This window comes from Bubalus bubalis, chromosome 18, assembly GCF_019923935.1.
Source record: "Bubalus bubalis isolate 160015118507 breed Murrah chromosome 18, NDDB_SH_1, whole genome shotgun sequence".
Lineage (NCBI taxonomy): Eukaryota > Metazoa > Chordata > Mammalia > Artiodactyla > Bovidae > Bubalus > Bubalus bubalis.
The window spans coordinates 33676712-33931805 of NC_059174.1; the positions used below are offsets into that span (position 1 = coordinate 33676712).

General features: G+C 48.0%; 8 protein-coding genes and 2 long non-coding RNA genes across 22 annotated transcripts; 6 read left to right on the forward strand and 4 right to left on the reverse strand.

The window, feature by feature from the left end:
* Positions 1 to 31854: 31854 nt before the first annotated feature.
* Positions 31855 to 69550, forward strand: CDH5 (cadherin 5). Of its 2 annotated transcripts, none has more exons than XM_006072116.4 (12): positions 31855 to 32012; positions 44105 to 44331; positions 51414 to 51702; positions 53361 to 53477; positions 54345 to 54509; positions 55331 to 55518; positions 56786 to 57036; positions 60475 to 60617; positions 62161 to 62285; positions 62642 to 62750; positions 65145 to 65390; positions 67484 to 69550. In XM_006072116.4, the coding sequence occupies exons 2-12, from the start codon at positions 44128 to 44130 to the stop codon at positions 67996 to 67998; spliced, it is 2352 nt and encodes a 783-aa protein (XP_006072178.3). In that variant the 5' UTR covers positions 31855 to 32012; positions 44105 to 44127; the 3' UTR covers positions 67999 to 69550. The 2 variants fall into 2 exon arrangements, with proteins under 2 accessions (XP_006072178.3, XP_006072179.3); XM_006072117.4 differs by lacking the exon at positions 31855 to 32012 and adding an exon at positions 42695 to 42836.
* LOC123330416 lies at positions 43768 to 127582 on the reverse strand. Of its 3 annotated transcripts, none has more exons than XR_006640253.1 (3): positions 127458 to 127582; positions 44248 to 44511; positions 43768 to 44005 (listed from the first exon to the last, which is right to left on the reverse strand). It is a non-coding gene; the product is annotated as an uncharacterized LOC123330416 (long non-coding RNA). The 3 variants fall into 3 exon arrangements; XR_006546329.2 differs by lacking the exon at positions 127458 to 127582 and adding an exon at positions 98043 to 98158; XR_006546328.2 differs by lacking the exon at positions 127458 to 127582 and adding an exon at positions 97999 to 98134.
* Positions 102071 to 140805, forward strand: BEAN1 (brain expressed associated with NEDD4 1). Of its 4 annotated transcripts, none has more exons than XM_025268788.3 (5): positions 102071 to 102207; positions 110773 to 110879; positions 132323 to 132586; positions 137200 to 137350; positions 138575 to 140805. In XM_025268788.3, exons 2-5 carry the CDS (start codon positions 110855 to 110857, stop codon positions 138900 to 138902), a joined length of 768 nt encoding a protein of 255 aa, XP_025124573.1. In that variant the 5' UTR covers positions 102071 to 102207; positions 110773 to 110854; the 3' UTR covers positions 138903 to 140805. The 4 variants fall into 4 exon arrangements, with proteins under 4 accessions (XP_025124573.1, XP_025124574.1, XP_006072176.1 ...); XM_025268789.3 differs by having other exon boundaries at positions 132326 to 132586; XM_006072114.4 differs by lacking the exon at positions 102071 to 102207 and adding an exon at positions 108062 to 108196.
* Positions 107984 to 109442, reverse strand: LOC123330417. The gene is made up of 3 exons (XR_006546331.2): positions 109319 to 109442; positions 109122 to 109229; positions 107984 to 108116 (listed from the first exon to the last, which is right to left on the reverse strand). It is a non-coding gene; the product is annotated as an uncharacterized LOC123330417 (long non-coding RNA).
* Positions 140806 to 145080: 4275 nt separating the features above from the next.
* LOC112580250 (spermatogenesis-associated protein 2-like protein) lies at positions 145081 to 148369 on the forward strand. Of its 2 annotated transcripts, none has more exons than XM_025268782.3 (2): positions 145081 to 145495; positions 146295 to 148369. In XM_025268782.3, the coding sequence occupies exons 1-2, from the start codon at positions 145172 to 145174 to the stop codon at positions 147405 to 147407; spliced, it is 1437 nt and encodes a 478-aa protein (XP_025124567.1). In that variant the 5' UTR covers positions 145081 to 145171; the 3' UTR covers positions 147408 to 148369. The 2 variants fall into 2 exon arrangements, with proteins under 2 accessions (XP_025124567.1, XP_025124568.1); XM_025268783.2 differs by having other exon boundaries at positions 145373 to 145495; positions 145779 to 148369.
* A 1474-nt stretch (positions 148370 to 149843) lies between these two features.
* On the reverse strand, positions 149844 to 180713 carry TK2 (thymidine kinase 2). 6 transcript variants are annotated; one of them, XM_044931991.2, is made up of 11 exons: positions 179968 to 180190; positions 179060 to 179097; positions 173114 to 173188; positions 170989 to 171042; positions 170343 to 170432; positions 168177 to 168250; positions 160191 to 160279; positions 159541 to 159620; positions 156346 to 156426; positions 155865 to 155931; positions 149844 to 155206 (listed from the first exon to the last, which is right to left on the reverse strand). In XM_044931991.2, exons 1-10 carry the CDS (start codon positions 180122 to 180124, stop codon positions 155866 to 155868), a joined length of 804 nt encoding a protein of 267 aa, XP_044787926.1. In that variant the 5' UTR covers positions 180125 to 180190; the 3' UTR covers positions 149844 to 155206; position 155865. The 6 variants fall into 6 exon arrangements, with proteins under 6 accessions (XP_044787926.1, XP_044787929.1, XP_006072168.1 ...); XM_044931994.2 differs by lacking the exons at positions 155865 to 155931; positions 179968 to 180190 and adding an exon at positions 180617 to 180713; XM_006072106.4 differs by lacking the exon at positions 155865 to 155931.
* Positions 180714 to 181419: 706 nt separating this feature from the next.
* LOC102397602 (chemokine like factor) lies at positions 181420 to 201302 on the forward strand. The gene is made up of 4 exons (XM_006072101.4): positions 181420 to 181837; positions 192820 to 192978; positions 197575 to 197670; positions 201121 to 201302. The coding sequence occupies exons 1-4, from the start codon at positions 181760 to 181762 to the stop codon at positions 201235 to 201237; spliced, it is 450 nt and encodes a 149-aa protein (XP_006072163.1). The 5' UTR covers positions 181420 to 181759; the 3' UTR covers positions 201238 to 201302.
* Positions 201303 to 201310: 8 nt separating this feature from the next.
* On the forward strand, positions 201311 to 214051 carry LOC102404259 (CKLF-like MARVEL transmembrane domain-containing protein 2). The gene is made up of 4 exons (XM_006072121.4): positions 201311 to 202095; positions 204671 to 204829; positions 211745 to 211843; positions 213684 to 214051. Exons 1-4 carry the CDS (start codon positions 201508 to 201510, stop codon positions 213984 to 213986), a joined length of 1149 nt encoding a protein of 382 aa, XP_006072183.2. The 5' UTR covers positions 201311 to 201507; the 3' UTR covers positions 213987 to 214051.
* Positions 214052 to 214371: 320 nt separating this feature from the next.
* On the forward strand, positions 214372 to 238747 carry CMTM2 (CKLF like MARVEL transmembrane domain containing 2). Its single transcript, XM_006072100.4, has 4 exons — positions 214372 to 214759; positions 214890 to 215048; positions 237658 to 237759; positions 238240 to 238747. The coding sequence occupies exons 1-4, from the start codon at positions 214544 to 214546 to the stop codon at positions 238486 to 238488; spliced, it is 726 nt and encodes a 241-aa protein (XP_006072162.2). The 5' UTR covers positions 214372 to 214543; the 3' UTR covers positions 238489 to 238747.
* Positions 238748 to 251933: 13186 nt separating this feature from the next.
* Positions 251934 to 252471, reverse strand: LOC102396947 (protein S100-A11). The gene has a single exon (XM_006072099.2). The coding sequence runs from the start codon at positions 252407 to 252409 to the stop codon at positions 252098 to 252100; it is 312 nt and encodes a 103-aa protein (XP_006072161.2). The 5' UTR covers positions 252410 to 252471; the 3' UTR covers positions 251934 to 252097.
* Positions 252472 to 255094: the final 2623 nt, after the last annotated feature.

Sequence of the window (255094 nt, forward strand, 5' to 3'; positions counted from 1 at the left end):
AGCTGTGACCTTGAGGGGGTCTTGGGGCAAATTAAGTAAGACAAAGCCAGGTTCAGGAGCAGAGATGGAGGGGTGCTGGCCAGCCTGTGTTGGAATCGCAGCTCTGCCCCACACGAGCCACGTGGCCTTATGTAAAGCACGTTCATCTTCCTCTGAGCCTCAGCTTTCTCATTTGTAGAATGGGGACAATAATAATACCAGTTCTACAAGACTGCTGTGAGAATTAAATAAGGTAATATGTGGGTGATGGATGTTATGATGTGTCTTCTGCTTCAGAAATGAAAGCCTTATTTCTGCTGGAAGACAGCCTCCAGCTGTCAGCCCTCTTTGTCGGGAGGTGCAGAAAACTGCCTTGTCCAAGGTCACATCTCTTTCCGGGGCAGCCTGTGTTAGCGACTGATCAATGTAAGGGTATAAAGGTCCATGCCCTTGTGCCCACTCAGCCAGCTCCAGAGGACCACCCCAGCTCCAGAGCTTCCCATGGGCTGGCTGAGCTCTTTGTCAGGGCTACATCACAGTTCAAGTCCCCCTCTGCCCAGTCTGCTCTTTCCCCCTTCCTTCCCCTGGTGCCAAGCCCAAAACACCCCCTCCTCTTTCATGAAAATCCTGCCTTCAAGTATCTGACTCAGAGCCTGCTTCCCCAGGAAGAAGAACATGTAACAAGATGTGAAGTGTGTAGAAAAGTGCCCAGCACAGAGTAAACATCATCTAAGTGCACTGAAAATAAAAGGGTAGAAGATGCAGCGACCACATTATGTCTTCCATGCCTTGGGAGTCAGATGGAGTCTGAATCCAAACTCGCCTTTAGAGACAGAAGCTTTGGGGGAGATCTTAGAATGGGAAGGAGGGAACATAATCAGACTGCATGCCCCTGGACCAGGGGGCCCCTAACGCAACGCCCTGGGAAGGAAAGCAGGAAGTAAACGTTTGGGGGCTGGTCTATACCTCGTTGCCTTGAAGCCGTGTGGCAGAGATGGGTGCAAAGGTGGGAGCCATGGAACTCACCTCCTTGTTTTTTCAAATTCCATTTTAGTAGAGATCTCTGGATGCTTTCCTGCTGTTGTAGCTCAGCGTTGTTCCCAGATTAGGAACACGTGCGGCAAATAGAAGAGTAGAATTTAGACCAGAGTCTGAGACATCTAGGGTAGTTCTTAGCCAAAGGTGCCTAGGACAGGATATGAGTTTCTCATTTAAAATTTTCAAATCTCCAGCCTTTCAAGCTTTTCACTGTGGTATGGGACCCCACTCCCAGCCAAGGGATAGTAAGACTGGCCACAGAGAGCCTGACTCGTATCACTACTCAACTTGGACAAGTATCTACCATCCCCATCAAAAACCAGATGTCATGGGCGTGCTGCTGCTGCTGCTAAGTCGCTTCAGTCATGTCCGACTCTGTGCAACCCCAAAGACAGCAGCCCACCAAGCTCCGCCATCCCTGGGATTCTCCAGGCAAGAACACTGGAGAGGGTTGCCATTTCCTTCTCCAATGCATGAAAGTGAAAAGTGAAAGTGAAATTGCTCAGTCGTGTCCGACTCTTAGCGACCCCATGGACTGCAGCCTACCAGGCTCCTCCATTCAAGGGATTTTCCAGGCAAGAGTACTGGAGTGGGTTGCCATTGCCTTCTCCTGTCATGGGCGTGAGACTAGTGATAATGCTAAAAAAAAAGGGGGGGGGGGGGGCTATAGATGCAGGGGAAGCCCAGAGACAACAAAGATTAATTCTGTCTGGAGCAATGAGGGTGGGCTTCCTGGAGGAGGTGATGTTAAAAGTGGATTTTGACAGATGAGTAGAAGTTCTACAACCACACAAAGGACAAAGGGATTTCTAGGTGGAAGAAACAGAACATCCATTTACACCTAGACACATGCAAGCAGGGGATGTTCAAGAAAAGTTTAGCTCATTTGGCTTGGCTGGAGTTTGGGGCATTGAGAACTGTCTTGAGAGGAAGTAGGAGAATCACACAGGAAATCTGCCCATGGCTGGCCCAGAGTCCCAGATCAAAGAACTTGAACTTTACTGTGAAGATGATGGGGTAACCACAGGAACTCTTGAGCAGGGAAGTGGCCAGAAAAGACATGGTTTTTGGAAATACAACTCAGGTGCTTGGCATGGGGGATGTGGTGAAGGGCTCAACCAGCCACAAGACATACCTTTCCAGTTTGGGCTGATCAACCAGGAAGCAAAACCTTGGGTTGTGCACATCTACATGAAAGCTCAATGACAAACACAGGTTTGAAAAGGACAGAAGGCCCACAGTTGGAGGAAACCAGGGAGCTGGAGCAGTTTCCTCTTAAACAGCTGTGGTGTACAAGCATTTGGATTTGGCCTGATTATTTAAATGAAATGTACTTCTCACTGCCTCTCCTTGTTTTATGTCAACATTGGAGGTGGCCGCAACAGTCTCCCAACGATCCGGGGACTTTCTGAGCCAACAGCAGACGCTAGGCCACGAGCCACAGCTGGAGGGCCCATTTCTTTGCAAAATTTCCAGCCGTAAAAGGACCCAGATGTTCTGAGATGATTTTCTGGGTGCTGAAAAGATGCCAATTCTTAGCAAAGAACTGCCAGAAAGATGGTGTCTTAGAGCAGGTTTGCTGAGAAACTCTGGGATGGATCTTTGCACTCATGAGGCTTACTGGGGAGCATTTCTGGGAGATACACTCGAAAGGAAGAGAAGAAGGCAGGGTTGGGTGGAGGGAGAAGCTGACCTGCAATGCAGCAGCTGAGGTCTCAGCCAATCCTATGAAAGTTTTGGAGCTGGGGAGGCAGGTCTTGGTATCACGTGTACTGGCTGCAGGGCACTGTAACGCTGCATGAGGCAATTCCCAGTGAGAGATGCAGCTGGGAACTGATACACTCAGCGACCGAGGGATGGGGATATGAGCCCTCAAGGTGGGGACCTGGGCCAAGCACCCCAATATTCACCACAGTGTGATCTATCTACATCAGCCTTCTGGTCCACAAGACCACAAGGGTGCAGCTAGAGCTAGATTCAGGGACAAAGGAGGAGGAGGGGACCACCTGCCCAATTCAATCCACAGACGATGGCCCCTGTGGTCCTCTGGTCCAGCAAGGCAAGGTCCAAACTCTGGAGCTGCCTTGAGGGACAATGATGCCAGGAGCCTAGGAGTATCTACAAAGCCCAGCTGGAGACCCAGGATCACTCCAGACAGCTCATCTAGTGTGGACTACCGACGGGGAGGGGGGGCCCCACCGGGGGGCCCGCCCAGACAAGTATCATCAACATTTTTACATGATTACATGTCAGTCAAGGTACCACCAGACTCAACTGTGAAACTTTTCAAAAAATGCACGTGCCTCCCACCCCCACCCCAGTTCCTGCTTCAGAAAATCTGGGATGAACCTGGAAATCCATATACAGTTGACCTCTAAACAAGGCAGGGCTTCGGGGCGTTGACCCCCGACCTCAGGCAGTCAAAACTCCAGGTGTAACTTTACAGTCAGCCCTCCAGGTAAGCGGTTCCGCATCCGCAGAGTCAACACCTGCTGATCATGCAGTGCTGCAGCGTGCACTTACTGAAAAAAATCTTAGTGTAAGCAAAAAATCTGGTACAGTTCGAACCTGTGTTGTTCAAGGATCAACTGTGTTTCAGGAGCTGCATGGTTGATTCTGACATGCAGGCCTCTGACATGTGACCTCTCTCCTACGCCAGCCCAGGCTGACCAGTGTTCAGACTCATGTAGCCCTGGGGTCACAGACTCGAAGGCCCAGAGGGCTCTGGCAGGCATCATTGTTACATAAAATGAGGGGCACGGGGACCTCATGAACATAGAAGGGAAAGGGCAGAGGAGCCCACCTGGGGATCAGGCCTCAGTTCCAACTGAGAGCTGATATTAATAAATGGGAATGTGGTCTCCGTGAGACCAGAGCTTTCCAGATAAACTAGAAATCTGGGTTTTTATGTGAAATCGCCTGATGTTAAAAGGCTGGCAACTAATTCAAATATCCTTAAACTTTCTGTAAGCCACATAAAACCAATCTGCAGGCCTGGTTCTGCTCTTGGGATATCAACTCATGGCTTCTGGTTTAGATGCCCCCAGAATGAGCAGGGTGAACAGTCCTACACAGAACAGGGGAGGCCACGGGTTGAGTAATAGGGATGATTCTGAATTAGGCTAGCTATCCTGGAGTTGACAGCACAGGTAGTTTTGGAAGGAAATGTATAGGCCGCTGAATGTGACAGCGTGGATAGTCCCAGGTTGGACAGTGTAGACCTGTGATTCCCAGTGGGGGTGATTTTGCCCTCAAGGGGCCTTGTCAATGCCTGACGTTTTCTACTGTCACAACTCAAGGTGGGTAGAAGCCTGGGATGCTGCTAAATATTCTGCAAGGCACAGGGCAGCCACCCTCACCCCTAACAAAGTACCCATCCAAAAAGTCAACAGCGCCACCACCAAGAAACAAGGGTGTAGACCATCCCGGATGAAAGCCTGGACAATCCTGGGAAGAAGGGTGCAGAACTGCTCAGTCAAAATGGTAGCCTCTAGCCACCTATGATGGGTGAGCATTTGCAATGTCACTAGTGAAGCTAAGGGCTTCCCCTATGGCTCAGTGGGTAAAGCATCCACCTGCAACACAGGAGACACAGGAGATGCAGTTTCCACAGGAGATGCAGGTTCAATCCCTGGGGCAGGAAGATCCTCCGGAGAAGGAAATGGCAACCTGCTCCGTCTTCTTGCCTGGGAAATCCCATGGACAGAGGAGCCTGGCGGGCTACAGTCCAAAAGGTCACAAAGAGTTGGCCACAGAATTGATGCTTTTGAACTGTGGTGTTGGAGAAGACTCTTGAGAGTCCCTTGGACTGCAAGGACATCCAATCAGTCCATTCTGAAGGAGATGAGCCCTGGGATTTCTTTGGAAGGAATGATGCTAAAGCTGAAACTCCAGTACTTTGGCCACCTCATGTGAAGAGTTGACTCATTGGAAAAGACTCTGATGCTGGGAGGGATTGGGGGCAGGAGGAGAAGGGGACGACAGAGGATGAGATGGCTGGATGGCATCACCGACTCGATGGACATGAGTCTCAGTGAACTTCGGGAGTTGGTGATGGACAGGGAGGCCTGGCGTGCTGCAATTCATGGGGTCGCAAAGAGTCGGACACGACTGAGCGACTGATCTGATCTGATCTGAAGCACGCGCGCACATAATGAAGCTAAGGAACTAAATACTGCATTCTAGTTTAATTCACATGCTATGAAATCTAAATTCTAACCAAGTATTTCCAGTGAAATATTAACCTCTAAATTAAGATGTGCTCTAAGTATGAAATACACAGCAAATCTCAAAGACACAGTGCAGAAAAAGGTAAACGACCTCATTGATCATTTTTATATTGAGTACATGTTGATAACATTTTCAATCTGGTGAGTTAAATAGACATTATTAAAATTGATTTCACCTGCTTCACCTTTTGGGATGTGGCTATGGGAGAATTCAGAACATGTGGCACACGCTGTATTTCTATTGGACAGAGCTGGTGCAGAGCATCTTGAATCTCGAGCTCAGCTAGTCCTGACTTGGCAAAACAGATCATCTTGAATTCACTGAAGTGAATAACTCTGGGCTGAACAATGTAGACCATTCTGAGTTTGTTGGCATGGATAGGCAGGGTGGACTGGAAGGGTGGCAGAGGAGGGGATACGATGGAAGGGGAGGAGAGGAGAGATGACCCAAGGAGGTAACACAGAGTGCCTGTCCTCACCAGTTTGTAGTCCCGTGACCTAAATGAGCGGGGAGGCCCTGAGGGTTTTAGCAAGCACATGATGTGATTGGATTTGTGTTTCAGGACAAGTCCTCTGGCAACAGAATGAGAAATGAACTGGAAAAAAAAAGACAAGTCTGGCTTTTCTGCAGAAGATGCCCCAGCAGAGGCTCTGACTGGATTTTGCTCCCCTTTGCATCTCTCATGCCACCTGGCACACGGTGAATGAACACATACATGAACAAATAAACACCTGAATGAACAAATCAATGCCTGTAATATTCTGTTCCCCAGTTCAAGGCCACAACTGACCATTGCCTAGCAAAAGCTAGCACTACCTTTGTCTTTTCTTTCCTGAGTACAAATTATTCTCAGCTCTCACCCTCCTGCATAAAAAAAAAAGAGGAAAAAGATATCATTTCTTGGAAAGAAAAACCTCTCTGTGGCCGCTTTCCCTTTTCAAGTTCTTAAGCAAGAATATGTAGTTCAGAGAGAGAGAGATTAAAGATGTAAAACTCAGCATTCATGTCCCCCAAATAATCTGTTTCTTTTCTGGGCAAAGAGATGAGAAGAGACGGTGCAGGTGACCAGAACCTCCAGCAGCTCAGACTAGGCCCCTGGGGAGACACAGGGGAAAGAGGGACCCATCCAGCCATAGGGAACAGACTCTACCTGGGGTGGGACAGGGGGTGGGGTAGGGCACTGTCCCAGGAACCCAACACCCAGGGCTGATGGGTTCCAGGCTGCACAGCCCTCTGCAAGCCTGCACAACCTCTCTGGGCTCACCCTGCTCCCCAGGGGTGGTTACTTTAGCTCAGGCACAGCGCTGGTGACCTGGAAGAAGTCTTCAGAGTCCAGAAGCACCAGGTGGTGCTAGTGGTAAAGAATCTGCCTGCCAATGCAGGCGATGTAAGAGACGCGGGTTCAAACCCTGGGTTGAGAAGATCCCCTGGTGGAGGAAACGGCAACCCACTCCAGTATTCTTGTTGGGAGAATCCCATGGACAGAGGAGCCTGGAAGGCTACGGTCCACTGGATTGCAAAGAGTCAGACATGATTGAGTGACCACAGCACGGGCACTGATGGGAGGGGCAGGGGAGCAAGTACAGGGGCAGCAGACAGGAGCCTTGGTGTCCCCTGAGAGAAGAATAAACCATGTTCATTCTTGATTTGGGGGTTGGGGGCATCTCTGCCCCTCTCTTCCACAATAAGGGGCTGGTGTCTGGAAGACGAAGTATTTACTGAATGCTTGTCATATGCTGCCCCACCCAGCATCTGCTACAAGGGTCCCCTGCCACATGCCAGAGACGGCTCCCCAACTCTGGTGTCTTCTCACCCCATCCCCCACCCTGAAGCCCCCCCCCCCATCTTCTCTGCTAGATTCCCTTCTCCCTGTACCCCTACCCCGGGCCTTCACAGGCTGTAGTACCACCTCCTCCTTGATGCTTCCCTGACCTCGTGGGTCTCCTTGTTCTGAATGCTTTTGCTTTTTCAACACCGACCAGTCGCCCATAGTGCAAGACACCTGCATAATCAAAGTCGGCTTCATTTTCATAACAAGCTTTTGAGGCTGACTACAGAATTATCCTAACTCTTCAGATGAGGACACTAAGGATCAAGGGGTTCTGGTATCCAGGCAGTGGCTGGAGAAGACTTGGGCTGTGCCCTCCTCCACCTCGTCACCAGCATCTCCATCCCCTGCCACCCGCCCCATCCATGCAAGCTGGTGCCATAAGGCCGGAAGAGCATAGACTTTGGAGTAGACAAACCTGGGTTCACAACCTGACTCTGCCACTTTCTGGCTTTGTGATCTGAGTAGCTCCCCTCATCTGAGAGGGACTCAGACTGCAAACTGAGGGAACGTTCATCCAGTCCCACTGAGTAGCTGAAAGGGGGAGACGAGGCTGTGTGCACAAAGCTCCTTGCACAGGGTCAAAAGAGACGGCTCCTGTCATCACTGTGATAGCGGAGGAGTGCAGAGGCCCAGAGATGCCAAGCACCTTGCCCCAAGACTCCAAGGCAGGCTGGCAGCGGAACAGGGCTTCTCCCAGGTTTCAGTGTGCATTTTCCCTCTAGTTCTTGCTGCAGTTGGTTTCAGAACAAAGTAGGTTGAGCAGCCCTGAGCCTAACTTCCGCAGAGACTCACAAACGAGGATTTTTGCCTTAGACTTGGATCTGCTTACAGAGCCACCACACACCCCCCACTCCCTTCCCCATCTCAGACGAAGATGACAAAGCTCAGCAGCTATGACTCTTCTGGCCTGTCCCCCTCAGGCTGGCTGGGCGTTTAGTCACAACAAAACCTCTGGCAGGAGATTCAGGAAGTCACAATACAATGGGCACTTAGGGAGTGCTGGATATTTTACACCCATTGCTGCCTTCCAGTGTCCCAGTGAATAAGGATGGAGTTCATGGGCAAAAGAAAAGAAAAAAATGGGGAGGCACAAAGAAAGAGTTGTCTGATGTTTTATTGTTTACATGAAATCGGATGGTGCCACTTTCCGTTTGAAATCCTCCAGTGATGCCCTCTAGTGGTAGATCTGGTATAGCAGCCATGGATCATCGAAAAAAACAAGAGTTCCAGAAAAACATCTACTTTTGCTTTACTGACTATGCCAAAGCCTTTGATTGTGTGGATCACAACAAACTGTGGGAAATTCTTACAGATATGGGATTACCAGACCATCTGACCTGCCTCCTGAGAAATCTGTATGCAGGTCAAGAAGCAACAGTTAGAACTGGACATGGAACAACAGACTGGTTCCAAATCAGGAAAGGAGTATGTCAAGTCTGTATATTGTCACCCTGCTTATTTAGCTTATATGCATAATACATCATGAGAAATTCTGGGCTGGAAGAAGCACAAGCTGGAATCAGGATTGATGGGAGAAATATCAATAACCTCAGATGTGCAGATGACACCACCCTTATGGCAGAAAGCAAAGAACTAAAGAGCCTCTTGATGAAAGTGAAAGAGGAGAGTGAAAAATGCTTGGCTTAAAATTCAACATTCAGAAAACTAAGATCATGGCATCCAGTCCCATCACTTCATGGCAAATAGATGGGGAAACAATGGAAACAGTGACAGACTTTTCTTGGGCTCCAAAAGCACTGCAGATGGTGACTGCAGCCATGAAATTAAAAGATGCTTACTCCTTGGAAGAAAAGCTATGACCAACCTAGACAGCACATTAAAAAGCAGAGACATTACTTTGCCAACAAAGGTGCGTCTAGTCAAAGCTATAGTTTTTCCAGTGATCATGTATGGATGTGAGAGTTGGACTATAAAGAAAGCTGAGTGCCAAAGAATTGATGCTTTTGAACTCTGGTGTTGGAGAAGACTCTTGAAAATCTCTTGGACAGCAAGGAGATCAAACCAGTCAATCCTAAAGGAAATCAGTCCTGAATATTCATTGGAAGGACTGGTGCTGAAGCTGAAGCTCCATTACTTTGGCCACCTGATGTGAAGAACCAATTCACTGGAAAAGACCCTGATGCTGGGAAAGATTGAAGGTGGGAGGAGAAGGGGACAACAGAGGATGAGATGGTTGGATGGCATCACTGACTCAACGGACATGAGTTTGAGTGAGCTCCGGGAGTTGGTGACGGACAAGGAAGCCTGGCATGCTGCAGTCCACGGGGTCGCAAAAAGTCGGACACGACTGAGCAACTGAACTGAACTGAGCTATTTGAACTAAATTTTAAAGAAGCTTTCCTGGTGGCTTACATGGTAAAGAATCTGCCTGCAACTCAGGAGACCTGGGTTTGATCCCTGGGGGAACATCCCCAAGTAAATTAAAATTTCAGCTCCTTATCTGCACCAGCCACACTCAAAAGTTCTGCTGGATCTGGAGCCCATTGTCCCATTTGGCAGATGAGAAACTGAGGCTCAGCAAAGGGCAGTGATTTTTCCTCAAATCGGCATAGCCAGTAAATGTTCAAGCTAAGACGCAAACACACATCTGGCCCATAAGCCTTCACCATCTCTTTCAAGTTCTGTATTGCCCTGTAACACTAAGGAAGACCCCTTCATCCTGCTCTGTCCAAGCCCAGCTCCACCACCTCCAGGCTCCCGCCCTGACAGCCTCTCACAGGGCAGAGCTGAGGTGTCCTTCTGTCCACAGCCATGCCAAGGTCAAGGGCTGACTACCCAGGGCACAGCCCAGCCCTTCTCTTTCATCAGCAGAAGGAGCATTTTCCCCAGGCTGCCGGTTTGTACTGGCCAAGAGCCCAGCGTAGACAGAGCGGGGGCAGGAGGGATCTTTTAAAGCAAGAAAACAGCTTTAAAGACATTTCTTTTTCTTTCTTTTGGCCTCATTGAACAGCCTGCCAGATGTCAGTTCCCCAACCACAGACTGAACTCAGGCCATGGCAATGAAAGCCTCGAATCCTAAGGACTAGGCCACCAGGGAACTCCAGCAAAGACGTTTCCTGATGACAGTAACTGTAAGCACGTGTTCACACACAGGAACGCACACGCTGGCTAGCACATCCTCACACACAAGCACACCTGCAGACTGACACACTCACACACACACATGCACAGGAGCACATTCAAGGCTACAGGAGCTTGTTAACAAAGACGGCAGTGCCCACACCCAAAAACATTTCAGAAAGACAGCCAGGAGAGTGTGCCCCAACTTCACGCAGAGCTGTTTCTCTGAAGGCAGCGGCCTTTCTAATTTATTTCTGACAAGTCCCCAAGCGCCAAAGACAAGCGGCCGTGAAGGTTGTTGGGAAGCACACAAACAGCCTCGCAGGTGGGCTGAAAGCCGGTCATGGCAGGGCACAGCGAGAGGGGTGGGGCGGGACCACCCGGGTGCTAAGGCTGGCCTGCAGGGGGCAGTCTCGGGGAGGACAGCGATGACGGGGCACAGGGAAACCGTCCGGCACGTGGACCAGACCGAGAGGATGCGCGAGCCGCCTCCCGACCCCCATGCAGTGAGCTACGAGTCCCCCCCGCACAGCCAGGAGCCCATCAAAGCCTCTTCAACATTGGTGGCTGAACAGGTGCCGCCAGGAGGAGAGAGAAAGAAGGTCAGGATGGGGTGAATTTCTGGAGCTCGTGAACATTTGCAAAAACACCCAGGCCAAGGAAATGTTCTGACTTCTCACAACAGCCCCCAACAGGATCCATCCATGAAGGGAACAGACGGGGCACGTTCTACGTAGAACTCAATGGAATGTTACTTGGGAATTAAATGAATAATTACGTAAACCACTGACACTCAACAATGTGGCCACACATCAGGGGCATAACACAGAGTGAAAACCTGGGCACAGAGGGGGAAATCCTGCAGCCCCTCTCTAAATTAAAATCAACAATGGCAACACTAATTTGTGCAGTGAGAAGCCAGAACGGTGGTTCCCTCGGTGGGGAGGGAGGTGGAATTCGTGAGCTACTGGAATTACCTGTTTTTCCATTGAGCTGTACATTTAAGACGCATGGCCTTTACTGCGTGTGTGTTATGCTTCAGTATTTTTTTATTTTTAAGAGGAAGGCCACACGATGGCCAGCAGGCGAGTTTGTCAGAAGCAAGGCTGGGAGGGCCCCCTGTAGGAGAGAGCAGGCATTGCGCTTACTGAGCCTGCCCCAGGAGCCAGGGAAGCCGAGCCCCAGCGGACCGTGCAAAGCGGGTCTTGTAGGAGCCATCCCTAATCAGCTTGGACCCCACCCCACCTCTCCCTCTCTCTCCCTCTCCTTCTCTCTCTCTCTCTCTCTCTCTCTCTCTCTCTAGCACGCGCGCGCGCGCACACACACACACACACTCCTAATGAAGCTGAACTGCAGAACCCGGGCGTCACCCATTAGGGCAGCGTGGCCTGGAGGAGAGAGAATGTGGGCTCTGTCTCACTGAGCATCGGTGTGCCTGTCAGGAGAAGCCGAGCCTACCACCTGCAACATCCAGGCCGGGCCCTGCAGTGGGGGCCTGTGTCCTGGAGCAGCTCCATCAGCCCCCCGACATGGCAGTCTGCCTCCTCCTGCCTCAATCTCTATGGCTCGAGTTCCTGGGCTGCCTCCTTGAGCCTCAGTTTTCCCCATCTCTAAAATGGGGCTGTCATGACCGTGAAGGCTGGCTGTGGGAACACAATGTGACCATGCCTAGCCCAGCCCATATGTCCGCCCCTTCTGTCTGCCCCCTTCCCTTGCTGTGGTAAACTGTGTGGCCAGTGTGGCGGGGTCTCCAGACTGAGAAACCCCCTGGGCCCTAGTGACCATACAACGTGTCTCACACCCTCCCCGGAGGCTGGGCTGCAGTGGGGCTGGGCAGGGCTGGGCACTGTGTTTATCACGAGCTGCCCAGTGACTCTCACGTGGGAGACATCAGGGAAACTGCCGGGCAGGATGCGGGCTCACAGACTCCAGGTGGAACACTGGTATCTGCCTCATCTGATGGTTCCAAAAACTTGAAGATGGGTGTGGGGGGTGTGTGTGTGCTGCGTTCAGACCCCCACCCTCAAGGCCAAGCACAGAGCAGGTGCTCAGATGGTTGTATTATTGTAGGAGACTCAGCAACGGATCCAGGCAGGAGGGACCAGAAGGAGAAAAAAAATAGCAGGGCCAAGGCTGGGCCTCCACAGGCCTCTTAAATCAGTGAGGTCCCAGACAGGTTAGGGGGTCCCAGAGTGGGGTACAATCTGCAGAACAGTGCAGCCCCAACTGGGAGCCTTGGGTGCTCAGAAGGGAAGCTGACTACAAGCACAAAAACAAGGACTGCCACCTGTTCTGGCTCTCGCTCTGGGACCCACACGCCCGGGGAGGCGCTTTGCCAACATCCGTTCACAGAAGCCCATCACAGGCGAGAGGCAGGAAGTCTCAGGGTTACATTCTGACTTTCACAGGTCCTCAGCATTTCCACCTTTGTGGGCACCTTTCCCCGTCAAAAACAAACAAAAAAAATCATTAAAAGTTCTACTTATGACTGCACTGCTATAAAGAGGAATATCATCCAGCCTGCTGCTGCTGCTAAGTCACTTCAGTCGCGTCCGACTCTGTGTGATCCCAGAGACGGCAGCCCACCAGGCTCCCCCGTCCCTGGGATTCTCCAGGCAAGAACACTGGAGTGGGTTGCCATTTCCTTCTCCAATGCATGAAAGTGAAAAGTGAAAGGGAAGTCGCTCAGTCATGTCCGACTCTTAGCAACCCCATGGACCGCAGCCTACCAGACTCCTCCATCCATGGGATTTTCCAGGCAAGAGTACTGGAGTGGGGTGCCATTGCCTTCTCCCATCATCCAGCCTAGATTACATTTATTTTTCTTCTGATCTTAAAAGAAATTAGAATGCTGTTGTGGGCCCCTGTGTTTGCTTCCTCCTTCTGCTGTAACAAGCTGTCATCAATGTAGCCGCTTAAAATAACACTCATTTATTATCTTACAGTTCTGGAGGTCAGAAGTCTGAAACGGGTGTCACTGGGCTAAAATCACAGTATCGGCAGGGCTTCCTCTTCAGGAGGCTTTAAGGAGAATCATTTCCCTGCCTTTTCCCGTCTCTGGAGGCTTCCCACGTTCCTTGGCTCGTGGCCCCTTCCCCCCATCTTTAAAGCTGCTCGAGTCCTTCTCATGTAGAGTCACTCTGACGCTCCCTCTCTGACTCCCTCTGCCACATGTAAGGATTGTGGTCATCATGTTGGGCCCACAAGGATAACCCAGGCTAATCCCTCTAGTTCAAGGTCAGCTGATAAGCGACACTAGTTCATCTGCAACATTAACTCCCCTTTGTCATGTAACACATCATCTTCACGGTTTCCAGGGATGAAAATGTGGACATCTTTGGGAGGCCTTCACTGTGTCCACCACAGCCCATCAATCAGTATCTTGGGCCCTGGGTACTGCGCCTAATGGGTAAACTGGGTCTGAACATTACTGTTCTTACTTCATAGCTGAGAAAGCTGAGGCTTAGAGAGTGCAAGCAATTCATAAGAGGCTGCACAGCTTGAAACTGAGATTGCCTACCTCTGAAGTGGGGGATGGGGTGGGCAGTATGGGCAGGGTCCTAGGAAGGTCATGCTGGGATAGCAAAGCCATCTGAACCAAAAGGTAGGATACTTGGAAGGGTCTGGGTTTGGTGGGGCTGGTTGGTGGGGGCTGACGCAGCCCCTCAAAGCTCCTAACACTCCACAAGAAGTGATGCTGGCTGATGCAGACAATACGGGGGGGTTTGGGGGGGTCAGGGGCTCATGATTCATGGCCTAGCAGATGCCTCCCTGTACCTATGTGCTGATTCTTAATAAAACAGATTCATTTATCTCTGTTTTATCTCATGTATCTCTGGCATTTATGACCAGAGACAGAAATCATACTGGGAAAATTATTACTTTTAAATGCACACTTGTTTCTTCCTCATCACCTACCAGTAAGCAGATGTGGGTAAGGGTTATTTATCTGAGGTTCCTATTAGCCGGTAATTAGGTTGCTAACACACTATGAAAAAATGCAATTATCCATGTGAGGGCATCCTCTTTGGGATGGGCAGGCCTGGCTGCTGAGTTGGCTGGAAACCCTGCTACCCTCCCGCAATGTGGGCATGGTGACCCAGGGAACCAGAGCGGCTGACAGCGGAAGGTGGGGAGGCTGGAGGTATGTCCAACAGAGGCCGAGGACCCTCGACTCTAAGACTGGGAATCCGGTGATTTGAGGGGCACCCCGGAAGGTGATGATGGATCATCCTGGGGCCGCGGTGGGGCTCAGAGCAGGACACAAACATGGTAGGAGGAGGACAGGCCCAGGACTGGAGGGTGGAGGCCCCAGAGTTCCTTAGTGCATGCTCCGGAACAGTAACTCATGGCGTTTGCACAGCACCTAATTTGGTGACCATGGCTGACAGGTGTCAGCAGGATGGCTGTCCCTGCACCTCACACAAGACCTGACAAAGTATTCCCAGTTTTCCAGGTAAAATAATAATAATAAGGCACAGAGAGGTTAATTCACCTTCCCATGGTCACACAGCTTGGGGACCAAGCTTCACACTTAAGTGGCTATATACCAAGGGCAAGAGGGCTGGCCCCTCCTTGTTCTGCTGGGCTGCTCTGAGAAACCAAGTCTCGGGGAGGCCCCCCAGGCCCTCCCTCACTACCCCAAGTCCACCACACACATCAGGCCACCCTACCACTGACAAGGGTCCTAGACCAGGAACTGAAAGAGAGACAGGCCAGGGAGGCAGGAATCGCCACCCAGAACCCCCAGCTGTCTGCACAGATTGCCTCACAGATAATTCTCCCTAATGTTTATTGCTTTTCCACTTATTCATTAGCCAGGCTGCCTCAAAATTTATGCCAAATCCATGTCGTAGCAACAGCTCAGCTGCAAGGATTGATTTCTTTTACTTAAGATGAAACTAGTTTAGCTTGAGGCCCTGAGCAAACTCCTCATGCTTGCTGAAAAGGTGGTGCTTGGCAAGGGGATTCCTGGCAAGAATCCCGAAAGCTGGAGCCCCTCGGGGCAAGCTGCCATCCTTCCAGGCTCGCAGGTCCCAAGGCAGTGCCATCAGTACCACGGAGGGCAAAAGAGGGGAAGATGCGTCACTGAAGCAGGCGTCACCACGCACACCGCCTCCGTAAAGGGCACGCCGCCTCCCCTCCAAATCCTGAAGACAGCCATGGAGGCACAGAAATGTTGAGAAACGCCCAAGCCACAGAGCGAGCTAGGTTTATTTACCTCTAAATATATGAGACTTCTCTGAACCTGGTGATGGGGACAGATTTTCCCCAAAGTAAACTCGCTGAGTTTCTGTAACCACATCATAAAATGAATTGTCATGAAGCAGAACACCTTTCCCCATGGGAACTCTGCAAGGTATTCAGCCTGGGATCCTGATCAATGGCCAAGCATCCAGTACGTCATAAATATGACGAGCCCTGTATCATAAATATAAATGTACAATAACTATAAATGTCTTAACAATCAGCCAAAACATAAACCCTAAATGGTCATGTAAAATTTGTCACAAGTCCGAGGGACTTGGGAATAACTACAGCATGCATATTTGTCATAGCAGAAACCCTGAAGTATTATAAATAATGCATACATACAGTGGGTGAAAAACAGAGTGCTCCCATACCATAAACTTGACTTTAAAGTAATGAGTTGCTATAGCAGAAGCACAGAACTGCAGGAGAAAGAGGGGCCTTAAATTTTATTTATCCTAGCTCCCATTTGATGCTGGGATCCTCACTACAACAGCATTGCCAGGGTCTTCCAGCCTCTGCTTGAACACCCCCCAGGGACAGGGAGCTCACTACCTCCACTACCTCCTAATCGACTGTAGGTTAAACTTCCTGCCACTGTTCCCCAGCACCCTACAGTTGCTTGAAAGGAATGAGCACAGCACTCTAGTCGGGGTGTGGCCAGCAAGCCTTGTGGGGGGATCTTGTCTTTGGTTAACGTTCTGTCCCCAGCAAGCTGTGTGATCCTAGGTAAGCTACTTCACTTCCGTTAGCCTCCATTTCCCCATCTGTTGGATGGGCATTGACAATAGTACCTACATCATACCCTGATGTAAAGGCCAAATAAGGTCATTCCTGTTAGCTAACATTACTTTCGACTCTTGAGAGTCCCTTGGACTGCAAGGAGATCCAACCAGTCCATTCTGCAGGAGATCAGCCCTGGGTGTTCTTTGGAAGGAATGATGCTAAAGCTGAAACTCCAGTACTTTGGCCACCTCATGCAAAGAGTTGACTCATTGGAAAAGACTCTGATGCTGGGAGGGATTGGGGGCAGGAGGAGAAGGGGACGACAGAGGATGAGATGGCTGGATGGCATCACTGACTCGATGGACGTTAGTTTGAGTGAACTCCTGGAGTTGGTGATGGGCAGGGAGGCCTGGCGTGCTGCGATTCATAGGGTTGCAAAGAGTCGGACACGACTGAGCGACTGAACTGAACTGAACTGAACGTTACTTTCGAGCAGGGAATATAAAACCACTCCAGTACTCTTGCTGGGGGAACCCCATGAACCCCATGGAAGCCTGGCTGTCCATGACAGGGAAGTGCTGCAGTCCATGGGGTCGCCAAGAATTGGACACCACTGGGTGACTGAACAACAACAACATACTTCTATTACCCTAACTAATGATGAAGCATCCTCAGTGTCTCTCCTGTGTGTCTCCCTTGTCTCTGGGCAGCTGCCCTTGATTTGTTTTTTTAAGCCCAGGTGCTGGGTCTCGAACTCATCCTTGTAATATCACATATTGTTACTTCAAACAATTTCTTTACCCTGTCAAGACCTCTTGGATCCCAACACTGTTACCCAAGGCATTCTCCATCCCATCAGGCTCTGAACAGCTCATCAGTTTGATTAGCAGACAGTCGGTATCTTCTTCTCAGTTACTGATGAAAAATGCTGATGGAGATGGGCCTGAGGTGGAGCCCTGTGGCATACCACTGTAGATCTTTCTCTAGGTCAGTGTTTCCCAAATTGTGCTCCACAGAACCTTTATCTTCCATGAGACGCAAATGTGTGTTTGGGAATAAAGGAGCCAGATGAGATTGACACACACTGATAATAAAAGCATTTGCACGAAAAAGCAAAGATATAATAACATCTAATGGTAAGCTTCCAGGCTAGATGGTTTACCTTCCAATAGTATGGGAGGTGGTATTCAAATCCCTTTTGTCCACTAAAATATAATTTTATAAAAGAATTTCAAGTTACATGTAAAGATGCTTCATGTTACTAATTATTTCAGACATGAAAATTAAAACCACAATGAAATATCTCACTTCATATTCATAAGGATGACTACTATTTAGAACACAACAGAAAGTAACAAATTTTGTGAGAACGTGGATAAATTGGAAGCTCTGTGTCCTACTGACAAGAATATAAAAAGGTGCGGCCACTATGGAAAACTGTACGGTGGCCCCTAAAATATTAAAAATATAATTACCACATGATTCATCAATTCTACCTCTGAGTTTACACCCCCAAAGAACTTAAAGTAGGGTCTTAAACAGATATTTGTCTATATTTGCCATGTTTATAGCAGTACTACTCACAGTAGCCAAAAGGTAGAATCAACCCAAGGGTCATTCGACAGATGAAAAGAAAAAATGGTGTCTATATACAATGGATTATTATTCAGCCTTAAAAAAGGAATGAAATTCTGACATATGCCAAAGTATGGATGAGCCTGGAGGACATTACGCTAAGTGAAATCAGCCAGTCACAAAAAGACAAATACTGTTTGATTTCACTTAGATGAGGTCCAGAGTAGTCGAAACCGTAGAGACAGGAAGTAGGACAAGGTTGCCAGGGGCTGAGTGAGGAGGGAATGGGAGCAGCTGTTTAACGGGCATAAAGTTTTGCTTTGCAAGATAGGCAGATGGGGAAGAGTGGTGGTGATGGTTACGCTCCATGCCACTGAACTCTACATTTTAAAACGGTTGAGATGGTAAACCTTCCGTTATGTGTACCTCCTGTGAGTGCCTTCCCCACGGCCAATCACTCCTTCCTTCCTCAGACACTTTATTTTTTTCAATGCCCCTGCCCTGGGTGAGAACCGCAGCCATACCAGCATTTGAGAGCTTCTTGTTTGCTTCTTTGGTTCTCCAGGGACCCTCGCTTGGTTCTCCAGCAGCCAGCAGTGTGGGCAGCAGCCATCAATTCTGACTCATCTCTGTGGGCTCCTATTCAAATCCTGGCTGTCGGCTTCAAGAAGTGAAGTGAAAGTCCCTCAGTCGTGTCCAACTCTTTGCGACCCCATGGGCTACACAGTCCATGGAATTCTCCAGGCCAGAACAGTGGAGTGGGTAGCCTTTCCCTCCTCCAGGGGATCTTCCCAACCCAGGGAGCGAACCAAGGTCTCCCGCATTGCAGGCGGATCCTTTACTAGCTGAGCCACAGGGCTGCCCCCAACTACAGCCACCTCAGATGCCCCAAACTAGGGCACTACTCCCTTCCCACCTCACCAGCCTCCCCTGGAGGCCCTCCCAGGACCAAGAATAGACCTGATGAGACCATAGGAGATTGAATACCCCATTAGTCTATGCGTATCTCCTTGATGTCTGAGAGTCAGCAGCTACCTGCCTCAGACCTGACCCACAGTGGCTATTTGTTGAATGAATGAATGCCCCCATGGAGGCAAGCTGAGTTTTCCTTTCCAAATGAGTATCCACCCTTTCAGATTACTCTCTCCCTCCCTTTCCAGCCCTGCCTGGCACCGAGCCTCCCCAGTGTTAGAGGAAAAAAATGTATTTATGGAACTTGTTTTAGATGGCAGGGCAGACTCTATTCAGGACCATCACCGAAGGTGTGGGGATCACTGCAATATGACTTGCGGGGAGGGAGACTGGCAAGTGGGAATTTATAACCAAGGATCAGGATGAGTGGGAGTCAGTGGAGGGAAAATTCCTAAGACGAAACACCAAGGGTAGAGGGAACTCTAGTTAAACTGACTGAGCTCTTGGTGAATTATGAACTAACCAGGATTCTTGCTGAAGGCAAGCCAGGGAGCTCAGACATCACCCAGAGGGCACAGTAGGATGAGGAACCTGATCAGATTTCAAGGTTCTGGTTAAACTGACTTGGCCGAGTTCTGGCTAAAACTAGATTTTACAGGGAAGTGCTCAGATGGGCCCAGGAGAAAGTTAGGAAACCTGACTCAAGTCTGATCTAGAGACTCTGTCTCAGTAACAGGGAAACTTACATTACTGTATGTAAAACAGATAGCCAATGGGAATTTGCTGCAGGACTCAGAGAACTCAAACAGGGACTCTGTAGCAACCTAAAGGGGGGACGGATGGAGAGGGAGATGGGAGAGAAGTTCAAGAGGGAGGGGACATATGTATACCTATGGCTGATTCATGGTGATATTTGGCAGAAAACAACAAAATTCTGTAAAGCAATTATCCTTCAGTTAAAAAATTAAGTTAATTTAGGGGAAAAAAAAGACTGCCTCCAGCCTCTCCTGGGGTTTGTGAATGAAATCTAATCAGCAGTGCTTACACATGAAACCTGCCATGAGGCCACTCTATTTTTCACACACACACACACACAAAAAAAACCCTTTGGAAACATAGGCCCACATCCCCTCAAAACTTCTGTCTAAGCAATGTGAATGGTCACCTCTCCACCCACTTGTGTCCCCTGAGAACAGTCATTGAAGTCCTGAAGATGCTCATCAGTTCTCACTAATGGCCACTAGATGGCGACATGGTGCAACTGTAGAAACAACACAGGCGCTCTATATAAAACAAAGTCGCCAAGAGCCAGACATGACTGAAGCGACTGAGCTCACAAAGAATAGGAGAAAGGAGACGAAGTGAAAAGATAGGGACTTTGAATTCCAGCTCCCCCTCCCGCTATGTGGCTATATAATCTTGAACACGGCCTTTAATCTCCCGAGCTTCTGCACCTATAAAATGGAGCTAGAGGTGGTAGCTGCCCCTAAGGCAGTGATTAGAGTCCAGGGGTGCACATTAGGGTCTCCTGGGGAGCTTTAAAACATAGTGAAGTCCAGCCCCCATCCTGATCAATTGAATCAGAGTCTCTAAGGGTGCCTCGCCTCAAACCAGCACTCAGGACAGAAACAAGACAAAAGCTCCCCAGGTTGTGCAGCCTGGGGAGAAGCACAGCTCGAGGGCAGCAGTTCTCAAGCTTGAGTGCATCAGGACCACTTGACGCTCTTGAATAACAGGTCGCTGGGCCCCACCCCCAGAGTCTCTGATCTAGCAAGTCTGCCTTCAGCCAGAGAATCAGCTGGTGCTGCGGGGCAGAGCCTACTTTGTGAGAGCCTCTGCCAGGAAGAGAGAGTCAGCCAAAGCATCTACAGCGCTGAGCGCCATGCCTGGCACAAAGCAGACCTTCGGTGAACATCGGGTACTCTTTTCCTTAACCCACTGCCATGCTCCAGGCTATCTGTGGGTCCCCCTGGCACCAATCTGGGCCCATATTTCAAGCTAGACATCCCACCATCTACTCGCTATATGCCCAGGAAGGAACTGAGCCTCAACTTCACATCTGTAAAATGGGAGTTAAAGTTCCTGCCTTGCCAAGATGTGATGAGGAAAGAGAATACATCCGTGGCACACGGAAATCTCAAGACGGTGGGTAATCTTCATGACCTTGGGTGAGGCAATGGTTTCTTTGGTTTGATGCCAAAAGCACAATAAATAAAAGGAGAATATATATATTAATATAAACTGGACTTCACGAAAACTAAAAGCTATTGTATTTCAAAGGACACTATTAAGAAAGCAAGGGACTTCCCTGATGATCCAGTGACTCCATGCTCCCAATGCAAGTGACAGAGGTTCGAGCCCTGGTTGGGAAACTAAGATCCTGCAAATGACACAGCACAGCCCCCCTCCCCAAAAAAGGTGTATAAACAACCCAGAGAATGGGAGAATACGTTTGTCAACCACATATTGGATATGTGGGACATATTTGATAAAGAACTTACATCTGGACATACAAAAAAACTTGCAACACAAAGAAAAAAAGGGCAAATAACCCAATTAAAAACCGGCAGATGATTTAAGCAAACATTTGTCCAAAGAAAATACACAAATAGCCAATACACATGAAAAGAGACTCAAAAATACTAGTCATTTAGGAAATACAAATCAAAACCAGAAGGAGATGCCACTTCACACTCACTAGAATGACTAGACTCAAAAGGACAGATATTGACAAGCGTTGGTGAGAATGTGGAGAAATGAGAGCCCTTCTACATTGCTGCTGGAAGTGCGGAAGGGCAGACCTGCTCTGGAGAGCAGTGGGACAATTCCTCAGAGATTAAATCCAGAGTTACCATGTGTGTACAGGTGTGTTCAGTTGCTCAGTCGTGTCCCACTCTTTGTGACCTTTGGACTGTAGCCCACCAGGCTCCTCTAACCATGGGATTTTTCAGGCAGAAACACTGTAGTGGGTTGTCACTTCCTCCTCCAGGGTATGTTCCCAACCCAGGGATCAAATCCGTGTCTCCTGTGTCTCCTGCACTGCAGGCGGATTCTTTACCTGCTGAGCCATCGCAGAAGACCAAAGTTACCATATGACCCAGAAATTCTATTCCCAAATACTTACCCCAAGAGAATTCAAAACATTTTCACACAAGGACGTAATCAAACTCACAAGCTATTGCACAGCAAAGAAAACTTTAAACAAAAAAAGAGACCACCCACAGACTGGGAGAAAATATCTGCAAACAATGCAACTAACAAGGGATTAATCTCCAAAATAAACAAACAGCACATACAACTCAGTATCAAAAAGCAAATAACCTAATAAAAAAAATGGGCAGAAGACCTAAACAGACATTTCTCCAGAGAAGACAAACAGATAGCCAACAGGCACATGAAAAGATGTCCAACACCGCTAACTGTTGGAGAAATACAGTCAAAACTGCAACAAGGCTCGCCTCATACATGTCAGGATGGCGAGCACCAAAAAGTCTACGGTAATGCTGGAGAAAAGGGAATCCTGCTTCACTGTTGGTGAGAATTAATGCTAATTGGCACAGCCACTATGGAAAACAGTAGGAAGGTTCCTCAAAAAACTAAAAGTAGAGTTATAATATCAGTCAGCAATCCCACACCTGGACATATATCCAGAAAAGATAAAACTCTCAATTCAAAAAGATACATGCACCTCTACGTTCAGAGAAGCACCATTAACAATAGCCAAGATGTGGAAGCAACCTAAGTGTCCATCAACAGATGGATAAAGAAGATGCGATATACATACACAAAGGAATATGACTCAGCCATAAAAGGGAATGAAATAATGCCATCTACAGCAACATGAATGGCCCTAGAGATTGTCATATTAAGTAAGTCAGACAGAGAAGGACAAAACATTATTTCATTTATATGTGGAATCTAAAAAAAATGGTACAAATGAATTTATTTACAAAACAGAAACAGACTCAGAGATATAGAAGACAAATTTCTGGTTATCAAAGGGGAAGAGGGAGGATAAATTAGAAGTAAAAGATTAACAGATTAATTACCTACATATGTGTGTGTGCTTAGTCCCTGAGTCATATCCAACTCTTTGTGACCCCGTGGACTGTAGCCTGCCAGGTTTCTCTGTCCATGGGGATTCTCCAGGCAAGAATACTGGAATGGGTTGCCATGCCCTCCTCCAGGGGATCTTCCCAACCCGGTGGAAGGGAACAGGGATTAAAGCCAGGTCTCCTGCATTGCTGGTGGATTCTTTACTGTCTGAGCCACCAGGGAAGCCCATGAATACTCGAGTCGGTAGCCTATCCCTTCTCCAGGGGATCTTCCCGACCCAAGAATCAAACCAGGGTCTACCGCATTGCAGGCAGATTCTTTACCAGCTGAGCTACCAGGGAAGCCCATATATGTGTGTGTATATATATATCCAAATCATGTTGCTATACACCTGAAACTTAAACATTATTGTAAATCATCTGTGCTTCATTTTTTTCAAATCTTTACACAAAAGCTTATGCACAAGTGTTCACAGAAGTCTTATTCATAGTGCCCAAAAAAGCAGAAACAACCCAAATGTCCATCAACTGATGAATGGATAAACAAATGTGGATATCTACACACTGGAATACTACTCAGTCATAAAAAATAACAAAATATTGATACATACTACAACATGGATGGACATTTGAAACACAAAGCTAAGTGAAAGAATTCAGCCATGAAAAGACCACATGTTGTGCGACTCCATCTACATAAAATGTCCAGGAAGGGCAAACCCACAGAGATAGAAAGTAGATTCTTGGGCTAGGGGAAAGGGGAACTGGGAGTGACTGCTAATGGGGTATGGATTTCCTTTGGGGTGATGCAAATGTTCTCGGAATAGATAATGGTGACTAATAACACAACTTTGTGACTATATCAATACTAAAAAAAAAAAACCACTAAGTAAAGGTTTGTATATATATAAAGTGTATATATATAAAGAAAAACGCCAACAAATCTAAACCGTCAGAATCCAAACCAAACAGGTGTCTGAGGAGAGGAGACAAGCAGGGAGTGCGAAAGTGCCTAAGACAAGCTTCAGGAGCGATAAACATGCTCAATAAATATTCTGACTGTGGGGATGTTTCCATATCGCATACATATGTCAAATACTGCCAGACTGTATACCTAAAATGTATGCAATTTATTGTGCATTAATTACTCCTCAATAAAACTTTTAAAAAATAAACAAAGCTCAGTAAAGCTGTTTTGATTTTTCAAAGAAAAGGAAACTATTGTTGTTTGTCATGGAGAAGATGAAGTTCAGATTAAGTTTCAGGGAGCTGGAAGTTCTAGAGGTGCTTTGGGAGGTGGAATTCCACGGGGCTGGCACATGCCAAGGTCCTGTGGCCTGACAGAGCACTGTGCTTGCCGAGGGCCAGAGCTGCAGGGTGAGGAGCAGGGCAGGAGGGGGCAGCAGGGCCTTAAATACCAGGCTGAGGAGCTTGGACCTTGTCCCAAAGAGCAAAAGATGGTCGTCGTCAAGCAGGAACTAACAGCCAACAGCAGACTAGTGAGAACGGAGGGGTGATGTGGTAAGACCATGCATGCCCTCCCGCATCACAGTGAGGGAGGGCCAGCGGGGCCGTCCCAGAGCCCAGCCCTGCAGCCGGCCCACGCAGTGGGCGGGGGCAGCCCACCCAGCCTCCCTCGTCGCCAGGAGTCTGGACCCCTCCCCAAACCTCACCACCCTGACTCCAGTCTTCCTTCTCTCCAGCCATATGCTTCCTGTGAGTGACCCCAGCTGGGACTCACAAGCGGAAGGAAACTTTTCCAGAAGTACAAATAGACTGGGAGGAGCTGTTCTCAGAGGTGGCTCCTCAGCCCAGGGCAGGGGAACCCCTGATGATGGCCCGATACTCAGACACAAGGGGGTACAGAAACAGCCCGAGCCTTTGAAGAGTCGTCCATACAGACCAACAGATCCCCAGTTTCCTCCTCTCCACTGGCAGGATTGCCACAGCCCCACCCTGCCTTTCCCGCCAGCATCCTTGTTAGAACTGTATGTAAACTGAGCCCTAACAGGCTCAGAGATACCCCTGTGGGTGCCAGTTTGAGCCCAGGAGCTGGGGAGGGTTGCTTTGGGCTGGTAGAGCTTCTCGTGGTTCTCAGTGGCATGGCAGGTGGGTGAGGCTGTGGGACCCCCAAGACCTCCACCAGCTGCCTCAGTTTCACCCAATCTGCCTTGAACTCTTCCGGGCAGACTCCTTCCCCAGGGCCAGCCCAGACTCCTCATCCCCTGGTGGACTGGGTCCTCAAGGGCCGCCTCAAGCCACAAGGGGTGGGGTCTGGAGATGGCTGAGGGGCCTGGAGACAGGCCGGGCCAGCGCAGGCAGGAGGCAGACATCCCAGGCTGGCTAGGTTCTGGTCCTGCCGCCACACTGCCTGAGGCTGTGGCCTGAGCTGGATCTGTTTACCCCATCAAGAGGCAGCCCCTGACCCACCTTCCTGCCCCGCAGAAGGCAAATCCTCTGACCCATTGTTCTCTGGGACAGTTGATGGAGGGCGCAAGGAATGTGGGGCCCAGAGGCAGGAAGTCCTGGCTTCCGCAGGGGCGAGCTCTCTGCCAGACTCAGGCCTGCCCTCCAATCAGGGAGGAAGGGCCCTTGGTCCCATCCTGCCACTCCCAGCTTGCTGGGCCACCCTGGAGCAAAGCCTTGAGCTCTCTGGGCCTCAGCTGGAGACAAGGGTGCAGAAGGCTTGGTCAACAGGGTAATAGAAGCAGATGATTTCAAGTTAATAGAGGAGGAAGGGGCTGGCCCCAGGAATGGCCCTCCTTCAGCCCAGCTGTGCCCCTTGGCCCACTTGTGCACATAAACACACACGTCACATTGATGTGGATGCCTAACACTGTCTATACGAGCTCTAGCACGTACACATTAGCCACACAGCTGCCAAACCAACGCCGTGCACATGCTCACACCTCACCCATACACATGTGCAGCTTCACCATCAACCTCTCTGCAGCATCACGGTCATGCCAACACTTATTGAACACCTACTATATGCCAGAGGCAGCTTTACTCGAATCTTCTTAATGACTCCTTCCAGCAACCCCACAAGGAAGGCGTGTGGTCGCTCCCATTTTACAGAAGGGGAAGCTGAGGCACCGGAGGCTTGTCCAGGATCAGCGGGACAGTAAGCAGCAGGTATGCCTGGGACATGACCACAGGCATCACTCTGAACCCTCACGTCGGGGTCGGGCGGCTGCTCCTGGGTACCCTTCAGCCCCAAGTGTGAACACAGCTTCCTAAGAGCCTGCCCGGATACGGTGGAAGAAAAGTGAGAAACAGCTGGGAAAGTGCTGTGCGGATGCCCCATTGTTCTCACTGTCAGGAATTCAGTGCCTGCTCCAGTGGTCCCTTCCTAGCCAAGGCCTCACTTAGTCCAGCTCTAGCGACTGTACACAAAGCGGCCACGGCTTGTGGCTCACCAGCCAGGCCTCAGACCATCAGACTGGATGGGCGATTTGCCTGGCATTCAGTTTCTCAGAGGCCCTGCCTGAGTTCCCTCGTGCAGCTCATGAGGCTTCGGCCACCTGGCTTCACCCCAGCCAGTCCTTGAATCCCCCTCCCAACAGTTCAACCCTTGCCCATGGGGGAATGGCTTCTCCTTCCGAAATAGGCAGGAGACACCGGTTGGATTCCTGGGTCAGGAAGATGCTCTGGAGAAGCGATAAGCTACCCACTCCAGTATTCTTGGGCTTCCCTGGTGGCTCAGAGGGCAAAGAATCTGCCTGCAATATGGAAGACCTGGGTTCAATCCATGGGTTGGGAAGATCCTCTGGAGAAGGGAATGGCTACCCAGTCCTGTATTCTGGCCTGGAGAATCCTGTATAGTCCATGGGGTCACAGAGTCGGACATAACTGAGCAACTTTCACTTTTCACTTCTCAAACAGGCCTCCCTGCTTGGACCTTGCCCTTCTCTGTGGCTGGTCAGTCTTTCCTCTTGCCTGCCCCTCCTTTCAGAGCAGCCTGGGCACCCCGTCCTCTGGCAGCTCCCCAGGCTACCTCCTCCAGGCACCCCCAGCACAGGGCATACACCTCTGTCACCAACCTGACCCCACCCAGTGTGCTCATCCTGGCCTGACACGTCAAAAGCAGAGAACCTGGCCTGGGTGACATCTGCATCCTCACCCCCTCCCCCCTGCTCCCCCCACCCCCAGCTTAGAGCGAGGCAAAGCCTGCATATCATTAAGTGTATTTTTAAAATAATATACAAGCACAAAACATTGTCAAACAATGACATGTTGCCCAGATGCAGAGTGAACACTCAACTGGGAACCAGAAGACGAGGGTTGGAATCCTGCCCCTGCTACTCAGGAGCTGTGTGACCTTGAGCAAGTTACTCAGCCTCTCTGAGGCTCGGCTCCCTCCTCAGGGAAAGAGGAATATGAATAGTATCTACACTTCTCAGGGTTGTAGTGAGGAATCATTATGTAAGAGGGGAGGAGCCTGGCAGGCTTTGGAACTGAATGAATGGGGTGCAGGCAGGGTGGGAGCTTCCACGTGGAAAGATGCTTTCCAGAATGGGAATCTGGAAGGGCTGGGTGGAGGGGTGGTGCGCTGGAGCTGGGAGTGCAGGAGGATCGGGCTGGCGGAGGTAGGAAGGAAGAGCACCCTGGGTGCAAGGACAGCACAGGGAAAGGCCCGGAGGCAGGCGGCTGCAGCAGGTCAGCCCGAGCTGCCCTGGGGTGTCCAGTGGGGCTCAGCACACTCACGGGAGCCCTGGCTTGAGGCGGGCAGTGCACTGGGTTAGTACTCAGCGCTGTCAGAGGAATAGAGTCAAATGACCTTTCAAGGTCGCCCCAGGTATTAAAAATAAGGCACAGATCCTGGGACGGGTTAGACACGTACTGGGTTGCTGGCTGTAACCCAGGCCACCCAGTCTCAGCGTCTATCCAGGGACCGTCTCTTCCACTTCCGGGGTCCTCACCTGCAGCTGGCACAGAGCTGGGCACCCAGCAGGCTGAGAGGCCGCCTGGCTGACTGTGCCCTATGTGCTGGAAGGTACCGTGGACCCCAGGTACACGGGTCCGATGCCCATGTCTGCCTCCACGTGCCAGGGACTCATGCACACACTCGTCCATGCATTCTTTCATTCAACGACCCAGCTCTGTGCCCACCCTGAACTCTGCTCTGAGCACCCAGAGGTGAGCCTAGCCCAGTCCCTGCTGGAAGTGGCTCTCCCTGGTCCTTGTGGAACCACAGCTGAGGGTGAGACCCCTCCCCCGCTCCTGAGCCCCTGCAGCCTACCCTATGCTGACCCTTCTGTGAAGGTTGTGTTCATTCCCCTTTCCACAGCCAGGGCGCCAAAGGCCATAATGCTTTCCTTTCATCCAAACCTCTCAGCAGGCAGCTCACACTGCACCCTGCGCTCCATTCCGGTTAACACAGCCCTCTCCCGCCCACTCCACCCCACCCCATCAGGCAGCCTGGGAGCCCCATGAACTCAACTGTCCCCTGTGACCACCCCCTCAGCCCAGAGAAAGTCTGAGCCTCAGGTCCCCACACTCTTCATCAGCCACAGATTTCAAGCAATTATCTAGAGAAAAAAGGAAGGGATTGAAAACTATTTCAGCAGACAAATCAAGCTACAGACAGGATCTCGGCATGCATCCCAGGAACTTTCTCCCAAGAGCATGCTAACTCCATCCCTTCCTCGTGCTCTGTGATTACATGCACTGTGCTCACACATTCACTCAGGGCTTTGCCTACTGGTCCGGGGCCACCACGCACTCCCAAAGGCCCTGCAGAAGGCGCAGGTCTGATCCGCAGTGGGCTGACTGCCCTTCCACGAGTCCACGGTTTCAACTCCATGTGAGCAAAGTGCTCACCCTGTGCTGGGCGCCCACCAGGGACTGACAGGCACAGGAGACACCATCACAGTGCAGGGAGGGGAGAGGAGCAGATGGGCGGGGCAGCGGGTAGTGAAGGGGGTCCATGGAAAAGGTCTCAGGAGCCCAGAGGCGGCAAAGGAGAGAGGAGAGGGCAGAGACAGCTCCAGACGGAGCAGGGCGTTAGGGTGGGGGTGTGTAGGCAGGCAGGCAAGGAGGCAGTCCAGTGAGCACACCAAAGGCCCAGTGGTCTGGCTTCCCTGTGCCTTCCTTGGGTCTCCCACACTGTGGGGAAGAACAAACAGGATCGCCTCTTGATAAGCCCCTTTTGTGCACCAGACCCAGACGGGCAGGAAAGCTTGGTGGGCGAGGAGACAGCCTCTGGAAACACAGGCTTGGCTGGGAATTTCCCATGTGCCACTAACGGGCTCTGTGATCCTGGGAACACTCGGTTCCCAGGCTCTGTTTCTCCTTCTGTGTAGTGGGAATAACAATAGAAGCCCCCCCCCCCCCCCCCTTCCCCATCCCCCCACCGCTGCAATCCTCGTAGTTGTCCTGAGGATGACGAGGGAACCCTACGGAGGGAGAGCTCCTAGGGCAAGGCCCTCCAGTGTGAGTGCGCAAACACAGGGCCTGGAAGCCACAGACGCGTAGGTCTTGGGGTTCCGTTGGCAGCCATTCTGCCTCCACTGCCCTGGGGTGGGCCGAGAAGCGTGCATTTTCAATACATGCTTTTCCAGTGATTCTGAGACAGGTGGCCACACTCGGAGAAATACCTGTTCAACGAAGGCGTGCTATTACCATCATTTATTTTCGTTGTCTCATCTGCTGCTCAGACAGCCCTGCAAAGTCTGAACTGGTAACTCAGATCACAGGTAAGGAAAGAGATTCAGAGAGGCAAGTCTGCTGGCCCAGGTCACACAGCCAGCAAGGGGCCCGCTCAGGATCTGAACCGGGTCTGTGCGCCCCCAAGCCTGAACCTCTCACAGCAGGATGTCGTGGGGCCACCTCCCTGGTCAGCATTTGTCCTGGCAGAGGCAGGGGGGTGTCCCCAGGCCTTGCTGTCACACTCCCCAGCCCAGCCCCACCACCTCCATTGTTGCTTCCCTCTCCAGACACTAATCAGGCCTCGCAGACCATCTTGTTTCCTGCAGGTCGACTGGCTGCCTCCTTTGCTCCTGATGGTACCTTCCTGGCCTGTGCCTTCCGTCACCTCCTCTGCCTCCAGAGGGGATTGGAATCGCAGTTGGGCGGTGGCAGAAATCACGAAGAAGATCCTCAGAGGCACCAGCCTCCCTCCCGTGGCCTGGATCACCACTGTGTGGAGGCCCCAGGCCCGCCCCAGGGGCACATGCCCAGTCAGCCCTTCCCTTGTTTACAGACACCAGAACAGTGGGCTTCAGGGCAGAGTCAACATCCCCACCACTGAGAGCAGAGGGGGTCCTGGTGGGTGGAGTCAGGACAGACACCATCTCTGTCTGCCCCCAGCAGGAAGTGGATGCCAGGACCTGGCCCGACCTCACGGGCACGTCAACCACGAGGGCAGGCAGCAGGCACGGGCTGGGGTGAGAAGCACTCAGGCTGGGGCACCAGGGGCGGAGCCCTGGACGGCCCTGGCTCCTCTGTGGCCACCCCACCCCCGGCAGGAGAAGGCAGTTAATCCTGTTGGAAAAGGAAGTGCGGAGCCTTTGTTTGTGCATCCCACAAACAGGGAGCGAATGGGCTGCATCCTCCTGCACAGAGGCCCGCCTCGGACCAGCCTCTCTCCAGCGACGTCTGCCTTCCCTTCCCTGCCACTGGAGTCCCCTCAGCGCACAAACAGGCCAGCAGAGCTTTAAAACCAAACCTAAAAGCCTCCCATCTCTACGTGCCATTCACTGCAAGTCTGGGGGAAGGAGCGGTGACCGCACGCCCCCATTTCCTGGTCCCCCACGCCAGTCCCCTCGGTCCATCATGCCTTCTCCTTTCCCTGGGCCTGCTCTGGTCACATCCATCAATGACCTCAAATGTCCAGTGGTCAAGTCTCAGGCCTCACCTTTCCCGGGCTGACACAGCCGACACCATCCTTCTTCCCTCCTGGCTTCAGACACACCTCCTGGCTTCCCTCCTTCCCTGGCCTCTCTCCTAACGAACCTACAGATCTCAGAGGCCGGGGCCTCCCCCCCTGTAAGCTCGTCCACCACCACTGCCTCCAGTGCCAGCCATAATAAGCTCAGGGCTTCCGACCTCACTTCAGGGCAGACTGCATCCACCTGTATCCAACTACCCACCTCTCTCTCCAACTGCCAATCTGACCTGGCCACTTGTGGGTCTAAAAGCCATCTCAAACAGGCCTGAACAGAGAAATCTTTATCTCCCCCTCCCCTATCTCCACACCAGTGGCCGCTGACTTCGTGCCCCTGGGCAAGGCTCTCTCCCTCTGAGGTCTCATGTTTGTCCAGCTGTATAAGGGATCCCGTGCGGGACTTCCCAGCCATTCATCCATCCATGGAAAAATAGGGGCAACTATTCACAGATTCCCACTACCTGCCCTGGGAGATTCCAAAGTCAGCTGCACTGGCGTGGGGCCCCGGTCTCTGCACTTGGTAAAATCTCCCCCTATGACTCTCATGACTGACAGACTCTGAGCACCTCCTGCTCCCGGCTTCCTGGTTCTAAAAGTCCCTGGTCCTGCCTTCAGTTTCCCTTGTCTACCACATCATGTTGGACTCAACAGCCATGTGAAGCTGAATTTCTAATTATCCCCATTTTACAGCAGAGAAAACTGAGGCTGGGGTGGAGGTGCATGACAGGCCCATGGTCAGCTCAAAAGTGGAGTCAAGGAACTTGACTCTACTCGGTATTCCTAAACCCAAACAGGCTGGCACCTCACAGCTGGAGCCCAGGTCCACCTTCACCGGAAGAAGCCGATTCAGTGCACACAGCCAAGGGTTGCGGTCTGTTTCCTTTCTCCCACCACCCCCCACCCCCACCTCTAAGGCTCCCCCCAGGCCTCCCCAGCACCTTTGCAGTCAGCCCTCCCCCAGCATGTCATGGGGTCACCTGGGAAAATCTGGTCTGTGTCCTGAGCTATAAAAGGCAGGTGATGCCACCTGCCCTTGGGGTTACAAGGAGCTCATATGAAGGCCCTCAGCAGGTGCTGGGCTCAAAGCCCCAGGGCTGAGGCCTGGGGTTGGGGTCCGAGTTACATATCCAAGGCCAAATCTCAGACTAGGCCTCCATGGGGGCAGCCCGCCTGGGCAGGCCCATTGCGGGGCCTGCCTCCCTGCAGCCAGCTCAGCCCTCACAAATGAACAATAACAGGAAACCATCCTGGTGGGGGCGGGGGGTGGCAGGGGGGACATGGGCTGGGGCCAGTTGGAAAACCTGCAGGGGCGGCGGCCAGGCCTCCCTCGCCACTGGGTGGGGCTCCCCTCCAGAGGCTGTCGGCCGAGCTCTGCAGCACTCCACGGCACGCTCAGCCCCAGCCAGCCAGAGAGACGGAACTGACACACTGTGAGCCCACGGACACGGTGAGTGAGGGGCCTCGGCCTCCCCCTCTGTAGAATGGTCATCAGCGACTCCCCCAGGAAGAGCCGCTCCTGAGGTGGCCTGCGTCTCCTGGTAGAGCGGGGCAGGGAAGGGGCGCCTGGTGGTGGTGCGGTGGGCACAGACGGATGTTCTCAGGGAGAGGGAAGCTCGGCTCTCCCATGGGTAGGCTCCCAGACTCGAGGGCCCACAGGCATCTGTGGGTGCCAAGCTCTGATGCTCAGAGGACAGGATTCCACCTGAGTCTCCCGGCACACCAGGGATGGCAGGCTGACACCCAGGCGGCGCCCCTACTCCCATGAGAGAGGGCTTATCCAGGCTGACATCCCCTCTCCAGAAGGCTCTGCGCTGGGAGTGGGTGAGGAGCCCTGAAAGGGGAGCTCAGAGCCTCGGCCCCCTCCCGGCCAGCCCCTGCCCCCATTTTCAGTACAGGCATGCTGAGGCTTGGCTCTGGGTGCTCAAGGCCCTGCCTGTGGAATTCTGTCTCCTCCCTCCCCAGACCGCGGGAGCTGTGGATTCTCCCCCCAACACCCAGGTACCCGTAGATCGGTTGCCAAGAGACCTGGAAGCCCTCGTATTTTAGAGAAGTTCTCCCAAAAGACTTGAAGGCAGGCGGTCTAGGGTGAGAGCCTGGCTTGGAGACCGTCTTCCTGGGTACAAGCCCCAGCTCGACCATCCGCTTCTGTGATTTTGGTTAAGTTACTCAGCGTCTCCCAAACTCAGTTTGCGTGTCGGAACAATGGAGATGGTGGTTCTTTCGTGAGAATTCATTGTGAGGGCTGGAGATGAGGACCACAGAAGGTTCTGAGGCACTGGAGCCCGTTACTGTATATCACACCAGCAAGCTGATGAGTTAGACACAGCCCTTCTCCATTTCTCAGTCAAGGCAACTGAGATACGAAGCGAGATCTCGTACCCCAAAGCCCAGGTTCTTCCCAGAACCACACAGCTTCTCACGTGCCAGCCTCCTCATCTGTAAACTGGAAGAAAGGGTCTTCTCATGAGTCAAGGGGGGTGATGTATACACTGGCACTAGGAATGGATCGTAGGAGAGGAGCTTTGAGAAATCACAGATGAATTTACCTTCCACCTGAACTGACCATGGCTAGAATGTCTTTAAGGTTATGACCCCTGGGGTTGGTCAGTCCCCAGCAGGTGAGGGATGCATCAGCTCGTCTTCCAGCGGGCACTCTGGGCAGCGACTCCACGCCAAGCACTGTGTCTGTTCCCCACCCCCCACCCCGTGGATGTTTCTGCCACGGGTGGGGGGTAGATAGGATCCTAACAGGAGATGAAGGGCATTCCAGGGGAGGCAGGGAGCCTGGGCAGCTTGACGGATCTGGAGAAGCCAATGTGGCCAGAAGGTTTTAAGAGCAGGGAGTGGTGGGAGGGCAAATGACACTGAGGACCAGGGGTGAGTACCAGGACTGAGAGCCCTGGTTCATCTTCAAGCATTGGGGAGCAGTAGGACCCTCCCGGCTGACCTGAGTCCAGCCACGTGTGGGTCCCAGCCTGGAGGGCAGCAGGAGATCAAGGGGACCAGGAGCTGCTGTGCCCCCAGGCAGCCCCGCTAATTCTGGCTTATCATGGTGAGGGGGTAGGCGAGGCGCCCACCGGCCTGGCAGGGGTTAAGCTGACCGCCCCACAGTCTGGACCTGAGCGATTGTGCTGCTGAACAAGGGCCGGACACGGGGGCAGGAAGCCGGAGGGGCCATGCTTTTCTTCTCCCAAAGCTGGATGACTCACAGCTCTGCTGCTACCCCGAGGACACATGGACACAATGGCCAGTAGCTCAGGGGAAAATCTTTGAGCCCCCTTACCGATGGAACCCATCCCTGCTACTTCCACCACCTCTCTGCTCCTCTGTGGTATCTGTGAAGCTACTAAAAGAATTCCCAGTTGAGAGACAGAACCACAGAGGCTGAGAGAAATGGAGCAGCCAGTCCAAGGTCACACGGTTACTGTGAAGTGAAAGCAGAATATGAATGAGGCCAGCCCCTTCTGACCCCATTGCCCTGCCACACTCCATAGGGAAGCCTGGAGGGCAGAAGCCCGGGTGGGGATTGAACTGGACAGTTCAAACCACAGAATCAGGCACCAGACTGAGCCAGGAGCCCAGCGATCCTGGAGGAGGAATGTTCTAGGAGATAACCGCTGCCCTGAGTAACCGGCTTCTTGCTGGAGAGATACTGGCAAGCCCGTCCTAATCCAGCTCCAAGCTGATGTTGGGTAGAGAAAGCACAGAGTTCCTGGAGGAAGAGCAGGAGCCCCAAAAGGTGCTGAAAGGTCTTGGGTGTGCTCTCTGAGCTTCAGTCTTCTCGTTTCTCTAGTGCAGGGAATGGACTGCATGGTCCCTAAACTCACATGAGGACCACTAGACTATGCTCCACAGCATAAAGGTCGGATTCTGGCAGGTGCCGACACTGGGAGGAGGGCACAGTAGGGCCCGTGAAGCTGGGCCAGGAAGGCGGTGAATGAGATTTCCTTGCCCAGGCAAACAGAAAGGAGCAGCAGATGAGCCCAGGGCAGAACCAGGAAATGAGGTCAGGTGTGAGTGCCCAGGGCAGAACCAGGAAATGAGGTCACACCCACAGCTGCCAGGCCAGGCTGAGTGGGTAAGGTGAGAGTTGGGACACCCACACACGTACTAAGCACCTACTGTGTGCCGAGCTTGGCACCCATGATCTCATCAACTCTCCATTAGAGATGAGGAAGCTAGAGTTCAGAGAAGGCAAGGAATGGGCCTAAGGCTACAGAGCCCATGAGCAAAGAGGCAAGTGTGTAATACTTGTTGCCCCCACTGACTGCCTCAGAGCCCCAGGCAAAGTCAGAAATCCAAGAGGAGGCTGAAAAGGCTCTCCCACGGGTGGGTTTTCTCTCCTTGAAGCTTGGAGCTGCCCCTTTAGTATCGGGGTGACCCAGAGACCCTAGCATACATTTGTTTCAAATCACAAACTAGTTCTGATGAATTGGTAGTCTCTAGCTCAAAGACTGTACTGAGGATTCAGGAGCTGAGTTCGAGTTCAGCAGGAATGAACACTGTGATTTATCACCGATGTCTGCCATGAGTATGAAAAAGGCTGAGTGGCAACCCAGGACTTCTGTTTTGTCAGTCCTGTCTTCAGAGGTGCCCTGCACACGGGTATATGGTCATCAGGGACCCGTAAGAAGGATAATCTGATTGTCCTCAAAGGGTTGTGTGTCTGACAAAGCAGTGGGCTATCAGAGATGCTATTTGGGGACGGGGAGGAGCTTCTCTGAGTTGTTTCAACTATTGTACCTGCTCTGAGCACCCGAGGTGTTGTCTGCAGATGCGCAGATTTGTTTGAAATTCTGTGAGTGAGGAGGGAAGGAGACCAAGGCGGGCTCACAGGCAGTGGTGGGGACACTGGCTCCTCAAGGTCCTCCAGGCCTCTACTTCACACAGCTAGATGCTGGGATGAAGGGGACACTGGCCCAGGACCTGCCTGGTCAGAGACACTCGGGAGTCCGTCAGAAGATGTCGTGGAGGATACGGACTGGGGCTTGAAAAGAAGCAGAGCATTCACCCTGGGGCCACAGCAAGGAAAGGCATTCCAGGCAGAGGGAACAGCCTGGGCAAAAAGCCTGTTAAAGAGAGGAAGAGCACTGTGTACTACAGAAACATCCAGTTCTCCTCTTGGCTGGGAGGGGCAGGGAGGGGAAGGAGAGGAGAGCCAGAGGGTGGGCAGGGATGCTCAGAGGCAGGGCCTCGTCCTGCTAGCGGTGGGGAGCCAGGGAGGAGCAGTCAGCAGGGGAGTGGCGTGGGCAGCTCTGAGGGGAGCCGAGACAGGCGGGCTGTTGGCAGAATCCCGAGGGGAGGGGATCAGGTCTGGGACCCTCTGGAGCAGGTCATGGGGCTGAACAGAGCCCCAGTTCAGGATGAGGCCCCAAGGGGCCAGCTCACAGCTGCCCAGCCCCACCCCCAACACTTCCCATCCCTGTGGCTCCCGGGGCCTCACCCTTCATCCTCCCAGTGTGGGTGACTGCCAAGGCCCAGCTGTAAATGCTGGGGCTCAAGGAGACAATTTGGGAATCCCTGAATGAGTTTGGGGATCACTAGCTCCAAACTCTGCCCTAGACTGAGGCTTGAGGTGGTGAGAGGGTGGTGGGGAGGGTGGTCCAGGGCCACACAGGGAGCAGGGGCTCCAGTGCCCCACCACGCAGGCATACCTCCTGCAGGCTCTGGGCCTCTTGTCCCACCTCCCAGCCCCTCACCCTTGCCCCAGGGTCCCTGGGCAGGAGCCCAGAGCCTGCAGGAGGCTGGGCTGGGGTAAAGTGTCCAGTGCACCCTCCAAGGCTTTGCCTGGGGCTGGGCTCTGCCGCCAGGTCTTGTCCCAGCTCACAGCAGGTGTGAGGACAGGAGAGGGGCCAGCCCCGCAGAGAGAAGACTCTTCGGGGGACACAAGTGTGTGCTTGCATAGGCAGCACATGTCTGTGTCCGTGTGGCCTGAGGATGTGTGTGTTATCCCTGACCTGGAGTCTTTCTCTAGCCCACACCCAAGGGCCCTGTGGTCTGCTCAATAACCCACTAAACCCATACCCAACCCCTGAAACCTAAGGCTTGAACAGGTCAGGGCAGAACTAGCCCAGGCCTTTGCCAGGCTGTCTGCCGAGCAGCTCGCAGCTGGTCCAGGCTTCCTAGGGTCCGTTCAGCTATATAAAGCACAGCCTCTGCCTGCCCCATCTTTTCCTATATCCCCACCTTGTAAAGAGCACAGAGCTGAGCAGATCCGCAGCCCCTCCAAAGCCAAACCCTAGTGACAGATGGAGGCCTGTCACAAAGAGAAAGAGACCAAAAGGAATTCTGCCTGCTGTCCCACAGCGGGTCAGAGAGAGGCGGGGTCACTCCTGGGCTGAGACCCTCCGAGGAATCAGGGGCCCCAACCTCCGCCCTCTCGCAGCTTCCTCTCCTCCTCCATCACACGACACACCACAACCTGAAGCCGTGTTTCTCATCAAATGGTCAGTGTCCCTACATGAGGGTGCAGCCTGTGTTTGCTGTCCACGTGTAGGTCAGTGCCTGGCGTGTAGCAGATGCTTGATAAACGTTCGCTCAATGATTGTATAACCCCTGGGCTCTACAGAGGGCTTCAGAGAGGTGGTGACATGTGACCCAAATCCAGGCAGAGGCAAGAGAACATCAAGGGCAAAGGCTGGAGACTGTGACTAAGCCTGAGGGGCGTCACTGTCCTCCAGGCTGGGGCTACTCTTGGAGGCTCACCAAGCACCCTCGAGGCCCAGACAGGGAACTGGAGAGGGGCAGAGGCACCCCGCCACCCCACCACCCCCGAGCCCAACCTCCACCAACACGGCTCAGCCCTCAGAGTCACACCTCTGTCCTAAGGCCGAGGCATCCAGGTTCTGAGCTCAGTGGCCCCACACACTGTGGACACACCCAGACCTGGGGATTCTCCAAGGCCTTGACCTCCCATCCGAGCATGCCTGAGCCCAGCTGGCCCCCACATGCTCCCGGGTTCCCCTACCCCTTCTCCTGGGCTCCATATACCTGCTACGAGGGGGCCCCCTGGGTCTTCCCAGACTGACCGAGGGCACAGAGGGCCTGCCTTTGCCCATCAGTCCATTGGAAGCTGCCCCTAAAGCCTCTGTCACAGCTCCAGGGATGGAGCATCATCACAGATCCTGGATTAACAGGGACAGAGGCCAGCCCCCGGCCCCTGGGTGCCCAGCAGGCACCTCTGAGTAGCCAAGCAAATCCCCCATCCCCAAGGCTGTCATCAGGCAAGCTCCCGGGCTGCTTGGTGGGCATTTCTCAGCACAGACATCACTTCCAAACTCCTCAGCCCCTCTGCATATCTGTGGTACCCAAACCCAGCCAGCAGCAGCCTGTTCTCTCCAAAAACTTGTGAGAACCACCAAGAGACATGACTTCTGCTTACAGAAAGGAAAGGGCTAAAATAAGCCTGACCCCAGCTGTGCGCTGACCGCACCTCCAGAGGTACAGGCCAGGGCAATTCTGTTTCCAGCTGTGGGTCCAACAAATCCTGCCGGCTGACTACCTCTCCAACTGTAGGACGAGGAGGAAAAATTTCTTGACAAACCCTTCCCCTCAGAAACCCATTTAGGTAAATTTCTAACCGAAAAGACAAAAGACAGAAATACATGGGGCTTTTCAGAAGGAAAAGTCCCTCAGGGCCCTCGGAGATTAGGTGTAAGAGAAGCCCAGGACTTAGAAAAAAAGACAGATCTGCATGAGGGTTCCAGATGTACGACTTACAAGTTATCTGAGCCTCACTTTCTTCCTCTGTGAAGTGGGGGTGATAACTCCTGCATGCTGGGGATAGTGTGAAGACTACACAAGATAGAATCTATGAAAGCCAGCATGGAGAACAGCTTCTTCTTATTACTATTATTATTACTACTATTATGATGATGATGATGATTACAGGATAGAGACAGAGTGTCATGAGGGAAAAACACTACTTGGGGTGAAAGGTAGCCTACGTTCATATCTTGGCTCCACCGCTTGCTGCTGTGTGACCCAGGAGGACTCCCTCTACCTCTCTGAGCTTATCTGCAAAACAGGATTACTGACAACTATCTCACAATTTGCAAGGTTTAAGTGAGACGAAGTTTCAGTATGCCACTGAGGGGGTGTTCAGGAATGATGCCCCCGGCAAAAAGGGCAGACCTGGGCAAGCACTCCAGGGTCCAGCAGGGGAGTGAGATGGGGCACATGGTCCTCCTCTCCCGAAGGCCCCACCTCCAGAGTCCTGGCCCCTCACTCACTGCTCAGAGAGCTGAGCATGCAGAGCCCAGCAAGGGACATTCCAGGGACACGAGGTGACTCTACAGGAGCAAGCACCAGTCCTGGGTGCCAAGGGATTTCTCTCCAGGGCTCACAGCAGACAGAAGACATTCCTCTTCTAGACACACAATAGGATCCAAGGGGCTTTTCTGCACATTCAGAGGACATTCCAGGGCTGGGGGCCAGCCAAAGCCACCGAGAGGATGATGTCTCCCATGAGCCATGCGGCCGTAGCCTGTGACTAGCGGCCTCTGCTGTACTGCAGGCCAGTGTGGTTATTTGTTTGTTTGGCTGTCGCCTGCTGGCAGCCCCAGGACCACTGCCCTATCCACGAGGCTTCCACAAAGAGAAAGCCGCATCCACTTCACTGTATCAGGTGGAGTCCCAGCTGGAAACATCAGCTACCCCTGGCATTCCAAAGAAGAGACTTTATAAAGGAAACATGGAGCTGTGAGCTTAATCATGGGAACAAATGGGATGTTGAGGCCTGTAGAGACAGGAAGCAGGCCATCCCAGGACCAAGGGGACTAAGAAGAGGGGAGGGTGTTTCCAGAACCCAGTGAGGGACTGATGAGAGTAAAGAGGCCCGCAGGACAGAGAGATGCAGCCACAGGAGGAAATAGGAACCAGAGCAGAGAGCAGTGGGGAAGAAGTTCCTGACTTCTCTCCTCCTATCCTCAAGACGCCCGCTGCAGACCCTACTGGCCAAATATCTGAAGCTCAAGCAAGAAGGCCCAGGGTCAGTCCCCTTGACACAGAGCAGAGGTCAGGGGAGGGGCAGGGGGAGTGGATCCAGCAGGGTGGGAACAAAGCCCCCAGCTAAGTGGCTGAGTAATAAGGAACAAAAGTGGTAAGCTGACTACTCAGTGGAGCAGAACAGAGCATCAGCAAGCATTCATATACACTTGATTTCTTACCTACTGTTTTGGCCATGTTACGATTTTTTTTTTTAATTCAGGCCTGAAAACAACTCTGAGAGGCAGACACTAGTGTTCCCATTGTGCAGATAATGAGACTGAGGCTCAGAGAGGTGAAGTGTCATGTGTACGGTCACACAATGACAAAGCAGCGCAACTGACGTTCTCTGAACCATAGAGCCCGCAGTCACAACCATCGCCCTGCTCCACGTCACCCCACAGAGGGGAGAGCCATGTGCCATGTGTGACTGGGCCTTGGGGAGCAGGGAGGATGGGCACAGGGCAGGTGGAAAGCTCTTCTCCAGGAAGGGAAGGAAGCTGTGATTTGAGCCCAGCAGTGGGAACTGGTCCCCAGCCCTGGGACCAACCCCAGGTGATGAAGTACTGGAAGATGCCCACGGATGCAGGAGGTGCAGGGTGGAGACCAGAGATGGCTCCCCAGAGGAGTCTGTTTGGGCTCAAAATTCCAGATGAGGAGCTCACCAGACAGAGAAAAGAGGGAAAACCTGTGGGGCTGTCCTGGGCCACTTCTCCTCCCTGGTCTCCTTCACGTTCCAGCCTCCCCGTCTGAGCACCAGCCACACGATACGACCGTCTGCAGCTGCTCCAGCCCCGATTTCTCTCCCACTCCAGATCAGGTCTCTGGCAGCTCCCGGCCACGGCCACAGAGACGTCTCATATCAACTCCAACCTGACACAGCCCACACAGACCTTGTGGCGCCACCACCCACCCATCTTCCAAATCTCAGCAAAAGCCCTGACCCGCAGCTGCTCAGGCCAAAGACTGGGGAGCCGGCCTCGATTCCGCACTCCTTGACCTGGGGCGCCGTATCTCTTCAAGCTCTGTTTCCATCATCACATCTCCTTTTTTCTCGTTCTGATCTTCCTGCCTTCATCTTCTTAAGGACACTGTGATTGTACTGGGTCTATCCACATAATCCAGGATAACCTCCCTATCTCAAGATCCTTAACTTGACCCGATCTGCTACAAGTCCTCTGCCATGGAAGGCGGCTGGGGAGGGGGGCATGGACATTCTTGAGGCACCACCGTGTACCCTGCCACCCTGACCCGTCGCCTCCCTGAAGCCCCACAGATTGCTCATTTCTCTCTGACCCAAGGGCCTTCTCTTTGGTTTCTTCAGACAAATGAACCATTTTCTTCTACCTCGGGGCCTTTGCACTTGCTGGTCCTTCTGCCAGGGATTCCCTCCCTTCCCCTGGTATTCCAAGGGCTGACACGCCAATGCTGGCCCAGTAGTCTTCTGAGAGGCCTTCCCTGCCCTTGGGAGTCTCAGCCGGCTGCCCCCTCGCCTTCCGCTGTGCCCCGCAGCGTAATTCCCTGAGGGCCTCTGATCAGCAGCTGATGCTTTTCCTCATGTCCTTACTTTCCTGGGGTTCCCACGACAATGTGCACTCCCCAAGGACATGTCCTGTCTGCCCTGCTCACCGCTCACCAAGCACACAGCAGAGGCTCCATTCACACTCACTCAGGGCTCGGCCTCAGGACTTAGTCGTGCCCAGGGGCCTGAGAATTCTCTCTTCCCCTTTCTCAGTTTCACTTCTGTTTGTTTCACTTTTTTATTTAAAAAAAAAAAACTTTTTATTTTATATTGGAGTATGGCTGGTTAACAATGTTGTGATCGTTTCAAGTGGACAGCAGAGCGACTCAGCCATATGTATACATGTATTCATTTTCCCCCAAACTCCCCTCCCATCCAGGCTGCCACATAGCATTGAACCGAGTTCCCTCTGCTATGTAGTAGGTCCTTGTTGGTAATCCATCTTATTTATTTTTGATTTTATTTATTTATTTAGGCTGTGCTGGGTCTTTGTTGCTGCCCAGGCTTTTCTCCAGTTGCAGTGCACAGGCTTCTCACTGCGGTGGCTTCTCTTGTTGCTGAACACGGGCTCTAGGGCGCAGGGCTTCAGTGGTTCTGGTTCCTAGGCTCTAGGGCGCAGGGCTTCAGTGGTTCTGGTTCCTAGGCTCTAGGGCGCAGGGCTTCAGTGGTTCTGGTTCCTAGGCTCTAGGGCGCAGGGCTTCAGTGGTTCTGGTTCCTGGGCTCTAGGGCGCAGGGCTTCAGTGGTTCTGGTTCCTGGGCTCTAGGGCGCAGGGCTTCAGTGGTTCTGGTTCCTGGGCTCTAGGGCGCAGGGCTTCAGCAGTTCTTGTTCCTGGGCTCTAGGGCGCAGGGCTTCAGCAGTTCTTGTTCCTGGGCTCTAGAGCGCAGGCTCAATAGTTGTGGCACATGGGCTTAGTTGCTCCATGGCATGTGGGATCCTCCCAGATCAGGGATTGAACCAGTGTCTCCTGCCTTGGCAGGCTGATTCTTTACCACTGAGCCACGGGAAAGCCCGGTAATCCATTTTAAACATAGCAATGTGTATACGTCAATCCCAAACTCCCTAACTATCCCTTCCCCCGACCCTTTCCTACTTTTTCATTCTTGAGTCACTTCTCACTTGAGGGATACAGAAAGCAGCAAGACATGCAGGTCATTTCCAGGCAAAGAAGGAAATGACCTACCGGGCCTGAATCCCGTGAGGCTGGCCAGGGGTCACAGCTGCGCTGCCTCTGAGTTAGGACGGCTTCCTGGCAGGACTCTCAGCTCCCTGTGCCTTTGTTCACTGCCTTCCTCCTGCCTGGAACAGCTGCCCTTTTCACAGCCCACCTCGAAGGGCATCAGGTCTCTTTCGGTTCAACCGCCCCATTTAGGACTGAGGAAATGGACCCAAAAGCCTTCCCAGGCACACAGCACTTGCTCTCCAGGCACTGTCCCACCCCAGCCCTGCAAGCCCTCTTCCTCCCCGGCCGGCAGCAGGGGCCACAGGGATGCTGGGTGCTAAGATCAGCAGTCCCAGGAGCAAGTCTACAGACACCCTCGGCCCTCACTGAGGACAGCCTGGCGCCACCGTCTCAGAGAAAATGTTACTAGAGTTTAGAAACTTCCTGTGCTGTGCAGAATCCAGCCCCTCCCTCCAGCCAGGGCGGGGGACGGCCAGGGTGGCAGCCTCCCACCCAGCACCCAGTGGGTCCCTCCTCTCCAGATGGGAGCCCTGGTTCTCTCACACAGCACCCCTCTTCCTCTGAACCCTCCCAGGAGCCACAGGTCAGTGACATGGGGCCCAGCATGGGTATAGGCTGAGGGGTCAGGGCTGAGAGGGCACAGTGACACCCGCCGTGGGTCAGTGAGAAAATCCCCCTTCCTTCTAGAACTCAGGGTGAAGCCAGGCCCTCTCTCTGCGTGACCCCAGATTCCCCATCCAGTGTAACCCCACACCCCAAGGGTTGCCTTCAATGGGATCTTGTGCTTAAAAGGACCTCGTGCTGGGTTTCATGTTCTTCTGTCTCCGTCCTTAAATTCTTAATAACTTTTGTAAAAAGGACCCCATGTTTCCACTATGTACTGGACCCCACACACTATGAAGCTGGTCCTGTGAGCCCAGCCTCTCAACACTCCCACCCCACCCCACCCCTGCTCTCGTGACAGTTCCTAAGCTGATCACCAACTGTGAGCTCGGGGTCTGGTGAGGGCCTGACCCTCTGGGTTAAGACATCCCGCTTTCTTAAGAGCCTTCTGAAGACAGCATCAAAGCAGCGCTGCTACAGGGGTTCTTGGGCCGGCCAGGGGGCATATTTGCTCAGACAAGCCTTTAAATCCCACCCCACAGCAGGTGCTAGGACAAGAGAGGGCAGAAAGAAAAAGCAGGAACTTTGGGGCCAGGCCAATTCAGTTTGAGTTTGACTCTGCAGCTTAGAGTCTGTGTGAGCTGGGAAATGTTACTAAACCTCTCTTTTCCTCGGCTCATCTATAACGTGAGGGCTACACACACCCACCTCCAGGGTTATTGGGAGGATTAAGTGAGATAACACATATAAAGTTGATATTTATCATTCTGGTGACATTTTTATTTTTTTACGACGTTTATTGATAAATGTCGGCTGCTGAGGTCAGACAACTGTGCTCTAGTCCCAGTCCCACCAGAGTGGGACTTTACTCCAGCGTGAAGGTCACATGTCTGTGCCTCGGGTTTCCCACGTGTAAAGCGAGGATAAGCTGGGCGTCCCCTGCACAAGGCTCTGGGAGCTCTCGCTCACGGCAGCATCACCCTCTCCTCTAGCAAATCTCTCCTACAGCTCTCCTTTGGGCTCCCCGTCACCCACACTTGCTTCCCCGCCAGCACATGCGGCCCTTAAGAAGGAGTTGTTTCCATGTCCTTCCTCCTCTCTTGGACTGGGAGCTCTGTGGAGGCAGGAACAGGCCCTGGTTCTGCTGGGCTGAGCAGAGAGAGGAGGACAAAGGGTTAAATAGGTCAGTGCTCCCTGGGAGATGCTCGCACCCCACATGACCTGATGGTGTATCCCCTCCTCCCTCAGACCCGAGCCTCCCTCCTGGGAAGATGCAGGCACTCGTGATGCTGCTGGCCACGGGGGCCACCTACTACCTGGGCCTGCTGGCAGCAGCTGCAGCGGCCACCAACCCTGGCCGACCCGACAGCCCCGGCTCGCTGCCCACTCACCGGCGCCAGAAGAGAGACTGGATCTGGAATCAGATGCACATCGACGAAGAGAGAAATGACTCGCTGCCCCATTACGTGGGCAAGGTAAGCCTCAGACCCTGGAGCAAGAGAGGCCTCGGCGGCAGGCGGCCCACAGCGTTGGTGGTGATGGGAAAGACTCTGATGGGGGGAGGGGGGGGGCGGTGGCTGTAGGGTTAGAGATGATGGCTGCGAGGGTGATGGTCATAGTGGGAGAGACGGTGGAAGTGGTGGCAGTGGCGGTGACTAGGAGAAAGGAGAGAAGGAGAAAGTGGTGAGGGTGGTTATCAGGAAGGGGAAGGTGGTGGGGGCGGTGGTGATGATCGTGGAGGTGATGGTGGTGGTGGTGGAAGTAATGCTGTGCACAAGGGTTCGTATTTCTCCCAGACTTTGGTCTGTGGCCTGAATATCACTGGCAGAAGGACCACCCCGTGCACAGTTAAGGAGGCCGGTATAGTCTGAGGGTTCAGGGCTTAGGGTGGGACCAGTAAGTTCAGTTCAGTTCAGTCACTCAGTCATGTCCGACTCTTTGCGACCCTATGAATTGCAGCACGCCAGGCCTCCCTGTCCATCACCAACTCCTGGAGTTTACTCAAACTCATCAAGGCAGTGATGCCATCCAGCCATCTCATCCTCTGTCGTCCCCTTCTCCTCTTGCCCCCAATCCCTCCCAGCATCAGAGTCTTTTCCAATGAGTCAACTCTTCGCATGAGGTGGCCAAAGTACTGGAGTTTCAGCTTTAGCATCATTCCTTCCAAAGAAATCCCAGGGCTCATCTCCTTCAGAATGGACTGGTTGGATCTCCTTGCAGTCCAAGGGACTCTCAAGAGTCTTCTCCAACACCACAGTTCAAAAGCATCAATTCTTTGGCGCTCAGCCTTCTTCACAGTCCAACTCTCACATCCATACATGACCACTGGAAAAACCATAGCCTTGACTACACGGACCTTTGTTGGCAAAGTAATGTCTATGCTTTTGAATATGCTATCTAGGTTGGTCATAACTTTCCTTCCAAGGAGTAAGCGTCTTTTAATTTCATGGCTGCAGTCACCATCTGCAGTGATTTTGGAGCCCAAAAAGATAAAGTCTGACACTGTTTCCACTGTTTCCCCATCTGTTTCCCATGAAGCAAAGGCCGCTTTAAATCTGTCCATCTGAGAGGCCTTCGGGACCTGAGCAGATGTCTACAAAATTGTTCTGGTGACAAAGCCCATCATCCAGGCCACAGTTTGCCACCTCTAGTCCAGGCCTTTGCACTTGCTCAAAAACCCCTTTCTCTCAGACCACCCACTCAACCAGATTCTAAGAAAGCCATAACAAGGTGCCTGACCCAAGCCTGCCCTCCAGGGCAGTGTCTATGACTCTAACCCTCACTTCACCCCTTTGCAAACACGTCCATCCTCAGCCACCTTCCTAGGGTTTGGAGCTACACTGAGTGACTAATGAACAGTCTTTCTGTGTCAAAGGCCTGCCGATGTCAAAACCACTACTGAACCTCTAAAAAAGGTTCAAAATCTAAAAAACCTCTATTGAAAGGAGAGGCTCCAGTGGTGGAATTTCACACATGACAACAGGGAGATGGGTTAGGCATTCCAACAGTTTTCACTGAGGAGGAAAAACTCCATTCAAGGGCTTTAAAATCTCACCATGTCAATTTCCTGGAAGCTAAGCAGGGTCAGCTAAAGAAAGATCAGTGCCCTGGTGAGAGGAGGGGTAGTCCCAAGCACAGACTGGGCTCTAGAAGATAACGGGGGGCAAAGACAGACACGATCCTCACTATCATGGAGCTTGTGATCTAAAACAGGGGTTGGCCACATGTCACCCAGTGAAGTTAGGACACTCCCTCACACCACACTCAAAATGATTTATTACAGACTTAAATATAAGACATGACACCATAAAACTCCGAGAAGAGAACATAGGCAAAATATTCTCTGACATAAATCACAGCAATGTTTTCTTAGGTCAGTGTCCCAAGGCAAAAGAAATAAAAGCAAAAATAACAAAAGGGACCTAATCAAACTTACAAGCTTTGGCACAGCAAAGGAAACCACAAATAAACAAAAAGACAACATACAGACTGGGAGACAATATCTGCAAAAGATGTGACAGACAGGGCCTTAATTTCCCGAATACATAAACAGCTCATATAGCACAATATAAAAAAAAAAAAAGCTAATCAAAAAACAGGCAGATGACCTACAAAGACACTTCTTCAAAGAAGACATACAGATAGCCGACAGGCACATGAAAAGATACTCAACATTGCTAACTATTAGAGAAATACAAATCAAAACTACAATGAGGTACCACCTCACAGCAGTCAGAGTGGTCATCAGCAAAAAGTCTACAAACAATAAATGCTGGAGATGGTGTGGTTAAAGGGAACCTCCCTTTCCCTGTGGTGAAAGGGAACATAAAATGGTGCAACCAGTATGGAGAACAGCATGGAGGTTCCCTGAAAAGCTCGAAACAGAGTTACTATATGAGCCAACAATCCCACTTCTGGGCATATATCCAGAAAATATGACAGCTCTATTTCAAAAAGATACATCCAACCCAAAGTTCATGGCAGCACTGTGTGCAATAGCCAAGACATGGCAGCAACCTAGCTGTCCATCAACGGATGGATAAAGAGGATGCGGAGATATGCATATACATAGGGCTGTGTGTGTGTGTGTGTGTGTGTGTGTGTGTGTATACACCGTACAAAGAATGAAGCACTGCCATTTGCAGCAACATGGATGGACCTAGAGGTTAGCATACTCTGTGAAGTCAGACAGAGTAAGACAAACATCATATGACATCACTTATATGTTAAATCTAAAAACATGATATAAATGAACTTAATTACAAAACAGAAATAGACTTACATAGAAAACAAACTTATGACTACCAAAGGGGAAAGAGGGGAGGAATAAATTAGGAGTCTGGGGTGAGCAGATACAAGCTATCATATATAAAACAGACAAACAAAAAAGTCCTACTGTATAGCACAAGGAACTATATTCAGTAGTGTGTAATAACCTATAATGGAAAAGAACTTGAAAAAGTATGTGTGTGTGTGTATATATATATATATATATATGTATATATGTATCACTCTGCTGTACACTGGAAACTCACACAACATTGTAAATCAGCTCTATTCCAATTAAACAAATACGTGCATAAATACGGGCTGAGAGAACTGCCCCACCACACGGTTTTGAAAGTGAAGGTATGGTTGCCTTCATGCTACAATGGCAGATTTGAGTAACTGTCCAAAGACCATATGACCCACAAAATCAAAAATTTTTACTATCTGGCCCTTCACAGAAACAGTTTGCCCACCCTGGTCTATAAGGGCAGCATGTATTAAACAAAGAGCCTCACACATGGCAGATGGGGGCTCCCTGAGATTATAGAGAAATGGGCCAGAAAGGATCCTTAAATGGGGGAGGGTTCAGTTGGCCATGGTACCAGAAATGCCACCGAAGGTGGCAGTCGGGGCCAGCTGGGGCATCTCCACTCGCAGCCCTGCCCAAGGCCAGCTCCCTGGGCCCAGGCCTCCTCTGGCCACAAAGAATGGCTGGGAAATTTAGATCTTTCAGTCTGCCTTCAGAGGGGAAGAAGCTTGCCCCAGGGTCACACAGGGAAACCAGAAGAACTCCAGGAAAGCGTAGGGCTCCTGACTCCCCACACTAGAGGAAAATGTCATCAGACCACCTACTCCTCCGCAGTGGGATGACTGGGCCATGAATCAGCTTCCAAAGAGGATGGCTGCCCCCAAGGAATACTGTTGAGCTGAGTCAGGGACAGTCAGCAGAAAGCGGGGCTACGAGCAGCCCTGACAGACACTGAACAGCTCGCCCAAGATTCTTGGCCCAGCAGGAAGAGCGTCAGGCCTGCTAGTCACCTGCCATCAGCACGCACTTGGCACGTGGCATGGGGCACAAGGCGGGGAGGGAGCCCCGTGCAATCCCCACTCTGAGAAGCAGCAAGGCTGCCTGGAAAAGGCAAGGACAGAGCTCCATGGCTCACCTCCTCACTCCAAAGATGTCATCTGAGGGAAGGAAGTCCCTGTTTATCAAGATCAGAGCCATGGAGCCTTTGTTTACAGAGCTGTTTGCTGGACAATGGGAATGAGACCTGAACAGCCTTCTGAATCCACAAATATGGGTCAGCATAGCTTTCGGCATTGAGATGTTACATCCAAACATAGGGATAATATTAAAAAGGGGAGGACCTCCCAAAACCTATAACCTCAGTCTGTTTAATCATGAGCAAAACAGACTCCAGTAGGGAGGCATCTGACAAAACACCCAAGCAGCAGTCCTCAGAACTCTCAAGGTCATCAAAACCAAGAAGAGTATCATAGAGAAAATAAGCTTTTGTTACCAAAGAGGAAAGTGGGGTAGGTGCGGGGGAGATTACTTAGGAGTTTGGAATTAATATCTACACACCAAGATATATAAAACAGGCAAACAACAAAGACCTACTGTAAAGCAACAGGGAACCATGCTCAACCTCTTGTAAAAAACCTACAATGGTTTGAAAATAATCTGAAATAATCTGAAAAAGAATATGTATGTATGTATAACTGAATCACTTTGCTGTACACTTGAAACTAACACAACATTGTAAATTAACTATGCTTCAATTGAAAAAAAAAAAAAAAAAGGACAGTCTGAGAAACTATCCCAGCCTAGAGGAATTTAAAGAAACATAACAACCATTAATAGATGTAATGTGGTGTCCTAGGTGGGATTGTAGAACAGAAAAAGCACATTAGGTAAAAGCTAAGGAAATCTGCACAAACTACAGGCTTTAGTTAATAATAATATATAAATATTGGTCCATTAATTATAACAAATGTACCATACTAATGTAAGATGTTAACAACAGGGAAACTGGGAGCAGGATGTATGGGAACCCTCTGTACTATCATCTCAGTTTTTCTATAAATCTAGAACTGTTCTAATATATAAAGTCTACCTAAGAAAAGTTGGAGGGAAGGAAAACAGAAACTTACGTTCACAGGATATCTTTTTTAACGCTATTGATTTGATAATATTGAAAAATTTTTACCAAAGTTGTTTGAGTCAGATACAACTGTCAACTGAAAAAAAAAAAAAAAAGCACAATCTAAAAGTTGAGAGTCCTGTTTTATTTGGTAGACATTCTGAGGACTTCAAGCCTGGGAGACAGGACTTTCACGTCCCTCTAAGGGACGTCTGCAAAGAGGCAAGGTGGGGGGAGCCAGGATATACAGGAGCTTTTGCAACAAAGATCAGGTAGTCGGAACTTCAAAAGATTACTGTTAATTAAAGAAAAACAGACATCTCAAAGAACTTAGCCCTTTTTCTGTGTATGAGAAGATGCCAAGGTCAGGGTTCACTGAAATCATTCCTTTGATGCACAGCTCAGCTCTCTAGGGTCAGTATCCTGTGCTTTCTCATCCTGAGTCTCCTCGGGTGCACCATCTGCCGGGAGGCGGGGCGGGGGGAGCTGTAATATGATGGCTTGATGGCTGTAACATCCCTTGTTTACTAATATGGCAGCCAACATTTTTTCCATTGGCACAATCTTAGAATTCCAATGACGCATCCAAGCAGACTCACGCCCCACTGGTTACACCTGGGTCCTAATGCACCCACGCAGCCAGGTTTGGAACGACCATCCTATCCGAACCTTGAGTAACTCACAGGGCCCACACTGTCCCTCCTCCTTGATCCCCACTGCCCCCTGCCCAGGCCACAGACTCCAGAGTAGGCACACCACTTCCTGCCTCCAGTCCATCCATTCATCACGTGTCCTGGCTGCTGGGTTTGGAGGCCTCCCCATGAACCACCTGCCCCCTGCACACCGTGCTCTAAGATGCTTCACCACCTCTAGCTACAGCCCCACTTCTGCATCTCTCCAGCCCCCAAAGGGGAGGAGCCTTACTCCCAGTTCCCCCTTCCTCACCTCTGAGACTCTTCTCTAAAAGCCTTGTCGTCCAGTTTCTCAGTCCACCACCCTAATGCTGCTCTCCCCAGGGGCTCTGATGACTGCATCATTGCTAAGCCTAAGGATGCTTTCCAGACCTCATGGGACTTGACCATGCCCATCTTCATGCCACCTCTTCTGTCCTGAGACCCCTCTCTCTCTCCGGTCCTCTGCCAGCCTTTCTGATGTGACACCTTCACTCAAGGCTCTCATTCTAACTGACCCTTAAATGCTGCCCATCCTCAAAATCTCCTCTGCAGCTTCAAATCAGGCTCGGAGAGCAAGAGCACAGTCTGCGCTATCTCTATGCTCCCAAGCTGGCACTTCGTAGGGACTGGACTATTTTGTTTTCTTTTGAATTGAACTTTGTTTTTTGAACATCCTAACCATCCATTAGAGAAGCATTCGACATGTATGAAATATCATTTGTTTATGCTCCTAGGAATTTCTGTTTCTAAGATTCTATAAATGAAATGTCCAGCAATTCTAATCTTCTAATATCCTTGAACACATGGCTCTAGCATGAGTAACAACTAGCATTTATTGACAGCCTGAGCAAATTCCTTTACATACATTATTTGCCAAACCTTATTCCTAAGGACACTAACAACACATGTTACAAAGGAAAAGGATTCAGTGGTCTAATGAGTATGGGAAATTCTGAGTTAAACAAAGCTTGCTGGAGTTCTTTTCTGCAGGACTAAATATTGAAAATATCCAAGAGAACACTTTTTTTTTTTTCAAGAAGAGAACATTTTACATATCGTTCCAAAACTAAATGGCCGGGGTCCAGTGATGTGCTGATAAACAGTTGACAACTGGCTTTTGAAGGGAAAAAAACCCTGTTTATAGCCTTTGCCAATTTCCTTGGTGTAAATACTTTCCCCGTATCTGTTTCAAGCTACCAGCTTGAAGGCAGAGTGGGAAAGAGATGTGCATGAACACACCATTAGCTAGGATTTCCATGATTAGACAGGACCAACATAAAAACTCAAAAACATAGTGAAATGTAGTAAAACTATTAGGAAGCAATAAATTTTGAGGTAATTACCTTCATTTTTAATACAATTCATTTAACTGTACACTTACATAAGTGACTTTTCAACAATCCCATACACCCACACAGGCACACACAGCAGCACTGCCGTCTCCAGCTCACGGTGCCTCTCCTCCTACAGATTAAATCGAGCGTGGACCCCAAGAAGACCGAGTACCAGCTCAGAGGAGAGTCTGCCGGCAAGGTCTTCCGGGTCGACAAGAACACAGGCGATGTGTATGCCTTAGAGAGGCTGGACAGGGAGAAGATCTCCGAGTACCACCTCACTGCCCTTGTGGTGGACAAGGACTCCAAGAAGAACCTGGAGTCTCCTTCTAGCTTCACCATCAAAGTTCACGATGTCAATGATAACTGGCCTGTGTTTACCCACCGGGTGTTCAATGCCTCCGTGCCCGAGATGTCAGGGATAGGTATGTGCCTGGTCTGTCCCTCTCCCTCTCCCCTCACACGTCCCTGATCCAGAGGCACCTCTCCCATCAGCAGCTTTGCTGCCTGGAGCAGGATTCAGTGAGTTCCAAGCAGCGATGAGGATGCGTGTAGTGCCACTTGCTGTGACTTGAAAGGAACTCTGGTCCCTAAAGACCAAACTCTGACCTGGTCCCAGACAGAGCCCTGATCATCACACACACACACCCCCCACCCCACACACCCCACCCCACACACACCACACCCCACACACACACCACACACACACACCACACCCCACACACACCACACCCCACACACACACCACACACACACACCACACCCCACCCCACACACACACACACACACACACACACCCCTCTGTACACACCCCACCCCACACACACCACATACACACACACCACACACACCACATACACACACACCACACACACCACACCCCACACACACACCACACACACACACCCCTCCGTACACACCGCACCCCACACACACCACACCCCACACACACACCACACACACACACCACACCCCACCCCACACACACCACACCCCACACACACACCCCTCCGTACACACCCCACCCCACACACACCACACCCCACACACACACCACACACACACACCACACCCCACCCCACACACACACACACACACACCACACATACACCTCCCACCCCACACACACACCACACACACACCACACACACACACCACACCCCACACACACACCACACACACACACCCCACCCCACACACACACCACACACACCCCACCCCACCCCCCCCACACACACACACACCCCCCCCACACACACACACACAGCACACACCCCACCCCACCCCCCACACACACACACACACCACAAACACACACACACACACCACACACCCCACCCCACACACAAACCACACACACACACACACACACACACACACACACCTTGTTACTCTTTGAAGCCAACCCCGCCCACTGCTCTGACTCTCAGGGCTGGCATGCCAAGAGCATAGACTTCACATATGAAGGAGGCCAACTCTGCCACCAAGATAAGGGGTCACCTTTAGGGTCCATGCAGGAGTCGGGGGGAGGTGGGTAGAGAGGGACATACCTCATCCCCAGGTATGTCACCAGCCTAGACCCTAGGCCCCCAGAGGAGATTATTTCTTCCTCAATTCTACTCCCAGCCTCCAGGGGATGCAAGAAAAGAGCTCCCATCCCCACCCCTTCATCCAGGCTCTCTGGTCAGGGCTCAAGACCAGACCTTCTTGTTAAGCCTGGGGAGCCTGGAGTTCAAGGGCAAAGAGATGTGACACCCAGTCTTTTGGGACCCTTCCTATTCTCTTGTCCTCATGCTTCCAGGAGCAAAAATAAAGCAGCTCTTCCTCTGTTTCTCCCCATGACTGCAGACACTCGCCCCTTCCCTCATTTCCCCCATAAATGAAAACCACCGCTCTCTTCACCCTTCATGTTTGACTGGCTGGGCCTCCGCCACTGCCAGCACGTCAGTGCCAGGCAGGCTCTTCAGAAAACGGGACCCAGGGGAGGGGGTTCCGGGGACAGCCTGAGCCCCATCTGCCCTCATCTGGGAATGGGGTGAGGGCTGGTAGTCACAAGGCAGCAAGCCTGGATTCTCTCCCGCAGGGACCTCGGTCATCCAGGTGACAGCGGTGGATGCAGATGACCCCACGGTGGCAGACCATGCTTCTGTCGTGTACCAGCTCACAAAGGGAAAAGAAAATTTCGACATCCGTGGTTCTGGTCTGTGTGACTAACCCCCCTGGGCAGCACTGGCTTGGAGCGGGTGGAGGTGCATGCACAGAGGGAAGCCCAGTCTGACAGGTGTTACCAACCACTGACTTGCACTGTCCTGTGGAGGCAGTCCGTACCACGCGTCAAGACAAGGGGGCTGGTGAGGGCAGGAGGAGGCAGACAGGTGCCCAGGACGTGAACTCAAGTCCAGGGGACAAAAATCCACCCAAGCAGTGACACGAGAGGCGGACGAGAAGGCTGGTTAGCAGCTCTGGCTGTGGAACTACACAGATCTGGTTTCCAACCCCATCTCTGCTGCTCACCGCTTCTAAAGACCTTGGGCAAATCAACCAACCTCTGAGCACTGACGAGTCCTTATGGTGAAAATGGGGAAGGTTATATGCATGCACCCCATACAGGAGCTGTGAAGTCTGAATTAGATGATGTATAAAGAGCATGTGGCTCGTTGTCATTAGCCATCACATGTGACCTAAAAAACTGTAAGGACTGAGTCTTTGGAGAAAGACAGAAGAACAAGTGGTCAGGCCCGGGGCATGCCACCATTCAGAACAATGGCAAATACACAGCCTGTGCTGCACTGAGGCATAACCCATCACAGCACTTCGCTCACTCTGAGCCTAGATGTGGCCTCAGGCTCTTTCTCGGCCCATAGCGGACAAAAGTGTTTGTGTGGCTTTGGCCTAACAGTGCAGGGCGTGGAGATGGGTGGTGGATCTCCCCTGGCTCTTGGCCCTGGCTGCACAGGGAAGTCACCCAGGAGCTCTGAAGTCACGGCTCTCTGGGTAGCGTCTGGGCACCCATATTTTTTTAAAAGTTCCTCAGGTAACATGGTTCCTGACAGCACACATTTTGCAGGACTCATTGTCACCATGAACAAACACCTGGACCGAGAGACGCAGGACAAGTATGAGGTTGTGGTGGAAGCAGAAGATGCCCAGGGCCGCCGGGGGGAGTCAGGCACAGCCACCGTGCTCATCACTCTACAGGACGTCAACGACAACTTCCCCATTTTCACCCAGAGTGAGCCCCCCTCCCTGGGCCCTGGTGGAGGGCGGGGGCGGCTCTCAGGGAGGAGCCTGGCGTCCATCTACCTCTCCCTCCACCCCAGAGTGAGCCTACATCAGAGACGGCTTCCCGGTGCTCCCCGTCTCTGCACACACTCCCAAGGCTGCACACTTGGCCTACCAGCGTGCCCTCTTGGGCCAGCAGCAGCTCACACTCCCTTGTTGGGTCCCATGTGCCCAGAGTCCCACTACCAGACAGGACCAGTTTCACCCAGTTCCCATGAGCTCAGGAAAACCCACGAGCTGGGGAGTCGGGGTTCAGCAGAGTGCCAGAGCCAGGGCTGGGCCCTGACCCACCCACGGACTGATTCTCCCCACAGGAAAATGTCCAACAAGAGCTCTTCACACGCACTGGGCAGGCTGGGGAGGAAGGTCAGATAGATGGCTCACCACCTGCACCTCCAAGGCTGATGTCCCTCAGAGGCTCAGCCACCGCAAGGACAGGCCAGTGTACCCTGAAGTGACCTCACTGTACATGGTGCAAGCCCCGCAAAGGCAGGGCTTCTCTCTCTTGGCAGTTGACAGATCCCCTAGCAAAGTGCTTGACATATAGCGGGTGCTTAATAACTACTTGTCAGATGGATGAAGGGATGAAAGGACAGATAGAGTGGAACCTCTGTGCCTTGAGACCCAAAATTCCAGAGGAATTACTACTACTGCTGCTGCTACTTTATTGTGCCTGTTGCTTGTATCAAAATATACTGGGATAGTATACGCAACAATTACCTTGTCTATCTCATTAACCCAATGCCCTTTGGGGCGCCCCTTTTGCATCAGCCAGGTACACGTTTTCTGTGCCAGAAGACATCCGTGTGGGCAGCCCCCTGGGCTCTCTGTTTGTTGAGGACCCAGACGAGCCCCAAAACCGGAAGACCAAGTACAGCTTCGTGCAGGGAGAGTACAGGGACACCTTCACCATCGATACGGACCCCAGCCACAACGAGGGCATCATCAAGCCCATAAAGGTTGGCAGGCCTGCAGCAGTGGCATCAGATGGGGGGTTGGGGGCTCCTGGCATGCTCAGGACTCATCCAGGGGCTGCTCCCGGGTCAGAGGCCACCAAAGGTCCATGTTTGGGCCAGGTGGAGCAGGCCGTGTGCTCGTGGATCCTATGACCCCTGGAGCTGGGGTGTGGAGCCACGAGAGAAGGGTCAGTCCCTTGGGCTGGGCTACCCCAGAACCAGATCTTGAGGCAAGGACTTAGGTGTATACAGCTTATTTGGGGGGTGATCTCAGGAAGCCCCCAGGAGCAGTGATATGTAAAAGGGAGGAGAGTTAAGACAGGCTCCTTAGTGAGCAGGTGATCACTGTGGATGAGCGGGATACGGTCCCACTGGGGACATCTGGGCAATTGTGTGGGATATGCTTCTGAGTCGCAGCAGTTGTAGGCTGCCCGAGGGCTCCTGGGGGCTCACTTCCTGGCACTTTCTGATCTGCCCTGGGTGCTGGCCAGGAGAGCCTTGGTAGATTACAAGTGCTTTTGGCCAAAAGCCGTCAGCGTGTAAGGACACAGTGAACACCATGAGGACGGCGTGCGCATTGGCAGTGGCTGCTGCAGAGACAGCAGTCAAACCAGCTGAATCTAGAAGAGGAGAGAAGGTCTGCCAGGGGCACAAACTGCCTCCAGAATGGCCATACCGAGGACTAGGGGGCCCAGGACAGGGATCTCCTCCTCGGAGGGGACACTCAAACCCGTGTACCTGAGCCAGACCACTCCTCCAGCAGACCTCTCTGGAATCCTTCTCTGATCCAGCCCTGTGCTGGGAACTGGATATGCCCAGGGAGTCAGACAACCCCTATGGTAGCAAGGTTCTCGGCCAGTAGGGAGGACACACACACACACACCCCCCCCAAAGGGGACCCAGGCAGGGAGCAGAACTACTGCGTCAGGAGGGGCAGGAACAGGCTCTATGAGCACATCCGGTTACTTTTGGACAGACTCCTTGATGGGGTGAGGAGGAGTGTGGCAAGCAGGCAAGAGACTTGAGCTAAGGCACACAGAAAAGGCATGGCTTTGAGGAGCTGTGGGAAGAACCACTAGTCTGTGCTCCCCTTATAGCAAGAGTATGGCTGATCTGCTTGGTGTCCCCAGTACTCAGAATAGAGCCAAGGTCAGGATGAAGCTGAAGACAGCCAGGCCACAGGCCCCTCATCTGTTCAACAGGTGTCGTCCCAGCGCTACCATGCAGGGCCTGGTTCAGAGCAGGAGCTCACCACACTTTCCTCCCACAGCCCCTGGACTATGAACGCATCCGGCAATACAGCTTCACCATTGAGGCCACAGACCCCACCATTGACCTCCGCTACCTGGGCAGCACCTCCCCCAAGAACATCGCCCGTGTCATTATCAACGTTACAGACGTGGATGAGCCCCCCATCTTCCAGCAGCCTTTTTACCACTTCCAGCTGCAGGAGAACCAGAAGAAGCCTCTGATTGGCTCGGTGCTGGCCAAGGACCCTGATGCTGCTCAGCGGGACATCAGGTAAGGGGGTGGAGGTCGTGAGGATGCGGATGATCAGGGCCACACCCTGGCACCGAGGCTCTTACATCAGCTGGGCTGAGCCAGGACGCCAAGGGGGAAACTGTCTGCTCCCAGCATGGACACTGGGCGTGGACAGGGGCAGGACGAGAAGCCCAAGCTCTTCCACTATACCCACGTGGCCAGGTATAATCTCGTCCTGCCCAGGTACCCACCTAGCATGGTCCTGGCCATTACAGCCACCCATTGTCTGCTCTACCTTGAAGGTGAGGCACAGATTCCCACAGGTCCCATCTAGGGAGATCTGATAGTCAACAGGACAACCAACTTGACATATGTGAAATCCCTTCACTAAATACGTTTCATTACATGTGTCTTCCCAAAACCACAAAAGGGAAAAGTTTATTTCACACAATGAAACAACACAAAGATCTACAGGAAAGCATCAGTAACCCTGACTTCCAGACAACTCATGTCCATGGTGTGCTGTGATCCTATCACGCCTCTCTTCATGACCACACAAACACCCACAGACATTTATGGTGGATTTGTCATTTGTTTCAGGGCTCTGATCATTTTAAATTTTTTCTGGATCATAGTATGCCCATTTCAGCTTCCCTAGTTTCTCAGGGGTAAAGAATCTGCCTCCTAATGCAGGAGATGGAAGTTCAATCCCTGGGTTGGGAAGATCCCCTGGAGAAGGAAATAGCAGCCCACTCCAGTATTCTTGCCTGGGGAATCCCATGGAGAGTGGAGTTTGGTGGGCTACAGTCCATAGTGCCAAGAGTTGGATGTGAATCAGCAACTAAACAACAATTATGACCATTTCATCACTACTTGTTCCTCCATCTCAACTAGGCACCTCTACCCTCTGTGACAAAAGATGCAGTTTCAGCCCATACTTTCTAAGGCCACATAACATTTGAGAGTATGGAGTTCACACAGTCTTATTTTATTCCAGAGCTGGTAGCCAACTGTGCCAGCACCATTAATCAAATAAGTCATCATTTTCCACCTTTGTTACATACTGAGTTCCTGTATGTCCCTGAATCTATTTTTGAATCCTTTGTTCTGTAGCAAAGTCATTCTGTTTTATTGTCACTGTTTTATTGTCGCATTTTATTTATACTAAAACTTGGTGTGTATAAGGCAAGTCCCTCCCCCAAGTATTTTTTCACTTTATATAACTTTAATGCATTCTCAAACATCCGTTCTTTCTTGTGAACCATAAAACTCTTGAGTTTTATAAAAAGCATTAGAATTCTAATGAGAATTGTGTTTGCATGTCAGTTTGGGGAGAGTTAACGCTCTATTAAGGACAAATGTGTCCCTCCTTTTCGACCACATCTCCTAAGTTTGGGGATGACTGTTTTCATAGTCATTCTATTTTAAATAGTCTATAATGATCATTTTTATTTCTTTACTGATCCAATGGTTTATTTAAGAGATTTTTTTTTTTCATTTACAAGTGGTAGGGCGTTTTTTGGTTTTAACATGTTCTGTGGTGTAACGCAACTGTGCTTTTGTCCATTTTCCTCTGTAGTATCTAAGCTTTTGCTCTATGTATTCTAAATTTTTCTATTCAGTTAACAAAGGTTTATAATTATTTTACCTTCATTATGACGTGTCTCTTTCATATTAACGACATTACCCAGTCTGTCCTGCTTAAGTGTTCTGTCCTCCAATCCATGTTGCCTGACGTCAGGTTGGTCAGTCCTGCTTTCATATTACTGAGGTTCGCCTGAAATTTTCCGACCTTTGCTCTTTTCATAGACAATTTTATTTATTTATTTGGCTGTGCTGCGTGTTCACTGCTGCACAGGCTTTTCTCTAGCTGTGGCCAGCAGGGGCTGCTGTGCGCGGGCCTCTCAGTGCAGTGGTTTCCCTTGTTGCGTGCAGAGCACAGGCTCTGGAGCTTGAGGGCTTCAGCAGTCAGTTCCCAGGCTCTGGAGCACAGGCTCAGAGTTGCGCTCATGGGCTTAGTTGTTTTGCAGCATGTGGGATCTTCCCAGACCAGGGATCAAACCCATGTCTCTTACATTGGCAGGCAGATTCTTTACCACTGAGCCATCAAGCCCCAATCTTTACTTTTAATATTTCTAGGTCATTCGGCATTTAAGTTGTCTCCTGAAACTGGAATGCAGATGGCTTTGCTTTTCAATCAAAACTGAGAGGTGTCATGTTTAACCTATTTACATTTTTCCTCATAAATGATGAGTTTGATCTTATTTCTTTTAGCCTGTTTTACATTGGCTATTTCTCAAAACTAATGACTTTTTTCTCTTCCCCATCTTTGTTGTAGTCTATTTTTTTCATATTTATTCTCCTAGGTATTTGGATGGAATATATGCATTTTTACTTCTGCCAGTGACATTTATTTCTATCTATAAAACTTAAACTGGCTTCCCAGACCAATATTTTCTACTTATAAATCTCTCTCTCTCTCATACACACACACCACCACCACCTCCACTGCTTTCCTGTATATGAAAAAGAAACAAACAATTTCCATTTAATTCCTCCCAAGCCAGATTTTTTACTTTATTTTGAGACATTTCTTAGATGAAATGAGTTTTCACAAAAAGTTTTTCAGGACCCATCTTGTGGGTGATATACTTCCTGAGTTCTTTCATATTTACAAATCAAAAATATTATCAATGTGTTCTAGCACTTAACATTGTGCAAATGTCTAGGATTAAGTCTGATTTCTCTTTCTTTATAAGGATGTATTTTTTCTGTGTGGACTCTCTTCAATTTCTTTTCACACCCCTGAAATTCCCAAGTATCATCAGAATATAGCTAAATATTGATCATTTTTCCACTATGCCTGATATCAATGACCTCTTTTAATATATAAACTTGGGTCTTTCTTCAGAGCAAGAAGTTTTCTTTTATTACATTGTTTGTTATTTCTTCTGTTCTCTTTGTTCTGGAATTTTCCTTAGTATTAGAAAAAATATATCTGGAACATTATGGATTTTTTTCATCTCTCTTTTCTTCTCTTCATGCCTTTTTTCTTAAGAACTTTTCACATTTTTACTTCACAAATTTAATTTCCTTTCAATCACTTCTTACCTCTTCTGGTTCCTTTTTTTATTTCTTCCTGGCTCTTACTCAACTATCTTTTCACTAATTACAAAATCCAATTCAAGCTGAAGTAAAGCTGGCTGCAGTGCCACCTGCCTCGACTCGGAAGATACCGCTGATGGAGTCTCAGGGTCCACCCTCATCCCAGTGATCGCAACAGTGCCCAGATCAAAGAGATTCTCTCACTACCCTGACTCTCTCTGGGCGGTCAGGCGCAATGAGCAGTGAGCGAAGGGTGGGGGATGATGCAGGGGACAGATCCTAAAGGGCCTCGTCTGTCCTTCTGGGCAGTCTGGACTCCGCAAAGAACAATGGAAAGCCATGGAATCCCTTGAAACTCTTTCCCCTGGACAGGTACTCCATCCGCAGGACCAGTGACAAGGGCCAGTTCTTTGGAATAACCAAGAAAGGGGGCATTTACAACGACAAAGAACTGGACAGAGAAGTGTACCCTTGGTACAACCTGACAGTGGAGGCCAAGGAGGTGGATCTGAGTGGTGAGTGGCCCTTTTGCCAGAGGACCTGGGCTCTTCTCTTTTCCCCATTCTTTTAAAATTGGCATAAGCTGTCATTTGAGGCCTCCAGAGGTACTATAAGCACTGCTGATGCACCACTTGGCTGGGATGCTACAGTGCCTCCATCCCCAAGTGTAGATGGACCAGCTGTATCCACGTCACCAGAGACTTTGTTAGAAGGCAAAACAGCAGGCCCCAACCCCAGATTGAGTCAGAATCTCATGCACACTACAGTTTAAGAAGCACTGTTCCAAAACAGGCTGCCATATGTCCCTGTGATGGAAATCACATGAGTCACCTCTTAAACACACAGCTTCTCAGATGCCTTTCTGGAGGTCCTAGTCCAGAGAGTCAGAAACAGCAGGGAATGTGCACTGAACAAGTGCCGTGTGATTTTTATTATCATGGGCATTTGGGAAAGGCTGCTTTGGAGACTGTTTATGTGCCAGTTAGTGGGTTGAATTCAAAATCTGAAGCACTTGCCAACTCTGATTGTTAGAGTCTCCAGAAAGTAGGGTAACTGTTGCCAGAAGGAAAGGCAGGTGTTGGAGCTTTGCATTCTTAGCCTATATGAGAAAAACACAACTGCTCTCCAGGAGAAGGATCAATATTCCCCACCCTTCCCAGAGACCAACGGGGCCCAGAAAAAAGGGTGACTGGGCCAAAGTCCCACTGGTCCTACCCAGGAGGGTCCTTGCCTCCTGCAGGCAGCATGTCCCCTACATGGCAGCCAGGCCAACTTCAATAGACTTCTGAGTGCTTTCCAGATCAATCTTTGCCCCTTTCTTCCCCATCTAATCTCACTCATACAATTTTTAAATCTTATAGTAATAGCTTACTGTGCATTTTAAAATACAGAAAATAAAAAAAAAAAAAAAGAAGAAAAGTGTCCCCCGGCCATAACCCCACCAAACAGCAATAATTACCATTAGCACTCCAGTGTGTTTCCTCTGGTCTTTTTTCTACCTGTCATTTCATACAAGTGAAATCATAATTTCCTGAATTTTTACTTAACCTTATTCCAGAATTATTTTCTCATGGTACTAAAATGTCTTTATTAAAGAGATTACAACTTTAAAATGTAATTTACATGGGCATTGCCAACAGCCACATGGTCCATTCTTTTAAACTGGCCCTGTTTATTAAAGCAACTTCACACAGACTGTTTACCTTTTCAACTGTTCTGTAGTGAATTTATTTAAATTGGTTTGATTGCTTAAATTACTGCATTGACTTAATAATTACTTAATTGATTTAATGAAAACCTTTAAAAATACACTTATGCTGTTTCTCTTTTTGATTCTTACAAGTAATTCTCTAGCAAATATCCTTATGCATGAGGCTTTACCCCCGCTTCCTCTTCTGCTCCTTTCATCCAGAACGCCATCCCTGGCCTTCCTTCTAAATGTCCACAGCCCTCTTCCAGAAAAAAGAGCACCCCTCCAAGACTCCCACCAATACACCTTCTAATCTCAGGGCTGACATCTGCTAAGTCCACTGTAGTGACGAGTCCTTTCTCCTGCAGGGATTCCCACGGGCAAAGAATCCATTGTGCAGGTCCACATTGAAGTTATGGATGAGAATGACAACGCCCCAGAGTTCGCCAAGCCCTATGAGCCCAAAGTGTGTGAGAACGCCCCCCAGGGCAAGGTGAGTCTGGCTCAGGTGGGGGGTGAGGCAGCACCTGCCGGGGTCAGACCAAAGGGGCAGCACCCCCGGTCACAGTCAGCTGGCACTTCATGAGCTTAATGTAATCTGTACAACAGCCTGGAGGAAAGATGACATTCCCCCTACAGATGGTGAAACTGAGGCTCAGAGACAATGTGTAGTGAGCAGATTGGTGAGGAGGTGGGTGGTAGAAAGCGTGACTTTTTGGAGACCATTGAGATTAGTGTTACAGGTGAGAGGCAGCCACAGTCAGGTCTAAACCCAAAGTCCCTCACCATCACTGAAACCCCAGCCAGCTCAACACCACCACTGACCACCCCCCATCTTCCACCCTCCAGCTGGTCGTGCAAATCTCAGCAACAGACAAGGATATAACACCACGAGATGTGAAGTTCAAGTTCTCCCTGAGCACTGAGGACAGCAACTTCACCCTCATTGATAATCACGGTGCGCCTTGAAGCAGTCAGCCTGGCTCTTGGAGTGGGCGGGGTTGGGTGGAGGTGGTGGTCAGAGATGGAGTTATTTGAGTCTTGAGATGCCAGGGTCAAGGACTAAGCCAATGAATCAGGTGCCCTCCCTGGGGCTATCAAGTTCCAAGATATTGTATACAATTCCCACCACATACCTTATTGGTCTGTGCAATGGTCACAGCCACCCTGGCCACACTGCCAAGTCCACATGGCCTTGCCTTTTCTCTTAAGATGCCCAGGTCACTGAATAGGCACAGAATAGATATGGGGTGTAGACAGCCTGGTTTACAAACTAACTAAGGGACTCCTTCCCATGGGACCTCTGTGGTCAGTACAACTGCAAATTACTCTATGACATGGAACTTTGAGGTTGCTCCAAAAGAGCCAAAATGGGACATTTGAAACCAAAATACCAAGAATATAGTGTTTTGATTTGGCCACAATGACTACTTAAGACTAGGTGTCCTCAGGACGGGATATGGTCCACCAGTCCCATCCCAGAGTCCTGCGATGTCAGCAGCGGCCAATCAGAGCTTCTGATGAACATGTGCTTCCCAGAGTGATGAGGCTGAGTGGGCTGGATTCCAGCCAAAAACAGGCTTCCATGCTCTCGGCACCTTCCTCAGAAAAAAACCTAGAATATCCCCCTTGGGTCTAAAGAGAGCAATCCTTACTCCAGAATGGGGAGGAATCCCTGCCCACCCCTAACCGGCAATATGGTGGTTGGTGAGGCTCCCACTATAGACACAGCCACTGCCACCTTTGAGGAAGGTCAGAGACTGGGATCCCTGAGAGTGAGGGGGAGACCCAGGGGACCAGCCACAGACTCCTCCTGAGGGATGGGGATGGTGGCCAGGGCATGCTGACAGTCAGTGCCACATCATTCAATGCTCCACTGTCTTTAGTAGTAAATAATGTGGGAAAAGCACCTGTCACAACCATCCCCAGTGCCCGCTTCAAACCCACCTCACAGGAGGTCAGCAATGGAGTAAAAAGCTTAAATGTCACCCCAAATACCCCCAGTATGTGATCAGGAGATAAGCCTGTTGGTCTCAGACTCACTTATAACATGAATGTCCTGCTACAATATTAAATGAGTATAGCGAGAAATCTCTCATTTCTCTCATACAGCCTCAGTGGCCATACTGCTATTATTTTCTATCACAGTAGATATGGCTACTTAATAATGAAATGTAACTGGCTTCCATTTGAAATCTATAAGACAGCCTCCTTTGCTTTTGGCTTCCTGAGTGTGCCAACCCCGCCCGTGTAGCTACATAAAGCCTGGAGTAGGGAGTCCCTGCACCTTTGACCATCATAACCTCCCAGGAGCCAGTAAAAGACACATTTTCTGGCCTTTGCCCAGAGCCACTGAATCAGAAATTCAGGAAAGGAGAGGGGGGGGAAAGAAGGAAAGAGGAGTAGAGGGGAGGTGGGTAGGGGTAGGGTCTGAAAATTAACATGTTCAAAAATCTCCCTGGGGAATTGTTTACATGGACTGATTGGCTCTGAGAGGGAGAGCCAATATTTGGGCCAAAGCACAGTCCCAATTCCAGCCTGCCCAGGGAATTCTCAATTACAACTGTAATCATTCCCCCAGTGCCCCAGGGGACCTGTGCATTGTTCTTACTTTCTAATGCATTCTCAGGGACAGCAAAAACAGCCTTAGAAGTTAGCCTAATGCTAAGAGACTTTTTTGGAGAAGGCAGTGGCACCCCACTCCAGTACTCTTGCCTGGAAAATCCTATGGACAGAGGAGCCTGGTAGGCGCCAGTCCATGGGGTCGCTAAGAGTCAGGCACGACTGAGCAACTTCACTTTCACTTTTCACTTTCATGCATTGAAGGAAATGGCAACCCACTCCAGTGTTCTTGCCTGGAGAATCCCAGGGACAGAGGAGCCTAGTGGGCTGCCGTCTATGTGGGTCGCAGAGAGTCAGACATGACTGAAGCGACTTAGCAGCAGCAGCAGCAGCAAGAGACTTTTTAATTTTGTTTTCCCCTGATTGTTCATAAAAGCTTGAAACAATGCATTAATTAACTGAGAGTTCCTTCTTACTGAAATAGGGTTAGGGGTCAGGTATTTCAGTTACCCATAGAAACAAAAAAGCAAGGATTTTAAGTACTGGCCAAATCCTTCTTAGAGGCCAAATCGAAGCAGCTGCCCAAAACATCTCCTCTCTGGAGGAACAGACCTGCCCTCAGATGGCTAAAACACAAGGCAGGGGTATAAAGGGCAGACACACGGCCCAGGCAGCATGTGAGCTGGCACAGTTACGAGGGCTTCTGGAAGAGGCAGCCACACTGTCGGTGGCGATGAGAGAATGGGCACTCCAACAGCAGAGCCTGACTCCGAGGCCTTGGCGTTTCCAGATAACACGGCCAACGTCATAGTCAAGTACGGGTATTTTGACCGGGAGCGTGCCAAGGTCCACCACCTGCCCGTGCTCATCTCGGACAACGGGAGGCCAAGCCTCACGGGCACCAGCACGCTGCACGTGACCGTGTGCAAGTGCAACGAGCACGGCGAGTTCACCCTGTGCGAGGAGGCGGCCGCCCAGGTGGGCATCAGCATCCAGGCGCTCGTCGCCATCTTCCTCTGCATCCTCACCATCACAGGTCAGTGCCCAGAAGGGTGGCAGGGGACGGCGAGGGGACTGCACGGAGGGGGTGGCGGCCGGGGACCCGGGCCCAACCCCGCGGCTTGCAGCCCAAAGCGCGGCCCTGGGCCCGTGTCAGGTCCACCTCCCCGGGTGCCGAAGGGTGGATGACAGCAGAGGAGGAGGCGTGGCTCGAGACCCTTCCCCAGTTTAAAATACTTTACATAATATTCATTCATTCAACTGACATATTTTGAGCACTAACTGTGTGCCAGGCGCTGCTCCAGGCACTTATTTATATAAAATCTCTTTTGAAAAAAAGAGGATCCAGTCCCTCTTTTGGAGAGAAATGGAAAGTATAAAATTTCTAGTTTAAATTATCACGGGGGGGGGGGGGGGCTTTCTTTCTTTTTTTAAGATTTCTCCAGCCTTGATCTCTCTCCCCCCGCCGCCCCCCTCTTGTTTGGGCCTCAGAAATTTTAGAGGCATTTTAGACCTAACCTCAGTGTAGGTTCTCCAGGAAGTAGACCCTGGGAAAAGGATTGGGGTACACGTGATTTATTTGAGAAGCGGTCCCAGGAAGGCCCAGAAGAAAGAGTGGGAGCTTTGACAGGGAAAGGAGGCAGCTGGTGAAGGGCAAGTTGTCCCACAAGTTGCCACCTCGGGCCACTGGAGCTTCTCCCTGGGGCCTGGGCGGCAGCACTCAGTCATGTTCACCCACCAACGCCCACCAGCAGATGGCCGGGGTGGTCATCTGCTCCTGCTCTTCACGTGGGGCAGGAGCCAGCCATGCAGAGGAGGCCCTTGGGTGGTCAGAGGTCACCCTGCACATTCCAGTGACAGGGCCGGGGACACAGTGAGGCTCCAGGCCTTTCCTGCCAGTGGCTCCCCTGAGAGGCCCCCTGGCAGAGCCCCCCGTCTGTGGCCAAGAGTCCAGACTGAGATTCCCCTCTCAATAAAAATCTGTAATAATGATGACACTGGCATCCCCACCACACACAGAATTGCACCTAAGCTCGCAGCCACCGTATCCGATGTAAACAGCAGAGGCGTCATCACTTGCATTTTACAGACAAGGAAACAGACTCAGAGGCCCATCCTGGCTTCCTATTAACAGTTTAAGTGACTCCAGGCTAGAAGGACAGAATCTAGGGATGTTCTGGGCCTACTTCCAGGAGCTCTCTGCCCCACACAGTCCACCCCTCCTAGGGCTGGCAACCCTTATGCAGTCATACCCCTGAGAGCTCTGAGCAGGGCCAACATCACACCACTGTCTGATCACGGGACTCTGGGCAAGTGACTCAGCTTCTCTGAGATCAGTCCACTTACGTAAAATGGGATAATAATACCGGGTGAGATGGTTGGATGGCATCATCGACTCGATGGACATGGGTTTGGGTGGACTCCAGGAGTTGGTGATGGACAGGGAGGCCTGGTGTGCTGCAGTTCATGGGGTCGCAAAGAGTCAGACACGACTGAGCGACTGAACTGAACTGAGTAAAAGAACATGAAAACGTGCCACCACCATGCCAGCATGTAGCACACAGTAGGTGTGCTCAAGAGTGGCTGCTGCTGCTGCAACGGGAGCATGTCCACCAGCACCGTCATGACCCACCATCATCATCGTGGCTCAGAATCTTTGCACCCCAAATTCCAACTCCATCTTTTCCCCCTCTTCTGCCCCAACCTCTGGCCTCCTGGCCTTTGCAGATGACAGAGAATCTGTCACAGTGCTAAGAGGTGGGAGGAATTGAGGATGCAGTTAGATGGGAAGGAGAGTGGCAGGAGAAAATGAACTTGAGAGAAGGTCCACTGTGTTCCTCTCCTCCCATCCCTACTGTGGCCAGTGACACCAACAAAGATCATACCCTGGGGTGGGGGTGGGATGGACATGACTCTGGGCTGGGAGTGAGGGTGCTGAGGGTGGACCCACCATGAGACCAGCCGGAACCAAAGCTTCTGTGTTGGCCCACGTGCCACCGGGAGCTGGGCTGGCCCAGGGATGCCCAGGGAGGAGAGGAGGGAGCAGGTGGACCTGGGAGGTAGAAGGGAGCGGTGGGGGGCGGGGGAAGCCTCCGCACAGCCTGACCAACTCTGGCTCACTGACCGCAGTGATCACCCTCCTCTTCATTCTGCGGAGGCGGCTCCGGAAGCAGGCCCGCGCCCATGGCAAGAGTGTGCCGGAGATCCACGAGCAGCTGGTCACCTACGATGAGGAGGGCGGTGGCGAGATGGACACCACCAGCTACGACGTGTCAGTGCTCAACTCTGCGCGCCATGGCGGGGCCAAGCCCCCGCGCCCGGCGCTGGACGCGCGGCCGTCCCTTTACGCTCAGGTGCAGAAGCCACCCCGGCAAGCGCCCGGGGCGCATGCGCCGGGGGAGATGGCCGCCATGATCGGGGTGAAGAAGGACGAGGCGGACCACGACGGCGGCGGCCCGCCCTATGACACGCTGCACATCTACGGCTACGAGGGCGCCGAGTCCATTGCCGAGTCCCTCAGCTCCCTGGGCACGGATTCATCGGACTCGGACATTGATTACGACTTTCTCAATGACTGGGGACCGAGGTTCAAGATGCTGGCCGAGCTGTATGGCTCAGACCCCCAGGAGGAGCTGGTGTATTAGACCACTTGCAGCTCAGGCTAGTCGGACACGAGGCATTGAGGCCTCCAGTTGTAACACTCCTGTCCCAGCCTAACAGCCCTTCCTTGCAGGTCACAGAGACTTCACCACCTTGGTTGGCAAAATCCAAGTTCCTGAAACGTCCCGGAACATATTTCAGCCATGGGTACTCCCCAAATGCTGGAAAATCAAGGCTGGTATGCTGTCTGGGTTAAGACATCCATATAACCCTGTCATCTGGAATCACGGGTCCAACTCAAAGATTCTCTCTGGCTCTTCAAAGCAGCTTATGCTCAGTTGCTGCAGGGGTTGGGGTGGGGGTCTTCCCTTGAGGTCCCTGAACCCCCTGGGGAGGCTGGGGAGCCCTGGTTCCTGTCAGCCTGGAGGCAAAAGGCTGGACAGCATGACCATGGGGCAAGACTCTCTGTAGCCCTGTCCTACCAGAAACTGGGACCACCCATCACGCTTGTCCCACCTCAGCTTTCTCACATGCTCCCAAGTACCCCCGCATTCCTCAGCCTCTCCCCAGGCCTGTCAAGAGAGAGAGGAAGGGCCCCTTGACATCTCCAAGCCTTGGGTCCGAAGGTGACCTCACTGGCCTGCTGTGCCTGTAACTATGCTGTACTGTGTATTGAAAATCCAGCCAAGGTCAGGGAAGTGGCTTGTTGAACTCTGAAGCAACTGTGAATTCTCCCTGGAGGAGCAGTGGAGACCACGTGTGACACCAGATCATAGGGTGAGGGCCACCTTCACACCCACTCCCTCCAGAAGGGGCTGGGGGTCACTGTGACCCCAATTTGAGATTCATGACACCACTCCAGTTTTGCCTGGGAAGCAGGACAGGTGTTCCCAGAGCAAAAGACCTCTCCCCATATCTCCTGGTGACTCATTCATGCTCTTTTTTTCTCTTTCCATCTACTCTTGATCTCTTGGCATAGTGGCACTTAGGATGTGACCCATGACTGCACAACAGAGCCATGTCATTTGCCTTCACACCTCATTGCTGCCACATCTCAGGGAACCCCAGCAGGGCCCCCTCCCTGCAACAAGGCAAGGCCCCTGCTCAAGTCCTGTGGTCGCCTGTGTCTCTTCCACTTTCAGCCACATATGGAACTTTCCACTGCACCACATCTTGGGGAAGGGGCATCACTCAACAGGAGAGGGGAGAGGAGAAAGGAGGCAAATTCTCCAATTCACCCTCTGTCATGGACCAAGGCTCCTGCTGTGGGCAAGGCTCCTCAATTCAGGGGACTATAGATAATACTGACTTTTAATCTTTAACTAATAACTAGGTTTTTTATACTAATAATACTTAACACATTTCTAGCTCTCACAGACATATAGAATAAGGGTATTTGCATAATTAACAGGTTTCTATTTAGGTTAACAATTTTATTTCGGGTTTTTTAGTTGGATCAAGAAATTCCTGTAACCATCTGTTTCCTATCATTGTAGTAACTGCTCTACTAATAATGACTATATATATATATAGGCTACACTGGTGCATGGAACATACTGTATTTTTTTAATAACTAAATAAAGAAAAATCTTGAAATACGTCTCTTTCTAGAGCTAAGTGAGCTCATGAGAAATAGAAGCACAGACATGCCACCACCAGCACCACCACCGCCATCAGAGGAACCCAGAGTGCAAGGTGACGCTTGCAGGCAGATTTCAGACACATACTGTAGGAAAGTGACTGCAGCGGAGAGTAACAAGGGACACCTCGTCCATCCTGGTCTCCTCCCAGAGGCCCATGCCTTCCCTCAGCCTGCACATGCCCCCCAACCCCCCTGACTCTACACAACAGGCAGGGCCTCTAGCAGCTGAGCTGCCACACCTTTTGCAAGTGGCAAATGGACCAGGTAGGTGAGATAAATCAGCAGTGAGGGAGGAAATCAATCTCTAATTAGCTGGCTAACAACAGTGACTGAGCAGCTGGCACTTCACTGGGATGTGTGAACCCCAACATTGAGGTCCTGCCTGGAAATCAAAAATGAGAATAGGAAGCAATCAAAAATGAGTGTAGGAGGCCTCCCTGACAGACTTAGGATTTGAATTGGGGAGGTGAGAGATGAAACTCACTTCAGCAAGGCCCCTGGCTCCTTTACGCCTGCCAGCAGGGTTTCCTGGGCAGTGTCTCTCTCGGGGATGGCATTTTGCAAACTGTGCTCTGGATAAACACTACTTCTTGGAGCTCTCAGGGGGTCAATATGTCTTAATTCCAATTTTTCTCTAATTTCCCTTGTGATTTCTTGATCCATCGGTTATTTGAATTGTATTGTTTAATTTCCAAATATTAGGGAATTTCCCAATTTCATTCCGTTTTTGATTTCTAATTTCATTCCACTGTGGTCAGAGAATTTTTATGATTTAAATCCTTGTAAAGTTTATGATTTAAACTAGTAAATTTATACTAGTTTTATACCCTAACATACAGTTTATCCTGGAGAATGTTCCACGTGCACTGGAGAGGAGTATGTACTCTACTGTTGTGATGGAGTGTTCCATAGTGGTATGTTAGGGTTGTTCAAGTCCTTTGTTTCCACACTGATCTTCTTTCTCGCTAGTATATAAATTTTATTGAAAGTTTGGTGCTAAAATCTCCAACCAGCACTGTTGAATTGTATACATTTCCCTTCGATTCTGTCAGTTTTTGCTGCATGCATCTTGGGTCTCTGTTGTTAGAGGCATATAGGCTTATAATTGTTATGTCTTCTTCTTGATGGACTGACCCTTTTCGCATTATAAAATGTACCTCTTTGTATGTAGTCACGATGTTTAAGTCTGATTTGTCTGATATTAGTACAGTCACTCCAGCTGTCTTTTGGTTACTGTTTACGTGGTATATCTTTCCTACCCTTTCCTTTTCAGCCTACTTGTGTCTTTTAATATAAAGTATCTTCTGTGAATAAAATATAGTTGGATCGTGGCAGATTATCCATCCTACCAGTCTCTGAAATGTTGTCTTTTACTATAAAGTGTGTCTTCCGTGAACAAAACATAGTTGGATCATGGCAGTTTATCCATCCCTACCAGTCTCTGCTATTGAAGTATTTAATCCTTTTACATATAATGTGATTACTAGTAAGGCAGGATTTATGTCTGTCATTTTCCTGTTTGTTTTCTACCTCTTGTCTTTTTTGTTCCTCTGTTATCCCGTGATTGCCTCTTTTAAGTTAATCAGATATCTTTTAGTGTACTATTTTAATTCTCCTGCAATTTCTTTTACTGTATTGTTATTTTCTTAGTGGTTCTCCTAATGATTATACTTAAAATCTTAACCCTTAACTTAGAACAATCCAGGTAAAATTTGTACCAACTCAATTTAAGTTGTGTACAAAGCCTTGCCCCTAATATCTCCACTTCCTCCCCGCCGCCTCTGTGGTGTCTCTGGTGCACGTATCACAGTGCTATACCTTGTATGCCCAACAACACAGATGTGTGTTTATTGCTTTATGCAGTTGTCTCTTAAATCATACAGGAGGGGAAAAGAGAATTACAAGCTACATATGTACTGTCTTTTGTATCTACCTATATAGTTACTTTTATCACTGATCTTTATTTCTTCATGTGAATTCAAGTTACTGTCTACCATCTATCACTTCAGCCTGAATGATCCCTTTAGTATTTTCTGTAGGGAGAGTCTTTTAGTGAGGAATCTCTCCATTCCATCTGGGAAGACTTGATTTCACATTTATTTTTTTGGTAGGGTAGTTTTGCTAGATACAGAATTAATAGTTGATATACATTTTCTTTCAGCCCTTTGAATTTCATCCCATGGCCTTCTGACCTCACTGGCTTCTGATGAGAAGTTGACTGTTAAGCTTATTGAGGAAAATTTTGTGTGATAAATTATTTCTCTCTTGCTGCTATCAATAGTCCCTGAGTCTGTGATTTTCAATAGTCTCATTATGATGTGCCTAGGATAGGTTCTAGAGTTGATCTTACTTGGAATCCACTGAACTTCTTGAATGTATATATTAATATTTTTATAAAATTTGAGAAGTTTGGGGCCATGATTTTTTCAAATATTCTATCGCACTCTCTCCTCTCCTCTGTGTGTGTTAGTCACTCAGTTGTATCCAACTCTTTGAGACCCCATGGATTGGAGCCCACCAGACTCCTCTGTCCATGGAATTCTCCAGGCAAGAATACTGGAGTGGGTTGCCATTTCCTTCTCTAGCGGATTTCCCAACCCAGGTATCGAACCCAGGTCTCCTGTATTGCAGGTGGATTCTTTACCATCTGAGCTATTAGGGAAGCCCTCCCCTCCTCTGGGACTCCCATTATGCATTTGTTAATATACCTGCTAATTTCCTATGGACATCTAGATTTCTATTCATTCTTTTTTCTTTCTGTTCCTCAGACTAGATTATCTCATTTTACCTATCTTCAAGTTGGCTGACCCTTTCTTCAGCCAACTCACATTTGCTCTTGAGCTCGTCAAGTGAATTTTTATTTCACTTACTGTACTTTCAACTCCAGAATTTCTATTTGATTCTTTTTAAAGCCTCTTTATTGACATCCTCTATTTGATGACACATCAGTCTCATACTTCTCTTTCATTCTTTAGACATGATTTCATTTAGTTCTTTGGACATATTTTAAATAACTGGCTTAAAGTATTTGTCTAATAAGACCAACATTTGGGTTTCTTTACAGATAGTTTCTTTTGATTGCTTGTTTTCCTGTCAATGGGCCAATTTTTCTTATTTCTTGGCATGCGTCATAATTTTTGTAGAAAATTAGTATTTAAATAATACAATATGGCAACTGTGGAAACCAGAGTTTGTTGTTGCTAGGTTTTCTTGGTGCTACAGTTTGTTTATTGACTTTCGTTTGCTGTGTGTAGCTACTGAAGTCTCTCTTTGACTGTTGTTGTTCAGTTGGTAACTCATGTCTGACTCTTTGTGACCCCATGGACTGCAGCACACCAGGCTTCCCTGTCATCCACTATTACCCAGTCTGCTGAAATTCATGTCCATTCAGTTGGTGATGCCATCTAACCATCTCATCCTCTACTGCCCACTTCTTATGCCTTCAATCTCTCCAAGCATCAGGGTCTTTTCCAATGAGTTGGCTCTTCATATCAAGTGGCCAAAGTATTGGAGCTTCAGCTTCAGCAACAGCCCTTGAATATTCAGGATTGATTTCCTTTAGGTATGACTGGTTTGATCTCCTTGAAGTCTAAGGGACTCTCAAGAGTCTTCTCCAGCACCAAAATTCAAAAGCATCAATTCTTTGGCACTCAGCCTTCTTTATGGTCCAACTCTCACATCCATACATGACTCCTGGAAAACCCACAGCTTTGACTAGATGGACCTTGTCAGCAAAGTGATGTCTCTGCTTTTTAACATGTTATCTAGGTTTGCCATTGCTTTCCTTCCAAGGAGCAAGTGTCTTTTCATTTCTTGGCTGCAGTCACCGTCCACATGCTACTCTCTTTGGTAGTAGTCAGTTAGTGACTGGACAGAGTCCCTTAAACGCCTGGAAGGAAGAAGTCTCTCAGAATTTGCCAAGGGTTCTTTGCCTGTGTTGGGGAACTTCTGCTCAGGCAGATAGTTTACAAGTCTGTCTTAGCCTTTACTTTCTGTTGCACAGAGTTTCAAGATGAGCCAGAGGTGAGAGCTTAGGGCCTTCCCAGGTCTTCCCTGAGAATGTGCACAGCTCTACACATATGAGTGGCCTTTTAGATTCCTAGGAATATGCCCAAGTTTTTCAAAGCCCTCTGTAGACAGTCTATTCCTTAAGTTTTCCTTTAAAATTTTTGGTCGGCTTCTTGTTTGCCCTGCCTGTTATCACTGCCTAAGGCAACTGTGATGTTAAAAGACTCTCTCCAATCATTTTCAACAAATGATCTGCGGGGGGTAGGGGAGAAACGCTTGTTTGCATTAAGCAAGCTTTAAGTTGGGTCAAATAAACACAGCCTTTCAAGGGAGCTCACCTAAGGAAGCACCAGATAGGTCAAAAGACACCAGGTATCTAGGAACTGAGCTTTGGAGGAGTTTATATTCTGTTCTGCTCCTTCCAGTGGTTGCCAGGCTGCTGATTTGCACTACAGCTGTGGAGCTATTGGGCTTCAAGGTGACTACTGGGCTAGAGAGAAGTGGATGGGACTAAGGCAAGTTAAAACAAAGCTTTAACTGCAAAGTTAACTATTCTTACCACAACTTAGCCATTTGGTTTTTGCCGCTTCCTTTTTTGTTTCGTTGTTGATGTTTGTTCTTGTTTGCCATGCCAAGCAGCTTGTGGGATCTTGGCTCACTGGGCAGTTCCTGGCCCTTGGCAGTGAAAGCGCTGAGTCCTAACCACTCCTAACCACTGGACTGCCAGGGAATTCCCTTAGCTATTTGTTTTCCATGAATACTCCTTGGATTGTTTCAAGCCTTTGGGTAATTTCCAAAGTTCTGAAAAGGTTGATTTTGATCATTTTTCCAGTGTTCTCATTGCTTTTATGGAAGAGAGGATTTCCTTATTCTCCATTCCCGCTGATGTCACCCCCTCAGATTGGTTTTTGAACTCTATTTTCCTGTTTGAAGTGTCTGCCCTCTGAACTCACAGTTGTCCAACCCCTGAAGCCCATGAGATCTATGTACTACTTTCAGCTCCAAGAAGTCTTCCAGGCACTCCCAAATCACGGAGTCCCTATCCCTCCAGCCTTCCAGAGGGGCCTGGCTCTGAGCACGATGCCACCCTGGCCACATTCTCTCTGAGTCTTGTTTACCCTAAGGTGGCAGGAGTGATCCTCATGAAACCAGAGAGCTCATCTCTCAATTAGCAGCCTTTAGTGGATGCCATGAAAGGGCAAAAATCCAGTGCTCCCTGGAATCTGCTTACCACACTGCACACACCTGCTCCAGCCAACTCTGGGCCCCCCACCAGGCCAAAGTGGGCAGAAGCTAAAGAGGTTCTGAGCCTTTCCTCAAGTCAAATGAGGCCAGCATCACTTTCCATGACTAAAGTGAGACCCTGGAGAAGGGAATGGCAACCCACTCCCGTATTCTTGCTTGGAGAATTCCATGGACAGAGGAGCCTGGCGGGCTACAGTCCATGGGGTCACAAAGAGTCGGACATGACTGAGCACACATGCATGCAAAATGAGACCCAGAAAGGGATCTTTCTGGAACTCTATCTTTCTGGGAAGGCCCTAAGCTCTTCCCTCTGGCTGACCTGAAGGTTCTGTGAAACAAAAAGTGACCAGAGTCACACAGCAAGTTAAAAGAGAGTTGGGAGTAGCACATGCCTTTGGCTCCCAGGAAAGTATGGCTCTGCAAGAGATTTCCCTAGATCTCGGGGCTTAGAGGCTGCAGGAAACTTCATCCATGCCCATTGTGCTAGTAATGGAGAAAGTGACCACTAGGGGGCACAGGGCCTCAACACATGCTCAGGACTCTCCAGCATCCCTGAGATGGAATACCTGGGTATCCTAACATACACCTCTGGTTCTGAGGGGCCTGGACCTTGAAGGAACCTAGATCAGACAGGGGGCTACAGGGTCCAGCCCCACAACTTGCTCTGCATCTCCCCTCATGCCAGTCTCTAATGGGAAAAGAAAGGCAAGTACTTGGTTCCCCACCTTCTCAAGTAGATGGGTTATCTGTGACCTCCAGTAGCTCTGATGACATGGAGAATCTCAACTAGCGGGAGCAGCTGGCCCTGGATGTGCACCCCATTATCCCTTCATGCACCAGGAGCCTCTCCCCCCACACTCAGCCCTCCAGCTCTGTTGCACCCCACTTTTGGCAAGTCAATCCTGGAGCACTGATTCTTAGGCCAGAAAGAGCAACCATCCTTGAGCACCCTGGTTCCAGGTATCTCCCAGGTTAAGAATCCTTACCATAAATTCTACTGTCCTCAAAATGACAGGCTGAATCTCTGATCTTTACAACCAAAACCGCAGACCACATAACAATTCCCCTTCTAAGGACATAGACTAAGAGACAAGCACAGGGTGTATCTGCCACAGTGTTAATTTCACATATATATAAAGTAAAAAATAGAAAACAACAGAAATGCCCAACAATAAAAGACTAGTAAGGTAAATTATGGCAGATCCATAAAACAATACTGGGCAGCCATTATATCATGTGACATGGTCATCTTGAGCTGAATTCAAGGTCAAACCAAAAAGCTGAACCCAGTGCATTATTAACAGTCAGATCTCAACATTTTTACTTGCAGATATCCATCTCCAGGTTTGGAAATTATGAATAATTTTTCTTAATTCTGTGTTTTCTAACTTTCTTTAATTAGCATGCATTATGTTTATAAGTAGAAAAGAATGGTAACTTGTAAACACTTTCTTCTCATTGAAAAATAGTAAATTTGATAAGCAAAGTTCATCCCCACATATCATTTAAAGTTTAATCTTAAAAAAAAAGTTTTTTAGTTTACTATCTACTAATGCAATAGATAGCTTTTTAAAGTAATTGCTTCTGAACTCAGTAAAATGGTTGTTGCTGTTTTTAATCATTCCTTTTGGCAACCCACTCCAGAACTCTTGCCTGGAAAATCCCATGGACGGAGGATCCTGGTAGGCTACAGTCCATGGGATCGCAAAGAGTCGGACACAACTGAGTGACCACTTTTCAATCATTCCTTTGAACTTTGTCCTGTGGGACCTGCATTTTTGGAGCTGTTTAACCCCATATTTCCAGCAACTTTTTGGATCTGAACTATTATAATCCGTGGGATGAAGAAAACATGGTGTTCTAGCCAAGTGATCCCACAGGATTCTGCAATGCATAGAAAATCTTACAGTACTCTAATACTACATTACTCAAAGATATAAGAGAAAAGGCTGAGACCAATTTCCGCAGTCCATCCAAAGGCGATCTGGATATGTCTGGGAAAGTTGAGTGTCCACCAACTCTCAGAGACTTCACAGGACTTTGCAATATGCTTTTGTAGCATAAGGTGTAGGAAGTGCAGTTAACCTCTGATGCTCCTGAGTAACAGTTGCTGGTGGGATGTTTGATGATGTTACACAGGAAGCTGTGCAAGGCGGGGCGGGGGGCGGGGGTTGTTTTCAATGGGACTCTAAGCAGGAAATGAGTCCTCACATCAAAGAAAGCAAGCAAAACTCTATCTCTGAGCCTAGGAAACCAACCAGAAAAGGCTCTTCCTGACTGAGCACAGGGAGACCTATTGACACAAGGTGTTCAGCAAGAAACAGAAATGCCCTGCCTGGGGTATCACATAAAAAGTCAACACTTCGCAGAGTGTAGAGAATAATGAAAAGTGATCTGGGGCATTTTTTAAAAAAACATACATTTGGTACAGCCATACAATTAAATACTACTTAGCAATAAAAAGGAAACACTGATACATGCAAAAACTTGAATGAATCTCAAGTGCACTATGCTAGGCAAAAGAAGGTAGACTTAAAAGGCTACTATGTGTGTATGCATGTGTGTGTGTTAGTCACTCAGTCCTGTGGGACTCCTTGCAACTCCATGGGCTGTAGCCCACCAGGCTCCTCTGTCCATGGCAGCCCACTCCAGTATTCTTGCCATGCCCTTCTCCAGCTACATACCATATGATTCCATTTATACAACATTCTGAAAAAGGCAAAATGGTCTGTCTAGTCAAGGCTATGGTTTTTCCAGTGGTCATGTATGGATGTGAGAGTTGGACTGTGAAGAAAACTGAGTGCCGAAGAATTGATGCTTTTGAACTGTGGTGTTGGAGAAGACTCTTGAGAGTTCCTTGGACTGCAAGGAGGTCCAACCAGTCCATCCTAAAGGAGGTCAGTCCTGGGTGTTCTTTGGAAGGACTGATACTAAAGCTGAAACTCCAGTACTTTGGCCACCTCATGCAAAGAGTTGACTCATTGGAAAAGACTCTGATGCTGGGAGGGATTGTGGGCAGGAGGAGAAGGGGACGACAGAGGATGAGATGGCTGGATGGCATCACCGACTCGATGGACAAGAGTTTGAGTAAACGCCGGGAGTTGGTGATGGACAGGGAGGCGTGCTGCAATTCGTGGGATCGCAAAGAGTCGGACACGACTGAGCGACTGAACTGACTGACTGATACCAGCAGAAAACAGATCAGGGTTTCCAGGAGTTGCAGGGGAGGAATGGCTTAACAAAGAGAAGCTCCACAAGAAAGACTTTTCATTATCTTAACTGTGGTAGTGGTTATACAAATCTATGCATTTGTCAAAATCATAGAACATATACTCCAAAAAAGTAAGCATTAATTTTTTTAATTATCAAAAAAATTTTAATGGAGAAATATTTGATCAGGGTCTCACTCTATAAGCAGTTAATTTATTGGTTACTTCACTGGTGCACAAGGCGCCTCTGGAACACATACTCGTTTCTTCTTTCTTTCTCAACTATCTGTCGAACAATAACTCCCTCAATTCTAGTCCTGACACCTCTTGAAGCCCTCTCCTCCTCTTCTCTACTGTTCCAACCTTAGTTGGAACCCACTTCGTTCTCTGTACTATGGTACCCCCGACATTTCCCAATTGTTCTTCCTATCTCTAGCCTAAACCCCTGCCAGCCTTTCTCCTGCTAATACTGAAATGATTTTTCTGAAGTGCAGATATGATCTCATACTTCTTTGCTGAACAGTCCTAAATAGAATTTTTCAAACCTGCCATGGCTCTCCACTGCCAGACATAAGAGTCCAAAGCCTTCAGCCTGGTACTCAAGGCCATGCATGATCTGGCTTCTCCTTAAAATTTATTTTCTTAGTTACACTCATATTGGACATTCCAGTCATATTAAGCTACCTTTCCTCAGACCATACGGTAGGTTGCCTTTTCTGTCAAAATATGCACTGCCCTTCTCTGTGGGAGGTCTACCCATCCCTAACCCACTGATGTCAAACTTGGCCAGGTGATGCACTTTCCCAAATGAGAGTGGAAGAGACATTTGCCTCTTTGGAGCAGTTCATGGTTCTACCATCTCTCCTCTTTGCCACCAGCAATGTACACATAACTTGAGTGAAAAATACACCTTAAGGGACTTCCCTGGTGGCCCAATGCTTAAGACTCAACCTGCCAATGCAGGGGACAGGGGTTCGATCCCTAGTCTGGAAATATCCCACATGCCATGGAGCAACTCAGCCTGTGCACAACTATTGAAGCCCGTGCCTAGAGCCAGCGCTACACAATAAGAGAAGCCACTTCAGTGAGAAGCCTGCTCACCACAACAAAGAGCAGCCTTCACTTACCACGACTAGAGAAAGCCCCAGAGCAGGAAAGAAAATCCAGTGCAGCCAAAAATAAACAAGCAAACAAAAATTAATAAATAAACCTTGACTGTCGTAAACCACTAAGATTTGGGGGTTGTCACCAAAGCATAATTTAGCCTAAAGTAACTAAAACTCTCCATGTAAGGTCCATAATTGTTCACTTTGAAATCTCTATTCACAGTACAGACACACAGCTGATATTCAATACATATTTGTTGAATGAATAAATATAATAAGTGAATGAATAAACAGATGGCCCCTGAGCCTTGGCACATGATACTCTCTCTACAAAGAGTGACCATCTCTGCTTCTTTATTGCTCAACTCCTCCTCCAATCAAACCTCAAAGATATCCTCCTCCAAGAAGGCTTCCCTACCATCCCTCCCTCCTCCCTAAAGCACTATGTGTATTTATGCTCTCATAATAACTGTGCAGCTCCCCACCCTGGCTGTGAGGCCCTTAGGCAAGGCCAGACCTGCCTCACCTCAGTGGCCCAGTTCCCAGGAAAGCCGGCCCAGAACAAACGGGTAGATGAATGAATGAAGGAGTGAGGTGTGGGGAGTCTTCTATCTCTTCACTAGCCACAGGCTTTCTGCACTCCAGGCCCTTGCATGGGCTGTTCCCCTGGATGGAACATGAGTTCCTTCCCTGTTTGTTGGCCTAACTCTTCTAAATCCTTTAGCATCACCTGCCCCATCCAATGCACATCCTTGTCACAATTAAGTCACTCCCTCTCCCTTGTTCCCACAAACTTAATATATCCCTTTAACAGAGCCCTCGTCACATGGTGCTGAGGTCTTCTATGGCTTGCCTCTCTTATTCCTCACCCACTCCAGCACTCTAGCGCAGGGCTTGAGTTATATTCATCCCTAGGTCCTCATACTTAATGACAGCAATAACCAAAATAACAACAAAAACGAACCAGGCCTTACTCTTTTCAAATAAATGGGCAGATGAAAATTTGAGTGAATAAACTAAGTGACTGGATTCTAGGATGTTCCTCCATCATTCCTCAAAAAGTCCAGGATTGACTGAAAGTGCTGTGATTGAATGTGCTGCGGCTGAGCTGACTGGCACTTTAGTACCACAGCTGCCTCCTCTCCCAGGCCTCTGCCCTGGTCCCTAACTTCATGGGCCACACAGCCCGTCACTGGTGAGTAGCAGGGGGGCTATAAGGCTCAGCACATGGTCCCCCTACCCTATACACCAGCCAGTCCCTGAGCAGACTTGGCAAAGGTGTCCCAGAGAGTGTGACTCCAGGAAAGTGTGTGCACAGGTTTGCCAGTCCTGAAGCCTCCTCCTCTCACCTCTTATCAACAAGGACAACTGGGCGAGGGGAGATGTGCAGAGAAGGAGGAGGAGCAAGAAGGAGTCTGTGCCATCCCAAGGTCAATGTGCATGGTTAACTGTATAACTGACTGCAGACGTGATTGGGAACTCTGACTATGATGGTAACCACCCAAGGTCAAGAAACACTGGTCACCTCCACAGAATGGCTTCTTCCCCTGACTCCTGCTCCAGAGAATCCCAAGGGAATCAAGCAGAATGATAAGGGAAAGGAAAAAGAAGCACTTATCTAGAACTCATCCTGACCACACACCTCCAGGAACTTCAATCACCTGGAAACCAACCAGAAGCAAAGAAAATGCTTCTATGTAACTGATCGGTACTCCTCAGAGATGCCAAGTTCATAAAAGCAAGGAAAGAAATCAGAAACTGTTATAGACCAGAAGAGTCTGAGGAGACACAACTGCAAGCAAGTTGGGATCCTGAAGCAGATATTGAAACAGAAAAGGAACATTAGGTAAAAACTAGAGAATTTCACATAATATACAATAAAAATATTGTACCCATGTTACTTTCCTGGTTTTGATCATTGTACTATGGTTGTATAACTCGTTATCACTAGGGGAATCTGGGTGAAGGATATACATGAACTCTTATGTTTGCAATTCTTCTGTAAGTCTAAAATTATTTTTTAAATAAAAAAGAGTATGCTTTGTTTGACTTCTAAAGGACTGCTATGCAGTTAGCAATGTCCTGCTAAGAATGCAGTCCTTCTTATCAAACCTGGTTTGTGAATATAGCATAGTACTGTTCTCTCAAGAAAGCTACAGCTCTTCTGTGAAGCTTATAACTATCAAATGGAAGGAGGAGGAAAGCTAGAAGAGATACCCTGAGAAGCGACAGGGAGGGTAAAGGACTACAACAACACGAGAGCAGACAGGACGCTCGAGGCAGTCCCCTGTTCCAGCACAGCTGCGGGTATCTTTATGCTCCAACTCCACTGGTGCAACAAAGGCTTATGGAGCCCTGGGCCAGATCCTGAGCTGGGGACACAGGACTGAGTAACTCTTGCTCTTCCCCTCCAAAGGCTCATAAATAGGGTGGAATGTATGTACAAACACAAAAGAAAATCTTACACAATTTCTATCACTTTGAAATGTGAAGTGTGTTGTGGGGCCCCAGATGAAGGAGATATTAGTTCAACATGAGGGAAAATAAAGCCAGAGAAGCCTCTGCAAAGGGGGCTTTCAGATGCTGGAGATGGGTGGAGCCCAGGGGGTGAGGGGGAAAGTGACTGAAGTAGAACCTAGAGAGGCATGCAGGGACCAGATCAGAAAGGACCTTGACTGTCCTTTCTAATGTAGACCTGGCCCCATAGCAATGGGAAACTACTGAAGGGCTTATCTAGGGTGTGGCTTGATCTAAGGAAGTGCCAGCGCTGCAGTGGAGGGGTGTCCTTTCTTCCAGACCAAGTTGAAAAAAGCTTATATTGAGGGCAGCATGGCCCTGCTTATGCGATGCTTCTAGCACATTGTTCAGTTCAGTTCAGTTGCTCAGTCGTGTCCGACTCTTTGCGACCCCATGGACTGAAGCATGCCAGGCCTCCCTGTCCATCACCAACTCCTGGAGTTCACCCAAACTCATGTCCATTGAGTCGGTGACGCCATCCAACCAGCTCATCCTCTGTTGTCCCCTTCTTCTCCTGCCTTCAATCTTTCCCAGCATCAGGGTCTTTTCAAATGAGTCAGCTCTTCATATCAGGTGGCCAAAGCATTGGAGTTTCAGCTTCAGCATCAGTCCTTCCAATGAACACTCAGGACTGATCTCCTTTAGGATGGACTGGTTGGATATCCTTGTAGTCCAAGGGACTCTCAAGAGTCTTCTCCAACACCACAGTTCAAAAACATCAAATCTTTGGCACTCAGCTTTCTTTATAGTCCAACTCTCACATTCATACATGACCACTGGAAAAACCATAGCCTTGACTAGACGAACATTTGTTGGCAAAGTAATGTCTCTGCTTTTTAATATGCTATCTAGGTTGGTCATAACTTTCCTGCCAAGGAGCAAGCATCTTTTAATTTCATGGCTGCAGTCACCATCTGCAGCGATTTTGGAGCCCAAAAAATTAAAGTCTGCCACTGTTTCCACATCTATTTGCCATGAAGTGATGGGACCAGATGCCATGATTTAAGTTTTCTGAATGTTGAACTTTAAGCCAACTTTTTCACTCTCCTCTTTCACTCTCATCAAGAGGTTCTTTAGTTCTTCTTCACTTTCAGCCATAAGGGTGGTAATATCTGCATGTCTGAGGTTACTGATATTTCTTCTGGCAATCTTGATTCCAGTTTGTGCTTCATCCAGCCCAGCGTTTCTCATGATGTTGTTAAAAGGAACAAGGCAATATAGTCCAAACAGAGAGGCTAAGAAACAGCTTATTCCCCAGAGGGTCAAATTCACAAGACTCTGCAGGATTTCTGCCCTGCCTCTCCCAAGGGCAAAGGCTCAGCTAATCCAGGCTGGGGGTATAAATCTTTCTGTACTGCATTTGGGGAACATGCTTAACATACTTCTGGGAGATGAGTTCTCCTAGCAGCATTTCAAGTCCACCCTGGTCAGCTCAAAACAAACAGCAGACAGACTCCTCAAATGAGAGGGCAAGAGAGGGGGCCGGTCTGTGTCTGCCTGCCTGCTCCCCTAGGCTCCTGAGCTACTGAGCCTGCTTAAGGGGAGCAGGCGCAGGTGCACTGAAGCACCCCCAGCCGTCTTGCTGGGTTCCACAACTGCCTGTTCTGAGTCCTATGAATGTGAATAGGTGGCACTGAACGTTCCCAAGTTACCAAGCATCCCCAGGAACTCTGGTGGAGAAAGCCAAGATAGAAAGAGGAGGCAGGGTTAAGAGTTCCCTTCAGAACCCTCATACACTGTTGGTGAGAATGTAAGCTGGTGCAACCACTGTGGAAAACAGTATGGAGGCTCCTCGGAAAACTAAATATAGAATTACCATATGAGCCAGCAATCCCACTCCTGGGCATATATCCAGACAAAACTCTAATTCAAAAAAATACATGCACCCCTATGTTCGCAGCAGCACTATTCACAACAGTCAAGACATGGGAACAACATAATTTATTCAATTTATTCATCAATAGATGAATAAAGAAGATGTGGTGCATATACATACAATGGAATACTACTCAGTCCCTTGGACTATAAGGAGATCCAACCAGTCAATCCTAAAGGAAATCAGTCCTGAATATTCATTGGAAGGACTGACACTGAAGCTGAAGCTCCAATACTTTAGCCACCTGATGCAAAGAACTGACTCACTGGAAAAGACTCTGACGCTGGGAAGGATTAAAGGCAAGAGGTAAAGGGGACAACAGAGGATGAGATGGTTGGATGGCATCACCAACTCGATGAACGTGAATTTGAGAAAGCTCCAGGGGCTGGTGATGAACAGGGAAGCCTGGTGTGCTGCAGTCCATGGGGTCACAAAGAGTCAGACACAACTGAATGACTGAACTGATATAAAAGAATGAAACAATGTCCTTTGCAGCAACATGGATGCAGAGATTATCATACTAAGTGAAGTAAGTCAAGAAAGACAAATACCATATGATCACTTGCCTGTGGAATCCAAAATATGACACAAATGAACCTATTTATGAGACATAGAGAACAGACTGCTGGTTGCCAAGGGGAAGTGGGCTTGGGGGAGGGATGAAGTGGGGGGTGGGATTAGCTGATGTAAGCTTTTATATACAGAATGGATAAACAACAGGGTCCTACTGTATGGCACTGAGAACTATACTCACTAGCCTATGATAAACCATAATGGAAAAGAATATTAAAAAAGAATGTGTGTGTATATATATATATATATATAGGTATAATTGAATCACTCTTCTGCACAGCAGTAATTAATACAACATTGTAAATCAACAATGTTGTTTTTTTGGTCACTAAGTTGTGTCCAACTCTTTACAACCCCATAGACTGTAGCCCACCATGCCCCCTGTCCATAGGATTTCCCAGGTAAGAATACCAGAGTGCGTTGCCATTTCCTTCTCCAGGGGATCTTCCTGACCCAGGGGTTGAACCCAGGTCTCTCGCATTGGCAAATGGGTTCTCTACCACACACCAACTAGGGAAGCCCATAAAGTCACCTGTATTTCAACTAAAAAAAAAAAAAGTCCCCTTCATATTTGATTGCTGCTCCAAGGGAGGGACCACAGTCTGGACAGGAGACCCAGGCCCCAGGCAGTGCCTGATGGAGACCTTCTTCTGGGTAAAGTTTCTTAAAGGACAGGGATTTGTCCCAGGACTCACAGCCCATGAAAAAGAGAGTGAATGGAACCCAGATTTTCTGGCTCCAAGTCCAGAGCTCCTGAACCAGACCTGAGTGAACTTCTCTCTGCTTTCTGGCAGTTGGATAAAGCAGAGGCCCCATGTGATCCTCTGTGTTCCATCCTTGCCCCGCTGGCCAATGCCTCACCAGTGTATTGGGCACCTCCTATGTGCCAAGTCAGCCCCTCCAAACCACACTCTTCCCCTGTAACATCCTCTGAAATAAGTGGTGGAAATGCTCAACACACATAAGGTTGCTATCCATGTTTTCTGCACTGGTTTGTTTATTTCTACACCATTTTTCTCCAAAAAGAATCAAAGCCACTAAAAGGCACACATATACTGGGACTTCCCTGGTGATCCAGTGGTTAAGACTCTACACTCTAAATGCAGGGACCTCAGGTTCAATCCCTGGTTGTGGAACTAAGAACCCACATGATACACAGCACAACTGAATTTAAAAAAAAAAAAAAAAAAGACACACACATACGATCACATTTTCTCTAACAAATGAATGACTAGGGGTAAAGGAAACACAAACCTCAACTTCTAAAAAATAAGTGAGTGAATCTGGACAAAGGAAACACATGCATTACAATTTTTTTAAACAAATGAGTGAATTGGGAAGGGAAAAACAAAGACAGGAAATAAAAAACTCAGGATGACATCTAAAGATACAATTCCTGCACTTGCCAGAGGCTGACCCCAAAACTTTCAGCAGCAGCCACTGCAGAGGAAAGCGCCCCCTGTAGCAACATTTACAATATTCAAGAGATATTTTAAAATAAATAAAAAGAGAAAATTATTGTTCAGAAGATGTGAAACTCTTTTTGTTACTGAGCCTCAAAACAAAGTTCTCCACGGACAGAATAAATATGACTTCCCTTCCCTTTATCCCCCTGCCTGGAAATCTAGTTCCTTCTCAGTCACCAAGTAGGGAGCCTGCCTCTCCTGCCTGGGCTGTGCAGGTACAGAAAGAAGGGGCACTCTATCAGTTTTTAAAACTTTTTTTAATCAAACTACATCAAGCATACATTAAAATGCACACAAGTGTGCTGTCCAGTAAAATTTTACAAAATATACCTGTGTACCCAGCATTCAGCTCAAGAAACAGCATTACCAACATGCCTGGAGCCCCCTCCCAGCCAATGCCTTTCCGAAGGCAAACACTGCCCAGACTTATAATACCATAGATGTGCTTTTCCTGTTTTGGAACTCATATAAATAGAATCATTCAGTGTCTGGCTTCCTTCACTCAACCCTGTGTGTGTGAGTTGCCCATACATAGCTTGTGGTTGAAGTGTGTTCATCTTCATTGCAGAATTCTGTCGTGTGGCTATACCACAACTTAAGTCTCCTGCAGATGGGCAGATCTGTCCATTCTTGGTCAGGAAAATAAAGATAATCACACGTTGCACATGGGTATTTTTAACTTAGCTAACTCTTAATGATTTAAGTGCCTGCATTCAGAAGATGCCAGTGTTATTTTATTTGCCAGTTATTCCTAAACTTTTAATTCTGACATCTGAAAACTATCAGTCTGGCAGCTGACATTACTTGGATCAATAAAATCTATTTTTTGTAACCAAACATGGCTCAGTCCTGTAGCCAAGCGACCAAAAGACATATAGGAAAAAAATGTAAGAATTTGTCTCACTCTTTTTCACTTAGACTCAATACTTATAGACAACATTTACTGAAACATTATTGTGAGTTAGGAACTGCACTAAATATTTTGCCTGTATTATTTCTTTCAATCCTGACAAAAACCTCAACAGGACCTTACAGCTTTGTCCTAAGCACCTAGCATAGGATCTAAGAAACCACACCCTAAAAAAGTGCTTATTAAATAAGGCAATGAATGAATAATAGCAGATACCATTCATAGGGCCCAAAGTATATGCCAGGAACTGTGCCAACTGCCTACATTCATTATCATATTTAGTCTTCTCAACATACCTGAGATAACCTAGGAGACAACTTTGGGGGTGCTGCCCACCTCACAAGTCCCCACTCTCTCTGAAAATCACCCCCTGCTTCAGGCAGGGTCTTGGTCGACAACCAGACTAGGGACCAACCACGCCAACCAGACCACCCACGGCTATCAGCCTGCCACAGCAGAAGGCCCCACACCTAGAGTAATCAGCTCTTGCCCAGAGGGCAGTGTGCTAATGGGACACACAGGACGTCTTGTACGAAAGGCCACTTCACCAACGTCAGGAAGCATAGCGAACTACAGACACACAGAAATAAAAACAGCAGCTTAGGCAACATGAGCTGACAGAGGAACATGTCCCACATGAAGGAACAATAAAATCTCAGGAGAAGAACCAAGTGAGGTAGAGACAGGCAACCTGTCCAATAAAGAGTTCAAGGTAATGATCATTAAGATGATCAAAGAACTCAGGAAAAGAGTGGATAGTAAACAGAGTGAGAAGCTAGAAGTTTTTAACAGAGTTAGAAAATATATAAAGAAGAACTAAAGAGAGATGAAGAATATAATAATTGAAACGAAAAATACACTAGATGGTATCAACAGTACATTAAATTATACTGAGGAATGAATCAGTGAGCTGGGCAAAAATGGAAATCACTGAAGCTGAACAGGAAAAAAAAAAAAAAAAAAGGACAAAAATCAATGAGGACAGTTTAAGAGACCTCTGGGACAACATCAAGCACACTAACACTCATATCATAAGAGCCTGAAAGAGGAGAGAGAAAGAACGGGGCAGAGAACATATCTGAAGACATAATACCTGAAAACTTCCCTAACCAAGGAAAGGAAACAGACATCCAGATTTAGGAAGCACGGTGTCCCAAACAGGATCAGCCCAAAGAAGACCACACCAAGACACACTGTAATTAAAGTGGTAAAATTTTTTTTAAAGAGAAAATATTAAAAGGTCACAAGGGAGTGGCATGATATACTTAGAGTGATAAAATGGGGAAACGTACCACCTAGAAAACTGGACCCAGCATGGCTTTCATTCAGGTTTGATGGAGAGATATAAAGTTTTACATACAGGCAAAAGCTGAAGGAGTTTACCACCACCAAACCAGCTTTATGAGAAACGTTAAAGGGATTTCTAACTGAAAAACAAAAGGCCACAACCAGAAACATGAAAATTATAAAAGGAAAAAGCTCATCGGTAAAGGCAAATATACAGTAAAGGTAGTAAATCAATTATGTACAAAGCTGTGGTCCTAGTGTGATTAGATTGCCTAGTTTTCTGTGAGTATGGTTTCAGTGTGTCTGCCCTCTGATGCCCTCTTGCAACACCTACCGTCTTACTTGGGTTTCTCTTACCTTGGGCGTGGGTATCTCTTCAAGGTTGCTCCAGCAAAGCGCAGCCAATGCTCCTTACCTTGGACGAGGGGTATCTCCTCACCACCGCCCTTCCTGACCTTCAACGTGGGATAGCTCCTCTAGACGCTCCTGTGCCCTCGCAGCCAGGACGTGGGGTTGGTCCTCCCTGCCGCCGCCCCTGGCCTCAGGCGTGGGGGTGTGGGGTAGCTCCTCCCGCCCACAGCCCCTGGCCTCAGGCTTAGTGGGGTGGGGTAGCTCCTCCCGCCCGCTGCCCCTGGCCTCCGGCTTAAGGGCGTGGGGTATCTCCTCTCAGCCGCCCCGCCCCCCCCCCCCACCCCGACCTCAGACATGGGGTAGCTCCTCTCGGCTGTTCCTGCGCTGTCGCAGTCTGGCACTCTCGGCCGCGGCCCCTGACCTCAGACGTGGGGTAACTCCTCTCGGGCTGCGCTTAGCACACCCATCGCAGCCGCCTGCGCTGTAGTGCGCCCGTTGGCATCACTGACTCGATGGACATGAGTCTGAGTGAACTCCGGGAGTTGGTGATGGACAGGGAGGCCTGGCGTGCTGCGGTTCACGGGGTTGCAAAGAGTCGGACACGACTGAGCTACTGATCTGATCTGATCTGTACAAAGCTAGTGAGAAGGCCAAAAGGCAAAAATAGCAAAATCATCTATACCTACAATAACCAGCTAAGGGATACACAAAACAAAAAGATGTAAAATACGATGTCAAAAACAGTAATCATGAGGGGAGGAGAGTTTAAAAATTCAGGGATGTTAAAATGCATTTGAAATTCAGAGATCAGCATCTTAAAACAATCATAGGTAGATAGATAGATAGAACTCATGGTAACCACAAACCAAAAATCTATAAGAAATACACACACCAAAAAAAGAGAGATAGTGAGAAAGGAATCCAAAGAAAGAAAAGAAAGTTAGTCTCGCTCAGTTGTATCCGACTCATTGGGATCCCATAGATTGTAGCCTGCCCCACTACTCTGTCCATGGAATTCTCCAGGCAAGAGTACTGGAGGGGGTTGTCATTTCCTTCTCCAGGTGATCTTCCCTACCCTGGGTCTCCTGCATTGTAGGCAGATTCTTTATCAACTGAGCCACTAAGGAAGCCAAAGGAATCCAAACATAACACTAAAGATAGTCATCAATTCACAAGGAAAGAGAACAAAAGAAGAAAAACGCAACAAAAAAGAACCTACAGAAACAAGCCCAAAACAGTGAACAAAATGGCAATAAGAATATTACCTATCAATGACTTCTTTAAATGTAAATGGGCTAAATGCTGTAATCAAAAGACACAGATTGGCTGAATGAATACAAAAACGAGACCCATATATATGGTGGTTATAAGAGAATCACTTCAGATCTTAAGACACATACAGACTAAAAGTGAGGGAATGGAAAAAGGTATTCTATGCAAACGGAAGTCAAAAGAAAGCCAGGGTAGCAATATTTGTATCAGACAAAATAGACTTTAAAACAAAGACTGTAACAAGAGATAAAGAAGGACATTACATAATGATCCAAGGATCAATCTGAGAAAAAGATATAACAATTGTAAATATATATGCATCCAACACAGGAGCACATCAGAAAGAATAAAATCAGATCAGATCAGATTAGTCGCTCAGTCATGTCCGACTCTTTGCGACCCCATGAATTGCAGCACACCAGGCCTCCCTGTCCATCACCAACTCCCGGAGTTCACCGAGACTCACGTCCATCGAGTCAGCGATGCCATCCAGCCATCTCATCCTCTGTTGTCCCCTTCTCCTCCTGCCCCCAATCCCTCCCAGCATCAGAGTCTTTTCCAATGAGTCAACTCTTTGCATGAGGTGGCCAAAGTACTGGAGTTTCAGCTTTAGCATCATTCCTTCCAAAGAAATCCCAGGGCTGATCTCCTTCAGAATGGACTGGTTGGATGTCCTTGCAGTCCAAGGGACTCTCCCAAAAAAGATGTCCTTTTCATTATAGGGGACTGGAATGCAAAAGGAGGAAGTCAAGATACACCTGGAGTAACAGGCAAATTTGGCCTTGGAATACGGAATGAAGCAGGGCAAAGACTAATAGAGTTTTGCCCAAAAAATGCACTGGTACATAACAAACACCCTCTTCCAACAACACAAGAGAAGACTCTATACATGGACATCACCAGATGGTCAACACCGAAATCAGACTGATTATATTCTTTGCAGCCAAAGATGAAGAAGCTCTATACAGTCAGCAAAAACAAGACCAGGAGCTGACTGTGGCTCAGACCATGAACTCCTTATTGTCAAATTCAGACTTAAATTGAAGAAAGTAGGGAAAACCACTAGACCATTCAGGTATGACCTAAATCAAATCCCTTATGATTATACAGTGGAAGTGAGAAATAGATTTAAGGGCCTAGATCTGATAGAGTGCCTGATGAGCTATGGAATGAGGTTCATGACATTGTACAGGAGACAGGGATCAAGACCATTCCCATAGAAAAGAATAAAATACCTAGGAATAAATATAACTAAACGGAGAAGGCAATGGCACCCCACTCCAGTACTCTTGCCTGGAAAATCCCATGGATGGCGGAGCCTGGAAGGCTGCAGTCCATGGGGTCACTGAGGGTCGGACACGACTGAGCGACTTCACTTTCACTTTCCACTTTCATGCATTGGAGAAGGAAATGGCAACCCACTCCAGTGTTCTTGCCTGGAGAATCCAAAAACAAATGGAAGAATGTAACAAAACATAAACAGACTCACAGGTAATTGAGGGACGGCGGAGCCTGGTGGGCTGCCATCTGTGAGATCACACAGAGTCAGACATGACTGAAGCGACTTAGCAGCAAATATAACTAAAAAGGTAAAAGACACGTCTCTCATGTGTGCTTAGTCATGTCCAACTCTCGAGACTCCATAGACTGGAGTCTGCCAGACTCCTCTGTCCGTGGAATTTCCCAGGCAAGAATACTGGAGTGAGTTGCCATTTTCTCCTCCAGGGGATCTTCCTGACCCAGGGACTGAACCTGTGTCTCCTGCTTGGTAGGTGGATTCTCTACCACTGAGCCACCTGGGAAGTCCCAAAGGATATATACTCAGAAACTAAAAGACACTGTGGATAGAAACTGAAGACTACACAGACAGAAAGATGGGAATCCATCTTCATGGACTGGAAGAATGTTGTTAAAATGACCATATTACCCAAGGCAATTTACAGATTCAGTGCAATCTCTATCAAAATACCAAAGGCATTTTTCACAGAAGTGGAACAAATAATCTTAAAATTTATATAGAAACACAAAAGATACAGAATAGCCAAAATCATCTTGAGAAAGAAGAATAGAGCTGGAGGTACCACATTTCCTGACTTCAGACTGTATGATAATCAAAACAGTATGGTACAGACACAAGAAACAGACACACAGAGTAATGGATCAAAATAGAGACCCCAGAAATAACCCCCACACTTATGGTCAATTAATCTACAACAAAGGAGGCAAAAATATACAATGGGGAAAACACAGTGTCTTCAGTACTGGTGCTGGGGACACTGGAGAGCTACACGTGAAAGAATGAAAATATCGTCTCATACTATATACAAAAATAAACCCAAAATATATTAAAGACCTAAATGTAAGGCTGGGAACCATAAGACTCACAGAAGAAATCATCTGCAGAACACTCTTTGATACAAATCACAGCAAAAAAAACTTTGGGCCTGAGTCATAAGGCAAAAGAAATAAAAGGAAAAAATAAACAAATGGGATCTAATTAAACTTAAAAGCTTTTGCATAACACAGGAAACCTCAACAAAATACAAAGACGACCAATGGAAAGGAAAAAAATATTTGATGGGAGAAAACACTGGTCAAATGATAATGACCAATACGGGCTTAATATTCAGAATATATATGCAGCTCATACAATTCAATATAAAAAACAATTAAAAATGCACAGAAGACTTGAATAGACATTTTTCCAAAGAAGACATACAGATGTGCTGCTGTTGCTGCTAAGTCACGTCAGTCATGTCTGACTCTGTGCGATCCCATAGACAGCAGCCCACCAGTCTCCTCTGTCCCTGGGATTCTCCAGGCAAGAACACTGGAGTGGGTTGCCATTTCCTTCTCCAATGCATGAAAATGAAAAGGGAAGGTGAAGTCGCTCAGTCGTGTCTGACTCTTAGCGACCTCATGGACTACAGCCTACCAGGCTCCCCCGTCCCTGGGATTTTCCAGGCAAGAGTACTGGAGTGGGGTGCCATTGCCTTCTCCAAGTAGTAGCTCTACTTGGGCTAAACACTGTCAGGTGTCACTAGCAAGCCTGGTGGGATGGAGATTTCATGGGACCAGAGGAAACATCATGGTGTGACTGATGGGAAATTAATAGGTTTTGTGGATGTAAATTGTAGAGGCAAAAAAGAGAGGCATGGAACTGAGATCCTAGTAACCTTGACAGATCAGCCAGTGAGCACTTCACAAAAGTCCATGGCAGCTCTAAAGCTGGAGATGGACTACATTAAGACTGGTGGGGGGTTCTGCATGCCACCCTCGAAAATGCAGAACATCTAAATCTTCCTCATGCCACAAGCCTCAGCCTGGCTACCTTGACTTCAGCCTTGGCAGAGTAAGTGGAATGAGAATCAGGTTTGGGGCCAGGCAAACATGGTGGTTAGGCCAACCTCGAGGGCTGGATCAAGAGCCCATCATGGGCAAAGTCCTCATTCTACACAGACTGGACCATCTGATCTCCTGAGCACACACATACCCAACCCCATCTTCTACAAGGTAGCCAGAGAGATCTTTTTAAAACACATACCTGACAATTTCACTCCCTCCATAAAGCTCTTACGTGTCCCCCAAGGACCTCAGCCTGTTATTCAAGGCATTAGTCTGTCATCCAAGGCCTTTATGACCTGCTGCAGTACAATGAGAAATATAGTTGGTCTCTATCCTGGCTTCCTGGCACAGAGCAAGTGAAAACCACATAATTTCTTGAATGTGAAGGATGATATGAGCATCTTTTGTTACAATACTTGGTTTTTATATAGAACCCCTAAGACTTGAAATTTCCTAAGTGATAGGAGTGTCTTTTATTAATCATACCAAGCCCTTAGATCATACCTGATTGCTAGTAGGGTGACTTCGAGTAGGGCCCTAACACAGCTCAGGATGGCTAGGGCACCAGAAATACCAAGTGATTACAGGGATGGAACTTCCAGCCCTACTCACTGTCCTATAGGAAGGGGATGGAGTGGATGGGGGTTGGAGATTCAGCTGAATAACAATGAGACTTGATGAACTTCCTGGTGGGCAAACACACAGAGGTGCAGGGAGGTGGTACCCCCAGAGAGGTTACAGGGGTTTCACACACCACTCCACACCTTCACACCTTCACACCTTTCCCTATACATCTCTCCCCTTTGGCTGTTCCTGAGTTGTATATCCTGTAAGAAACTGATAAACCTAAGTAAAGTGTTTCCCTGAGTTCTTAAAGCCATTCTCGCAAACTACTGAACCCAAGGAAAGGATCATGGGAACTTTCTCTTTATAATCAAAGGGTAGTTTTGCAACTGATAACTAAAGTGGGGGGCAGTCTTACTGTGCTGTGCCTTTAAGCTATGGGATCTGTGCTAACTCTGGGGAGCTGAAGAATTGAACCAAGTTGTTGGATATCCACTTGATGTCTGGAGAGTTGGAGAATCAATTTTCGGTGTGGGAAACACTCCAGACCTGCATTCCAATCTTCTCAAATAGTACATGAGTCATTCACACTCAACTGTGCTCCCAATATTCCAAATTACCTGTGTTTCTGGAATTACCTTGGTCTCTTGACAGCTATACCACCATTGCACACGCAAGCTACTCTCTCTCCTGGAACATCACCCAACCATGTCCATCTTGCAAAATCTTAATTAAACTTTAAGCTCAATTCAAAGAGCACAGTGCAGGCGTTTCTAACTTCCTCACATTGGGTTAAATGCCCTTTCTCTGGGCACATGTGGCACAGAAAATATATTGTTCTGTGACCACTGTCCTGCCTCTCCTGATGGATTGTAGGCTCCTTAAGAGCAGGGAACTGGTTTTCTATATTATTTGTTTCAACATGTTGGGCCTGGAGGAGGCAACAGTAAGTATGGATGGACGGGTGCAAATGAGGTAAACAGATGACTAGATGGATGAATAAATAGAGTCTGTGAGAATAAATGGATGGGTAAATGGACATGAGGAAAAATAAGTGCGTGTGTGGGAGGTGGATCGATGACAGGAAGGTTAGATGGATGGATAGATGTCAAAGATTTCATTTAACTCATGAATACACGTCAATGATTTTATTTAACTCATTAACTAATGAGGGAACCAGTAAGACATGATACACAATTTAAAGTCAAGTCCAAAGTGCAGCCACAGCTACAGCTTTTAGCTCACCCACTCCCAACAAGATACCAACTGGCCTCACCTAAAGAAACTCACTTGCATCACATGGGCCACAATAGTTTTCATCACAATCAGTTTTCTACTATTTCCAAAATAACAAAGCAGCTCAGAGACCATGAAAACTACAAATTCCTACAGAAACATAACCATGTGACAAGTTAACACCCAAAAGTCAATGAGAAGGACATCTGGTAATCTTTTCTGCCTATTTCAAAGTGTCTCATCATCTTACCTGGCATGGCTTAACCAGGTGTGCATCTCTGGAAAACCACTTCATTTCAGAGGGCCTCAGTCTCCTCATCAGCAAAGTGGGATGAGAGCACAAACCCCTCCATGCTTTTAGCAGAGAACAGCTTCAGAAGGTCTTGCTCTAGGTTTAATAGGTATTTCTCCACCTTCTGAGCTTCCTCCCTCTATCTACTTCAGCACTGCCTCTGAGCCTATTGGCCTTAGGAGGGCCCTGCCACTGTCCCCACACTTCAACAAGCATGAACCAAGGCCTCTTACTTCATCTCTCCTTAACACTACCAAGACATGTTCAGGGGATGGATGGGTAGATGGACTGGAAGACAGGAGTTGGGAGAGGTGGAACAGTGAGAGGGCAGATGGGCAAACGAGTGCATCAACAGATGACTGCAGGATGGGAGAAAGAACACATGAATTCATGGGAGGATAGGTGAGTGGATGGATAGATGGATGAATCAATCAATTCTAATGCCTGTACATCTAAGTCTTTAGGGTATCCTTCCATCTGGACTCCTCTCAGAGTTCTGCTGCATGCCAGCAACTCCTGAAATTCAACATGTATAAAATCAAACTCATATTATTCTTCCCCAAACTTGATTCCCTTCCAGTGTTCCACTCCTCAGTGAATCTATGACCCTGCTGCACCAAACAGAAATCTAGGCATCATCCTGACTCCACCTGCTCCCTCAACCCCCACACCCAAGACATCACCAAGTCTTACTGATTTTACCTTCCACATCTATCTCCAACCCATCTCTCTCTCTCCACCTCCAGGGGCACCATCACTCCTCTCCTGGGCTAGTGTGATCACCACTTCCCAGCCTCCTTGCCGCCATTCTGTTGTGCCCCCAACCGTCTCAGCACTACCAGTAAAACTCTTTTCAAAACGCAGGTCTGATTATGCTACCACCACTCATCCAAGCAGAGACATCACTTCGCCGACAAAGGCCTGCCTAATCAAAGCTATGGTTTTTCCAGTAGTCATGTACATATGTGAGAGAGCTGGACCATAAAAAAGCCTGAGCACCAAAGATTGATGTTTTTGAATTGTGGCGCTAGAGAAGACTCTTGAGAATCCCTCAGACTGCAAGGAGACCAAAACAGTCAATCTTAAAGGAAATCAACCCTGAATATTCATTAAAGGACTGATGCTGAAGCTCCAATACTTTGCCCACCTGATGCAAAGAGCCAACTCACTGGAAAAGATCTTAATGCTGGAAAAGATTGAGGGCAGGAGCAGAAGGGCCCAACAGAGGATGAGACGGTTGGATGGCATCACCAACTCAATGGACATGAGTTTGAGCAAACTCCAGAAGGCAGGGAAAGACAGGGAAGGAAAGCCTGGCACGCTACAGTCCATGGGGTCGCAGAGTGTCAGACACGATTTAGTGACTGAACAACCACAACAATAAGTCCAATGTTGTTTAAAACACTCTTATGCCCTCCACAGCTCTCAAGATCAAAAGCAGTCCTGGCCCCAGCCCACTTCTCCTGTCTCCTGACAAGGTCAGACCTCCTATAACACTCACTCACATGCTTCCCAAACTTGTGGCATGTCTCATGGTGGCAAGTTTACATTTATCTGCCACTCCTTGGTTGATGTCTGACACCTCCTCTACACAGTGAGCCCCACAAAGGAGAGACCATGACTATTCTGGCTTTGTCTTGGGATCAAGCAGATCGTGTGTAAATCTGGGTTCTGCCTCTAATTAGCCATGTGACAATGAGCAAGTTATTCAGCCTCCATAAACTCCTTGCTGCACAAAGAAAAATGGAGAAAGTATCATCCCCTCTACAGGATACCATGAAGATGGAAATAAACAATGCACGTAGAGTGGTTGACAGAGGGTCTGGTCGCTGGGAGGACACATCATGACTGGTTGGAAACAGCGGCAGAAAGGTTTGCATACAGACCCTGCTCACCTCTCAACCAGCTGACCCTGAAATAAGCCCTGTCCCGAATACAGATCTTCAAGCAGGCCCAGAAGTAGGCTCCCCTAGATAGGCCTCTGGGGACCTCTCCCAGGGTCCTGAAAGGGTGGCCTCCCTGCTAACAGGGAACAGTGAGGGGCAGCCTGCCCCAGCCGTCCACCTGGAGAAAGGCGTAGGGGCCGGAAGGGTTTAGGAACCCTGAGGCCAGCCCTCTTAATAGGTCCATTTCATCAAGTCCCCTCCTCCCTCAAGAGTCACAGTGGCTCCCCGCTGCCTAGAGCATCAGAGGCAGCCTCCTTTACCTGGAATCTCATCTCCATTCTCCATCTGCCACCTGGCTCCCCAGAGCCCACCCTTCATCCAGAAAGACCTCCTCACCAAGCCTCCATACCCCTTCCCGACTGCAGGCCCTGCCACCCCGCATTCTGGAAAGCCTTCAGTCTTCAGGTGTTCCTCTCTAAATCCTTCCCCACCCCTCATACTCTGTCTTTCAGAAAGCCCTCTAAGACTCACCCAGCCCACACTAACTTCCTTCTCTTCTGAGGGCCTTGGGTCTGAAATCTCCAAAGAAAGGCTAAGCTCTGATGTAAAACAGACCCATCTGGATACAGTTGCAAGCTTACTACTGTTTGCATTTCTTAAAAAATAAAATCATGACTGTTATACAAATATGAAATGAACTGCACCCGTCAAAGATTTCATTTTTAACTCATTAATTAACGAGGGAAAAATAAGACATTTTACACAATTTAAAGGAAAATCTGAAGCACAGCCACAAGCATCGCTCTTAGCCTCCTCTCACAAGATCTCCATTGACCTCACCTGATAAAATGTATTTGCATCTCAAAAGACAGCAACAGTTTCCCATCAGAGTCAGGTTCCTATAACTTCCAAAGTAATTAAACAGCTCAGAGACCATGAAAGCTACAAATTCCTATTGCTGTTTGTTGTTCTTTAGTTGCTAAGTCTTCGTGTTCCCATGGACTAGCCCACCAGGCTCCTCTGTCCATGGGATTTTCCAGACAAGAATATAGGAGCAGGTGGCTATTTCCTTCTCCAGGGGACCTTCCCAAGCCAGGGATCAAACCCACGTTTCCCCCTCGGCAGGCGGATTCTTCACCGCTGAGCCACCAGGGAAGCCCTAGAGAAACAGACAATCATGTGCCAGGTAACACCTAAGAGTCAATTAGAAGGACACCTGGTGATCTTTTCTGCTGTTTTAAAGTGTCTCATCATCTTACCTGGCACGGCTTAACCAAGTGTGCATCTCTGGAAAATCACTTACATTTGGTGGTTCTCAGTCTCCTCACCCGTAAAGTGGAGTGTGAGCACAAAACCCTCCATTCTCTCAGCAGAGAGCAGCTCCAGGAAGCGCTACCTAGGGCTCCACAGGTGTTTCTGTGCCCGGCCCCGCCCCAGCTTCCACCCTCTGCTTTAGCACTTCTGAGCTAGTCAGCCTTGGGGGCGCTGCACTCCTGGGCGCCACACCCCACCAAGCAAGAACCAAGCCCTCTTCTTTTCCTTCATCTCCCTTAACATGTTCAAGGAGACTATGAGCAAAATCAGAGGGAGAGAAAAAGGTCTTTTTAAAGCTGGTGGCGGAGAAGGCAATGGCACCCCACTCCAGTACTCTTGCCTGGAAAATCCCATGGATGGAGGAGCCTGGAAGGCTGCAGGCCACGGGGTCGCTGAGGGTCGGACACGACTGAGCGACTTCCCTTTCACTTTTCACTTTCATGCATTGGAGAAGGAAATGGCAACCCACTCCAGTGTTCTTGCCTGGAGAATCCCAGAGATGGGGGAGCCTGGTGGGCTGCTGTCTATGGGGTCGCACAGAGTCAGACACGACTGAAGTGACTTAGCACTTAGCAAAGCTGGTGGCAGGGGTGGAGGGGGAGGGGGCTGCTTCCCTAGTGGCTCAGTAGTAAAGAATCTGCCTGCCAATGCAAGAAACACGGGTTCCATCCATGATCCAGGAAGATTCCACATGCCTCGAAGCAACTAAGCCTGTGTGCCACAACTACTGAGCCTGTGACTTCGGGAGTTGGTGATGGACAGGGAAGCCTGGTGTGCTGCAGTCCATAGGGTTGCAAAGAGTTGGACGTGACTGAGGGGCTGAACTAAACTGACCCTTAGTATTAAATATCAGAAGACTCCTCCCAACATTAGAATTGGTAAGTTGACCAAACCTCGGAGTGACAAGGATAAGAGAACACACTCTAAGGCAGGTCCCCACAGCCTGGCACTGGACTCTTGGGGCACCTCACTGTCCTGAGATGGAACTACATGACCCCTCCCAGCTCCTTCCTCCAACCTCGCTACTCTCCCTTTGGTGTAACAGACACTGAACATCAGTGTGCTTCCCTGGTGTCCAGAAGATGTCCCTCCTATGACTCTGACCCCATACAGAAGAAAGCCTCAATAATATATGGACATACCCACTGAAGTCAAGAATAATCACAGACCCGCACAAACTTACCCACGAGGATGTTCACTGTGGTGTTGCGTGAAAGTGTGAAAATCTCAAAACTGAACACCCAGCAGTAGAGAACTGATTAAATACTGGATTGGTATTTCCGTAACATCTTATAGGAAAACTCAAGTGAAACTTTTGGACAACCCAATAAAATACAGTAAAGCCATCTGACACAGTGCTAGGCAGCCATGAAAACCGTGATGTAGGAGAAGAGGGTGAGCAAGCTCACTCCATTAAGGACACTTGTAGAGTTGTGAGATTAAAAAGGAAAAAAAAGAAACCTCAACATTAATAGTGATCAGTATTTGTGTTCTTTTTTCACTTTTTCAACTAATATGTGTGTGGATAGATACATAGGCAGATCAACATAAGCCTGAAGCTAAACCCCAACACCACACGCCCAGTGGAAACCATTTTGCATTTCAGTGCAAAGAACAAGTCAGATCTGTCAGCTCAGCAACGTTCAAATGGGGTGGAAGGGGGTGAACTCTTTTTCAGCTAGGGCCTTCCACAAGGACCCCACAAAATACACATATACACAGTCTTGCCAATGGGAGAAAGAAATGGCAACCCACTCCAGTATTCTTGCCTAGAGAATCCCGTGGACAGAGGAGCCTGGTGGGCTGCTGTCCAAAGGGTCACACAGAGTCAGAAACAACTGAAGTGACTTAGCATGCATGCATGCATTGGAAAAGGAAATGGCAACCCACTCCAGTGTTCTTGCCTGGAGAATCCCAGGGACGGGGGAGCCTGGTGGGCTGCCGTCTGTGGGGTCCCACAGAGCCGGACACGACTGAAGCGACTTAGCAGCAGCAGCAGCAACAGCACAGTCTCACCAAAGGGGACAGATTAAAGGTAAAACCACTCAACAACCAGAATATCCATCCTGCACAGATCAGCAGGTGTCTGCTCAAGAAGGTCAAGGTCACCTTTAGCAGAGTGGTGCAGGGGGCAGAGCCCTGGCCTGGGAGCCCTAGAACCACCAACCCTAGCTGGTCTGTCCCCTCCTTTCTCTAGTCCTTTAATTGTTCATCCATAAAATAAATGTGTGAAGTTGGACAAAAGACCTCTCAGGTTCCATTTGTTAGGACTGGGAGATGTTTCCCTATATTCTGGCCCCATCCCCGACACAGTTCATGTGCCCCACCCCCCCCAACAGTTCTGGATGGAGGTGGAATCCTCCAGCCGGGGTCCCTTCATCTCCTTCAGTCTAGGGTGATAAGGTAGACAGTGCAGGAGGCAGAGCCCAGAATAAACTGCTAGCAAAGAGAGCTGGGAAGAGCCTCACTCACCAAGCAAGGCTCTAGACCATGCAGGTCCGCCTCCACCCAGGGAAGCCCAAGATATGGTGATTGGCAGAGCTGGGGTGGAGGGAGGTTTGTTTTCTCAACCAGAGCCTGCTCTGCCCCTACCCTCCACTCAGTGCCAATGGCTGCCTGGCCTCTCCTCCACCCCATCCCTCTGGCTCCTCTCCTTCTCCACCTTTTATCATCAACATGTGCAGCTCCTTATCCTCATGTTTTATATTTGGTAACATGACCATCAAGGAAATGGGGGTTAGGAGAACTGTCAATAAAGTATTTCATCAATTAATTCATCAAATTTAGAGTGCATGCTCTGGGCAGGCCCCCAGGGGTCTCCCTCTAAGGCTCCCAGTTAACTGTGTGAGTGCTGTAACTTCAGTTATGTCCAACGCTTTGCGACCCCACTGACTGTAGCCCACCAGGCTTTTTTGTCCATGGGATTCTACAGGCAAGAATACTGGGCTGCCATGCCCTCCTCCAGGGGATCTTCCCGACCCAAGAATCGAACCCGTATCTCCTGCATCTCCTGCACTGCAGGCAGGTTCTTTACCCACTGAACCACCTGGGAAGCCCTCCCAGCTAAGTAGAGATTAAATGATTCCACAAATAACTGGCAAGCACCAAGACTAGCAGGGGTGCAATAATCAGGAGAGGAGGTCTGGGGACGCGGCTGGTCCACGGCCCCTAAGTAGAGTTGGGACAGAGCAGGAAAGCCAGGAGCCTCTCCCTGAGTCAGGCACCAGGGTCGGGGTCAAGCTCTATGCCTAAGGTTTGGGTATGGCGGGGTGAGAGGGCACAGGATTGGGCGAGGGGAATAGGAAATAGGCAAGCTGGTCACTCAGGAGAGGAACGCTTCAGCCAGGCCTAACAGACATTCCGGAACACCCAAGAATCACCGGCGGGCAATTGGGAGCAGGAGGCTCTGCCAGGCTTGTCTGCTTCGCCCAGTGGCCATGACAGGGGTCCCCTTGCCCGGTGCCCAGGCTGGCCTCTGAAAAACCTGTCTGGATGTTCCTCCCTGCTCATATTGGCTGTCTACTCTCTTTTGCAGGTTTGTATGTCTGCGCCTCTGCTCCCGCCTGTCTGTATGTCACACTCTACACATGCCTGTCCGTCTGTTCTCACACGTCTGGCTGGCGCGCTGGCCTCCCAGCTTCTCTCGGCCTCCTGGCCGTGCGCCCCGCCTGCCGCTGTGTGGGTGTCGGGCTGGCAGTGCGCAGAGGGGCGCGGCTCGGCCCTCCCCCTCCGCCGCTTCCCCCCAGCTCGGGAATGACCCGGGCGGCGGCCCGGCGCTGCTGAGGCTCCGGAGTCGCGGCGCAGGACAGCGGGAGCGGGCGGCCGTGGCGTGGGCGGCTGCGCGGGGCCGGCGGAGGGCCGGGCGGGGCTGCGGCAGGGCAGGGCCGGCACCGGGAAACTGCTGCCGCCGCCGCCTCGGCCGGGGATCGCGGGCCCCTGGTCGGCTCGGCCGGGCCCCGCCCCGCCCCGCCCCTGCACGCCGAGCAGGCCGTGGCGGAAAGGCGCGCCCCCCGCGACGCCCGAGCCCGAGCGCAGCGGCATCCGAGCGGGAACCAGAACGCTAGCGGGAGCGGAGCCAGAGCGGGAACCCGAGCTGGAGCCGAAGCTGGAGCCGGCAGTGCGGCGCACCGAGCGGAGCGAGGCAGCCAAGCCGAGTAAGGGGCGTGGGGCCGGGGGCGGCGCTGGGGAGGGGCGGGGAGGGGGTCCCGGCCCCCTCCCCCGCGCTCTGCGGCGGCCCCAGCGCACGCACACATTCCGGGGGCGCTCAACGCTGTCCCGGGGCGGAACGGCAGCGCGCTTCGAACGGGATCCCCGCTCTCCTGCGGATCCCTACCCCGACCCCCGCGCCCCCGGGCGGGCCACCGGGACACGCGCGGACCGTGGCTGCCCCTAAACATGCCATCGGGCCCCGGGATGGAGAGCACTCCCCGATTCTTGCCTGACTGGAGTCCCACACGAACATCCACCCTATGTAGGGGGCATGTCCACGACCCCGCGCTCTTGGTTTCCCAGATCCCTAAACAACCCATCCAAGAAGGGGGAACCAGGACGCACTTATGGCTGGGGTGGAAGAGGAAAGGGGCCCCGGACTTGAAGAGTTTGAAGCTAGAAGCCAGCCTCCACCCTCGAGCAGGGAAGTTTGACCCTCCAACGGGCGGGTCACCAGAGCCATGCCCCCGCTTCAGTGCCTGCCTGCCGCGCTGGTCTATCTCAGTACCATCGGTGGGAGAGGAGGTGTCCACACTGCACCTTCTCCAGCTCTGGGTCAGACTTTCCCTTGCGCTGTAAGTGAGGCTGATTCCGAGGCGGCTGCTCTGGCCGGCTGCGCAGCGCCGAGCGGTATAGCCGCCCCTCCCCACGCGCCCTCGGAAGTTGGTTAGTGCCCATTCGCTCCACGGCTGACTCGCACAGCCGTTCCCCTCTCCCCATCGGCCAGGTGGTCCTGAGGCTGGCTCGAAGAGGATCCAGGGCTGCCCTCCTGATCCCTCGCGCCGTGCCGGGTGGGGGGGGGGGGGGGGGCGGGGCGGGGGGAGATAGCCAGGCCAGGCTGGGAAGGGGAGGGCACGAGTGACAGGTGTCAGCCGCGGAGGCTCCAGAAGCTTGGTCCTTGGTCTTGATTTCACACAGTCCCACAGGCGCCTGCCTTTGAGCAAGCCCCTCCTGACTCTCCTCAAACATCCTGACTGCTCACTGGAACAAGTGGCTTCACGTCTTTGTGCCTCAGTTGCTCTACTGACATGTAGGTAGGATTCTGTTGTGAGCAACGTGTTAAAGGGCTTCCGAACCAGAGGGTGGGCTTGGCTGACTTTCTAGCTGTGTGGCGTTAGGCGAGATGCTTAACCTCTCTGAGCCTCAGTTTCCCTATCTGAAACATGGGGAAGGTGGGTGGGTTGGAGGGAATAAATGAGGCAATGCCTGGGGACGGGGGCAGGACTAGCCTGGTGCTTGGCACACAGCTAGCACTCAGTTCAGGCTAACTACAGGTGACATTCTGTGAAGTGTCCAGCCCTAGTGGATGCTAAGGCAGAGCAAGGTCCTCTGAGGTGGGAGGGACACCACCCCTTCTCAACCCCATTCTGAGGAAGTCCTGAATCCCCTAAGGCCTTCTTGACATATACTGCAATGGCAGAACCCTCTCCTTAGGGCCAGCCCTTTCTCACTGTTGCCTCCTCCCTGGGCATTCTGCTTCCCAGGCGCTGGCCTCCTCCTACCTATCATCTCCATCCCCGTTGAGAAAGACTATCTAACCCACTCTTTCTTTGGCCCTAGATTGATGTCTGTTCCCCAGGCAGAGGGCTCCCCATGTCCTTCTCACACTCTGTGCAAGGGAATTCACACCTCCTTCCACTCCTGGGTTTGGGCCTAGGGAAGACTGCTTTCCCTAAGGAGCAATCAGACAGTCAGGTGGCTTGGATGTTCCAGTGGTGACAGTTCAGACAGGCAGCGAAAAGCAGCAGAGGGAGCAGCTACTAGGGCAAGGAGACAGCGCAAAGTCGGAGGGGGTCCCAACCCTGAAGCTGTGTGGACTGTATGTTCATCCAGGCGACTGAGCCACGAGGCACCAGAAATGATGAGCCTTGGGGAGGAAGTGGGGCCCGTGAATGACTTTGAGCGGTTAGAAGTTCAGAGCTGGAAGGTCCCCAGGAAGAGATCTGCCCAGTCTGTGCAGTGGAGGCTTCAGATCCAGAGCAGAAGCCAGGAGGCCCAGGAGCTAGGGGAGAATGCTGGAATCCTTGGAGTGGCATGGCAGCTTAATGGTGCCCCAGGTGTTGGGAAGAAAACAAATTCCACCACTTGTGGACACCTGTATTAGTCCTACTCACCTGTGCCTCAGCTGCCACAACAGAAGGGAATGTTGGGGGTTGCAGGGCAGTCTATCCACATGTTGCCTGGTGGGACACACAGAATGGGCTGCCTCCTTGAAGCTCTTTCTACACAGACACCCCCTCTGTCCTCTTCTTCCTCTGCAGCTACTCCCCTCCCCCATTCACCCACCAGGGTGTCCCACCCTTGCATTTTCCATAACTCTCACCTCTTCTTCCCAAAGGAGTTAATCAGAAACTAATTAGGAGGTTTGTGTCTCCTAGTTCACACAGTATTTGGAACACAGCCAGGCATCAACGTGATGGGGATACAGGCACCTCCTTCAGTCTTGGAGAATCATTAGTTAGACACATTCAGACGCCTATTACCTGAAGCCTGTGCCCTGGAAGTGCTCAGAGCACAAGGTGTGGGAAGGTGGCAGTCGGCTCTCAGCTTCCTAAAAGGAGAGGGCTTTCACCCTCCTGAAGCTTCCTGGAAACCATGCGGGCTTCTGAAGCCCACTGGCACAAAGAATTGTGTCTGAGAGCACAGCTTCTTGTAGCTGGACTACATGGGTTTATGGCACGGGATTCTAGGCAGGAGATTCACCCTTCAGAGCCTCCACTTCTCTTGAAAATGGGAACAAATACTCCACACCTCCCAGTATAGTTGTGAGGACTGAAGAAAAATATACAGGAATCACACAGCAGTGTCGAACAGACCCCTTGCAATGGCCTTGCTATGTCCGCATTAAGAACATGCATTGAACACATGCTGTTTCCCAAGCATAAGTATTTTCTCTTTGGATTCTGACAACAGCCCTCTGATCTAGGTACTATAATTGTCCCTATTTTACAGATGAGAACACTGAGGCTTAGAAAGGCTAAGAACTAACTTTGCTAGGTATAGGAAACGTAAAACATCACTATGACTCATCATAATTTTATGAGTTTGTAAAATTGATAATTAGCACACTGTATTTTAGATAATATGTAATTAGTTACTGGAATGTTTCCTCCATGGGTATCTCCAATCATTGGACATCTGTGTTAATTGCCCATGGGCAATTTTTTGAGACACCTTCATGTTTTTCTATTCAAACAGTATCAAACTGATTTAAAAGAGCAGCTTCCCCCACTTATTCCCTATCCTTCCTCTCCATTTTTCTCCATAGCCCTATCACCCCCAACATTTATATATCTTATTCATCTGTTTATTGTCTGCCCTCATCCATATAATGTAAACTCCCCAAAGGCAGGGACTTTTAACCATTTTGCTAACTCTCATATCCCCAGAGACAAAAGCAACAACCACCACTTCATATGCTTTGCAAATTATAAAGTGTTTTACAAACATAAGGTCCATTATTGTTATTATTTTTGCCAAGTGTATAGCTTGCCTGAAAATAAAACCTTAAGGTTCATGGCAGAAACTCCCCTCAAAATTATGGCAAATAGGACCTGCTCAAGTGCCAGGGAAAATGTGATGAAGGTTAAAACCAGTTGGAGATTACTTTCCTAACATGTTAATAAAGCTCCTTATCAGTAAGTTGAAAGACAAGTTAATTTTTGTTAATCTTTGCAACAACAAATGGTAGGCTCAAAGGCAATTAAATTAGCATTTAAAATTTCCAATGAGTTAACTATCACTGATTTATTCACTTACTCTTTATTTTGTTATGGAAAATCATTTGTAAAAAACAAAAGAACATAACAAGCCTCCTCAATCCCACCACTGCCCAGAGTGTGGGTACCCACATAACTGGATACTTCAGTCTATTTCCTTTTCATCTTTTTCTGTGTGTGAATATTTTCTCTCATTTTTTTCCTTAGAAAATAAGGGATCATGTTGTCAGCAGAGTTATATAACCAGCTTACTTGGTGACATCCCCCCACCATTGACATTAAAGTGAAAGTCTTTATATTATTAAAATTTCTTTAAAACATTACTCTATGGCTATATAATATTCCATTATAAGCATATGCCAAAATTTTCTCAGCCTGTCCTCTGTTATTGGACACTGGGGTCGCTGCTGTAATAATGTTTTTCTATATCCTTACTGGTGTTGTCTAGGCCTTGAATGAGTCTTCTCTACATCCTTGGTCATGACCTACTTGCTGGTTTGCAAATGGACTGGTTTACGTAGTTAGTAAATCCATTCTTAGAGGTTGGGCGCTGGTGGCAGTGGGGATGGCAACTGATCCAACAGAGCGCTGCTCCAGGTAAACTAAGGCAACATGGAGACCCAGGAAGCTCCAGGCATTTCCTGACCAACCCAGGATAGCACACATGTGGCCAGATGCTCTATGGGGGCAGAAGGCCTCTTTGCTGCCACGGCTGCCAAACAGCCTGGATCCCTTTCCTAAAATCAGTACCAAGTGACTTGCTTGCAAATCTGTGTGTCCTCTGCCAGCCTCTCTGCTATCATCCTCTCACTCTTTTTGTCCTCCGCTCCTGAGTTCATCTGTGTCTTCATTTGATCACATGACAAATGTTTACAGGCACACCTTGTTTTATGGCTCTTCACAGATATTGCTTATTTTTACCAACTGAAGGTTTGGGACAGTCTTGAACCAAACAAGTCTGTCAGTGCCATTTTTCCAACTGCATTCGCTCACTTCATGTCTCTTGTGTCACATTTTGGTAATTCTCACATTTCAAAAATTTTTTCTTGTTGTTATATTTGCTATAGTGACCTGTAATCAGTGGTTTTTGATGTTGCTATTGCAATAAGGGGCTTCCCAGGTGGCGCAGTGGTAAAGAATCTGCCAGCCAACGCAGGAGACACAAGGGACATGGATTCGATCTCTGGGTGGGGAAGATGCCCTGGAGGAGGAAATGGCAACCCACTCCAGTATTCTTGCCTGGAAGATTCCATAGACAAAGGAGCCTGGCGAGCTACAATCCCTGTTGCAAACAGTCAGACAGCACTGAGTGAGCATACATCACAGTAAGATTACCATTCACTGAAGGCTCAAAGGATGATTACCATTGTTTAGCAATAATGTATTTTTAAAGTAAGGTATGTACACTGTATTTTACACAAACGGCTACTGCAAACTTCATAGAGTGCAGGATAATTTAAACCTAATTTTGATATGCACTGGGACACCAAAAAAAAAACCTGAATGACTCGCTTTACTGTGGTGGTCTGGAATCTCGCGGACCACCAAACCACAGTTAGCTCTGAGGTATTACCTGTAATGACATCTATCTGCACTTGCCATGGGATTTTTTTTTTTCGCCATTAGAGGGACCATCAGCTGGTTCTCACACTTCAAGACCAGCCTCCCTCATTTCTGAGACTCCTTTCTGTGTAAAATGGGGATTTGTTTTGAGATCCAGTGGTTTGAGCACGCATCGCAAAGACGTGGCCCATCCCCCACGCCAGCCACTGTGCGGCCCTGCCCACTTCACCACGGACCCTGGTGAAACGCAACCCTCCAGTATGGCTGCCTCTGCTGCGCATGCGCGAACCATCCTGTCTCGCGCAGTTACCCGGCTGCTTCTGCCCGGGATACGGAGCCAGTCCCCTTAACCACAGGCTCACTGATCGAGATCGGAGTGTCACGGTGAGCCACGGAGCGGAGGGATTCTGGGAGCAGGGACGCGAAGCGAAGTGGGAGTGACGTGGACTTGCCGCCCACCATTCGGCCACTTCAGAACCTGGAAAACTGCAGTCTGCCGGCCGCCCGCCTGCCCGCAATCCAGTCGGAGATGAGTCACAGGCAGGGATGCGCCTCGCCTCAGATGCTGGGCGCTGAGTGAGACGGGCGAGAGGGAAGACGTGACCTGGGTGTCAGATCTGTGGTGTGGGGTGTCCCTGGCAGTAACCGCGAGGTAACAAGGTCCCTCTCTGCATTTTTCTCTCTCCATCTCTTCTCTGTGACTTTGGGTGGGTTATGTCACGAGCCTATGAGTTTTTCTTATTTGCAATATGAAAATGTTACCTACTTCAGGAGACCTGTTGCTGTAATTTCGGTTATATTAACTGGCACATGGAGGCGCCTAGCGAACATGAGCCACCCTGAAAGCTGGAGTGCCCAGATTATCTCCATTTAGGGAAATGTCTACTTGACCGGTGGCCAAACCTGCTAGCCCCTTGCCAATCTCCACCACCCACCCAAACTGACCATGGAAAACCATATGTAATGCAGGGATTCCTTGTGGCCCCTGCCCTGGGAGTTCATCTCCCACCTCCCTGTGCCCTGCGAAAACCCATCTTAATCTCAGAGTCACAATGCCCAGTGAGAGGAAAGAGGGGGTACAGGGGGCCTCTAATAGAAGTGTGACCTTGGGGACGATTTCTTGAAGCATTGGGGGTGGTCAGCACCCTTTGTGACATCATACAGGATAGCCATATAGGATGTATACATTCATTGTGCATTTACTAACTGCCTACTGTATGCCAGCTCACTAGAAAGGGAAATGGAGGCTGCACCTGTGGAGGTTGGGGCAGAAGCTTGGGCATTTTCCCGAGGGTACTGGGAGCTACCAAAGACATTTCAGCAAATGACCTGATCCATTCTGCCTCTCTGGAAGTGGCACAAGAGATGACCTGTCAGAGCACTGTATCCTCCTCCCAGCTCACACGCAGCCACAGTGCACACCCACAGAAACGAACACAGACACACGTACACACATGTATTTTTAGAAAGCACAGATCCCATGCCCTGAGATGCTCTGTGAATTTTCTGGTGTGAAATCACAGTTCCCCAAGCAGCCTGCCATGCCAGTTCTAGAGGCCTGGGGAGATCACACCTACCTTCACTTCCCCCATCAGAACTCTTGACTTGGTTTCTATGGGGACTGGGAGTGGGTGTCAGGCCAGCATGGGGTTCACACCAGGACAGGCCGAGCTGGAAGAAGTCACCTGGAGAGGGATTCTGAGGTCAGCAGCAGTGATGGCCACTCCCTCCCACCCGCCTCAGGCAGCAGAATGAACATTTTGCAGCCACATACCTCATGCCAGGGACTGTCTGTACATAAACCCAGTCCTCACGGCAGGTAAAGTGTTCTTACTCTGCTTTCCCCAGGAAGACACTGAAGTTCAGAGAGGTGAAGTGCTTTGCCCAAAGCTACACTGCCAGGAAGTGGGAGAGTCAATATTAGCACTCAGGAACTGGATTTCTGAGCTTGGGCTCTCCAAAGATAGGTGTTTGTTTACTAAGTAAAAAAATGAATTCTTAGTATAGTTTGGCCAACTGGCTCCATCAAAACATGGGACCCATTTAGAGGATATACACATATATATAATAAAAAGGATCCCTGGAGAAGACAAAAGTGGGAACCTTTGGAACTGCCTCTTACGGAAAAGCTCTGTCCACAATGATATCATCCCCGGGATCAGGGAAGCCTGCTCCCCCTGGGATGTAGAGGGGCCAGGAACTCTGCCCATTGGCTTGCGACCGGCAGCTTCCCCTGCAAGTGCCTGCTGGGCTCCACATCCATCCAAAGGCACGGTTTGGTTTCTCCCAAGTCGAGTGACCACACTCCCTAGGAAATAAAAACTCCCTAATATTCCCATGGCCTCCTATCACTTGGGGACCTACCAGGACAGACTGAATCAGCTCAGATCTCCAGCAGCATGAGAGGATGAATTACTGTCTGAAAATGTTTCCTCCATTGCAAACAGGTACTAGAGTGACGTGGCAGTCCTTTACTGCACAGACATCTTGACACCTGGATATTCACATAGGGGTGTGTTTGTGTGTGTGGGGGGTGGTGTTGGTAAAGAGAAAATTGTAATCTCTAGCTCTTTATTTCTGAATTGGTAATTTAATCTAGTAGGTACCTTCTAAGGAAGTGTGCTGGCTTACAGTGTGGGCTTTGGAGTCACACAAACCTGGGTTCCAGTCCCATCCTGTAATTAGAAGTTGTGTGACCCTGGAAAGCTTCATAACCTCCCTGAGCCTCAACTGCCTTATTTATAAAATGAGAATGAAAAAAGCATCTTTCTCTTAAAACTGTTGTGATGATAATGATGATAATAATAATGTTTGAGCTAAGCATCTATGAATACCCTTCCAGAGCCAGCTGTGGGACTTTGAACTAGTTTCTCGCTTTCTCCAGGTCTCACTTTCCCCTTCTGTGAAATGAGGACATTGAGCTGATCTGTAAGGGTCTTTTCAGCCCTAACAGTTACAGAATTCTCAGAGGTCAACCCAGGAGAGATATTCGCCCCCTTCCACAGACCACTGAGATGCCAGCACACATTTGTGCCACCTCTGCCCTGGAACCCTCATACTCCACAGCCCAGAGCCCCCCAGCACACTCCCGCCCCCATGGACTAGGACTATCAAAGTCACGATCCTCTCCCAAGAGGTTGACAGCCCAGGGTACACAAGCCCCCAGCCTGCAGGGTCAGCAGGTGCCATGTGGGCGCCCCCATCACCTGCCTGTTTGTGTCTCTGCAGGTGAGCGGAGGGTCCTTCTCTGCGAGAAGTCAGAGCTCTGCACGTGGGCAGGCTGGCTCCACTATTCTGCTCCAAGGATTACATGTCCTTCAAACGCCCCTGCCCCTGTAAGTCTCCTCCCCACCTCCTTCCATGGACCGGGGCCAGCATGGCAGAGTCAGGATGCAGAGAATGTTTTTAGGATGTTTGGCCAAAGAGCTCCAGGGGTCTGATTGGGGTTTGATGTGATATGACGGATGGGGGAGGGCAACACAGAAGACCCCTGACCATCTGCAAGAGATGTCTCACCTTGCCAGTCCCTCCATATCAGTACTTCCCAGAGTGTGGGTCAGGGTTCTTCCAAGGGATATTAATGAGGTTACTTTTTTTTTTAATTCCATAGTCAAATGAGTGTGGGAAATGCTGAGTGACACAAGTCAAGTCAGTTTTGCTGGACTCTTCAGAGCCTTTAAGGTGGTGCTGTGTAGTGAGGCTCCATAGGAAAGAGAAAGCCCAGGGGTCTACCCAAACTTATCTGACAACAAGGAATGTCTCATGAGATGGGTGCTTCACAGAACACACTCCTTGGGGTTCAGTGTCTGAGGAAACCCTTCCTAGAGCAGCCTCACCAGGCAGTCCCTTGTTTGCTATTAATAATTCATTTTTCCATCTAATGAAGCCACTAGATGATTTTGCCTGTAACATTCTTCTCATGGCTCCCTGATGCCCACGCATCTAGACGATGGACTCAATCAGGTATGCCCTGGGGCTCAAGGCTGCAGCCCCTGTGGCTTACTCCCCTACTCATCGTCAACCCTGCCTTCATGACTCATGCTGCCACCCTGACCCCAGAGTTGCCTCTCTCCCTGGCAGCCACCTGCTTCCTCCCATGATGTCCCCTCAGCCCCCTCCAAGCCACCTTCATTTGCTGCATTTTGGGAGGATGTGCATAACCTCCCCATCCCTTCTCCCTGGTGAGGTTGGGACTGTGAGTCTGTGTGAGATCGGGGCCCCCAGCTGAGGCTCCCTGTCTACCTGTCAACTTCCCTCACCCTGCTCACCAGTGTCTGTTCAAATCTGTACCACTGGTTACATGTCCTACATCCTAGGATTGGGGAACCTCTCCTGCAGAGAGTCAAATCGCCAACTGTCAACTCTGCGAGCATCAAGGGGCTGCTGTAGTGGAGGTAGGGAGAGCTGGCCTATCCTGTCCGGGAGCGACCATCACCAGGCGTGCCGGGGGAGTAAGGTGGCAGTGCGTTCATTGTGCAGGGATTGGTTTTCAGGAGGTAGGGGAGCGCAGCCTGGCTGCTGGCTGCCATGGGTACCGAGGAGGGCATAGGTCAAGAGCAATAAGCTTTCTGATACATAGGACAAGCTCAGTAAATTACTGTTACTGTTACCACCATGTCTGCTGTTGTGGAATGATCAGCTATCAAAGCCTCAGGCCAGGTGAGAAGGCTGCCATGGGAGCAGGTAAGAGCCCAGGGACACCTGCCCCACAGAGGGTCTGGGTGGTTGTGTTGTCACCCCCAGGAGCAGCTGGCAGTGCAGAAGGCTGGGGCTGCTGAGTGTGGAGGACTTTCCAGAACCTTCCGGGCTTGAGCCAGCCCTTTGGAGCCCTGCCGTCTGCACTAACAGGGGACATCACCCCAGGACAAGGCTCTGTGCAAGCAGCTCCTGAGGACTCCAAGGTGTGGTCACGGGTATCCTGGGCTGGTCAAGAGCAGTTACTGAGCTTCTCTGAATCCCCCTCTCTCCGCACAGGCTCAGTGCCTGGCATGCAGTAGGCACTCAGTAAATGTTTGCTGAATGAATAAATGCAGTCCAACACTGTGTATGAGGCCCTGGAGGGGGAGAAGCCGAAGCTCCTGACTCTGCCACCAGATTCTCTCCGTGGCTCTAGCCAGCCCATCCTCATCTCTAAAATGAAGCAGTTATCTGAGGCCAATGGGTTCCAGGAGCTCAGAGCAGCTGTGAGGCTCCTTGGAGGGTGAGAGGAGACCAGGTGGGCAGAATTCAGATGCCCCACCACCCTCTGCGTCAGCCAGAGCAGCTCTGCTTACATCTCTGGGTTGGGGGTCTGTTCAGATTTCACTTAAAGAAAGAGGTCCCAGGCAATGGTAGGCCAGGTCCCGTGAGGGTATCCAGGCCCCTCTTCCTCTATCATCTCTTCTCTGCAGGATTCTTCTCTTCTCCTCACAGTGTCCAGTCAGACTCTTTACCTTTTTTCTGAGCTAAGAAGTGCTCACCATCCTCCGTTTCAGCACCCCTAGTCTGCTTCAACCTGCCTCCTGCACCCTCACCCCAATATGACATCAGCAGCTGTGTCACTAAGTCCATCCCAGAGTTTTCAGTTCTCAACTGCATCTGACCCTGTTGGTCACATCAACCCTGCTGGTGGCTCCTCCACCGGGTTCTGGACTCTGAACCCTGGGGTTTTCCTCCAGCCCCTCTGGCTCTCTGGGCTCTGATCATCCATTCATGGTCTCCTTTGGTACAAGAGGAGGGTGCATTCTTCCCACATCTGCCTGGGGATGCTGGGTCCCCCAGGACTCCAACCCCACTGGCCTTCTCGCCCTGTACACCCCAAACCATTTCATCCTCACTCTTCTCTCAACTGCAGCCTATAGGCCAGCAGTTCCCATGACTCTCTTCCACTCTGGTTTCTGCCTGAGCTGATTCCTTCTGCCTTCCACTGCCTGGCTCCCCTGGGCAGCCCCACCTCCACTGCTCAAGTACAGCCCGTCCCACACTGAACTCCTTGCCCTCCCCTCCATGCCAGCTTGCTTGATTTTGCTGTCTTGGTTTAGGGTACCACCATCACCACCAGCCCTACACGTGACCCTCAGTTTCCCTCTAACACCTGCATCACTACCAGCTGCCCAGGGAGACCCTGGGGTCTCCAAAGTAGGTCAACAGATCTCTCTCCTGACTTCCCCCCTAGTCCAACCCCCTCCTCAGACCCCATCCTGGAAATTGCTGCCTCAGTAGATATTCATGGAACCAGACAAGCGAACAAACAGAGTGAAGCGGACTCCTCATGGTTGGCCTCCTGGGCTTACAGACCAGAGGCCCTCAGGTGGTTTTCAGGAGGGATGCAGAACCACAAGAGCCCCTGATGCCCTGATTCACCTGGCCTGGGAACACTGAGGGGCAAGCCCGGAAGTCAGGCTTCATCATCCGGCCACAGACACACAACCTCTCTTTTAGCACCTCCTCTCCTGCTCTGTGAATTTAGACGCCTAACAGGGAATCGCTTGAACCGTCTTGGCTCACAAAATTATCTTGCTTGGTACATGTGAAGATGCCAAAGCCCATTAAAATCTGGAAAACTTAGGACAGGAACCATAGCTTGTTCCTATTTGGGTTTCCACACCCCTACATCCTGCCAATTGAGAGGGGCAAAGAGGAAAGTCACCAGAAGGAAAAACAAGCACCAAAGTTTCCCTAGCAAGACCTGGCTGCTAGGAGTTAAGAGTTCAGGGAAGTCAGGGAGAGTCAACAGGGAATGTGAACCTGGGGCAGGGCAGTGGGCACAGGTCTGGCTGGCATCCACAGCGCTGGACACCGCGTGAAGTGGGACCATCCACTGGCCTCTCAGGAGCTGGGCAGCCCTGGATCAGACCAGGCGGGGCCAACTTCTCCCAGGCCCTGCCCACATCCTGGGCTCCCCCAACCCCTGTTACATCGCAAGGATCTTAGCTCATCTCAGCCTCTCACAGAGACAGCCCCAACAAACCTCCATGTCCCTCCCTCTCAGTTAGGCAGATGGAAAAACTAAGGCAGGGAGAGGAGGCAAGAACAGGAGAGGGGAAGCCCTGAGGGATTTGGCTACAAGGCTGCAGGAGGGAAATCTGGTCTCTTCCCTGCAAGTGCAGGCCTGTGAGCCATTTCCAGCCTTAAGCACTGAGTAAGAAGGACCAGCCCGGCTCCTCGGAGAGGCTGGACGCGTGGGAGCCTCCTCCATCTGGCCCCAGCTGGGAAGGGCAGCCCAGGATTCCCCCAGGATCCAGGCTTCAAGAACAGATGCTTCGTAACTACTTCTTCACCATGAGCACATCGCAGCTCCACAGAGCTTCCTAGGCTGTGAAGTGGGGGTGGCCTCAAGGGACAGACCTTGGGGAGGAGGGGCTTTGGGGCCCCAGCGGAGACTGAGCATGCAGCGAAGCAGGGCTAAGAGTAGAGGGCAGCAACCACTGGTCCACCGGGGAATTGGATAGGGCTTGTCTCTGCTAAGTTCACAGGCTGCCAGCAGGCCGGAAGGAATCATAGCCTGGAAAAGCCTCTGGGTGGGCTTGGGCCTCCCTCAGAGCTGTGTGATGTGGTCAACAATGCTTGGGTTCAAGGACAACATAGGATTGACACTTGCCAGCTGTGAGATCTAGAACAAGCTTCTTCACATCTAGAAACCTCAATCTGCTCATCTGTAAAATGTAAACAGTCATAATAGCCTTTTGGTTTGATGCCCACATTTGACATGCCACAAGGAGAATCTAGCTTAGTGCCAGACACTGAGAAGATGCTTGAGAAACTTGAAAGTCATAGCCTTTTGACCACCCTCTCTCTACAATGCTTAACATGACCCAAGTCTTTGGCAACAGATTGGCAAAAATGGAGAGAGATTGGGACTCTGGAGATGAACCCGGGGTGTGGACCAGATACTATTGTTTTCTGCTCTGCTTACTGTATTACCTCTGAGAGACTTCACTGTCAACAGAAGGAAGAACTTGAGAGCTAGCTCCTGAACCCCCAGCCCTTAAATGGAAAGTCCACTCTGTGGCCCCATGAACATCCTGGCTACCCCTCCTCTGAGTTCTATGGTCGATCCCAGAGTCTGACGGTAGCCAGTGCTCAGCATCTGACAGCTAATCTCAGTTTTAAGTGCACAATCATTTTATATTAATATTAGAGTCCTTGACAAGAGGGCATCAGCCTCAGCTTGAGCGCTTAATGTAGTACTGGTAACAGCAGCAGTACCCCAGCCTTTGCAGAGTACTCCTAGCTGGCAGAGTTTTTGTATCTCCCCCTCCCCTGGCAGTGGGCTCTCAGGGTGACCTCATCCACCTCATGGTACCGAGATGTTTCCATACACTGTCAGTCCCAAAATTTACATCTCCAGCTCCAGACTCTCCCTGAACTCCAGACTCATATATTCAACTGTCCACCCCGTATCTTCACTCAGATGTCCATTCAGGTGTCTACAGAGCATCTCAGATGGAACAAGTCAAAACCTTAAATCTTGACTTCTAGTCCCCCACCCAAGCTACCCATCATCTTCCCCATCTCAGTAAATGGCAGCTCTGTTCTTCCATGTACTCAAGCCCCAAACTTTCTGAGTTTCTACTGCTCTCCTTTCTCATCTACTCCAAACCAATTAATCTGAAAACCCTAACAGTTTCACTTTGAACTCTGACTCCATCTTGCCATCTCCACCACTAAGCCCCAGGACCAAGGACACCATTGGCATCACCTGGACCACTGTTCTGCCCTCCTAACTGACCTCTCTGCCACCCTCTTGCCCCACTCCAGCCTATTCTGCCACAACCCTGGGAGTGGGGAAAGGGAAGGATCTAGAGACTGAGCCTTGAGTTGGTTTCTGCATCTAGAAATCTTGCCAAGCAAGCATGATCCCTGGAGTTGTCACCCACGGCGGCCCAAAGCCAAGTACACTGGGGAGGATTTACCTGCAAACAGGAATGAGTAAGGACACTGCCATTTCTCTGCCAAGGACTACACTACATTAGCCACCCTCCTGTACCTGGAGCCGTGCCTAGGGTGATTAGGAAAGGCTGGTCACCCTCTGTGACATCACCACAGAAGTGTGCAGACCGCGTGCTTCCCAGTCAGGAGAGAGAGGCCCCAAGAGAGAAGTCACATGCCCTGTGGGCCCAGGGACCGCTAGAGGAGGTGGCAGCATCTAAAAGCAGAAACTTCCAGGCCCAAGCTCAGGGCACTGGCCACACCAGTCCCTCTGATAGCCTGATACATTTTCACCTCCTAGAGTTCCTTCTATCTGCTTCTCTCTGCATTTAAAGTACCATGTCCTCTATTAGCCCTGGTTTCATCAGCTTCTAAGGGCTGCTCCCTCTTCCCACCTGGACTCCATATCTGTAGGTGACCTCCAGGCCTTGTTTGAAAAAGAGTCATTCCAGAGCTTTCCTCTGCCCATCCACCAGGCCCTTCAGCCCCCAGATAATACTTGTCTCCCCTAGGAATGGGGCTAGGGCTAGAGATATAGCCGATTACAGTAAAAACAGCAAGAGCTGAATGACGCGGGTTCAAAAACCACTGAAGCAAATGTATTTAAGTCATCCAAGCCTCTGTCATTCAGCTATGAAATGGGATCATGAGACCCACTTTCCAGGGTGACTGAGAGTGTAGTGACCACACAGTCAGTCAAGCAGGGTTTGTTCTATCCTCCTCCTCTGGCTCCTCTATCCCACAGGGAGAGGAGGTCTTCCTGCAGGGTCCTCCCAAGACTGTTCCAAGGGGAGATCACGTCTTCCCTCTCCATTCCCAGCTGGGCATGCAGACGCAGCATGGCATACTGGGCCATACTTCATCTGGCAGGCTCTCATCAGGGGCTAGCCAGGTGCCAGCCTTTCATCAGACCCCATCACAGGCACATAACGAGACAATGCAAGAAAATGGGTTCTCCCTACCTTCTAGACTGGATGTAAGAGATCCTCTGCTGACCCTACGGGACTTACCCGGAGACTCTACCCCAACTGCCTCTCACCAGAGATGCAGAAACTGGGATGCATACTGGGGACCAGACCAGGTCGCCTAGCGTGTTTGCAGCTGAAACGCTGATGCTCCCAGCATGACTCCACATGAAGCGCTCTTTCCACAAGGAGCCTGCTCTCCTCTGTCCTCAGGGAAGACAAAGAAAAAGAGCATAACTATGATCCAAGCCATGTCTTTTAAAAAAAAAAAAATGAAGACCTTATTTCCACATGGGGAGGGAAATCCTGAGATGGAGCAGCTGTAGGGCTTCAGTTTCAGTGGTCAGAGATGAACATCACTGAGGACCCAGGTTCTTTCCATCTTCTTGCTCCACTGTAAGATGGCCATTGTAAGATGGCTCCATTGTAAGACTGCTGCATTGTAAGAGGGCCAACATCAACCCAGGCAGTGACACAACTTTTCCCAGAAGTTCCCCAGCATGAAGTTCCCAGAAGACCACCCTCATGTCTTACTGGCCAGTATTTAGTTGCATGTCCACCCCTCAGCCAATCATAGTTCAGTTCAGTTCAGTCGCTCAGTCGTGTCCGACTCTGCGACCCCATGAATTGCAGCACCCCAGGCCTCCCTGTCCATCAGGGAATGGTAATACCAGGACTGGCTTACCAAACTAGTCTTTAAAAGGACAAAGGTTGTTAGAACCTGGTGCCCCCTCAGTCTAAAATGGAGGCAGTGGACAGTCAGGCCAACAAAACCTTCCCCTTTTGCCTGCTCAGTCCTTATTCTTTGGGCCTCAAGTCTTCAGAAGGACCTCTAAATATCTGAAGTGAGAAATGAACTGAACTGAGGAGTCCCTTTTATGGGGATTCTATAGGGTTAGTTTTTTTTTTGTTTGTCTGTGTAGTGGAGAAATACCAGCTCACAAGAGTGAGTAGCTAAATATTCAGGAGATTAATGACCCATTTAATCTTTGGTAGCCAGCCTGAAATCCATCATGATGGGAGTTTTACACCGTAGAAATTGGCAAATAACACTACAAATCAGGAATTTTTTTTTTCCTGAAAAGCTGGTTTGCCAGCACACCACTGTATAAAACACACATACAGAAATATGCACAGATCATTAGTGTACAGCTGAATCTTCACAAACGCAGCACACTCAGATCGAGAAATACATCATGAGCTGCAGCCCACAGCTCTGGCCATGTGCACTTCCAGCCCCTGCGCCATGCCCAGCTCTACCACTGTCTTGACACCTGCCACTATAAATAAGCTTTTCTAGGTTTTGACCTTTATATGTTTGGAATCATACAGGATATTCTCTTTTGGTCTGGCTTCTTTTGCTCAATATTCTGTCATGAGATTCAATGACAGTATTGTGTATAAATGTGGATCACTTATTCTCATCACATTGTGTATACTGACACAATGGAATGTATAATATTCTGTTGTGTCAATATACCACAAATAACTTCTCCATTCTACTTTAGTGGACATCTGAGTACTCTTCAGGTTGAAGCGATGAATAGTGAACGTTCTAGTAGAATGCTGTCCAACAGAGCTTTCCGCAATAATGAAAATGTTCTACATCTTCACTGCCCAGTATGATAGCCGCTAGCCACTTGCAGCCACTGAGCCCTTGAAATGTGGCTAGTGCAACTGAAGACTCAATTTTTTAACTGAAGTACAGCTGATTTACAATACAGGTAGTTTCAGGTGTACAACATACTAATTCAGCATTTTTGCGGTTTATACTCTTATAGGTTATTACAAGATAATGGGTACAATTCCCTGTGTTATACAGTATATCCTTGTTGCTGATCTATCTTATGTACGGTGGTTTCTATCTATTAATCCCACATCCCTAATTTGTTCCTTCCTTCTCCCCTTTGGTAACCACAAGTTTGTTCTCTATATCTGTGAGTCTATTTCTGTTTTGTATATACATTCATTTGTATCATTTTTAAGATTCTACATTCCTTGTCTTATTTCACTAAGAATAATATTCTCTAGGTCCCACCCATGTTGCTACAAGTGGCATTATTTCATTCCTTTTGTATTCCATTCTATATATATATATGGAATATATATGGAATCACACCTTTTAATCCAATTGTCTGTTGATGGACACTTGGGTTGCTTCCATATCTTGGTAATAGTGAATAGTGCTGCTATGAACATTGGGGAGCTTCCCTGATAGCTCATTTGGTAAAGAAGCTGCTTGCAATGCAGGAGACCCCAGTTCAATTCCTGAGTTGGGAAGATCCACTGGAGAAAGGATAGGCTACCCACTCCAGTATTCTTGGGCTTCCCTTGTGGCTCAGCTGGTAAACAATCTGCCTGCAATGTGGGAGACCTGGGTTCAATACCTGGGTTGGGAAGATCCCCTGGAGAAGGGAAAGGCTATTCTGGCCTAGAGAAATCCATGGAGTGTATAGTCCATGGGGTCTTTGAGGTGCATGTATCTCTTATAATTAGTGTTTTCATTTTCGTCAGATATATACCTAGAAGTGGAATCATATGGTAGTTTTATTTGTGGTTTTTTTGCTGGATCATATGGTAGTTTTATTTGTAGTTTCTTAAGGACTCTCCATACTGTTTTCCACAGTGCCTGCACCAATTTACATGCCCACCAGCACTGAACTAGAGTTCCCTTTTCTCCAAATCCTCTCCAATATTAGTTATTTGAGTTTCCTTTTGATGATAGCCATTCTGACAAGTGTGAGGTGATACCTCATTGTGGTTTTGATTTGCATTTCTCTAATAATTAGCAATGTGGAGCATCTTTTCATGTGCCTGTTAGCCATCTGTATGTCTTCTTTGGATAAATGTCTATTCAAGTCTTCTGACCATTTTTCGATTTTTTTTTTTTTTTTGAGAAGTATGAGCTGTTTATATATTTTGAACAGTAATCTCTTGTTGGGCTCATCATTTGAAAATGTTTTCTCCCATTATGTAGGCTTTTTTTTCGTTTTGTTGATGGTTTCTTTTGCTGTACAAAAGCTTTTAAGTTTAATTAGGTCCCATTTATTTATTTTTGCTTTTATTTCTTTTGCTTTAGGAGACTGAGCCAAGGAAATATTGCTACAATTTATGTCAAAAAGTGTTCTGCCTATGTTCTCTTCCGGGAGTTTTATGGTTTCAGGTCTTACCTTTAGATCTTTAAACTCTTTTAAGTTTATTTTTGTATATGGTGTGAAGGAATATTCTAATCTCATTGTTTTATAAGAAACTATCCAGTTTTCCCAGCACCACTTGTTGAAGAGACTGTCTCTTCTCCTTTGTATATTCTTGCCTCCTTTGTTGTAGATTAATTGACCATAGGTGTGGGGGTTTACTTCTAGGTTCTCTATTCTGTTTCATGGATCTATGTATCTGTTTTTGTCCCAATACCATACTACTTTGCTTACTATAACTTTGTAGGATAGTCTGAATTTGGCAGAGTTATACTTCCAGCTTTGTTCTTTATTTATTGGAGTATAGTTGGTTTACAATGTTCTGTTAGTTTCAGGTGTAAAGTGATTCAATTATACATATACATTCATTCTTCTTCAGAGTCTTTTCTCATATAGATTATCCCAGAACACTCAGTAGTTCCCTGTGCTATACAGTAGGTCCCTGCCAGTTATCTGTCTTATACATAGTACTGTGTGCACTGCCGGCTTTGTTCTTTCTCCTCAGGACTGTTTTGGCCATTTAGGGTCTTTTGTGGTTCCATATAAATATTAGGTTTATTTGTTCTAGTTCTACAAAAAATATCATGGCTATTTTGGTATGGAATACACTAAATCTGTAGATTGCTCTGGATACTACGGCATTTTAATGATATTATTTCTTCCAATCTAGGAGCATGGGACATCTTTCAGTTTCTTTGAATCATCTCCAACTTTGAGGAATTGAATTTTTAATTTAATTTTCATTAATTTAAGCAGCTACGTGTGGCTAGTGACTACCATATTGGACAGCACTGTTCTAGTATGTGAACATATTGATGCATTTCTGTTGGAGGATTTGTTCTGCCCAGGAGTGGAATTTCTGAGTTATAGGACATCCATATGTTTGGCTTTAATAGATAGGGCTAAACAGTTTTCCAGAAAGGCAGTACCAGTCCACTCTCCTGTCATCAATATACGAGTTCTAATTGCCCTCCATCCTCACCAGTGCTTGCTCTGAATTTTTTCACTTCAGCCATTCTGGAAAATAGTAGAAATATCACCTGGTGGTTTTCCTTTGAATTTCTCTAGTTATTAAGTACAGTGTACTAGCACCCTGGATATCCTCTTTTGTGAAGTGATTATTTAAGCCTTTTGCCCACTTTTTTTTAATTGGGTCCTTTTAGTATTAATTTCTAGTCAGTCTTTATATATTCTGAATACCAGACCTGTGTTGGATACATTATTGCAAAAATCTTCTTCCTCTTTGTGGAGTGCTTTATTTTTTTAAGATTTTTTTAACAAAGGCCATTTTTTAAGTCTTTATTGAATCTGTTCCTATATTACTTCTGTTTTATGTTTAGTGTTTTTGGCTGAGACGCATGTGGGATCTTAGCTGCCCAACCAGGGTCAAACCCGCACCCCCAGCATTGGAAGGTAAAGTCCACTGGACCGCCAGGGATGACCCTGGAAGATTTTTTGACTCTTATAACCATGTCTTTGCATTCAAAGATATTCTCAAATTTTTATATAGAGAGTATTTATCAAGTCTTACATATAACTGTTTGCTTTATTCATATTTAACTTTAAAATTTACAGAAAATAAAATGATATGGAGCATACAGTTAGGGGATACCCTCTTGGACTTCTTAGGAGCAGAGGATCCTGCTGATGCACTTCAAATAATACATTTTTATAAATGTGAAAGCCAAGGTGGGCACCTTTTAAGTTGGATGGCAGTCTTATTAAAGAGTTTTTGTCTATTATTGAAATTTTAGGTGTTAGGCTAAATGAAATTTAAAGAGACTGCTTGTGAAATAACTTAAACTTTTAAAATTTTTTCTTATTTTTTCCAAGATACAAAAGTACCTCTAACACTAAAATAATGACTGTGATCCCAACAGTTTAAGGACAATTTCAGTACATGTGGCTATATACTTGGCACAGTAAGTCACCAGCACTCTCCAAACAATAAGAACAGTCACACTGGGGCACGGCTCTCACATTATCCTTGCCAGACAGCACGATGATCAATTACACCTGAGCGATGCTAGCACACTGCCATATCTACTAAGCGTAAAATCCAGTTATCTAGGACAACATAACTATCAAATTCCCAGCCAGTATGGAATTTCTGAGTCCATATATTCAGAAACCTATGGAGTGTTCCTCAAATTCTTTTAAAATAGGAATTACAGTGAGCATTAAAAACAATGAACTAAACAGTTCAACCACCACAGTGGCTGAAATTCAGTGTCTGATTTAACAAATGTTTACCTATCGTTTCAAAATCAATTTCTGCTCAATCCTAGCACAGCCAGCACGTCTCCTGCAGTGCCATTTATTTTTAAGTGCTCAAGAATGAGAGGCCCAGCTATACACCATAGTCTTATTACAAGAGCCATGGGGAGGGCGCGCCCATGGAACACACAAGACGAGAAAGACATGCACAGCATCATCCCTTTGTTCAACACTGGCTTTGATTTAGAGGAGAGGAGAATGCAAAAACATATCATAAAAACTGAATGAAGATCATGTTTAGTAGGTAAGAAACTAAACTGTTTCCAAGTTTAGTAGGAAATCAAGAGTTATACTTCCGCTGCAAAAATCTTTACAGGATTGAAGTACTAAAGCGACACTAATACTGAAACACAGGTAATCAGAGGTGGCAAAGGCGCTGGCGACATGAGTCACCATCAAAAGACAGCCCGGGTACATATCGCACATTTCCTGTCAGCTGCTGCGAGGACTTGCATTTTTCGAACTGAAAAGGAATCCTGTGGGGCTTTTTACTTATCACTGACTTGAAGAAAGGCTGTTTTAGGGCCCCTCATTGAACATGAGACCAAGGTTTCCAAATGAGTTTTCCTCTATCATCACAAGAAGCATTATACTCAGTTACTACTGTTTGACATTGAACTCCTGTAAGTGACAGTGTGGCTACTCCCTTGAGTGTGCCACGAAGAACTATTAGAGTGAAAGAGCTAATTATGCAAAAATGGAAGATCCCATAAGAATGTGAAGAGGAGCCTTCTCTGTCTTGGGATCTATTATCTGGTTCCAGGCACCTGTACAGACAGGTTCCTCCCTGAGAAGCATTCACCAGTGTCCCAGGGCAGGTTACAAATTATTTAGAAACTCTTTCAAAATCTTCCCCTTGCTCTAGCCATGTCCTTGATCCTGTTCACATCTCAGTCCCCATGCCCCTTGCCCACCTTGAAGCCCAAACTCCCACCAAAGATCTTTATTTTAATACAGTACAACTTACCCATTGTTTCATAGTCAGTATTAATACCTTTGTATCCTGTTTAAGAAATCCAAGATCATAAAGATGTTCTACAGTGTCTTCCTATTGAAGCTTTACTGTTTGCCTTTCATATTTAGCGCTATGTCTAGGGAATGTTTTGTTAAGATTTTAAAGTTTAATTGTCATATATTGAGCACCTACTGTGTTCCAAGCATCCTGCTAAGCAGTGTGCTTTAATTAGCTCAAAGAAATTGCTGTTCCCATTTTGCAGTTGAAGCGCTAGAAGCTCAGAGGGGTAAACTTCCCAGAGACCACCTGCAAGAGGCAGGGCCAAGATCTGAACCCAGGACTCTCTGACTTGGCAAGATCCGAGGACCAGATGCATGTCAGCTTCGGTGGAGGAGCTCTGGGGTTTCCCCCCACACCACCACTGCCCTGAGGAAGATGGCTGAGGAGTGACCCTTCTCCCAGAGGACACTAGGGCCATTCACCTCAGACACTGAATGCTGGTGAATAAAAGGCATTAGGACTAGGGCTGGGGTGCCCCAGCTCAGGGCTGCAGAGCAACCTTGGGGACTGGGGGGATTCAGGACTTCTCCACAAACACTCCATGTTTTTAGAAATCTATGTTCCATGAGCCACACGCTGAGAAACTACTCCAAAGCTCCATGGTTCAGTGTGATGAACCATGGTTCAGTCAGCATTTGAGATCATTTGTATCTATTGTGGCCAAGAAGTATATGTCTTTGCCTGGTCTAGTAGTTTCTCTCATTCTACCTCCTGAAGTGACATGCTACGTTAATAGATTTCGTGGTCTTAAACCATTCTTGCATTCCTGGAATAGGTCCTTTCTCCTCATAATGTATTATTTTTAATACACTGCTGCCCTGGTGGCTTCCCACATGCCCTTGTAAATTCTAGGAGTTGAGGGAACTTCTGTGGAGCAGGGGACAAAGTCCCGTGATATGTTCCAGAATCAGAACCCACAAAAGCAAAAGGCCAGAACAAAACTAAGAATGATGATAATACTTGGGGTGGGGGCTCAGCCATTGTGGCCCAAGAACACATCTCTAGGCTGGCCCAGCTTGGGGGACAGTTGATGATAATTTGAAGCATTCATGAATTTAACATTTTATGTATCAATTATTCATGAACTTCCTGGAAAGACCAAATTGTAGTAAATGGTCATTTTCTGAAGCCATGATTTTGAGGCTCATAATGCAAATGAGGGAGAGAGAAATGGCAATCCACTCCAGTATTCCTGCCTGGAGAATCCCATGGAGAGAGGAGCCTGGTGGGCTACAGTCCACGGGGCCGCAAAGAGTCGGACACGACTAAGCACAGCACAATGCAGATGGGGCTGTGACAGCTAATGCCCCAGCTGGCGGGTGGGCCAAGCCAGCCCCCAGCTCCCATCCAGCTGCTTCTCCACACAGTGCCCCTATTTCCTACACATCAAGCAGGCACAGTGACTGCTGGTGTTATAAAAGCCTGTGTGCTCCACAGAAAACAGCAGAAAAGCTAACTCTAGGTGATGGTGGAAGAGTAGAGACTATGAGTTCAAGGCCACTGATGACTCTAGCAAGAAAATGAGAGATTGGTGGTGTGGGTTCAAGTTGAAAGTCTCATTCTGCTGTGGTTGGATTTTGTAATGTCAGCCAGTTCACCACTTCCTCTGCAGAAACAGGGAAAAATGGTCTGTGATACTGTTTCAGTGAGTTTTCCAGCCAACAAATAAATTGTTCATCAAACTGGAGATAAAACTTTAGTGAATGAGGACAGGATGGTAAGCTATAGAGTTTGGATACATAGAAGTACATGTGAGTTAATTTTGGTGAGTTTATTTAAGTGGCAGAATCTATCTTAATAGTGGAATAAATAATTTTCATCTTATATTTATAGAATCATGAACAGCCTGTGGGTGGTCACTTTTATTTTTCCAGTTATATTTTAATGCAGTGGCTAAAATTCTTAAACATGGCAGTGGAGCACTCTGCTATTAACTCTGATGTATAAACAGAGAGAAGCAGGGCTACTCTGCATAACATGAGAGCAGAGAACTCCATGATCTACCAAGACTTTCCCCCTGAGCACTGGGGTATTTGTGCTTTCTACAGTTTGAGAGGTTCATTTTAGCTGACTCACATACATGTTCCTAGTGCCTCGCATGTATCCAGGCAGAGAAGCACTTAGTGAGGACTGGTGGGTGGATGGATGGATGGGTGGATGGATGATTGATATGTGGATGGATGCATGGATGATCAAGTGGATCCTGAGTAGATGCCTAGGTACATAAATACATGGGAGGGTGGATAATCGGTTGGTTGGGTGAATTAATGGAGGGGTGGATGACTTCACATTCTAATCCTCAGTTTCCACTATAACCTGCCCCACTTGTAATGCCTCAGACAGCGAAGTAAAACCTGTCAGGGCCTTCACATCTTGCAGAGATACATTTCCATTGTAAGAAGAATCCTGAACACCAAGCAGCCATTTTCCCAGCTTCATAATCCCAGTGTTCATGTGGCAGCCCACAGCCTCACCCCAGGAGCACCTCCTTCCCTGAGCTCTTCTGCGACCTCACCCTTCTGTACTCCTGCCCAGGCCCCTTGCTCCCTCCCCAGCTTTTGTTCTGCTGGTTCATCCTGCAAGACCCAGCCCCTGTGTGGATGTTCCTGACCTGCCCCCAGTGCCCTAATCTCTCTCCATCACAGTCTCCTGGTGACAAGACGATAGGTATCGATAGGTGACAAGTGGGCTGGGAAGTTGCCCCAAAAAAGAAGGGGACAGGACTCAGAAGCGCCCACGTGTAGTGAGCCTGACCTGCCGTGTCCCCCTACCCTAGTCCCAGCTGGGAGGCTGGGACCAGCCATTGGTGAGCAAAGAAAAGACTGCGCCTGAATCCTCTTCCCCAGATTTTCTCCAGTGACTTCACAGCCTCACCCTGGTGGCTCCAGCAGTGGAGAAGAAGTGCACTGCTGAGGCCAGACTTAGGGAAGTGGACCCGTGACAAATGCGTTCAGAATTTTCTGTGATGGGGACCATCAGTCAGATCTCTGTCCGCGGCCCCCTTCTTCCTCCTGCCAGCATCTCTGAAGATAAGGGCAGGGCTGGAGAACTAAAGACCGTGGCTCAGCACCTTCGGTGCCTCGATGCCCTTCCTTTGCCAGTGGTCCTAGGTGGCTTCAGGCTGCAAAGAGCAATCTTCTGATCTCACTGCCTCCCCCATTGCATTCACCGGGCTCCCACCTCCTCCCTACTCCTTTACCCACCCTTCAGGAAGAACGATTCAAGATCCAAGAATAAACATCTTTCAGACAAACAGTGAGCAGGTCCAGAGAAGGCAGAGAACATGCCCAAGGTCACACAGAGAGTAAGTGGCAGAACCAGGAATGTAGCCCAGTTCTCCCACCTCCGCCTCTGCCTTGGGCCACAAGTTCATGCAGCATCGGACACACCCGGGTTCAAATCCCAGCTCTGCCACAAAACCAGGCGGACAAACTTCAGCCCACCAAGATTCAGTGTCCTGTAAATGGGAGTGGCCATGTTTCCACACAGAGAGGAGGCAAGCGCCAGACCCGGCCCCAAGCCCAGGCCGGGGTCACTGAGGGCCTGACTCACCAGTGGTTCCCAGTCGCAGTCTGAAGCAGAAGTCCGAAGGCGCAAGCGCTGGCTTCTGCCTGGCCCGGCGGCGGCCCACGGTCCCAGGCACCATCCCCGCCCCGACAGGAGCCTCAGGACCCCATGCGCAGAGTCGGGAGAGCACCAGGGCTGTGTCTGCGGTGTGCTCACAGGACTTCAGCTTGGCGCGGCGGAGGAACTCTTTCAGGAACAGCTCACCGTCAAGAGCTTTTAGTTGAGCCTGGCTCCACTCAGAGCCCGAGAGCCGGGGCATCAGCCTCCTCCACGCTCCACCCACGCTCCACGCACGCCCCATGCTCCACCTACACGCCACGCACGCCCCACGCTCGCCCACTCACGTTCCATGCTCCACGCATGCCCTTTGCTCTATGCACCGCTCCACCCTCGCTCCACGCTCGCTTGGAGCCTGGCAGCAGCCTTCGTGTGTTTATGATATATCCCTTTCTTGGGAAAATTCCTTGGAGAAGGAAATGGCAACCCACTCCAGTACTCCTTCCTGGAGAATTCCATGGACAGAGGTGGCAAAGAGCCACGATTGAGCGACTAACATACACATACACTATCCCTTTCTTCAGCCAGAGGGCGCCCCTAAAACACTTGGACCAGGCCCCTGGAAGTCTCCTCTTTGCCCTTGAATTAAAGGACAGCCTTTTCCCCTAATTTAGATGTGCTTGGTCTTAGTTGCCGCATACGGAATCTTCAGTTGTGTTATCTGGGATCTAGTTCCTGACCAGGGATGGATTCTGGGCCCCTGCATTGGGAGCATGGAGTCTTTACTGGACACCAGGGGAAACCCAAGAACGGTCTTTTGATTTTTGTAGATTTTAATAGTGGACCCCTGCCAGCCCCTCAAAACTTAGCAATATTTGTGCTCAGTCGTGTCTGACTCTGCAACACCATGAACTGTAGCCTGCCAGGCTTCCCTGTCCATGGGATTTTCCAGGCAAGAATACTGGAGTGGGTTGCCATTTCCTTCTCCAGGGAATCTTCCTGACCCAGGGATGCTTAGCTGTTTAAAGGCTTAGTTTAGCTAAACATGACATGCAATGTTTAGCTGTTGATATACTTTCACCCTGAATAAGACTTAGGTCATGGTCTACATTGCTACATATAAGGTGGTCAGGAGGAAGCAAAGCTCAATTTCAGGGAGAGGAAATTTTCACTTTAGCAAGATCCTGAAAACATGAATTCTACCTCACAGTGCCTGTTAGCCACAGACTAGCATCTTGCCTAAGAGCACAGGGCTTTGGCTGCCCACTGACTTGGGTCCCTCTTTGTGGGCTGTGTGACATTGGACAAATGACTTAACCTCTCTGAGGCCCAGTTTCTCTACCTGTTAATTGGAGTTCCCATCATGGGCCATCGTAAGAATTAAATGAACTAGTACATGAAAAGTACCAAGCATGGTTCAGGACACACTGTAGGTGTTCAGCAGAAGTTAGCTAGTCATGCTGGTGTGTGGAGGAAGGGCCACATCTCAGGGTACAATTTCCTCTTGGTCATCAGCACCTTTGTAGAGGCTACTTGGGAAGAAAATCAGGCTAGAGGCAAAGCTTGCCTCATTCTCTGTCCTTGTTGCAGCTGGTATGGGGGACAGGGAGGCAGAGGGGTGGGAAGGGGTGTTAGCATCATGTCGTTTTTCTGCATTTTTATCTCGTTGATGAAGTGGACCCTGCATTTGGAAACTGGAAGAATTTCCCTCATAATTTAAAGCAGTGCCTACTTCTGCCAGTCACAGTGACTGGAAGATTAATTTCTCACCAGCCATACAGGCGGATGCCTGCCCAAACTGGCTTCATATGCAGGTGCGGTGTTGCCATCTCCACGCCTGGCTGGTAATAAGCCCAGCACTGCCAGGAGGGTGAGGCTCCCCTTAGCAGCTGAAGCAGGTGGCAGCAAGTCATCTTCAAGGTGACCCCATGGGACTGGCACCTTGGCAGAAGGTACTGCATGCTGAGCAGGGCAGGCATGCCCGCACACACATCCTGCCCTAGGTTTTTATTCTGGGCACCCACAACCTTGCCTTGGCCAGCTTTCTAGTAGCCCATCTGCCTTGGATCATGGGGTGGCCAGCGTGTCCCAAGCCATCGCAGCAGCTGGGACATACTGAACCAGTCGAGTGTGGACTCCATACGCTCCTATGCTCCCCAAGAAGGACTGACTGTCTCTGACAGTCCCAAGTCCTGCCATTGGCTTCTAAGGGGAGAGGCCACATGGTAGATGGGAAGATGGTAACATTGGTTGGATGGCCAGTTGGCTTGTGCTTTATTAGAGAGAATATGGTAACAGAGTGGCCACTGGTTCAGACCTAGTCCAAGCCAAAGCCTGGTCATTGGCTCAGAAGTGGCAGCACCGTGGACTAGATGAGCAGTGGCCACAAGCTTCGCTTCATGACCAGGGTAATCACTGTGTGAAGTGCTATGTTGGAAAGGATGTTTTAAAAAAGGAAAGGATGCTGAGGCTGGCTCCTGGGCCAAACAGAAAGAGAATGGTTATCAATTAGCCGTATACTGGCTATATGATTGCGGTGGGTCATTTAATATTTTTGAGCCTCAGTATCCTCACCTCTAAAATGGGGAGAACATAGCTTCAGGGATGAAGTGAGCTCTTTAAACAGAGCCTACACATAGCAGGGGCTCTCAAAACAGTGGTGTGTTTTTGGCCCCCAAAGAATCCCAGAAATTCACATACCCTGACATTCTTATATCACGGGGTCAAGAAGCACACACGCCCAGCCAAAGCCAAGGGTCTCTCCCTCTCCCCAGTGAATGCACCTGCAGGAGAGCAGCTTACAATGAACTTCAGCAGGCAGAGTCTTGGCTCTCAGGTAGGATGATATACTGGCCCAGAAAGTAAGGCTTTCAAGCCAGCCGCTCCTAATGAATGTCAGTAGGTTTCAAGAGCTACCAGCATGGGCAGAACTGCTGGCCGGGCATCTTCACAGCTCAGGCAGCAACCCCGAGTTCCTGCTTCACCTACCTGTCCCTGCCATGGCCTGAATGTGGGAGAGGCTTTTGGACATGATGCTGGAAAGGGATAAGAAGGGACAGGTGGCCACAGCTGAGCTTCCAGCTTCTGATTTGCCTAAGTCCAGGCCCTCACCTGGGAACAGAGCCCTCCTACAGCATCCTCAGTACAGTATCCTCAAACACCCAAGACAGAGACCTCATTCCCCTGAGGGAGCTCAGGGCCTCCCTGCCACTTCTTCATCTGGTCTCAAGGCTGAAGCCACCCATTCAATATATGCCTTGGGCACCTTTGGTGAACTTGGACCCAGGGCTGAGCTTGAGGACACAGAGGGCACTCAGACACAAGCCCTGGAAACCATGCATGATCATACAAGACAGATGCAGAACAGGGCCTGGGACCTCGGCTCTGGGAGGGCAGACAGAAGGACCCCTTTCAGAACAGGGCCCAGGAATACTTGCCCTGCCCCTGTGGCTCACCAAGTGTCTGCAGCTCACTCGCTCTGGGGAGGTGGGACCAGCATGCCAGGGACGGGGACACAGAGTGCAGTGAGCTCTGGACTTGGAAGTTTGGGCTTGAGTTCTTGCTTGACTCGACCACAGAGTAACAGAATGACCGTTGGCTTGTCACTTACCAGTCCTGAGTATCAGTTCACACATCTGTAAAAGAGGAAATCCACACCCCAGCCCAGCTGAGTGGGAGGGAATTAAGGAGCAGTCACAGAGACTCACTAATGAGGTGCTGGTTCTCCCTGGGCAGAGGCCCGTGGATGCTCTTGGCTGATTCTAACCCCTCCCTGGAGCTCCAGCCCCCAGGGCTCCATCATCTTATCCAGCAGGAGGACAAAGCCACCATGGCTCCCAGAAGCTTCCTTTAGTAGGGCTCTCAGGGACCCAGCTGTTGGTCCTAGACAAGGTTCTTTCATCCTCCCATACTCCTGCCATGTCACACCCCTTCCTAGAAGCCCCTTCTTACCTCTCTGCACCTTTGCCCTTGCTCTTCCCTTGCCTGGAATACCTCCAAATTTCACCTTCTCCAAGAAGTCCTCCCTGATCAGATCCAGCCCCCTGACTTGCTTGGGTCAGTTACTGCCCGCAGGCCCAGGCCCGCCTGATTTCCCTGGTGTCCCCTGGGTAGGATTCACGCCCGAAGCAGGAGACCAGTATGGTTTGTCCTCAAACTCCAATGCATGAGTATCTTCCATCCCTTCCCAAGACCTTGGCAAAGTCACACTGACCTTCCAATCTCGTGCCTTGGTGGAGGAGAGTCCTGGTCTAGCACTGGATCTTGGGTTCAAGCCTCAGCTCTGCCACTAATTTGCTGTGTGACCTTGAGCAAGTCCATTGCCCTCTCTGAGCTTCCTTTTTCCCTATCTTTGAGTTGGCTGAGCTCCCAGGGCAGAGGCTTCAGGGGAGAGGAGAAGGGTCAACCCTCATTAGTAGAGACTCCTGTAGATGTGGGGGGAGGGGGGGCAGGATGTGGGCAAGGCGCTGCTCCCTTCCTCCCTGGCAGAAGCAGTCAGGATAAAGTCCATGGGCCACAGTAGCCTCCATTTACCTAGGGATGAGGGCTTCCCAGGCGGCACTAGTGGTAAAAAGCCTGCCTGCCAGTGCAGGAGATTCAAGAGACACAGGCTTGGTCCCTGGGTCAGGAAGATCTCCTGGAGGAGGGCACAGCCACCCACTCCAGTTTCCAACCTGGAGAATCCCACAGACAGAGGAGCCTGGTGGGCTATGGTCCGTAGGGTCGCAAAGAGTTGGACACGGACTGGAGTCACTTAACACGCACACCGAGGGAGGGATAACTCTCAGGGCAGCAGGGAGGCAGGAGGAGGGTGTGGGGCAGGATCTCTGTTCAGTGTCTCTCTCTGTCCACAGTAGCTCGGTACAACCGCACCAGTTACTTCTACCCCACGTTCTCGGAGAGCTCGGAGCACAGCCACCTGCTCGTGTCCCCCGTGCTGGTGGCCAGCGCGGTCATAGGCGTGGTCATCATCCTCTCCTGCATCACCATCATCGTGGGCAGCATCCGCAGGGACAGGCAAGCCCGGCTCCAGCGCCAGCGCCACCGCCACCGCCGCCACCACCATCGCCGCCACCGCCGCCGCCGCCGGCACCATCGAGAGTACGAGCAGGGCTACGGTGAGCTGCTGCCCGTCCCCGGGCACCCCCAGGCCTCCTGTCCGATTGTCGCCCAGGCGGCAGCAGGGAGGTGGTGGCTCTGCCGTGGGTGGGACAGGGTGGTCAGGCTGCCTTGTAGAGGTCCTGAGTGATCAGGAAGAGCCCAGAGGCACTCACCATAATGCCTCAGTGGCGTGGGAAGCCCAGCTGTCTGCCAAGGATGAGGCTGAAGGTCAAAGGGTGGGTGTAGGGCTTCTCCCCAGCCCCGGCCTTCGTGAAACCAGCCTGCCTGTTCCTGCCCTTGAAGCACCAGCCCTGACCCTTGAGGAGCAAAGGCTCCTGCCCAGAGCGTGCCCACCTCCCCCCAACAAGGAGCCCAGTACCACCCTCGACCTCTCCCACCCCAGGATGGAGTCAGTCAGGCCCAGGATGGCCAGCCTGCCCACCTCACAGAGCCCGACCCTTGCCCTCTACCCCTCCTGCTCCCCCACCCATGGCGCCTCCTTCCTGCTCCCTACCACCTCCGCCTCTGCACGCGCTCTTCCCTGTGCCTAGAATGCCATTCCCCACCACCTCCCCATCTGACAGAAGCCTGCTTGTCCTTCCAGAGTTGACACAAATGCCTCCTCTTTTTAGAGCCTCTCTGCCCCTCCTCACGCCCTCCCCTCAGGCAGGGGTGATCCCCACTCCAGGACTTCCTGAGCACTGCACCCACCCCCAGCAGTGCCCTGACGCTGGGCAGCTGTAGCTCTCCTCGCACTGAGCTCACAGCCCAGCACGGGCCTAGCCCAGAGGGACCTGCTCCACAGCAGAGGAAGTCACTACCCCATCCCATTTTCCCAGTGAGAGCTGTGGTAGCCCATTTTAAAGACCAGGAGCTAGAGGGACTTGTTGAGTGGCTTGAATGTGCCTGAGCCTGAGCCTAGGACTTAGAGCTCAGGAGAGAGGGCCAAGGGAATTTCCAAGATTGAGTGGAGAGGTCAATCTTGGCCTTGAGGAAAGAGAGAGGCCTCGGGCAGGCTAGTTCGTCCTGAGTGCGTGGTGGGGCCCTGGGGCCAGTGTCACATGAGCAAGCCCCCAGCCCTGACTTCAGAGCAGGTGGGGTGAGCGCAGGCCGCCACCAGGCTGCGTCTGGGCTCAGGCCTTTGCTGCCTGATGCTGAGTCACTGCAGCCCCGCGGCCCTGTCGCCGTGGAGACCCTGCTGCGGGGCTTCCGCCTCCCTGCCCTCGCCTCTGTTCTCAGCTCTGGCTTTGGCATCTCCCTGGGGCCTCAGCAGGAGGCCTGGAGGTGCTGATGCCCCCATGCCGTCCCCCGGCCTTCAGGGGGTACACCAAGGACTTCCAGGAGGCTTGAAAAGAAGCCAGGGGAGAGGGGACACAAGAGCCACCACGCTCCGACGAGCAGCAGCCTCCTGGCCGTGGGGGACCCTCTGTCCTTCAGACACCCTCCCTGGCTCCGGTGACTCAGCCTCTCCAGGCTCTCTCCCATCGCTCTGGTGGCTTCTTCTCAGACTTGCTGGTAGATTCCTGAGAAGAGGAGTCTCAAGGTTCCTCAGAGCCCCACCCTGGGCCCTGGGTCCTCTCTCAGGAGGACCCACCCCTGCTCCATCTCACGCACCCTCCAGCTCCAGGCCCCACCCATCCTCCTCACCCGATGCCCCAAGGCTCTTACATCTCAGAGGCACCTCAGACCCAGGGTCCACAGCAGCCTTCATCTCCACTTCTTACCAAGCAGCCTCAGGAAAGTGGCTCAGCTCTGTGAGTCATCTATACAATGGGTACATGGGGACCCGCCCCAAAGTTATTGTCAGGTCTAAAATAGCACAGTGCCTGGTTTATGAGTAAGTGCCCAGTTCATGTTAACTATTTTCATTATCTCTCCCCCTTGAGACAACCTGCTTCGGGGTCATGTCACTAATGCTGCAGCCCCCACAGCTGCCAGCCGCTGGCCTGGTGCCCCCAAGGCCTTCTCCATGGGACAAGCACCACGATTGAACTGTGGCCTCTGCTCAGTGCCACGCAGTGGCTCCCCAGTGCCCTCGGGGCAAAGTCAGTCCTCCCCTGCCTGCCCACAGGGCCCTTCTGCAGGCTGGTCAGGTGCAGAGAGAGGCGCCAGTGAATGTTTGAGAATGAGTGAAGGAGTGAGTGAATGAAGAAATGAGTCAGAGAGACTAGGGAAGAAAGGAGGAAGGAAAGAAGGAAGAAGAGAAAGAGAAAAAAATTTGTTCTCTTTCCATAAGATGGAAAGGTCTTGAGTTTGAGCTTTAGGAGATGGATCTGGCCCTCTCTCACTTGCTGGACATTTAGAGCAAGTGACTTGACGTCTGTTTCTTCATCTGCAAGAAGAAGGCACCCACTGTGTCCCTCTCTCAAATCCCTGTGAGGGTGAATAAGATCCTGAGGCTACTGCACAGTGATGCTTAGGAATGCAAGTTCCTCCTCCCCGCTCTCTGGAGCCTGTGTAAGGTTGCTAACCTTGGACTGGGGCTGAATAATGAACAGAGGTATACCTTAACTTGGGTAAATAAGGGAAGAGAGAGATTTGGGTCTCCCTGGACTATCTGAGTGCATGCTGATGAGGGTAGAGGAGAAAGGAATTTGGGGAGTTCAGATTAGGGGAGTGGAGTTTCTTTCCAGCTGTTCCTTGAGAGCTCTGCCCACCTGGATGTCTGGGGCTGACCTGGGTCATCGCAGGACTGCGGTCTGGGCTAGGTGAATGCCTCAGGGTGGCCTCAGTTTCCCTAAGATGCTCAGCCTTTGGGGGGCCCAAGGAAAGTAACCACAGGGAGACAGAGGTGAAGAGCAGTGTGGTTCAACCCCGTCGGCTCTCAGGCCTGCCCACCAGGAAACAGCCTCAGCTTTCCCGAGGTCCAGACAGCCCTGGCTGCCCCCTACCCCAACACACAGTGGACGGGGCCCTGCCCACCAACACTGGTGGGAATGGGACCCAGCACCGGAGCCCAGGGCCAGCCACTGCGGCTCTTCTGTTCTCACCCAGTCATTTCATGTTTTCCTCTCTCCTCAGCTTCTTCCCCAACTTCTTCCCCAAATTCTCATTCTTCAGCTGGTGACCTAAAAGGAGACAAATCTCATTTCAGCATCTTCTCAGCATGTTTTTGCAGTCCTTTTTCCTAGGAGAAGCGTAATGTGTGATCACTGTGGAAAACCTTTAAAATACAGAAAACATAAAAAATTAAGGGTTCTGTTCCTGTCCTCCAAACAGAGCCACTGTTTGGAATATTTTCTTCTAAGAGCTTTCGTGATGTCTGTAGATAATCCTGGGATTATACCCACAGATGGAGTTTTGTATCCAGATTTTTCCACTTACCATTGTGTCAAGAATGGGAAAGAGAGTTTGGGGAATGCAAGGAGCAGTCTTTGGGGTTGTACAGACTATGCGTGAATTCCGGCTGCACACTCTACCAGCCACAGGACCCTGAGCTCCTGGCTATAGAATGGGAAGGGCAACCCAACAGTGGTGTTGACCTCAAAGAAAGGTCGCAAGTCCCACCCAAAGCAGACAAGCCCCGCCCACTTCAGGCCCCACCCTCCGAGGGGAGGAGCCACCTGGGAGGCCAGGGCGGTCCGGAAACCTCATGTCTCAGCCATCTTTGCAGCTCCCACTGTCTTCCAGCCTCTACCAGACCTGTTGGAAACTGGGAGGTGGAGAGCTTCTAGGGTTAGGAGCCAGGACATCCAGTCACCCTCTGGCCCTAGCAGTAATTTGCTGTGTGGCCTCTGTTAAGTCACTGATCCTCTCTGAACCCCAGCTGTAGAATGAGAAGACTGTACTCCGTCGGCATTCCCTAAGCAGTGTTACTAGGTCTAAGAAAATAAGATTCTGTTGGTAGATGCTGCACAAGCACAGTTAAATATGTTTCTCAGCTTCAGGACATTTCAAGAGTCTTTGATGTACTTGTGCGATAAAAACAACAACAACAGAAGACAGTGTCGTCTGTGAAGTCACCAGGATTCATCATAGAAGCCCCGTTTTCTCCCCGGGAAACCTAAAGGGCGGGAGACCTAACCCCAGAGACCTCTGCAGTCCTCATTCTCCGACACTTCCTCCCCGTTTGTCATGCCCCAGCCCTTCTCCACAGCTCAAAGCATCCTGTTCACACTACAGTCTTCTTTCTCATCTCCCTTCACACTACAGTCTTCTTTCTCATCTCCCCGCACCACCACCACCCTTGACCTGAGCTGTTCTGTTCCCTCTGCCAGGCTTGCCCCTCTTCCCGTGACTGATTTCTGAACCAGATTCAGTTCTGAGAGCCTTTCCTCCAGGAAGCCCTCCCTGACCTCCAGGCTGGGTCGGGCCCTTCTCTGCTCCCACAGCCCTAGTACGACACCTATCAAAGCTCATGATGTGCTGCTCATGACCTGGCTGTACCCAGAACAGGCTGCTCAGCACCCCGGGAGCCCCACCAGGCCCGAGCCAGCTCTGCTTCCTCTCTGTGACCACCCCCAACACACACTCAGCAGAGCACTGGCACTCATATTCTGGGGCTCGCTGAGGGGATGAAGGCAGCTGTGCATGGTGAGGGAGGGGCAGGATAGTGACAGGACAGTGGCCGCAGGCAGACTCCCTGGCGCCAGCCAGAGACCCAGGCCGAATGTCCGTCCATTCCCTGCAGTGTCCGACGGGCATATATACGGCCGCCCGAGCCACAGGATGCGCTACGCCTGCAGCCCCGCTGAGGACTGGCCTCCGCCCTTGGACCTTAGCTCTGATGGGGACGTGGATGCCACGGTGCTCCAAGAGCTGTACCCAGACTCTCCACCCGGGTAAGGAGGCCACTCAGGGGCGGCAGGAGGGCCTGAGAGGGCGGGGCTCCAGACGGGAAGCCCCGCCCCCACGGGGACTGGCAACACCCCAGATGGTACAAATGCAGAACACATCTGCTCAGTGGGCGTGGCCATCTCCTCACCCTCCTGACCAAGTGAGGTGGGGCGTGACTCAGCAGATGTCACCGAGAGACACTCCAAAAGGAAAAGAAGAAAAGTTCAGTTGCTTCAGGATGGGTGAGGAGCTGAGGTGGAGGGTCCAGGCCCGAGCCCCTTGGTTGTTGTTCAGCTGCCCAGTCCTGTCCGATTCTTTGCGACCCCATGGAATATATCACACCCTGCAGCACACTGAGCTTCCCTGACCTTCACTATCTCCCGGAGTTTGCTGAAATTCATGTGCACTGCACTGGTGATACCATCCAGCCATCTCATCCTCCGTCAGCCTTAGTATGAGCCCCTGAAGTCCAGATCACACCCACTGGGACAGGTGTCACTGTCTCCAGTTTCGCTCATGCCCACCAGGTGGCCCTGTCTTGGGGGGATTCTCTTCTGGGTCCTGTCCTGGCAGCCACTCTCAGGCACCTCACCCAACCACTTAGGACCTGGAAAGAGGAGTCAGGACACCAGCACTTCCCATCCAGGGGACCCCCTTACGCCCTGCACACAGCCCCATCCTCCCCATCACCCTTTTACTCTTTACCACCACCCCCTCCCCAGGGTCACTGGGAGGGATGGACTTTCCCAGAGGATGGGTGATTTTCTGCCCTGTAGCTTCAGGTTCAGAGGGCCCCCAGGAAGTCCTCCCTAACCCTTGAAGGAGCACTTTGGGGTGACCTGAGACCAAGGAGTGTCTGGCTGCCCCAACCAGTGATCCCCACACTGGGAGCCCCACCTGGAGATGCTTCGGCAGTGGCAGCTGCTGTTCTAAGAGATCTGGGACCCAGCATTCGGTGACTTGGTCACTTGTGTTCACAGGGACACCGGGGCTGAGTCAGGGCCAGAATCCAGGTCTCAATGTGCCTGGTGCCCCTCCCCAGGGAGTGGAAGGGTCTCACGGTCTCACAGGAGTCAGTGGGACTAAGGTCTGGCCTGCTCCACTCCAGGGCAGCCTGTCACTGTGGCTAGGCCTCTAGCCCTGGGAGGGGGTGGGGGGGCGCGGACGACCCCGCTACCCGCCACTGAGGCCAGCTCACACAGGGCCTGAGGGAGCTTCTTCTCTTGCAGTTACGAGGAGTGTGTGGGACCCGGCGCCACTCAGCTGTACATCCCCACGGATGCCCCGCCCCCCTACTCACTGACCGACTCCTGCCCTGAGCTGGATGCGGGCAATGGCCACAGCCCTGGCCGACACCAGCAGGCGCAGAGGTCGCAGGGCCAGAGTGGTCTCCGCACTGTCTCCATGGACACCCTGCCCCCTTATGAGGCTGTGTGTGGGATCAGCCCTCCATCAGGCCGGCTGCCACTGCCTGGACCGCATCCAGGCCCGCAGAGTTCCCAGGGCTCGCCTGCCCCAACCCAGGCCCTGGCCTTGGGCCCAGAGCAGATCATGTGAGCGACCTGGTAGTCAGGTCCTGCCGGCCCCTCAGGGCTGAATCACATCTTTCAGGCACACAGGGGCGTGTATACACACACACACACACACACACAGATGCTCACATGGCACCCCCACATGCACACATATACACACAACTTGGACACACACTGACACACCCATGTGCACACATACATCCAGACATGTCCCTCATGTGTGCAGGCGTGCACACACACACAGGCCTCCCCCCCCCCCCCCACCCAGATACACAATCCCACCTGCGAAGGTTTCATTGCAGACGCAGCTCTCCTGACCTCCAGTCTCCTCCCCAGCCTGCCAGTGATACCCCTGGAGCCAGTGCTTGGAGAAAGAAGGCAGAGAAGGGGCTGGGGTTCACTCTGCCCTCTGCCCAGGCTGTCTGCCCTGCCCTCACTGGAAAGCCTGGACCCCAACGCTGACTCTCGCCCCAAGAAGCTGCTCAGCCCCCCCAGGTCAGCTTCCTGCTCAAACTCACCCCCCACCCCCAGGAGGCAGCTGGTCCTCCAGGTTGGCGGGACAGGCCTCAGTGAGGCTCAGCTCCACGCTCTCTATGTCCCCACCCAGGGCAGAAGAGCCACAACACCTGCCACTTATAGGGTGAGGGACACGAGACTGGGGGCCCAGGCACAACCTGGAAACCCTTGCCTCACCCTGCCCCATCCCTAGCCCAGCACCCTCCGTCTGGTGGTGCTAGCGGAGTTATCTCCAAAGCCCCCACTCCAAGCCCCAAGTGATGGACAGGGCCCTCAGCGGGCGTGCGGTGGTGGTAGTGGGGTGGTGGTAGTGGGTCATGGCGGTGCCCATGTCCATTCAACCACTGCCTGGGACTGAGGGGCTTCAAAGAAGATGGGGTGGGGCCTTCCTGGGGACAGGCGCTGAGGCAGAGGAGCAGCCCCTCACTAGGGGCATGCCCTGCCGGCCATTCATGGCCTAAGCTCTAGTGGGCTGGAGACGGACCCCAGGAGCAGTGCTGGCCCTCTAGGTGGGGGCTCAGGGTTGGGAGTTGGGAGCCAGCACCTTCTGGTCTGCCCTCCATGGTGCTGGCGCAAATGAAATCAAGGGGATGTGGGCCCTACTGTGCCACCGCGAGACGACCAGTGGTTGCATCTCAGCCTTGCTGCTGGGGCTACTGCAGAAAGGAGTACACGGGCCTCGTTGTAAACAGACTTAGACCTTGGCCCCTGAATCCCAGCAATTTCCATCAGAGACTACGCAGGTAACAGAGCTGATGCCTGCAGACCCAGCCTGCACGAGGGTGGCAGCCCAGCGCCTGTAAAGAGCGTCCCCGCCGGCATCACTAGCGGCAGTCCTCCAACCCACCCCGCCTCCCTCCCCACCCGCTCCTTAAACTGCAGCACCCCCAACCAACCTCTCCCCTACATTTCCATTCCTCCAATAAAGGGCTAAGACAATTTAGTAATCCCTTTCTTAAGAAGAGAGGTGGCGAGGAAGGCAATCGTGAATCTTATTTTCTGTAGAAATAGCATTTCTTCTGGTGCAGAACTGAAAGGAATCCACCCAGAGGTTCTGTAGCATCCTGGCGCCCCTGACTCTGCCTGGGGAAGGGACCTTGTTTACACGCAGTTCTGTCCACCTTTGTGGTGTACTGTTTTCTAGGCAAAAAAAATAATCTCTTGTCTGTTGTACTGTATAGCTTTTAAAATGCACTCCAGGGCTGAGGTTCTTTTAAGAAACACATCTTGCTTCTGCAACCCTATAGAGTGCCGGAGTTGGGGGGGAGATAAAAACCCCCACATGCTCATCAGTGTTGAAGGGATGGAGCCAAGCAGCTTTTCTTGTCCCTGGATTAAGCGCTAAATAAGCAACAATGTATCTTTTCTGTGTTCAAAATAAATATATCAATAAAAAATGTTGTAAGAAGTAACCTGAATAAGGAGCCCATGGTGGGGTTGGCACCATCTGACACTTGTAAGGAAAGGGTTAAATCAGCAAACTGAAAATATGTTACTTTTCTCAAAGTCAGCAGTCACTGAAACCTTGTTATTCTTCTAGGACAGGGATATTTGGGTAGTGGGTGATTTACACCAGTTACTTTGTTGTTGTTGTTTAGTGGTTAAGTTGTACCTGACTCTTGGCAACCCCGTGGACCAGCAGCCTGCCAAGCCCCTCTGTCCATGGGATTTTCCAGAAAGGAATCCTGGAGTGGGTTGCCATGTCCTCCTCCAGCGGATCTTCCCTGAACCAAGGATTGAATCCACATTTCCTGCTTAGCAAGTAGATTCTTAGTGGATTCTTTAGCCACCTGGGAAGCCGTAATTTTTTTTAAACCTCTGTAAAACATGGCATCGATTCTCCAAGAATCGGCCAGTGTAACTGCCACCAAGACAAGCCATAAATTTGCAGGACTTGACTCCAGAACACCAGAAGACTGGCATTTCACTCCACACTCTGACAGCTTTGACTATCAGGAAGCGGTGGGGAAGGTGTGGGGGAGGAAATCAGGCTGAAATGACTGAAGTAAGTCATTTTCTCCCCCTCTGCAGAAATTCTTTTGTCTCTGCTTTCTATAAGACTTTGGCTTTGGTTGTCGATCCCTTGTCTGACAGGTTCCCTTTCTCTGTCACTCTTCCCTCCTACTTGAATTCAGGTAGAATCCATGAGCATAGTCCTAAACCCCCAAGTGCCCTGAAAGTGGGGTGTGATCCTGAAGGACGGTACAGCCCTGTCCTGGGTCCCACTGCAAGCCCACACTGCCACCTGCTGGCTGCCTGCCGCCACTGTTCAAAGCCAGTGAGCCCCTGAAAGACGCAAATTCCCTTCTCCCAGTTTCTAACCCACTGCCTGCGGACACTCGTAGTTGTAACGGAACTTGTTTTGGTCCTGGGCTTGTCCTCCACTCTCGGGATGTTCCATGAGGTTTAAACCATTCAAGCATTCCATTTACAGGAATCATTCCTGCCGCCCACCCCCTACCCCAACCCCGTAGCACCTCTCTAGGCACAGCCAGATAGCTCAGCACCTCTCACGGTATACAAAATAACCACTCCCCTGTCCTAAACACCAGGGTGCACAGCTCAGCTGCCACCTCTGTACTCTGAGGCCCCTTCTGGGAACGAATGTGGCAGCCTTCACGGTGGTGCTGCCCAGCTCACCTGGTACCCATGGCAATTCCAACCGGAACGACCCCACACCCATGCTGCTGCTGCTGCTGCTAAGTTGCTTCAGTCGTGTCTGACTCTTAGCAACCCCATGGACTGCAGCCTACCAGGCTCCTCCGTCCATGGGATTTTCCAGGCAAGAGTACTGGAGTGGGGTGCCATTGCCTTCTCCGCCCCACACCCATACCCAGTTCCAAAAGCAAACACACTCAGGATCCCACAGCCCCCCAGGGGCTATCAAGCTCAGTGCTCTCCACTTCCTCCATTCACAACATTTCTTGTGTCCACTCGGACACACTATGGAGTGTTCACCTATGGCGCCACATCCAAGTTCCTCACACTCCTAGAAGGATACTGGCTGCCTCTCTCTCCCAGGGGGCCCTGAGGAGTTGGGCCCACATGAGCACTGGGCAGTGGGGCTCATTGGGGCCCCAAGAAGATGGGAAGTGAAGCTAAATTCCCAGGACAGTGGGGACGGGAGGAGGGGCAGGACCAACCCTGGGACAGGATGGGGGTGCAAGGGGTTGATGAGGAAGGTGACCCCAGGAACAGCACCAGGGAGTGGAAAGTGAAACTGGGAAGGGTGGAAAGTGCAGGCAGGGTGTTGTTGAGCTGGTCTCCGCTGTGGGCAACTGCGCTCCGTCCCCCTGGCAACTCCGAGAGCCAGAGTGGAGCTTGCCTCAGGGTTAGTCAGCCAATGGGGAGAGAAGTGGATTAATCACACACGGCTCTCAGATTCTCAAGGATCATTTTCTGAGGCTGCCCTTCAGCCAAGCTGCTCCACCTTGCGCAGCTGAGCAGCTCCTCTGGCCCAGGTCTTCAGACTGGAGACCTTCAGCTGAGGCCATCACCCTGGTCTGCGTGGGCTGCCACCAGGCCATCAAGCATGGGCACAGTGCCCTCCACGGCCTCCAGACGGGCATACGGGAGCAGCAGGAATCCCTTGAGAGAGGGAGGAACAGGGCGGATACCAAGCACGGCCGACCACAGTGGCCCCTTGGGACACCCGCTGGCTTGCACCAGCCAAGCTCACCCATGTATGCATACACAGGGGTCTCTCACATCAACTTCCTAGAGACTCTCAGGCACACACTTGTGTGCAGCATCACTCAGTTCACACTACCTGCGGCACACACAGCTCACACACACACACACTGTGCCCCTCACACTCAGAGCTCACACACCCAGAGGTCCCACCCCAAGGCCACCCACACTCACGCTCAGGTATCACCATCAGTGTCCCCCAAAGACTGACCAGGCTGGGGACATGAGCAGTGGAAGGACCCACAGCATCATCACCCGAGAGAGTGAATGCCCCATCCAGGGTTTGGCTCTGCTGACCTCACAGCGCTCCTCCCCAAGCCCAAGTGAGCTCTCTGGATTGGGACCAATTGCCTGGGGCAGGCCTGGTGTTTCTGGGCTGGGGGGCTGGGCACGGGGGTTGCAGCCCACCTGTGCCTGTTCAGCATCTCTTCAAGGACTCCCAGGTCTGCAGGCCTCAGACCCTGAGGTCACAGCCTCAGCCAGACCACAACAAGGCATCCATCCAGCCTGCCTCCTGGGACCTTTGAGCCAGTCCCCGTCCTTCTTTCGGTCTCAGGACCCACGCCCCACCAGCCTACCCTAAGTCAGACCAGAATATCAAATGTCCACTAGCACTCTCCCACCCATGCTGACCTTTGTCTCCTACCCAGAAGGATGATCAGATGTGACCTGGGCCAGTTACCTAATCTTGCCGAGGTTCAGGATCAGGTGAACTAATGTGTGTCAGAGACTAGCATCCCCACCAGTGGACCTCAGATGATGGATTCAGACCAGCCACGAGACCCATTCCCAAGTAGCCCTCCCATTGGGAAGTAAGTTCCTAATGGGAGGGGTAGGAACGCTCTGGCCACTGAGCTCAGAAAAGGTGGCAGGGGAGCCGGGGGCTGGGAGCAACGAGACCCTGGGTGCAGCCAGCCCAGGTCTGAGGCTGCTCCGAGGCCAAGCACCCGGCAGATCAGATGCCCTTCCTGGTGACTGGAGGGGCAGGAGGCCAGCAGAGCATCCCAGAAAGCCAACAATGGTCAAGAACCAGCTTTTCCTCGGCTGTGTGACTGCCAGGTCACAGCCAGTTCATGCAGAGCCACCGCGCCTTCCAACACGCTCTCCAGACAGCGAGCCACTGAGGCCAGGCTCCCATCTGCTTCGGAAGCTACAACCCTTCCCGTCCCTGCCCCAGGCCAGTGTGGAAGGACATGGGCCTCTGGTGATACTACCCCAAGCACCAGGAGAGAGCCTTGAAAGGACCCAGGGCCTGAGAAGTCAGGGAACAGCACATAGGTTGCCCCTCCTGGGAACTCACACCCCTTAGGAAAGGTCCTGATGCCAAGAAGCCCGGGGATCTTATTTAGTCCAGCAGTTCCCAAATGCATTTGGCCACAGGAAATTTTCACTCATGGGAGATAGATTAAGAGCACCCAGACAAGTGCTCTTCCATGGAGCACACTTTGAGAAATGCAGACCCATGTGGAAGGAAGGAGTGAGTCACCAAGTGACTGAATGAATGAGTGAATCATCACTGAATTAAGAAGTAGGTGAATGGAAGGAAGGAAGGAAGGAAAAAAGGGGGGAGGGAAGGAGGGAGGGGAGGGAAGGAGGGAAGAGAAAAGGCTAGATGAGAGTGCATAGGTGACTGGTCCATCTCAACCCCGTCAAAAACCTGTGCCTGATTCAACCTCTGGGTCTAAGTAGTTTTTGTGGGAGGTGATCCCAGGAAGCACAGTGAAGAAACCGGGAACTAAGCAAGGGAGGGAGCTGAATCAACAGAGATGAACTTATGAGCAGGTTGTTGCTGTGGACAACTGGGGTGGTCCCACGGGGGACCCTCTCAGAGACAGGGTAGAACACACCTCAGAACCATCCCACCCATGGCAGGATGCCGGGGTTTGCACCCACAAAGCCTTCTTGCTGGGCCGCAGCCCCGGCCAGCTCCAGGATGAGGAGTACCGACAGATGGCATAAAGCCCTGCTTTCTCTTTTGCTAACACAACTTCCTCCTGGGCTTCCTGATTGAGCCGTGGGGCGGGACAGAGGCAGGCCGGCCTAGGCGGCCACGGGACTCTGGTCTGCATCCAACCCCTCACAGCCGCCATGAGCTGGCCCCGGGCCCCGGGCCCCAAAGAGGACGCTCCTGAGACCCTCCTCGAAGACCTCATCAGTTTCTACCTGGAGGGGGCAGGAGAGGGCCGGCTCCGGGTCTGCAGGCAAGCCACTCTCACCAGCAGGGCCCAGCAGCTGCTGGACACAGGGCCCCCTCTTCAACTCTACCTGCCTGAGGAGGTGGCCCCTGACTCGGGGGCTCCCTGCTTTGCCCAGCATATCGACCACAAACTGGTGCGGGCACTGGAGTTCCTGGAATTGGTCTCTATCCACCTGCTCCTGTTTCCCTGGAGGAAGGAAATCAGGTCCCTGAAGGTAGGTGTCGCCACTACCCTGGGAGAGAGGGTCTTGGGGAGGGGCCAGGGCCCTGCCTTGGGGTTGGGGAGGAAACAATGCGTCTGTCATGCCCACTGACATTGGTCCCATTTTACAGCTGGGGAAACTGAGGGCTAGAGTTTAATACAACTGATCTGTAGTCTGAGTCACTTCAGTTGTGACCAACTTTCTTCCATCCTCCGGCCCTGAGCCCACCAGCCTTCTCTGTCCATGGGATTCTCCAGGCAAGGATACTGGAGTCGGTTCCCATTTCCTTCCGCAGGGGATCTTGCCAACCCAGGGATTGAACCTTGAGTCTCTGATGTCTCCTGCATTGGCAGGCAGGTTCCTTACCACTAGCGCCACCTAGAAACTGCTCTGTGGTCACCAGCTAATACACAGCCCAGACAGGACTCAGACTCAGACAGTGCCACTCCAAACCACCAGGCTCTCCTGCTTTTCTAAAGAACAGGCAACAAGGAGGCCACAGGAAACAAGGCAAAGACCTGGGCTGTGGAAAGCCACTGCAAAGCTTTCGTCGCTTCTGGCTCCAGGCCAGGGCACCGGCTGGCTCCTTCTTCTGCTGAGTGACTTGAGGCAAAAGTCCTGCCTCTGGGCCTCAGTGTGTCCTTCTGTAAAATGGGACCAGGGCGACATGCCTGTGGGCCAGGTTTCCTTACGGGCCCATGCCCTGGCCCTCCTGCTTCTCAGGAGCCTCCGTTCCAGTCTTTGGTCCTTCCCCTCACAGCCACTCTGCTCTTGCGTGTGCCACCCTAACGAGCACCCCTGTTTGTTCCAGACATACACGGGGAGCTTTGCCTACTGGGTGCGGCCTGTGCTTTCAGAACACACCCTGCACACCCTTTTGGGCCGGCTAGGCTATATGGCCACCTCCGAGGTCGAGTTTTCCCTGGTCCAGGCTATCAGCGAGGAGGACACCAAACAGATGGTGTTTGAGATCTTCCTGACAAGAGTCGCATGTGAGGCCGTTCTCAGGACCCCGGGCAGGCAGCTCCTCGGGCCAGGCAGAGAGAGAGTGGCGGGGCCCCACCATAGACCTGGCTCAGAGACGGGGCTGCAGGAGGCCCTGTGGGAGGCCCAGCCTGGCCTGGATCCCTCAGCAGGGGTGGGAGCCAAGAGCGCCCTGGCCGAACACCCTGATGCTCGCTGCTCTCTGCCTGTGGCCTTGAACCTGCCTGAGGTCTCAACAACCCCCCATGGACTCCTGACTGGCCCCCTGGTCCCCTTGGGCTCCCTGCACCATGCCAGCACATGCTCTGACAGTGAGGAGTTCCTGACCTGCTACAGCGACCTCACACTGCACCGGACACCCTTGCTCCCCTGGGACCAGCCCTGGAGCAGCCTGGAAGGGAAGCAACTCCAGGGCCCAGGCCCTGGGCCCAGCCCAGCGCCGGGGGAGGTGGCCGCCACATCGGGTAGCAGTGGTGAGCAGCCCTGGGTCCCCGACGGGGCTTCTGAGTGTAAAGGGGCCACCGTCCCCAGCCAGCTCCGGCAGAGGCCCAGGTCCTGTCTGTCAGAGAATTCCTTGGCCCCAAAGCCAGATGCTCTGCCAGATCCAGCTGCCCTTGGCATGGACACTGAGCCTCCAAGCACTTCCTCGGAGATGGAAGAGCTCTGTGAGCACTTCACCCACCTCCTCAGAACCTCAACTCCAGCGGGCTATCTGAGGGACACCCCTGGTCCCAGGGTTGAGGAGGAGGGACAATCAGAGCCTCTCGTGGGGCCAGAGCCAGCCAGCAAAGGCAGCAGCCCGGACGGTAAAGTTGCTCTGCTCTGGAGGTCTCCACAGGCCTCCACTTCATGTAAAAGAGCCCCCAGTGCTTACTACGTCCCCCTTAAGGGGCTGGAGGAGCCAGTTCCCACACGGAGATCCTACACGAGCCACAGCTGAGCATGTCACTCCGACTTGAAGAAATGATGGGTCTGGAACCACAGTGGGGACATCAGCCACGGGGACATGTCAGCCTGCTCATCCCAGCTGGCCTCAGGTACTAGCCCTGCCACCTACAGACTGTATGACTCTGGGCCACTCCCCACACCTCTCTGAGCCATGCTTCCCTGTCTGCAAAGTGGAGGTGATGTCAGATCTGCCTCACAGGTAGCTGAGACGGGTTAGGAGGTGTCTGCACACTGCCGACCTCAGAAGTGGGGGCGCTTCCTGTGCCCTTCACATCCCAGCTCAGCGTGTGACCTTGGGAGCACCATCACCCTTCATCTCTGACCAGCAGCCTCCCTTGGCATCCTTGAGGCACCTGTCACAGGGCAGATTATACGACAGCTGTGTAGACAAGCAGACATGTAAACCACCCTCCATCTGTTCAGGGTCGTCTGTCAGCCACCCTCTTCTCTCAGCTAACTTCTGGTTGACAGAGAGCAAGGCCATTGTTGGGAGCCCAGGATGAGCTCACAGGCCTGCTCTGCATCCAGGGTTGGGGACTCCATCACCCAGGCTGTGTGGAGTGGGGGTGCCCCTCCACCAGCCTTTCCTGCCCCCACATATGCATGCATACATGCACACAAGTGGGTGCATCCAGGCACATGTACACACATGTACACGGGCATTCCTCACAGTGGCCCAAGAGACAGTGGTCTCCCTCTCCAGCCGAGAGCCTCTCTATGGAGGGGCAGGTGGCACCTGCCCAGGACCTGCCCCTCGGCTTTGCTTCTGCCCAGTGGGGAGGACGACATAAGGTAATTTTAGACTTAGAAAAAAGTTGCAAACTAGCACAAAGAATTTCCTTCTCTCCCTCACCTGGCTCCCCCTGAAACTGTCATTGTACATAACCACAGTATGAGCCTCAAGAACAGGAAATTGATGTTGATACAATTATTATCAAACTATGTTGTTGTTTAGTCAGTAAGTCATGTCCAATTCTTTTGCGACTCCCTGGACTATAGACAGCCAGGCTCCTCTGTGCATGGAATTTTCTAGGCAAGAATACTGGAGTGAGTTGCCACTTCCTTCTCCAGGGGATCTTCTCAACTTAGATCCAGCCTGTACTGCTTGTGTCTCCTTCATTGGCAGGTGGATTCTTTACCACTGAGCCAAACTCTATTTAAATTACACCAGTTTTCCCATTAATATCCTTCTCTATTCCAGGATCCTCTCCAGGATCCCACATGACATTTGTGAGTTTTCATCCCCTCCAATCTATAATAGTTGCTCAGTCTTTTTCTTGTCTTTGATGATCTTATGCTTTTGATCAGAACTGCATACCATTCAGTTATTTTGTTGAATGTCCCTCAGTTTGTCTGGTGTGTTTGTGGCTGGAGTGAGGTTAGACATTTGGGCAGGGATACCACCATTTAAAAAAAGGATGTTGTGTCCTCCGTGCATCTTATCAAAGGATTATGATGTCCGTGGATCTTGTTACTGGAGATATTTACCTCCTCATCCCTGGAATAAACCACTAGGATCTCTGGTTCCTTGTATTAGAGAATGATGTTCAGAGACCAAGATCTAAGTGCCCGGTCTACACATTGTTACTGGGTGTCACTGCTTCTAAGCCCACTCACGGGACAGAGTTAAGAAGCACATGTATGTATACTAACCCACGCATATGCACACATAGCTATATTTCCATATCTGCTGCTGCTGTTAAGTCACTTCAGTCGTGTCCGACTCTGTGTGACCCCATAGACGGCAGCCACCAGGCTCCCCCATCCCTGGGATTCTCCAGGCAAGAACACTAGAGTGGGTTGCCATTTCCTTCTCCAATGCATGAAAGTGAAAAGTGGAAGTGAAGTCGCTCAGTCATGCCCGACTCTTAGTGACCCCATGGACTGCAGCCCACCAGGCTCCTCCATCCATGGGATTTTCCAGGCAAGGTACTGGAGTGGGATGCCATTGCCTTCTCCGATTTCCATATCTAGCTATATGTAATTTTAATCATGAGTTCACACTGAGACCTCTGATTCTAATCCAGTACCACAGGGTTTATTCTACCCTTCCTCTTATTTATAACATATCTTTCTCTAACAGTGAGAAACACAGCTCTCAGAATCTACAGATTATTTGTTTTAGTCTACTGAGTCTACTAAATTGATCCTAGTATAGTTTCAGAATTGCTAAATATATCCTTATGAGAAATACTTCTAATAACTGTATTTCAGCACTTACGTGAAATAACTTTTACCTTTACTCCTCTCGTGTCCAACCTAGATACAGTTTTCCAGGGTTACTTCAGCTAGTTCTTCCCAGCACCTTCAGTGTGGTCATCATGTGCTTGTGCTTGATCTGTGTTTTCCACCTTCCATTCCCGCTATGTCCTAGTCAGCTGTTTATTTGGGGCGGGGTGGTACGTGAGACATTACTAAGGTTCTCAAGTCAGAGTTACCCAAAATGGTTTATTCACTGAGTACATTCCCCTCTCATCCCAGCAACCCTGAACCCATTCAATTTTCCTTCTTCCAGGCTTTTCCCACTAATCTGCTTATTTTCTGGATTATCTTTCCTGTCCACCCTATACATCTGTGTATTTTCCTTAGGCTAGCATACTCTAGATACTCATTTGGACACTACTTTCTTCCCTGAGCAGTATGTCCTGGAAATCTGTGTCACATCTGTTCAGAGAGACCCTTCTCATTCTACTTCACAGCTGCATGCTGCTCCACTGTATGGATGTGCCATGCTTTATTTAACCACTCTCTTATATATGAGTCTTTCGGTTGTTTTCAATATTCTGCAGTTACAATGTTGCAGTAAATAACCTTGAGCATATATTTTTTCATGTCCTAGAAGTAGGGTTGCTGGATCACAATCAAGATGTAGATACATATGTAGTTTGTCGGGTGTTGTCAAAATTTCCCTCTAGAAGGGCTGTACAAACTTGCGCACTCACCAGTAAAGTATGAGAGTGCTTCCCCACAGCCTCAACAACACAACGGGTTGAGATGTGTATTTTTTTTTTTCTGCCAGTCTAGTAAGTATCTCGGTATTCTTTTAATCGCTGTCTTAGTCTGTTCAGGCTGCTATAAGAAAATACCAAAGGCCGAGGGCCTTAGAAACAACAGACATTTAAATCTCAGGGTTCTGGGAGGCTGGAAGCCCAAGATCATGGTGCCAGCATGGCTGGGCTCTGGTGAAGGTCCTCTTCCGGACTGCAGATTGCCTATGCCCCCCTGTTCCCTTGTATGGTGGAAGGGGCTTGGGACCTCTGTGGGGGTCTCTTACCAGAGCACTAATCCCAACTGAGAGGGGTCCACCTTCATGACCTAGTCATCCTGCTCCTAAAGTCCCTCTTCCTCACACCATCACCTTAGACATTAGGTTTTCAACATATGAATTTGGGGGAGACACGAATATTTAGACCATAGCATCCATATTTCTGTAATTGAGTGAATTTGAGTATTTTTCCTATCTTTCAGTGCCATTTTAATATCTTTTTTGTAAATTGTCTGTTTGGATAGTTTTCTCATTTTTCTATTGGAGTTTTGGTTCTTTGTCTATTTTTAAGAATTCTTCAAGAATATTACTCCTTTGTGATACATGTTTTGAATATCTTCTCCGATGTCGTCAGATGTCTTTTGACTGTTTTCTCATGGCTTTTGTCATATACATTTTTTAGCCAGATTTCTCAATCTTATTATTGCTGGATTTGGAATCATAGTTACAAAGTTCTCCTACCTTGAGGTTTCAAAGAATTCATTCTTATAGTATGTGCATGGTTTCATTTTTTTACATGTAGATCCCTAAACCACTTGGAGTTTATTCTTGGGTATGGTGTAACATATGAATCATCTTTTTACAAATGATGACTCAGTCATCTCAGCACCGTTTATTTAAAAATCCATCTTTACCCCCAATAATCACTGAGATGACACCTGTATCACGCACTTACATCTACTTCTGGGCTTCCTAGTCTATCCCACAGGTCTACTCATGTACCAGTACCACACTGTTTTAATTATAGACATTTTATAGTATGTTTCAACATCTGGATCCCCAAGGGTAAGATTTATTTAAAACTTAGCACTTGCCCATGCTCTGGGCCCCTTCCACACATCAGGCCAGTTATCCTCTCAACACTAGAAGTGAGCAATGCTCCCATTTAACAGATAAGATAAAGCAGCACTCACAAGAGATTCAGTGACACGTCAAGTTTTCATGGGAATTCCCGGAGGTCCACTCCTAGAAAACCTGAAGCTACGAGAAGTGGTCCCCAAAGCGTGCTTTCTGACCAGCAGCCTCATTATCACTTCGATAGTCATTAAATTCTCAGGCACATCCCAGATCCGCTGTATTAGAAACTCTGGGGGCAGGCCCTGCAGACCATGCCTTAACATGCCCATCAGAGGATTCAGACGGCCTACAGTTAGAGAACCAGGAGCTACAGCGTCTCAAAGGGCCCAGAACTGGGAGTCATCAGCAGCTGCAGGCACCCTAAAACAGTGCTTACCAACATGCGTTCCAAGGAACACTCACACCTGGAAGTTAATAACCCCCTAAATGAGGGGTTCTACTGTCAAATGAGTCTGAGAGTCCCTGACTGAAGCAAATTTCAGAAGGCATTTTTATTTCAAGACTTCCTGACTTTACCTAGGCTAACGTACTTTGTGCAGCTCAGAGAGTACCCAGGTGGTGAATCTCAAATTTGCTGGACTACAAAACCCTCTTTTCCCAGAGTACCTATTACTATGTCCCCAGACACATGTGTTCTGTGAACCTGTCTTGGAGAAGAAAAAGCCAAAAGATGCAGAAATTCAAGAGGACAGCATTAAGTGCTAATACCCATTCTGATCCCATAAGCTTGGCTTTCTCCTAGCTTCTGTTTAATGACAGCTTTGGCCAAGTTCACCATCTTATGGAAACTAGAGGAACAGAGTTTACCCCAGCCTCAGGGGGGTCACGGGGTTGGGGTTATTAAGAAAAAAAGGTTGTGTTCCATTGACCCTGGCCTTTGGTAAGTGAGTAATCCACTGCCAAAGCCCACTGGGTGCAATATAATTGTTGTTACATTCTCAACGGTGGAGGCCTGACATTTCCAAGAGCTTGTCAATTATTTTAATAACTGTTAACTCTTCAGGGTGCAGAGGCCAAGGGAACAAGTGTTACTCATTCCGCAGATAATATAAGCATTTGACGTGAGCTCCCCCACCTGGCTCCAGGAAAACAAGGGTGATGCAGATTCGATAGCACCCACGGGTAGATAGGTTTTGAAAACACCTCCTACCTGCTCTCAGAGCAATAAATACCTCAATCCTGCCTTCCCCAGGTGGGACGCTGGGAGTCTGCAGGAATCCCAGGAAGTGTCTCGACCATGCACTCCCCAGGCAGGGGGGCATTTCTCATCTAGGTGAGAGGTTCTGGTGGAAAGGAGGCAGGAATGGGAAAAACAAGCTGGGTGACATCATTTCCCAGAGTCCATGTTTAGCAAGGGGCTCCTGAGAGCTCCACTGTGGGAGCCCACTGGCCAGCGCTGAGGACATCACAGCACCAGGTGGTGAGGGTGGGGTGATGTGAAAGCAGAAGGGAGGGGAGGAGGGGCCCAGAGGCACCACGGAACTGAAACCAGACTGTGTGTCCAGCCTTCCCGCTTGCCTGTCCCGCACCTCTGAGGTCTCTAGCAAAGTCCTGTTAGAATGTTCCAGCTTATCTTAGTTGTGCAAAAGTCACCATCCACATCTGAATTTAGGTGTGAATGGTGGGGGAGACCGGGCAGTGTGCCTGATGCCAACACTAGACAGAACAGGAGCTCCAGAGCCATCTGGACAGTAAGGCCCCTGGAGGAAGAAAGCCTCAAACCAGGAAGTCAATCTGGGGACAGAAAGGCAGAAAGAGGCTGGGACCCGAGGGTCCTGAGCCACCACACCAGCCCTGGACCACCCACAGCTGCACTTCTACGTGAAGGAGATACATACTTCTATCTTTTTGGGTTTTTTTTAATCACATTTCCCCCCAGTACAGATTCTCAAATTGAGCTGTGGGGAAAACTGGACTATTTGTCTGCAAAGTCCCAAAGCTGGTCCCAGCATGTCCAGGTGCCTGGTAGCAGCGGTTGCACTTCCTGCTGGTCCATCACCGGCGTCTAGGCTGAGACGCATCCCCGCCTGTGCAACTGGCCCAGGACCAGTCCCTCCAGGAAGGGCCAGGAGCCAGAGTGCTGCCCTCCGGGCGCTGCCTCTGGGCCCAGCTGCCCTCCGGGCGCTGCCTCTGGGCCCGGCTACCCTCCGGGCGCTGCCTCTGGGCTGGGACCACCTGTCACCAACTTCCATCAGCGAGTTGCGTGCACCAGTGCCTCACTCACGCGGAGGCCAAGACGAGGCCTTCCAACCTTCAGGCACGCCGACCGCCACGCGGGAGAGGCCGAGGCCTGTTCCCCCAAGTTCATAATCAATCCGCACCCCTACGTCCGCACACGGCCTTCTGGAAGCTCTCTCCACCCACCTCTGAAGTTCAGGAGCTCCAGTGCTCCAAGAGCCTTTGCTTGCAAGACCCATCCTTCCCGTCCAGATTGTCCTCGGAGAGAATGTTCTTCCTGTCTCTTGCTGCTACTTGACTCAGGAGACAGCTGTGCCTTTGATGCACTGCTACAGCTGAACACAGCTAAGACAGTCTCTGAGCTAATAAAGATGGTTCACGCTCTGTGGCCCGCAGTATCCCTTTGGATGGAAAAACATTTCAAAAAGACTTAAGGCCACTGGTGTCTCTCTCCTGGGCCACAAACTCTGAGGAACTCCAAGGATAAAGCTCATCATGCAAGCCACTAAGGAGGGAGGGAGCCTCAGAAGCCAGGCTGGCAGCCCCTTGCCCCAGCATGGCACTGGGCACACCAGCCCGGGGGGCCACAAGCCACTGCCCTGACAGGTCATTAGCAGCTGCTCAAGCATGACCTCTGTCACCAAGGAGACCGAGCACCCTTCAGGAGGCAGTGCATACCTCTCCTAAATCGGGGAAGTCCTAATGAGGTGTTAAGTACCATATCAGCCTCGTGCTAGAGAACGGATGAACGCTGGGCTCAAGCCAAACGTGGCACAATTTTGTGAAAGTCAAACGCCAACTGCCCTCAAGGACGGCTCAAACCATGAGAAAGTGATGATGCCAGCTGCACACACAGTTGGCCCTGCCCACGCACGTCTGAGGGTCTCCAGCGGGCAGGGCGGGCTCTGGGCTGAGGCAGCCTGGGGCAAGGGGGGGGCCGGGAGTCCCCAGAAGTCTGAGTGGTGCTGCCCCCACTGTCACTGGCCGTGTGACCCCAGGGGGTCTCTTAGTCTGTCTGAGCTTCAGCTTCCTCCCTTGGGATGGAAGACCACTACCTCGCCTTCCTGGATGGCCTGAAGGGCTAGAGACCATGAGCCCAGCACAAGTCAGGTGGGACTTCCCTAGCTTAGAAGGACCCAGCGGTGGGAAACCACCAGGAGAAGCACCAGGGGAATGCAAGGCTGTGCCACCAGAGGGCATGGCAAACCCATTGGTCCCATTTACCCACGAGGCCCAGGATCCCAGGATGAAGACACTGGGAAAGGAGAGAAGGCCAGAAAGAAGACAACTGTGGGCAGATACAAAGCCCTCCTGAGAGTAGAGTTTTCCAAACTGTTCCTAATAGCTAGCTTGGCAGCAGCAGGCATTTCTCAGGCATGATCTTTCCTATCCTATGGACCAAGCTTCCGACTCTCCAGAGTTAGGATTCGGTGCCGGTTTTGTTCAAAGAGTTCTAACATTTTCTGCATGTTGTGGTCGGCCTCGATCACCTGGAAATGAAACACAGGGGTCACAGGGCTGCACCTGACCTCAACATCCTCCTCCCTTCACAGAAGGAGAGAGAGACAGAGGCAGGCAGGATGAGGCAGGGAAAGGCGCGGAAGCCCAAGATCACCAGCAGGAGAACAGGGAGGTCAGAACCAAGCCACAACCAGTTCTAGGTCAATCCACATTCTCAACTGTATTTTCACTTAAGAAACCAGGACAGTCGTCTGCGAATGCATTTTTTTCTCATCATTTTTTATCATCTACTTTTCTATAAAGAGGGGAAAAAATGAACTCTCTAGAAAACTCCAGTAGAGTAAGATCTCACTTTCCAGCAACCTCACTGCCTGGAAGAGCCGTGAGCGCAGTGTGTGAGCAGCCCAGACAGATGTCCCCAAGGCCAGGCACACTAGTTGGTGCACAGCCCCCCCTCAGTTCCCACGCTGCACACACACTCCTAACAGCTCACGGGACCCATCTGCCCGCCTGGAGAAACTCTGAGCAGGAGCAAATCAGAAAATGAGGGAGAGGGAAGCAGGGAAACACTGACTGGGCAGAAGCATCGAACAGTTAGAAACGGTGAGTGTCAGCAGGAGAAGGTGCGTAAGGGGAAAGCACAGGGGCCCAAAGGCATTAGCAGGCGGGGGCACACGTCCTACACACCTCAGCACCTCCTAAGGGCATCACTGTGTGACGGACCAGAACAGCAACTGACGTTCCTTCGGATGCCCTGGGTCACCATGAAAAGGTGCAATGAGGTTCTGGGCCAGCCACCCCCTGGGGGACGGACAGGTGCTTCAGGAAGACCACCATCCCAAGCGGTTAAGGCCAAAACCCAGGTCCAGGGGCTCCGGCCATTTGGAACGTTCCTCCAGGGACGATGCTGGATAAGTGAGATGCTACTGTGTCATGGGCTTGGTGACACGGGGACAGGCCACCTTCTCCCAGGTGTGTTCAGCTCACTGAGACTCAATCCAGAAAGGGAACTGAGAGACAGGGTCCCTTCCACCCTCCCTGCTTCCTTCTCTCAAATTCTCCAGCTCGGAGGGACTTGGTCCTTGCTTCCCCAGACTGCAGACTGGCCGGCATGCCCGCAGGTCATTCTTCCTTCTAGAGAATTTTTTGCCCCCTCAGGGGAACTTACCAGAACGGGGGCTGCCACGGGGAAAAGGCTCCCTTTGATGAGCCACTCCTCATACAGGTGGTGAATAGCATCCAGGTACTCCTGTGGGGGGTGGGGAACACAAGAGCTGTCAGGAGCAGGCAGGGGGCAAACCTGTCCCCTTGCGGGGCTCAGGGAGGTGAGGGAAGGTCAGTGAACACGGAGCACCGGCCTGGACAAAGGAGCCTGCGACAGCCAGCCTGATTCAGGTGGGCCAGCATGATCGCAGCCAAGCTCCCCGCCGGCCAGCCCCAACGGCACAACTCCGAAGTGTCCCTCCAGGGGCTTCCCTGGTGGTCTAGTGGTTAAGAATCTGCCTTGCAATGTGGGGGACACCAGTTCGATCCCTGGTCAGGGGAAGATCCCACATGCTGCAGGACAGCTAAGCCCGTGCACCACAGCTACTGAGCTCACGTGTTGCAACTACTGGAGCCCACATGCTGCAACTACTGAAATCCACGAGCCCTAGAACCCATGTTCCCAACAAGAGCAGCCACTGTAAGGAGAAGCCCACACACCACAACTCGAGAGCAGCCCCCACTCACTGCCACTAGAGAAAGCCTGCTCGCAGCCACACAAAGACCCAGAACAGCCAAAAATAAGTAATTAATTAAAAAAAAAAGAAGTTATTTAAAAAGAAAAAAATGGCCACCCTCCAGCATACTCGGCTCCACTGGGACTTCAGACACACCTTCCTACCTGGCTGGCCTCGTTTTCTGCCACTTCCCCGTCAACAGGGCCATCATGACTTTATGGGGAAGCCTCTGAACCCTCCCTCCATCCATCCCACCAAGAGGACTGCGGCGGCCCTCACTGGCCCAGGAGCCCTGCTCGGCTGCTCCCACCCCAACAGGCAACTCGTAACCTATGGATCCTCGAAGCCATCAGGACCAACTTCAGCTGGCAGACAAGGTGAGACCCAAGGGAAAAGAGGCCCAGCCCTGCCTCAAAGGCAACCACGGCAGGACTGAGTGGCACACTGAAAGCGAAAGTGAAAGCCGCTCAGTCGTGTCCGACTCTGTGTCACCATGTCTATGTCCATGGAATTCTCCAGGCCAGCATACTGGAGTGGGTAGCCTTTGCCTTCTCCAGGGGATCTTCCCAACCCAGGGATCAAACCAGTTCTCCCGCACTCTCCTGCAGGTGGATTCTTTACCAGCTGAGCCACAAGAGAAGCTCAAGAATACTGGAGTGGGTAGCCTAACTCTTCTCCAGTGGATCTTCCTGACCCAGGAACCGAATTGGGGTCTCCTTCACTGCAGGCGGATTCTTCACCAAATGAGCTATCAGGGAAGCCCACGCTGCTGCTGCTGCTGCTGCTAAGTCACTTCAGTCGTGTCCGACTCTGTGCGACCCCACAGACGGCAGCCCACCAGGCTCCCCCGTCCCTGGGATGGGTTGCAATTGCCTTCTCTGGAAGCCCACGCTGGTTGCCAGCAAACACCTCCTCCTCCCAGCCCTGAGGCTCTCAGGTAAAATGCACTGCTGCCTCTTTATCCACTCACGGGTTCTCTCTTGGCAGCAACAGACATGTCTACAGGCCTTGTCAAAACCATTAAGACAATGTTCTGGATAATGACTTGGAAGGACTCCAGCCTTGTCATTTCTTCCAAACATCTGGGTCACCACACAGAGCTGCCATGCCCTGGCCAGCACAGTCCAGCCCCATCACGTTACACCCTCCCTCTAGCACTCCTGTCTCCAGATTGCAAAGAAGCTGCTCAGACCAAGGCTTGGGACTTCATGGCTGGAATCTACCCTCCTGGTGCCCAGGCAGGTCTCTGGAGCTGCACTGACTGTCTAGACCCCAGTCTAACTCACCCTGAGCTCAGACTCCCATATCATCCCAGGAAATGCTTGCCCAGCCTGTCTGTTCACCTCCAGTGGCATTCACACAGGACATTCAGTTCAATATTAACTGAGCAACCCCTAGGTGCCAAGCTCTGGGACACATGCTAGGGACGCAGAAGGGGTAAGGTCTAATCTGAAAAGGTTCGTGGCAGCTTTGTAAGGGATGGGGAGCAAACACATAAACAGTTTCAGAGTATCTGTCCTAAGGGCTGTGACCATAATAAAGCACAGAGGCTGGGGAAGCATAACAAAGGGAAGGTCAGGGAAGGCTTCCTGCAGGAGGTGATACCTGAGCTGAACCTGGAAGGCAAAAGAAACTGCTATGCAAAGAAACATGTGTGTAACTCCATGGTAGGGGGCTTCCCTGGTGGCTCAGCTGGTAAACAATCTGCCTGCAATGCGGGAGACCTGGGTTTGATCCCTGGGTTGGGAAGATCCCCTGGAGAAGGGAACAGCTACCCACTCTAGTATTCTGGCCTGGAGAATTCCACGGACTGTATAGTCCATGGGGTTGTAAAGAGTCGGACACAACTGAGCCACTTTCACATGGTAGGCAGTAGGGAAAGTGTGTGTGTGTGTGTGTGTGTGTGTGTGTGTGTGTGTGTGTAACCACAACTAGTTCTTTACAGCCAGATCATGAAAATGCGGGGAGTGGAAGGGAATGAAGCCAATCACGCAGGATCGGGATGCCACGCTACAAATGAGGACTGTATCCTAGAGAGTGGCAAGGCACTGAGCGGGTGGGGTTAGGGAACCGCATGCGTGGTGTTCTGTATTAGACACCTCGCTGAGCAGCTGTACTGGGGCTGGATTTCTGGGGGATATGAATAGTGAGGGACCAGGCCAGGAGAGCGGTGCAAGCCGGTTGCGACAGCCTGACTAGAGTTGACGTGGCCCTGAACCAGTACCTGGAAGGGCAAGGCACTGGACAAATACCAGTGAGTTCCACCTCCTTGCCGGGCAGAGTGCCAAGCCCTGGAGATGCAGAAGTGAGCAGGCGGACACATCATAGTGAGGGTCTGGGGGTGAGAGGGCACAAAGGCATGCCATCTTCAGGAGGTGGACTGGACAAGCCCTGGGGACACCCGGGCAGGAACTGGAGAAGGGACAGCTCTGAGCGTGGCGGTGCCCACCACTGAGTCCCAGGCCACAAGAAGTGAAGCGGACTCGGACATGCACAGGGTCTCCGGCCTCAGAGGAAGTCAGAGTTCACCCTCCCACATGCTCAGTTCCTGTTTCTCTTCCTGCGAGGAGGGCACGATGACCTCGCAGAGGGTGTGGCCAGGCTGGGATGCAGCCCCTTTCCCAGGGTAGAGGGGCTCTCACCAGTGGGATGACCTTCTCCTCTTCCCTGCATCTCATCTTCAGCCTCTGGTAACAGGTCTCAGGAGTGGTCCGGAGATAAACTGAGATTTAAAATATATATATACATGTGGTTTTCACTGCTCCATTCAAAGCTTGGAAGTGAAAGTGAAGGGTGGGAGGAAGGAAGGCACAGGGGCAGGGCATGCAGAGAAGCATCTGCCCGCAGCTCTGAGCAGGGGACGCAGAGCAGCTGTGTGGCCAGACAGGCATCTGACCCTCGCGGCGACTTCCGTTGTCTTCCTGTGTCACAAGCCCCGCAGGGTCACTGTAAGGCTGAATGAAGTCCCGTGTGTAGACAAGAGCTTAGCACAGGGCCCGGCACCTGGCTGGTCTCAATAACTGTTCAGGTTCCGTCCCTCCTCTCTCTCTTGTGAACTAAGAAAAACCCATCACATCACAGAGGACCCAGGGGAAAGCAGTTTGAGAAACGTAGGCTTCTCCAGGAGGAACCAGAAGCCCGGTTCTGTGTGCCCTTGGGGAGAAGGCTGAGTTAACACAGGAAAGAATCACCTATAGAGAGGGCCCCACCCACCACCCCTGCTGGTTGGGGGCCCAGCCAAGCATATCCTCGGTGGGCCCAGGGGAGGGAGGCCGGGGAGGGGTCGTCTCACCTATCAAGTCGATGGACACGTCGATGTTCCTCACAATCCAGTCAAACCATTCCGACAGGACCACATAGTCCACTTCGGGCATTTTCCCACTGTAATGAGAGTTGCGAGGGTTTTATTCTCCTACGAGATAGCTCCTGGACTGTGTCACCCCCCCAAAACATCTGGGCATGGCTTCTGCTGAAAGGGCACTGCCAGGGGCACCAAAGCAGAGTGTGATCACAGGACACTGGGCGGGCAGTGACAACAGGGATCCTAAACACCTCCAACCTCCCGCTCCCCAGGACGGTTCGTGGTACCAGGTTGGCCAATAAGTTTGTTTCCGTAACACCTCGTGGAAAAACCCAAACAAGCTTTCTGGTCAACTCAATAAAATGCAGCAAGTGTCATGGCACTGCCTGAGGGGAGAAATTCAGGCTTTGAACTCTAAGCCAAGGAAGGGGCTATAAAGCCTGTCGCCAAAGCACAGGGACAGCGCCCAGGCTGGGAGGTGGAGTAGCAAACCCGTGTCACCTTTAGAAATGTATTTTACGGACATGATAGTGGATGCCCACTGTAGCATTCTTTGAAAGACAATGAAAAACTAAATCATGGTACATCTACGTAACAGAAAAACCATGCAGTCACTGAAAGACGATGCTATAAAATAATACTTTATGACACGGAAAACGCTCACAATCACGTGCTTATCATTCAGTGAAAACAGCAGGATATAAAACTGTTGTATATGGCTTGACCCAAGCATACTGTCAAGGGTATTCATCCACACATTCTGAAAGAAGGCTGGAAAGAAAACCACCAGAACGTTAACACAGCTTTTCTTTGAACAGTAGGACTATTGAAAACGTTTCTTTATCCCTTTCTGTGTTTTCTAAAACTTAACAGCATAGTAGCTCTCAAATCGCGACTTCACTTTCATTTTTACTTTCATACATTGGAGAAGGAAATGGCAACCCACTGCAGTGTTCTTGCCTGGAGAATCCCAGGGACGGGGGAGCCTGGCGGGCTGCCGTCTATGGGGTCGCGCAGAGTTGGACACGATTGAAGCGACTTAGCAGCAGCAGCAGCAGCTCTCAAATCAGGGAACAGAATGGGGGTAAGAATTACTACATATTTAATGTGATAACTGGAAAAGAAAGAAAGGAAGGGACTTCCCAGGTGGTCTAGTGGTTAAGGCTCTGTGCTTCCAATGCAGGGGGTGTGGGTTTGATCCCTGGTCAGGGAACTAAGTTCCCACATGCCACACTATTCAGCCAAAAAAATTAAAAAATCATAGTAATAATTAAAAAAATAAAATGCTATGCTAAGAAAGAATGCCTGAGAGAGAGACAGACCCAGCATCTCTCCTCTGCCCTGGTGGAAATGAGCATGGAAGAGGTGGAGGTAGGGGCAGCAGCTGGAGGAAACAGACCAAGAGAGGAATTCGGCCTTTCAACATCCTCCACCAGTCTTGAATATCATCTTGAATGGACCCAAACTGGAGATGACAAGGCCAGCTACAGGGGAGTAGCGGTGCCTGAGCTGTGTGTAGCTGGGGGAGCTTCTCACTGTGTGTAGCTGGGGGAGGTGGGAGAAGAGCCTGGAGAGAGGGTGGTCTGCAGCAGCCTGCCCCACTCCCCACCCGCTGCCCTGCTGCCAGGTGCTGAAAACTGCCTTCCACCTGGGGCAGGGGTAGGGTGGGCATGGAGAGAGGCGCTCTGGAGATGACAGGCTTGAGCAGCCCTGCCCAGGGGCCCAAGTGACAGAGCACAGCAGAGACTGGGAGGGGGGACTCCTCCTCTAGTGCTTGAGTCCAGCCGATGCCCTCAGGGTGAAAGAGCTGCGCCTGCCCAAGCAGCAGAAAAATGTGCACTGCCGGGGGTGGGGGGTGGGGTAATAGTGGGCTCCCCTGGTGGCTCAGATGGCAAAGAATCCACCTGCAAGGCGGGAGACCTGTGTTTGATCCCTGGGCTGGGAAGATCCCCTGGAGGAGGAGGTGGCAACCCACTCCAGTATTCCTGCCTGAAGAATCCCCATGGACAGAGGAGCCTGGCAGGCTACAGTCCACGGGGAGGCAAATTTGGACACAACTGAGTGACTAAGGACAGCACAGCACCGAGCAGACTAGTATGTGAGGACCCCCACTCTGAATGAGTGGGGGAGGCTTTGAAGGGGAGGGGGGAGGAGGAAGTCCTGGGACACTGCAGAGGGGACTAAAAGTCAGGTAGTAAAGGTACCAACTTTGTGATCACAGGCTCTCTTCCAAGACTGCCAGGCTGGTATGGTTGCCCATCCCCCAATTCTTTTTTCCTATCTCCTTGGGCTTCCCTGGTGGCTGAGAGGTTAAAGCGTCTGCCTGCAATGCAGGAGAACTGGGTTCGATCCCTGGGTCAGGAAGATCCCCTGGAAAAGGAAATGGCAACCCACTCCAGTATTCTTGCCTGGAGAAACCCATGGGCGGAGGAGCCGGATGGGCTACAGTCCACGGGGTCACAAAGAGTCAGACACGACTGAGCAACTTCACTTTTCACTTTAAAAGTAGCCCGGGATCTATTCAGGGTCCATCCCACAGGCCTGAGTGTTTACCTTCAGGGCAGACCAACTGGTCTCAGACATGCTCTCCCCTGGCCAAAGTGAGCTGATGGATGTAGGTCACAGGGGCCCAACCTGAGCAGTGAGACAGGAGGGTTTGCTGGGGTTTATGATAACCAGGCTTCCTCACTCTTAGAGGAAAGCACTGACAAGATACCCACCCTGTGGCCAGCAGATGAGAAGCCCGGTTCCGCAACAGCCATTTTGTCACCAAGAGGGAATCACATATTGACACAAACAAGATACAGAGTGCTGAAACAGAGAAAGAGCACTTTGCTGTTGTTGTTCAGTCACTAGGTTGTGCCTGAATCTTTGTGACCCCGTGAACTGCAGCACGCCAGGCTCCTCTGTCCTTTACTATCTCCTGGAGTTTGCTCAAATTCATGTCCACTGAGTCGGCGATACTATCTAACCATCTCATCCTCTGCTGCCCCCTTTTCCTTTTGCCTTCAGTCTTTCCCAGTGTCAGGGTCTTTTCCAATGAGTCAGCTCTTTGCAACAGGTGGCCAAAGTATTGGAGATTCAGCTTTAGCATCAGTGCTTCCATTTGAAACAGCATGAGGGCCACTGAATAAAACCGACCCCCAAGTCTAATGTTAAAACAGCCGGTAACAACCTCAATGTTCACGCTACTCTGAGCTGGGCTGCAGCTAGCTGCAGCTGAGAGTATTTGATATTCAAAACACCACACCCCTCTTCTTGACATGTTTTCCTTCTTGGGAGCAAAGCTGACTCCAAGCACATGAGGATTTGCAGAAAGGAAGCTGCTGATCAGCCCCACCCCCTCCACCAAACACACGGCCTGGGGGACAAAGCACAGACTGGCAACGCAAGGGTAGGGGCAGAGGGCAGCACAGAGGAAGGCTGCCCCACAGTCTCCACATCACTGACACTGGACAGTGGGTGTCAGACTGCCCGAGGACGTCACCGCTGTCTGCGAGGCTCTGTCAAATCCCACAGCTGGGAGGATCCCCTTAGCTGTGACCACCAAACTGAGTCATAATTCAGGACACACGTAGCACAGTGCTAACTAAAACCAAACCGATCGACACCACACAAGTGTCACGTGTGCAGCGAGGCACACGGAGATATGGGGATGGGGTTCATTCCTGAGGGGTCTCTGGGGCCTGAGAGCTGCTGCTCCAGGGGGTCTCAGGACACCTCCTGGGTTGCCCAGGAGAACCCAGGGCTGAGGGCAGACAGAGAAAGCAGGGCTTCCTTTCCGGAAACTCTCCTTGGAGGTCCTCTGTGCAGGTGGCTCCAGGGCAGCCTCCCTGAGGGCAGGATCCGGAAACCTCTTCCAAGACTGCCAGGAGCCATTTGCTGAAGGCTCCAGGACTTGGAGGCTTCCCTGGTGGCTCAGAGGTTAAAGCGTCTGCCTGCAACGCGGGAGACCTGGGTTTGATCCCTGGGTTGGGAAGATCCCCTGGAGAAGGAAATGGCAACCCACTCCAGTACTCTTGCCTGGAGAATCCCATGGAGGGAAGAGCCTGGTAGGCTACAGTCCACGGGGTCACAAAGAGTCGGACATGACTGAGCTACTTCACTTCACTTCACTTCCAGGACCACTGGCTGCTGGCTGAGCTGAGTGAGGAAATGGGAGCTGGCTCCCATGATTCTGGGGGATTTCAGGCAGCAGGCATTGTTTTACCTGTATCTAGTTTTCCTCCTGGGACTCTGCCCAGCTCCTCCTGTGTCTGCCTCAGGAATGGGGTGCCCTGAACCACTCCCAAGGCACTGCTTTTACTTCCACAGAACACACAGAGGGGGGAAGCCTCTCTGCAGACCCACCTACTGGTGAGCTGAAGGGATTTCACCATGCCTTCCCCTGATCCCAAGGAGTAAAATTTGAGGTCCTGGGTCCACAGGAATCCTGCTGACTGGTCTGTTTGGCACAGTTCGTTGCCACCTTCCCCCTGAGGTCCAGAGAGCCCCTGGTTTGCACAGCACAGGTTAAATCAAAAATTACAGACTCAAATGCCAGCCTCCTGTACACATTACTTTCTTCACAAGACCTTGTGCGGTCAATGTCCACCCCAATTTATAGATGAGGATAACTAAGACCCAGAGAAGACTGGCCTAACTCTGTCTGAGAAAGCCTGGCTCACCATGGCCCCCAAACTCATATGTCCCCAGTTGCATCACTCGCCCCACCTCCCATGTCCCAGGGCATATCCAGAGTCTCTCTGGCCCCGGCCTGAGGAAAGCCACAGCTCTCAGGCCTGTGACCCAGGCAGTGAGTGCCCACTCAGGACTGAGTAAGGAGGAGCCCAAGCCCAGGACCCACTGGGGTGGTGGGACAACCTGCCTGCTGTTCCCAACGCTGGGCCGTATGGACGTCCCAGCCCCAGCCCCAGGGGAGCCGGTGTGTCGTCTCCCCAGCTGGGCCCCACTCAGGCCTCCTCCTTCTACTCTTAGAAAACGCCAGCCAGGCAATCCTGTAAAACCTGTGTGCTCAATGATTCCGCCCACACACAACGGCCTGCGTGGCCGCCTTAACTGCCGAGTCTTCCTCTCCACCTTCAGCTGTTCATTCCGCACAGTTGCCCACACCTCAGAAGTTCTTTAGGTTCTTTAAGTTTTTAAGGAGACTGTGGAACCAGAATCTTCCTTGTTGCCAATTAACCCCTGGTGGCATAATTGCACGTTCTGCCCACCCCAAAGCCGCTGGGGTGGGGATGCGGGCCCAAGAGGCGGGTCTCTCTGCAGGGGAGCTCCTCAATTGTCCCAGGCCCAAAAGTTAAGAAGGGCCCTCCAGACATTTTGCTTTAGGGGTTAGAATTCCAGTATGCGGGCTTCTCTGGGCACTCAGGCCTGCAACTGCAATCAGCAAGGCCAGGCCTGTCCTACTTCCTTCCGTCCCAGTCCCTCCAGACTCCAAGCCAAGGCTGCCAGGGCTTCGAAGAAAGGGATCAACCCCAAGGCTGAAGGGGCAGCAGTAAGGGCCGTCCCCACACAAGCTCCCAGGTAGGAGCCGACATCCCACACAAGCCATCTTGTGGTTCCCAGCACCCAGTCGAACTCCCCCGGGGGGGTGGGAACCGCAACATCCTATTCTGGGTACGAGCAAAGGATCCAGTCAAACCCATCCCTAGATGACACTTGGTTTAGGCTCACGGTGATAGCAGTCTGTATTTGTGAGGAGCCGAAACCTCTCCAAACGTCTACTCTCACAGTACCAATTCACTGGGAAGGCCCGCTGCATGGAAAGAAGCTGGGTTTCTACCCTTCCTCCCTATCATCACTTCTTTAGCTCTGGCCAGAACACTGTTGACCAAGCCTGCAGAAAGAAAACCCTGAGCACGGATGACATCCAGAGACCCTGAGCACAAAGGGACTACAACAAAACCCCCAGCAACCAAAATCTGAAGCCACAAAAATGAAATGAAGAAACCGCAGGTGGTGCAGGCAAATGAGGAAACCCTGCCCCGTGAAGAACTTTCATCTTGGCAGGCCGCCTCCCCCCATGCCAAAGACAGCCGCTCACAGGACTGGGCTCTTGCTTTCACAACCCCAAAGGTCCAGGTGAGGCCCCGAGGAAGCCACAGGGGCAAAACTCTCAGGGACCACCAAACGCCACCCACCGCCCCCAGCGACATCTGTGTGAGGGAGTCTGCTCTCGTGAGGGCAGAAGACGAGTAAAACCCAACAAGTGATCACTGGAGGGGCTCCCTCGTCCTCCTCGCTCCTCTCCTCTGCCCGTCCCCCCTGTGGCAGAGGCACTAATGAGCAGGCGCAGAGCAGAGCGAAGAGCTGTGTAAACCTAGCAGTGGACACCCCTGCTCCACGGACACCCAGGCAGCCAAGGCACACACGGGGCTCCAGCATCAGAAACGCTGCCTGCCGGAAGGGCAGAGCCCACAAGAAAGTTCTGAGGACTAAGGACAAAGCCCAGTCAGGACTTGCCCTGGCTGCCTACCCCGAGCCCACAGCACTGAGGTGGCCTGGAGGGGATGGATCCTTGGCAGCTCGGGACCCAGGGAGAAGCCTTTATGGACCCCTCAGAGGAAGGGGTGAGAAACGGCTGGAGGACAAGTCTGGCTGGAGAGCAAAGACCTGCCTCAGGTCCCGACACCCAGCAGAAGTTAACAGTGTCACCCAGGTGCCAGCTCTGTGCTGGGTCCCAGCTAGGCCAGCAGACCAGATATGCTCCTTGTCTTCAAGGAGCTTACGCTCCAGTTGGTGGGGCATGTGACAGACAAGAAGTACATGTGTATAAGCTAAGCTGCATGAAACTGCCATTTTCATAGGTCACAATTGGTCAAGTTTTAACAATTTCATATGGTTCAACCTAATCAGAAGTTGTCTTAAATACTATGAAGGAAACCAACAGAAAGAAGTGATTTTCCCTGGTGGTCCAGTGGCTAAGACTCCATGCTCCCAATGCAGGGGGCCTGGGTTCAATCCCTGGTCAGGGAAGTAGATCCCATATGCTGCAACCAAAGATTCTACATGCCATCAATTAATTAATCAATTAAAAAAAAGAAAAGAGTAACAGGCTCAACCCATCTAGACAAGGGGGTTGGGGAGGCTGGGGAGAGGTGATGTGTAGGACCATAGTTGTAGATGGGAGAGCCAGGGAACTGGGCTGTACAGGGTGGAAGCAAGATACTGGGACCAGCTCTGAGAGGGATGAAGTTCAAGGCAGCAGGAGGCAGTGACGTGGGGGAGATGGCAAGGAGAAGGGAACAGGCACACAGCTACCAGGATGGGAAGGGTGGGGAAGAAGCTGAAACTTCAGACCCCAGCCTGCAGCCCATTTCCCCCAAGACTCCCAAACATCAGCAAACAACCGAGCACAGGGGCGGAGGGCCCCACAGCTCTGAGGCTGCAGCACTGAGGACGCCCAGCCATGTCTGTGTGGTGGAGTCTGCTCCCGTGAGGACAGAAGACACCTTCAAGTGAAATCCCAACAAGCACCATGCACGCCGTGCTGGACTGACGGCTCTACTCGCTCTGACTTCACCCCGCCATGTCTTGTCCCGCTCTGCCACGTAACCCACAAGGCCCTGCCCCCTCTCAGACTGGGGTCAGCTGGTGTGACCTGCTTTGGCCAATGGAGGTCAGCCAACATGAAGCCGAGACCCGAGAAAAAACTAGCGCTTCTGCCCTCTGGCCACCGCCACGGGAAGTGAATGCCCAGGCCAGCTCACCAGTCCCAGGAGAGGATCAGCAAGCAGACGAGAGATGAGTCACCCCAGTCACCCTCCCCGGGCCACCCCAGACCTGCCAACCCCTGGATGTGTCATCAAGCCCAGCCAAGGTCAGCAGAGCTGCCAGGCTGCCCACCCTGGACGGTCAAGCCATCAATATGATTTGGTTGCTATACCATGTATCTGTCAATTAGTAAATGAGTTCCAATTTTATTTCTAAAAATTTAATGGTTGAATAAATTATCGATTGTGCAAACTACGATACCTTCTGTACAAGTTTTCTACAAAAACGTATCTTGCACTGTGAATTGACCGCTCCATCAACCGTACAGGCAATGTCTAAAAGAAAAAAAAATGTTATTTACTAAACTCGGGCAGGAAGGTCAGGAAGCCTGGAACAATGACTGTTGCTCCCCTGCCTCTGGTCTATGCTGAATACAGAACTGAGACGCCACCGGGGAGGGGTGGAGGGGTGGTGGACAAAGAACCATGTGTCCAGCCTCCTTGACCCTGGACCCTCCCTACGTCCAGAGGCTCGGTGATCAGTGCAGCAAGGCAGAGCTGGCGGCTGCAGCCTCTTTCACGGGAGGGGTGAGGCTCCATTGGACTATGGGTTTGGGGAGTGCTAGAAAAACTGCTAAGTGACGCCCAGGAAAGTGGAGGCAAGTGTGAAGTGTAGTAACTATTAATGACCCAGCAGGTGCATCCACTGAAGCAGAGGCAGAGCTTTGAGGGGACAGGGTGTGGCTTTCTACAACCCCAGCAGTAGGCCTGCCAACACCTGCCTTCACTCAGGGCTGGTGGGGATCACGCAATCCTTCATAACTGTAAAGACCATGCCCTACAGCGGCGGGAGGACGCCACTCTCCGCCAGCAGGCTCACACCCTCCACGGAGGCCTTCCCTTCATCCATGGTGTCCCAATGGGAAGGGCGAGGTGCCCTGACTCCAGACACTTGAATGGGTAAACACTGCTCTCGCTCAGCCTGCCCATGGCACCCACTGGGACCTGGATGCACAAATCAGAGGCCGATTCAAAGCCACAACCTGAGTCAAAGCCATGTCCTCTCTCTCCTATCTGTCCATCCGTCTTCTTTTCTATTCTTCCATCCTCTCCTTACTTCCAAATCTCTCCTACCCATCTTTTGTAGCTCCCCATTTATCCCTCTTTTATCCTCTTTCCTAGTCTGTCCATCTCTTTGTCTCTCTCTGCCTCCTTCCTGATTTCATTAAACAGAGGAACACACATATGGCCCATTATATGTAGATATACTGGACACAATTTCTGTTTGCAACTGAGTGCCCATTCAGGAAAAAGTAAGGCGAGTGCCAGCCTCAGATCCTCTGACATGTAACTTTTAGACAGATCTTTGGGCTTCCCTTGTAGCTCAGCTGGTAAAGAATCCACCTGTAATGTGGGAGACCTGGGTTTGATCCCTGGGTTGGGACGATCCCCTGGAGAAGGGAAAGGCTACCCACTCCAGTATCTTGGCCTGGAGAATTCCATGGACTGTGTATAGTTCGTGGGGTCGCAAAAAGATGGACATGACTAAGCGACTTTCACTCACTCACTTGGGGAGATAGAAATTCAAACAGTTCTGCTTGTATCTTTTTTCATTTTAAAAAACACACAGATTTGTAGAAGGATGAGAGCTATGGCTGCAAGTGCCCAGCCCTGCATCAAACCAAGTGGCTGTGTCAAGAGACACTGGCCGGTGGATGTCCCGTCTCCTGTAAGGAGACCCTCCAAAGCCAGTCTCTCATGCTGGGCTGCCATTCTGAACCCCAGGTGCCAATCTGGATCTCCTCAGAGCCCCTGTTCACACCCTCTGGCTGATGAAAAGGGCCAAAGCAGCCATCTTTGTGCCCAGGTGATCTGCCCCAATACCTGATTGGCCCAGGGCTGGACACCTGACCCAAGCTGAGCCAATCAGGTTCTTTCTCTCAAGAATCTGAACCAAGAAAGTGAACAGGCCTCCTGAAGGTTAGGTCCGCGGTTCTCATGCAAACAAACACAGCGTGCGTTAAAATCACTTGGAGGGCGTGATAAAACCCAGATTGCTGGACCTCATCTCCAGAATTTCTGATTCAGCGGGTCCAGGATGGGGTCAGAAAATGTCGTTTCTAACAAGTCTCCAGGTGCTGCTGCAGCTCCTAGTCTGGGGACCACACTTTTGAGAACTGAGTTAAAGGGCATTGAGCCCAGGAGCCAGCAGGTCATGAAGACTTGGGCTCACGTGGCATCGTAGCAAGTCCTTGGCTAGCTGAGGGTGGGGCTAGGGGGCCTGGAGCCTGGTCCTCAGAGAGCGGCGGGACTAGAGACCTGGACTCCAGAGACAGAGAAGGCTGAGCAGCTCCTTGTAAGGTTTCCCTTCCTGGCAACCAAATGCCCCTCATTTGATGAAAATTGAAACCAAGCATCTGAGATGTACCTGCGGACGAGTGTGCTGGTCGAGCATGGTGAGCTGCACGTACGTCTGCAGCGTGAGGCCCCATCGACAGGCATCCTGGTACATCAGACCCTGGTGGGGGTTAGGGGGAGAATGCAGTGCTGTATCTACAGGACTCCCTGACTGTGGACCCAGACCCCACCCATCCCTTTCTAGCAGCCAGAGCTGAGCCTTCTGACCGGGAAGGAGGTGGAAGGAGCACAGGCACATTACAGCCCCTGCTTGCTGGGTCCATCCTTGGCAAAGTGCACGGGGTAGCTTCAGAGGGAGCCTGGGGCATAGCCAAGTGCAAACCCCAACTGGAGGTTTACCAGGGAACCTGCAAGGAGACCTGGGTTTCTTCTAGGAGAGGGTCGGGGTAGAATGAGCAGCTGGAGACTACTCCCCAACCCCCACCCCACGGAGCCGGGCGAAGCACTTGCGACGGTTTGGGATAGCTGACAGGAGGGCTCCAGGCTCCCTACACGCCCAGCCAGGCCTCAAAGAACCTTGACCTCAGAACATCAACCTGCCACCGTTTTCCCTGTCCCCTTGCCCGGTGCAGAGCGGGGACACACCTCGTGCACTAGCACCGCCGTTCCTGTACACTTGAGAAGCTGGCGGTTCACACAGGAAACCGCACACTCACCAGCGGATTATGGCCTCGGACATTTCTCCACTTGGGCACAGGCTCTGTTAACACCTGCCAGGAGAGAAGACATTAGAGAGCTGCTGCTCCTCAGTTCTGAGCTCCGTGAAGGCGGATGAGTGTTAGGGGTGGCATGGGGACAGAGTCAAGACCTGGGCACCCAGGCTGGGCTAAAATAGTGGAGCAACCCTCCCTGCAAGGTCAGAGACATGGCTCCTGGTGTGACTTCCAGAAAGGATCTAAGACCCACCCTGTATACAAGTATACACATGTATCCCCTCCTCTGCTGCCATGGGGGCTCCTTGGGGGCAAGGGGAGTTCTCCCAATCACCCCTCCTATTTTCCATCCTGTCCCTTACTGCCCACCACAGAGGGCAGGCAGGGAGATGAGAGAAGCCAGGAGGGAGGCTGCTTCGTGCAGCTTGAGCCCAGCTTCTGGTTTGGGGGCTCTGCCGTGACCCTGGCAGTGAGCTCTGCCTCCATTTCCTCTCTCTGATCTCTGCACTGGACACACCGATGGGCAAAGGATCATGTTTCTTTTAGTAGCTTCCCTAAACTGTGCAGGTGAGTTCTGGAAAGGATTTAAACGGTGTTCTTGGAGCCAAGACTTTAGAATATATGGGGATATTTGGGGATCTTCAAGTGCATGTGAGTAGGTGCCACAGGTCACAAGAGAGCAAAGGAAAGCAACTCATGGGACCCTTGAGGAGGAGCCCCTCGCCTTCTCGCTTTGTGCCTTCACTCATGCTGCTGTTCTGCCCAGTATGCCGCCTCAAGTTATTTCACCCCAACTTTCATTATGTGGAAAGCTTATGCATACCCTTCAAAAGACAGCTTATATCCCTTCCTCTGTGAATCATTCCCAGCCCCCTCCCAACCTTCCTCTCCTTCTTCTGGGTCTTCATTCCATTCCTATCCTGTGAGGAGCAAATGCTATACCCCTCAGGCTCACCAGAAGCTGAGACAGAGGCAGCCTTGACTTGCGCCCCATCTGTGGGACAGTCACTCAACACACACTGAGCATCTCCTGTGTCAAGTACCACCCTAGGTACCAAGGATACAGCAAGAGCAAAACACCCCAGCCCTGCCTTCACGCAACTTTAAACCGGCTAGGGAAGCAAACATTAATCAGATCATCACAGAAAGTTAGCATGTATTTTCAAACCCTGAGAAGTAGTATATCATAAGGATACAGAGGGGCCAGAAGAACCTACACCAGGGAGGGTAACCTAGCTGGGGAGGTCAGAGAGCAGAGCTGAGATCTGAAGGGTGGTTTTCTTAAAGCCAAAACATTTTTGTATTCTGTGGAGCCAAACGAGGGCACAGGCCCTGGAGCAGACAGCCTGGACTGGGACACAGCGCCACAGGCTCTAGCCGGGTGACTCTGGCCGAGCCATGTGACCTCACTGAGCCTGTTTCCTCCTTTGCAAATGAAGCGATAGTAGGACCTGCATCACAGGGACTACTCTTGGAAGGATGAAATCAATTAGATGATAATGAAGCCTCAACACAGTGCCTGGCATAGAGTACCACCCTCATTAGCTGTTAACCCTCACTGCTGATGGTGGTGGTGTTCATTGGCTCCAAGGTCTTCAGTGAGAATATAAGTGCTTCTAAAGCCAGGGGGCAGGGGGCAGGAATTTCCCTTGTCCAGTGGTTAAGACTCTGCACTTCCACTACAGAGGCAGGGGTTCAATCCCTGGTCAGGGAATTAAGTTGCCACATGCCACTCAGCTGGGCTGAAAAAATAAATAAATAGAGTGCCAGTGAGAGTTACATTGCTCAGGACAGGTGTGTCAGGAGCCCCCCAGAGCCCCACCTCCCTGGGTCTGAGGATTCATGAGGAGGACTCATAGGATCCAGCATATAGTCATACTCACAGCTAACTAACTCACTAACTAACTAACTAACTCACAGGTTACAAAGTATAATCAGCCAAGGAAAAAGGTGTATGGAGCAAAGTCTGAGGAAACCAGGCCCAAACTTCCAAGGGGCCCCTCCCTCCTCTCACACGGGATATTCTCAATTCCTCCAGCAGCACTTCTGCTGGGTAGGGCTGGTTTGCACCCCTTATGAATCCACCAAACTTTTGCAGGTTGCTTCAAACCTAGTGTGGAAGCCGTACCTCAATGTCTGCTGAGTTGGAGAAGAACTCCAGGCATGTTGTCTTTCCACTGGCAATATTGCCCTCAACACAGATCTAGCAAAAGACAAATGCATGTTAGGACCAGAAAGTGAGTGCCTAGGGGAATATCAGGACGAGTTTCTAGGGAAGCGCTCAGGTGAAGAGCATAACTTGTTCAGTCCAAGACCTCAGTGTGTACACAAAACCTCCACAGGAAACCCCAAGGTCCAGTTATTAGCAATTAACAACTCAATTCTTCCCACCACTGGCAGGCTCCAGGCCCACCAGGCCACCACCCTCCAGGACAGATGCTCCCTTACGTCAACCCACAGACCCCACAACTTGTCTTCGGCCACCCTAGCTCTGCCCTTCCCTAGCTCGATCCCTCAGACTCTTAGATTTTAGGCCAAATGGGATATTACTCAGCTGTTAAAAAAAGAATGAAACTGGGTCATTTGTAGTGCTATGGATGGACCTAGAGTCTAACATACACGTTAAGTAAGTCAGAAAGAGAAAAACAAATGTCATATATTAATGCATATGTATGGAATCTAGAAAGATGACGCAGATGGGTCTGTTTGCAGGGCGGGAACAGAAATGAAGACGTACAGAACAAACGTGTGGACACGGGATGGGGCAGGTATGGGTGAGAGGAACTGAGAAAGTGGTACTGACATATAAACACTACAGTCTGTAAAACAGATAGCTAGTAGGAAGCTGCTGCATAGCACAGGGAGCTCAGCCTGATGCTCCATGACGACCTAGAGGGGTGGGATTGGGGGTCTTGCATCTGCTCCCTGAAGGCTTTCCATGGGCCAGGCACTGTGGACTCAGGAGCCAGTCCCAGCTCCCACTGAGCTCATAGGTGTGAGGATGGGGAGAAAAGTAAAAGGGAATTACAAGAAAAGATGCTCACAGTGCCATGGGAGCACAAGGCCAGCCAGCACCACTGCTCTGGAGAATGTGCCAAAGTTTACCTCCCCCTTCCTCTGCTGTTAGGCCTTCATTCCAACTTCCCATGATTGTAACTGACACTGTAACGTGCCATCTATCCTTGTTTTTTATTGGGGGGGTGGGGGGATGTTGCACAGCTTGTGGGATGTTACCTCCCTGACCAGGGATTAAACCCATGCCTCCTGCATGGGTTGGAAGCACAGAGTTTTAACCTCTGGACCACCAGGGGATTCCCTATCCTTATTTTTAGATAATAACATTCCATCTTTTCTGAAAACAGATTTTTTTTTTTCACTTTAAAAAACATCCAATTTTATTTATGTTTATACAATGTTATTTTTTTTCCTGAGGAAAATTCCCTATAATAAGTAATGTTCAGAGTCAAACCAATTACGTTAGGGGTATTAGAAACATTAGAGTTTCTAATGTTTAGAAATATAGAAGAATATAGAAGCATTGCTTCAGGAAAGATTTGTGCCTTGTTTCTTACCAAAATCATTTAGAAAACTGAAAACTACCCAACATCCCTCATCTTTGCATTGCCTACTCCCCAGTTTCCTCTGAGCTTTCATGTAAAAAAAGACAAAAACCACTGGGCAAAAAGTACCAAGGTACTATGTCATTTAAGAGCTAGCTAGACAGTCATCAGTGAGAGGAACCCCCTCAACCCAGTTTACCCAGGACTTTCCCTGACTGTCTAGCACGGACTATCCCAAATGCCAGGAATCCTCTCAGTCCCTGGAAAATTGAGATGATTGGTTGCTCAAAGTTATGACCAACCTAGACAGCACACAGAGTTGGACACGACTGATGTGACTTAGCAGCAGCAGCAGCAGCAGACAGCATATTAAAAAGCAGAGACATTACTTTGCCAACAAAGGTCCATGTAGTCAAAGCTATGATTTTTCCAGTAGTCCTGTATGGATGTGAGAGTTGGACTATAAAGAAAGCTGAGTGCTGAAGAATGAAAACAGATTTTAAGCATTCTCACAATAAGAAATACAGGGAACTGACAAAAAAAAAAAAAAAATCACTCCTAATTCCAGCGATAACCATTATTTAAATGTTTAATCAGAATCAAACTTTTCAGAGGCAAACAAGTTTGAGCCCCAAAGCCCCCACTGGAAGAATCAAAATATATATTATCCTATTAAAGACCCTGAGAAATCTGCCATAAGAAGGGAACTTGCCCAAATGTCCAACCAAGTGGGATCCATGCACTTGAGGGAGCACTATCACCATTCAGCAATAAACAGAAATGAATAAACAGAAATGACAAACGCTATAACGTGGATGCACCTCAAAACATATGAAAAACAAAAACAGCTAGTCACAAGACCAAATGCTGTACGATTCCATTTCATAGAAAATGTCCTGAAAAAGCAAATCCTCAGAGACAGGAAGCAGAGTAGTGGTTGCCTGGCTCTGGGGGAGTGACTGTAAATGGGCAACAGGTTTCTTTTCTGAGTGATGGAAATGTTCTAAAATTAGATTGTGATGTTGCACAACTCCATCAATTTACTAAGAAATCATTAAGCTGTAAACTTAAAACAAGTCAATGTGGCGGTATGTACATAACTTAATAAAGCCATTCTTTAAAAAAAAAAAAAAGGAACACAGTTTAATTTTAATCTAACAGTCAAAAAATTAAGACTTTTCACACTCACCCCTCAAATTCTCTCTCCCTCTCCCTCATACATACCCACTGTTACGACTTCCCAACTTTCCTTTAACCAGACTTCTTTACCCCCATAGACAGTTTATATATTATTTCATTTGGATCATACTTTATATATTTTTATCCTCTTCTTTTTTATCTCTTACAAAGTAAGTACTTTCCTAGGTCGTTAAGTATTTTCAAAAATGTGATTCTGGATGGCTGAATAATATTTCATCACATAAGATATACCATGAATTATTGAAATCCCTACTGTTGAATGTTACATTCTCTCCAGTTGCTTTTATTATAAAATTGTGTTGTGATATTTTTGATATGATAAACTGTGCTGTAGTGATCCTTCTTGTACATAAATCCTTGTCACTGGCTCCAATTATTTCCCTTCAATAGACTTTTAGGAGTATAATCAATGCATCCAAGGATACCTGAGTTTTTATGACTGTTGATGATGATGCCAAATTACCCTCTAAAATGCTGTCCCAATTCACACCCTTTTTTTCTAAATGAAAAAGATGGATGGAAAGAGCATGTGCCTTTTACCATACTGTGCCAATACTGGGCATATCCCATCCTAAATCTTCATTCATTATGAAGAATAATAATGTCTGTCACTAGGCAGTGTTAGCCCCTGTGGCTTCTGTACTTTGCCCACATTGTCACAGTGATCCCTGAAACAATCACAGCTAAGAATTATTTGCATAGATGGGGAAATTCAGGCTCTGAGAGGTTAAGGATTTGTCTACCTCTACTAAAGAGCATAACTGGGGCTTGAACCACATTGTCTGATCCACACTTTCCTTACTCCATTTCCAAAAGCATTTTTTTTCTGTTAGGGAGGTGGAGCACTTTCTTCTGTTTATTAGCTATTAACAAAATCCCTCAGGAAAAGTCCATTCATATTTTGCTCACTTGAAAACGTTAGTCACTTCTTTTTAACCCAATTTTGGAATTTATTTTGCAATTCTGGGCAGTGACTCACTCCCCAGCTGTAGCTCAGCCCAGATGTTCCCTGTCTCGTTCAATCCCTTCGGAGAAGGCAATGGCAACCCACTCCAGTACTCTTGCCTGGAAAATCCCAGGGACGGGGGAGCCTGGTAGGCTGCAGTCCATGGAGTTGCTAAGAGTCGGACCCAACTGAGCGACTTCACTTTCACTTTTCACTTTCATGCATTGGAGAAGGAAATGGCAACCCACTCCAGTGTTCTTGCCTGGAGAATCCCAGGGACAGGAGCCTAGTGGGCTGCTGTCTATGGGGTTGCACAGAGTTGGACACGACTGAAGTGACTTAGCAGCAGCAGCAGTTCAATCCCATGGGATGTCCCATAGGCACCTCAATTCATCACTCCCCCAATACCCATTTACAGCTTCTGTTTCCATTCCTGTCTTCAGGAAAGGCTACACCATCTACCCAGACATTCAGGGCCTTCTCACCTCACCCATCAACTCATAACACCTCTCCAACCCTTCTTGTGGGAGCAACCTTCCTGCTGGCCTTTCCACCTCCAGTCCAGTCCAGCCCAGCCGGGCCCCCTATTCCCTATCTATGGTCCACCACCTCTTCCTGAGAGGTAAACCAGATCACATCCGGTAAAGTCTTTCAGTGGCTGCGGGTGCTGGGATCTGCCTCCAGGCCCTGTGCCTGATCAAAGGCTCTCCCCAGCCACCTCTCTGGGACGACCACAAGCCTCAGGCTCTCCTCCCTCTGTGACTTGTCCCTGCAGTTCTCGCTGCTCTAACACTCCAGCCTTGCCTTGTCCTCCTTCTCCCAGGAGGCCTCAAGACTCCCCAAGGCTCCCCTCAATCATCCTCGAGAAGCTCTGCCCCTACTCCCTGCGGCTCTAGATCCACCACTGTCCTGTTCACATTGTCTCCCCCATCAGACCACAGGCTCACTAACAACACAGGCTGCTGGAGTCCCAGGTCCACACAGGAACTCAGAAGATTTGTATAATTAAGAGCAGCTCTGGACCAGACTGCAAGCTCCACACCACTTGCTATGGACCACCTACTGTGTGTCTGGGGGATATCAGACCACACCCAGAAAGCACCAAGGACAGGCCTGGCTCACAAAAATGCTAGCTCAATAATTAATAGCATCAATACCCACCTGGCTCGACTTACCAACCCCTCCCCCAGCTGTGGTGCCTGTCGCCATACCCTACCGCATGTTTAGTTTCAACAAACTTCCATAAATCTCAAGCATTTTCATCACCTGTCCTCTCCATGTGACTGCTCTCCTTCCCAGGCCCTCTCCATCACCTCAAATACCCCCAGGGGGCCTGCCCACACCTTCCACCCTCTACAGACCCCAGCCAAGGTACTCCTGCCCACACCCACCAAGTAACTCCCTCTCCAGCCATCATCTACCAATCTGCAGCTCCCTGAGCCTCTGGACCAATGGTGACCAAAATACTGCTCCACCACAACCAGCTAAAGGCTTAAACACCATGGGCATGTCCAGTTTGACCCTCCTTTGACCTTCAACCTCATACCAGGCACAATCCCACCCCAGAGCTGGCATCTCGAAGTCACTGCACTGGCGGAACCCATGTCTGTGGACCCCCATGAATTCTTCGTCTCCTCCCACTCACCTACCCTTCTCAGCATCAGTGGTCTGGGGGCAGCAGTCAGAAGACCTGCCCTCACGGTCAGGTTGTCACCTGCTAGCAGTCAAACTAACCTTCCACTTTACAAATCCTTTTGTAATCATTCATCTATTCAAGTTAATAGTCCAAATTCACCCAGAGGCTATGAATACAGGTATTTTCCTACCTGTGCAGATTCTTAGCAAAGACACACTAGAAACTGTCAACAGAGGTGGTGTCTGGGGAGGGAGCCTGGGGCCCAGGAGTGGACAGCTCTTTATCCCTGGAGATGCCCTTGTATTTGCTGTGTTTTTTTTTAATGTGCACATATTCCTTCACGCTTCTCCTCAAAATATGTGTGTGTGTGTGTGTGTGTGTGTGTGTGTGTACTACTACAACTACTACTAAGTCGCTTCAGTCGTGTCCGACTCTGTGCGACCCCAAAGACAGCAGCCCACTAGGCTCCTCTGTCCCTGGGATTCTCCAGGCAAGAACACTGGAGTGGGTTGCCATTTCCTTCCCCAATGCAGGAAAGTGAAAAGTCAAAGTGAAGTCGCTCAGTCGTGTCCGACCCTCAGCGACTCCATGGACTGCAGCCTTCCAAGCTCCTCCGTCCATGGGATTTGCCAGGCAAGAGTACTGGAGTGGGGTGCCATTGCCTTCTCGGGTGTGTGTACTACACATATATAATCCTACACTGGAGAGAGTGCACGTTAGAGAGAGACTTACCACTGATTTTTTCTCTTTTTCATTTTCTCTATCTTTATCTAGAAAAGAAAGGAAACCAATTTTTAAACGCGATTTTAAATAGCTCACTCTTCGGTCATTGTTATGCTTGCTCCCTGGCCTAGAAATGTTTTCCAGTAACACCTGGGACCCTCCCTCAGTGGAGGGAGGCAGACTGGTGTCTATGCTTTGAAACCGAAACTGCCGCCCGGATCCTGTTGGCATGTCTAGGCCACCAATGTGCTCAGCTTTGTTCACAGAGTATATTATGCTTTCCATTTTCCACACATTTTATATTTATGACCCTCACTGATGGGTGTCCAGCCAGTTAAAACGCAGAGTGGCCTCCAATCGAAGCTCCCGGGTAGGAGAGGTCGGTGGGTATGGACTTCGGCACAGGACTCAAGTTTCTCCTGCAGGCCCCGGGGCTGACATAGCGGCCCATCCAGCCCAGGGCGGGTTCTGAGGTGCCACTGAACTCCAGAACTTGGCTACAACGGGGGCTCTCATTTCTGAAGGGCAGGGTCTCCAGTCCCAATGGAAAAGGGAGGGCATTGAACCTAACCGACTCCCCCACCCGCCGCTTGCTGGCACCTCCCCGAAGGCCAAAAGAATGGACCCAGGAATGGCACCGGAAACCCTCGGGGAGGAGGTTCTTTCCTCTCTTTAGAGGCATCCGCAGCTCCGAACAGAAGATGGGCCCAGGGCCCCAAAGCCCCACCCACTACTGCCGGCCAGGGTCCGGGGCACCTACCACCGACCGCCCCGCCCCTTCCCCAGGCCGCCCAAGGAAATCCCGGCGCCCGGAAGGAGGGTTTTCGGGTTCAAGTCGGTTCCGCGAGCCAAGGGCGGGGAGTGGGGCTGATAGCCGCATCCGGGATGCCTGCAAGGGAAACTGAGCGACGCGTTACCCCGAGGCCAGGCCCAACGCTGCGCCCCTTGCGACCCTGGGCAGGAAGCGGGGCTCCCGGGCCCATCGCGGCGCAGCGCCCGGAAAACCCAGTTCCGCAGCGGCCGCAGCAGCCGCAGCAGCACAGCCCTGCTGCCGAATGCCACAGGCCCAGCCATTCTTCCTGCGCGGGCCTGCGCGAGCGCAGCCGGGAGACAGGGCCCGCCTCCGCTCGCAGCCCTAGCCCGCCCCGCCGCGCCCCACCCCGTCGACTCTTAAAGAGACCTCATCTCATTTCACCCTCCTGGCAGCCTGGAAATCTCCCCGCCAAACAGAGGCTGGCAGAATGAACCCATGATTTGGCAAGATTCGGGGCTTGGGTGGCCAATAACACCAGCGACTGGTTTGCTAATTAACTATTGAAAGTAGAAGTCGCTCAGTCGTGTCCGACTCTTTGCCACCCCATGGACTACACATGAAATTCTCCAGGCCAGAATACTGAGTGGGTAGCTTTTCCCTTCTTAGGGGATCTTACCAACCCAGGAATCGAACCCAGGTCTCCCGTATTGCAGGCGGATTCCTAACAGCTGAGCCACAAGGGAATCCCTAATTAACTGTTGGAGGTTGCTTAATTGAGCATTTGTTGTATCCAGGAACCAGTGACAACTCACACGCTGTTATTTATTCTTCCCAACAAGCCTATAGGTGGGTGCTGTCACTCCCATTCTCCCAGCCGAGCTGATCCTCGGAAACAGGTAACTTTAAAAAAGTAAACCGAAGCATTCATTAGGGGGTGGAGCTGAAATTCAACCCCATCTATCTTGCTTCACAGCCAGCGCTGTTTTCTCTGAACTTTGACATTTCCAGGATCTGGACTGTAAATATGCTAGATCCTTCTAGAAGCTATTAAAAAACTAGACAACAGGACCCAAAGGACTCGCTTATGCTAAGCCCCACTCACCAACCAAGACTTAATTATAGTTTTGGCTCTCCAGTCAATCAGGCATCATCTGATCAGCACTAGTTAAATCTGCGATCCCCATCCTTTTTTGGCACCTGGGACCGGTTTTGTTGAAGACCTCCCCCCCACCCCCGGGGGGAGAAAGGGAAGGAGACGGTTTCAGGATAATTGAAGTGCATTACACTTATTTTTTACTTTATTTGTATTATTGTAATATTGTGCACTTTATTTGTATTATGACATCTGCCCCACCTCAGATTAAATCATCAGGCATTAGATCCCAGAGGCTGGGAACCTCTGAGTTAGGTAACCTGATAGACCACCTGCCATCCCCTAGGAAAGTAATCTTGCAATAACCAATTTCCTTGTTCCCGCTCCCTTCTGCCTTTAAATGTTTGATTTTGTACACCTCTTCAGAGCGCCTGTTAGACTGGATCGCCGCTCTATTTGAATCATTTTTTTTGTTGTTCAAATAAAATCTTAAAAATTTTAATATGCCTGTTTATCTTTTATCAAATGTACAATCAATATGTGGTCGTCTGGACAGACAACTAGGGAGTGGAGAGAAGTTGGCCTTCGTTAGCTCCCCTGTAGGTTAGCGGAAACGCGGAGTGCAAACTGAACCCGGCTTTCCGGCTTTCCGCAGAGCGGGAGCCTGTGGCAGGGAGTGGGGGACCTGGCGTGCACCCAAGTGCCGCTGCAGTAACTTGCGCTTGCACGCGCCAGGGCGGGAAGCCTAGAAGCGCTGCACGTGGCCGGGGTGGCCGTTGCAGACTTGGCGCAGGGCCTGGCAGAGAGGTGCGCTGAATAGGGGGACCCGCGGGAACGTGCTGCTGCTGGGTCTGCAGGGGCAATGCAGACCCTGAAACCGAAACCAAAGGCTCGCCCCTTCTGCTTAAGCGTGAAAGGCCACGTGAAGCTGCTGCGATTGGTGAGGGCTGGGCCGGGGGACTGGGGGGCGGAGTCCCAGCTCACTCCCCTGCTGGGAGATAAAGCTGCCGAGTATGAAGCTTCTGCTCCTTTCTCTCCTCTCTTTCGACTTTGTTTCTATCAAGGCCTTCTTAAAGGGAAGGCATTTCGCCTTACACCCTGGGGGTCAAAGTGAAAGTCGCTCAGTCGTGTCCTACTCTTTGCGACTCCATGGACGGCATAGTCCATGGAATTCTCCAGGTCAGAATACTGGAGTGGGTAGCCTTTCCCTTCTCCAGGGGATCTTTCCGACCCAGGGATCGAACCCAGGTCTCCCACATTGCAGGCGGCTTCTTTACCAGCTAAACCACAAGGGAAGGGTAGAAGGAGAGAAATAGGACAACTGTCGTCTTCATCAGGGGCTTTCTGTACCCAGTAGTAGTAGCAAGGGTTAGTCGCTCAGTCGTGTCCCACTCTTTGAGACCCCATGGACTGTAGCCTGCCAGGCTCCTCGGCCCATGGGATTCTCTAGGCAAGCGTACTGGAAGTGGGTTGCCATGCCCTTCTCCAGAGAATCTTTCCTGGTAGCTCAGACAGTAAAGGATCTGCCTGCAATGCAGAAGACCCGGGCTCAATCCCTGGGTCGGGAAGATCCCCTGGAGAAGGGCAAGACTACCCACTCCAGTATGCTTGCCTGGAGAATCCCATGGAGAGAGGAGTGTGGCAGGCTACAATCCATGGGGTCTCAAAGAGTTGAACACAACTAAGCGACTGACACTTCACAGACCCACTCTGCACACCTGCATGAATGGCCTACACTTGGACCCCCAAACCAGTTACCCAGGTTACCATGTGAGGCTGCTGCAGTTGTACCATTCAGACGCCAATGAGATTAAAACCAAAAACAAAAAAATGCACTGAGGTGTTTCGGAGAATGCTGTGTTTACTTACTATAACTCACAAGTTTTTTGTTTTTGTTTTTCCCAAGCTTTATTGAGACATTTCATATATGATAAAATTTACTGATTTAAAGGGTACAACTAAATGTTTTTAGTACACTCATAGGTGTGTAGTGATATCTCACTGTGTTTTTTTAATCAATTTATTTTTTAATTGAAAGATAATTGCTTTACAGAAGTTTGTTGTTTTCTGTCAAACCTCAACATGAATCAGTCATCAGTTCAGTTCAGTTTAGTTCAATCGCTCAGTCGTGTCCGACTCTTTGCAACACCATGAACCGCAGCACGCCAGGCCTCTCTGTCCATCACCAACTCCCAGAGTTCACTCAAACTCTTGACTCATGTTCATCGAGTCGGTGATGCCATCCAGCCATCTCATCCTCTGTCATCGCCTTCTCCTCTTGCCGCCAATCCCTCCCAGCATCAGGGTCTTTTCCAATGAGTCAACTCTTCGCAAGAGGTGGCCAAAGTATTGGAGTTTCAGCTTTAGCATCAGTCCTTCCAATGAACACCCAGGACTGATCTCCTTTAGGATGGACTGGTTGGATCTCCTTGCAGTCCAAGGGACTCTCAAGAGTCTTCTCCAACACCACAGTTCAAAAGCATCAATTCTTCAGTGCTCAGCTTTCTTCACAGTCCAACTCTCACATCCATACATGACCACTGGAAAAACCATAGCCTTGACTAGACGGACCTTTGTTGGCAAAGTAATATCTCTGCTTTTGAATATGCTGTCTAGGTTGGTCATAACTTTCCTTCCAGGGAGTAAGCGTCTTTTAATTTCATGGCTGCAGTCACCATCTGCAGTGATTTTGGAGCCCAAAAAAATAAAGTCCAACACTGTTTCCCCATCTATTTCCCATGAAGTGATGGGACCAGATGCCATGATCTTCATTTTCTGAATGTTGAGCTTTAAGCCAACTTTTTCACTCTTTCACTTTCATCAAGAGGCTTTTTAGTTCCTCTTCACTTTCTGCCTGTATACATACATCCTTCCTCCCTTTTGAACCTCCCTCTCATCTCCATCCCCATCTCACCCCTCTAAAACGGATACAGAGCCCCTGTTTGAGTTTCCTGAGCCATACAGCAAATTCCCATTGGCTATGTACTTTACATATGGTAATGTAAGTTTCCATGCTACTCTTCCCATACATCTCACCCTCTCCTTCCCTCTCCCCATGTCCATAAGTCTATTCTCTATGTCTGTTTCTCCACTGCTGCCCTGTAAATAAATTCTTCAGTACCATTTTTCTAGGTTCCGTATATATGTGTCAGAATACAATATTTATCTTTCTCTTTCTGACTTACCTCTGTATAATAGGCTCTGGGTTCATCCACCTCATTAGAACTGACTCAAATGTGTTCCTTTTTATGGTTGAGTAATATTCCATTGTGCATATGTACCACAACTTCTTTATCCATTCATCTGTCGATAGACATCTAGGTTGCTTCCATGTTCCAGCTTCTGTAAACAGTGCTGCAATGAACAATGGGATACATGTGTCTTTTTCAATTTTGGTTTCCTCAGGATATATGCCTAGGAGCGGGATTGCTGGGTCATATGGTGGTTTTATTCCTAGTTTTTTAAGGAATCTCCATACCATCTTCCATAGTGGCTGTATCAATTTAAATTCCTACCAACAGTGCAAAAGTGTTCCCTTTTCTCCACACCCTCTCCAGCATTTATTGTTTGTAGATTTTTTGATGATGGCAGTTCTGACTGGTGTGAGGTGATATCTCATTGTAGTTTTGATTGGCATTTCCCTAATAATGCGCAACATTGAGCATCTTTTCATGTGTTTGTTAGACAGCTGTATGTCTTCTTTGGAGAAATGCCTGTTTAGGTCTTTTCCCCACTTTTTGATTGGGTTGTTTTTCTGGTATTGAGTTGTATGAGCTGCTTGTATATTTTGGAAATTAATCCTTTGTCAGTTGTTTCATTTGCTATTATTTTCTCCTATTCTGAGGATTGTCTTTTCACCTTTCTCATAGTTTTCTTTGCTGTATAAAAGCTTTTAAGTTTATTCAGGTCCCACTTGTTTGCTTTTGTTTTTATTTCCATTAACCTAGGAGGTGGGTCATAGAGGATCTTGCTTTGATTTATGTCATCGAGTGTTCTGCCTATGTTTTCCTCTAAGAGTTTTATAGTTTCTGGTCTTACATTTAGGTCTTTAATCCATTTTGAGTTTATCTTTGTGTATGGTGTGAGAAAGTGTTCTAATTTCATTCTTTTACGTGTAGCTGTCCAGTTTTCCCAGCAACATTTATTGAAGAGGCTGTCTTTGCCCCATTGTATATTCTTGCCTCTTTTGTCAAAAATAAGGTACTCATAGGTGCATGGGTTTATTTTTTGGCTTTCTATCTTGTTCCATTGGTCTATATTTCTGTTTTTGTGCTGGTACCATACTGTCTTGATGACTGTAGCTTTGTAGTATAATCTGAAGTCAGGACGGTTGATTCCTCCAGCTCCATTCTTCTTTTTCAAGACTGCTTTGGCTATTTGGGGTCTTTTGTGTTTCCATAAGAATTGTGAAATTTTTTGTTCTAGATCTGTGAAAAATGCCATTGGCAATTTGATAGGGATCTCATTGAATCTGTAGATTGCATTTGGTAGTATAGTCATTTTCACAATATTGATTCCTCCTACCCAGGAACATGGAATATCTCTCCATCTGTTTGTGTCATCTTTGATTTCTTTCATCAGTGTCTTATAATTTTCTGTGCAGAGTTCTTTAATCTCCTTAGGTAAGTTTATTCCTAGATATTTTATTCTTTTTGTTGCAATGGTGAATGGGATTGATTCCTTAATTTCTTTTTCAGATTTTTCATTGTTAGTATATAGAAATGCAAGTGATTTCTATGTATTGATTTTGTATCCTGCAACTTTGCTAAATTCACTGTTTAGCTCTAGTAATTTTCTGATACTATCTTTAGGGTTTTCTATGTACAGTATCGTTCATCTGCAAATAGTGAGAGCTTTACTTCTTTTCTGATCTGGATTCCTTTTATTTCTTTTTCTTCTCTGGTTGCTGTAGCTAGGACTTCCAGAACTATGTTGAATAATAGTGGTGAAAGTGGACACCCTTGTCTTGCTCCTGATCTTAGGGGGAATGCTTTAAGTTTTTCACCATTGAGTATAATGTTTGCTGCAGGCTTATCATATATGGCCTTTACTATGTTGAGGCAGGTTCCTTCTATGCCCATTTTTTAAAGAGTTTTAATCATAAATGGGTGCTGAATTTTGTCAAAGGCTTTTTCTGCATCTATTGAGATTATCATATGGTTTTTATCTTTCAATTTGTTAATATGGTGTATCACATTGATTGATTTGCGTATATTGAAGAATCCTTACATTCCTGGAATAAACTCAACTTGATCATGGTGTATGAGCTTTCTGATGTGCTGCTGAATTCTGTTTGCTAAAATTTTGTTGAGGATTTTTGCATCTGTGTTCATCAGTGATATTGGCCTGTAGTTTTCTTTTTTTGTGTTGTCTTTGTCTGGTTTTGGTATCAGGGTGATAGTGGCCTCATAGAATGAGTTTGGAAGTGTTCCTTCCTCTGCAGTTTTTTGAAAGAGTTTTAGAAGGATAGGCATTAGCTCTTCTCTAAATGTTTGATAGAATTCTCCTGTGAAGCCATCTGGACTGGGCTTTTGTTTTGGGGGAGATTTTTGATCACAGCTTCAATTTCATTGCTTGTAATTGGATTGTTCATAAGTTCTATCTCTTCCTGGTTCAGTCTTGGAAGATTGAACTTTTCTAAGAATCTGTCCATTTCTTCCAGGTTGTCCATTTTATTGCCATATAATTGTTCATAATAGTCTCTTATAATCCTTTGTATTTCTGCATTGCCTATTGTAACCTCTTCTTTTTCATTTCTAATTGTTGATTTGATTCTTCTCTCTTTTTTTCTTGATGGGTCTGCCAAAGGTTTGTCAATTTTGTTTATCTTCTCAAAGAACCAGCTTTTAGCTTTATTGATCTTTATTATTGTTTCTTTCATTTTTTTCATTTATTTCTGCTCTGATCTTTTTTATTTCTTCCCTTCTAATAATTTTGAGGGTTTTTTGTTCTTCTTTTTCCAGTTGATTTAGGTGTAAACTTAGGTTGCCTATTCAATGTTTTCCTTGTTTCTTGAGGTAGGATTGTATTGGTATAAACTTACCTCTTAGAACTGCTTTTACTGCATCCCATAGGCTTTGAGTTGTTGTATTTTCATTCTCATTTGTTTCTAGCAGTTTTTTTATTTCCCTTTTGATTTCTTCAGTAACCTGTTGGTTATTTAGAAACGTTGTTTAATCTTCATGTGCTTGTGTTTTTTACAGTATAACTCACAAGTTTTGATCTGAGTGAGCTCAAGGCCGATAGAGCCCAGAGCAAGGACAGTGGAACTGTGCATTTCTGGGGTGTCAGACCTTCCAAGAGATTGCAGCCAGTTATGGATAGAGGTTTGGGAGAGAATGGACTGTTATTTGGAGGATGGTGACCTGGCTAGTTAGAGAAGTGAAAATTATCATAGGATAGTATGTTGAAGAATTTTAAGAAAAGGGGAAGGAAAAAAAATAATTCTTAAATTTTAAAAAGGTGACCTATAAGAAGAGGGGATAGAAAGTTAAAACTTACAAGGAAACAGCCCCGCTTAATAAGAGAAAGAGTTTTCTATTGGGAAAGTGCCAAAATAAGTGGTCACTTGGGAAGGCAGTACATTCCCAGACAGAAGAGGTACCAGGTGCAGGCCAGTACCTGGTGAGCACTTTGTAATGGCAGCTCAAACTCCAGGTGAGTGGGCAGGACAAACTGCACACACAGCCCTTCTGCACCAAAGTCTGTGATTCTGAAAAATATAACATACTGCAAGTCAGAAGGCCGGAGGGAGGTTTAGAAAACTACTCGAGTTCAAAGGGCTTCCCTGGTGGCTCAGAATCCCTCGTAAAGAATCCGCCTGCAGTGCAGGAGACCTGGGTTCGATCCCTGGGTCAGGAAGATCCCCTGGTAAAGGAAATGGCAACCTACTCCAGTATTCTTGCCTGGAGAATTCCACAGACAGAGGAACCTGGCTGCAATCCACAGGGTCGAAAAGAGTCAGACATGACTGGGTGACTAACACACTTTCACTTCAAAGAACAGAGAAATTCTTTTGGGTTGGGAGTAAATAATCAGGAAAGAAGTGACTGGAAGGTCTGGGGTTCTGAAAGCTCTGGAACACTGGAGGAGAAACAGAATTTTGTGAGAAAGTTTTGATTTTTGACATACGAATTTCCTCCACAAACATTTTGAATATTTACTGTCTTCTCAGCCCTGAGTTAGGACTTGAAACAACAGACATCCAAGACATAAGTCCCTGACTCATGGGGTCCTTCAGTTTAGACAGAGTCAGGCACACAAGCAGATAGTTTTGGTTTGATAAGATGAAATTAGGGCACAGAATGAGGCATTTAATCAAGGAGGTATCAGGAAGCTTCCTAGGGGGACATGGGTAGGGTTTAAGGGACAGTCACCTGAGTAAAGGCTTGGAGGCAAAAAAAAAAAAAAAAAGCATGATTTGTAAGAATCCATAACAAGTTGAGTGCTGCCTTATTTTTTCCCATTCAACAATATTTATTGAAAGCCTGCCATGTGCCAGGCAGTTTCTGGCTCTTGGGAAGTATCAGGGAACAAAGCAAAGATCCTTGTACTCATGGAGTTTATGTATTGGGGTGGGAGGGAGGGAAAAAAAGCAACAAACAGAAAAAATAAATAAATGGTGTACTATTCTAGAAGGGGATAGGTGCGATGGAACAAGAGAAAACTAAAGCCAGGTAAGAGAGTGCAAGAGAAGGAAGCGTTGGAGAGGACAGTTGCAGGTTGCAAGACTAGAATGGTCAGATTAGGCCCTGTTGAGATGACTTCTGAGTGAAGCGTTAAGTGAGATGAGAGAGTTAACTATGAATACATTGGGTTCGCCAAAAAGATTGCTCAGTTTTTTCCATAAGATGTTATAGAAAACCCCAAACAAACTTTTTGGCCAACCCAAGATGAAGGAAGACGTGTTTTAGGCAAAGGAACGCCTAGTACAATGGCCCTACGGCAGGAATGTACCTGAAGTGTTCAAGGAGAAGCGAGAAAACCAGTGCAGCGGGGGTGGAGTGACATGGGGACAGTGGGAGATGCAGGTTTTGAATAAAGTTTTATATGATCTGACTAACATTTTAAAAAGTGCACCAGCTGCTATGGTGACAGTAGACTGGGGGCTGGGGGTTTGGGGGACAGGAGGATTCCTGCAGAGGCAAGTAGAAAAAAAGATGATCAGTTAGAGCTATTGCAGTAATCTGGGCAAGAGATGACTGTGGCTCAGACCAGGCCTCTAGCAGACTAGGTTATAAGAAATGGTCACATTTGGGATATATGTTGAAAGTAGCCCCAACAAGATTTGCTGATGAACCAGGTGTGGTATGAAAAAGAGAGAGGAGTCCAAGATCCCGCCAAAGTTTTTGGCCTAAGCAGCTGGAAGAATGGAACTGCCATCCACTGAAAGCCTGTGGTTTGTAAAGCAGATGTAGCCAGAAAAACAGAAGTTCAACTTTGGATTTCATTGTTAGAGATGTCTATTAGACATTCAAGTGGAAATACTGAATAGGCATTTGGATTGTAGGAGAGATTGGCACTGCAGAAATGTGTGCTAAGTCCCTTCAGTCATGTCCGACTCTGTGCAACCCTATGGACTGTAGCCCACCAGGCTCCTCTGTCCATGGGATTCTCCAGGCACAAATATTAGAGTGGGTAGCCGTGTCTTCCTCCATGGGATCTTCCCGACTCAGGGATCGAACCCAAGTCTCCTGCAACTCCTGCATTTCAGGCATATTCTTTATCACTGAGCCACCAGGAAGCCACTGCAGAAATAGAGGTATTTAAAGTCACAAGATTGATGAGATCATCAAGAGGTGATTGTACATAGAGTGGAGAAGAGGACCATGGATTGAGCCCTGGAACACTTTAACATTAAGAGGTTGGGGAGAGGAGGAAGAACCAGCAAAGAAGAATGAAAGTGAAAGTTGCTGAATCATGTCCGATTCTTTGTGACCCCATGGACTGTAGCCTGCCAGGCTCCTCTGTCCATAGAACTCTCCAGACCAGAATACTGGAGTGGGAAGCCATTCCCTTCTCCAGGGGATTTTCCCAACCCAGGGCTCAAACCCAGGTCTCCTGCATTGCAGGCAGATTCTTTACTGCCTGAGCCACCAGAGACAACCAAAGAAGAATGAGAGAGAAAGCAATTAGGGAAGTAAGAGGAACCAAGAGTACGGTGTTCTAGAAGCCAAATGAAGAAAATTCTCAAGAGAATGATCAACTGTGACAAATACTGATGACAGTTCAAATAAGATGAGGACTGAGAATTGAACACTGGAATTATCCTGTAGATAAATTGTCAACAGCTCTTTGCTAAAGTAGACAGGAGCTGAGTCGTGGAAGATTTGGACCCCGTGGTGAAGGGAGGCTCTATTCTGAAAACCATGGGGAGCCACAGAAGGGTTTTAAACAGGTGGAGCATTGCACATATCTTCATTTTAGAAATTTCACTGTAGTACCTTTGTCAGGTTAGTTCAAGGAAAAGATACTGAAGAGCAGTAATTGGAGTGACTAAGTGGATTCCCAAAATGCTTAGGCATTAAGTCAGCAGGACCTGATGACTGGTCTGTTGTGGGCAATGAGTTGGAGCAGTGATCTTAGGTTTCCAGGGCAGGTGAAAAGATAGCTGGTCACATCACCAATTAAGATAGTGAATACAGGAGCAAGGGACAAGGTGACATCAGTTTTGCCCACGGGGAACTGAAGATTCCTGTAGGTTATTCAGATGTTCTAAATGGCTGTTTATGTGTGAGCTGTTGAAGATACACCTGGGATAGAGACTCAGATTTGTTGAGCGGGTTGTGGATAGAATCTAAACAAATGTCAGGATTTTAAAGTGATGCGTAAAAGGAAAGCCCACAAAGGCTGAATAGTTTCAGAGGAATAAGAACTCAAAGAGGTGACATGGGAGTCAAGGAGCAGAAAAGTAGGAAAAAGCCAATAGCAAGTAAGTCATGGGGGTCCAGTAACATAAGGATTGAAAAATGTTTGTTAAATTTAGTAATTTTGAAATCATTGACGATCTTGGCAAAAGCAGTCTACATAGAGAGATGAAATGCTTGAGATATTAGTGAAATGTTGAAAAATTAACTGAAAACGAAGGCCAGGAGACAGGAAAATTATAAGAGCTGTAAGTATGAATTGGGGGCGAACCCAGGGTGATTGAAATCATGGGCAATGTGCCCAATTCTGAGGTTACAGATGATGGGGACTGAAAAAGTGACCCTTGATTTCATAACCCATGAACTCAAGACCTTATTTGGTTCAGTAGAGTAAATGAAGTGATTTGAGATATGTTGCTGATAGTAATTATATTAATTATAAAGAACAAATTATTTAGTAACTAGTTACATTTACTGTAAAAAAAACTGACCAATTTAGAAGTTTCAAAGTAAGCTACTTTTACACTAACAAAGTAACTGATAGAATTATGAATAAGTAGCCTACACAGATCCAAGGTTAAAAAGAGAATGTGGATGCTGACAGATTGATCATAAAAGTCTAGTCAGCAAAGACTCCTGCCAAAATCATTTTCCAAGTACACAGAGACTTTGGATAAAGCTGTATCTCCTGTAAGAACATCACAACATCAACAGACTCTCAGAGACCGACCAGCTTATTTTCTCCTTTAAGTCACTTATCATTTCTCTTTTCTATATCTTCATTTGGAAATGAGGAAATTAGATTAATTATCTTGGGTTTTTTTTTCACTTACGTTTTTGTTCATTCTGATTGCATTATGTTTAGATAAGAGAAAATATGTTCAAAAGTGATGTATCAGAATTTTTTTTCCTTTTCTTCTCCACAGGGTTCTTCAGAGAATTGTTTTTCTCTGGCACTTTGTTTTAAACTTTCCTTCCCAGTATTTTTCATTTAAAAAAAATAATTTTTATTTATTTTTGACTGTGCTGGGTCTTCGTCGCCACATGAGCTTTTCTCTAGTTTCAGCAAGCAGGGGCTACTCGCTAGTTGCAATGCACAAGCCTCTCACTGTGGCGGCTTCTCCTGTTGCAGGGCATGGGCTCTAGAGCTCGTGGGCTTCAGAAGTTACAGCACGTGGGCTCAGCAGCTGTGGCTCCCGGGCTCTAGAGCACAGGCTCAATAGTTGTGGTGCTCAGGCTTAGTTGCTCCGTAGCATGTGGGATCCTCCCAGACAGGGGATTGAACCTGTATCTTCTGCAGTGGTAGATGGATTCTTCACCACTTAGCCACCAGAGAAGCACCCCCAGTGTTTTTCATAGCAACATTCTAAGTTTAAATTTGACGGTAGAGTCCAGATTTTTGTTACAAGTTAAGGAGTGATGAAGAGGATAAGGAATTATAACAGCCAGTACACAGGCTTTTTTTGAGAAGCATTATAGGGAGAAGTAGAAAAATGGGAATTTCTGTGGGGAGCAGATGAAAGAAAGGGGTGTGTATGTTTTAAGAGAAGATAACTTAGAGACTTCCCTGATAGTCCCGTGGCTAAGGCTCCGTGCTCCTAATGCAGGTGACCTGGGTTCATTCCCTGAGCAGGGAGCATGCAGCAAGTAAGACTCAGCACTGCCAAATAAATAAATAAATATTGTTTAAAAAGAGACAGAGAAGATAAGTTAGATATGTTGAAAAGATGATGAGGAAAGGAGCTAGGGCAGGAGGAGAGAGTGAAGGTGTGAGAGGGAAACGGAGCTACTTAGTGGGAAAAGATCAAGGGCATGGATGTGGGAAGTGATGGCATTAGGTATACAAGTGGAGAAATTAATTAAACAAAACAGGAAGGGATACCTAGTTCTCTTAAAATGAGAAGTCGACACCCGTATATTTCAGTCTGCCTCGTTTAGATGTGTGTGTGTGTATAAAGAAGAAACCCATTTATTTTGTCATTTTAGAATCGATCATTTTTACAGCTTAAACTTGTTCAATCATCACTGAAGAGGTCGTATTTTTTTTCCTCTCTAGGCACTAGCTGTGACATCTATGACCCTTTTCATCCTAGCACAAGCGCCAGAGCCGTACATTGTCGTCACTGGATTTGAAGTCGCTTCTACTTTCTTTTTCATACTTTTATATATACTCAGACTTGATCGATTAATTAGCTGTTTATTTTGGCCTTTACTTGTAAGTGTTCAGTTTCATTGTTAACTACTTTGTCCTGCCATAGAGAGGCATTGTAATAAACTCTGTTGTTTAGTTTTCGTAAGCCTTTAAGGAATCTCTAACAGGCTTAGGAAGGAGGATCTCTATCCACTGCTAATGTGCTCTGGGGAGATCCTCAGCGAACCAGAGCAACTGCTGAGCATGGATTCTCCTCGGAGCTCCATCTATCGGTAGATAACGGCTGATGTTTCTGTTAGGGAAATTCACTTAGGGGTAGATCATCAAAATAAATTTAAACTTAAGATCATGGTCAAATAAAATCATAGAGCATTCTTAATCTTTACCTCCCTTTGAAGTTCATGTTGATATGACCTCAAAATTAGGGAACAGAGACGGAGCCAGATACACAAGTATCTACATCTTACATATCCCTGATGACTAAAAGGAAAATCAAAATAATTTAGAGGCTGAATAAAGCACAATGTTATCTTACTTTAAAATGTCTGTCATCATTGATGCTAAATAATTTTTAACTCATCTTGTAGAACCTTATTCAGTAGCATAGGGACTTTACCTGTCATACTCACAGCTTTAGGAACAGCTGCCCAGTGGAGTGCCCAAATGGTCCAGAAACTCTTGCAATAGGCAATTGAAGATATTAGCTAAGATTCTTGGCCTGTCAGCCTGGACCATAAGCTGGTTCTAGGAAAACCGGAGCAACTTCACACTCCTCTTTCAAGTCTTAGCCCCAGAATCTTGTGTCCTTAGGTCTCCTTTCTGAGACCCATGCTGGCTTTCCACCCTTTGGCCGGACAGGTAGCTGCACTGGTCTCATCCTTTTGGGTTCCAGAGCACTTGTATCCAAGCTGATAACCCTGTATTAGGGGACTTGCCTGGTGGCTCAGCAGGTAAAGAATCCTCCTGCAATGCAGGTGACCCAAGAGCCTCGGCTTCAATCCCTGGGTCAGAGGAAGATCCCCTGTAGTAGGAAATGGCAACCCACTCCAGTGTGCTTGCCTGGAAAACCCCATGGACAGAGGAGCCTGGCGGGCTACAGTCCATGGGGTCGCAGGGAACCGGACACTGAGCAACTAACACTTCACTTCAACCCATATTAAGGAAGAGAGGACTTTAGAGCTATTCTCAAACCATAAACATGCCTTAAGGTGGCACCTTCTGGAACCACTTTTGAAGGCCAATGATAAGCATTTCAGGCTAATCACAAGCTGAGAAAGTCCCCAAAGTGGAGAGCTGGGGGAAGGATAGGATCTCTGAAGCATCTCTCCAAACTCCTCCCTGTGTTCCACTGTGGAGCTGGACCTGACTGCAGTAAGGTCTGGACAGGAGATGACAAAGCCTTCCTTAGGTGGTCCTGTAACATCATTTAGTGGCAGAAAGGACTCAGCTAAATTATCCCAAAGAGATGATGAACATGGTTCACATCCTGTTCATCTTACACCCTAAAAGTTATATAGTGCTCTTCACACTCTGCTTTTCCAAGGTTAATAAAACTAGCACATTTTAGCATTTTTTTCCCCCAAACTTTAATAATCCTCTGGAGCTTCTTACATGTCCCAGTAATAAACTTGGAAAATAAATTTCACAGAATACACAGAGAGGGAGCGTGGCCTACGTGCAGCATACTGAAAAGTAGTCTCCAAATCTCCAAGACTCAGCCTGGGCTGATTCTGTACTCTGAGAAATGATGCTATTTGGCCAACTCAGTTATCACTCCATCGTGAAACCCAGACTCCTCTCTGCTCTTGAGCCCATGAAATCATTTATTCAGCAAATATTAAGTATCTGCTAATCCCAGGTTCTATACTAGGCTCTTTGAGAAAACAAAACACAAATCTTGCACCCGACAGACTTTCCATATAGCCAGGAAGAAAGACTGATGAGCAATTCAGTATAATATTAATAGGTGCTCCCTGGATGGTGTGGAGGTTCCCAGGAGGAGAAGGAAACCAAATCATAATAGGCTTGCCTGAGGAAAACTACGCCTGAGTTGAGGGCTGGAGGATGAAAAATAGTCAGCTGACTGATAACAGGGCTGAGCGTTCTCCCAGTACAGGGAACAATGTGTGTGTGAGGTTCTAGGTGGAGAAAAAGCTGGGCCCTCAAGGACCTGCAGGAGTTCTGAGTGGCCACAAAGCAGAGAGGGAGCAAGAGTAGAGATTTGAGAATGGGCTGCCGTCTATGGGGTTGCACAGAGTCGGACACGACTGAAGCAACTTAGCAGCAGCAGCAGCAGGAGGTCAGAGCATGCAAGACTTCGAGTGCCCTGGGTTTTAACCCAAAAGCCACTTGGAAGCTTTGGGAGATTTTTAAGTAGAGTGACACAATTAGCTTATATTTGAGGAGATCGCTGGTAGCAATGTCAATAATGGCTTGAAGAGGGACAAAACCAGAGGTGATTCTCATAGACCCCTTAAAAGTCTGTTATCATAATCCAACATGAAAATGAGAAAGGCCTAAATCAAGGTTAAGACTGTATCTGGAGAGAAAGAGTGTTGATGAAAACTGATAGGATTGGGTAACGGAAAAACATCAAGGAGAGCTGCCATTTAAAGAACCGTCTTAAGAGGGTAACAAGACAGGAAGTTTAGGAGGAAGAATAGGTTTATTTGAGGGGAGAGGTGGATAATGAGTTTAGCTTGAGAAATAGAAGGTTTTAGTGCCTTATGGGACATTCAGATGGAAATGTTCAGGTCTGAGGCTTAGGAGAGAAGTTAGAGCTGCAACTTTGGGGGAGTTATCACCTCGTGATGGGAAAATGGCTCCTAGGGAGAGTAGAGCAAGATGAAGGCAAGACTGGGAAATATCAATGTCTGGCATGAAAGGGAGGAGCGAATAGGCAGAGAAGGACAGGAGAGGACCCAAGCGAGACCCGTGTCCCAGAAGTCAAGAGAGGAGAGCATTTCGAGAAGAAGAGGTGACTAATGTTACAAGTGAGGCGAGAAAGCCCAGAAAAAGTTTATATATATATATATATATTCACTGTATTAATAGAGGCCCCCAGTGTGGACAAGTGACAGTAAAGTGGTGGGAATAGTTAGACTGAGAGGGAAGGAGACGGCTGTGGGCAGAGGGTCAGCACTGAGTTGAAGAAACCTGGCCAGGGACCAAGGAGGGTAATGAACAGAGCGAGGTCCCTGCAGAGTGGCCGACAGGAGCAAGGCCGGAGCACAGCTGGGGATAATGCCTGTAACATAAGTGAAGGACACCAAGACGGCAGAAGATTCCGGTTAATCTACGGGGGGTGGAGGAAGGGGGAAGGTAACCTGTCAATACTTCTATCAGTGGCCACTGCCTTCACTGATTAGGAAAGGGCTTGGTCACCTGCACAACAGGCCTGTGATGCACGTCATTGTCCCAGAGGTGTAGTACCTAACACAGTTCATAGAGCAGGTGTCCTCTGACTGGTCCCCTCAAGTGCTCCAGCGACAGAACACACACACAGTGAGGCAACCCAGGTTTTTGTGGTGATACGTAAGAACAGGCTCAAAATTTCTATGAAACCTCCATTTTTGCAATTAAATTTATAGTCTACTCCATGGCATACTGATGTTCGGTTTTTTAATAGAAAAACAAGGCTTGAAACCACTATTAAGGATCACTGATATTCTGGGGCAGAAGCATCCTTCCCTCCCCCCCACCCCATCCCCAGCCATTATTCTCTGCCCTTCCTAGAACATCATCTTTATCTGAAGCCATTTATATACACTTACTCAAATTACTACCAGGAGGCCGGCTATTTGTCTGGAGCAGAGGTGTGGTCTGTTGCCTTGAAACAGCAAAATACCCAGAAGAGAGGAGCATTAACCTAGGACAGCTAGTCTCAATATCTCCTGCAGACGAGGACTTTTTTTCTGCCTAAGTGTATCACATACTCTTGCCCTGTCCCCATTGAATCTCTTCCCGTTTTCCTTGTAATAACTACTTTTCTAAGTTACCAGGGTTTGGAAGATTTCTGTGTTAAATATTCCAGAATAAAGATGACTTACCTTTTCCACAGTATACATCCATTCCAAATGTAAGTTGCACATCTTAAAGCCACAGTTCAGAAATGCTTCATTTCAAGAAATTATTACATGAATGAACTACATCATCAGAAATGATTGCATAATTGGCCAGCTGTTGCATACAGATGTGTGGGAGTTTTGTTTTTTTTTTTTTCCTGAAAATTAAGTTTATCCTGCTCAAAGTGTTATTAATTGCATTTGGAGTAACATTATAAAGTTGTTTTATGGTGTAGACCACTCCACACTTATTAAAACTAAGCATTCTGACTTCTACTTTAAACCTTCCACATAAGACATACCCAGTCCTAACCAGATGAGTTCTCTCTCCAACTACCTTTCAACAAAAAACCAAGTAAGCCCTAATAAGGAATTAATGATTAGTGTGTCATACATTAAGATACCCATTAGACATAATTGTAGACCAAATACAATATTCGTGTCATTTTACAACAGCAGTTTGACTTCCTAAAACTAATTTATTTAAACTAAATAAATTTGTTTTAAAAAATGGAATTTTCAAAATCTTTAGGGAGCAGATTCATTCTGTTGGTGATCTTCATGCAATGCTGATCTTTCTATTCTGTGTTTTCAGGATATTATCAACTCAGTGGTAGCAGCAGTATTCATGATAGTTGTATCTGTGTTGGCACTGATCCCAGAAACCACAACATATACAGTCCTTGGAGGGGTAAGTGGAGGTTCTTTCCAGTTTCTCCCTTCAGGTTCGAACAGAATTCAAATTTACTTGAAAAATAGATAGAGGAACAGAAAACTAGATCATTTTCATCCTTGAGGCTCCTATCCCAGTACACAGTACCTCGTGGCTTAATATTTTTGTGCATGAACACATGCCCTGATAAATGTCAAGGAATATGATTTCACACTAGATTTGAAGTTAACCAAATAAAGAGGTTACTCTGTATTTCTCACAGATATACAGGGTTAGACTAAATGGAGAACCTACAGTTTAGGAATGAGTTACAATACTAAGCTCTCAGAAACCTGATATCAAGCAAAAATAACAAATGGTGGATAAATTTCATAGCTATCCCTTTTCAAGAAAATGATACATCCTGCTTGTTAAGGAGAGACACACAGTTCTGAGCTCAGTTATTTCTTGTCCAGATCCTGCTACAGATGGAATAAACATGTGTCATGTAAGGGAATGGGTGGTAGGAAGACTTGTAACAAAAGGATTATCTTGAACATTGCTTGAAGAAAAGCTAATCAGTTTAATTTGGAAGGCAAGCCAAAACAAACCAAGAGTCAAGTAATTTAGTTAGAGTTTCATCTGATATTCTTCTGAGATTTCTTAGAGGGGGTTCAAAATCATGACTTTTCTAGGTTCCAATTTAGACAAGTGAATTAGAAAGTTCTTCTTAAATAAATCTCCCTCCAACTTCCTTATCTTTTCTTAGTATGGGCCACTTGGGAGAAGTGGCCACATATGTCAGAATCCAGTCCATGTAGTCAAAGCTATGCTTTTTCAGTAGTCATGCATAGATGTGAGAATTGGACCATTAAGAAGGCTGAGTGCCAAAGAACTGATGCTTTCAAACTGTGGTGCTGGAGAAGACTCTTGAAAATCCCTTAGACTGCAAGGAGATCAAACCAGTCAATCCTAAAGGAAATCAACCTTGAATACTCATTGGAAGGACTGATGCTGAAGCTGAATCTCCAACACTTTGGCCACCTGATGTGAAGAGCCATCTCACTAGAAAAGACCCTGATCTTGGGAAAGATTGAAGGCAGGAGTAGAAGGTGATGACAAAGGATAAGATGGTTGGATGGCATCACCGACTCAATGGACATGAGTTTGAGCAAACTCCAGGAGATGGTGAAGGACAGGGAAGCCTGGCGTGTTGCAGTCCATGGTGTTCCAAAGAGTCAGACACGACTTAATGACTGAACAACAACAAAGGCTTTTCCACTTCACTAGGCCCAAAGCAATTTGATAAGGGATGAGAATTACCCTAGAAATGAGATAGCGCTGTAACAGCAATTTCTCCTGCTGCTGCTGCTAAGTCGCTTCAGTCATGTCCGACTCTGCGCCACCCAAGACGGCAGCCCATCAGGCTCCACCGTCCCTGGGATTCTCCAGGCAAGAACACTGGAGTGGGTTGCCATTTCCTTCTCCAATGCATGAAAGTGAAAAGTGAAAGTGAAGTCGCTCAGTCGTGTCCGACTCTTAGCGACCCCATGGACTGCAGCCTACCAGGCTCCTCCGCCCATGAGATTTTCCAGGCAAAAGTACTGGAGTGGGGTGCCATCACCTTCTCCGAGCAATTTCTCCCAGCTATCTTTAAAGATTGTTTTACCCCTCAATTAGGGAGAAAGAAGGAGGAGGCACAGAATTTACTTTCATTTCCTCATTAATTCATTGATTCATTCTTTAAGTGCACTTTGGTAGGTGCTGACGAAGTATAGAGCCGTAAGCCACAAGTGGCTGAGCACTGGAAATGTGGCTGATCTGAACTGAGATGAGCTGCACATGTAAAATACACACTGGATTTCAAAGACTTACTACTCCCCCCAGAGAATGTCAAATATTTCACTTATAATTTTATTATAATATGGATATGTTGAAATTATATTATTTTGGATATATCAGGCTGCTGCTGCTGCTGCTAAGTCACATCAGTTGTGTCCGACTCTGTGTGACCCCATAGACGACAGCCCACCAGGCTCCTCTGTCCCTGGGATTCTCCAGGCAAGAATACTGGAGTAGGTTGCCATTTCCTTCTCCTATATCAGGCTAAATAAAGTATATTATTAAAATTAATTTCACTTGTTTTTTCTTTACTTTTTAATGTGGAAATTAGAAATTTTTAGATGAATTATGTGGTTACATTGGTAACTCGTATTTCTTTTGGATGTCTCTGGACTTAAATGTGACCCCTAACCTCAAGTTGCTTAAAGCCTAATACAGGAGACAAAAGTGCAAACAGCTGTATTTAAGTTGTTGGTGGAATACTATGGAGCACAAGAAAAAGGAAGCAACTACCTCTCTCTGGCAGGCTTCCCAGGCGGCTCAGTGATAAAGAATACACCTGCCAATGTAGGAGACTCGAGTTCCATCCTTGGGTCAGGAAGATCCCCTGGAGAAGGAAATGGCAACTCATTCCATTATTCTTCCCTGGAAAATTCCATAGACAGAAGAGCCCAGTGGGTTACAGTCCATGGGGTCACAAAAGTCAGACATGACACAGCAACTAAACAGCAGCAGCGGGGCCTCTCTCTGGAATCACAGTTTGCCAGGAATAAAGGGGAAGACAGGCAGATGCTTACTGGTGGAGGAACCAGCAGCATGCTGTAGCAGAGTCATGAAAGCATCTATATTGTGTTGGGTTGGCCAACCGGTTGGTTCAGGTTTTCCTGTGACATCTTACGGAAGAACCCGAATGACTTTTTAGGGCAACCAAATACTTAGCATGGTCAGAACCTAGGAAGCTGTGTTTGAGATTCAGGATGGGAAAGGGACAGCGTCTGAAGCCAGACCTCCGGGGCAGTTGGATGGAGCTGGCGATAGCACTGATATAGCCCTTTCTCCAGCCCGGGTGCCAGTTCTCAGATAGTCACCAGAGAACCTAAAGACCATGTTCCAGTTAATTCCCTTTACTCAGTTTTTCCTGAGGCTTATTTAGAATCTCACCCCCTATACGGATGTGGCCCAGCCTTGGAGAGGTCACTTTGGATCATCTCATCACTCCAGTTCTCCAAAGTTCTTATCACAGCTTAAATCTTGAGCTGATGGTAACCCTGACTTTTTCTCTGGTACAGTTTGCAATAGAAAAATGGAACAGTTGAATACTGGGTATAGAAATGTTGATTAGTAACTAAATATTATCAGTAGGGCTTTAAACAGTAATATCGGGGAGCAAGAGATCCAGACAAGTATTTGCTTCAGAGCCCACACCACTTCAGTATTGGTTTCTGCTCACTTAAATGATCTTTCCCTTTCTCTAGGAAGGTACTGGGAAAACTTGAGAATGCAAATAAAATGATCTCTGAAATCTCTTCCCATTGTAGTATTAGATGACAGCATAGGGAACCCTAACAGGAGAGGAAGCTAGCAGGCAGACCACTTAAAACCTGTGTGACCGTGGCCACAAGCAGTGACACTGTGTCTCTGTTTCAGGTGTTTGGACTCGCGGCCTCGGTGTTCTGTATTGCCGATGGGGCACTTATATACCGGAAGCTGCTGTTTAATCCAGGTGGTCCTTATCAGAAAACTGATGCTCATGGCAAACTATGAGTTTTGTAAATTTATATTCTTTTTAGTCGATGCTAAGTATTAAACATATCTCTTTTTCTAACACACACTTTCTGCAGTTCTCATTTTCATCGCAATATGGGAGCTGGAAGAAGAGATTTAGGAACTGTGCGCCCAGCGCTCACTGGCACTGTAACTTCCAAGGAAGCACTGGGAATCCGGCCTGAATCGGATCGGATCCCTTTTGCTACTCCTGGGCCCAAGGGGTTGGGGGTGGGGAGGCAGAAGGAGAAAGCGCCCTGACGGCCCGAAATGGTCCCCAGAGCCCACTCCCCTCGGCTGGCTGGCAAGACGGACGTGGCGGCATTGCGGGGATCTCGAGATCCCCGGCGTCACATCCTGGTGGCTACGAGGGTGCCTGGGGGGCCGGGTTTATCCGCGGGGAGCGACAGCTGCGTGTGCCCTCGAGGGAGAGGCGGTGCGCAGCCGTTGGGGCGAGACGCTGGTTCCCAGGGGAGGGCTGGCCGCCGCCGTGCAAGGTTCAGAGCCACAGGGCCCTTCAGACACCACCAGGCCCAGGGGTCCACCATGGATGCTGAAAAGGACAACCCACCTTCGAGGGCCTCGAAATCCAGGGGGCCTCCCGCGCGCTCTGTACGCATCGCAGAGGGGCCGCATCCCGAGCGCTCGAGTCGATCCACACTCTCCGAGCACGGCGTCAGCGCGGCACCCTCAGCATACATACTCAAGCAGCCTTCAACCCCCGCGACCCTCAGCCAAGAAGAGAAGGAGGCCATCCAAAAGCGTGCTGAGGGCCGGGCCAAAGTCCCGCCCAAATTCAGGGACAGCATCAAGCGTTTTTTCTTCTCGCCCACAGGAGCCTTGAAGATCATTAGGCTGGTGAGCAGAGAGCGCTGGTGACCCGCTGGGCAGATGCGAGGGTGGAGGCAGGCCGACTTCGGCCTCTGGGAGTGAGTGATTCCCAGGGGTGCGCCACCTCGGGGGAAGTGGCCCTAATTCCCTCTGCCAGTCTTTACCTTTCTTCCCCCTCTCCCCTGACTCCTCCCCCGCACTCAACCCTTGCTACTAAATTTGGCACGCTACCCACCCACCCCCAATCCCTCACTTTTGTATTTCTCAGGTTTTCCCTCACAAAGGGAATTAGGGAAGCAATGAAGATAATAGCAGGAAAGTGTAAGTTAGCAAACAAAAATAATAGAATTGACCAATAAAACGGATAAACCACTGGTTCATATAACAGGAAAAAAGGGGGTGGGGTGGGGGTGGACATGTATTTAAAGTTAGAAACCAGAAAGGGAAAATACTGTAAACGGGGAAGGATTTACAGGATGCTGTAAACTGAAAGGATTCACAAGAGTTACTTTGCAAAACAAATATGAATAATTGGGTCAAAGAGTTGATTTTCTAGGAAAATATAAGTTACCAAAACTGATCCCAGAATAGAGAAAAATCAAAACAGACCAATATAAACACAGGGAGGAAAATGAGTGTATCTTTCAAAAATGTATCAGGCCCAGAAGATTGAGGGCAAGAGAAGGGGGTGACAGAGGATGAGCTGGTTGGATGGCATCACCAACTCAATGGACATGAGTTTGAGCAAACTCCAGGAGATAGTGAATACAGAGAAGCCTGGTGTGCTGCACTTCATGGGATGCAAAGAGTCAGACAGGACTTAGCAACTGAATAACAACAATTATCAGGCCTAGACTTTTTTGCAGGTTAACCCTTTCAAACCTTCATAGGATGCAATTCTGATATTATTCAAACGTTTTCAAGGAATAGAGAAAAAATAAACACTTCTAAACTGTTTTTATAAAGTCAGTGTAACATTGATCTCAAACCTGACCAAGTTCAGAAAAAGAAAAGTAAATATTCAGTAGAAATCTCACTAGTATCAAAGCAACAATATTAGCATGTTAACAGAAAACATTCATTGGTACTTCTAAAAAACACATCATGAAGAAGAAACATACGGATAATTCGATATTAGGACTCTGTTAGACAAATCCACCATAAGTAAAAGGAGAAAAAATTAAGACATGCTATCAAAGAGGGTATAGAACACATTTGACAAAATTCAACATTCATCTCTGATTGCAAAAAAAGTGAGCAAGGGAAGAAGAGAGAATAAACCCCAAAATCAGTATCATATATATTAAACCTCAGAAGTATTCCCATTAAAATGCAAGAAGTATTCCCATTAAAAACAAAGAGGAAGCCCACTATCAATGCTGTTATTCAGTGTTTTGCTGGAAACACTAGTCATCACAATCAGACAGGAAAAAGGAATAAGTAAGACTATTTGAAAAGGCAAAATACATCATTTCTTACAGCTGATCTGATCAAAGATCTAAAAATAAAATCGACTGGGAAACACTCTAGAACACAATAATTTCTACTAACTCAGTAGAAATGAGCAAACAAGCACTTAGAAGAAAATATTTCTCTTTACAACAACAATCAAGATGGTAAAATATCTAAGATTAAATGAAATAAATTTGAAAGACCTATACAAAGGAAACTTTAAAACTCTATTGAGAGATATTTTAAAAGCCACTAAAATAACTGGAAAGACATACTTTGTTCTTGAAGGGTCAGACTAAATTTTGTAATCTTTCCATATTATAAGTTAAAGGAAATTCCAATTAAAATACCAACAGGCTTAGTTTGGGGAACTTGATCAAGACAAAAATAAGAAACATAAACAACCTGAGAATGAGTACTGAAAGGGGGTCCAAGTCAGACAAAAATACAACATGAAATAAGTTGCTTGTAGTTTCAAAAGTACTAGAAAAGAAGTCAGCAACTCAATAGAGGAAAAGAGTTTCAAAATCAAATACATATGAGAATTTAGTATATGATAAAGTTGGATTTCAGATCAGTGGTGTTTCCCAACAAATGGTGTTGGGATAATCAGCAAGGGTTCGGAAAAAAAAAAAAGTGGGACTTTAATCTCACTCTTTCTATCAAAATCAATATGTATTTACTTCACTTGGCCTGTATATAGGAGAAGGCAATGGCACCCCACTCCAGTACTCTTGCCTGGAAAATCCCATGGACAGAGGAGCCTGGTGGGCTGCAGTCCATGGGGTCGCACAGAGTCGGACACGACTGAAGCGACTTAGCAGCAGCAGCAGCAGCAGGCCTGTATATACACAGTTCTTTCTGGCATGAAATATACACAGTTGACAGTGATTACTTTTAAGGAGACACTAGGGTTGGGACAAGGGAGGAGAAAGAAGCTTCTGTACTGTGTGCATTTTTTATTTGTGTGTATTATTTCATTTCTTTAAAAACATAAGGAATTTTAAAACTAACATGTATGTGCCAAACAATACAGGCCATTGCAATATAATCAGATTTGCATTCTGACCGTTTATGGTTTTGTTCTGTTTTTTTTTTTTTTAACAGCACATTTGCATTAAAACAAATCCTGTTTGTTTGTTTACCGCAGGGCCTTCTCATAGGGTCATTCATTTTTTTCATCATTGCCGAAGCCCCAGAGTCCTACATAGCAATCACCATTCTGGAAACCTGCATCGTTGTTTTTTTCATTCTAATATATATGCTAACCCTTCACCACTTGATGACTTATTTACATTGGCCCTTACTTGTAAGTGTTCCTTTTCATAATTTGCATATAAACTTTGCCCTCAGCCCCAGGGTAAAGGCTCTCCTCCACTGAGCACAATAGAGGGATCTCTCTTGGACGAGGACATAACTGAGCTGTGACAGTGTTGCCCTAATCCCAGAGAAGAAGCTGGCCTAAGTCCAGAAAGATTCCTGGAACCCCTCTGTCTATAGGACAACCAATACACACACCTGCTTCCATCTGATTATGGCCGTGAACATGTGGTACTTTTCAGCTGGTCCTAAAGAAAATTTTACTTAGTATATTCAGTAATATCCCTTTCTCCTCTCCGTGCATGCTCAGCCATGTCGGACTCTTTGCAACCCCCATGACTATAGCCCACCAGGCTCCTCCGGCAAGAATACTGGAGTGAGTAGCCATTTCCTCCTCCAGGGGATCTTCCCGACCCAGGGATTGAACCCATGTGTCTCTTGCATTGGCAATCTCATTCTTGACCACTGTGCCACCTGGAAAGCCCATATTCAGTAATATATTGCTTTATGAAATAGCACATGCTTGTCCTACTTTTCAAACAGTGCCCTCTCTAACAAATTACAAACATCCCTCTGAAAAGCATGTTTCTACAACATGGCAAAGTTTAGGAAACTGTCATGTGTGCTCTGAAAGATTGCAAGAGTCAACTTTTTCATGTGTGCTAAGGGTCCCTCTTCCCAAAGGAGTGCCATATGGTGGGGAATTCAGGAAGAGACATTGCATAGCCTCCTTCAGTAGTTTTTTCCCCCAAATCTCATCATTTTTACCAGCTGAGAAATTCCCGAAGATAATTCCTGAGGTCTCAGAAAAATAGTATTTATTTCAGAGCCTGAGGCTGTGCATCCTCACAGACTAGAGACGTAGCATGGTTTTGGTCCAAATACAGACACAGACCCAGTTCCTGGCGCTGACACATTCCTAGCTGTGAAAACTTTAGCCTCAAGTTTCCCCATCTAGGAAATTCAAGGAAGGAAAAGATGATGATAGAAACTGTCTAATAGGGTTCCTGTAACTTTAAAGGTGGTTAAAGCAAAGATCACAAAAGGCTTGCCACAAAACCAAACATTCGCTACAAAGCATCCGTGGACCCCAGGAGGCAGTTGGGTGGCTTTTACCCTTTTATCCTCTGCACCTTGAACCATCCTAACTCAGAACGAGCTCACACCTCTTCCACATTCCACTTCCTTATGGTGCCTTTTTCTAACCAATAAGTAGGATTGGTTGTGTCGACTTAAAAAAATTGCACAACATGTGAGTTGTGAGTTAAATTTTATTTGGGGCCAAATAAGGGCTGCAGCTTGGGAGACAGCATCTCAGGTAGCTCTGAGAAACTGCTCCAAAGAGACAGGGGGGAAGGTCATGTGACTCTGGTGAAGGGGAAGTACATGCCACCAAGCACATATTTTTCCAGACAGTTTCTATTAGTCTCATGACGCTTTTGCTAGTCACGAGGAAGAGTCATCACTGTGAAGGATTTCAGTGCTTTTCCAGATATGAAGAGGAACAGAATTGGACTCATATAATCAGCTCCTGAAAATATCTATCTGAAGACCTGTCCTGCCAGTTTTTCCCTGAGTACAGAGGGCCTCATTTCTGCTCTCCACCCTGAACTCCTTCCAGGGGGTGTTGAAAATCAGCAGCTGCATGATTTAATCCTTGTAGAGGCAGACGGCAAGTGCCAATTTGTAGCTGATGGTTGCTATTGAATTGAAACTCAAAGTACTTTCTTCGAGTATCTGAGGGATTTTCTAAAAAGGCCGCTGAGCTCTCTCTGTCCAACAGAGTGCTGAGCAGCAGGAAGCAGAACAAGCAAACTGTGAGCAGCTTTAATTGGACACGTGGAAAAGCCTCTCAGTTATGGAGAGGTTTCTGAGGGGAAATGAAAATCTCTGTCCATGGAATTTTCAAGAACGGAAGGTAAAGTCACGGTTTTTGAGTAGATCCCATGTACCAGGTACTTCTTCATACAGATTGCCTTATTTCATCCTCACAACAATCCGGTGAGGTTGTGATCACCACCACCCCCCTCCCCACCACCTCCACTGCCCACTTAATGAATGAGAAAATTAGATTAAAGAGACCATTAATATGATCATTGCCCATGGTCATATGTAGGCACATGGAAACTCAGATTTGAGCCCAGGTCTGTCTGACTCTAAAGCCCAGACTCTTTCCAGGCTTTATACCCTTATTGCCTGGTGCTGTTTTCTCTCAAACCTTTTTCCTATGTCTTCGCCCTCCTCACATTTTCTAAATTTTATCTTCTCTGAAGATAGAAAGAACCCAGTTCTCTCATGGTTCCTTAAGATGTGGAGCAAACCGTGAACTGGTTATTCTGGGGTGGGGGGCAGGGTACACATTTTGGGGCGTCGGCAAATGAGGGCTCCACAGCACCGAGGTCAGCAGCTGTGGTCAAGGAGGACTAGAGGCCTCTTAGAAAAAGGTCTACAGCCATAATGCTGGAGAGAGCCCCAAGGCCCTGTGCTTTCCTGGGGGGTCCAAGGCGGGTGTCCAGGAAGAGTCTCGGGGAGAGGCATGAGCAGGGTCTCCTCAGCATAGAAAGGAAGGTCTCATGAGAGGAGCTGTTCCCACAGTTGTGGGCAGCTCAGGCCAGCCTGTGTAGGGTTGCAGGCCTTCAGTCAACCCTGGTAAAGCCAGGCCCCCTTTTGCTACTTCACTCCTTAGAGGAGAACTTTCTATTTTCTTTGGATAGCTCTGGGACCCCAGAGTGTGATGCAGAGCCCCCAGGGGGTGAGCCAGGCCCAGCTTTCCTCAATCTACCTGTGTTGGAGTCACTGTCTTCCCTGTTAGATTTCATTATCAACTTTACCCACCCTTGTCCAGTGTCATCTATCAGTAAACCCAAGAAAAGTATGATTTATAATCACTGTCTTCTAAATAGCCCATATTTTAACACTTCTATTTCTGCTTTATTGACTATGCCAAAGCTTTTGACTGTGTGGATCACAATAAACTATGGAAAATTCTGAAAAAGATGGGAATACCAGACCACCTGACCTGCCTCTTGAAACAACAGTTAGAACTGGACATGGAACAACAGACTGGTTCCAAATAGGAAAAGGAGTACGTCAAGGCTGTATATTGTCACCCTGCTTATTTAGCTTATATGCAGAGTACATCATGAGAAATGCTGGGCTGGATGAAGCACAAGCTGGAAACAAGATTGCCAGGTAAAATATCAATAAGCTCAGATATGCAGATGACACCACCCTTATGGCAGAAAGTGAAGAAGAACTAAAGAGCCTCTTAATGAGAGTGAAAGAGGACAGAGAAAAAGTTGGCTTAAAGCTCAACATTCAGAAAACTAAGATCATGGCATCCGGTCCCATCACTTCATGGCAACTAGATAGGGAAACAGTGGCTGACCTTATTTTTCTAGGCTCCAAAATCACTGCAGATGGTGATTGCAGCCATGAAATTAAAAGATGCTTACTCCTTAGAAGGAAAGTTATGACCAACCTAGACAGCATATTAAAAAGCAGAGACATTATTTTGTCAACAAAGGTCCATCTAGTCAAGGCTATGGTTTTTCCAGTGGTCATGTATGGATGTGAGAGTTGGACTGTGAAGAAAGCTGAGCACTGAAGAATTGATGCTTTTGAACTGTGGTGTTGGAGAAGACTCTTGAGAGTCCCTTGGACTGCAAGGAGATCCAACCAATCCATCGTAAAGGAGATCAGTCCTGGGTGTTCATTGGAAGGACTGATGTTGAAGCTGAAACTCCAGTACTTTGGCTACCTGATATGAAGAGCTGACTCATTTGAAAAGACCCTGATGCTGGGAAAGATTGAGGGCAGGAGGAGAAGGGGACAACAGGGGATGAGATGGCTGGATGGCATCACCGACTTGATGGACATGGGTTTGGGTGAACTCCAGGAGTTGGTGATGGACAGGGAGGCCTGGCGTGCTGCGGTTCATGGGGTCGCAAAGAGTCAGACACAACTGAGTGAATGAACTGAACTGAATTGAACTAACACTTCTACATTGTAAAAAATATATATATTTCCTGACACAGTCAGAGAAACTGAATTCTGGTCAAGTTGATTTTTTTTTTTTCCAATAGAAAACAATTTAGAAAAAAACATAATAAAACATATTTACTTAAAACTCTATCAAAGGGATGATTCCAAAACTCTCAGCAATATCTTTATATTTATAAGTAAAAGAATGTCCCCTTTAAATTAATGAAAAACAATTGTGGTGATGTCTGATTAGGTTCTGCCATCTGTCTGGAGAACTCCAAGGCACAAACGGAACCAATGAAAGTTGTTGTTAGTCAAATACCATGTACTGTTTATTGCATATACATTCTTGTTAACAAATACCACATTTCGTGAAACAAATTGTAAAATGTTTGACTCCTTCCTAATATTCAGTGATTACAAAAAAAAAAAAAAACAGTTCACCATCAAAGCATCTTTTTTCCCAATTTTAATTTGACACAATTTTGTTATCTCTGGGAACAGTTTGGGCACTTTATGGAAAAATAATAGTCAAGTCACAAACCTATCATTTCATCAGAGGCAACTATTTGAGTCAATAAGGTAATTTAGTCAAAGAGAGAAAGAAAAAGATGATGAGTAAGGATGGTATTTATGGGGAAACTAGAAGTGCTTTTGCATGTGGTAAGATTCAGCTAAAGTTTTACTCCATCTGAGTAGACATACTTTTCTCTCTGTCAAACATAAGTCCAATTTAGAGGGTCTGTGTCTAAGGCAAAAGGGAGTGGGGTTAGTCAGGAGAAGGCCCTTGGAGTGAGGAGGACCATAGCCACTTACTGGCTGAGCAACCCCAGGCAAGTTGATTACCCATCAGTAAACTGGGGATGATAAGAGTCTATTGTGAGAATCAAATGAGATCACATATGAACACCCTGGCACAGTATGCAACACATAGCAAGTGCTCACGAGATGTGAGCTATGATAGAAATGTTCCATACAAAGCAAGCACTACCACCAAGAGACAGTTCAGGACAGCACTTCCTGGCAAGAGTCCAAAAGTCCAATGAGGAGATGGAATTCTGATGAGGCAGTCAATGATTGACTAGGGAGATCAAGTCTGCATTTATTATTATTATTATTAATGCACCTTCATCCAAATTCTCAATGATGGAGACAACAGTTAATTATTATTTTTAAAAGTTCACACTCTGCTTCAATGTCCCTGTTCATATCTTTGAATATCTTGGTTTACACAATCCTCAATTGCTACATATGCTTCCTGCAAAGTTGCAAACCATTGTACCTGCCCCACTGTGGGCAGACCTCTCACTCAGCCTACAGAACCCAAGTGGAACTGACGTCCAACCCTCACCAGCCCTGCACCAGTGTGCTCCCACCAGTGTTACCTCTCATGTGCCCAAATAGCAAACATTAGTGCCTTTCTAAGAAGCAAGTCCCATTCCACAATAGGGCTCTTTGCTCACCAATCTCAACAGGAAGAACACCTGGAGTTCACGGAATGTTTACTCTCTGTGCACATTTTGAGGGCAGATTATCAGGAATCTGCACTTTGATGCACTCCCACTATCAACTAGATGCCAGGTAACTCATCTGGTGCTTTCAGATTCATTATGCCTTTTAATCCTCAGATGAAGTCAATGAATCCCAATCATTATCCCCATATTCACCACGAGCCTGTTGGGGGACTTCCCTGGAGGCTCAGTGTTTAAGACTCCGTACTTCCATTGCTGGGGGCATGGGTTGGATCACTAGTCGGGGAACTAAGATCCCACATGCAGCATAGCTGAAAAAAAAATTAGCCTGTTGGCACAGAGGGGCAATAAAACATGCCCCAGGTCATACATCTTGTACTTGGTAGGCCAAAAGAGTTGATCAACAAAAAAACACCCTCACCTTGCTTGGCCCATGGCACTTTGACCCTCCATTACTCATTTCACAGAAAATGCCAAAGACAGGTGCTGCACTTCCAACCTAAGGGACAGGTCATTTCCTCCTCATTTGGGTGTCCCTGATGAAGGGCAATAGTGAGTTGAGTTCTGATTCGACTCCTTGGCAGATATTCAATCATAGGCAATTTAATGATCTTCTCTAAGCCTCTGTTACATCCTCTTAAAATGAGGATTCTAGCAGTACTGGCTTTGTGGAGGGTGTTTGTGAGGGTTAAATGAGATAATGACAGGAAAATTCTCAGCGCACCATGGAGCTCCACTTAGACCCAATATGATTAGATGGCAGGGCTCCAGTACCGACATCCAAAAAAAAGGACAAAAATAGCCTATAGATGTCAGGACAAATCAATTCTGGCCATGTTTTAGGAAAGAGAGAAAGTCAATTTCACTCCAGAATACCAGGTCAGCTCCTCAGATGGGTTCCTGTCTTGGGATGTGTGATCCTACAGAATAAATATAATCCAACTTCCAAAGTTTCAGTTCTAGTGATCTGCAGATTTGGGAGTGGAATTAAATCAGTCAAATGTTAATTTAAATTTTTATTTTTATATTAAAACAAACGTATTATGGAATAGAATGCAGAATTTACATTAAGTTAAAATACAAAACTTCAATAAGATTGTATTTATGGCAGGTCAGTCTGGGTCAGGCCCTCAGACCTCTGGGTTTTTCTTCTTGTCCATTTTCCTATGCACTTTAAAAAGCCTAATGGAAAAAATGTTATAAAAAGAGTATTCTTTAATGAAGAATTTAAACCCCTTTCTGTTGACAGTCCTATCCAGGACCTTATAATCACATAAACTCACATCTCTGGAAGATATAAGAATTATGCTGCTGAGGGTTCGTTCCTGTTAATATTAATCAAAGGGAAAGTTTTTAAAAGGCATTCATCCTTAGATACGTAACTGACTAAAGACTTTATGAAATGACATTTTAGTGTAAACTTGACAATTTTCAATTCTGTGTCGCAGGATCTTATCAACAGTTTCATTACTGCAGTGTTCCTTGTAATAGTCGCCATCTTGGCGATACAAGAAAAGGAAAGAAGGCATTTGTTCTATATTGGAGGGGTAAGTAGAAGCCTTCAAGACTCCATTTAAGATCAGTATTTCAAGATTCTTTGAAAAGGGAAACTAGCAGACCATCATTATTTCATTTATAGAACACCCCCCACCAACCACCCCTGCTCTTTCTTGTGCTGATTTCTTCAGAGACTTGAAGTTGCACAAGCTCTAAGCTCATGAAAATCTTCATTCTAATACTCATTCTCCAAATAAGTACAAAAACAAGTCTATGGAAACTTTTCTGAAAATCATACACACTACTTTTTTAAACGTTGCCAAAACGTATTCCAAAAAAATGATTGTAGAGGAAAAAAAAGTGCATTGCCAAAGTGAGCAAGGAAGACATTCCCACACTAGACTAGGCATCTTCTGTCTTAATCTTTACAACTCTCATTTTTACAGATAAGGGAATGGAGGTTAAATACCTTACCCTGGGTCTCAAGGCTGGGACAAATCCTCATCGTATGAAGAGCACAAGAAATGGCAGATTAAATGCTTGGAAGATAGGAGGTGGGGAATAGGGTGGTGAGACTTTGACTCAAGAAGTTAAGTGATGGGAATAGAAATTAATCCAGAAAACAAAAACCAAAAAAACTGTAAGTTCTTCAAATTCATCCTATGATCTGTGAATATTTGTCAATCCCATTGGACTGTGCCAGGCCTGAGCTCAGTGTTGGGGATTGAGTCCCTTCCCACTTAGGGAGCTCAAGATTAGTTACAACAAGACCTACCTAGAAAAGTTCATAAAAGTAGCCAGGGATTAAGTGACCACAAAGAGAAACTGGCAAGCTATAGTCAGTGGGGTCACAGAATTAGACACGATTTATCCACTTCTGAACAAAGAGAAACATGCGCTTCCCAAGTGGTGCATGTGGTAAAGAACCTGCCAATGCAGGAGATGTAAGAGATGAGGGTTCCACCCCTGGGTCGGGAAGATCCCCTTAAGGAGCGCATGGCAACCCACTACAATATTCTTGCCTGGAGAATCTCATGGACTGAGGAGCCTGGTGGGCTACAGTCCATGGGGTTGCACAGAATTGGACAGGACTGAATCAACTTAGCAACCCACACACAGAAAGAGAAACATACAAGGCAGACAGGAACTGAGGATCATGTTATAGGCCATGATCCATATCTGTTAACTCAGCTATCACGCCTTCTCAGGAGTTCCCACCCCCAGGTCTCCATCAATACTTACCTGGAGGGTCGGAACAACCCCACCCCTACCCCCAAGCCCCTCAACACAGACACTGGTCTCCCTGCCTCAAGCCCTGTTCACTCTCCATTCATCTTGGGACAAATGGGCTTCCTGAATCTGGAACCTCCCCTCCCCTCTTGATGAAGTCCCAGATCCTGCACCTCCCCAGCCTCAACTCTGCCCCCTCCCTCACCAGCTCCACAGGTCTCAGCCACACCAGATGGAGACCCCGTTTGGGTACCTGGAATTCTCTTCCTCCCAGTTTGTCTCTTTGGAAACAACTACCTGCCCTTTCAAATATAGCCCAAGAGTCCTTTCCATCCAGGGGCCTTCTCAGGACTCCACCACCACCTGGAGCCCCTTAGGATCAGTGCCCTTTTCTCCTCCTAGGGCCTCAGGCCTTAGGCAAGGTCATCCCTGGTGGTAAAGCCCATGTCCAAAAACCCTTTTTCTGGGAATGCCCCAATGGGCTTGCAGCAGCCAAGTGGGCAAACACCAAGGAGATAGTGGAGGGTCAATGGGGGACAAGGGGCCACCCACAGGCCCCTCCCCACACTCTCCCACACCCCAGGATAAAGAACACAGGTTGCTGCGGAGCTGCAAAATAACTCCATCTTTCCTTCCTGTATCTGGTCTTGTGTCTGCCAGGCCCTATGTCTCACAGCAGCAACCGTGTGTGTCATCGATGCGACTCTGGTCACCAAGACGATGAGGAATAACTTGAAAAAAGCCCTGGGAATCAAAATGATAACCAGTGGACCCTCGGCTCCGGAACCCACCCCACTCACAAGGATACCCACAAGGGGAGGCCCAAACGCACCTACAAGGGCAACTGTGAAGCAACGCAGCCAGTGGCAGCCACCCTCGAAAGCAACCTCACAGGAGGAACCTTGGTGGACGCCTATGAAAAAAACCCCGCCAACTCCTTCCTCCGGCTACTCTCGCCGCTGAGCTCTCACGCTGTCACCCATTTCGGCCCACATGTGATCATAAAATCGGGACTGCTAAACCTGTAATATTTCTGCTAGTTCATGCCGCCTTGCGTAAAAGTCGCGTTATGTTTGCCGGCGTAAACTCACAACCCTGGGCCGCCTCCAGAGGCCTCGCGAGGTCGAAGTTGAGAAGGGAGTTCAGCGCGGCAGCTGAACCACCACCACCACCTGAGCCGGAGTTGGGGCGGCGGCTTCCGCGCAAGGGGTGGGCGGCCGGGAGATGGAGATGCCAGCCGTGCTCAGAGATGCGCGCGGTGCTCCTGGCGGGTCGCGCCCACCGGAAGGCGGGGGCCGGGGCCCGGGGGCCAGGGGCGGGTGGAGGGAACTCGCGTGGGGACACCAGGCGCGCGCCAGGAGGGTGCCAGGCGTTGGCTTTTCGCTCCTCCTTCCTGGCAGTTGGCTGAGCGCGGCCTCTAAGTAGCTCGGTGGGTATCTGGCTCGCGCAAAGGCCGGGCCTGGCTAGGGACGGCAGGAGAAATTGGGCAGGCCGTGAGAACCTGAGAACTTCACGGTCAGATGGCTGATAACAAGGGCAAACCCGGGGAACCGGCAGCTGGAGCGCCACCGCCGCAGGCGGGCAAGAAAGACCCAGAGGAGCCCAAGAAAAAGTCAGAGCAGCCCAAGGATGAAGTGGGAACGAGGAAGGGGTGTCGCCGTTACAAGTGGGAATTCAAGGACAGCAATAAAGAGTTCTGGAGTGTGGGGCACGCTGAGGTCAAGCTCATTAGCTTGGTAAGTTGGGCCTGTATCCCTGGGTGGGAGCGGGATGTCCAAAGATGGGAGGAAGGAGAAGGAGTTGGCTCCCTGGGGCTCCTGTGGCCTGAGCCCTTTGCCATGGCTCAAAGGGCATGTCTCCCGGCAGGCCTGCCTAATAGGTTCACTGGTAATGTTCACCGGGAGCACTATACACCCCATCCTGACACTCATCATCACCATGGAGATATCCATCTTCATCTTCTTCTTCATTATCTACACCTTCGCCATCCAGAGATACGTGCCCTTCATCCTGTGGCCCATTTCTGTAAGTGAGGGGTGGTGGGGAGTGGCTGAGCCTGGTGTGACATCCATGCGTGTATCTTGGCACTTGAAAAGTGACTGAACAAAGAGATACACCTCATTTCTCTTATTGTGTTCCAGGCATGGGCTTAGCACCTTCAGGTAGGGCCAGAGCAGGGGCAGCTGAAGTTAGGTAGAAAAGGCTTCCAAAAAGCTCAGCTTAAGAGGGGAGGGCCCCTTCCCTACCTGGTGGTCAAAGGAAGAAGTCTGCTTTCCTGAAGCTTTGCTCTCCTTGGCAGCAAGGGGGGTGTAGCAACCAGTGGTTCCTGCCAACCCCTATGCCAGCACACTTGACTGAAAAGATCACTTCAAAGGTACCCTGTCACCTGAAATCCAAGAAAGAAATCAATCATATAAAATGAGAATTAAAAAGAAAAATCACTTCTAAAGTACCACCAGATCTCCAGTGACTATCCTTGTAAAGGGATGTTAAGCCCAGAAATATGTTCAGCCCAAAGCAATCATTCACTGGAATGGGACTGAGCTGGGCAAGTTACCACTCCCAGACTCTGTTTCTTCATCTGTAACATGAAGACAGTAATAATCTTGTATTAGATTGTTCCCAGGGAGGAAAAATAACGTGCCTGATGCGAAGACTCACAGAGTTGAACCCTTGCCCATTGGGTAATCGCAAAACTTACCTACCTAACTTCCAACTAACCCAAGGTCCCTTGTTCATTGCTCGATCACAGCATGTCTCTAGAGTCCTGTGCTCACTGTTTTCACTCACTTTATACACGAAATGGGTTCAGAATGGCCAAGCAACTTGCCCCCAGGTAATTCAGGTAGTAAGTGGCAGAAAAAGGATTCAAACCCAGCTTTATCAGTGGAGTCTGAGTCCCTAACTGCAATCTGTCCTGCCTACTTGTTAAAAGTTTTTAGAGTCCAGGGACCCACAGGTCTGGAGAAAGGAAAAGAGGGCCATATAAGGCTCTTGGGAAAGGGATAAGCAGAGGACACATTTCCAGCCAAAGTCCTTGAGAAGATACTGGTAGTTCCCACAAGATGAAAAATCACTGAACCCTGAAAATCCTCCTGCTGTACTTACATAAAACTATTAGGGGGGAAATGTAAACACTATTGATTTAACTGAATGGCTGAGTTGGCAAAAGAAAAAAGGGGGGGAAACACACAGATGCCAGAAATGGGAAACAGGAGCAGGGATCTAATCAGCTGCTTCAGCGTGGGTGGAGATGGCCCATGAAGTGTTAGCCCAGGAACTCTGAACATGGATTCTCACATATTCTCAAGTTAAGAGATGCAGCCTTGGTCCTAGGCAAAGTGGAGATTTAGAACCAAGAATCCCACATAAGGCCAGTATCCTGCAAAGATTGTACCCTGAGGGAAAAGACAGAGGAGACACCTTTTCCTTACACAGAGGAACAAGAAAGCATACTCATCTCTACCTAAGTTTTCAGTGAGGAGAAACCAAAAAAGACCTTGAGAAATATGAACCTTGAGCCTACGCTTTGTATGTGTGTGTACCTGCTAAGGCACTTCAGTCATGTCTGATTCTGTGTGACCCTATGGACTGTAGCCTGCCAGGCTCCTTTGTTTATGCGATTCTCCAGGCAAGAATACTAGAGTGAGTTGCCATGTCCCCCTCCAGGGGATCTTCCTGATCCAGGGATTGAACCCTCGTCTCCGGCATTGGCAGGTGAGTTCTTTACCACTAGCACCACCTGGGAAGCCATTTGTATACATTTGGTTTAAGTTTTTCCTGCCTTCAGCCTGGAAACCTTCATGAAGTTTAGAAAACACAGTGCCTGGGAACTGGCATAAAAATCAATCCCAATTTGATAGTATTCTGAAGAAATCCATGGGATTCCTGACAAACAAGTGCAAAATCATAATCAAAGCATAAACAGATCTCACAAGACAGGTTACAGGAGTATTCAGTTCAGTCATCCAGTCATGTCCGACTCTTTGTAACTCCATGGACTGCAACACGCTAGGCCTCCCTGTCCATCACCAACTCCTGGAGCTTACCTAAACTCATGTCCATTGAGTCAGTGAAGCCATCCAACCATCTCATCCTCTGTCATCCCCTTCTCCTCCCACCTTCAATCTTTCCCAGCATCAGGGACTTTTCAAATTAGTCAGCTCTTTGCATCAGGTGGCCAAAGTATTGGCGTTTCAGTTTCAACATCAGTCCTTCCAATGGACATTCAGGACTGATCTCCTTTAGGATGAACTGGTTGGATCTCCCTGCAGTCCAAGGGACTCTCAAGAGTCTTCTCCAACACCACAGTTCAAAAGCATCAATTCTTCAGCGCTCAGCTTTCTTTATAGTCCAACTCTCACATCCATACATGACCACTGGAAAAACCATAGCCTTGACTAGACGGACCTTTGTTGGCAAAGTAATGTCTCTGCTTTTTAAAATGTTCTCTAGGTTGGTCATAACTTTCCTTCCAAGGAGTAAGCGTCCTTTAATTTCTTGGCTGCAATCACCATCTGCAGTGATTTTGGAGCCCAAGAAAATAAAGTCAGCCACTGTTTCCTCTGTTTCTCCATCTAGTTGCCATGAAGTGATGGGACCAGATGCCATGATCTTAGTTTTCTGAATGTTGAGCTTTAAGCCAACTTTTTCTTTGTCCTCTTTCACTCTCATCAAGAGGCTCTTTAGTTCTTCTTCACTTTCTGCCATAAGGGTGGTGTCATCTGCATATCTGAGCTTGATATTTCTCCCAGCAATCTTGAGTCCAGCTTGTGCTTCATCCAGCCCAGTGTTTCTCATGATGTACTCTGCATATAAGCTAAGTAAGCAGGGTGACAATATACAGCTTTGACGTACTCCTTTTCCTATTTGGAACCAGTCTGTTATTCCATGTCCAGTTCTAACTGTTGCTTCCTGACCTGCATACAGATTTCTCAGGAGGCAGGTCAGGTGGTCTTGTATTCCCATCTCTTGAAGAATTTTCCACAGTTTGTTGTGATCCACACAGTCAAAGGCTTTGGCATAGTCAATAAAACAGAAATAGATGTTTTTCTGGAACTCTCTTGCTTTTTAGATGATCCAGCAGATGTTGGCAATTTGATCTCAGGTTCCCCTGCCTTTTCTAAATCCAGCTTGAACATCTGGAAGTTCACAGTTCATGTATTGGTGAAACCTGGCTTGGAGAATTTTGAGCATTACTTTACTAGCGTGTGAGATGAGTACAATTGTGCGGTAGTTTGAGCATTCTTTGGCATTGCCTTTATTTGGGATTGGAATGAAAACTGACCTTTTCCAGTCCTGTGGCTGCTGCTGAGTTTTCCAAATTTTGGCATATTGAGTGAAGCACTTTCATAGCATCATCTTTCAGGATTTGAAATAGCTCAACTGAAATAGCTCAATACATCACCTCCACTAGCTTTGTTCGTAGTGATGCTTCCTAAGGCCCACTTGACTTCATATTCCCGGATGTCTGGCTCTAGGTGAGGGATCACACCATCATGATTATCTGGGTCATGAAGATCTTTTTTGTACAGTTCTTCTGTGTATTCTTGCCATCTCTTCTTAATATCTTCTGTTAGGTCCATACCATTTCTGTCCTTTATTGAGCCCATTTTGCATGAAATGTTCCCTTTTCATGTATCTCTAATTTTCTTGAAGAGATCTCTAGTCTTTCCCATTCTATTGTTTTCCTCTATTTCTTTGCACTGATCACTGAGGAAGCCTTTCTTATCTCTCCTTGCTATTCTTTGGAACTCTGCATTCAAATAAGTATATCTTTCCTTTTCTCCTTTGTTTTTTGCTTCTCTTCTTTTCACAGCTATTTGTAAGGCCTCCTCAGACAGCCATTTTGCTTTTTTGCATTTCTTTTTCTTGGAGATGGTCTTGATCCCTGTCTCCTGTACAATGTCATGAACCTCCGTCCATAGTTCATCAGGCACTCTGTCTATCAGGTCTAGTCCTTTAAATCTATTTCTCACTTCTACTGCATAATCATAAGGGATTTGATTTAGGTCATACCTGAATGGTCTAGTGGTTTTCCCTACTTTTTTCAATGTAAGTCTGAATTTGGCAATAAGGAGTTCATGATCTGAGCCACAGTCAGCTCCCAGCCTTGTTTTGCTGACTGTATAGAGCTTCTCCATCTTTGGCTGCAAAGAATATAATCAGTCTGATTTCAGTGTTGGCCATCTGGTGATGTCTATGTGTAGAGTCTTATCTTGTGTTGTTGGAAGAAGGTGTTTGCTATGACCAGTGCGTTCTCTTGGCAAAACTCTATTACCTTTGCCCTGCTTCATTCTGTACTCCAAGGCCAAATTTGCCTATTACTCCAGGTGTTTCTTGATTTCCTACTTTTGCATTCCAGTCCCCTATAATGAAAAGGGTGTGTGTGGGGGGAGGGGAATCAAAAATGAATTCACAGTTCAAAACTACAAAACTCATGACTAAGAATCAAGAACCAGCAAAAATAACAAATGGGAGGATTAGAACCCTTAGAATATGAGACAGTAAAAGAACTGTCTGAAAATAATTTATAATACATTTAAATTATAAATAGAAGGCAATGGCACCCCACTCCAGTACTCTTGCCTGGAAAATCTCATGGACGGAGGAGCCTGGTAGGCTGCAGTCCATGGGGTCACTAAGAGTCAGACACGACTGAGCGACTTCACTTTCACTTTTCACTTTCATGCATTGGAGGAGGAAATGGCAACCCACTCCAGTGTTCTTGCCTGGAGAATCCCAGGGACGGCGGGGCCTGGTGGGCTGCTGTCTATGGGGTCGCACAGAGTCGGACACGACTGAAGTGACTTAGCAGCAGTAAACTATAAATACATAAATAAAAGCCTGAAGAAAAGAATAAGATATTAAGAGGTCAGAATAGACAGATTTTTTAAAAATTACAAGATATAATGTCTAGAACCTGAACATATGGTTATAGAAATAAAAATGTCAATAAATTGGTTAAAAAATATATTAGACAAAAGCTGGGGAAGCAATGAGCCTAAGAATGTGGGAAAATTACCCAGAATATATTACTGATGGATAAAGAGAGGAAAATATGAAGAGAGAAGTTGAAACATAGAATATGGAATGAGAAAGTCCATCATAAACCTAATAGGAATTCCAGAAGAAGACACATGAGAGAATAGAGAATATTCAAAGTGATAGTAACTGAGACCCCTCCAGATTTAATGAGTGACATCACTAAAAATGGCAGAGTAGGATTTTCCCTGGCAGTCCAGTGATTGACTTTGCACTTCCAATGCAGGGGATGCAGGTTCAATCCCTGAGATCCCACATGCTGTGCAGCCAAAAAAAAAAAAAAAAAAAAGGACAGAGTAGGGAATTCCAAATCTCTGTCCTTCCACTAGAGCAATGATTAGGCTTTCAAAAACTGTCAGAATCAACTTTTTCAGAGCTCTGAAATCTAATTAAAAACAAAATGCTTAATGGAGAAAGAAGTTATTGAATTTGGGTAAGAGAATTTTGTAGCCTTATAACTTAACCTGCCTGCCATCCCTCAATCCCCAGCTTGTCAGTGGACATGAAGATAGCCCACATTCCTGACCATATTCCTTGCTGGTGGCAGAGGGAACAATACAAATCTTGTTCCCAAAGAATTAAGTTGTGTGCTTGACCTATCTGGTGGCTCCCTGAAGGACTGGCCAGGGATTTACCTTTGTGTAACCTGCCTCAGAGTTTTCTCAAGGCTGAAGCAGCCTCCTAGATAACATTTGTTAATAGAATTTAAAGGCATATGTACTAATAGAAACCTGGGGCAAGGTTTTCCAAGAAGTAGACAGATCAGAAGTTTGGGAAGGAGATGCATGGGAGAAATAAGAGCTTTGAAAAGCCTCCACCTCTACCAGGTAATCTAGGACAACACATGCCCAGAAAAAAAAAAAAAAGAACTAAGCTTTCGTCTTTGCCTGACCTTTAGGCTCTACACAAGCAGCAAGTAAAAACTAAGAGATCTAAACAGCTTGGAAAGGTACTGAAGGAGTGCCCTAATATAAAGCCAATTTGCAAAGACTTGTTTGTTTCCAATACTTAAGGAAATATCCATCAAATAATCTCCTGATTATTAAGCTGATGAAAGACAAAGACATCGGTGGCCACACAAGAGAAAGAATACAATCTTTTAAAACATAGTTTAGGAAAAAACATTAAACATACAAATGACTTTTAACTCACAACAAACAGCAGCAACAAACTCTAGAGGCAATATGGTTTCCAGAGTAATTATATTATTATATTCAAAATGCACAGTTTTCAAAGAATTATAAGGCATGCAAAAAAAGTTTGGCCCATTCACAGAAAAAATATACATATATTAATAGAGACTGCTGTTGAAGAAACCTAGATATTAGTCTTACTAGACAAAGACTTTAAATGAATTGTCTTTAAAATGCTCAAGGAACTAAAGGAAACCAAGAGAACAATCATGAACCAAATATATAATGTCAGTAAAGAGAAGTTTAAAAAGAAACCAGATAGAAATTCTGGAGCTGAAAACTAATATAACTGAAGTGAAAAATTCACTAGAGCTTTTTAAACAGCAGATTTGAACAGGCAGAAGAATGAATCAATGAACCTGAAGACAGGTCAGTTGAGACCATTCAGTTTGAGAAACAGAAAAAAGAATGAAGAGAAAATGAAGAGAGTCTAACAGACCCATGGGACACCATCAAGCATACTAACATAGGCAGAGTCCCAAAAGGGGGAAAATGAGAGAAAGGGACAGAAAGAATATTCAAAGAAATAATGCCAAAAATCTTTCCAAATTTGGTAAAAGATAGGAATCTATGCATCCAAAAGGAACCAAGTAGAATAAACTCAAAGTGATCCACTCTGAGACACATTATAATCAAACTGTCTAAAGATGAAGACAGGAGAAAGTCTTGAAAGTTATGAGAGAAGTAACTCATCTTGTACAAGGGACCCTTAATAAGATTAACAACTAATTTCTCATCAGACACCATGGAGACCTGAGGGAGTGGAATGATGTACTTACAGTCCTTAAAGGGGGGAAGAAAAAAAAAAAACTATCCACCAAAAATTCCATCTTTTAAATTTGCTGTCTGTTATGGGTTGAATTATGTACCCCCCAAATATGGTGATGTCTTAACTCCCAGTTCCTGTGAACATGACCTTATTTGGAAATAAGGTCCTTGCTGATGGTCAAATAAAGATGAGGTTATCAGAGTGGACCTAATCCAATATGACTAGTGTCTTTGTAAAAGGGAGGAACTTGGACACAGATACAGATATAAACAGAAAGAAGACAATGTGAAGAGACACAGGAAGAAGATAGGAAGACAAGACAAGACAAGGAATGCCTCAAGCTACAAGAAGCTGGAGGAGAAGCCCAAAACAGATAATTACTCGAGCATCTTTAGAGGAAGCAGGGCCCTGCATACCTCTCTATTTCAGATTTCTGGCTTCCACAGTTGAAACATTAAATTTATGTTCTAACCCATGCAGGCAGTAGTACTCTGTTTTTGCAACCTCAAGAAATGAATACAATAACCTTCAAATTTGAAGTTGCCCTTCAAAAATTACCATTTAGAAATGAAGGAGAACCTTTAAAAATAAATAAATAAAAATGAAGGAGAAATGATGATATTCCCATGTAAACAAAAATTGATGGAATTTGTTGCTGATATACCTGCTCTACAAGAAATGCTTCAGGCCAAAATGAAAGGACACCAGACAATAATTTGAAGCCATAAAATAACACCAGTAAAGGTAACTACATAGGTAAATATAAAAGCCAGTATTCTTGTATTTTGGGTTTGTAACTCTTCTTTCTTTTCTGATATGATTTGAAAGACAGATGCATAAAACCATTTGAATCTATGTTAATGGACCACAATATATAAATATACAATTTGTGACAATAATAATGAGTTTCTGTGTACTACTGAAGCTCAGCTGGTATCAATGCAAATGAGATTGTTATAAATTTAAGATACCAATAATAATCCCAAGGTGACCACTAAGGAATTAACTAAAATATATAGACAGAAAGGAAATAAGAGAATAAAATTGGCACATTTCAAAAAATTAAATACAAAAGAAAGCAATAATGGAGACATTGAGGAACAAAGAAATATGAAGTATAGAGACTAAATAGCAAAATTACAGAAATAAGTCATCAGTAACTCTTGAGAGTCCCTTGGACTCCAAGGAGATCCAACCAGTCCATCCTAAAGGAGATCAGTCCTGGGTGTTCATTGGAAGGACTGATGCTGAGGCTGAAACTCCAATACTTTGGCCACCTCATGCGAAGAGTTGACTCATTGGAAAAGACCCTGATGCTGGGAAGGATTGGGGGCAGGAGGAGAAGGGGACAACAAAGGATGAGATGGCTGGATGGCATCACCGACTCGATGGATGTGAGTCTGGGTGAACTCCGGGAGTTGGTGATGGACAGGGGGGCCTGGCGTGCTGCGATTCATGGGGTTGCAAAGAGTCAGACACGACTGAGCGACTGAACTGAACTGAATTACTTTACGTGTTCATAGATTAAACTCTTCAGTTGAAAAGTAAAGATTATCAGAATAGATTATATTAAAAAAAATGTAATTCTACTATATGAGGATCACAAGAGAATTCCTTTAAATCCAAATATACAAATAGGTTGAAAGTGAAAATGGAAAAAGATACTCTATGAAAAGAGTAACCAAAAAAACCTGAGTGGCATATTAATATTAGATTTAATGAGAGACATGAATTCTCAAAGAGGGACCAAGAAGAATAAATAAAAATAAAGCCATACCTAGACATGTCATAGAGGCACAGCTGATCATCAGAGGCAAAGGAGAAAACAAATCAAACCAACAGAAAAGACAATTTACCTTAAAAAACACAGCTCAAACTATTAGACTAACTTCATATTTTTCAACAGCAACAAAAGTGGCCAAAAAACAATGGAATAATTTCTTTAAGAGACTGAGGTGGAAAGAGTAAAAGACACAATTAGAATGAGGAAAAAATGTTTCCCTTTCATTGACCCTCACTGAAGGATCTAGTAAAAGACTTCAGGAAGAATGAAATTACACCCAAAAGAAATGTTTGCAATGTAAAAAAGGAACAGTAAACAAAGAACCTAGTAAGCTTGTGGATTGACTTTAAACATTTTGACCAAGGTTGCTTGGTTTTTAAGGACTTATTAATAGCTTTATTGGAGAGAACACTAAACCAAGGTAGAACTAAAGTAGCAGCAACACAATAACATGTAAGTCTATAGTGGTGGCAGATGATAAATGAAAGTCCTTTATTGGGAGTAGCGGTAGACTTGGTAATAATATTAACATTAACATATTGCTATGCTAAGTCACTTCAGTTGTGTCCGACTCTGTGCGACCCCATAAACGGCAGCCCACCAGTCTCCCCGTCCCTGGGATTCTCCAGGCAAGAACACTGGAGTGGATTGCCATTTCCTTCTCCAGTGCATGAAAGTGGAAAGTGAAGTGAAGTCGCTCAGTAGTGTCTGACTCCTAGCGACCCCATGGACTGCAGCCTACCAGGCTCCTCCGTCCATGGGATTTTCCAGGCAAGACTACTGGAGTGGGGTGCCATTGCCTTCTCCATTAACATATTAAAACATAATATTATTTTGCTAAAGAATAGAATTCCAGGATATGTGTGTATGTGTGTGTTAAGTCGCTTCAGTAGTGTCCGACTCTTTGCAACCCCATGGACTGTAGCCTTCCAGGTTCCTCTGTCTATGGGATTCCCAGGCAAGAATACTGGAGTGGATAGCCATTCCCTTCTCCAGGGGCTTTTCCCTGACTCAGGGAGAGAACCTGGGTCTCCTACATTGCAGGTCAGATTCTTTACCATTTGAGCCACCAGGGAAGCTGCAGAATCCCAGGATATATTGAAAAGAAAGGGTAAAAAGAGAATTGAGGGACATGACTCAATAGAAGGTAAAAAGGGGAAAATAAAAAGGAATGTGTTCAGTTCAGTTCAGTTGCTCAGTCGTGTCCGACTCTTTGCAACCTCACGAACCACAGCACGCCAGGCCTCCCTGTCCATCACCAACTCCCAGAGTTCACTCAAACTCATGTCCATTAAGTCGGTGATGCCATCCAGCCATTTCATCCTCTGTCGTCCCCTTCTCCTCCTGCCCCCAATCCCTCCCAGCATCAGGGTCTTTTCCAATGAGTCAGCACTTTGCATGAGGTGGCCAAAGTACTGGAGTTTCAGCTTTAGCATCATTCCTTCCAAAGAAATCCCAGGGCTGATCTCTTTAGAATGGACTGGTTGGATCTCCTTGCAGTCCAAGGGACTCTCAAGAGTCTTCTCCAACACCACAGTTCAAAAGCATCAATTTTTGGCGCTCAGCTTTCTTCAGAGTCCAGCTCTCACATCTATACATGACCACTGGAAAAACCATAGCCTTTGCTAGACGGACCTTTGTTGGCAAAGTAATGTCTCTGCTTTTGAATATGCTATCTAGGTTGGTCATAACTTTCCTTCCAAGGAGTAAGCGTCTTTTAATTTCATGGCTGCAGTCACCATCTGCAGTGAATTTGGAATGTGTATTATATGTTAAATAGAAAAAAATATAATGGTGGATGTGCATCCAAATATATCATAAATGATGGCAAATATAAATGGACTATATCATTCATTTAAAAGAGAAAGGACTCTAAGAATAGATTTTTTAAATCCAACAATGTACAAGGCATGTGGAGAAAGGTTGTAAGAGATAGAAAAAAATTAGAGGAAAATACTAACTAAAAAAAAGCTAACGTAACTTTACCATTGTAGTAAACAAATTTTATGTTTTAAAAAGTAAGTATGTCAAGAGGATCACTACATATAGCAATTCTGAACTTGTATGTACCTAACAATGCCTGTGTGCTCACTCAGTCATATCTGACTCTGTGATCCTATGGACTGTAAGCCCACCAGACTCCTCTGTCCATGGGATTTTTCTGGCAAGAATACTGGAGGAGGTTGCCATTTCCTCCTGCAAGGGATCTTTCCAACCCAGGGATCAAACCCACACCGTCTTTAGCATTGTCTTCTGCGTTGAGACGTTGTCTTCTGTCTTTAGCTCTGAGCCACTGGGAAAGCCCATATACCTAACAATATAGCTCCCTAAATATAAAAGACAAAAATGAACTTAATTATAACCATAGTGGGAAATTTTAACATGTCTCCTTCAGTAATTGATAGCTTGATCCACTGCTATATATATCAATAGGACATATAGAACCCTACACCCCAGAGTAACAGGCTATACATTCTTTTCAAGCAGCGTACTTGGAACAATCACAAAAGTTATCCTCAATGACACCACAATGCAAAAATAAACAAATAACAAGGAACTGATATGATATAGACCACATTCTCTAACTTCAATGCAATATAATTAGAAATAAATCAGTAAAATTTAAATCTTTATGTAGTTGGGGGAAATTTAATGGTTTTCCCCAAACACATAGGGATTTAGTTACATGTAGTATTAGCAAATACTATCTGTAGAATGCAGTTAAGCAATCCAAATTCAAGTCTATATACTGAGAAAAGAACAATGAAAATTAACAATTCACATATCTATATCAAGAAGGTGACAAGACAAACCAAAAAAGAATTATGAAGGCAGTGTCAAAGAGCTAAAATTAATGAAATAGGAAGCAAAGGTCCTATTATTAGTGAGGACTAATAAAACCAAAATCTATTTCTTTGAAAAGACTAATAAAGAAGATAAACCATAAACCTCAAGAAAAAAAGAGGACAAAGAAAAATATTAGTATAAAGAAGAGATTTTAAAGATCATCGGGAAAATATGAACCTTTATGCCAATAAATTGGAATATAGAGTTAATTTCTCAGAAAAATATATGATGTATGTCGTGGTCCAGGTGCGGGTTGGAAAAGAATTTCCAGACATGAGACAGAGTGAGAGGGAATGGGGAGGGAGGTGGGAGGGGGGTTCAGGATGGAGATCACGTGTACACCTGTGGGGGATTCATGTTGATGTATGGCAAAACCAATACAATATTGTAAAGTAATTAGCCTCCAATTAAAGTAAATAAATTTATATTTAAAAAATAAATAAAATAAAAGATTAAAAAAATTTATTAGAGTGGGAGATGCTGTTAGAACAGTGGACCAGCTCAAGGGAGAACCGACATTGAACAGGAATCCTTAGTCCACTTTTATACCCAGGGTACAAGGAGTGGGATGGGGTCTTGCGGGTCATTTGCTGACTGGATGAGGCATGTATACTGGTGGAGTAAGAGTAAGGCAAATACCTTCTCCATGTGTGGGGTAGGAGGGGAGACAGGTTATACTGCTCAGGAGGACCTGAAATCCGTTAATAGCTACAACATGGGGGAGGGAAGGACGATAAGGGTCTGGTTTTTCCGTTCCTGTGTTCCAAGACCCTCCTTGATTTTAGATAAAACCAAGCAGATGCTCTTTGGTCCTTGGGTCACCACAGTGTACAAAAATTGACTCAAAAAGAAATAGAAAAATAGGTCATAAAGCAATTCACCCCTGTTTTCATCTGGCACTTATTTCATTTCTTACACTTAAATCTTTTGATTTATGTGGAATCATTTGGCAGGTGGTGTGAACCATGGCTCCAGCTTGGTATCCTGATGGCTCACCAACTATTTCACTCTGTCACTCAGTTTATTCATTTATTGAACAGTACAACTTGCCCCCCTGCTGATTTGAAATGGCATTTTTGTTAAATGCTAAAATCCCATATGAGGGACTTCTTTGGTGGTCCAGTGGTTAAGAATCCATGCTTCCACTGCAGGGGGCATGGTTTTGATCTTGTCAGAGAACTAAGATCCTGTATGCCACATGCAGCCAAAAATAAATTTTTTTAATCCCATATGCAGTTGATTTCTAGACTTCATATTCAGTTCCACTGGTCTGTCCCTTTTTTCTCTTTAAAAAATGGCGGGGGGGAGGTTTATAATACATTGTACCATCTGGTAAGGCTTTGATCTTAAAACCAGACATGATAAAGAAAGTAAACTATAGGCATATATTATTTGAGTATAGCAATAAAAATTCTCAATAAAACACTAGCAAACTAAATCAAGCAATACATAAGCAAGTAGTGCACCATGACATCATGACCAAGCAGGGCATCTGCCAGGAATATAAAGGTGGTTTCATCTCAAAGTTCTGTTAACATAATTCACCATCTTTGATTTAAAGGAGAAAACCATTTAATCATCTCATAAGCTGCAGAAAAATTATTTAGTAATATTCAACACTACTTTTTGAAAGCCACTTAGCAAACCAGGAAAAAGGGGAACTTCCTTAACTTAATAATAAATACCTACCCAAGCCTAAAATGAACGTTGTATTTCATGGTAAAACCTTAGAAGCATTTCCTTAGAGATGCCTACTATCCCCACTTCTATTCAACATTGTGCTGAAGATCTTAGTACAATATGACAAGAAGAACAAATGGTATATGGATTGGGAAGGAGAAAAAACTAGTATTACTCACTGATAATATGAATCTCTACACTGAAAATCCAGGAGAAGGCAATGGCACCCCATTCCAGTACTCTTGCTTGGAAAATCCCATGGATGGAGGAGCCTGGAAGGCTGCAGTCCATGGGGTCGCTAAGAATTGGACACGACCAAGCGACTTTCACTTTTCACTTTCATGCATTGGAGAAGGAAATGGCAACCCACTCCAGTGTTCTTGCCTGGAGAATCCCAGAGACGGGGGAGCCTGGTGGGCTGCGGTCTATGGGGTCGCACAGAGTCGGACACGACTGAAGCGACTTAAAGAAGACACTGAAAATCCAAGAGACTCAAACTACTAGAACTGATTGAGTTCCACAAGGTAATCAGAAACAAATATTGTTCCTGAATACCAGCAACAAATAATGAGAAAATGTGGTTTTTCAAAGAAAGCATTTAAAGCAGTAACAGAAACTATGGGTGTCTGAGAATAATAAACCCGTTCAAAGACTGTAAAACTTCATGTGGAGATAACATTTTGTTACTGAACATAACAAAAAAAATCTAAGTAAGAGAAGAAATATACTACCCAAAGCAATTTATAGATTCAATGCAATCCCTATCAAGCTACCAACAGTATTCTTCACAGAGCTAGAACAAATAATTTCACAATTTGTATGGAAATACAAAAAACCTCGAATAGCCAAAGCGATCTTGAGAAAGAAGAATGGAACTGGAGGAATCAACCTACCAGACTTCAGGCTCTACTACAAAGCCACAGTTATCAAGACAGTAAGGTACTGGCACAAAGACAGAAATATAGATCAATGGAACAAAATAGAAAGCCCAGAGATAAATCCACGCACATATGGACACCTTATCTTTGACAAAGGAGGCAAGAATATACAATGGATTAAAGACAATCTCTTTAACGAGTGGTGCTGGGAAAACTGGCCAACCACTTGTAAAAGAATGAAACTAGAACACTTTCTAACACCATACACAAAAATAAACTCAAAATGGATTAAAGATCTCAACGTAAGACCAGAAACTATAAAACTCCTAGAGGAGAACATAGGCAAAACACTCTCTGACATACATCACAGCAGGATCCTCTATGACCCACCTCCCAGAATATTGGAAATAAAAGCAAAAATAAACAAATGGGACCTAATTAAACTTAAAAGCTTCTGCACATCAAAGGAAACTATTAGCAAGGTGAAAAGACAGCCTTCAGAATGGGAGAGAATAATAGCAAATGAAGCAACTGACAAACAACTAATCTCAAAAATATACAAGCAACTCCTACAGCTGAACTCCAGAAAAATAAATGACCCAATCAAAAAATAGGCCAAAGAACTAAATAGACATTTCTCCAAAGAAGACATACAGATGGCTAACAAACACATGAAAAGATGCTCAACATCACTCATTATCAGAGAAATGCAAATCAAAACCACTATGAGGTACCATTTCACACCAGTCAGAATGGCTGCGACCCAAAAGTCTACAAGTAATAAATGCTGGAGAGGGTGTGGAGAAAAGGGAACCCTCTTACACTGTTGGTGGGAATGCAAACTAGAACAGCCACTATGGAGAACAGTGTGGAGATTCCTTAAAAAACTGGAAATAGAACTGCCTTATGATCCAGCAATCCCACTGCTGGGCATACACACTGAGGAAACCAGAAGGGAAAGAGACACGAGTACCCCAATGTTCATCGCAGCACTGTTTCTAATAGCCAGGACATGGAAGCAACCTAGATGTCCATCAGCAGATGAATGGATAAGAAAGCTTTGGTACATATACACAATGGAGTATTACTCAGCCATTAAAAAGAATACATTTGAATTAGTTCTAATGAGGTGGATGAAACTGGAGCCTATTATACAGAGTGAAGTAAGCCAGAAGGAAAAACACCAATACAGTATACTAATGCATATATATGGAATTTAGAAAGATGGTAACAATAACCCTGTGTACGAGACAGCAAAAGAGACACTGATGTATAGAACAGTCTTATGGACTCTGTTGGAGAGGGAGAGGGTGGGAAGATTTGGGAGAATGGCATTGAAACATGTAAAATATCATGTATGAAATGAGTTGCCAGTCCAGGTTCAATGCACAATACTGGATGCTTGGGGCTAGTGCACTGGGTCGACCCAGAGGGATGGAATGGGGAGGGAGGAGGGAGGAGGGTTCAGGATGGGGAACATATGTATACCTGTGGCAGATTCATTTTGATATTTGGCAAAACTAATACAATTTTGTAAAGTTTAAAAATAAAATAAAATTTAAAAAAAAGAGAGAAGAAATATACCACAGTCACAGATGTGAACAGTTACTATCATAAAGATGTCAATTTCATCCCAAAGCTGTGTCCACATTAAATGAAATTTCAACCTAACAGAGGTTGTTTGTGGAACTTTGCAAGATGATTCTAAAATTCTTATGGAAGAATAAAGAGAATTACAAGGATGGACCCACCCAAGGAGATATTGGAGTAAAGCTTTGGTACTAGCTCAGGGGTTGACCAAAAGACTAACCAAATTGTAATGGATTGAATGTATGTGTACCCCCAAAATTCTAATGCTAAAATCCTAATCCCCAATGTGCCTATACTTGCAGATGGGGCCTTCAGAGTGGTAGTTAAGATTAAATGAGGGGCTTCCCTGGTGGCTCAGTGGTAAAGAATCTGCCTGCCAATACAGGAGACCCAGGTTTGATCCCTGGTCTGGGAAGATCCCATATGCTGCAGAGCAAATAAACCTGTGCACAACAACTACTGATCTAGAGCCCACGAGCCACAGTTACTGAGTCCATGTGCTGCAACTACTGAAGCCCACGTGCCCTGGAGCTCCACAACAAGAGAAGCCATCACAATGAAAGCCCACGCATCACAACTAGGGAGAGTAGCCCCCACTCACTGCAACTAGAGAAAAGCCCACGCAGCAATGAAGACTCAGCAGAGCCAAAAATAAATGTCAGTCAGTTCAGTCGCTCAGTTGTGTCCGACTCTTTGCAACCCCATGAATCGCAGCACACCAGGCCTCCCTGTCCATCACCAACTCCCGGAGTTCACTCAAACTCACATCCATCAAGTCGGTGATGCCATCCAGCCATCTCATCCTCTGTCATCCCCTTCTCCTCCTACCCCCAATCCCTCCCAGCATCAGGGTCTTTTCCAATGAGTCAACTCTTCGCATGAGGTGGCCAGAGTACTGGAGTTTCAGCTTTAGCATCAGTCTTTCCAATGAACACCCAAGACTGATCTCCTTTAGGATGGACTGGTTGGACCTCCTTGCAGTCCAAGGGACTCTCAAGAGTCTTCCCCAACACCACAGTTCAAAAGCATCAATTCTTCGGCGCTCAGCCTTCTTCACAGTCCAACTCTCACATCCATACATGACCACTGGAAAAACCATAGCCTTGACTAGACAGACCTTTGTTGGCAAAGTACAAAACTATTTTTAAAAAATAGGTTAAATGAGATCCTAAGCATGGAGTCCTGATCTGATAGGATTAGTGTCCCTATAAGAAAAGATAACCAAGACCTTGTTCTCTTTCCCTTCCTCTCCCCTGCCCTCTCCCCACTTCCTCTCCACCCCTACCTTGCCCACCACAGAAAGGCCACCTGAGAAAATGGTGAAAAGGCAGCCATCTGCAAACCAGGAAGAGTACTCACCAGAAACTGACTTTGCTAGCACTTTGATCATAGACTTCTAGCCTCTGGAACTGTAGGAAAATAAATGTCTGATGCTTAAGCCACCCAGTCTGTGGCATTTTGTTATATGGCAACATGAGCAGACTAATACATGTATTAAAAAAAGAAAGAGAGAGAACCCAGAAATAGACCTATATACATATGGCAACTTTGCATATGACACAGGTGGCATAACACAGCTGAATGGAGTATTTAATAAATGTTCATTCTTGCCTGGGAAATCCCATGGACAGAGGAGCCTGGCAGGCTGCAGTCCACGGGATCACAAAGAGTTGGACACAACACGACTGAACACACACGCACTTGGGACCATAAGAAAAAGAGAAAAAACATGTATATCATTAAAAGTAAAACTTTTACAAAAGAAGACATCATAAAATTTTAAAAATAAGCCCATAGAAAAATGGGGCAAGGGATATGAATAGACAGGAAACTCCAATGTCTAAAACAAGTTTTTAAAAACGCTTCATTAGTAACCAGTGATCTGAAAGGTAAAACAACAAGGTACCATTTCAACTCATCAGATGGGCAAAGAAAAATAAGGCTGGTAATCCTAGGCCTTGGCAAGGACATGGGAAACAGGAACCCCTATATGTTTGTGGGCATAAGTGAACACTGACACAGGTCTTTTAGAGAAAAGCTTGACAGCACCTCAACAAGGAAAAAATGTTCATCAGAGGCACAGACAAAAGTGTTCACTGCAGGCATATGAAGGCAATGGCACCCCACTCCAGTACTCTTGCCTGGAAAATCCCATGGACGGAGGAGCCTGGTAGGCTGCAGTCCATGGGGTCGCTGGGAGTCGGATACGACTGAGTGTCTTCACTTTCACTTTTCACTTTCATGCACTGGAGAAGGAAATGGCAACCCACTCCAGTGTTCTTGCCTGGAGAATCCCAGGGATGGGGGAGCCTGGTGGGCTGCCGTCTATGGGGTCGCACAGAGTCGGACACGACTGAAGCGACTTAGCAGCAGCAGCAAAAGGCAGAAGTACCCTAATGTCTCTAGTTTGGTTTATTCATACATCAGCTAAAATTAATGAATTCAGCCTCATTCATGTCAATCTCATCTATTTCTCAAGATGGGTAAATCTCAAAAATTAAGTTTAAAAAGGACATGCTATAAGATACATCTTTTATTGAAATTTGAAACACAAAATACTATATATTTTTTATGAATATATAATATCATGGTAATCCAAGTCTATGCCCGACCAGTAATGCTGAAGAAGCTGAAGTTGAATGGTTATATGAAGACTACAACACCTTTTAGAACTAACACTCAAAAAAGATATCCTTTTCATTATAGGGGACTGGAATGCAAGAGTAGGAAGTCAAGAAACACCTGGAGTAATAGGCATATTTAGCCTTGGAGTAGAGAATGAGCAGGGCAAAAGTAATAAGAGTTTTGCCAAGAGAACGCACTGGTCATAGCAAACACCCTCTTCCAACAACACAAGATAAGACTACACATGGACTGCACCAGATGGTCAACACTGAAATCAGATTGATTATATTTTTTGCAGCCAAAGACAGAGAAGCTCTATATAATCAGCAAAAACAAGACTAGGAGCTGACTGTGGCTCAGATCATGAACTCCTTATTGCCAAATTCAGACTTACACTGAAAAAAGTAGGGAAAACCACTAGACCATTCAGGTATGACCTATTCAAATCCCTTATGATTATACAGTGGAAGTGGGAAATAGATTTAAGGGACTAGATCTGATAGACAGAGTGATGAACTCTGGACAGAGGTTGGTGACATTGCACAGGAGACAAGGAATCAAGACCCTCCCCAAGAAAAAGAAATGCAAAAAAGCAAAATGGGTGTCTGAGGAGGCCTTACAAATAGCTATGAAAAGAAGAGAAATGAAAAGCAAAGGAGAAAAGGAAAGATATACCCATTTGAATGCAGAGTTCCAAAGAATAGCAAGAAGAGATAAGAAAGGCTTCCTCAGTGATCAGTGCAAAGAAATAGAGGAAAACAATAGAATGGGAAAGACTAGAGATCTCTTCAAGAAAATTAGAGATACCAAGGGGACATTTCATGCAAAGATGGGCTCAATAAAGGACAGAAATGGTATGGATCTAACAGAAGCAGAAGATATTAAAAAGAGGTGGCGAGAATACACAGAAGAACTGTACAAAAAAGATCTTCACGACCCAGATAATCATGATGGTGTGATCCCTCACCTAGAGCCAGACATCCGGGAATATGAAGTCAAGTGGGCCTTAGGAAGCATCACTATGAACAAAGCTAGTGGAGGTGATGGAGTTCCAGTTGAGCTATTTCAAACCCTAAAAGATGATGCTGTGAAAGTGCTGCACTCAATATGCCAAAATTTGGAAAACTCAGCAGTGGCCACAGGACTAGAAAAGGTCAGTTTTCATTCCAATCCCAAAGAAAGGCAATGCCAAAGAATGCTCAAACTACTGCACAACTGTACTCATCTCACACGCTAGTAAAGTAATGCTCAAAATTCTCCAAGCCAGGTTTCACCAATACATGAACTGTGAACTTCCAGATGTTCAAGCTGGATTTAGAAAAGGCAGGGGAACCTGAGATCAAATTGCCAACATCTGCTGGATCATCTAAAAAGCAAGAGAGTTCCAAAAAAACATCTATTTCTGTTTTATTGACTATGCCAAAGCCTTTGACTGTGTGGATCACAACAAACTGTGGAAAATTCTTCAAGAGATGAGAATACGAGAACACTTGACCTGCTTCCTGAGAAATCTGTATGCAGGTCAGGAAGCAACAGTTAGAACTGGACATGGAACAACAGACTGGTTCCAAATAGGAAAATGAATACGTCAAGGCTATATATTGTCACCCTGCTTATTTAGCTTATATGCAGAGTACATCATGAGAAACACTGGGCTGGATGAAGCACAAGCTGGAATCAAGATTGCCAGGAGAAATATCAATAACCTCAGATATGCAGATGACACCACCCTTATGGCAGAAAGTGAAGGACTAAAGAGCCTCTTCGGAGAAGGCAATGGCACCCCACTCCAGTACTCTTGCCTGGAAAATCCCATGGATGGAGGAGCCTGGTGGGCTGCAGTCCATGGGGTCGCTAAGAGTCAGACACGACTGAGCGACTTCACTTTCACTTTTCACTTGCATGCATTGGAGAAGGAAATGGCAACCCACTCCAGTATTCTTGCCTGGAGAATCCCAGGGACGGGGGAGCCTGGTAGGCTGCCATCTATGGGGTCGCGCAGAGTCGGACACGACTGAAGCGACTTAGCAGCAGCAGCAAAGAGCCTCTTGATGAAAGTCAAAGAGGAGAGTGAAAAAGTTGGCTTAAAGCTCAACATTCAGAAAACTAAGATCATGGCATCGGTCCCATTACTTCATGGCAACTAGATAGGGAAACAGAGGAAACAGTGGCTGACTTTATTTTTCTGGGCTCCAAAATCACTGCAGATGGTGATTGCAGCCAAGAAATTAAAAGACGCTTACTCCTTGGAAGGGAAGTTATGACCAACCTAGACAGCATTTTAAAAAGCAGAGACATTACTTTGTCAACAAAGGTCCGTCTAGTCAAGGCTATGGTTTTTCCAGTAGTCATGTATGGATGTGAGAGTTGGACTATACAGAAAGCTGAGTGCTGAAGAGTTGATGCTTTTGAACTGTGGTGTTGGAGAAGACTCTTAAGAGTCCCTTGGACTGCAAGGAGATCCAACCAGTCCATCGTAAAGGAGATCAGTCCTGAATGTTCATTGGAAGGACTGATGTTGAAGCTGAAACTCCAAAACTTTGGCCACCTGATGCAAAGAGCTGACTCATTTGAAAATACCCTGATGCTGGGAGGGATTGGGGGCAGAAGAAGGGGGCAACAGAGGATGAGATGGTTGGATGGCATCACCGACTCAATGGATATGAGTCTGGGTAAGCTCCATGAGTTGGTGATGGACAGGAGGCCTGGTGTGCTACAGTCCATGGGGTCGCTATACGACTGAGCCACTGAACTGAACTGAGCTGAATAGAGAGGAAAATACTGCTATACATCTGGGAAGACTACCCGTAGACTTGGAAGTCATGCAAAACGCAGGGACAGGTATGGAATGGTGAGACTGGCTCATCCCACAAAGCTTTTTTGTTTAGGGTTTGTTTTTTTTCTTTTTGTTTTGAGGGCCATGAGGCAAATACTGCAAGACATTAACATCTGTTTAATCTCAGTGGTTCATGGCCGGTGGAGGTGGGAGCAGAGTTGGGCTGTTCTATAATTTTCTGTATGTTTGAAATGTATTAAAATCCAGATCATTGAAGAGGAAAAGAAAAGGCCTGAAACAAGGTGGCCAGGGAAGGGCAACCTACAGAAAATGGCATCAGAGAAATCAAGGGGAAAGATGGCACTGCCCAACTCTGCAGGGTCAGCCACTGCCCACAGGGTTAAAAGGACGCACAAGCTCTGGGCCTCAGGAGTGATGGGGGAGAAAGCCAATTTGCTGTGGCCCTGGTTTGGCCAACTCTGAGTTAAGTCTGGCTGTGCCAGGGAGCCACAGTGGGTGGTACTTAAGGGGAAGACAGCATAGGAGGCAGCCCTTTTGCTCAATCTGGGAACATCTGGACTTTGTCAGGATAGGGTCATGGAAACAGATATGGAGCAAGAGCAGGACTGCAGCCACAAGGGATGGGAAGGAGGTGGAAGATGAGGAAGTGATCTGGCCTTACAAAGACTCAGGGGAGGAGTGGGCAGAGGGTGAAGACGTCGAGGGCAGGCTTCCAGCTGCAGGACCAGAGTCCACCAGAACCTTCTGTGAGCAACCCAGCCCACCCTTTATTCAGAAAGAGGCACTGGCCCCGAGAGTAGAAAGACGTTGTGTGTTGCAAATTTATTTAAGTGAGCATTGGAAGTGGGGAAAAGCATAGCTAAAAACATAGCCACCAAATGTGTGATTTCACAGGATAGTAGCCAAGGCAGCTCATAATGGCAGTTAAGCATCCTGGACTTTGTGTCTCAACTCAGAGTCCAGCAACTCAGAGTCCAGCTGTTGAACTACAGATATGTCCCCCTAACCCACCATTTATTCATCTTCCTATATATCTTCCTATATCATCTGACCCTGGTGGCTCAGGTGGTAAAGACTCTGCCTGCAATGCAAGAGACCATCTACAATGCAGGGGATGATGTGGGTTCGATCCCTGGGTCAGGAAGATCCCCTGGAGAAGGGCATGGCAATCCACTGTAGTACTCTTGCCTGGGAAATCCCATGGACAGAGGAGCCTGGTGGCCTACAGTCCATGGGGTCTCAGAGTCGGATACCACTGGGCGACTAACACACACACACATTTTAGATGTGGCAGAAGTTTGGAAACCATTCCCTTTGGCAGAAGCGCGGCCATTTTAAAAACCATTCCCCTTGGCAGAAGCTAGACCAGCAGGTGTTGAAGGGGCCTCAGCCCTGTTGAGAGCTGACTTATCTCTCCCATGCTTTCAGGATCTTCTCAACGACCTGTTTTGCTGTGGTTTCCTCGTGGGGGGCGCTGTCTTTGCTATCAGAAGTCGGCAAACAGTGCCAACGAACTACCTTGCCGCTGTGGTGAGTCTTGCACATTGGGCTGTTTATTTGCTCAGAAATCAGCACTTCGGGAGAACAGTTATTTTCCCCGAAGGAAAAGACCCTGTTTTCACAAAATTTTGCCATCCAAGCAAAGTTTGAAAGTAAAGTTGGTGTTTCTCGTGGAAAAGCCATTTAAATAAAGATGATGTCCAGGGAGCCCACCTAGCTAATGGTTTCCTCTTCAAAGCAGCCTGCAGACCCCAGAGCAAAGGGCCCCACCCAGGCCGGGTCTGCAAAGAAAAAGGAAATGCGCTGAGGTGACCGACAGAAGGGATGGGGCTCAGCTGAGGAAGCTGAAGCCAGCGAGTGGCGGATGGAGGGGCAAACTGTCTGGGATCTGGCAGCTTGAGGGGTTGAGGGGAGGGGTTAAGCCTCAGCGACTGATCATGGAAGCCAGGAAGGAACTCTGACATTTGGAAGGAAAAGCCCCCAAGTAACGAGGATTCTTTTGTTTCCCAGGTCTTTTTATGTGTGGCCGCCCTTTTTGCTTTAGTCGACGTTTGTCTTCAAAAGAAACACTTCAAAGGCAAGAAGATCAAAAGGAATGTGCTGGTTCCTCCAGCACCAAAGGAGCCTGAAAAGCCAGCGGCTGAAGAAAAACCAGCGGATGCAGAGAAAAAAAAGGAGGCAGGAAAACCAAAGGACGCCAAGGCAAAGCCAGATGCCAAGGACAAGGGGGCAGCAGGAGCAAAGGGAGGCAAGAAGTGAGGCGGAGGCACACGTTGTCACAAGTGGCGGGCGTCTCACCACAGAATGTTTCCACTGTCTGGCCTGTCTTCTCTCTAGAATGGTCTTCTTATCCATTTCAATCCATCTCTGATTGGAAAAGAAATTTCTTCTTAAATGGATTTTGAAAACCTTAAAGTTGACGTAATGGTTATTTACATAACCATTCAACATTCATTCAACAGGAGTAGCCAAACGTTTTGGTATGGAAGGCAAGGCTGGAGGGGGGCCCAAGGATTTGGGGGACCAGAATTGTGGGTGGCACCCACTGTCCACACAGCCAGCCAGAGTGGCCAAAAGAAAAGCAGAGACTGGAAAACAAAAGGCTGCATTTTGTTCACAGTGACCTTTTCATGTCACATTTCTATGCATTTCAGGAACAGGGAAAAACAGAATCAACTCTGCAGGGTCTCTGCCCAGAGAGGAAATAGAAAGCAAGAGGCATTGGCAGAAAGCAGTTAAAACCTCTGGAGGTGGTTCTTGCTTTCCCTGTGTCAAAATATTATCAGGCAACACAAGATGGTAAAGCAACTATCCTCAAATTAAAAATAGATTATCAGTAAATCCACACTAAAAGAAGAATAAGACTGTCAAGGGCAATATAAAAATAACCTGATTTTTTAGGACTTGAAAATATAACTAAAGCACAAGTGCCTGGAAGGAGATGAAAATGGCAGAGAAGGACCCTGAGCTCATCTCCCACTAAGATACATCAAACACACATCTACAGGTGGAGCAGTCCTCACTGAAAACAAGCTGGAGACTGGCAAAAAAGATTCTTCTATAACCAAAGCTGTAGAATAGATCCACACAGTGTTGGCTAGAAGGGAACAGAAGCAATGGGGTCAGGACCCATAGTCCTGGGAGGAGACACAGAAGAGGGAGGAGAGTTACATGGGCTCAGAGGTTCTCTCTGAGGAATGAGCAGTTCAAACCACATATGGGGGCACCCCAACCCTGGGGTCTGATACCAGGAGTCTCAATTGTTGTTCAGTTGCTCAGTCATGTTTGACTCTGTGACTCCATGGACTGCAGCATGCCAGGCTTCCCTGTCCTTCACCATTCCTGGAGTTTGCTCAAATGTATGTCCATTGAATTGGTGATGCCATCCAACCATCTCATCCTCTGTCGCTCCCTTCTCCTCCTGCCCTCAACCTTTCCCAGCATCGGGTCTTTTCCAATGAATTGGCTCTTCACATCAGGTGGCCAAAGTATTGGAACTTCAGCTTCAGCATCAGTCCTTATTCAGGGTTTATTTCCTTTAGGATTGACTGGGAGTCTCCATAGCAGGTTTGGAAACTACTGAGACTAACAGAAAGACTAAGTAGGGGCTTCCCAGGTGGCTCAGTGGTAAAGAATCCGCCTGCAATGCAGGAGACCTGGGCTAAATCCCTGAGTTGGGAAGATCCCCTCGAGGAGGGCATGGCAACCCACTCCAATACTCTTGCCTGGAGAATCCCATGGACAGAGAAGCCTGGCGGGCTACAGTCCATGGGGCCACAAAGAGTCACACACGACTGAAGCAACTGAGCACACACACGCACGTGAGAACCTAGACCCCACTGGTGAAGAGCACACACATGCTTGCTTACTCCCGGAGCAAGGCAAAGGAAGCAGACTGAAACTGCCCAGAGCTCTAGCTGGTTCCCCACAACCACCCTTGTGTGTGCCCCAACCCACAATGAGCCCCTACTCCTGCCCCTCTTGCTTCAACACTCCTCCCCTCTTGAATGAAGGTGTCAACACTGGGATGGGAGAGATGGTACCCTTAGAGGGCACCTGAACTTCAGGGCTTCTGCTCTAGTACCTTGGGACCCTCTCCGACCCCCGAGTAGGGCAGTGTCAGCCACTGAGCAGAGAAGCACTGGCTTAGAGTGGGCTCTGGCTCTGGCCCCTGCATGTCCAGCCTCATCTTCCACCAGGATGACAGCTGACAGCACACCCTGGGGAAAGACAGGCCCTGTGCTCATTTCAAACCCAGCTCTCCTATCAAAGCCCCTGGGCACACAGAGTTTGCATAGGGATGCTCCTACACAAGGACACTCCTTCAAGACCAGAATGAGTAACTGTTTCACCTAATTTCATAGAGACAGAGAAACTTAAGCAAATGAGAGACAGAGGAATTTGTTTCAAGTGAATAAGGGGAAAAAAACTCTGCTGTGATAGCACAATAGCACAGGAAACTCTACTCAATACTCTGTAATAGCCTATCTATATGGGAAAAGAAGCTTTAAAAAAATAGTGGGTATGTGAATATGTATAACTGATTCACTTTACTGTATACCAGAAACTAACACATTGTCAATCAACTATACTCCCATAAAATTAAAAAAAAAAAAAACAACCTAATGACACAAGGATAACTTACCACCTAAAGAGTTCAATGCATTTGTTTTTTCAAAGCATTTGTTATAAGAGTGCTATCTGAATCAGGGAAAAGAATATATGAATGCAGAACTGTTAACAAGCAACTAGAAAATATAAAGAACCAGTTAGAGTTGAAGAGTAAAATAACTGAAATGAAAAACACACTAGAAGGAATTAACAGCATGTAGGTGATACAGAGGAACACATACGTGGTCTGGAAGGTAGGAAAATGGAAATAACCAGAATAGCAAAAATAAAATTTTTTAAAAGATGAGAATAAGGGACCTCTGGGATAAGATCAAGCACGCTAATATTCACAGGAGGAGAAGAGAAAAAAGGGTTAAAAAAAGATGAAATTATGGCTAAAAACTTCCCAAACCTGAAGAAACAGATATCCAGGTTCAGGAATCACAGAGTTCCAACAAGATGAATCCAAAGAGACCAACACCAAGATATGTCACAATTAAAATGGCAAAAATTAAAGACAGTTCTAAAGGCAGCAAGAGAAAAATAAAGACTCACACACAAAGAAACCCACTCAAAAGGCTACCAGCTAATTTTTCTATAGAAATATTGCAGCTCAAAAGGGAAGTGGCATGACATATCTAAGGAGCTGAAAAGGGAAAAAACCTACAATTTAGGATTCTCTATCGAGCAAGATATCATTCAGAATTGAAATTAGAGCATCTTCTTGCACCATATACAAAAGTAAACTCAAAGAGGACTTATCTGGTATCCCAGTGGTTAAGAATTTGCCTTGCAATGCAGAGGACATGGGTTTGGCTCCTGGTCGGAGAACTAAGGTCCCACATGCCACAAAGAAACTAAGCCCAGGCACTGCAACCACTCAGACTGCCTGCCTGTCTGCCTGCCTGCAAGGAGAGATCCTGAGTGATACAATGAGGTGCTGCTTGCCACAGCTAAGACCAGACACAGGCAAATAAATATTTTAAACAATAGATAAACTCAAAATAGATTAAAGCCCTAAATGTAAGACTGGGAACCATAAAACTAGAAGAAAACATGTGCAGAACACTCTGACATAAATCATAGCCGTAATTTTTTTTTTTTTTTTTGATCTGTCGCCTAAGGCAAAGGAAACAAAAGCAAAACCAAGTAACTGGAACCTAAAGCTTTTGCACAACAAAGGAAACCATCAACAAAATGAAAAAACAACTTACTGAATGGGAGAAAATATTTGCAAATGATATGATCAATAAGGGGTTAATATTTAAAGATATAGAAACAGCTCATACAACTCACTATCAAAAAAACAACCTGATTTAAAAATGGGAAAGACTAGAGATCTCTTTAAGAAAACTAGAGATGCCAAGGAAACATTTCATGCAAAGATGAGCACAATAAAGGACAGAAATGCTATGAACCTAACAGAAGCAGAAGAGATTAAGAAGAGGTTGCAAGACTACACAGAAGAACTGTACAAAAAAGATCTTAATGACCCAGATAACCACGATGGTGTGATCACTCATCTAGACTAGACATCTTGAAGTGCAAAATCAAGTGGGTCTTAGGAAGCATCACTACTTTGTTAGCATCACTACTAACAAAGCTAACTGAGGTGATGGAATTCCAGCTGAGCTACTCCAAATCCTAAAAGATGATGCTGTGAAAGTGCTGCACTCAATGTGCCAGTAAATATGGAAAACTCAACAGTGGCTACAGGACTGGAAAAGGTCAGTTTTCATTTCAATCTCAAAGAAAGGCAATGCCAAAGAATGTTCAAACTACTGCACAATTGCACTCATCTCACATGCTAGCAAAGTAATGCTTGAAATTCTCCAAGCTAGGTTTCAACAAACAGTACATGAACAGGGAACTTCCAGATGTTCAAGCTGGACTTAGAAAAGGCAGAGGAACCAGAGATCAAATTGCCAACATCTGCTGGATCGTAGAAAAAGCAAGAGAGTTCCAGAAATACATCTGCTTCATTGACTAAAGCTTTTGACTGTGTGGATCACAACAAACTGTGGAAAATTCTTCAAGAGATGGAAATATCAGACCACCTGACCTGCCTCCTGAGAAATCTGTATGCAGGTCAGGAAGCAATAATTAGAACCGGACATGTAACAATGGACTGGTTCCAAATTGGGAAAGGAGCACGTCAAGGCTGTATATTGTCACCCTGCTTATTTAACTTCTATGCAGAGTACTTCATGTGAAATGCCAGGCTGGATGAAGCACAAGCTGGACTCAAGATTGCTGGGAGAAATATCGATAACTTCATATATGCAGATACCACCACCCTTATGGCAGAAAGTGAAGAGGAACTAAAGAGCCTCTTGATGAAAGTGAAAGAGTGAAAAAGCTGGCTTAAAGCTCAACATTCAGAAAACTAAAATCATGGCATCTTGTCCCATCACTCCATGGCAAATAGATGGAGAAACAATGTAAACAGTGGCAGACTTTATTTTTGGGTGCTCCAAAATCACTGCAGATGATTACTGCAGCCATGAAATTAAAAGACACTTGCTCCTTGGAAGAAAAGCTATGACCAACTAGACAGCATATTAAAAAGCAGAGACATTACTTTGCCAAGAAAGGTACATCTAGTCAAAGCTATGGTTTTTCCAGTAGTCATGGACAGATGTGAAAGCTGGACCATAAAAAAAAAAAAACTGAGTGCTAAAGAACTGATGGTTTTGAACTATGGTGTTGGCGAAGACTCTTGAGAGTCTCTTGGACAGCAAGGAGATCAAACCAGTCAATCCTAAAGGAAATCAGTCCTGAATATTCTTTGGAAGGACTGATGCTGAAGCTGAAGTTCCAATACTTTGGCCACCTGATGGAAAGAATTGACTCATTGGAAAAGACCCTGATGCTGGGAAAGATTGAAAGCAGGAGGAGAAGGGGACAAGAGAGGGTGAGATGATTGGATGGTACCACCGACTCAATGGACATGAGTTTGAGTAAGCTCTAGGAGCTGGTGATAGACAGGGAAGCCTGGCATGCTGCAGTCAATGGGGTCACAAAGAGTTGGACACAACTGTGTGACTGAACTGAAAAGATCTAAATAGACATTTATGTATACACACACACTCACAGACATACACACACACTCATATATATATACACAATGGAATATTACTCAGCTATAAAAAGAATGAAATTTTGCTATTTGCAACAACATAGTGGATATCAGGGCTTCCTTGGTGGCTCAGACAGTAAAGAATCTGGCTGTAGTGTGGGAGACCTGTGTTTGATCCCTGGGTTGGGAAGATCCCCTGGAGGAGGGCATGGCAACCCACTCCAGTATTCTTGCCTGGAGAATCCCACCGACAGAAGAACCTGGCAGGCTACAGTCCATGGGGTTACAAAGAGACAGCTATCCTTCAATAAAAAAAATTAAAGAAAAAACAAAAGCGTCAGACAGGACTGAGTGACTAAGCACATAGCACAGTGGATATTGTGCTTAGTAAAATAAGTCAGAGAAAGACAAATGCTGTATGTTATCACTTATCAGTGTGATTGAAAAAGTAAACAGGACTTCCCTGGGGGTACAGTGGATAAGAATCCACCTGCCAACTCAGGGGACACAGGTTTGATCCCTAGTCCAGGAAGAGTCCCCATGCCGAGGAGCAACTAAGCATGTGTGCCCCAACTGCTGAAGCCTGCACATTCCAAGGCCTTCAAGCCACAACTAGCCAGCCCTCGCTAGAGCCAGCAGGCGCCTGCTGCTAGGTTCACGCCCCTGGAGCCTGTGCTCCGAAACAGGAAAAGCCACCACGAGAAGCTCGTGCACCTCAGCTAGAGCGTACCTCCCGCTGTCTGCAACTAGGGAAAGCCTGCAAAGCAACCAAGACTGAGCACAGCTGAAAGTACAGCAATTAATTAATTTAAAAAATTAAAAAATAAATTTCAAAATGAATGAATGTAACAAAACAGACTCCCAATAGAGAAAATAATGGTTACCACTGGGGTATGGGACATGGCAAGGGGCAAGATAGAGGTAGGGGATTTAAGCTTATAAAATAAGTAAGCTACAAGGATGTATTTTACAACAAAAGGGATATGGCCAATATTTTATAATAATTTTAAATGGAGTATAATCTATAAAAATATTAAGTCATTTAATACATACACCTGAAACTAATATAATATTGTAAGTCAACTAGACTTCAATAAAAAAAATAAGAAGGAAAAATATAGTGAAAGAAATGGAAACCACAGTTCCCTCAGGAGGTGGAGAATGGAGATAGATTACGAAGGGGCAGGAAGGAGCTTTTCGGAGCATGAGAAAGCTTTATCTTTTAATTGGAGGAACTGGTTACACAGGTGTATACATTTGTCAAAACATCCAACTCTATACTCAAGATCTGTGTGTTTCATCATAGGTAAATTTTATCAAAAAGCATAAGCTAGGGACTTCCCTGGTGGTCCTGAGGCTAAGATTCCACACTCCCAATGCAAGGGGTCTGCGTTTGATCCCTGGTCAGGGAACTAGAGCCCACATGCCACACCCAAGACCCAGCTCAGCTAAATAAGTAAATGTTATTTTAAAAGCATAAGATAAATACGAATGTGCTCATAATCCAATGGAAAAGGGTGGACCTTCCTAAACTTCTCTGTGTAGTCACTCCTCTCAACCCCTGGCAGTGGCTCTCGGAAGCAAGTTTTTCCACACCCAATCAGAGAAGGCGCAATACACTGGCAGCCACTTGTCATGCTGAAAAGAGGACCCCCAAGTCAGGGATGTGGTCACCAGAGATTGCAGGAAGATGCCCCTGAAGAGCAAAACCACACCAGGTATCTGCCAGGAACAGCCTGGGAGTGCGCATATCACCTATGGAACTAGTAGCAATGTAGATTCTGAAAAATCCTAATGAGTACATTCAGGATAAAAATGGGGACTTCCCTGAGGGTCCAGTGGCTAAGACTTGGAGCTCCCAATGCAGAGAGCTGGGGTTCGATCCCTCGTCAGGGAACTAGATTCCATATTCTGCAACTAAGAGTTCGCATGCTGAAACTAAAGATCTTGCATGCCTCAACTAAGATCCAACGCTGCCAAATATTAAAAAAAAAAAAAAAAAAGAATAAAGATGGATGCTGTGTCCATAAAACAAAAACTGTAATGGGTATGAAAATCTGTTTTTTCCACCAAATATCTCAGTTGATAGAGTATTAATTTTTTGTACATTTTCCAAAGCATGTTAATGAATGTTTATTGAGTATTTATATACACAGAGAAGGGAATGGGTACCCACTCCTGTACTCCTGCCTGGAGAATTCCATGGACAGAGGAGCCTGGTGGGCTACAATCCATGGGAATGCAAAGCAACAGACACAACTGAGTGACTAACACTTTCACTTTTCATGCTGCTGCTGCTGCTGCTAAGTTGCTTCAGTCGTGTCCGACTCTGTGCTTCTCCTACCAGGCTTCTCCGTCCATGGGATTCTCCAGGTAGGAACATTGGAGTGGGTTGCCATTTCCTTCTCCAATGCATGAAAGTGGAAAGTGAAAGTGAAGTCACTCAGTCGTGTCTGACTCTTAGCGACCCCATGGACTGTGGCCCACCAGGCCCCTCCATCCATGGGATTTTCCGGGCAACGGTACTGGAGTGGGGTGCCATTGCCTTCTCCCTTCACTTTTCATACTCGCCCCAAAAAACTGTTCAACAGAAAATATTTATTTACCAAAAAGGCATTGACTAGCCTAATAACACAATTCATAATAGCCCCAAACAAGAGACTAGCCAAAACACTAGTAACATTAGAATGAGTAATCTGTGGTCTAGTCACAATGATTGCCATAAAGCATCAATAGCTGCATGCAGTAATGATGAATCTCACGAAATGTTGGTCAAAAGTTGCCAGATACAAAAAAGTACATACTACATAATTCTAGTAACATAAAATTCAATAACTGATGGAATTCAATTTTTAATAAAAAGAGTGTAAAAAGGGCAACAAGCTAACAGTAGTTTTTCTGGGGGGTGGGAGAAACATTTTTAAATTAAACACAAGGGTTGGATACAATGGAAAATCAGTGCTCTGGAAAAATTAAGTCCAGGAAATTTCCCAGAAAGTAAAGCAAAAAAGCCAAAGAGATTATTTTTAAGAGAGACAGGGAGGATAAATTCAACAGGTTCAACAATCATCTAAAAGAGATACCAGAAGGTGTGAACAGGAAAAAAAAAAAGTTGGGGGAGGAGAAAACAAAGAAACAATAGGAAAACATTGATATATTAATAAAAAAGCTAGTCTTCTGATGTAAAGGGGCCATCTGGTGGTGAGCAAGTTTACTGGAACAGGATCCTCACATCACATTTTTGGTGAAATATGGGAACTCTAAAGATAAATATGCTGGCCACCTGATGCAAAGAATTAACTCATTGGGAAAAACCCTGATGCTGGGAAAGATTGAAGACAGGATGAGAAGGGGATGACAGAGGATGAGATGGTTGGATGGCATCATCAATTCAATGGACATGAGTTTGAACAAGCTCTGGGAGTTGGTGCTGGACAGGGAAGCCTGGTGTGCTACAGTCCATGGGGTTGCAAAGAGTTGGACATGACTGAGTGACTAAACTGAACTGACTGAAAGATAAAGAAAATCCTTTGAGTTTTGAGCGAGAGAAACAGTAAGTATCTTGTTCCTGACAAGAGGAAAATAGGAAATATCAAAGGTCACCCTGAATATTAGAAAACAATGAAGCAGTAGCTTCAAAATTGGAGGGAATTAGTACTCGTGCCTGGAAAACCCCATGGATGGAGGAGCCTGGTAGGCTGCAGTCCGTGGGGTCGCTGGGAGTCGGACACGACTGAGCGAATTCACTTTCACTTTTCACTTTCATGCATTGGAGAAGGAAATGGCAACCCACTCCAGTGTTCTTGCCTGGAGAATCCCAGGGACGGGGGAGCCTGGTGGGCTGCCGTTTACGGGGTCGCACAGAGTCGGACACGACTGAAGTGATGCAGCAGCAGCAGCAGCAGCAGCGATTGAGAAAGCAAATAAAAATCTCCATCCCCTTCACCCCAGGTAATGACTCTAAGATTACTACTGACAAACATTTGCTAAAAAATTAATTAATTAATTAAAACATAGGACTTCCCTGGTGGTCCAGTGGTTGGGAATCCAACTGATGCAGGGGACACAGATTCCATCCCTGGTCCAGAAAGAGTCCACATGCTGCGGATTCCACATGCTGTGCACATGCTAAGCCCGTGCACCACAACTACCGAGCCCATGAGCCTTGAAGCCCATGCTCTGCAACAAGAGAAGCCACCTAATGAGAGGCCTGCGCAACAACTGAAGTGTGGCCCCCGGTCGCTGCAACTAGAGAAAGCCCATGTGCAGTGATGAGCAGCCAAAAATAAATAAATTTTTAAAAAATAAAAAGGATAATGCAACAAAAAAGTTTTTTTTAATTCTAAGAGAAATGTCTTTTGTCTAATCCTTTATTTGCTTATTAAAAAAAGCAAAAGAAGAAAATGAAAAAAGAACTGCACCTCAGCCTTAGACATATCAACTTGAAATCTATGGTAAAATACACAAAATTTACCATTAATGATATCTAGTATATTCACAGTGTTCTGCAACCATCAACACAGATCTAGTTGCAGAATGATTTCATCACTCCAAAAAGAAGCCCTATACCCATTAAGGCATCATTCCCCATTCTTTCCTCTTCCCAACCCATGGCAACCAGTAACTTCCTTTCTGTTTTTATGGATTTGACTACTTTGGGTATTTCATGTAAATGGAGTCGTACAATATGTGACCTTTTGTGTCTGGCTTCTCTCACTTAGCATGTTTTCAACTTTTGTCAATGCATAGTATGTATCAGTACTGTTTCCTTTTTAAAAGGGAATATTTTAAAATTTTTATTGAGGTAAAGTTTACATCATATAAAATTAACCATTCTAAAGTGAACAATTCAGTGGCATTTGTTACATTCACATACTTGATGTATGAAGAACCGGACAATGTCACATGAAGGAAAAGGCAATCAACAGATAATAATTCTAAGAATAACACAAATGTTAGGAGGATTAGACGGAGATTTTAGAACGTAACTGTGCTATGATAATACATGAAATAAATGGAAAGTCTTAGAGAAGAAATAGAAGATTTTTTTTAAAAAGAATCAAGAGGAAATTTTAAAACATAACAATAATCAAACTATGTAACTCACTGAATGGGCTTAATAGAAGATTGGAGGAGATGACAGAAGAGTCAGTGAACTTGAAAAAAGTTCAGTAGAAATAATTGTGTCTCACAAAAGGGAGTAAAAAAATAAAAAGAAGAGTGTCTCAGGGATTTTAGAGATAATTCCAAAGGTCTAACATTTGTATAAATAGGAGAAGAGAAAGTGAAGAGCCTCTTGATGAAAGTGAAAGAGGAGAGTGAAAAGGCTGGCTTAAAACCCAACATTCAAGATACCAAGATCATGGCATCCAGTCCCATCATTTCATGACAAACAGATGGGGAAACAATGGAAACAGTGACAGACTTTATTTTCTTGGGCTCCAAAATCACTGCAGATGGTGATTGCAGCCATGAAATTAAAAGACGCTTACTCCTTGGAAAAAAAGCTATGATCAACTCAGTTCAGTTCAGTTCAGTCACTCAGTCGTGTCCGACTCTTTGCAACTCCATGAATCACAGCACGCCAGGCCTCCCTGTCCATCACCAACTCCCAGAGTTCACTCAAACTCATGTCCATCATGTCGGTGATACCATCCAGCCATCTCATCCTCTGTCGTCCCCTTCTCCACCTGCCCCCAATCCCTCCCAGCATCAGGGTCTTTTCCAATGAGTCAACTCTTCGCATGAGGTGGCTGAAGTATTGGAGTTTCAGTTTCAGCATTAGTCCTTCCAACTAGACAGCATATTAAAAAGCAGAGACATTACTTTGCCAACAAAGGTCCATGCAGTCAGCTATGGTTTTTCCAGTAGTCATGTATGGATGTGAAAGTTGCACCATAAAGAAAGCTGAGCACCAAAGAATTGATGGTTTTGAACTATGGTGTTGGAGAAGACTCTTGAGAGTCCCTTGGAAAGCAAGGAGATCAAACCAGTCAATCCTAAAGGAAATCAGTCCTGAATATTCATTGGAAGGACTGATGCAGAAGCTTGAAGCTCTGATATTTTGGCCACCTGATGTGAAGAACTGACTCATTGGAAAAGACCCTGATGCTGGGAAAGATTGAAAGCAGGAGAAGGGGATGACAGAGGATGAGCTGGTTGGATGGTGTCACCAACTTGATGGACATGAGTTTGAGCAAGTTCCGGGAATTGGTGATAGATAGGGAGGCCTGGTGTGCTGCAGTCCACGGGGTCACAAAGAGTCAGACGTGACTGAGTGACCAAACTTAACTGAACTGAAGAGAAAGTGTGGCAGAAAAAATTGAAAAAGTGATGGCTGACAACTTCCCCAGATTGGCAAAAGACATAAATTTACAATTTCATGTTCAATAAATTCCAAATAGAATAAAATTTTAAAATCCATGCCCAGATACATCATAACTTTTTTAAAACTAAAAATAAAAAAAAAAAAATCTTGAAAGCAGCCAGAGGGAAATGATGCATTACTTTTAGGAAAACAAGAATTTGAATGATTGAGGATTTCTCATCAAAGACCATGGAACCCAGAAGTAAGTGGAACATTTTTCAAGTGCTAAAAGAAATTAACTGTCAATCCAGAATACTATATCCAGTGAAATTATCTTTCATCATGGAAGGCAAAATAAAGACATTCTCAAAAAGAGTAAAACTGGACTTTCCCATTGGTGCAGTGGATAAGAATCTGCCTGCCAATGCAGAGGGCACAGGTTCCATCCTTAGTCTGGGAAGACTCCATGTGCTGCAGAGCAACTAAGCCTGTGCACCACAACCACTGAGCCCTCACTTTCAAGGCGTGTGAGCTTCAACTATGTGTATGTATATATACATATATCCCCTCCCTCTTGGGCTTCCCGCCCACCTTCACCGCCATCCCATCTTGTCTCATCATTCTAGCTCATCCAGCTCCTCACAGAGCACCGAGCTGAGCTCCTTGTGCTGTATAGCAGCTTCGCACTAGCTATCTGTTTTACACATAGTAGTGTATACACATCAATGCTACTCTCTCAAGTCGTCCCACCTTTTCCTCCCTCCCTGCCGCTGGTCGTGTCCACAAGTCCATTCTCTGCATCTGTGTCTGTATTCAATATTCAGTCTTTTTAAATACTCATGGAACATTTAAAAAAATTGACTATTAGGACACAAATACTAACAAATTCAAAAAACCAGAACATATAGAACTATTCTCTAAATAAAACAAACAAAATTAGAAACTAACCACAAAGTACAGTCCAAAATTTATCTAATTAAAAATACCTTTTAAAAGTTATTCTTGGATTGAAGAAGAACTTGAAATTGAAACAACCAGCTAGCTGGAAATGGATTGAAAACTAAAGCAATATACTGGGGATGTATCTGAAGTTATTCTCAGAGAAAAAAAATTATGGCTTTAAATCTCTTCATCAAGCAAAATAAAGGATAACACACAAAATAAAATGAAACAAAAATTAGAGGTCAATTCTATTTATGAAAAATAGGCCAAAATCCCAAGTAAAGCACTAATAAAGTGAATCCAGCAGCTTATCAAAAGGGCAAAAACAGCATGACTAAGAAAGGCACAGATGTAAGGATGGTGAGCATCAGGGAGCCTGCTACTGTCACTCACTACATTTATAGATTCAGGGAGAAAAACAGGTTCTAAAGGAACAAAATCTGTGTGGCAAAAAAGCCAAGTAAAAGACAATTGACAAACCAGGAAAGATACTCATAACTAACATTCAAGATTAATTTCCTGAATATATACACTCTTAGATATCAATTTTTTAAACCAGTAATTAATAGAAAAATATGCAAAGGATGTGAAAAGTTGGTTCTCAGAAAAGGAAATGCAAGTGGCTCTTACACATGTAAAAAACTCAAGTTTGATCCACTCATAACTAGAGAAATGCAAATTAAGACTGTCCCGAGAGATCTCAGTTGCTAAACACCATTCTCCACTAAAAAGCACTTTTAGCTTCTTATTTTTTTTTTTGTTTTGTTTTGTTTTAAAAAACAATATTGTTTTATTACTAACAGGAGTGGCCTGCCTGGGTAGGTGGGTGTGGCGGGCTCAGGGTATGTGGGGGCTGTGAAGAGCAGATAACTGAGAGGCTGGAAAGAAAGGGAGTGGGCCTGGAGGCCAGGCCCAAAGGCTCCTCCAATTTACTTCTGGGAAGAGGCAGACTTAATAAAGGATTCATGGCAAGCAATGGCCAGGCCACCAATAAGATTAAGAAATTCTTGAAAATCTAGCTGCCCATCGGAGTTGAGGTCTAATTTCTTCATCATGCGGTCAAGGACACCAGGGTCCTTCTGGTTCTTTGTGAAGGCACCCAGCTCTGAATTCATGAAGATCAGAAACTCAGCCTTGGAGAGTTTGCTGTTGTTACCATCCCTTCCAGCATGCTTTTGGAAAACAGCAATCAGAGACTCGATGCATCGTTCAGTCTCCGTAGGGCTGGATACTTTTGCCATGTCGGAGAGGAGCGAGGCGCGCGGATGCGAGCGGGGAGCTGGGCGGCGGGCACTGGGCCCACTTTTAGCTTCTTAGAAGAACAGTTGATCCTAGGGTTGGGATGGGGAGACTATAAAATGAACCTGAAGCATCTTACAGTGTCAGGAAATAAGAACATGGATGGGACTTCCCAGACAGTCCGCTTAGGACTTCACACTTTCACTGCAGGGGGCACAGGTTAGATCCCTGGTGGGGCAACTAAGATCCACATGCTTCTCAACATGGCCAAAAAAAAAAAGAGGAAGTAGGGGGGAAAACAGATGGGGCATGTTAGATATAGAGGCTCCCACCTGAAGGAGGTAGGTCCTGATGACCAAGGATGGAACTATGTAACCAACAAAATTAAGCATGATAGTATTTAATTATAACCCGAAGAACAAGTTAAGATAAATAAGGGAACGAGAGAATGTTCCTTACACAAAGAATATAAACGGAAAAGGGCCGCCCCACTTCATTCCACAGCTGACATTTCTTAGTGCATCCTGTGTGACGGGTTCTGGGATGGCGCAGGCCGTGAGGACAGGCCCCCTGGGAGCTCAGAGCCTGCCGGGTGGTGCACAGCCGTGACAGGTCACCTAACGCAGGGCACCCAGCTGTCTCTGCTTGCCCTCTCCTGGGCCGTCTCAGCCACTGTACTCAGTCCCTATATTTTCTTTTTCCTCAGAACCCCTTCAGTCTAAGAGATATAAATTACATGAAATCCTATGTGCCCATTTTAAGTGTACAGTTTGGTGTGTTTTGACAAATGTAAGTTCCTGTAAAACCATCACCCCCGTCAAAATAAAGAACATTTCCAGCACCCCAGAAAGCTTCCTCATGCCCCCAGGTAACCACAGATCTGACTTTTGTCACCATAGGTTCGTTTCACCTGTACTAAAATTTCACCAAAATGGATTCAAAAGTATCATCCCTTCGAGTCTGACTTTCTTAATTCAACACAATATTTGCAAAACACATCCATGTTGCTGTGTGGGTCAATCATTTATTTCTTTTTATTGCTGAGAAGTATGCCATTGCATAAACATCCCATGGTTAGTTTATTCCTTTACCTGCTGATGGACCATGGGTGATTTCCAGTGGGAGCTACTAAAAATAGGCCTACTATAAACATCCGTCTACAAGCCTTTGTAGAGACGTGTGCTTTCATTTCTCTTGGGTAAATACCTAGGAATAAAATGGCTGGGTCATATGGTAGCTCTCTGTTTAACTTTTTTTTTTAAGTTTTTTATTTAATTGAAAAAAGTTAATTTACAATGTTTTTCTGCTGTACAAGAAAGTGATTCAGTTATACACACATATATATTTTTTCCATATTGGTTTCCATTATACTTTATTATTGAATATAGTTCTCTGTGCTATACAGTTGGACTTTCTTGTTTATTCATTCTATATATAATAGCTTGCATCTGCTAATCCCAACCTCCCAATCCATCTCTCCTCCACCCCCTTGGGAACCACCAGCTTGTTCTCTATGTCTGAGTCTTTTGTGTTTCATAAATAAGTTCATTTCTGCCATATTTTAGATTCCACATATAAGTGATATCATAAGATATTTGTCTTTTCTTACTTTGTTCAGTATGATAATTTATGGGTCCATCCATGTTGCTACAAATGGCATTATTTCATTCTTTTTATAGCTGAGTAGTATTCCACTGTATATATGTACCACATCTTCTGTATCCATTCCTCTGTTTAACTTTTTAAGAAACTGTCAAGCTGTCTTCCAAAGTGGGGGTAACAATTTCCACCCTTATCTGTGTCTGAGAGTTCCAGTTGGTCCACATCCTCACCAGCACTTACATAGCAGCATCCCCTTTTACAAGGCCATTTTGATAGGAGTATAATAAATGTGATCTCATTGTGGCTTTAATTCACATCCCAAGATGTCTAATGATATTGAACATCTTTTCATGTGCTTCTTGGATGTTCATATATCTTTGTTGAATTGTCTGTTCAAATCTTTGGCCCATTCTTTAAATTGGATTGTCTTCTTCTTACTGAGTTAGTGTTGAATAGTGTTTAATTAACACAGATCAGAACCAGGTCATCCTCTATTCTAATCTTCACCTGACCACCTCCCAGAGAATTTGGAGTAAAATCTAAACCCCAAGGCCTGGTCTTCTACAGTCTGGCTCCTCCTCTTGTCTGATTAGCTCTTAGCTCAGTCCTTTCTTCCACACAGGCTGCTTGGCTGCTCTTTGAACCAGCCACTCATTTATTACCAGGAATCATCTTACTCAGGATTCTCTGGACACCTTTAGTGTTTACCACCCACCCTGCTCCCTCAAACAAACCTGGGGTTTCCCTGCCTCTTGGGCTTCTAGCACTGGTGTGGAATGAATAAATAAATGACTCAATGACTCTTACCTAGCTGGGAAGGTCCGGAAGTCTCCTTTGAGACAGTGACAATGTGGTTATGATCACAGAAGAATAAAGAGTTAATCAGATAACATTTTTCTTCCTTGTTATCCGATTCCAGGCAGAGGGGTCAGCATTTACAAAGATCCCTTTGCAAGAAGCAGCATGAAGGAGATAATCAGCTCTACAGGTGGGAGAGACAGAGGAAAGGGTAGCAAGGGGCTGTTTTTACTCTACACCAAGACCCTAAGCAAGATGGGAAGCTATCAAGGTCTTTGCAGGCGAGG

What these genes read in the sequence shown, in the direction of transcription:
- LOC102397602 (XM_006072101.4), top strand. Translation starts at nt 181,760, where the DNA reads ATGCAGACCCTGAAACCGAAACCAAAGGCTCGCCCCTTCTGCTTAAGC. An exon ending in GTTTATTTTGGCCTTTACTT is followed by an intron (nt 192,979 to 197,574) that starts GTAAGTGTTCAG and finishes CTGTGTTTTCAG; the next exon opens with GATATTATCAACTCAGTGGT. An exon ending in CATATACAGTCCTTGGAGGG is followed by an intron (nt 197,671 to 201,120) that starts GTAAGTGGAGGT and finishes TCTCTGTTTCAG; the next exon opens with GTGTTTGGACTCGCGGCCTC.
- BEAN1 (XM_025268788.3), top strand. Translation starts at nt 110,855, where the DNA reads ATGTCCTTCAAACGCCCCTGCCCCT. An exon ending in CTTCAAACGCCCCTGCCCCT is followed by an intron (nt 110,880 to 132,322) that starts GTAAGTCTCCTC and finishes CTCTGTCCACAG; the next exon opens with TAGCTCGGTACAACCGCACC. An exon ending in AGAGTACGAGCAGGGCTACG is followed by an intron (nt 132,587 to 137,199) that starts GTGAGCTGCTGC and finishes CATTCCCTGCAG; the next exon opens with TGTCCGACGGGCATATATAC.
- CMTM2 (XM_006072100.4), top strand. Translation starts at nt 214,544, where the DNA reads ATGGCTGATAACAAGGGCAAACCCGGGGAACCGGCAGCTGGAGCGCCA. An exon ending in AGGTCAAGCTCATTAGCTTG is followed by an intron (nt 214,760 to 214,889) that starts GTAAGTTGGGCC and finishes GTCTCCCGGCAG; the next exon opens with GCCTGCCTAATAGGTTCACT. An exon ending in CGAACTACCTTGCCGCTGTG is followed by an intron (nt 237,760 to 238,239) that starts GTGAGTCTTGCA and finishes TTTGTTTCCCAG; the next exon opens with GTCTTTTTATGTGTGGCCGC.
- CDH5 (XM_006072116.4), top strand. Translation starts at nt 44,128, where the DNA reads ATGCAGGCACTCGTGATGCTGCTGGCCACGGGGGCCACCTACTACCTG. An exon ending in CAAGGAGGTGGATCTGAGTG is followed by an intron (nt 60,618 to 62,160) that starts GTGAGTGGCCCT and finishes TTTCTCCTGCAG; the next exon opens with GGATTCCCACGGGCAAAGAA. An exon ending in AGAACGCCCCCCAGGGCAAG is followed by an intron (nt 62,286 to 62,641) that starts GTGAGTCTGGCT and finishes TCCACCCTCCAG; the next exon opens with CTGGTCGTGCAAATCTCAGC.
- LOC112580250 (XM_025268782.3), top strand. Translation starts at nt 145,172, where the DNA reads ATGAGCTGGCCCCGGGCCCCGGGCCCCAAAGAGGACGCTCCTGAGACC. An exon ending in AGGAAATCAGGTCCCTGAAG is followed by an intron (nt 145,496 to 146,294) that starts GTAGGTGTCGCC and finishes TGTTTGTTCCAG; the next exon opens with ACATACACGGGGAGCTTTGC.
- TK2 (XM_006072106.4), bottom strand. Translation starts at nt 180,124, where the DNA reads ATGGCTGGGCCTGTGGCATTCGGCAGCAGGGCTGTGCTGCTGCGGCTG. An exon ending in ACCAGCACACTCGTCCGCAG is followed by an intron (nt 168,251 to 170,342) that starts GTACATCTCAGA and finishes TTTTTCTTTTAG; the next exon opens with ACATTGCCTGTACGGTTGAT. An exon ending in CCGTGGCAGCCCCCGTTCTG is followed by an intron (nt 155,207 to 156,345) that starts GTAAGTTCCCCT and finishes TTTCATTTCCAG; the next exon opens with GTGATCGAGGCCGACCACAA.
- LOC102396947 (XM_006072099.2), bottom strand. Translation starts at nt 252,409, where the DNA reads ATGGCAAAAGTATCCAGCCCTACGGAGACTGAACGATGCATCGAGTCT.
- LOC102404259 (XM_006072121.4), top strand. Translation starts at nt 201,508, where the DNA reads ATGGTCCCCAGAGCCCACTCCCCTCGGCTGGCTGGCAAGACGGACGTG. An exon ending in CCTTGAAGATCATTAGGCTG is followed by an intron (nt 202,096 to 204,670) that starts GTGAGCAGAGAG and finishes TGTTTACCGCAG; the next exon opens with GGCCTTCTCATAGGGTCATT. An exon ending in ATTTACATTGGCCCTTACTT is followed by an intron (nt 204,830 to 211,744) that starts GTAAGTGTTCCT and finishes TCTGTGTCGCAG; the next exon opens with GATCTTATCAACAGTTTCAT.